At 41.1% G+C, this 288,358-nt stretch overlaps 1 long non-coding RNA gene across 6 annotated transcripts; it reads right to left on the bottom strand.

Moving 5' to 3' along the window:
• Nucleotides 1-47,807: 47,807 nt before the first annotated feature.
• LOC123364907 lies at nucleotides 47,808-181,564 on the bottom strand. 6 transcript variants are annotated; one of them, XR_006577342.1, is made up of 7 exons: nucleotides 181,483-181,564; nucleotides 180,887-181,024; nucleotides 179,018-179,052; nucleotides 71,305-71,429; nucleotides 66,655-66,742; nucleotides 51,655-51,781; nucleotides 47,808-48,334 (listed from the first exon to the last, which is right to left on the bottom strand). It is a non-coding gene; the product is annotated as an uncharacterized LOC123364907 (long non-coding RNA). The 6 variants fall into 6 exon arrangements; XR_006577347.1 differs by lacking the exon at nucleotides 51,655-51,781; XR_006577344.1 differs by lacking the exon at nucleotides 66,655-66,742.
• Between the last annotated feature and the right edge of the window lie 106,794 nt (nucleotides 181,565-288,358).

Raw genomic sequence — 288,358 nt, 5'->3', positions numbered from 1 at the left:
TTTGTTGAAGCTTATTGTAAATATTCAGGATTTGAAACATGAGCTGTGTGATCACTTCCCTAAATCAAATGGCTTCATATCACCCCTTTAGTGAATGAAACTCTTAGAATCAAGTTTCCTGCATGAATGGTTGCAAAAAATGAATGAAAAATTGTTTTCCTTGAATATTCTTCAATATTTGTATAAAATTAACTGCTATTATGGACATTCTTACCACATAACTAATAAGCAAACTCATTCAGTGGAATATTGATGAGAGGGAAACATAAAGGGGCTACAAACACAGCTGAAGAAAATTGTTAAAAAATTTGAACATACATTTTGTTTTGCTGTATCTGGAAGGCTAATTCTTACTTCTGTATGTTCCACTAGCCTACAATCTGATAGTAAACAAAAGGATAAAAGATGATGTGATGGGGTGGTCTAGGTCTGAAGGCCTCCTGTTGGAGGCTTTGCAGCCCTGCCTCACACCACCCCAGAAAAGAGCAGAGGAGAAGTCCTTCAGGTGGCCTAGAGTGGCTGCAGGGGAACCATCCAATCAGAGTGGCACCTAGATCAACCAATCAGGGGGTAGGAGGGCCATATAAAAAGAAGCAGCAGAGACAGAGCAGTTAGTGGCTGTCTGGAGCTGAAAGAGGGAAGATTGGGTTCCTGGCTGGTTGGAAGAGCAGCAGGATCATGGACAGCTCAGCATGGGCAAGACTGAATGTGGGGAGAGCTGCTGAAGACTGGGTGAGCTAAGAACAAGACTGAGCCTGGGGAGAGCTGCTGAAGACTCAGGGAGCTAAGAAGGAGCTCCTGCAGAGATTGAGCAAGGACTGAGCCCAGAACCTAGTCAGACCAAGTGAGGGTACTGTGTTGGGCCCTGCTGGTGGTTAAAGACTGAGCCCAAGGAGGGCTGCCAAAAAAGACACACCAACTGAGGGTGCCACAATGTTATAAAAGGCAGTGTCTCCAGGGAGGAAGGTTTGGTGGTATGGTCCCATATCACGGCCATGAGAAGGTAGAGACTGCATACCCTGGAAGGGTGTTTGTTTGTTTGTTCCACCTACAGACAGTGTGTGTGACTTGACCAGAGGGCTGAGTCCCTGAAGACCTGCTGAAGAAACAATCAGCCAGAGGGGGTGTATGTGAGAGGTGGGTGCCACTCCACTGCAAAATAAGAAACAGCAGGCTCACACCTGATCCAAAGGGATGCCCATGAGAGGTGGTTGCCACTCCATTCCAAACTGAGAGATTGCAGACATGGAATTGGCAAAAAGCGGGGTGCTTGTGAGCAGTGGGTGCTGACCCTGTTACAGATGAATAGCAGATGTTTATATTTATTATAAAGTAAAAAGATTTCCTTTATTAAGTATCAGTTCACATTTTCTCTCAAGCTCTGGAAAACAAACATCTGTAACCTATAACACTGCAGTAGGGAGATCAGAGCATTTGATGTGAACCAGACACCTTCACTGCTTAAACTGCAGTGATCTGAAAAGTAAAGTCCTGCTTTTCATGGCACAGGTCCTCATTTCTTAGTTGCTTTTAAGGTTTCTAGGGATTGCATATTTCTTCACAGTGCCATCTTTCTCTCAACTTCTTTCACATTCACCACTGTCTTCTACACCATTAGAAAATGCAGTCTGGGTTGGCTCCTAGATACTGGCCTGTGAAATGTGGCAGTCTGGAATCAGTTCTAGAGGACTCAGACATCACTGCAGCTCCAATGGCAAAGTCATTTCTGCAGGAATAGTGTTCTCATGCAATGTAATGAGCTTCAGCTCTAGTGCCAGGCCTAGAAGGGAATATGGCCAGCAGCAAAAATACTTGCTATGAAATATTGTATCTATTCACCCTTGAATGTTTACTCTGAAAGGGGCTTTCATGCTGTTGTTTTAGAGGAGATGCATGACACATCAATAAGTGGTGAGGAGACACAAAAATGCAGGAGGTTCTGCTATAACTATCTATAGAAGTAAAAAGAATTGGAAGGTTTTAAAAAGAAAACTGTCCTCGGGGTACTTTGCTTTTACTACATTTTTACTGTTCAGTGGATGATATCACCTCTGATAGTTCAGCAAACTGAAATTTCCAAATAAGCTTTCATCACTATGCTTTATAACTGGACTTACCTGGGCATCTGGCGGCTGTAAATAGAAACAGTTAACTTTCTACTGCCAGTATTTTTACTGCTATTGACAGAGACTGGTCTGCACAAATACCTGCAAGCTGAACAACTCTAGAGAAGGTCAGATTCAGATGCTCTCTCTCTCCTCAGTTCCTATGTGGGCCCCATTACCATGGGATCTGAGTGCGTCACAGTCTTTAATGCATTTACCCTTGCAACACTGAGATAGGGAAGTTCTGTTCTCTCCAGGTTCCTGGTGGGGGCTGGCAACAGAGAGGCTAAATTACTTGCCCAAGGCCAAAGGTGTGATTTCCCCCTCCTACTGAACAACCCCAAAATTCTGGGGTGTTAAGACTTGGAGCTTCAGGCGTGTAGTGGTTCCTGTTCCCGGCCCCTCCACAAACGCAGACGGAGACCAACTGAAGTGCAGCACCTGTGTCCTTTTATTGTTTGTGTCTGTTCCCTCCACCTATTATTTACAGAGACCAACACTCTGGGAGACTGCTAACTTCCCAGCCAGCAGGGCTCTAGAGCCTGCACTCCTCCCTTTCCTGTCTTAGCCAGCTTTATAGGGCAGGCTGGCTACCCAAGCCTGCAGGTGGATCCATTCTGGTAATTGGGGTGTGCCCCCTCAGCCAGCCTAACTAATAGCCCTGTTCCAGAGGAAGAAGGGTAACAGGGGCCTGGCTCATTTCTCCTAGCCAGCACCCTGTTACACCCCTCCCCGCTTAAGAGGCAGATGGTCCAGCTGCCCTTGGACCACCTCTGCCTTTCGGCCCTTCTGCTTTTTATTTTTACTTAGGATGGGGCTTTCCACAGCAAAGGTTTCCCCCAGAACCGGTTGAGCCCCAGCCCCCTCCACCAGCGTTCACTCATCTCCCCCTCTCCGCCCCCCCCGGAAGGTACACTGTGGAGGTAGTGGCGGTCCCCTTAATTTTGCCTCTGCCTGCAGATCATCACACCAATCACATGGCAGCAGGGGCCCCAACCCCTGCTCCTCCTGTACCTAAGGGATGGGGTCAAAAGTTATCCCTTCATCCAGCAGGGTCTTCCCTGCCTCAGTTTCCCCCACATCTTCATGTGAGTTTGGGACCTCATCCTCAGGTGCCGTTTCCTGGGGGCCCTCGGCAGGGCCCAGCCTTTCCCCTGAGGGACCTAAGCCCGTGAGTTTCCCCAGGCCAGCCTCCCATGGACCTGCCCGCTCTGGGCTCGGTTGTCTAGGAGTTTCATTTTCCTCAACAGATCTAGGTCTGTCCCCAATTCCAACAATCCCCTGGCTTGGGCAGCATGGCCCCCTCTTGGGGGTACCCCCTTTCTTCCTTCTTAGTAGTGAGCCCCAGTCCCTGCCCACTACCACTGGATACGGTAACCGCTCCAGGACCCTCACCCACTTCCACCTGAAGCGGCCCTTCACTTCCAGGGCTACCTGGGCCACCTGGCAAAACTTTTTGTCCCAATGTGTACACCCCAGGGCCATTCTTGCCCCCCAGACCAGCCGGTGTGGTTTTGTCAACACCTGCTGTACAAGCGTACAGCTGGATGCTGTGTCCAACATGCCAGCTTGGGGTTTTCTTCCCACTTTCACAGAGACAGTGGTCAGATTCCATCCCATCTGCCCCGCTATCTGCATCCACCCACAAAACTCGGCCCACCCGCACTCCATCTCCAGGCAGTCCCGTTTTGTGTGTCCCAGTTTGCTGCATTGCTAGCAGGTAAGCCTGGCCGGTCAGTCGGGTTTCCCTCGGGGCTTGCCCCTCTTTCCTGGGGTCGCCCTGGAGGACAGCTTGGCTCTCTATCCCTCTGGGCCGGTCCTCTCTCTGGGATCCCTCAGCCTCTATATACTCTTTGGTTAACCTGACCACGGCCTCTACCGTCTCCGGCTGGTGCTGCCTCACCCAGACCCTTATTGTTTCAGGGAGGCTTTGTAACAACTTTTCCATGACCACACAGTCCATAATCTCTGCCGTGGTCTGTATCTCAGGCCATAATCACGGGGTCACCAGTCTATTAACCTCTGGGTAAAGGCACGGAGCCGCACGGCCGCCATCCAGCGAGCAGCCCGCAGCTTCTGCCGATAGCGTTCAGCTGATAGGCCCACCCGGTCTAGAATAGCAGCCTGTACAGTCTCATAATCCCGGGCGTGTTCTTCGCTCAGAGCCATATAGGCCGCTTGAGCCTCTCTCATCAGGTACGGTGTGAGCCGAAGGGCCCAGGTTGTCCTTTTCCACCCAGCACCCATCACTATCTGCTCAAATGTCCCCAAGAATGCATCCGGGTCATCTGCCAGGCTCATCCTGCATAGTCCCCAGCCCAGGTGCACTCACTCGCCGCAGGATTCACCACCTGCTGTAGGAGCTGTGCTTGCGTGTTGGTCTGCTCCCTGATAAAGTCCTGCAGGCTCTGTTGTTGTTCCGCCTGCCAGGTCAGGAAGGCCTGCTTCTCGGTCTGCTGGAACAACTGGACATTGACCAGGGCCTGCTGCATCTCCTCCTGCTGCTTCACCAGCCATTTTAAGGTCTCTTCCATCTCCAGGGCCACCAACAACAGTCACTGGCATCAGGATCCCAGACAAGCCCCTACGTGTAGCGGTTCCTGCTCCCGGCCCCTCCACAAACACACTCAGAGACCAACTGAAGTGCAGCACCAGTGTCCTTTTATTGTTTGGTTGTCCATTCCCACCACCTATTATTTACAGAGACCAACACTCTGAGAGACTACTTCAGGCTACTACTACTACAGACCTGTTACAAGGTGATGTCTACATTATGAGCAAGGGTTGTGATTCTCCAACTCATGTACACATATCCGTGCTATGTCTCATTGAGCTAGCACAAATATAAATAGAAGTGTAGCTGGCATAGCACTGGTAGTGGCAGCGGAGGCATGGTTGAGCCATGCTGAGTATATACCCACCGGTTTTGGTAGGGGTGGTACTCTGCAAAGCTCAGCTGTGCCTCTGTTGCTGCTACCAGTGCTATTGAGGCTACACAGCTATTTATACTCATGCTAGATCAGTTTATTACATATAGCACACATAGCAATGCTTAGTTCAAGAAATCCTAGATATCACATGGATAATCGACAGTACTTGCTACAAATTAGTAGTCACCTTGTATTTTCTGTCCTCTGTATGTTTCTAGAGGAAACACAAAGGAGAGTAAACCACATGAAGGTGATTTTTTTTACCAAAGCCAAGGTTTTTTTGTTTTTTTTTTTTAAAGTAGGAGCCTAAAGATAGGCTCAGTACATATTCAGGCACCAAAATAAGTGACATTTGTATCAAGGCTGCTGAGCATCCACCCAGACCTCATGGATGATGATGGGACATGTTGGGTGTACATCAGTCTAGAAAATCACATATAAATATTGCTGGATCTGGCCCAGTATTGTTAATACGATCCTCTAATCTATACACAGCATGTATTGAATCTTTTATTTCCATCATGAAAATGGAAACTCTTATAGAGTTGGTGACACTTTTGTGGAGAATGGTAAATTTGCCAACAAATGCATTTTTCAGGGCACCAAAACTATTCATGAATTTGATTCGAGCTTGGCCAAGAATTTCAACTAGAATTTTTTTATATAGAAAAAGTCAAAATGGCTCATTTTGACCATTTCAGAACAAGTTCTGACTTTTTTCATTTGAAAATACTGTTTCATTTGGACAGTTAGTCAATTTTTTAAAAAGTGAAAAACATCCCAAACCAACCTGAAACAAAATGGAAAATAGGAAAAAAAAACCCCACCTCATTTTAGATTAAACATAATGTTTAGTTCAGCCTGAAAAGATTTTTTTTTTTCAATTTGACAAGAAAAAACAACAAAATTCAGTTTGTTTGAACTGAACCTTTTTTCAGTTCAGCCCCCAAACTGAAAAATGAATTATTCATTCAATTTTACTCTCTTACAGTCAGACACAGGATACGGCTAGATTGCAGATTTAAGCCACTACCCATGGAAGGGGACATTTAGCAGGGATGTCAGGAGGCAACATCTCCCTGAGGCAGCACAATGACTGGAATGCTGCTGGAGCACAGGGTGGTATCTGTTATACCCTTTAACCACTTGCGGCATGCATATCTTGCTGGTGCTGATGGCTCCACCTGTGACCCATGCCTATGGTTTCTAGCATTTCTAGAGTTCCACACCCCTTGTCTGGGAGTACGAAGATTGAGAATGGTCCAGGCCTGTGTACAGGAGCAGAAACAAGGGATGTCTTCTTGAACCTTCTCCTAATCCTAATGCACTCACACAGGGTTGTCCACAATCAAGCCCTTACTTGGTGGCTTGAGCTGAATAGAATTGAAATTTTAAAACACAGAATGTTATAGAATTACTTTTTTATGGCTCAAGTTATGTTGTTATGTTTTGGACAACTTGTTTAATATTGTTAGCATTTAAATGGACAGAACTAGGTTTTAAAGTTAACACCTTATTAAACTGAATGGTGGAAATTCACACCTCCCTTCGTGCAGTCTGTCTGGAGAGCAGTGCACTTATTTGTATGGTAGAAACAAGCTCTTCCCTGGGAATGGCTAAAAATACTTCTCTTGTTTTTCTCTAAAGAACTGGATTCTGGATAATCCAGCATCCTCTCTGAAAAGACTCTACATCAGGGGTCAGCAACCTCTGGCACGCGGCTCGCCAGGGTAAGCACCCTGGTAGGCTGGGCCAGTTTGTTTACCTGCCACGTCCGCAGGTTCGGCTGATTGCGGCTCCCACTGGCTCTGGTTCGCCGCTCCAGGCCAATGGGGGCTGCAGGAAGTGGCGCGGGCCAAGGGATGTGCTAGCCGCGGCTTCCTGCAGCCCCCATTGGCCTGGAGCAGCAAACCACAGCCAGTGAGAGCCGCGATTGGCCAAACCTGTGGACGCGGCAGGTAAACAAACAGGCCCGGCCCACCAGGGTGCTTACCCTGGTGAGCTGTGCGCCAGAGGTTGCTGACCCCTGCTCCACATCTAAGGCTATGTCTGCACTACAGCCTATGTCAGCAAAACTTATGTCACTCGGTGCTGTGAATATTCCACCCCCTGAGCAACAAAAGATACACCGACATAAGTGCTCATGCACTGCAGTGCTGTACGTATAGACATGGCCTAAGGCTTTTCCCTGTCTGTGAGTGTCTTTTGGTGCTAATTATCAGCATTTAACGCAACTGTGTAATTCCTTCAGAACTCTTTAAAAAACAAACAAACAAAAAAACTTTCTGGTCCTTTGATGACTGTTTATTGCCCAGTTAATTTCTAAAATTTGATATGAGGCTTTTTTGGGGGGGAGGGCGATTTAAGCACAGTAGGATCAAAGAACAGATAATATAACTGAACAAAACTATACTGAATTTGTATATTACAAGTGGGAATATATTGCACCTTGAACTAAAAAGTATAAAGACTGGTGAAATCCACCCCTGCACAGAGAGCCAGTATAAAGCTTATGCCCCCCTTTTAACCTGATATACTGATCCTGCAAAGACTTACATGCCTCCTTAAGTCTTAAATTGGGGTGTTCAACTTGAGATACCTTAAAGGAGTTTGGCTTTTTAAGCGTGGGTGCTTAGCACTTCTTAATGGGGCCCAAGGTTCAGGTGTTTCAGGCTAGGCACCCAAAATTCTCACCCACGTATGAAAGGTATGGGGTAGTCTTTGTGAATGAATTTCAAGGTTTTTTGCATCAAATGCAGGCACTGTCCTGGGACAGTCTGCATTAGGAGGGTGCATCAGAGACCCGGACACAAAATATTCACTTTGTGCGGTTAATTTTGTCCAAACTGGTTTTTTATTTTGGGTTAGGCTGGGGCAGGTGTGAGGATGGGGACTTTTTTCCTTAACAATAATATTCTACTTCCATAAAAGATATGAAGCAGAAGATTCAACAGAAAATCTAGCTATTTTATTGCCCCAGGGCATTATTCGTTTTCCTGACACATTATGTTTTTAATTAAAATTGCAACATGAGTTAATTAAAATGTTCATTCAGCCACCTTTTTTTTCCATGGGCGGCCTGTTACTCTCCTAGCATTTTGGTAAAACCGTTACATTTCAACAAACTGCTGGCTTTATCAGCTCAGACTTCAGCTGACACTGTCATGTTCTCTACACCTTTTTATCTCAGATGTTCTAATTTTTTTAAATACCTCCTTCTACTGAGGTTTTTTTCTTTTAATTCTTCTGCTACCAGCACCATCCACTGGTTATTCAAGTTAAGGTTTATTGAGGAGACATTGTCAGGAATGGGCAGGAAGATTTCATAAACGGGGTGCAGGAATACTATATTGCAATGATTCCATGAAGACTCGTTCTTACAAAAACTAGCCTCTTTTTTTGATCATATATACGAAATAACTTGGAAAGCAACACTGTAAAATCAAATAATTTAAGGAAAGTTAACATCAAAGTCCTGGAGATGGCAGCGGGTAGCATAGGCAGGGGATGGCTGTGCCTCCCTAAACAGCCAGGCGTAGCCCTGCCCAGGCTTCACCCCCCAGGCTCCTCCTGCCTGCTTCAGTTCTCTTCCCTCTGGCACTCTTCTGTGGCCGAGAGGGCAGGCAGGCTGGGGCTGGTGCACCCAAGGTCCAGGGCTGGGGGCACTGGGACTGAGACTGAGACCACGCTGCACTGCCCATCTGCCCAGTGCTGGGGGCACTGGGGCTGCGCCACTGGGGCTGGGGCACTCCAAGTCTGGGGTTGGGGGAGCTCCGGCTGTGCCACTGCCCAGCGCTCTGGGGCTGGGGGCATGCAAGGGGGCTGGCGGCCATGGGGGTGTGGTGTTCCGTGCTCCAGCAGGGAAGGAGGGATGGAGGGGTGGGGCCTCAGGCAGAGTGGGAGGGGATGGGGGCTAGCCTCCCCAACACTCCGTTCACCTGCCACCCATGATCTAAACTGAAATATGAGGATACCTTGGATGGCTATTTTCCCAATTATTATGTGTTCTACCATTGGCTTGGAAAAAAGAAACTCATGTAACATATTAATAGACTTCTATTCCTCTTGGGCAGTCTAAACTCAGATTATGTTCTCAGTTACCTCTGGGTAACTAAGGAATTAAGACAATACATGGGCTAGAATATAAATTAGTCCCAATGATCTATAAGTGCCTCATATGTTATAAAAATACATGACACATTTATGTTTATTAACTATGATGAAATGAAAGCTTTTCAAAACAGTCATTTCAATCTAAATAGAGGGCTTCCTTTAAGGTCTATGGAAATGTTGCCATTGACTTCACTGGAAGCAGGAGCAGGCTCATAATCGTGGAATGTAGTATGTCCTCAATAAATAAGGCATCTTTGGAAATTACTTATAAATAGCGCAAGGAAACAGTAAATGAGAATGGCTCAGAGTGAATCATCTACTACATAGCAGATGCATAATTAGCCAATAAACTACAACAGGACTGAAAGCTAGAAAACATGTGTCGCAGTTCAGGGCACCTGAGCCTGTATTTTCCCTCAGTGGTTCAGCAAGGGCATGCACTCTCCACACGCCTCTCTCCCTCCAGACCAGGGTATTCCCAGGCTTCACAATTCCCTGGCCTTCACTATGTCATTCACAGCACAGACAGGTTGCCCTAAGGCAGTTGCTTGCTTTCCCTTCAGTGATGGGTAACAAAGTAATTGCTGCAGATCTAAGGCCATGTCTACACTACCACTTACGTCTGCAAAAACACACCCCTGAGCGACATACGTTTTGCTGGCATAAGTGGTTGTATGCACAGCGTTATGTTGGCGGGACATAGAGCAGCTACACAAGAGATCTTACAGCGGTGCAGCTATATTGGTGCAGCTGTGCTGCGGCTGTAAGGTCTCTAGAGTAGACATAGCCTAAGTTACCACACAGCTATTTCCAAGGCCGGCTCCAGGTTTTTTGCCGCCCCAAGCAAAACAAAAAAAAAAAAAAAGGGAGGGGGGATGGAGTATGGAGGCGGCCCCTTGAAAAGTGCCACCCCAAGCACATGCTTGGGACGCAGGTGACTAGAGCCGGCCCTGGCTATTTCATAACCAGCCTACTGTATTCTTAAGGTGAGAGCATTACAGAGAAAACATATTAAAAACAATCAAAGAACCTACACACATGCTAATAAGCTCCCCAGCGTTGATGCAACTCACACATGGGCTTTGGCAAGTGCATTCTTTTAATACCCCCTTCTAAGGGCATCCTCATGATTGCAAGTTCATCTGAGCTTCAGCTCAGAACAAGCACACTCAGTTCCCTTTTACAATTCAGGGCTTTTATTTTGTGTGTGCATTCAGATGATTTGCTTGGGCAACAAGCTGACACACATTTTGTGGCCACAGCATAAAAGCCAGGTTTGAAAATCTGACCCCAAAACCACACGTTACAATGAGGTCATGACTCAAATCAGAAAAAAGCTAAGAAATTCAAAGTCCGAACTGAACTGGAACTCCATAATGTCATTTGCTTTTATCATACAGCGTGAATTAAGGACAGACTGTCAGCCAGAACTTCTAGTTTCCTGGCTTCTGTCGGTTCGTTGCACAACTTTCCTGTTATTTAAATGGAGCAATCTCCATTGTGTTCTCTAACTCCTTGTTGTATTTTAATAAGTCTGATGTGAATCTGAAAGAGGTGCTGAAAGATTTGAATGTGGTAACTAAACATTTACTAAAGCTTCTTAGCCTGAAATATGTAAATGTATTGCTGTCAGTGGTTCAGATAACAGAGCTGAATTTTGCAGAAAGTTTGTAAAGGTTTCCTTTTATTTTTATCCTGAATTTATGCTCACTAGGAAGCACTTCACTTCAGGAGTTGGAAAAAATTATTTATTTTTAAAACTATTTTAAAATGTTTGGATGTCCTGAAATGGGAGCGAGCGATAAGGAGCAGTATTTCACAATGTCATTATGTCGATAACACCATACATCCTTCTATTTTCCTGATGTTATTTGATAATAATACCACCCTTGGTACATTAATATTTCCATGTGATACTTTTATAGGCTTAAATCCTGATTACACTGAAGCCTATGTCAAAACCCCCGTTGATTTCAAAGGGACCAGGTGTTGGCGCTTATCGTTTAACACATGCCTGTTTCATTCATAATACAATTCAACTCAACATCTTCTTAAAAACCCAGCCCAATATTCTCATGCATTCCAACCCCTGAGTAGAAAAGAGAAAACATTTCTTGACCCTTTTTTTGTCGAAATTTCATTTCAATAGAAATTTTCCTGCAGAACTGTAGAAGGAAGAGCTACATATCACAGGCTCATATAGTATGCATGCATTTATAAAATGAGTGGCAGCTGATTTGCTATGATATCTAGCTCCATTCAAGATGGCAGTCAGGACAATTTAATCCCGGCCACCTACCTGGCTCAGGCTTCTGGCCTGCTGCCCCAGTCTTTGAGGTGTGGCTCATCTTCATTTTTAAATATATTTGAACTTTGAAATGTAACCCTTCTGCCAGGTGGAGCCAGCAGCAACCAGGGCCGGGTTCAATATCTAGGGGTTCCTGTCCATTGATATAACAGAACCAGCTCAAGCTCCCACCCACTAAGCTGGGAAATTTACACACCACCTCTGGGTGCCTCTGAGAGGCAATACTTCCCCACTTGCAAGCACAGAGTCTGAGTGCAGAAAAGAGACTTTTAATTAAAAGAGGGAAGTAATTTGGCATTAATTTGAGAAAACACCACAAGTAGGGTTCATAAACATAAACCATGAGTAAATGACCCACGTCGAAGTAGGTTGGGCAGTGTCCTCCCCACACACACCCAGGTTCTTAAGTCCAGCAACCCAAAAGTCCCTTTCACATGCCCGACCTTTCTCTGCACCCCACTCACAGTTGCTGTCCTTGGTCAGTGCAGACCCAGAGTTCAGAGGTGCATGTGCAGAGTTCCCTTCCCCTCCCACCAGTGGGGTAGAGAGGTAACTTACTTGCTCTGCTGCTCAGGCACTCGCTTGCTGCCCCTTTCTGCCGGCCACCCTGCTGGCTGCTCACCGGCTGCTCCTGCCAGCCGCCTGCTCACCACACCTCTCCACCAGCTGGCTGCTCATTGCACCTCTCCGCCGCTCCAGCCACTTGTTTACCAGCTGACTATCAGTCATCTTCTGCTGCAACCTCTGAACATCAGTTTCTTAGTAATTTTCAGCTCTTTACAAGCTGGGCAGAAACACAGTCCCCCCACAACTGATTTCAGCTCTCAGTAATTTTTAGCTCTTAGCAGGCAGGGCAGAAACACAATCCTATCACAACTGATTTCAGCTCTGATTTGGCATTTAACATAACAAAGAGGCTCCTAATGAACAGTGGGGAGGACTCTTGATGGTGTGTAGCCTCCCAGATGGGGACACCTGTTCCCACCCCTCTTTCACAGGGCTCTGACATTCGAGCCCCTGCTTAATGAGGTTCTTTCAACTGAGGGCGGCCCCCTTCATTTGAGACAGGTTAAGCACAGTCCTGCTTTATGGTATTCCTACAATAATTACAACATTGGTAACCATATTTCACTACCCCTGAATTCAGTACTAAGGTCACACCAGCCAAAGTTGATCTTTTGGGTAAGTCTACACTACCCGCTGATCCGGGTAGTGTAGACCCGGATTGCTGCAGATCTAAGGCCATGTCTACACTACCACTTATGTCTGCAAAACGTATGTCACTCAAGGGTGTGAAAAAACACCCCCCTGAGAGACGGGTAGTGATCGATCTATCAGGGATCAATGTATTGCGTCTAGATAAATCAATTGCAGAACACGCTCCCCGTCAACTCCGGAACTCCACCAGGACAGGAGTTGACAGGGGAGCGGCGGCCATCGATCCCACACTGTGAGGACGTGAAGTAAGTCAATCAAAGTCAATCTAAGATACGTCGACTTCAGGTACACTATTCTTGTAGCTGAGGTTGCGTATCTTAGATCAATCCCCGCCTCCCCCAGTGTAGACCAGGCCTTTGCCACAGCTGTATCTGATGAATATGTAAACAGAGCAGGAGCAAACTGTATTTACATAAACACACCCATAGTCTCTTCCTTTCCCAGCTAGCTGTCAGGGAAGCATTCATTCAGACCCTGCTTACATAAAGATGACCAACACTGGCTATGGAACTAAAACAAAAATGCTGGAGTCCTGACTCTAACAAAACAAACAGCAAAACTTCCACTGATTTCAGTGCAGCCAGGATTTTATCTGAAGTGAATAAATGAATATATTATATTGTGGAACACATACGGACAGGTGGCTTGTACAGAGTTTTCTAGGAGCCATTCCCCATCCTCCCCACTTTCGCTAAATCTTGGCTTTTCTTCCTCCAAAAGATCCTAGAGTATCCTGACTCTCTCCCCACTTCCTCTGTGATTTCTCTCCTTCTCCAACAGCACCTAATATCTTGCTCCCTTGTCTTTCCTTTGCTTCCCTCCCTTTCCTAATAGCTTTCCTCTAACTCCTTGTGAGTCCCCTCTCCTTTTGCCAGTGAGGTTCATTGACCACCTTCATGTTCTTCTGAGTATTACCCACTTTCTCAATAGATGCTCATCCTGCTCCTCCTTCCTTTGACTCTCCTTTGGCTTCCCTTCTTTTCCCGGCAGCTCCCCAAGCGATCCCAATGTCCCACTGTTCCCTGCTCACTTGCTGGCTTCCCTAACTTTCCCCAATGACTTCCTGACCTTCTTCCAATCTCTTTCAGTGGCTAATCTTTTATTGTACGTACCCTGGCTCCTCCTTCCTAAAGCTTTGTTCCCTTTCTCATCAGCTTCCCAACCAGCTCCAGTTCTCACCAGGTTCCTTTCCAAGATAACTTCCCTTCCCTGACAGTTGTCATCCTTGCTCCAACTAGTATCCCTGTAACCTTCCCTCCTTGCACTTCTCATGCAACATCACCCCTTCCCTCTTGCCCTTTTCACTTAAGAAAACTCAGTATTCTCCGTATAACAGTGAAATAAGTGAAATAAATATTTCTAAAATACCATTTAATTAGTTAGCAATTTGAAACACTGCAAATCATGTAGAGTAGAAATTAGCAACATATCCAATTTCATGATCTATATCACCTTCTTTCTCAAAGGTGTGAAATTATTTCCATAAAAGAAGTGCAAACAAACTAGATTTATCGACAATTTGGGGTTCTCAAGGAATGTTAAACATTTTACAGCTGAGTTTTATTATAAGCATTAGTTTTAACACTTTCTGAATATTCCTTTTTAAAAAGTAACAGTAAATTTATCAGCTCAGGAAAGAGAACCATCAATTCTATTCAGGTGTCATGTATTTTCAGTAGATATGCAGTAAAACTGTTAACCACAGTTGTGAACTCTGTTGAAGAAGCTGCTCAGAGCTAAACTGGCAAGCTATCTGACTGGTGACAGTTCAGTGGTCTATCTTTTTTCAGTCCCTCGAGAGGTCATCTAGTCCAGTCCCCTGCACTCTTGGCAGGACTAAGTATTATCTAGATTCTAGACCATCCCTGTCAGGTGTTTGTCTAACCTGCTCTTAAAAATCTCCAATAATGGAAATTCCACAACCTCTCTGGGCAATTTATTCCAGTGCTTAACCACTCTGACAGGAAGTTTTTCCTAATGTTCAACCTAAACCGCCCTTGCTGCCCATTTCTTCTTGTCCTATCCTCAGAGGTTAAGGAGAATAATTTTCTCCCTCCTTGTAACAACTTTTATGTACTGAAAACTGTTACCATGTCCCTGCTCAGTCTTCTCTTGTCCAGCCTAAACAAACTCAATTTTTTCAATCTTCCTCATAGGTCATGTTTTCTAGACCTTTCATAATTTTTTGCCCTATTGTTGGCAAAAAATTGAACTTCTCCAAGCATGACAACCAACAGAGCTACAGACTCACAAGGCGGGTGAGGTGATATCTTTTATTAGACCAACTTCTTGTTGGTGAGAAAGACAAGCTTTTGAGCCACAAAGAGCTCTTCTTCAGGTCTGGGATAGATATGCCCAGTATCACAGCAAAATACAAGGTGGAACGGATTGTTTAGCAAAAGTAGTTAGCACATATTGTAAGAGAGCATTCCAGATAAAGTGTCCCATTAACAATTCTGCAGTCATAGGACAAAAAGAATGGGGAAGGGGATTAGTGAGTTACAGATTGTGGTAATAAACCAGGGGTGGCCAACCTGTGGCTCCAGAGCCACATGCAGTTCTTCAGAGGTTAATATGCGGCTCCTTGCATAGGCGCTGACTCCAGGGCTGGAGCTACAGGCGCCAACTTTCCAATGTGCTGTAGGGGGCTCACTGCTCTGCCCCAGACCCTTCCCCCACTCAACCCCTTCCCCCAGAGCCCCTGCCCCTACCCGCAAGCCTGCCATGCCCTCGTCCCACCCCCTCCCCTACAGTGCCGCCTGCTCATACAAAACAGCTGGTTGCAGCAGGCGGGAGGCGTTGACTGGCAGGGCTGCCAGTGGGCAGGAGGTGCTGGGGGCTGGAGGGTGGGAGCTGATGAGGGGCTGCTGACATATTACTGTGGCTCTTTGGCAATGTACATTGGTAAATTCTGGCTCCTTCTCAGGCTCAGGTTGGCCACCTCTGTAATAAACCATACATCCATATATTAGTTCACCCAGCTTGTGTCTCTAGTATCCTGGAACCGACATGGCTACCACTGCAGAAACACAAGTTAACATTCTGAGCAATCAGCAGCTCTGACCACCTCTGCTTTGTTGGTCCCTTCCGACTCCAGAATTACCTTTATCTTATTCCTTTCTTCCTATTTCTACTTCCCAGTTTATTCGGTTAAACAGCTACCTTATTTTAGCTCATAAGAAATCCTTTGGTTTCTGTGCTGCTCAGCTGTCTGCCTCCTTTATTCCCTTTATATACTTTCTCCTATTTTATCCTGCTTTAAGAATTCTAGGGCTTCTCACAAGGTTTATTTCAAATAGCCACCCAATTTCCTGCCTGGTGCAATGCAAGACACCCCAAGACTGTCATCGTGTCGTATGACCACCCTAACAGCACTCATGTACTATGCGTGTCAGAGCCTTCTGCCCTTGAAGGCACAAAGATGAACCAAGATTAGGCTGATTTTCCTCCTCTCCAAAGTGAGACCAGATATATAGGCTAGGGCTGGCCAGAAAACACGAATTCTGTTTCACAAAAAAGGCTTGAGTTTCAAAAAAACATTTCGTGCTAATGTGGAACAAAAAACTATTCCTTTTGATTTTTAATTTTTTTTTTTTTGTGAAAAACCACAATCAAAGAACAAGAAAACCCTGCAGTGGCCACTGTCAGACAGGATACTGGGTTAGATGGACTACTGGTCTGACCCAGAGTGGCTGGTCTTATATTCTTAACCCCATCCCAGAATAGCAAGGAGCCCAATGGTCAGGGCACTCACTGGGGATGTGAAAAACACTGGTTTAAGCCCCTACACCATCTAGTTTGGAATAGGAACTTAAAGCAGTCTCTCAGCTGAGTGTCATAACAACCAGGCTATAGAGTCAGTTCTCTCTCAACCTAGCCCTTTGTATAAATAATTAAGTATTGATTTAGGCCAGCGTGACAGTTTCTCTCTTTCCTGGATCTGGAGGAAATTGTTTTTCATTAAAACTGATAACATACTGCAAAACATTTTGGTTTCGACAAAGTGGCATTTTTGAGGGGGAAAAGTTGAGCTGAACATTTTGTGACCAGCTCTAGTACAGGCTCCAGCTGATTTCTGGAAAGCAGAAAGCTTCTTCCTTCTCCAACTTAATGGGAACTGAAAGCCCAGAGAGGCTCACAGAGGAACTCTGTAAGAAGAGACAGGGGAGGGAGACACCCCAGAATGGATTTTTGCTGTTGGCCACCTAATTGTGTAAAACCATGTTTTTATTTTCCATGCCTTAACCCACTCACCCAACTCTAAATTCTTGAGGAGGAAGACTTGAGACTGAAATACTTTTTTCTGTGTCCGAACTAGCTGATCTATTGCACCAGTTTACAACCCTCTCCATGCGTCTGACGAAGTGGGTATTCACCCACAAAATCTTATGCTCCAATGCGACTGTTAGTCTATAAGGTGCCACAGGGCTCTTTGTCACTTTTTACAGATCCAGACTAACACAGCTACCCCTCTGATACTTAACCCTGTCCAGCCACCTGAAGAGACAAGAGGGCCAAAGGACTGCTATCATGCCTCAGAGTTAGGATATAGATATTCAGGACTGTCTGCAAAGGCCTATACTTTAAGAATTTAGGTGTATTCCTATCAGTAAACTAGTTATAGAGGTATAAAAGAAGGAATCAAAAATCACTCTCTGTCTGTGTAAGGGCCTTCTCTCACTGTGACAGCCTGAGGCCCTGTTCTTAGGCTAAGGCCTTTGGCTAAGCAGCAGAGGCCAGCCATAAACTGGGAAGCGTATGGTCACATCCTTACATTCCAAACTAGTCACACTGAAATAAGGTGCTATTGGGCTGTTAGGAATACAATCCTGTCCTGATATTCCTATCAGCTCCAGAGAAAGGGAAGAGCCTAGAAGATGTAAAAGGAAACTTAGTTTGAAAGCATCCTGTCTGGCAAGAACTCACTTATCAATAGCTTGGATGTGAAATCCTCATTTCTATCACTGTAGTCTCCACTTCCCTATTGTTTGTCTGTATAATCTCTGTCTGGTTCTGTGATTGTTTCTGTCTGCTATATAATTAATTTTGTTGGGTGTAAACCAATTAAGGTGGTGGGATATAATTGGTTAAATAATCACGTTACGATATGTTAGGATTGGTTAATTAAATCTCAGTAAAATGATTGGTTAAGGTATAGCTAAGCAGAACTCAAGTTTTACTATATAGTCTGCAGTCAATCAGGAAGTAACAGGGGGAATGGGAACAGGGAATGGGGGTGGGGGAATTGGAATCATGTTTTGCTAAGGGGGGAGAATGGGAACAGGGACACAGGCAAGGCTCTGTGGTGTCAGAGTTGGGAAGGGGGACACTGAGGAAGGAAACTGGAATCATGATTGCTGGAAGTTCACCCCAATAAACACTAAATTGTTTGCACCTTCAAACGTTGGGTATTGTTGCTCTCTGTTCATGCGAGAAGGACCAGGGAAGTGAGAGGGTGAAGGAATAAGCCCCCTAACAAGACTCAAACAAGGAATAAAATCTTTATCAAAGAATAGGCTTGTTTCTGATATCTGGACATCCCTTCAAGCTTTAAAGAAGCTAAGGTCAACCATGGAGAACGCTGGTCCTATTCGCCTTCCTTTTGCCAAGGACAGGAGTTAGCTTCAACTGCTCAGATCCATGCAAGTCAATCTGGATATAATAGCCCCATCTGCCCAGCCCACTAACCTTTTTCAATAACCTGTGGCACAATATCACCTCAGATAGGCAGATTGCCTGGGATCACCAAACAGAGAGCCAGGATAGTTGCAGGATACTTCACTGAATTATTTCATGGCACCTATATATAATGGCAATTAAAACCATCAACATGTCCTATTCCTTGCACATCCACCTCCTACCATCCCAGATCAACCACCCTAGGCTTGGAATAATCGAATATTTCAGTCATTATTAATTATTATTATTTGTTTTTATTTCTTTTAAATTCTCCAGTGACTTTATTAATGCTCAGAAAATGTAACTGATGGGGAAGGAGGGAGAGACTAGCCGGGAAACAGTTTTGCTGCTTTGGATTTACCCAGCTCCAGTTTTAAGAGACTTGCTGTATTTTATAGTCCCAGGCATTCTCTATGGTTCTCACAGCTAGGTATGGATTGCAGGTTTACATACTGACCTGCCAATTGTATCTCCATAACAGCTCGAAGTCAATGACATCATTTATTAGAGAGATAAATGAGAGCAATTAAGCATCATGGCCATAACTGGTGAAAGTTTGTGGAATGAAAGTGTTATTAAAATGACCGAGTGCTTAGCTGTGTCTAGCTAAACTGTTATTTAATCTCTCTGTTCTGGCTGGTGGAGTGACCTCTGGTGGCACACCTCAAACGTGCATTGTTTCTATAGGGCAATATATAACCTTTAGTGTAAAATGGCAGTGGGGGCTGATTGATGGCCATCTTATTTTTAAGAGCCACCCTTTGCTATATTATTTAGAGTTAAGCCGGACAGCTGATAAACATTACGCTTTAGTTCATGTTTGTTAATCTATTCACTTGAATAACCTGCTCAGATACTGATAAATGGCATATCCAAGAAGAATAGCAATAACCTTTTCCACATAATATACTGGTGTTTGGGGCTTTTTAAATTCTACCAAGTGTGGACCTTCACTTTGTCATTCAAAGCAGGACTGACAGTTTATTAACATTAGATTTCTTTTTTTAAGTCCTTTCTAACTCCCATTTCTCATTGCTTTTTAAAAGCTAGGCAGAAACTCGATGAGTGGGGGGGAGTAAACGGGGGACAGTGGAGAGAAAAGGATCCATTTTGCCTATATTTAAATCCAAGCAAAAATCATGGGTTTGAACATTCAATCCAGATGTTCTCAGGTTCCTGCTCACCTTAAGAAAGGAAGTGAAATAAAGGAGCAGAGAGAATGCAGAAAGGAAAAATCCCTGGGAAAAAACAGTCAGTGATGGAGATAGGAAGAAGATTGTAGGAGGAAAAGGGGGAATAAAGTTGTCTGGGAGAAGAGATTGTCATGGAGGGTAGAAAGGGACAGAAAGAGAAAGAGAGAAACACTCTAATCAAAGAATATAGATCTAGATCTAGATATATACAGGTTAACCAGCTCTGACAGCCCATCTTTTTAGAAGTGTTCATCTATACTCAATACATTGAACAGGCTTGAATCATGCTTATGGGGACAAGAGAGAAAAGAGAGGAGATCACGTCTCTCTGATCTTGGCACAGATCTCCCACTATTTTGTGCAGGAGGAGGATTTCACTGTTTGCATCACTATACCCTCCTTCCCCCAGCTCCTGTGGAGCACTCCCCAGTAGTCTAGGGACCAGACCAAGGGAGGGAATAGTGCTAGGGACTGGGGATGGCATGGATGGGAGGAAGGAGAATGTTCATTTTACACACACACACACACACACACACACATTTACAAGGAAAAAATAATCCAGCCTGAAGCACTATTATCTTTCCTCAAGACCTCTCTCCATGGGGCAGATCCCCATTTGAGGGGGTATCCCGAGGGTAGCTATGACCAGGGAGCAGGGACTGGCAGTGTGGTTCCAAGGGAACTACATTGCCAGGGTTGTGTGGGAAGGTGAAATAAGGCCAGAACTGCAGCCGAGGAATAAGGGATCTTTGGGGACCAGTCTCACAACCAAGCAAACCCTATTCCCCAAACGGAATGATGTGGGGGCATAGCTGGGAGGGAACATTTATGGAAAGTTTTCCCTCCGGAGGCCCCTCCCATTAATATTTTTGTCGGAGAGGCAATCCACTTTCTTGGGTTTAAATTACCAGAGAGGAATTATTGGCAAACTCAGGCTAATTTTGCAAATCCAATAAATAGTTTTGGAGAATTTGTAGATAAAACGAGCAGGATTTTGTGACAGTGCCTACATGGGGGGCAGAAAGAGAGAGGGGAATCAAACATTCTACCAAAGTTGAGAGCCTGTGGAATAGAGGGGATGGTTGTGTAATAGAGAAACAAACTGAGTTACAGTTTTGGATGAGAGCGGAGTTCAGCTTTTTAACATACTGAGCTTGGGTTAGTGGCTGGACACCCAGGTGGAGATTTAGGGAGGCACTCAGAGATTTGAGTGGGATACTTGGTGGGATAATACACATGATTGGAATGTTGGTATGGATGAGTACAGCTTTCTCAGGAAGGATAGACGGGGGAAAAGGGAGGAGGTGTTGCCTTATATATTAATAATTTACACACTTGGACTGAGGTGGAGATGGACATAGGAGACAGAAGTGTTGGGAGTCTCTGGGTTAGGCTAAAAGGGGTAAAAAACAAGGATGATGTCATGCTAGGAGTCATGGGAGACAGGAGAAATTCCAGAACACTGGAAAAAGGCAAAGATAGTGCCCATCTATAAAAAGGGAAATAAAAACAACCCAGGAAACTACAGACCAGTTAGTTTAACTTCTGTACCAGGGAAGATAATGGAGCAAGTAATTAAGGAAATCATCTGCAAACACTTGGAAGGTGGTAAGATGATAGGGAATCATGTCAAACCAATCGGAAAGCTTTCTTTGATAGGATAACGAGTCCTGTGGATAAGGGAGAAGCGGTGGATGTGGTATAGCGGTGGATGTGGTACTAGACTTTAGTAAGGCATTTGATACTGTCTTGCATGATATTCTTATCAATAAACTAGGCAAATACACCTTAGATGGAGCTACTATAAGGTGGGTGCATAACTGACTGGATAACCATATTCAGAAAGTTGTTATTAATGGTTCCCAATCCTGCTGGAAAGGTATAACAAGTGGGGTTCCTCAGGGGTCTGTTTTGGGATCGGCTTTGTTCAATATCTTCATCATTGACTTAGATATTGGCATAGAAAGTATATTTATTAAGTTTGCAGATGGTACCAAACTGGGAGGGATTGCAACTGCTTTGGAGGATAGTATCATAATTTAAAATGATCTGGACAAATTGGAAAAATGGTCTGAGGTAAACAAGATGAAGTTTAATAAAGACAAATGCAAAGTGCTCCACTTAGGAAGGAACAATCAATTTCACATATACAGAATGGGAAGAGACTGTCTAGGAAGGAGTATGGCAGAAAGAAATCTAGGGGTTATAGTGGACCACAAGCTAAATATGAGTCAACAGTGTGATGCTGTTGCAAAAAAACCAAACATGATTCTGGGATGCGTTAACAAGTGTGTTGTGAGCAAGACACGAGAAGTCATTCTTCCGCTCTACTCTGCGCTGGTTAGGCCTCAACTGGAATATTGTATCCAGTTCTGGGCACCGCATTTCAAGAAAGATGTGGAAAAATTGGAGAGGGTCCAGAGAAGAGCAACAAGAATGATTACAGGTCTAGAGAACATGACCTATGAAGGCTGAAAGAATTGGGTTTGTTTAGTTTGGAAAAGAGAATACTGAGAGGGGACATGATAGTAGTTTTCGGGTATCTAAAAGGGTGTCATAAGGAGGAGGGAGAAAACTTGTTCATCTTAGCCTTTAAGGATAGAACAAGAAGCAATGGGCTTAAACTGCAGCAAGGGAGGTTTAGGTTGGACATTAGGAAAAAGTTCCTAACTGTCAGGGTGGTTAAACACTGGATTAAACTGCCTAGAGAGGTTGCGGAATCTCCATCTCTGGAGATATTTAAAAGTAGGTAAGATAAATGTCTATCAGGGATGGTCTAGACAGTATTTGGTCCTGCCATGAGGACAGGGGACTGGACTCGATGACCTCTCGAGGTTCCTTCCAGCCCTACAATCTATGAACTTGTATGGAGAAGGAGAGGTGAAGGGTAAAGAAAGAAGTCTGAGAATCCCTGGGATAAATTAATTAATGTTTATGATTAAGATTTCCCAGGAACTGAGTGTAGGGAGAGAGAAAGAAATGGCTGAAGACAGGCCCATGAGGGACACCAAGAGAGAGCAGGATGGGGAACGCACCCAAAAAAAGACACTGAATTTAGAGAGGAAACAGGAAAGCATAGACTCTCTGAAGCCAAGGGAGGAGACAGTTTCCAGAAAGGAATATTCAGCTGTATCAAAGGGTAGGTCCATACTTACCTGCCGGGTCGACGCATAGCGTTCGACTTCTCGGAGTTTGAACTATCGCGTCTAATCTAGACGCGATAGTTCGAACTCCGAACGCGATCCCGTCGACTCCGGAACTCCACCACCGCGAACGGCGGTGGCGGAGTCGACGGGGGAGCCGCGGTCTTCGATCCCGCGGCGTCTGGACAGGTAAGAAGTTCGAACTAAGGTAGTTCGACTTCAGCTACGCTATTCGCGTAGCTGAAGTCGCGTACCTTAGTTCGACCCCCCCCACCCTAGTGTAGACCAGGCCAAAGGTGGCAGATTGACTGAGACTGGAGGAGACTTGATTTGGTTAAAAGAAGAGGTTGTTAGCACACTTGTTAATGTCTGTGTGTTGTGGAGCAGAGAAGTTACACACCAGACTCTAGGGGATCAAGAACAGAATCAGTGGAATGGTATTCCACACAGCAGGGGCAGACAGCACCTTCAAACTACCGGAGGTGAAGAAGAGTAGGATGGGATGGTATTTGCAGAAGTATGTGAAGTAAAGGGAGTATGTTTTGAGAAAGGAAAGTCAAGTCATTGACATGCTTAAATGCTAAAGAATGATGCAGAGATAATGGACAAAAAGGTAATCAGAAATCAGGAAGGATTTAAGAGTAGCTATCCCAGATCAGATCAACAATCTGTCTAATCTAGTGTCTGTTGCTTCAGAGGAAGGTTTCAAGAAACTGTATACAAAAGTTTCTTCCTACCCAGGATTACCAGTCAGTTAATGATTGGCTTATGCCTTGAAGCATGAGGTTGATATCCCTTACAAAATATTTTATCTAATATGGCCTGTACTCAATAGCCATGTAAATGTCTCATACTTCTTTGAATCCTATTGAGCTCTTGGTCTCAATAATATTGTATGCAATAAGTTACACAAGTTAATTATAAGCTCTGTAAAAAGGAATTTCCCTTTGCTCCATGTTCACTTTGTTACCATTCAATTTCATTTATGTCCCCACTTTATTGTTTTAGGGGGAAAAGGTAAACAAAAGCAAAATGTACAATTTTTTAAAAAATGCATCAAAAATATGTATACGGGGAAAAAACAGATCTCGTTATCTTATTATAACCCAAATCTTTTTTTTCACCCCTCATTTACCCACCATTTTTGTTTCTCTTCTACTTCTGTTTTTGTCTAACTAAGGGGTACTCCTTATAGGGTTTTTTGTTTGTTTGTTTTTTGTTTTTTTAAATTGACTTCAGTGAGAATAAGTAAGAGAAGGCACAAAATATAAAATCCCTTAAAGCAAGGAACTCATTATCATTATCATAATTTTATTATCTATTGATTTATTTTCAAAGTGCTATCCACATCTGCCATATAATACTATACAATTATGAATTAATAAAATTAAAATGGTTTATTCTTTACTACATTTAAGGTTTATTTAAAAAAAATCAAGACCCAAAATAATATCTTAAATCAATAAGATTCCTTCCTGTGTGCTCTTATACTGACCTATTCATCAAGGCCAACATTTTTAAAATTTCAGTTATCTTCAAAGTTAAAGTTGTGAGTGTTCAGAACCTCTGAAAATTATTTATGTGACTAACATAGGATTTAGGTGCTTAACTTTAGGCAACAATATTTGAAAAAACTGTTTTTTAAATGGTTGGTTTTTTTTAAATTGTTTTAAGTGAATGCTAGAGGAAACTGTTATGTTAAGTTTTATTATACTGAACGTAGTGAGAACTTTGGAATGAAAATACTGATATTATCCTAGCATCTATGTTGCCCACAGTATCAGCATTTTCTGAATGTCTCAGCCATGGGTGGGTGACCATGCAATCTGGATGTTGGTGTCACAGAAGGACATCTTATTCAGGAAAGGTCTGCCAGCTAAGGAATAATGGAAAATATGCTCATTATGATTGGGAAGCAAGCTCCTGCAAATAAACTCTCGCCTCCTGCACTTTCGTACTTCTTTTCCTTGGTTGGTCCATTTCTCCTCCTGCTCTGGCTGTATTGCAAATGAGTTACCAGCATCCTAAGCCTGGGTAATACTCTGCACAGCCCGATCCGATCAGAAGATGAGATGAGCATAAGGAAGAAATGGCAGAGATTAGATCAAAGCCTCCAATTTCAAGACTATGCCTACTGTCTGGTATTCAGGTTCACAACCTGGAGGTGGTGTTGGATCCCCAGCTGCTCAGGATGTGCTGATAAGCACTTGGCAAGAAGATTGTGGCCTATGCTTTCAGATACAGACCCCACTACAGTTATCCATGTCTTTGGAACCTCCTTACTAGATTATTGTATGACTCTCAATGTTAGTCAGACAGACATGGTCAAGAGAATTTACCCCACAAAAGCCAAGTAAGGCCTCATGTGGTACTTGAGCGAGTATCCCCTCATAATCATACAGCTTTTGTACCTGTAGAACCCTAGGAGTTTTCTAGAGCCAGGAGTTCTAGAGGTTTCTTGTTGTTTAGCTAGGGTCCTCAGCTGTAGTAGTGCAAATACTACTAGGAGAAAAAAATCTTTATATGATTTTTTCAGAAGCAGGTTATTAATGCTGGCCCAGGATAGCATGGGTTTCCCCCAGAGAAGCATATAGTAGGTGTTTGACTACATTCTTGAGTCAACTGATCAATAAGGAAACTGCGATATTATAATAGTAACCCGACGTTTCATGACATGCATACATCTCTCTATTGCTCTCCCATTATGCATTAATATATTGGGATTTATTTTTTCAGACATAATATTTTTTTCCAAAAATCATTGTTTATATTGAAATGATGAGGTGAGCATATAACATTTGGTATTTCACCTCCATGTCACCTTTGTGCATTTTGATGTAATGCAGCAGAATGACTGCTGCTATTTAATTAAACGGAAATCTGGATTAACTCCAGCTGCGGGCCATGTAATCAGTGCTTCTGTGTGTTCAAAAAGGGGTGTTTTCCCTAGTCCATATATCATTCCTGCATGGAAATCCGCTCTCATTCAAACCCATCCACATGCTGCAGTAAATGATTTTTCTCTCTTCTGAACCACACACATAAGTGCCCCCTCCCCTTCCTTCAGTGTCTATGAAAATAAACAAAAAATGCACAAATAGCTTGACTTGTCTATTTATGGTTAATACCCTTTAATGATGGGGGGGGCCCTGCTTTTTGATGTACAAATCTACCACTTAATCAAGTTTATACTGTAAGTACTGTAAAATCTATTATGCTGTTTAATGCTTTTTTTTTCTGTGTTGATCTCTCCAGATGGGCATAATTTGTTCCTCTGATGCACATTGCACAACAGAATTTTCAAAACAGTTTGGTGCTCAGGAAAGGTTGAATCTTTCTTCAGACAGGGTGCACCATGATCTTTAGTATTTCTTTGAACACTGGGGATTGCTTAGCTGTTATAATTAAATAATCAATACAAATATTGTTATTATTGTTAAAATATCAAGTTACTTACATTCTCCTTCTGTTTATCATATTAGAGTATATCTGATCTGTGATTCAGACCTTTCACCTTACAAATGAACACAGTTATAGACCAACATACATGCATTCCTTAGACAGACTCTTCCACTGATATTTCAAATTAGGTATTCAGGGATGGGTGTGTGTAAGTTCCTAAAGTGGAGCACATCTCTAAACTAGGGTTGGTGCATGTACAAAACCTTCTGCATGATCTTTTTGAGTATGCACTGTACCCCTAGATGTCACCATTGTTCCATGCTAGTCCTGCTGAATGTTTATCTCTCTGCCAGCAGAAAAGATGATCGCTCAAGAAGACATTTTGAATTTGTTCATTTCCAGAGGCTGGATATCTTTTCACAATAATTTGACATGGCACGTTTTCTCAAACTATTAGTACTTGCTGTTCAGACTTCACACAATTGTGCAAGCTAAATCATAATTCCTGCCATGCATGAAAGATTCTGCAGCTCTGAATTTCTGAAATTCCATATCCTGCCTGGAGGTTACAGATGGGTTAACTCAAAAAACATTTGGGTTTACCATGATTTCAGATTTGTCTTCCAAATCTCACCTGCCAAAACAAACTAGAAATAAAAAGCACTCTGTTTTCAGTGGGACATAGCCAGTTTCTCTCCCTTTCTGTTGCTGTTTCCACTTTCTTCTTTCCTATAGGCCTTCAGAGAGATGAAACTGTTGAAAGTATTATTTTGTGAAAAGATACCAAAAATACTTCGAGGGGTCCCCTCAGCTGCTTCCATGTTAAGGTAATTTCCATCAATTTCAGTTTAAATATAGCCTGTTCCCCCATGGATGCACAATGGAGTTCTACAGCCTTACATGATAGGACATTCATTTGTACCATCTTTTCCCATAATTTGTCCCTATGGGAAATGAAATTTTAGATGTAATTTTATTTTTGATCCCAGTTTAAAAAAATTAGTAACAAATCAAGGTCTTTTCTCTTTCTAACTTCTTAGATTCAAGAAGCTGATCCTGTTCACTGCCTGGCAGTGTGAGCTTGTTCTGTATAGCAATAACATCTACACAGATCACTTGGCCCACCTGGAACCGAACCTATCAAGGTGTTAATAAAGTACCTAGTCATTGTGATACTATATGAAGGGATTTCAAGAACATCTCCATAATGATTGTAATCAGGGAAATGGGGTTATTAAGAAGTCTTAAATTATCTAACCCTGAACCTGTTGCGATACAAGGCTAAATATATAAACAACCAAAACATCCCAGAAGTGTGAAGTTTAGACTTCAAGGAAACATGCAAGGAGGTTTTCTAATAACATACATTCTGAACACTCCAAGTGCACTTACAGGCTCTCCTATAAAGTGGTATATGTCCATGCTGTTCTACCAGGGATTTGAACAACCTTAGGTCTCAGTGATTTCATTAGGACCACTCCTAGTAATAAAGTTAAGTGCATGTGTACATGGTTACAGGATCAAGACCTTACTCTCATCCTTCAAGAGAGAGCGTGGGAATGGGCAGTTTAGTTAAAACATTACAATGATAAATATTCATAGTGCCCATTAGCTCTCTCCAGTTGTAACCCCTGTTGGATTCTGAATCCTTCAGTATAACTGCTAACTGCTCCAGTCTAGCCATAAATAGTCAGACATTTCTCTGAGTTCTACTGTAGAGTTACGAACACCAGAGTGGCAAACTGACCAGTCAACCACACACCGCATTTGGAACCGAAAATACACAATCAGGCAGCTGCAGAGACAAAAAAAAAAGCAAAGACATTACAGTACTGTGTTAAAAGTAAACCACTAAAAAATAAAGGCAAAGTTTAAAAAAGATTTGACAAGGTAAGAAAACGGTTTCTGCAGTTTTTTCGTTTAAATTAAGATGGTTAAAAGCAGGATTTTTTTCTGAATAGTAGTTTCAAAGCTGTAGTAAGTCAACGTTCAGTTGTAAACTTTTGAAAGAACAATCATATGAACATTTCAGAGTTACGAACAACCTCCATTCCCGAGATGTTCGTAATTCTGAGGTTCTACTGTATGACATCTGATCCTTTGAAATAAGCTCAATTTTATTGAGTAAGCTTCTGTCCAGTTTCTCTCTTTTCATGGAGATCTGTTTGTCTCAGGTTTTATACCATGCCCATCATACTGACATGAGTGGCTATACATTAATCAGAACTATGTGATTAGCTGCACAGTTACCACTCACTGGAAGTCGGGAAACTCAAAGTTTATTTGAGATGATCAGAAAAACTCATTTCAACTTACTCTCTTCCTTCCCAGTGAATGAACAATGAAACAACCTTCTGGCTGGCTGGTGCAGACTTAATTAGCTATCATTTTATCACTGATATGGCCATCTCACATAAATCATAGACTAGATATTTGTTTCTTCCTGAAATGACCATGTCTTTATTGCTAATACAGCTATGATTTTCAACTCAAAGACAACATAAAGTATCCAGACAACCTTCCCAAAAGTGATAAACTCCATTAAGGTCCATATAGTTGAGAACAATGAATAGTTTTCCATGTCTTCTGCCACCTTTTCTTTCTGACAAGTGTAAAAGTGACTTCAAAAACAAGGTGCTGTCATATTAGTAGGATTTGGACTGCGAAAGGATAAAGTGTCCTTGCACAGAAAGATTGCAGTTAAAATTGTATCAATATTCCTGTTATAAACTGATAAACACAGCGCTCAGTGAGGTCAAGTTGTACATGCTTGAGCTGACATGCCAATCTGCCAGCAGTCATATGGTTCTCATATGGCGACACTCCACAGATGCCAGGAAAATGTGAGAAGTTTCTGGCTCATTTCATTTCACTCTCCTGAATGCCATGTTTGCCTGTACAAGAACACACACATATCTATTTTAAATAGTGCAGTTATAGCCCATATACACCCATTTTCTTTCGGGGGTTGGTAATAACTCTCCCCATACAAATTGATTATTGATCAAGATTTCATATGCAAACCCTTGCATTGGAAATGAGAGAAGCTTTTTTCTTATAAGTTTTCAAAACACATCCATAGCCATTTTAAAATTGCATCAAGAATGACAAGGTGGGTAAGGTAATATCTTTGATTGGACCAACTGCTGGGGAAAGAGACAAGATTTTGAGCCCCACATAGCTCTTTTTCAGGTCTGGGAAACGTACTCTGAGCATCAGAGCTAAATGCAAGATGGAACAGATGTATCTCAGGTATATTTATTGGTTTCGTGGTTGCATTTGTCCTGCATATCAAGAAAGACAGGCACACAAGAGATACGAATAACCTATCAGAGGTGAATGCATTTTGGACTCCTATAATATACACTTAAGGGAAAGTGAAATTTAAAAGTTTCAGCTGATCCATAGTGAGCATTGTCAAAAACATCCAATAACATTAAAACAGTTGATTTACATTAGAAAACTGGCAAAATATTCCCACATGTGGTACCGTTTTTCATATTCATTTTTGTGTCAAGAATATAATGTCTCTGTCTCACAGACTGACATGATACAATGTTAAAAATTGTCTACATTCATATTTGCTAAATAGACCATAATCATTCATTGAGTTTATAATGCACAATTTACAAATTGTTGAAATATGTATTTCCACATTAGATCATCTTTGGAGCTATTTAAAGTCTTTTGTGTCAAGTCCAATCCTCTTCAAGAAGAATTGTTCTCTGTTTCTTTCTTTGTAAATGTTAGTAAGGGGAAAACTAAGACAAATACCACTACAAACATGCATTCCAGTAATTATAAAGATGTGACTTAATTCTACAAAGTAAACACAATAAACTTCAGCTTAACTTACCACATTGTGCCAAAGTTTGTACAACCTCAGCTGTATTTTCTTTTTAGATGGACTTAATTCAAACCATTAATACTAGTGCATACTTTTTTATGTTTAACATATATTTATAATTCCAGTACAAGGTGTGTGTGTCTGTGTGTACCCAGCCACACATATGTAAACCATATATGTGGTGGTGACATCCTATTACAGAGCCCTGTAATAAATTAATCAATGGATACAACACTGAAATGAATGTTTGAGTACTGTAGTTGTTTCTGACTGTTCTAATATAATCTCATTAGTATTTGGATTTACACAATTTATTATGACACCTTCCTTTATCTTAGCTTCACTTAACCTTGGAAATTTTCCACGGAGGTACTTGAAAGCTGCTTGTGTTTTGTCAATGGTCTTGACAAAGTTCTTCATCAGACCCAGCTTGATGTTTAAGGATGGTAACAAAATCTTCCTTGATTCAACAAGTGGTGGATGCTGAACACTTTTCCTCCCAGGTTCCAATGACTGTCAGACTGGCCAGTCTTTCTTGATGTAGTGGGAATCTCTTGCACGACTATCCCGTTCGCAGAGAAAACAGCAGTACTTTGTGTATCCAGTCTGCAGACCAAGCAAGAGAGCAACAACCTTCAAATCGCCACAAAGATGCCACTGATGTTGGTCATAGTTTATGCACCTCAAAAGTTGTTTCATGTTGTCATAGGTGTCCGAAACCGATTGCGGTTCAATAAGCTTTGTATTGGGAGAGAAAAAACCAGGCTGGACCAGAATAAGGTTTAAAGCCAAGTGGCTGCGTTTATTGGGGGGATAGTTACAACGTTGGCCGAGGAAGGGGGCAATTCTTAGCTGGGATGTTATTAAATAATACAAACACACCCAAAAATCATTAACAATACAAATCTGTACTGCTCACTGCTTCACACTGAGTAGGCAGACACACCAATTACACGAGATGGAAATCGGGTTCGTCAGAGCGGTGCCCGGTGCAACACAGAAAAGAGACCCACAGGCCACTGCCTCAACCGCCCTTGCTTTCACACTAAGGGTTTTACCCAGAGTGTGGTGCGGCTGCGATTGTGCAGATTCCACTCACACAGACCGTGGGGACAGAAACCCCTTGGTCAGCTAATCCTCAGGTGGAGACAGCACCTAGCACCAAGCACTCCAGACAAAGACAGAGCAGTAACTCACACAACTTAAAACAGTCTACAATTAACTATCTACTAAAACTCAGAACAACTATACAAACTAAACAACTGTGCAATTATGAGTTCAATAATTCAACTCTCATATACTGTATACACACTTGGTACCGAGTTGGGGGGGGGGGGAAAGGGGAAGCTAGGTAAGCAAACTGTCAGAAATTCGAATGCAAATACTGCACTCCAGGCGCAGCTGACCAGCAGAGCAGACACCAGAAGCATGACGAGCTGATAGAAATAGATCCAAAACGATAAATCCAAAGCGACAATGAATCCAAAACAACACGACACGAGCTAGCTATAACGGGAGGAGACCCTGGCTGAAAGGTTGATCAGGCCCTTCAGCTGACATGCGGATACTCCACAAAAGTTTTGGGGGGGAAACCTAGTTTTATTCGAAGGGTCTCACTCACTCGTGTCAGCATCTGATTGGTCCCTGGCTCCTACATCCTTCAGGCTCTGAACTGTTGCCCCCCACGCCAACAGGATCTGCACACGACACACTGGCATCTTTGCACAAGGCACTAGCCTGACCCCTAGATGAACAGGCCAAAAAGAGCGGGAAAATGCACACAGCACTATAATGTTGCACACCGCACCTCAGGGTTGCACACGACACCACGGTGTTGCTGGGCAGAATTAGGTCTCTGCCCTCTCCTGTGGAACAAGAACCTGGTCCAAGATGGAGGTTGCCTTGTCCTTTTAGCAGAACAAGATGGCTGTGGACCAACAATTGGCCATACAGAGCCATAACTATGTATAGGGTTGCGACAATAGGTTTCCTTCATATGGACTGCATGACCAACTGGAATTGATGGCAAAACATTGCCATTATGCAGTAAAACAGCTTTAAGTCTCGTCTTCGATGAATCAATGAACAGTCTCCACTCATCTGGATCGTGAACGATGTTGAGGGCTGCCATCACACCATCGATGTTGTTGCAGGCTACAAGATCACCTTCCATGAAGAAGAATGGGACAAGATCCTTTTGACAGTCACGGAACATGGAAACCCTAACATCACCTGCCAGGAGATTCCACTGCCGTAGTCTGGAGCCCAACAGCTGTGCCTTACTCTTGGGTAGTTCCAAATCCCTGACAAGGTCATTCAGTTCACCTTGTGTTATGAGGTGTGGTTCAGAGGAGGAGGATGGGAGAAAATGTGGGTCCTGTGACATTGATGGTTCAGGACCAGAAGTTTCATACTCTTCCTCTTCCTCATCTGACTCAAGTGAGAATGATTCTGGTGCATCAGGAACCAGCAGTCCTTCTCCGTGGGGTACTGGGCGTATAGCTGATGGAATGTTTGGATAATGCACAGTCCACTTTTTCTTCTTTGACACACCTTTCCCAACTGGAGGCACCATGCAGAAGTAACAATTGCTGGTATGATCTGTTGGCTCTCTCCAAATCATTGGCACTGCAAAAGGCATAGATTTCCTTTTCCTGTTCAACCACTGGTGAAGATTTGTTGCACAAGTGTTGCAGCATATGTGTGTGGCCCACCTCTTGTCCTGATCTCCAATTTTGCGGCCAAAATAAAGGTGTTAGGCTTTCTTAACCATAGTGGTTATACTGCACTTTTGTGATGCAAAAGTCACTTCACCACAAACATAGCAGAAGTTATCTGCACTGTTCCAGGGCCGCCCAGAGGGGGGGGCAAAGGGGGCAATTTGCCCCGGGCTCCGCAGGGGCCCCCAAGAGAACAGCGGAGGCTCCTGCCTCCGCCCCTCTCCTGGAGCCTCAGCGCATCAAGCGCCGTGTCTCCGGTGGGGCCCCTGAGCCCCGCCCCGCTTAGAGCCACGTGGGGAGGGGGCGGGGCTGAGAGCTCCGGGCTGAGCTCAGCTCCCTCCGCTCGGCGTGGAGCTCGCAGCCCCGCCCCCTCACCACGCGGCTCTGAGCGGGACGGAGCTCGGGCCCCACCGGAGGCACGCCGTAGCTGTTCCGGCGAGGTGCTGAGACTCCGGGTGAGGAGGGAGCCGGGGGTAAGAGGCTGGGGCTGGGGCGGGGGGGAAGCGGGACCCGCCGCCGCCGAAGCGCAGCCCGGTCTTCGGCGGCGGGGGGCCCTTCCGTTCCGGGACCCGCCGCCGAAGTGCCCCGAAGACCCGCGGCGGGGACCCTCCCCCGCCGCCGAATTACCGCCGAAGACTGGGCTGCACTTCGGCGGCGTGTCCCGCTTCGGCGGTAATTCGGCGGCGGGGGGCTCCCGCCGCGGGTCTTCGGGGCACTTCGGCGGCGGGTCCTGGAACGGAAGGGCCCCCCGCCGCCGAAGACCCCGGGCCCCCGGAATCCTCTGGGCGGCCCTGCACTGTTCACACAAATACGAGGCATCTCTGCTCACTTTGGTTAAACATAAATGTGTCCCTTTGCAAAATCAAACACTGACAAATAAGAGAGCACGACACTGTATGATTTCTAGAGCTGATATAGGGCAATTTGTTCAGCCGAGTGATGTAAGCTTCGTTATGATTGCATCATCCATGACTTCTAGGAATAACATGATGCAATTCATATCATGTATGACGCAATACCAGCTTCAGATTGCATCATTCATTGTTTTGCCTAAAAAGCAAGTACTGTCCAAACCCAGTCATAGATTTATTCATAGATCCAGTCAAAGATGTATTTTAGTCATTTCTGGTTTAAATTGAGATCTCTTCCCTTTATAACTCACTTATCCTCCGCTATTCCAAGTCAAGGGTCGTATATACTGACCCAATAGCATATCTTGAAAACTAGAGCCAATCAACAATTTTAAGCATCATTTTCGTTCTCAGTGACCCAGAATTAGTAAAGTTGGACTACATTTATTTCAGAAGCATTTTGCCTGTAGAGCAGTGTTATTGCATAGATTATACTAATTCTTCTGCCTAAATAATTTTTAAATGAATACCTCCTCCCAGTAAACAGAATCATCTCACTGCCCCCAAATAGATTACTCCATTAGATAGTGGATTTTATAAAAGTAAATCTTCCTTAATGCTCCAGTGTAGTTTCTTTCAGATCATTATTTTGAAAAAAATATTGTCAAGAACATAACTACTGCTTAAAACTTCTGACAAGGAACCTGACAATACATCAAATCAAATTCCATTTTACAAGCTTCTTATGTAACACAGGTACAAAAATGGACCACACACAATGGAAGGAGGCCCACAAACAAAAATGAACCCTAAGGTATTGCCACTTTTCTCAATTGATAAAACTTTTCTGCATTGATAAAACCCTTACTAAGCTAGAAATACTGAATATTATACTATCAAGTATTACTCCAGATGCATGCTAACACTGTACTGCTTTGGGGCTGTCAGTGAAGGTAATAGAATGAGTCATGTTCTTAAAGTTGGTCATGTGTTGAAGGACCTTACTGTATAGGGGCCTTTATCTTCAGTAGTCATTAGAGAGTAGGAATATACATACACAGCAAACTCCACATATGTAAACCATACTCGTGAATGGAAAGAATACAAATGGCACTCAAGGCTTCACATACCATAACCTGGGGCAGGAAAACTTTTTGGCCTGAGGGCTGCATCGGGTTTTGGAAATTGTATGGAGGGCTGGTTAGGGGAGGGGGGCATGGCCTGGCTCCCACCCCCATCCACCTCACCCCACCCCCCCGCTTCTGGCCCTCTGACCCCCTCCCTCCCCGGACTCCTGGCCCATCCAAACCCCGCTGTTCCCTGACTGACCCCTGTCCCATCCACCCTCCATGGTCCCTGTCCCCTGACTACCCCCAGAACCCCCACCCCTGACTGCTCCCCGCCACCCCATCCAACCCCCCCTTCCTGACTGCCCCCCAGACCCGTGCCCCCATCAACCCCCCGTTCCCCACCCTCTGACCGCCCCGACCCCTATCCACCCACCCCCTGACCACCACCCTGAACTCCCCTCCCCTCTATCCAACCCCCCCTACTACCCAGTCCCTGCCCCCTTACCACGCTACTTGGAGCACTGGTGGCTGGTGGCGCTACAGCCGTGCTGCCCATCTGGAGTCAGCCATGTGCTGCGCAGCACAGAGCACCAGGTCAGGCCAGGCTGTGCAGCTGCACTGTCCCAGGAGCTCATAGCCCCACCGCCCAGAGCATTGCAGCGGGGCGAGCTGAGACTGCGGGGGAAGGGGAATTGTGTGGAAGGGGCCGGGGCGAGCCTCCCGGGCCAGGAGTTCAGGGGCCAGGCAGGAGGGTCCCATGGGCCAGATGTGGCCCGCAGGCTGTAGTTTGCCCACCTCTGGCATAACCTATATATGGCCTCTGGTTATTTAAAACCTAGCAAAGATCACTGGAGAAAGGTAGAAAGTCACTATTTTTTATAGTCTGTCTATATAAGCATAAAAATTGTTATTTAACCTAAAAATTGCTTGTCAGCTAAGAGGAGAAACATGAATTTTTGTTGCCCTTTAGGATTTTCTTTGCCCATGGTTTGGAGTAACTTTGCAGGACCGTATGTTTAACACTGTGTTTAACAATGGATGCGAGAGATGTGTGGGGACTACAACAGTCTTGCAAAACTCTTCAATTTTTTTTTAAATGGCCAAGCAAACCAGCATTTTCTCCCTAACTGTTATCACCATCCTGGGAAAGATGGGAAAGCAGATTTTGTGCTTTAGCTGGAAATCTAGGATGACACATTTCATTGCATGGCTGGACTACCATAACGCAGCTCTTATTCTTGTCACTGTCTTTATTTTCCCTTCAAGGGATGCCTTGTGCTCATATCTCATCCCTTGACAAGTACAACTCAATGTATTAGATAATAATCCAGGTGAGCTTTAAACTATTCACAGGTGAAAAAATTAATTTAACAAATCTGGAGACAAGGTTGTTGATGAAGCCCTTTTTTTATATACACACAAGTGCACTTGCACACATGTGCACACACACAGCTACATAATTACTTAGCCATGATTCTTAGGACCTTGTCTAAATTCCCCCAGACCTTAGCACATATATGTGCGGGGAACAAACTTTGGCATGCAAGTGCCAAGCACAGTTGCCATCCCTGTACTCTGGGCATACAGGGAATGCTTCCTCCATGTACCCCAAAGATGGTAGGGGAGAAGTTGAGATGATGGGCCTACCTGCTTCTTCACCCTGGTCCATGGAGCAACTCTAACACACCTGGCAGAGCAGGCTGCACCATCCTCACTTCCCATCTCACTGGCACAATTGAATGCTCAAAGCAGCAATTTCCCTCCCTGAGGCACAAACCATTTATTTACTCAGTGCTTACTGGTAATTGTATCCCCTAATACAGAGAGAGCTAGGAGCTTTGGTTTGGTAAATATGGCTAAATTTTAATCTGAAACCTAACACTGAACATTGAAGCACAATGTAAAGTTATTACAACAAAAAATAAATAATATTGTCACTAAGGAGAATCTAAATCTAAAGCAACTCTTGTTTAATCTTCCAGTGCACAAACCACCCAGGAACTATTTAAAACAGTGGTCAAGATTTTCAAAAGTGACTAAAGATTTTGGGTGCCTGACAGAAGATACCTTCAAGGGTGTGATTTTCAGAAAACATAGAATAGAATATCAGGGTTAGAAGGGACCTCAGGAGGTCATCTAGTCCAACTCCCTGCTCAAAGCAGGACCCATCCCCAGACAGTTTTTTGCCCCAGATCCCTAAATGGCCCCCTCAAGAATTGAACTCACAACTCTGGGTTTAGCAGCCCAATGCTCAAACCACTGAGCTATCCTAGTACCCATTCTCTGAAAATAAGGTCCCTAAAAATGGCAACAAAAAATTGGGCACCCAAAATCACTAGTCACTGTTAAAAATCTTGGCCTACATCAATAAATTTAGGCTGGAAATTAGAAAAATGTTTCTAATCAGAGGACTGAGGTTCTGGAACAATCTTCCAACAGGAGTAGTGGGGGCTAACAATCAAACTAGTTTTCAGATGGAACTTGATAAATTTATTAGCAGGATTATTTGATGGGGTTGCCTGTGATATACTCATAGACTTTAAGACCAGGAAGGACCATCATGATCATTTAGTCTGACCTCCTGCACATCGCAGGCCACAGCACCTCACCTCACCCACCCACTCCTGTAATAGATCCATAACCTCTGGCTGAGCTACTGAAGTCCTCAAATCATGATTTAAAGCCTTCAAGTTACCAAAAATCCACCATTTACTATAGTTTAAATCAATAAATGAACTGTGCACTCTGCTGCAGAGGAAGGAGGAAAACCCATAAAGTCTCTGCCAATTTAACCTGGCGGGGAAATCCTTCGTGACTACAAATATGGCAGTTAGACCATAAGCATGTTGCAAGATACCTAGGAAAGAATTCACTGTAGCAACTCAGGGACCTCTCCACCTAGAGTCCCATTTCTGACCATTCGGAATGGTAGCCATGGTAGATGAGTCACATGCCATTAGAGGCAATTGCATCATACCATCCCCTCCATAAATTTATCAAGATCATCTTGAAACTTTTTAGGGTTTTTGCTTCCACTGCTCCCCTTGGAAGGCTGTTCCAAAACATAGCAGGTGACTGGACTTAATAACCCAGGAGGTGCCTTCCAGTCCTGTGACCTAGTAACTTTTTTCAGATAGTAAATGATAATGCAACACATATATATATATTCAGATAAAAAAAATCTGACTAGTCCTGAAGTTAGTTTAAAAAAAAAAAGGTTTCATGTAAATGCCACAGAATATCATTCAGAGACCACAGCATGTTGGGAGAATTCTTAGCTGTCTGCCAAGGCCTAAGACAACTGACAGCAGGATATCACATTAATTCAGACACAGGTCTTATCTTCACTGGGCGGGGGGAAAAGTGTGTTGCTAACTTGAGTTAATTAACCTGAGGTAAAATCCTAGAGAAGACAAGGCAGTTTGTAGTTTTCACACAAGTTAGCAGATCAAATTAAAGATTATGGGGGAGTTTAGGTTTTTACTTGATCCGCTAACTCATGCAAAAATTATGCACTGCCTTGTCTTCCCTCAGATTTTATCTTAACTTAGCTCACTTGAGCTAAGAAACCGCCCTTCCCTTTTATTGTATTTTTTATTTCTGTTGTGAAGATGTGGCTTTAGTAACTTCGGTTACTAAAATACGTTTGATTGAAATGAAAAAATAACTTTATAATATGAAAAAACTAGATGTTATTGAAAAATTCAACAGACTGAGTTAATGCTGTGGTTGTATTGGGAAAACTAAATACAGTACCATAAATATATACAGTCATAAATCAATATACATTGTATAAGATATACATTATGAAATGAAAATTGCCAAAGTGGCGGCAGGTAAGCCTTCTAAAGCAAAATAATCTTCAGCATTATATGTAGAGATGCATTTTAGCAAGTAAAGTGAATCAAGCTCAAATATAGTGACTTTTAATATAACATTTGGATAAATTTAAGCAAATGCATTTTGGTAATAGTTTTTTTCCAGAGGTGTTTCAAAGAATAAGTTCACAGATTTTTCAGGGATCACAATGTGTTGAAGTTATAGGGGCTGTTTGAATTTGATCTAGCGACCTTAAAGAATACAATTAAAGATTTAGTCAAAATTTTGTAGAGTGAATGACAGAGACATATAGCACTAAACTTAAAACAGTGAAAAAATAAAGAACTGATCAGATTGGACATAAATTGAGCAAAGGTGGTTTAGTTTCTGATCCATATAAAATAAAAGAAATAGTTGAAGACCATGTTGCACAGTCAAAAGCAGATCTCCAGGCCTATTCAGGATACTGCAGAGAATATAGGCTAGTCTGCTATTGGCAAAACAGATTCACATATGTTTGTGAGCATTTATAGACTGATCCCCAGTCTACCAATTTTAAAGTATGAAAATTTTACTGAGCTTGTTGTGAAGTTAGTACATCTGTCAAAAGATTAGGTGCATGACTTATGTAAAAAGAATGGCTGTTTGCATTTGTATTAAGCATTCTACACAGTGGCAGAGAGAAACTACTGAAGACTGAAATGGAAATGCTGGCAAGTGTTTGGTTGTCTTAAGTTCTTGTGTGTATGTATAATTTTATTTATGTGTGTATATATATATACATACACACACACACACACATACATATACATACATACATACATACACACACAGAGAGAGAGAGAGAGAGACAGAGAGAGAGAGATTTTTCTATCAAGCCATTTTAGCTTAGGTGCCTAAATATGAATTTAAGTGCCTCATTTTCAGCCTTCAGGTTTTGAAATTTTGGCCCATCAGACAGAGTGAGTAAGTGTATTCTACAGGTAGAAATTAATCATAAACTACTTGAAAGTTTGTTTTTAACTACCCTTTGTCTTAACCTGTGAACTGGTAATGAAATACCTGAAAAATACTATTCTTGCAATGTTTGCTTCTCAGTTTGAAACAGGAAGGATGTGATTTTTAGTCCAGTTTCACTGCATTAAGACGTTTGGCTAAGCCTCTGAAATGCTTAAGCGGCAGGGTGGCTTTACAGTTAAGGAATGAGTGGGACTCAGCAGATGCGAGTTCAATTCTCATCTGTGCCAGAGATTTCCTATGCAAACTTCAACTAGTCTCAGTCTCCCTGAGCTTCAGTTCCCCAGCTATAAAATAGGGATTATAATACTTTGCCTCTCATTCATTGTCTGTCCTGTCTATTTCAGCTGTGAACTCGTTGGGGGCAGAGTCTGTCTCTCACTAGGTGTTAGCAAAGCATCTAGCACAATGGGACCCCAGTCTCAGCTGAAGCCTCAAGGCACTACCATAATATAAATTATAATTAACCAATCAAAATCCACAAACTGTCTAAAAGTTGTCCATCACTACGCTTAATTCCACTGCAGTGGCAATCAGATGCAGGGAATCCTGACTACAACACGATAAATGAGAGAAGGTGGAAACCATACACAACCCCCACCTCTTCCTGCCCCTTTCCATCCCCCAACTCCCAACTGCATCCAGCCCTTGCTCTGCCCCTCTTCTCCCCCCTCCCCTCAGCGCCTCCTGCACACTGTGGAACAGCTGATCACAGTAGGTGGGAGGCACTGGGCAGGGAGGGGCAGGGCTGTGGGTGGGTGGCTGACTGCTGGTGGGTGCTCAGCACCCACCATTCTTTTCCCAAGGGTGCTCCAACTTTGGAGCATCTACAGAATTGGTGCCTATGCTTGGTATATCTCCCTACTTTACCCTGTGCATAATGGTGATTATCCACTAATAATTGATACTTTCCCAAATGTTCTTATTGTTAACTTCTTCACAACTTTTGGCAAAGTTGGTCCTTGTAAACGGATATACTGCAAGTTTGACTTTTCTAATATTTCTATTCAAATCAGGTGTGACACAGAGCAGTCTGTGAAATAGGATTGCTCAACAATTGTTATTGGGATAGAATCTAAATGGCCAAATAAAAAAAAAAAGAGGTAAAAAAGTGTTAGTCTTCATTTTGACCCCCACTGAAGTGATGCTGAATGCAGCAAGTAGTTTTATTAATTCAAAGTTTAGGGTAGGATTTTCAAACATAATCAGCACTGACCAGTCAATGGGAATGTAAGCCAGCATGGAATGCTTTTGAAAAAACCCACCTTTTGTGATTGCACAGGGTCCTTTTTCTATCTTCAACCTTTGTGCAAACCACTCTTGTCATAATTTGGAGAGACAATGTAGGTGGAGATTAGATTATGGCCCTAACTTTATAGGCCAAGATTAGCCACTGCACCATAATTATAAATGTAATAAGGCCCTTTCTACAGAATGAGTTTACCCCTAGGTTAGAACCTCTCTGTTCTTTTTTACTGGGGTCACACTTTAAAAGTCAACTTTTACTCAGTTAATACACTACAGTATCTCTGAACTTACAATAATTATCGGACTTGATATTGAGAATAGGCCTCCCATTTTGAGGCTAAAATTATTTTGCCTGCAATTATTGAGTGTCTTTGGATCAGTTCCTTAAGTTAATAGTCAGTATTAAAATCTAGTGACTACAGTCTCTAATACTGCCTGGATAAAGATGGCAAACTAATCAATTGCACCATGTCTAGAAGTTCAAACAGGTAATAAATATAAGTACACAGTAGGGCTGCACAAACCTTTCAAGGGATTGTTTCACTTTGTTCCAGCAACAGAACTTTTCGGGGTTCGGTCTGCAGAGATTTGAGACTGGATGATCTCATGCAAATTCACTTGAAAGTTTGGATTCATGCACAATTGGAACTTCTATGAACCCTCCTTTCTTCACTTCATTTGTTCCCCATCAAGCTGCATCCCTCCTCCCCAGCTTTATCCCCTCAAATTTACTTTAGCCATCATTAGATGTCTCGCACATGTTCCACTGCCACACTGTGTTGGGTAACTGCCTCACACCTCTCCTTGAACCATCAGAGTATTGCCACCTTGCTGCCCTCTCTCTCTGCAGTGGTTTGCCAAGCAATGCCACTGCCTCCCATAATGCACAGTAGAGTTTTCCATGAAGGAGGGGGCAACCTGGTCCCCTACAGAGCAGCTTCCACTGCTAGTAGATTTATTACTAACTAGGGACAGGCAGTACCCCAGTATTCTCTGTGTGACTTGCCAGTGTACCCCAATAACTGTACACTACACTCTTGGGGAGCCTCAGACAGCACATGGGTGTCTGTATAGCAAATGCAGCACTACCCTGACCTGTTCTCTTCAAACAGCCCCCATCCCATGATTCATCCCACTTGTTTTATTTAATCTCTCTTTGTTTTTTGTTTGTTTTGTTTTTGCTTTATCTGTTGCAGCCTCTTAGGCATTTAGCTAACTGCACCCTAAAGAGAGTGAGCCCAATATGCAATAAATCAGCCCACCCAGACTCAAAAAAAACTCTGCCCCAAATCCCTAAAGAAATGGATGATTATAATGAAATCACCCTAAAGAGTGTTGATTTCTAGTGTTATTTATGGGGGGAGGGTAAGGTTGCCGCTTTTCCCTTAATTCTGCCATATTGTCTGGTTCACAGCCGGAGACAAATTGAAATGGCCATCTGGTTGATGTGCATACAAAAGGAGTGGTTTGCCAGACAAAGAAGCTACCTTTATTATACAAAGCTATGCATCGCCTCTGCTCAGATTACCAATCTTTTGTTTCTGGTACTGATATAAATAGATAGATATGAGTACACACTCCCTACTATCCAGATAAATAAAATCCTGGCAGGGTAGGTATACAATTACCACATGGTTTGTGGTATCTAAACTGTTTGGCATATTCCTGATACCAAATATACTATAGTATTACTGAACAGTTTTAACTCACAACCTCTAATGTGGCTTGGACAATTCTGAATTCACTGATTTGCTCCTGCAAACAATAGCACACACAGAACTATATGCACAATTAGAAATTGGGTTGAGGCCCCAATGAAAATTGACCCTTCTAATTAGCAGTCTGGTTGCAGAGTAAATGGGGATCAAATGGTCAATGGCAGGCCCCTAATCTGTGCCCACAAAAAATGCATGTGTGCCTTCTGCAGCCACAAAGTTGTACCTACAGTCACAAATGGAGAATTGTACATATAATTTACCCATTCCGCACACGTTACATTTTGTAACTGCAGCCTATGCACTCACATGAGAAAACATAGCCCAAAATGGCCAATTCATAATAGTTTGTATTCTAGTATTTGTTGCTGACTAGAATTGATCCAAAAATGGTATGTTTCACATACACACACAAAATCACAATGCTTTAATCTTTTTCTCAAAAAGAAAAAACAAAAAAATTGTTTTAAAAAATTAAATTAAAATGTTCCCCCTTTTTTCCTACATTTTCTCCTTCCTCTTTTGTCTTCTTCTATTTTGCCACTGAAAAGCAGTGAAAAGAGGAGGAAAAACAAAAACTGAAAATCTGAAGAGCAAAAACTTTTGAAAAACCTAATTTTTTCTATAAAATATTCATTTTTGAAAAAGGCGGGTTTTTGAGTTAGAAAAAAAGTTTGAAATGAATAATTTCAACCATCTCTGATTTTTTGGCTTTTATACGGTCACTGTTTAAGATACCTTGTCCTGGAAGATAACTCAACACCTCACCATGTGATATTATGCAAAATGCATTTTGAAATTTAAAGTGAAAATACACTTTCCCAATAGGCAATCCCCTTTTCTGAGTATATCTGATCAGAATGAAATTGGAATTTCACACAAGTTCATACACCCAAGGCAGTTGGTCAGTCTGTGAATAATAGTTTCCCTTCTTTGAGATACTTACTGTAGGTAAAACATGCTATTTATGTGAGAGGTGTTATTATGATTGTTAATTAAGAATCTAGGTCTTAAAATTTTGCTGTGATCTTTTATCTTCCTTTATTCTCCAGACGGAGTCTCATCCCCATCATTTTGGGACCGACTGATCCTCTTTTATAGCTAATTAATTGCCTTCTCTCCCTCATGATAGCCATCCTTTAGCCAAAACAGCAGAAAATGCCATCTATTGATAATACCCTCTAGGGAACTGGAATGTACAGTAATGTGGCCAGACCCAGCACTCCTCTATCTCTGAAAGACAAGAGAGTCATTTCCTTAATGTGATGGTTCAGGTTAAGTGTTTTCCTTCATTTGATTTATTTTATTTTTAAATTATTTATACATTATATGTTACTGTATTAGTATTACTGTTGCACCAAGAGGCCTGAGATCAGTGCCCCATTGCAGTAGATACAGTACAAATGCATGGAAAGAAACAGCCCTTGCCCCAAAGAGCTTAACATTTAAACAGGCAAAGCAGACAAAGGCCAGGGAAGGAAACAGAGAACTAAAATTACTTGCTCCAGATTACAGGCCGAACTAGAACTAGAACGCAGGTCTCTAGTTCCAGTCCTGTGCCTTATCAACTGTACCATGCTACCTTTAGTGTATTGCTTTTTTACTCTTCATGAGCATATTTCAGTGTGAAAAGGCACCTTTGGAACATTTTGATCAGAGTGTCCATGTCTGTTTCACAAGTGTTGGATACATATGCACGCAGTTTCACAGAGAGAATGAATGAGAGGGCTACAAATGTTAACTGATGTATTTCTCATTCTTTCAATCTTATTCAGTTGCTAGCTGAGAGAGAAGAAAAGAAGGTGGGGGACGGGAAGAGAGGCAGCATCGAGTTTTTAACCATACCCTTAACTTCCCTGATAGACGTCAACCATGTTAATACTATAAACTGCTCCCCAAAGAAAAATCACTACCTATCGGATCCATGCAATGGCATTTGCACCAAATCTGATTATTTATCAGTCTCTTAATTTATAAAATGCATCCAGTTATGAAAATCTGTGAGTGCATGTCATCATGTAACACAACAAACCTAACTTAAAAAGTTAATTACAAACAAAACTATTCCTCCAGTGTGATCTCACATCCACCCAGCCCCATCATCCAGCAAGAAGAAATGGCACTTGGCCTGTGACCTAAAGGTCATTGGGAGATTTCCAAAGCTAAGGGCTCTCCACAGAGCAGCTGACCTCTGAGGTATTACCTCAAGTACCCAAGCTGATCTTAGCTTTCATTACCCAGGGAGAAAAGCAGCTTCCCATATAACTAGTATGGCTTTATAGACCAAAATTAGCACTGGGAAGCAAATAGAAAACCGATATGAACTCTGATGAACTAGTGTAGAAAAGGAAGGCCGTTCGGTAGTTACAGTGTTAACCTATGACTCGAGAAACCCAGGTTCAAGTCCATGCTCTATTGCAGACTTCCTGAGTGACCTTAGGCAAATCATTTACTTTCTCTGTGCCTCAGTTTTCCATCTGTAAAATGGGGATAACCACTCTACCTTACATCACAGCGGTGTTTGTGGGGAAAGATGTTGATTGTGACAATGGGTACTATGACAATGGGGTCACATAAGTATGTACGGTAGATAGTAGCATGCAATATATTACCCTAGCACCATCAGGGACACTGCCAGATGCAAATGGAAAAAGATACTTTTGGCCATGAAAATCACCTTAGATTCCAGAAGCAGTCAAGATTCCACAAGCACCCAACATTGCAAATTCAAGGGCCAAAGGTCCATAAATAGAGCAGAAATCACCAGCCTATATCTTTAAAATCCTTCTCTCATCCTGCTAGCATCATCTCCATGTTACCCAGAGTAACCTTTAGTTACCCAGATCCCACCGTCAAAAATATATTGGGAATGCAAAGACACTGCTCTGTTTGGGTCAGGAGAAAATGATGCACCAAACTGCGTGCCCTCTGCATGCGGGTAACACTCCTGCCCACAATGTCTTGCCATCTCTCACTGTGGCCTCACATACAAGTTGAGCAGAAGAGGCAATAAAGTCACACCTGAGTGCACTCTGTTCTATTGCACATGTAAGTTCCACATTTGAGTATATAAATCAGATAGATGAGCAGCCAATTGCTTCAATTTACAAATGCAAATGGTTTGTTGCAGGCATAAACACATGCCTGCATCCATTTTTGTGGGCACAATCAGTTGTATATACAATATTGGACACAAAACAGGAGGCTGGGGCTTAAAATGTGACTCCTCTCCCAAAATTATTAGCAGTTGAGGACTGTCTATTATACATGAATATATAAGATGTTAGAATTGCCAACAGTTTGATCCAGAGTACATTGAAGTCAACAGAAAAACTTCCACTGATGTGAAGGGGCTTTGGATCTGGCCCCAAATCTGCCTACATCCAAGGTTCTGCTAATAGGGATAGAATATAGGATTACCAGATAGCAACTGTGGAAAAACAGGATGAGGGTGGAGGGTAATAGGTGCCTATATAAGAAAAAGTCCCAATAAACAGGACTGTCCCTTTAAAAACCCTGGGGGTTCACCAAATGTTACAGGGGGTTCTTGGGAAAAAATTCCCTAATGACAGACAAAGCTCTCCATAGGGACCCCGGGCAGCACAGGGCCAGCAGCCCAGAGCCTTGGGGACTTCCAAGAGCTAAGCAGATCAAAGCAAGCAGATCTATCACACTGAGGAGATTTAAACTTCAAGACTCCTTCTAAGAAATGGAAAGGGAGGGGGATATTTTTTGCTGTTTTTAAAATTAAATAGGCTGCTAGTGTTGTTTTTAAATTATTATGAAGAACAAGTTTAAGCTTTGTTGTAATGTGCATTGTTGCTCAAGACCTGAATGCTTGTGTAGGAGGAACTCTTTGAGTGGGCTTCTTAAATACCTTCATGCTGTTTCACATCTGATACTTCTTGATGAAACATAGGAGTCAGAGGCACCAGTACGGGGGGGGGGGGGGAACGAGGGTCATATGCCGCCCCCGCACACCCCTCCGTGGGTCCTTCCCCTTGTTTTCCGTGGCCCCTGCAGGCCCCTCCACTTTTCTGGCGGTGCCCCCCCCCCAGGCCCTAGGGTGCACGGGGGCTTTGTCCCCGCACCTTTTTTTTTCTCCGATACAAGCCTTGTCTTATAACAGGCTTAATCAAAAGTGATATAAGCTACAAAAGTGAGATCTTGGAAGAGTTGCCATTTTCATAATGTAATAAAAATACTGTAATGATAACTAATAATTAATAACTAGTGTGTAATAAGCATGTCATAAAAACAAATTTTATATTTCCAGGATCACTGCTTTTATAATTTATGTTGAGGTAAGGGAGAAAAATCCCTGGAAATATTCATTTTTAGGATGGGGTTCATGAGACTTGACATTTTAGTGAAAGGGGTTCGCGGGTTGTTAAAGTTTGGGAACCTCTGCCCTAGATAGAAATTGGTAGCTTGGAGGGGTAAGGGAAGAAGGGACGTCTTAAGGTATGGTTTTAAAAATAACACAGGGAAAGAGAGTGACCGCCTGTAGCTGAGAAAGGGAAGAAAAAGTAGATGGAGTTTTTAATGCAGATAGGTCCAAACAGGGAGTGGATTCTGAAGACGGAAGGAAAAATAATCTTTTTCTAGACCTGTCAATTTCAAACGCGTTGCCCACTGCTTCATCCTGGCACTTGATCTTCAAGCCTCTCAAAGCAGCATGAAAGCACAAGTGGATGAATTTTAAAGCAGCAGCAAGTAGCTTTAATTAAGCTGTCCTTAAGAATACAAGCTGATCAAGTCTTTAAAGGCACCAATATAAAGGAAGCAACAGTGCACGATATCTTAACTGTTCATTCAGTTGCAGAGAACCAAAAAGGCTTGGTACATATCTTTCCTGCTGACTTAGGATATTAGATCCTGCTAAGTGCTGAGCACCATTTGCCCCCATTAACTTGAATGAGAGTGTAGGGTGTTCAGTCTCTTCTGGTGGTGATCAGTGCTTTGAAGGATTGGGCCCTTATGGCCTGATCCTCTGAGGTACTGAGCACCCTCAACCTCTACTGAAATCAATGACAGTTGAGAACACTCAGAACCTTGCAGAATTAGGTTGTCACTGATTAGACTTGATGGACCATGAAGGTAAATATGGTATACAAAGATACTCAACTAAAGGGGAAATAAAGATTACTCTAATTATCAATAGATATAGCATTTGTGGCATAAGGGGGGGGAAAATCCAGGACTGAATATATAACATGAGGTTCACTTTCAGTCATATAATCACTGTCAGCTAATGCCCATTAAACCCTGCATAAATTGGAATTTTATGATATACATTTTATAATATATCTATATTTAATCTGACAAAAGTAGGACAAACATGTCCTAAAGACCAGGGGTCCATTTTATGTGCTTGGGTGTCCAAACACCTGCCAGTGGTTTGTCCCTTGAATTGAGGACATCATGTTTTCAATTTCCTTCAATAAAGCTATGAATCTGGCAATTTGCTGGCCTGCTTCAGCTAAACAGAAAGGACAATTTGAGAAAGATCATAGTTCAGGCTCAGTCAGACGGAAACGATTGAAAACAGCGAGCTGGCCGCTATGTTTCCCCATTGCAGCTTGCTGTCGCAGTTTGACTGACAAACTGACTTTTTTGAGGTGCTCATGCCCATTTCAGTCAGAGTTTATTGAAGGTGATTTTGATCTTCTCCATGAGGCCACAGCAGTGGCCATGCCATCTGTCACCTTGATTGCATCGTGGATTCTCTGGAGAGAGTGCTATGGCTCCTGATCATTTACAGATTGTGCAGCTTTCGCCTCCATAAGGACCACATGCACAGAGCCAGATGGTGAACATACACGCTTATTATAAGTCTTTATCTCTGTGCAGGAAGGAGAGGCACCATTAGATCTCCCTCAGGAACTCCGCTCCTCTCTACCATCATGCTGCTCTTCAGCAAATACAGTCTTCTTCAGCTGTCATCAACCTACCTCTGAAAATTAAAAAAATAAACAATAATTCCATCAGCTGAAGCACGAAACATACAGACAGTATCACAAAGCAACTCCCCGCTGCCCTCCCTTGACTGTCAGCACTATGTAGAGACAAGTTTGTTTGCAAATTGATCGTTAATTTGAGATTAGGATGAGCTTCTTTTTTGAATATAAAGCAATGGTATCTTGACTGTTATTGGCACATTTTAATTCATTAAAGCATTTCTAAAAAATAAGGCTACTTCTTGCACGGCAGGTGTGTGTGTGCACGTGCCAAAGAGGGCTGTAATGCCAGTTGCCACGGGCTGCATTTGTGAAATGCAACTGTCACAAATTAGCGAAAAGTTGCTTGTACTTGTGGAGCTGACCGATGTCTTTTGGATTTCGGTGGTTGGGTTTTTTTTTTCTTTTTTGGGGGTGAGATGGTGGGGAGTGGTTAAAATGGGAAGTGTTAGAAATGGGTTTGTATAATCGAGCCTGTAAACACAAAGCACATCACAGGACCACTGTAAATAAGCTTGGTGCATCCTATCAGGACTGAGAGATACTGCCTGTATTAGGAGTTGAAAAGAGGGATAGAAAAGAAAATATTTTGCAGCTCATATTTAACATGTGCTCACGTATATGTACACACACACACACACAAACACACACACATACACACAGTACTTCATACACCACAGGACAAATCGACAGGCTATACAATTACAGTCCTTGTATTTTCTTTTAAACTCCAACTTCACTTTATAAAAGATCCAGATAATACTGGATGTATATTTAGTATTCATTTGCTTATAGGTTGTTTTAAGCAACTATGCTGCTTCTAACTTATATTTGCGGTTTTTAAAAAACTGTAGTAATCAAATCTTAAAAGAATGATCACTGTAGACACACATTTCAGTGTTTTGCCAAGCACAGGGCATTCTTCAGAGTGGAAATCTGGCATAGTTCCAATCAAAATGTCTTTTCTTAAGCACATGGATATTTCTTTCTTTTTTCTTACAAAACAGTGCATCTGTTTTGAAGGCTACATGTCAGGGAGCTTTGATTTAGACAGCATTCTACCCCTTCAGTAATGCTAAGAAAACATGTATATGTCATTGTCCCATAAATGGTATTTGAAAATAAAATTATAAGGTAAACCGGATGAAACAATAATTATTGGGTAGGGGAAAAGATGGCTTTTGGATTAAAATGAGCATCTTGAACATGTTTATTTTTCTTTGCTCTGATACCTTAAATCTTAAAGCAGGATTCATATTACGATAGTGTTAAATTTTTCTCTTTTTATTGTTATTTAGGAATGCAGTAATTTAAACAAGATCCAGTACAAAGATCCTGATCTCATCATACTGGGGGTTTGATACCAGCCCGACCTCTTACTTGAACAGTGCAAAAGAGATCATATTACAGTTTTCATATAAGAATGCTAGATTTCCCATAGATAAATACAGATTTAAATACTTGTTTTGGTGCCTCTAGGAGATCTTAGTTAATCCATTTTTCTACTACAATATAATTCACTATATCAAATATGATATGTTAATTTCCTCACAATACATTCTTATTAATTTTTCTATTACTTTCCCCCCAGCCCACATTTCAGACCCTGATTGCTGTGGCATAAACAAAAAAAGAGAGAGAGACAATAGAAATAATAAAAGAAAATAGACAGAAATAATTTAACACAAATAAAGATCCACAGACTAGGGAGAAGTTTTCAGATATGAAATTAAAGATCAGACAAATCAGAAAAAAACATACAAATGTGCCATTTGTATATCAACACAAAAAGCATAAAGCAGCACATAATATTAGTCTTTTTACACTCTTTGTTCAGACTATCGGACAATATTGGTGTTATAATTATTTTGTGAATTAGCATTCCCACTTAAAAAAATTCTTCAGGTTCTACTTACAAGTACAGTACTTGCAAAAATCCTTCTGGTACCTAGTTACATTTTCTGCCCTCTTTTGGATCAGTCTATCTGTCTGTACAGTACTACCCCTTTCCCAATTATGCTAGCATGTGGCTATCATGTATCCCCTCTTGTGGGTAGAATTATATATTGTGTTCAAAATCTCAGATTAATCTGATTAAGCTAGTGAGTGACTAATCCTTTAATCTCCTCAAGAGCACTGTTATGTCTGCTGAGTGTCAGATTCGTAGCTAGTAATCAGTTAAGTAAATGTTAAAAGTTAAGCAAAAAAACTATTTCATATCTATTCCAGATTCTGTCTGTGAGTGACCTTTACAGTTAATACTGGAATGAGAGCATTAGTAAAAATAATAAATTGTGTGTGGTGGTAATTCAGATGCTCAGGCATATTAGCCCCAAGGACCAATCTGCTGCTGGTTTCTTGTTTTTTTAAATGGTTTAATTATTAATTAATGGATAGCTTTCCAACTGCTTTCTTTGTTTTTTTCATTGTGGAAAGTAAATGCAAAATATGTGTGTTATATACTTTACATTTGGAAAGCAAAAGTCAAGCTGGCTTGTAATTGCCACATACCTGCCTTTGCCTTACATGTAAGCAGAATCCAAAACCACTGTATGCCATTTACCTGTGCAAACCTATGTGGATTTATAAAAGTGCACCATAGTATATTTCTTGCCTTAAAGTATAGCTAATATGAGGAAGGAGAGAAATGTGTAATATTTGCAAACAATGTATAAACTGATTGCTAGCAGATATAAAAGCCTCAAGTTAATAGGGTAACATAGATCGATATGCCATCAGGCATATGAATATGATAATACTGAATCCATTCCAACTAGCTACATGGAACAAAAATAAACAACAACAACAACCACACAAAGGAGTAAATCCTTAACCCAGTATCCAGTCCAAGTTGCTAGGCTACATGCTGTGTTCATGCTCAGAAAAGAAAGGGGAAGGCATCCCCATATGTGGTCTACCACAAAGAGAACCAAAGGTGGAGTCACACCTCCCCTGACCAATCACGACTCTCCCCTGCATGCCCTATACTAACAGCTGTGGATTCCATGGGACATTTCCAACCCAGAGTTCTGTGGAATCCATGCCTCCTCCCTTGTGCACACACCGGGGTCCTACCCAGCCATAGTGTTAAGGACTGGGTTTCACCATAGTGCTTTACATTTTCAAATTGTTGTGCATGCACTGTGTTTGATTCACTCCTGCACAAGTGAGGACAACTGCACTAAAGAGGACATTCACCCCTGGTGGAGCACATTGTGTTTCCAGCATAGATTCCCCTAGTGATTCAATTAGCGGATGGCAGTTTTAATTAGCAATTGAGGATTTGCATACAGGATGTGTGATCACAGATCAGTACCTTTGTGGGCACCATGGCCACACAACTCTCCCATTTAGGCCATGCCCACTTTCTGGGGCATATTGTCAGGTTCTGTCCCAGTTGCATCCCTGTGTAATCCCTCCTCATGCTGACTTGCCAGGGGAAGCTGGGGGAAAAGAAAGTCAATTAAATATCACCACACAGAAACTAACCAATGCAGTACAAGAGGCTTTTTCACGATAATTTTAATGAGATTTTTTAAATGTATGTTTTTACCTTTGCTAAAAAAATAGTGTACATCAAACAGCCAGTTTTAAAACAAATAAAAGGAAGTTCTTCTTCATGCAGCGCACAGTCAACTTGTGGAACTCCTTACCTGAGGAGGTTGTGAAGGCTAGGACTATAACAGCGTTTAAAAGAGAACTGGATAAATTCATGGTGGTGAAGTCCATAAATGGCTACTAGCCAGGATGGGTAAGGAATGGTGTCCCTAGCCTCTGTTTGTCAGAGGATGGAGATGGATGGCAGGAGAGAAATCATTGATCATTGCCTGTTAGGTTCACTCCCTCTGGGGCACCTGGCATTGGCCACTGTCGGTAGACAGATACTGGGCTAGATGGACCTTTGGTCTGACCCAGTACGGCCATTCTTATGTTATGTTCTAGGTGGCAAAGTATGTGAAGACATTAGTTATTAGGCCAAATTCCTCTTTGGATGGATATGCTTGTCTCCCACAGATTTCAATGACAGCCACATGGACAGCAAAGAGCGTTGTCAAGCATATTCATCCCAGGGCATAATTTGGCCCATAATTTATTAAGTTTTTCCAGATTATGAAAGCAACATACAGTTTATATAACCACTATCTCTGTACAGTTAATGGTGGGTTTAAAATCCTCATTGACATTTCCTATGCATCTAAAACATATTGGATTAAAATAGCAGGGCCTGCTTAAATCAATACCTGTTGAAAGTGCTGACTTGCTAAAGGAATTAAAATATGGTGCAACAAGGTTATCGATTTATCAGGTTTCTACTTGAATTATCAAACAATTCTCCTTTTAGAATATCTCCAAGCCATAGTACATCCAGTTCAGAAAGTCTGTTATTTTCAGCACTTCATTCTAATTCTAAATCTTGTCTTTGCAAATGTTTTCTATCCCTGCCTGATGTTTTTCAGCTTGCAGCTATTTCTTTTAATCCAAACAATGGTAATGGTTTATGTAATTATGACTTTGTACATGATCTGAACTCCCCATGGATATTTAGACTCATTATCTTTAACCTCCTCCACCTTTGTCAGTGAACTTTCACCTCAGAACCTCAGCTGGGGATCAGCTGCTGTCTGACTGTGAAGAGCAGGATGGTTACTCAGGCCTGGCAGTCAATGGGCAGTTCATTAAACCCTCTGGAGTAAGACTGTCTCAAAGAGGGAGAAACTATAAAGACACTTTCTTCTTTGGTTCTGCACAATTGACTGGAGTCACTAGAAACTGTCTGTGAATGGGTTCTTTCAACATGTGGCCCTAGAGGCCAAGCTCCCCATGCAGTTATCTCACTCTGCTTTGCTAAGAATTCTATCTATTACTGGGGGAAGAAGGAGAGTGAGGAGGAAATGTGCAGATTTTATGTAAATGGTTTAAAATATTATTTAAAATGTTAGGATCATTCAGAAGCTCCAGGCAGATTCCTTCCAAATCCTTGCTTTACCTACATACCCTAGCCTGGGATGTGTACAATACAAAGATCTTAGGAGCTATCTGGCTAGCCTGGATTCCACAGATTCTCCCAATATTCATTAAAGGTCCCCCTCAGAGATGACTGTGTAGATAGTGTCTGGCCCCTCCAACCTGTCATCCTCCTCTACGTGTCTCTACTTCTCTCTCTCATAACTCTGAAAGATGATATAATGGGAGACTCTCCAAAATCCTTGGATGGAGGCAGGTTCCTTCCTGCACCTTAGGAAACTGGATGGTCGAGCACAGATGGTTGAGAAAGCCCCCAACTAACAGCTAAGAAATGGAGCTGTCAGCCAGGAGAGAATGGAGCCATTGGGCTGAAGATCTCCCACTAAGCCAGCTGGATGGGAAGGGAGAGACTCCCAGAGACACTCCCATGCAGATAGAACTCAGACTTTGTTGTTACTGGAGGTGGCTGAAGTAGGCCACCCCTTATATTTGGAACCAGGGCTACTGAAAACCTAATATTTGTGTTTGACCCTCAAAGGGGTAGGATCTCTGCTCACTTTCTGTACAATAAAATCTCTCTCCCCCAGGAATGTGAACTCTATCCATGGGTGAGGCCCTTTGGTTGATTAATCTTGCTCAGACTGAATTAATGTCACCAGGAGGTGAAGGGCACAGACTCATCTTGAATGCTGTGCAGTTCTGGCAATCCCATTGCGAAAAGACTATACAAAAAGTCCAGAGAAAGGCAGTGAAAATTAGGGAGGGAAGTTTTCATATGAAGTGAAATTGAAAAGGCTAGGATTATTTACCTTGGAAGCTGGACAGTAAGAGGAGATATGATAGAGGTATGTAAAATAATACATTTTTAGTACTAATGTGGGAATCCTAATCTGATTTCATTTGTCTGGTTCAAACTCTGAGCTGAATGGGAAATTCTCTTTTGTGGGAATGTATGCAAAGTAGTAAAAATGGGAGTGTAGACTGTGGGAACCTGGGCCATTAAAAATGAATCTCTTTAATGAGACTGCTTCCTATCCCTCCTTAGTGCTTCTAATACTCCTTGGCCACAATTGGTTTGATGGTGGTTGTACCAGGACTTTCTGAAGCCTTTGCTCTTCAGCAGGGCCACCGAGAGCGGGTTTGGGCCCCAGTGAAAACATTTTTTTCAGGCTCCCCCGCAAGGGTGGACCGGCTAAACAGGGGAAGCCGGGCCCCCTTCCAGACTGCCAGGCCCCGGTAATTTGTACCGGCTTCCCCCCACCCCCATCGGCCCTGCTCTTCAGCTCTTTGCTCGTACCTCTGTTCCAACAAACTTCTTTCTTTTGGAACACTGCACACGTGGAACACTGCTTTCATCATACAACAATATTCATTACAACTTGCACAGGCTAGGAAGTCAAAGGGTGAAATCTGACCCTATCAAAGTTAATAACAAAACTCCCCATGACTTCAGTAGGGCCTGGATTTCACCAAAATATTTCCCTTTTAATATATTCCCAAAGATTCAAAGTTAATAGACAACTCGCTTATATTACATCTAGCGTTGCTGAGCCATGCATTTAATATAAGATATCAGAAAACGGTGCCAACCAAAGCTGTAAAAGTTGGTAGCTTTCAGCTTGGAAAAGAGGAGACTAAGGGGGGATATAATAGAGGTATATAAAATCATGAGTGATGTGGAGAAAGTGAATAAGGAAATGTTATTTACTTATTCCCATAATACAAGAACTAGGGGTCATCAAATGAAATTAATAGGCAGCAGGTTTAAAACAAATAAAAGGAAGTTCTTCACGCAGCATACAGTCAACTTGTGAAACTCCTTACCTGAGGAGATTGTGAAAGCTAGGACTATAACAGTGTTCAAAAGAGAACTGGATAAATTCATGGTGGTTAAGTCCATAAATGGCTATTAGCCAGGATGGGTAAGGAATGGTGTCCCTAGCCTCTGTTTGTCAGAGGATGGAGATGGATGGCAGGAGAGAGATCACTTGATCATTTCCTGTTAGGTTTACTCCCTCTGGGGCACCTGGCATTGGCCACTGTCGGTAGACAGATACTGGGCTAGATGGACCTTTGGTCTGACCCAGTACGGCCGTTCTTATGTTCTTATGTTAGCTACATACATATACAAAATGCTTCATACCTTTCATGCTATTAAACCATTAACTTCCCTGCATGAGAACTACAATCCGAAGAAATGTTAGGGATGGAGTGTAAGTTCTGTGAACACTTTGCTTATTTGTTCACAACCAAAACAATTTCTCCATAGCTGTAGCAAGAATAAAGCATGCAGAATGCCGTTCAGGCAGGAAAATTGACCCATTTGAGTAGCATATACCATATGATAGAGAGACTTCTAAAATAACCAAGGAGCACACTGCAATGCCGGCTACAACAAAACAAGAAGGCGGATTAAGTATTGACCCCTGTACTGGAATCTAGTTTTACTTACAATTGAAATGATTGTCCACTTGCATCCTTCCACCTGCTGTTATGAAATTCCAGCCCAATACACAGTACTGAATCACTATTATCCTGTCTAAGATACCATAATAAAAACTGGCTAGTAGTTTGAATGGGTCCTTAGAGATGGGCTGGCCAGCTGGTTAGGAAACATTGGATATAATTAATATAGAATGGTTCTTTTTTGCTTCCAGTGGAGTTAATGGGCATATCTTTATGCCTTCCATCCTCTTACAGAATAGAAGGCCCTGGAAAATAATATCAGCAACAGGTTGCTATCTGTTAGTTCTTACTCCACTACTATGCTGCAAAGCCTGTACATTTGGTGGCAAAGAACAGACATGAGCCTTTTATTTTCCTGTGTCAGAACTTGTGTTTTAATTGTCAATAAAGTACTTCAGGTGGAATTTTCAAAAGCAGCTAAGTCAATAGGACTTGTGCTTCTAACTCCATTTTCAGGCATTTCTGCAAATCCCACCCTTTGATGCCAGCTAGAAAATGTTGCTTTCCTTTTTGAAGTTAGCAACATGCTTCTCTTCATAACAGTAAACTTTATCCATTGGCACTCTAGTCTGGTACAGGAATGCTGTTCGAGAAAGAATGACTCCCGCAGCAAAGATGGATATGTGAAGAATACATGGACAGCTTAGCTTAGCATTAAGGTCTTTCTTCACTGAGTTTGATCTCAGTCCCACGAGTCAAACTCTAGCTGTCAGGGGACTTGTTGTAAGTAATGGTCATTTGTGTTTCATAATTATCTTGAATAAACGCAATTAGTTCCACATTCTGCTGTTTTCTTCCTAAGGCATTTGTAAACATCCTGCACTATTCTAGCAAATAGCTTTTGGCAATCATTAAAAAAAAACCCAAAGCAAAATGGTTCTCAGTGGACCCTTTTAATTTATTCTAAGGAGCATGCCCAGAGGAGTAATGAGACCTACCAGACAGTAATGACAATGGGATATTATCTTTCATTTAGATAACCATTGTAACCTAGTTTAAAGTATCTTTGCTCACAGTCCTAATGTGGTTAAACCAGGATATAGTTGGAAAGACGTAAAATGAAGAGTTTTCAATTTAGGATTTCATTGTATTCCCATGAGTCAAGCCAATGTATTTTATTTAGTACGGATGTAAACTGGGCATCATACTTGCAGTCTCATGCTTAAAAATTTTGTACAAAGCTGTTCAAAAGTATTCTAAGAGCAAAAGAAGAAGGAACAAGGTCTCAACATGATTAAACATGCAAAACATCTTAACACAAAAGTATCCTAGAAATGTATTGATATTGAATGTATAGACACGATGGTTGGGAGATTAGGGAACTGGAAGCTCAGACATCTGATCTATCATGATCACCTCTATGACATGGGGAAAGTCCCTTATTCTCTCTGTGCCTCATTTTCCCTATCTGTAACATAAGGATAATAATGTTTATTAACTTTTGTAAAACACTATATAATTCACAGTAATATTATTTCCTACATAATAGCTTGCAGCCTTTTAGTGGCACTGTATTACCCATATTATTTTTATATTGTTAAATACATAGAATAACATTCAACCAGGAAAATAGATGAACAGTAAAACCAGCCTAGAGCAACCACTCATGGGAGTTAGCAAAAGTGGTCACTTGTAAGAGGTGGTCTCTCTTCAAAGGTTTGCTGTCTTCAGAGCTGGGCAGCGGGAGAGCGGCAGCTGCTGGCCAGGCACCCAGTTCTGAAGGCAGTACCACCAGCAGCAGCAGTGCAGAAGTAAGGGTGGCAATCTCATATCGTGCCACTCTTACTTCTCCGCTCTCCGGCTGCCCAGCCCTGAAGGCAGTGCTGCCGCCAGTAGCAACGCAGAAGTAAGGAAGATCGGTTTCTCCTACAGGTTTATTTTCATGGATGGAAGTAAGAAAATGTGGTTGCTGGTCGCAGATGACAGGTGGTCATTCTTCACAGTTTCTTCACAGTTAAATTATAGGGGGAAAAACTTTTCATGGCTTTCTATAAGTAGTCGCTCATGACAGGTGGTCTCTCTTCAGAGGTGGTCGCTAAGTCAGGTTTTACTGTACATTGGGGAGCAGGTTTCACTACTCCCAGCCCATTAAATACAAAAAGGCTCTTCAAAGCTCTTCCTAGGGTACAGCAGCAGCAGCTTTGCAGACACTGCTAAAGTAAGTAGGCAGTTAAAACTGGGAAGAATATGTCAATTGGTAAAATTAGCTAAAAAGTTACTCGGAATTTTGCCCTACATTTGGACTATCACATCTGAGGCAAACTTTTCGAAGCAAACTGCTGAGGACTGCCAAGTTAACAAGCTGTTCTGTGCTGCCAGGGACATATTTATGGACATACTTTCAACAAGACGTACCTAGTGCTACCAAGCTGTGCTGTACTAAAGAGCAGTAAGTATCAGATAAATTGATTTTTAATAAAGGATTTCACACATGGAAATTATTAAATTCAGATCAAATATTCAGAAGTGCACAGACAAACCCAAAATAAACAGATTTACCATAACAATAAAGTTGCTACACAAACTAAGAAAAGCCACAAAATTCAAAGTTAAGAATGTAAAACTCTTTAAAAAATTCTTAATCCATGAAGTTTTGAAAAAGACACTTTAAAGTCTATTAAGAATGATGTGGGGTTTTTTTTCTTTTAAATGAGGGCTGGGTTGTGTCTCTCCAACTTTAATGCTACTTAAAAGCATTTGTTTTCATTCTGTCAATTCCCTTCTTTTTAAGATAAATTTTAAAAAAATATATTTTATGAGAGGGCAATCAAGGTGCAACATTTACTCAAGAACAGCACTGTGGGAAGGCATTCCAGCATCTGAGAGAAACATAACAGCAATACTACGGTAATGAGCATGATATAAATGCCAGACAAAGGGCCTGATTCTACGGTCCCTCCTCATAGGTCACACCTATTGATTTTAATGGCAATTCCTAGCTTAGAATCTTCAAGATCAGACCCTAATCAGCTAAATATGAAGGATCAAATAGTCCAGATATTAGCTTCTACCAGTGCAGACTCTGTTAAAAGGCTGCTGGTAAGGGAAAGTCTGCTAAGAAGAGTGTGGCCCAGAGACCATAACAGTTCTTAAGCAGAAGTTTGTGAAACATTTGACTTGACCATCATTTATACTGTGATTCAAATTTGACCTGGAGTTCTGAACCAGCAGTGATTCAAATGATTATTCAGCTCCATGAACTTTTGTCAAAGCTAGATAGTCACAATTGATTATAGCTGTGTATCCATGCACATGTTGAGATTACTGTTCTCTTGTATATTTCAAGTCAGAACCATGTTGCCTAGGAAAATTTATGTGGTTATGTGATGATATTTTTCAGTATTACCACTAGACCTGTCACCCCTCTGAGGACTCTGAACAAACCTATGCCAATGTGCATGAACTCACACTATTCCTAGACCTTCCCAATGAGATTCAAGTACTGGAAAGCAAAGCTCACTCTAAACTGAACCTTTATCAGATTCCTGTACCTGCAAACTGGTTTGAATTTTAAAAAATATTGTGAATCATCTCATTCTTTTACATAACACCTTGCACCAAGGATTCCAATTCTTACACATCATAAACATTGTTTCTGAGTTGTCATAGTCTCATGTGTCAATAGGTTAGAAGTGTTTGTAAAGAACATGTATGCCTACCTTCAGGAAATCTTTTCATTATATAAACATAGTAACTATTATTTTTAATGCTTTAAATAGTTACCCACAGATACTTATTAGCCTTACAAACTAGCACCGTGTAAAATTTCAGTTTATTAAAAAATCAAAGGGTCAGATTACTTCAGAAGTCAGTGGCAAAACTCCCAATGGTTTTAATGGGGGCAAAAACAGATTTTGAGTTACAAAAATGCAAACAATAAAAAGTTTAATCTAAATAAATATTTGGCACTTAACTCAAAAACAGAAAATGGCCAAATGTTTCTTCAGTTCATTCCTGGGCTCCCACCATGCACAAAAATTTATTTTATATTTCCATTTAAGAATGCCTAAAAATATGTATTTATACAAAGCATCTTAGCCTTGGCAGCTTGCAAGGTGCTATTAGAAGGTATTGTGATCTATCAGCATCAGACATAACAATATCTGTTACTCAAACATCTGATTGCTTACAAGCCAGACTTTATCCTGTTTAATAAAATCCTTACTGAAGTTTTTTTTTCCAGTTTTGGTAAGAGATATTTAAGCAGAAAGAGCAGCTTGTTTCCTTGACAGCAGAGTACCAACTGTTTTGGTTTTCTTTGTTCTCTGTCTGTTCAACATACTGTATCCATAGAAATAGCTGCTGTCCCAGAAGTACAAGTATTTTGTATTATATATACTCAAATACTAGGTTAATGCAACATTAGCTTTGCATAGTTCATGTCAGAAAAAAGTCACAAAATAAAAAGCAAAGGTTCCTAAAGAAAAACTGCACATCCTGTGTGCTTTCTGGTTTATATTTAACATCTTAAACATTATGTAACAGTATTAAACGGCTACATAGTAGGAAAAAAAGAATATTAAATGTTACATATGCACCATGTGTCTGAGTTAATGGAAACTGTATATGCTGCAGCTCCTGTCTTTTGTGAGCTCTCACATATTAATAAATGTTGCTTGTGCCTAACATGCACCTTTCAAACATTCTCAATTTGTACCCAAATGCCGCCACCTCCATTCTCAGTCCTGAAGACAGAAATAAAACAATGCAAAAAAAAAGCGTTCTAATGGAGTTACAGAGTGATAGCATTTCCCACCTCCAATCTGCAGGGCTAGCAGGGATGCAGGGCCTAAAAAGGCACTAGAAAACCAGAATCCATGAGCATCCAGGCACCCTAGCCAGGTGGAAGCTAGAAGCACCTGCTCACATCTCCCACCTCAACCTTGAAAGTATGGCAGAGCCTTAACTGTGCTACCATTGATCATCAGACCTTCAATGCACACTGATCCTGCAGGGAGAGTCCCAGAGTTTAGCTTTCCACTGACATTTCCTGTAAAACAGATTCAAGTTTTCGGGGTGCAGAGCATATCTCGTATTATAGAGCTCTTTCCCATAGTCAGACCCACTTTCTCATCTGTGATTGGGAAGATGGAGAGAGGCCTTGTGACTACTGAGGTGGTGGAGGGTATAACTTTTTCCACGGTCACTCTCCTCTAAAATGATATTTAGCAGATATGTTTCCCTACACACCCCGCAGCAGAAGGTGTATACAGGCCTTTTACCATTTCCAAAAAAGATTTTTCCAAGGAGTACATAAACAGTTTACCTCAGTAAGGACTATTTACCTGGCAAGTTTCACCTCTTTGTGAGTTCACTATGTGGTGACAAAAAGGCTCTGGCAATAATAGTTACAGTATGTGAAATGTACATTTTGTTCACCCCCCACTGGTGTTAAAAAAATTCCCAAATGGATTCTGTTCAAATTTTACAAAAAATATTTGCTTTGGTAGCTGCCAAAGCACAAACATTTTCAGTGTAAAAGGAGGATTTTCTAGAAAACTATGAGAAATGAGGAAGAAAAATTATGAGAAAGAACCCCTGTTTTCACATCCTAACTGAAATGGTTTTGTAAGCCTAACTATAGCATTTATTACCAACACTAATTTATAAACCACCAAATGCATGAATAGAAACTAGGAAATTGGATACACAATTAAAAGAAAACTATAAAATGTATGGAATACTCTGCTACCAGAGTCCAGAGTGCTTGGCAGAGCTGTGTTTACATTCAAAAGAAGGGGAGAAAGGAAGGAGGTTGCGGGGAAGAGTCTAGAATGCTGAACAGCAAAGCATAATTAAATCACAAATCATTTGATTTCAGGACAAGACCTAATTTGTAAATGACTTGGGACAGGTTTATCTTCACAGTTCTCATGAAAACAGGACTTCCCACAGTACTCAGCTATCTAGCGCAAAGTAGCATTCTTATGACCCTGGAATTTTTAACTAGTGAAGAAAATGAGCTGACTGTATTCTGGAGAATGTGAACCCCAGTGCACTCTTGGCATGCCTGTCCCATGGAATATTAATGAGCCATAAAAAAAGGCTAGGATTGTTCCTGAGATTTACTTTGCATATGGTCTGTCACTATGTAGAGAGAGAAACTATGCTGAAGTAGCAGCTTTTATGTTCAAACTACGTATTGTGCATGGGGGGGAGAAAACCTGTGTTGCCAAAGGAGGTTTTTTTTTAATTTGATTTGATTTTCAAATGGCAGCTCAGCAATTTTGCAAAACCAGATTTCAAATATGGCCTTTGTGCAATTGTTTTTACCACTTTCTCTCATTGTGCCCTTATATACAAGGGTAAAGACTATTCTTCTGCATCCAAGTACAGTGTGCTAAAGGGAGGATGAGCAGTGGGGAGCCCTGCCTGTGCCACTGTCCTTTGCCTGTTCCTGATTCCATGGCCCGAGGCAATGGTTTGCATTTTTAGGACAACAGCCGGCTATCTGCAAGCAGGAGACCACTCGTCAGGCTTCATTACTGCACACAAAATGACACAAGTGTGCCTGTGGTCACAACTGTGCTTATGGTGCGCTGAAAAGCCATTACATCTCATTGCAACAAAAAACTGCACTAACATACAGGCTGACCAGCTCCATAAATTGCCAAAAACCTGACAGGTCAGCTTATTTATGCAATGTAGTACCTGCAATGCAATTTCTGGAAAGAACCTATACTAAATAACTAGGGTCCAATGAATCTTTTATAGGAAGTTCTCTCTCTTCCTTTCTTTATTGGGTATACATAAAATAAACAATTTGTCTCTACTAGATTCCTATAGCAGCAGGCATTGTCAGCTGAAGTGTTTTACTCTTTTCAATATTAATAACCTTAAAACCATAGTTAAAAATCTAATGACCAATATCAGTCGATTCTCACGTTTGATAATGTCATTTTGCATTGTTTAAGTTTTTAATATTTTAAAGACCACATTGATGATTCCTATTTGACAATGTGTGAACAGGCTGAAATTGCTTTGCTTCAGTAATAATTATGAGTATCTATTTGTTTAAATAAATAAAATAAAAATAATAATTGGATATATACCCATCTCCTAGAACTGGAAGGGACCTTGAAAGGTCATTGAGTCCAGCCCCCTGCCTTCACTAGCAGGACCAAGTACTGATTTTGCCCCAGATTCCTAAGTGGCCCCCTCAAGAATTGAACTCACAACCCAATGCTCAAACCACTGAGCTATCCCTCCCCCCTCCAATTTAATTCACATAATGAGATTGGAGTTTGTACAATAAAGTTATACATAAAAGGTAAAACTATAGGATACACAGGAAATACAGACACTAGGAATATTCCATTCCAAAGTAAAATAGAGACAATGTATGTGACATTTATCATTTTTATGTTTAAGTAGCACTCCCCAGTAAGTACTGAAAACTAAAGAACTTGGGGCCAGATTCTGATCTTGCTTGCGTGCATGTAAATCTAGAGTAACGTCATGAAGTCAGGTGAATGACACCAGTGTATAAAAGTATGTGAGATCATAACCAAATCCTTTGTTTCTCAGAAAACCCTATAGGTATCAATGGAAAATTAATACAGGCTTGCATCTCTTCCTATGGCCGACCCACCCCTTTGCTCCCATTTATCCTTCTCTCACGGACATGCCTCTATCAGTAAACTGCTTTGATGAGAGGGAACCACCAGTGGTAGTGATAGTCCTCATACATATTCAAACATTTTCTTCTGAGAAGAGTGATTGACTACAGTTCTTGCATCAACTTAGTAATAACAATAGACCATATTTTCTACAGTAACATACCAGGCCTTTCGGCTTAGCTATTCATTTTCTTGAAATGTGAAGTGGAACAAAGCACTGGGCATGTCTCTATGTGGGGAGGGTAGTTTTCTGTAGAAAATACTTCAGGGGACTCAGCCATGTGGATTGAACTTTACCTGGAAGCTGCATTAAACTTTTCCAAGGCCTCTGGGGTTCAAAATATGTAGCATACTGTCACATTGATTAAATGTCTGGGTCTTGACAGAAGGTCCATCAGCTGCAGCTTTGAAGGCCACAGATATGATGGTGGAAGCATAAAAGCAGCCCATGGACCACTGATTGGCAATGCATTACTTTAAAAAAGATTGATATATTGTCACGGTAAAACCTGCTTGGTAACAGGAACTAATCAGCTGCAGGTTTGTCAGGATTCAATCATTAAGCTGCTTTCAGTGGTGACTCTAGACAGTGATGCTGAAATACGTGGATTTAGGTTTGCTGCAATACACTTCCTCCACTGTAATACAACAGTACATACAGTATATAACATAAAACTAATTGTTCATACCCAGGTCACCAGATTCTGATCTCAGTTACATTGGTGTATACGTGGAGTAAATCCATTAAAGTCTATTGAATTACTCTGCATTTACCCTAAAATAAGAATTTAGCCTGGTGTATTTTGGTGTTAAGGGAAGTTGTATCTTTAAAACAAACTCCACGGTCATACCTGCCTTTTGATTATATAACCATGGCCTTTTATGCCATGTTTACCATTCTATTATTTATACCAGGTCATCTACAAATAGCAATGGGAGGCAGTATAGTCTAATAGCTCTAGCAGTGGGCTGATAGTCAGAATGCCCTTGTTCAATTCTCAACATGGTCTCTGTCCCAGGGTGCAATCCCTTGGGCAAGTAGAATATTTTGAGTTCTCTCACATTTACAAAAAGCAGCTCAGGCTGAAGGTGACTTCACCCAAGAAAAATCACGCCCACACGGCATATTCAATAGGTTTCTAAAAGTATCATTACAGGATTTTCTGTTTAGTACAGTGCAGCTAGACTTTTATTTTTAAAGGAAGACCAGCCTTTACTCATGGTTTTTTAAAATAGCTTAATGACCTACATCTATACACATATGACAAAAAAAACCACACATGCATTGTATTTCAGTCTAAATATTAAAGTCAGCACCTGTGCAGTTCCTAATTCACATGTCTGGTAACATCACAGATAGCTGGGTAGGCAATAGAGTAACACCAATTAAAAGGAGTGGTTGTTATTAGTGGTTCTTTTGTTATCCCCCGAATGCAAGCATCCCCATAAATACAAAATGCTACAGATGAAATAAAATTTAAATTTAGTCATGGCAACAGCAATAAATACTTAGCATGTGTACAGCACAGTGTTTTATATCTTTAATGTGCTATAAATATCTTAAATGGTCAGTCTCCCATTTAAGCAGGTTGCTTTTGAGCCATATTTTGCAGGTGTGTGGGGGGGGCGGTAAGAGAGAGACAATAATGTGTAATTGTATGTAAGAAAAACACCACTTTTCCAGGGGTTATTGAAGTGCTTCCTGTAGTAGAGAGAGAGCCTGGAGCACTGGGCCTGGTGCAAAGTCAGGCCATGTATTAAAACAGATGCTTACAAGTTCTCTGTCCAGTACATGAATTTGGCAATGTTACTGCCAGCGTTGCTAAAACATAGGCACTCCTAAGAAGTACTAGACACTAGATATTCACATAAATACATTCCAGGAGGCTAGTACAGATACACTCCAACCTCCCACAAGATATGATGGTTTGACAGAATAATGGATAGGGATGTTTTGTCCAAGACATCAGGTGCAAGGTACAAGGGGAGGTAACAAACAGATGTAATGAAACCTGTAAGGTGGTATGTAAATGAGTTATCCCAGTTTGTCTCAGCCTATAAATGTTGGGGTACGTCGCCTTAGCCCTTTGTGTGGCTGAGAGGACAGCAGAGTTTCCTGCTGCTGACTGAGCTGCTCCTTACCAGGGAACACTCATGTGTTAATGTACTTGTGCAAGTTAGAACTGTTCCTAGAGGGCAATAAGCCTGGCTGCCCCATGCCTGTGGCCTGTTTTTATGACTGACATTGAGGTCTGCAGGAGCCCTGAAAGCAGCACAGGCTGAAACAAATGATGTGATTCACTTGCTACTCTAGCAACACACCTGACTACATATAATTCCACCCTTCTATACTTTCCAGAATCTCTCTGAGGTGCCCAACCAAGATAAGAACCTGCTTTCCCAAAGAACTAGCTAAACTGCCCATCTGCAGAGCTGCATCAGTGACTACACTCTGCATAGCCTTGCCTCTTTGGTGTGCCTCCACATCATCTGCTTTCTCTTCCTTGCTCGTCTTTTCTCTGCAGCATCCTAATCCACTTGTGTCTCATCATAACCCCCTTTTCTTCCTATTCTGGCATTCCACCTTTCTCACTGCCAATATCATATTCTCATACTTTCTCTTTCTATTCAGTTTATTCTGCTTCTCTTCAGATATATTCTATATGAGTCTGTTTCTTTCCCGACTCTTCACTTCTATTCTTTTATCTGGTCTGGTACATGTTTTTCACACTGACTCTAATTTCATATCTCATTGGTTTACCTCATTCCTTATTATACTATATTGTCAAAATTTGTTTCGCCATGTCCAGGCTGTTGTTTTTAACTGCATGTCTTTTGATCCTTGACCTACAGTTTGAAAAATCTTGAAAAATACAAGAACCATGGCTAAACTATGACTGCATATTCATATGACTATGTGACATCCTTTTTGTTTTAAAAAATTGTCAAAGAAACAGTTTTTATTATTATGTATTTGTATAACAGTAGTCCCTAGAGGCCCCATCCAAGATCAGAGGCCAACTGTACATACTGGGCACTGAGCAAGCACATACTAAGATATAGTCACTAACCCAAAGCTCTTAAAATCTAAAGAGACCTGGGATGGAAAGGAAACAGGTACAGAGAGGTGAAGTGACTGGCTCAAGGCCACACAGCAGGTCAGTGACAGAGCTGGGAATAGACTCCAGGTCTCCTGAGTTCCAATCCCCTGTAATATGCTGCCTGAGATTGGTCCATAATCCAATTAACCAAAACAACTACATTACCTTAGTGTGGGGCAACCAGAGAGTGCGGCTGATTCTACATGAAAGTGAAACTGACCAGTATCATTTAATTTTCCAAGTGAAGAGAAATCTGATAAGAGAACAAAGAGCATCAGTTGTGAAAAGTTAATAGGATTATTAATTTTTTCATCCTTAATATTGTCTGGATTTATCAGCAACATAAGGAAAGGAAAGGTGAGGTTTTTTAAATTGCTAAATCGCTTAGCCCAATGCACCAAACCTACAATATTCAAACTTTTTAATGTCTTCCATTTTTGTAACATTATCCTATTGCAAGAGCAACAACTGCGACAAATAACCTTTTTGATGTTGCTTGTGAATTCCTAGATGCCTAAAATGTCTTACTATCAGAAGTGTTCAGTTAGTTGGGATGTCTTTTTCTCCAAACCACATTCAATCTATTTAGTATCACCTCCTCCCACATGTTGGGCACAACCAGTCTGCATGTAACAATTTACTAGTAGACTCTCCTGGTGCCAAAAGTATCACTTCTTTGAATCTGGCTTTTCTCACTCATGCTAGCATTTGGTAAGTCCTAAAGAGATTTCTCTTTTGAATAAGTTTGAATTTCAGATCGTGCCTGATTTATTCATGTTTCAGCCTATCATCTTCCATCCTCTGTTCTCAATCTGGATTCCTACATTTCTGCTCGAAGCATTCCTCAGCTCCTCTGTTGAGCTTTTAGAGGATGTTAAAAAAAAAGTATTTACCGAGAATGTGTTGGCCACTGTTCTTAGCAAGAATATATACAAAGATCAGAGAGAGGAGGGTTTTTGTGAGAATGCTATACTTGAAATATATTAATTGATGCATCAGATATCTTAGCTGTAAACGCCACTAGTGTTTTGCTTTTACCAGATTTATGGACTAGCTGATCCATGAGAACTGCCACAGATTGCCTTCTTGAAATAGCAAGCCTGGTCAAGCAGTCAGACTATTTAAAACTATCTGGACTTGGTGATTTTAAAAATACTTCCCCTCAGAACACCACCCACATATTAGTCCCCTTTAAGGATTAACACATGACAGTTTCAAATTTAAAATAGGCAACCATGTTTAATTTATGGCTGGGGCAGGGGATAAAATATCATGTCTTTCTCTGAGTGTAGTTCATCCCTTTTTGCTTATTTCTTCTGGTGTCTCTATCACTCTGCAGTATCTGAATGCTCATAATTAATTAATGTTTGCAGTGTTGTTATCACCATATTGGTCTCAGGATATGAGAAAGACAAGGTGGGTGAGGTAATATCTTTTATTGGACTAACTTCTGTTTGTGAAAGAGACAAGCTTTTGAACTACACAGAGCTCATCTTCAGGTCTGGAAAAGATCATCAGAATGTCATAGCTAAATACAAGGTGTGATAGATTGTTTAGCATACCGGGTAAACATTCTTGCAAGAGACCATTTAAGATAAGTGGGCAATTAACATCTCTGCAGTTATAGCACAAAGGAGGGTTAATGGGTTATGGACAGTTTTGAATCCTATAAGCAGTATCTCTGTTAAATCTATGACTTTTAGAGTCAAGATGAGTTATGAATTTTTCTATATTGAAGGAGATTCTCAAAGAGTATTTGGGTGGCCCATTCTATGATGCAATCTACTTCTCAGGTGGAGTGAAGTGAAGGCGGTTTTGAGTGTGTTAAGGTGTATACCCCAGACCATAGGTGCCAACTTCCTGGGTGTTCCGGGGCTGAAGCACTCATGGGGAAAAATTAGTGGGTGTTCTGCACCCTCCGGCAGCCAAGCTCACTGCCCCACTCCACCTCACCTCCTCCTCCACCTCCTCCCCTGAGCGCACCACGTCCCTGCTCCTTCGCCTACCTCCCAGCTCTAGCCACTGCCAAACAGCTGTAGCAAGCTCTGGGAGGGAGAGGGGAGGTCCGGGAATGTGGCACGCTTAGGGGAGGTGGCAGAGTTGAGGCGGGGACTTTGGAGAAGGGGTTGGAATGGGGGCCGGAGGCAGAGGGGGAGTCGGGGTGGGGTCGGGAGCAGAGAGGGGTTGTGCACCCACCAGCGCCAATAGAAGTTGGCGCCTATGCCCCGGACTTTGGAGCATATTCTGTGGTGTCTGAGCACCTGGCTGTAGATAACAGATTTCTTGGTGTGTCTGGAGTGGTTACTGGTTCTGCGGAGGTAAGTGTGACAATATCAAACAAACAATTATAACTCATACATGATGGGACCACATCCTGAAAGAAATCTTTCCTGAACCCCCTCTTCTGACCTTCAACCTCCCCTCCCCAAGCTATCCAAATTCATCATCAGAAGCAAGCTCCCCACAGACCAGGACACACCAACTCAGAGAGGCACCAGACCCTGCCAGGAAAACAGAACAAAACCTGCCAATATATCTCCACTGCTACAGTGATCAATACCCCCACACGACAAACCTTTCAAGATCATTGGGGTCCTACACATGCCTATCACAACACGTGGTGTACCTCATTTAAGTGTATCAAATGCCCCAACAACAACTAGGTGGGTGAAACCGAAAATCACTATGCTCTCAAATGAACTCACACAGAAAAATGATAAAAGACAAAAACATCCTTTCACCTATGGGTGAGCACTTTTCACAGAATGATCACTATATCTGACCTCTCAGTCCTTATCCTCAAAGAAAATCTTCACAACATCTGCTAGACTCTAAAAATAATGGATTTAACAGAGATAGTGGTTTTATGACTCACTACAACAATCAGTAGACTACTAACCTTCCTTGTCCTCTGACTGCAGAAGTGTTAATTGCCCACCACATCTTAAATGCTTTTTTTGCAACATCTGTTTACTCCTTATGCTAAACAATCCGTCCCACCTTGTATGTAGCTGTGGCACTCTGAGTACCTTTTACAAATCTGAAGAAAAGCTCTGTGTAATTCAACAGCCTATCTCTTTCACCAACAGAAGTTGGTTCAATAAAAGATATTATCTCACCCACCTTCCCTCCGTCATTAATTAAGTTATCCCCATTTTACAGTTCATGGACTGAAGAACAAAGGATTAAATGACTCCAAAATGACTGGTGATTTTTGAGTGCTTCCGTTTGTGGGTGTCCAGCTTGACACACCTTAATGGGTCCTAATTTTTCAGAAGGAGGGTGCAAATGCACCTGTGCAGATAAACACTTTTCAAGGTATTTCAAATTGGGCATCCACAATCACTAGTCACTTTTGAAAATGAAGGCCAAAGAAGTTAAGTGGCTTGTTCCAGGTCACACAGGAAGTCAGTTGATGCATGGAGAATTAAAGCCAAAATTCCTGAGTCCTAAGTAAGTGCCTTAGTTATAAGACCATCCTACCTCCTGGAAGGAGCAGCCTATACCCTCTACTCATCCTGAACTGTTAGTTTTTGATATTTTCATATTTGACCCAGTTTACTGGGTGAGGTGATCTGTTTACACGAGTGTAATCTTTCATTCCTAAAACTGCTGCTAATAGTGGCACAAACAAGCACCCTAAAATTAGTCTACAGTGACACCCCTCAGCTGTCTGTGTGTTGACAGTAAAACATGAATGTCTCATAATTACATACAGCTCAATGCAGCAAAAATATACATACTTTTTAGTGAATCATAGAAATGTAGGGCTGGAAGGGACCTTGAGAAATTGTCTAGTCCATTTCCTTGCATTGAGGCAGGACCAAGTAAACCTAGACCATCCCTGGCCATCCTAGACCATCCCTGGTGTTTGTCTAAGCTGTTCTTAAAAACCTTCATTCATGGGGATTCCACACTGCCCTTGGTAACCTATTCCAGTACTTAACAGTTCTTATAGTTAGAAATATTTGCCTAATATCTAACCTAAATCTTCCGTGTTGCAGATTAAGCTGATTACTTCTTCTCCGACCTTCAGAGGATATGGCGAACAATTGATCACCATCCTCTTTACAACAACCCTTAACACCTTTGAAGACTGTTATTAGGTCCCCCCTCAGTCTTTTATTCTCACGACTAAACATGCCCAATTGCTTGTTTTCTAAACCTTTTCTCTGGATTCTCTCCAATTTGTCCACATCGCTCTTAAAGTGTGGCTCCCAAAACTGGACACAATACTCCAGCTGAGGCCTCACTGGTGCTGAGTAGAGCGAAACACCTGCCATGTGACACTCCTGTTAATACATCCCAGAATGGTATTAACCCTTTTCACAACTGTATCACATTTTGATGATCCTATGCATCACTTTATTCTCTCATCAGGTATGTCTTCACTACTGGCCGGATTGGCGGGCAGTGATCAATCCAGCGGGGATTGATTTATCGCGTCTAGTCTAGACACGATAAATCAATCCCTGAGCGCTCTCCAATCAACTTCTGTACTCCAGCTCAGCGAGAGGCACAGGCAGAGGCACGGTAAGTCAATCTAAGTATGTCGCCTTCAGCTACGTTATTCCAAGTTGCATAACTTAGATCAATCGCCCCCCAATGTAGACCAGGCCATCATGTCCACAGTACTACTCCACCTTTTCTTTTGTAAACCATCATTTGTTGCTGGAAGCTTGGATGTTCAGTTGTAGTCTAGTCTCCACTGTGAGTCTCATCCATGTGTTCAAAGCTTTTTACCATTTTAGTAATAAAAGAGATAGTTACATTACCTACAAAATATGAAGGCATTTTAAAGGAATATTCATTTACTTTTTGTGATGATGATGATGATGATGATGATGATGATTTAAATATTTGTCATTTAAGAATCAGATCTTGGTCACATCTTCTCTCTCAATATGCAGCTACTAGAGTGACTGGTATTGTACAAAAGCCTAAAATACACATTTTAAAAAATCATCCCACCTTGATTATCACAATACGTTATTTACTAGTATTCCTATATGTACACAACCGATAGCCTACATTTAAAGCTGTTCAGATAATAACCAATGGAAGACAGATTGAAAACATTACTTACTAGACCAACCATGAATAAGCTACATTAGTAAACTCTTAACAGTAGTTAAAGCCCATTTCTACCCTAAGATTTTCATTTTATTTCTAAGCCCTTACAAAATCTGGGGCCTAGCAATCATGATGATTTTTGATTCATTATAACCCTAGTTATCATCTGACATATACAGGATCCCTCATTTTGCGCAATACCCTGATATGTATTTTTTTTTTTTTGCGAACAGAGGCTGCTAACAGGGAGTTTCTCAAGGGAGTTCTCCAGGTGAACGAGGAGCAAATACAGCATCTGTGGGGTAAGTGACTGTCTGTTGTGTGTGTTTGTTTGTGTTTGGGGTTTACTTGCTGTGTGCTGAGCTTGTGTTTGTCAGTCTGTTTGTTTGGTTGTTTGTTTGAAGGACCGTGTGCTGTGGCTGGCAGTTGGAGGCTGTGAGCTTCAAAGGAAGGTTTGAAAGCTAGAAGCCTCTGGTAATTGGCTGAGCCTTAATCAGTGGGTGGGGCATTCACTCAGGCCAGGGCTTTATAAAGCCGCGCACAAGCGACCAGGGGCTGCTAACAGGGAGTTTCACAAGGAAGTTTAGAAGAGGAGTGGGAAGGGAGCGGGGGTCCCTTGTCAGTTCTATCTGTGCCCCTTTAGTCCCCTTAAAAGCTATAAACCAAACTACATTCAAAACCTCTTTCTTTAAACCACCTTTTCATTAAGTAGGCGACAATGCAGGCAGAAGCCCAGCAGCAGAGTGGGGGCTATCAAGTTTATTGCACTAAGTGTAGCATGTATGATTACCTACCCTGTGGGCGGGTGGCGTATGTGTGCAGTCGGTGCAAGGAGCTCCTGGCCCTCAGAGACCATGTACGGACTTTGGAGGCCAGGGTGGTGGAACTGGAGGAGAGGCAGAGAGGTATGTTGATGAGGCTTTCCGGGATACTGTAGAATTGTCCCACCTCTGCTCAGACAGCCCCTGTGCTGTTGAGGAGGAAGAAAGGCCCAGGGAAGCAGAGCAGTCAATGGGAGCAGAGGGAAACCTTCCCATAGTTGGGACCCTCCTTCCAGATGTTGCTGGGGTTGCCTCTCGCACTGAGGTTACCTCTCCGGGGGAGGGGACTCCAGTTTCTAGGAAAAGGCAGGTGTTAGTAAAGGGAGATTCGATCATTAGAAACGTAGATAGCTGGGTTTGTGATGACCGGGAGAACCGTATGGTGACTTGCCTGCCTGATGCGAAGGTTGCGGATCTCTTGAGGCATCTAGACAGACTTACGTGTAGTGCTGGGGAGGAGCTGGTGGTCATGGTACATGTAGGTACCAATGACATAGGGAAGGGTAGGAGAGATGTCCTGGAAGCCAAATTTAGGCTGCTAGGGAAGAGACTGAAATCCAGGACCTCTATGGTGGCATTCTCAGAAATGCTTCCAGTTCCACATGCAGGGCCAGGTAGGCAGGCAGAGCTTCAGAGTCTCAATGCATGGATGAGACGATGGTGTAGAGAGGAGGGATTTACGTTCATTAGGAACTGGGGAAACTTTTGGGATGGGGGGAGCCTATACAGGAGAGATGGGCTCCACCTAAACCAAAGTGGAACCAGACTGCTGGCACTAAACATTAAAAAGGTTGTGGAGCAGTTTTTAAACTAGGAGATGGGGGAAAGCCGACTGCTGCAGAGGAGCATGTGGATTGGACACAGACTTCTCTTAGGGGAGAGTCTGATGAAAGAGAATCTCCAGGTTATAGTCAGGAGCAGAGGACGGAAGAGGATAATGTAAGGGCCAGATCAGATGATAAACAGTCACACAAAAAATAATCTGGCACATCAGAAAAGGGCAGACAAATAAACAGGGACAAGTTTTTAAAGTGCTTGTACACAAATGGTAGAAGTCTAAATAATAAGATGGGTGAACTAGAGTGCCTTGTGATAAAGGAGGATATTGATATAATAGGTATCACAGAAACCTGGTGGACTGAGAGCAATCAATGGGACACAATCATTCCGGGGTACAAAATATATTGGAAGGACAGAACAGGTCGTGCAGGGGGAGGAGTGGCACTATATGTGAAAGAAAATGTAGATTCAAATGAAGTAAAAATCTTAAGCGAATCCACATATTCCATAGAATCTCTATGGATAGAAATGTCATGCTCTAATAAAAATATAACATTAGGGATCTATTATCGACCACCTGACCAGGACAGTAATCGTGATGATGAAATGCTAAGGGCAATTAGAGAGGCTATCAAAATTAAGAACCCAATAATAGTGGGGGATTTCAATTATCCCCATATTGACTGGGAACATTTCACTTCAGGACGAAATGCAGAGATAAAATTTCTCGATACTTTAAATGACTGCTTCATGGAGCAGCTGGTACGGGAACCCACAAGGGGAGAGGCAACTCTAGATTTAATCCTGAGTGGAGCGCAGGAGCTGGTCCAAGAGGTAACTATAGCAGGACCGCTCGGAAATAGTGACCATAATACAATAGCATTCAACATCCCTGTGGTGGGAAGAACATCTCAACAGCCCAACACTGTGGCATTTAATTTCAAAAGGCGGAACTATACAAAAATGAGGGGGTTAGTTAAACAAAAGTTAAAAGGTACAGTGACTAAAGTGAAATCCCTGCAAGCTGCATGGGCGCTTTTTAAAGACACCATAATAGAGGCCCAACTTCAATGTATACCCCAAATTAAGAAACACAGTAAAAGAACTAAAAAAGAGCCACCGTGGCTTAACAACCATGTAAAAGAAGCAGTAAGAGATAAAAAGACTTCCTTTAAAAAGTGGAAGTCAAATCCTAATGAGGCAAATAGAAAGGCGCATAAACACTGCCAAATTAAGTGCAAGAGTGTAATAAGAAAAGCCAAAGAGGAGTTTGAAGAACGGCTAGCCAAAAACTCCAAAGGTAATAACAAAATGTTTTTTAAGTACATCAGAAGCAGGAAGCCTGCTAAACAACCAGTGGGGCCCCTTGACAATTGAAATACAAAAGAAAAAAAAAAAAAAAAAAAAAAAAGGAGTGCTTAAAGACAATAAAGTAATTGCGGAGAAACTAAATGGATTCTTTGCTTCAGTCTTCACGGCTGAGGATGTTAGGGAGATTCCCAAACCTGAGCTGGCTTTTGTAGGTGACAAATCTGAGGAACTGTCACAGATTGAAGTGTCACTAGAGGAGGTTTTGGAATTAATTGATAAACTCAACATTAACAAGTCACCGGGACCCGATGGCATTCACCCAAGAGTTCTGAAAGAACTCAAATGTGAAGTTGCGGAACTATTAACTAAGGTTTGTAACCTGTCCTTTAAATCGGCTTCGGTACCCAATGACTGGAAGTTAGCTAATGTAATGCCAATATTTAAAAAGGGCTCTAGAGGTGATCCCGGCAATTGCAGACTGGTAAGTCTAACGTCAGTACCGGGCAAATTACTCGAAACAATAGTTAAGAATAAAATTGTCAGACACATAGAAAAACATAAACTGTTGAGAAATAGTCAACATGGTTTCTGTAAAGGGAAATCATGTCTTGCTAATCTATTAGAGTTCTTTGAAGGAGTCAACAAACATGTGGACAAGGAGGATCCAGCGGACATAGTATACTTAGATTTCCAGAAAGCCTTTGACAAGGTCCCTCACCAAAGGCTCTTACGTAAATTAAGCTGTCATGGGATAAAAGGGAAGGCCCTTTCTTGGATTGAGAACTGGTTAAAAAACAGGGAACAAAGGGTAGGAATTAATGGTAAATTCTCAGAATGGAGAGGGGTAACTAGTGGTGTTCCCCAAGGGTCAGTCCTAGGACCAATCCTATTCAATTTATTCATAAATGATCTGGAGAAAGGGGTAAACAGTGAGGTGGCAAAGTTTGCAGATGATACTAAACTACTCAAGATACTTAAGACCAAAGCAGATTGTGAAGAACTTTAAAAAGATCTCACAAAACTAAGTGATTGGGCAACAAAATAGCAAATGAAATTTGATGTGGATAAATGTAAAGTAATGCACATTGGAACAAATAACCCCATCTATACATACAATATGATGGGGGCTAATTTAGCTACAACCAGTCAGGAAAAAGATCTTGGAGTCATCGTGGACAGTTCTCTGAAGATGTCCACGCAGTATGCAGAGGCAGTCAAAAAAGCAAACAGGATGTTAGGAATCATTAAAAAGGGGATAGAGAATCAGACTGAGAATATATTATTGCCCTTATATAAATCCATGGTACGCCCACATCTCGAATACTGTGTACAGATGTGGTCTCCTCACCTCAAAAAAGATATACTGGCACTAGAAAAGGTTCAGAAAAGGGCAACCAAAATGATTAGGGGTTTGGAGAGGGTCCCATATGAGGAAAGATTAAAGAGGCTAGGACTCTTCAGCTTGGAAAAGAGGAGACTAAGGGGGGATATGATAGAGGTATATAAAATCATGAGTGATGTTGAGAAAGTGGATAAGGAAAAGTGATTTACTTATTCCCATAATACAAGAACTAGGGGTCATCAAATGAAATTAATAGGCAGCAGGTTTAAAACAAATAAAAGGACGTTCTTCTTCACGCAGCGCACAGTCAACTTGTGGAACTCCTTACCTGAGGAGGCTGTGAAGGCTAGGACTATAACAGTGTTTAAAAGAGAACTGGATAAATTCATGGTGGTGAAGTCCATAAATGGCTATTAGCCAGGATGGGTAAAGAATGGTGTCCCTAGCCTCTGTTCGTCAGAGGATGGAGATGGATGGCAGGAGAGAGATCACTTGATCATTGCCTGTTAGGTTCCCTCCATTTGGGGCACTTGGCATTGGCCACTGTCGGTAGACAGATACTGGGCTAGATGGACCTTTGGTCTGACCCGGTATGGCCGTTCTTATGTTCTTATGTCATCTTGGAAAGATTTAACGAAAAACACCCATTCCATACAATGTGAGGTCCAGGCATGTATTTTAATTAAAACCAATAATTTTTACCCTTTTTATGGTGCTCCTTGTCCAGTGACAATGGAGGGATGATCACTATCATTCTCATTAAGTCTAAGTTGAGTGTTTGATCCTCAGTCTCTTGCTCAGTTACATTGCTGTCACACTGGTGCAACTCCTGATTTACTCAGTTATTTCTGATTTACGGTGGTGTACCCAACATCGGAATAAGGCCCATTGTTTCTAGTTTTAAATATGTAGTTTTGTTTTCACTCCTCTTTCTCGTCAGACTCTGCTTTCAAGTTACACTGGTATAAATCTGGCATAACTTTACAGCACATTATTTTCAGACATGCTGTGTGCTGGCATAGCCTATTGACTTCAGTTGGAGATGTGGATGCTCAGTACTTCTGAGAACCAGACCCTATTGGTTTTAATGCAATTATTGCTGATTTTACATGGATGTAACAGAGCAGATTTTCAGCCCCTTTACTCTCACACCCTTTTTTTCTCACCTCTCAACCCCCTCCTGTGTTAGGATGCTTTAATGTGATAAGGCACTCTATATACTAAAACTGAGCTGCTGTTGTAGAATTGCTAGTGGGAGCTAGCTAACACATGTATGCTGTGTGTACATATTTTATTATTAGTTTTCTAGCACATCCAAGACTGTCAAAGGAAGCCATGGTTTTATTTTACAGTTTTCTGTTATAGTTAATGTTTTACACTTCAGAAATATTTTATAAGCAGGGCATAAGTTGCAGGAACACTAATGCAAATCAGATATACAGTATAACTCCAAGTCCCCTATTAACTTTTTCATCTCCCTGCAGAAGTTGTTTCTGTCCATATTTTTATTTCAGCTGGGCTGAGTGGGAGAAAGAACTCCAAAGGAGGTCTTAGCAGATGGTTGTCACAAACTGCATACGGCAATTGAGAATTAGTGTGCAAGCATATGCAACCTGGTACAGTATGAAACATTCCAGCATATGAACGCTGAAGTAAATCAAGCCTGGACAGGATTTTTTGTTATGAAAATTAAAGAATTTAGTTTTCCTTTTCTTTGTACATATGGATTTCAAGGCTTCGGAACATAGCCAGTACTAACCATAGCTCCGCTGAAATCCAGCCAGTTACACCAGGGATGAATGTGGTCCATGATTTTCATGTAAAAGTAAGACATATGCACACGCACACAGAGAGAGCACAGTATATATAAATTTATCTTCACCTTTTCCCTCCTCCTCCAGACATTTTCTAAATAATATCTGAAACAAAATTTCTAAGGAGAAATAAGAGAATACTAAGATGGATATGAAAATAATAGTGAAGGTATTCTAACAAAGTACATTTTACAACTTTTAAACATTATTTCCACCAACAAACGAATGGTTACCTTCCTTTTCTGGCAAAACTGGAAGAGGTAAAATGTACACAATTTGAGGGGAACAAACACTCAACCCACAGTTTTGTGAGTCATGATTTCACAAAGCAGAAGGAAGCTTTTGGATATCTTTGCCTTGGGATATGCCAGTATTGAAGCCGGTCTAGTCCTGCACAGGAGTTCAAGAGGCATCTGCTCCCTTGTGGCAGTAGTGCTTCCTTGGTTTCCATGTTACATATGTGAGACTGTTTTAGGCACAACAACCGAAGTTTTCCATTCTCCCCTCAGACCCCCAGCCTGTCCCTTTGGGGATTTAGAGAGACCAATTTTGTTATTAAGGAGGCTACTTGCAACTGAGCCTTGATGCCTTCTTAACCTTCCACTTGCCCTTCTCTCTAGGTCATGGCAGAAAACTAAGATTGAAAGGTGGGGGTAAAATGTAAATATTGACATAGAAGGAAATACTGAATTACATATTGGTCGACCAAAACACAAATCAACTCAAAACTACAGGAGTCCACCAACATGCACATAAATCATTTATAACGATAATCCAAGGCTAGGTCCAAATCTCATTAAACTATATGAATCCTTAATCTATTTTGGCAAAAAAGAGCCAATACACATTTTTTCTTTTTATCATAAATTACAGTTCTGTGGCACTGTGCAAATATTACCAAGCTGTAAGACAGCTGTGCTCCATTAAAATGTGTAATGGTCGCTGATTTCTTACAGCACATGGTCATCAGGCTGAATCTACAGCCAGTAATTAGGAAGATGAAATGTTTAATTGTGCCTTAATTTTGATAAAATTTATCTGTCACACATCCCGTAGCCAAGCATTATGCTCACAAATCAATGTCATCAGGCCCAAGCAGGAACTGAAGCACCACGCTCTGGCTCCTGACAGATCCTTTTCAATATCAAACTGCTCAGGGTGAGCCTCTAGACTAAAGAAACAAGTGAAAACTTTCCTGACGCGCACAGCTCCTGTGACATATGTCTCACCACCTATTTAAAAGATAGAGAGGGCAAAGCAAGAGGCTGCTAACACTTCTTCTCTCACCTCTCACACAGCGAGTTCTCTCGGAGCTGTAAGCATTTTTTTTTTTTTAATTCTCACTGCCTACTTCATCTAACCTCCAGGGTGGTGGTTGTTGTGAGTTCATTTTTTTCATCCCTCATATTTGTTCTCTTCCTGCAAAACCACCCAGGAGAAAACCAGGCCCCATTGTGTGCCACAAACAATCATTTACTTTCCTGCTGGCTTCACAGCAGTGTGTATTACAGTCACTCACATGCAAATTGTCACACATACAAATTGTTATTTTATTATTGATTTATTTTACATGGGGAGAGGGTCCATATGAAAATGGCAGAGGGCAGTTTGATGCACTTCTGCTACCATTTTAAAAATGCCTGGTTTGTTTTTGAATATATCTGAATATTGGTACTTTGCTTCTGCTCATCATACTGCCTGAAAGCATTATTTAAAATGAAAAGCATGCAATTCTCTAAGTAAAACACAGGAATACTCTATCAAGTGTCCAATCTATTATTTAGCTAGGCCTCCAACTTTCTTTGTCTTTGGATTCAGATACAGTTATATCAGGGTTTGTTTGTTTGTTTTCCCCCCAGCATCTAGCCTATTAAGAAGTTTTGACCAAACCAACGCAAAATGTGCTAAAAACACAATCAATTGATGCTGGGCTGGCTGAACAATAGTGCAGATTTTACAAATGTAACCCTTCTGCCAGGTAGAGTCGGCAGCAACTAGGGCGAGGTTCAATATCTAGGGGTTCCTCTTAACCATCCAAAATAGAACAGGCTCGAGACCCCATCAAGTAATCTGGGAAAATCAACCCTCACCCCAGGGTGCCTCTAAGAGGCAATACTTCCCCTCTTGCAAGCACTGAGTCTGTGTATAGCAGAGAAAACTTTTAATAAAAAGGAAAAAGAAACACAGCATTATTCTGAGAAAAAACCACACCCAAGATTTGAAAGGATATGACCATGAGCAAACACCCACCTCAGAGTATGTTGGGCAGTGTCCTTTGACTAAGTTTCTCATCTTGCGCTGTGAAAGTCCAACAAACAAATATTTCTTTAACACACCACTCCCCTCTCCCTCTACTGCACCACACTCACAGTTGCTGTCCTTGGTCAGTGAAGACCCAGAGTTCAGAGGTGAGTTCACTTCCCATCCTGGTATGGGGGGGGCGAGGAAGAAGCATCAAGCAATGCCTCAGCTGCTGCGTTGCCACTGCAAGTGGCTCACAGTTGCTGCTATTCACTCTGCTGCCATCTCTCGACTGTGAGGTCATGTTCTGAGGTTCCACCGTTTAACCCAGCTCTCAGTGATTTCAGAGGATAGTGGGGACCATCACTGCTAGTGCAGGCTGCACAGTCTCTCTCACTGCAACCTAATGACCACAGAACAAAACAAGGACTCTCTATAGAATCTAATCAGCTCTGTTTTTAAACAGTGGAGAGGGAAAGGTCAAATGGTGTCTAAGACCCATCAGACAGAATCCAAACTACCTGTCCCCACTCTTTTTCACTGGGATTTGGCATCCCTACCACCTACTTAACAAGTGTCATTCAGGTTAAGGTGACTCCCTCAATTCCGCGCATGCTAAGTACCATTCTGCTGCCCTTTACTCGTACAATAAGGATAACAATATTTTATTACCCCTGCATTCGAATACTAGAGTGATTTGTAACCCAAACCAGGCAAAACTGATAATTTTGGCAAAAAGAGCTCCATCATGCTGTGCACCTAGACAGAGTAGCCATGTCTATCCAAACATGGTCTGTTCCTGAAGTCTTTTCCCCCAGCTCATCACTAAATGTCAGAGGAGAGCTCATTCAGACCTGCTTACATAAAAATTGAGAAAGTTGAGTTTCTCCATTCTTCTCTGAGTCTACTTTAATGTCTCATCCCACTGTGACAGAGCCTTCTAAACAAACAGATTTGGGGTAGAAATCTGGATCTTCAATTTTAAGTACTAGAAGAAGAAAGAAGAAACTCGGGATTACATTCTATCTGACACATTTCAGCTTCTTCTTCCTCTTCTAGGATCTACCTGTGCTCTTTGCATTTGAGATTAGTCATGCTGGCTCAATAATGAAACGGTTCCATAGATTTTCAGAATTATTTTTCAATTTTGTTCTTCAATTCCAGTTCTTTCTTGTTTATACAGATACTGTGGCAGTATCATCAGTCTATAATCTATCAAATCCTCCAAAACCTGCTTCAGATGTTTGTTTTAGGGAAAGGGATTTTTTACTTTGGGAGGTTGTTTTTTTGTTAAGTGACTTTTTGTAGAGCTTCTTCTTGATGATCAGTACAAATTTCAAGATACTTAGGCCTGGTCTATACTAGAAAATTAGGTTGGCATAACTATGTCGCTCAAAGGTGTGAAAAATTCACACCCTTGAGCAGTGAGGTTAAGGTGACACAAGTTCCAGTGTAGACAGTGCTAGGTTAATGGAAGAGTTCTACCATCAGCCTAGTTACCGCCTCTCTGGGAGGTGGATTACATATGCCAACAGCAGAATCCTTCCCAGCAGCATAGTAGCATTTTAAGCAGCTATAGCATTTGAAGTGTAGACAAGTCCTTAGCATAGTTGGATACAAAGATAGAGAGTCTGGGATTTCCACTTAGTGTCATCTGGAAAGGGAATCCTCCCTTTTTCAGACAACCAACCATGAGAATCATGGTGGTTGGTGAAGCATGTGTAAACTCAGTGCACACTAAGACTGTGGTAGATTTTACTACTTTCTCCCCAAGATTTAAATAGCATGCTAAAGTGCTGTATAGGATGATAGAAATATAGGATGATTGGACTTGGGAAGTTTGCCTTTCATTTTATTTTTGTTGTTAGAGCAAATACCAAAGAACTCATTATTATTTATTTGTATCACAGTAGCTCCCAGTTTTTATACTGTGATATTACACTGTGTGCTAATTATCACCCAAGTAGGCTGACATCACAAGCTATGAAAGTGTGAGAGAAGATTACTGAAAAGCACGTGTGTGGAATTTGGGAGGGCCAGTATGGACTCATGCAAAGAAAGATCACAGCTGATGCCATAGTGCACTATGAATCCTCTTGAGAGAAATTCAGAGAAAAGAGACAGCAACTGGGCCTGGAGAAGGTGTACAAATGTGTACCAAGAGAATTAGTTTGGCAGTGTTTGTGATGGAGAGGTGTGCCAGAAGAATACGTTCATCTTATCCAGAATGTGTGTGATACAGTGACTATCAGAGTCAAAACTAAATGGGACTCCAGTAGAGAATTTTTAGTAAACAATGGCCTGCATCAGGGGTCAGCATAGAACTCCTTTTAGTTTGTGGTCTTTTGAGATCTAATAAGTGAGAATATACAAAGGGAGTGCCTTGGAACCTGCTATTCGTTTTGTGATATGTGCGGCAGATCGTAAGTACCTACAAGCCAACTTTGAACAGTGGCAATATAGGTTTGAGCAGGCTGGACTTAGAATGAATGTCGGTAAGACCGAGGCTATGATAACTGAGGGAGGAGGACTCACCATAAAGGATATCACAGGCAGAGAACTTAGAAGAGTAAAAGAATTTTAATACCTAGGATCAATGGTTCCTGACAATGGTGCCCTTCTCAGTGATGCCTGGCATCATACTTAAGCTGCATGGGTTCAAATGGTGGGAGCTGGCCCTAGTTCTTGGTGACAAAAAGATGCCAATAAAGTTAAAAGGTAGAATGTATACAACTGTAATTTGACCCATTCTAATGTATGGAACAGAGACTTGGCTAGCCATAAGAAAAGAAATCAGTATGCTCTCCACCACAGAAATGAAAATGTTGAAACGGCTGAATAGTTGGATACTCCAAGATAGAAAACAAAATGATGTTGTACAGAGCCTAATATGGATGAATCCAATTGCAGACAATTTGAGGGAGGCTAGGCTTCTTTGGTGTGGGCAGGGACGGCTTTAGGAACTGCAGGGCCCAATTCAAATGCCACCGAAGACCCGGAGTGAGTGAAGGACCCCCTGCCGCTGAAATGCCACAGAAGACCTGGACCGCTGCCGGGTATGTAAAAAAAAAATAAAAATCAGAAAGGTGCCTAAGGGGCCCGATTCCGGGGAATGGGGGGAATCAGCCTAAAACCGGCCCTGGGTGTGGGCATATCTAGCGTAGCTCTGAAAGCTACAACAGTAGGATGGGTCTTACAATAATCATGGATGGAATATGACCATGGGAGAGTCCTAAGACTCAGTACATGGACCGATACCAGTGGATTTCAGACAGACCAATCTGCATGATAGCCTGGCGTATGATCATGAGTTTTGGAAGAAAGCTGTAAAAGTTGCAGACCCCGAATAAGGTCAGTGGCAAGAAAGAAGAAAAAGTAGAAAACAGTAGTCCCTGGTCAAGGATAACCATTTTGCTATGTGCTGTACAAACAAGTAATGAGAAAACAGTCTCTGTCCCAGAAGCTCAGAGTCTGGATTTCTGACAGGACACAAACAGCTCTCTGAAACAGACAAAGAGGAATAGGTGAGGGTGGGCCAATGAGAAGATGAAATAAGCACATTTGCATTGTAGGCACTAGACTCTTTTCTCCACCTCCCTAGCCATTGGCAGCTGGTAGTGCTTTGTAGGCATCGTGACAGGACAAAATGTGGCTTTCTGGATTTTGACAGCAAGCATTCCCAAGCATAAAGGGTGACTAGGAAGAGAGGATGGAGGTGCTCCTCATCATACCTTCCTCTGCATCCTTGGAAGGTAGCAATTGGACCAAGTAGTCTGACTTTACTTCCAGCCACAGAAATGCAGACTGATTAATAGTACTGTAACCCTGCTGCCAATGGTGCTAGCAGCATAACAAGCTGGGACCCCATTTTTCTAAAACTTAAGTAACTGTGACTTGAGCCCCCCAACCCAGTAACCTTGTGTGTGTACAGACATTATATATACACACATACATCCCTCTGGGCACCCTTGATAGGCAATATATTCCCCACTCAAAAGCATAGTGACCACAGGATTTTAAACAAGAGAACTTTATTGACAAAAAGGAAAGGGAAATGACAGGGTAAACTTGAAACATCAGCCTTCATCAGGGTGACCACCGAATCCAGGCATTGTCTGAGCATTGCCCAGCTGGTTCCCAACAAGATAATTTCCAAAATATCAGCCCCAAGTATAGAATTTAGCCAAACTATATCACAATGTCCTCAAATTATCCACAGTTAATATGTAAATGAGGTATTGCCACATTCAGTCGACTCCCCTTGCTCTCCAGCAGATGGCAGCCAAAAACACAGTTGATATGTAAATGAGGTACTGCCTCACTCAGTCACCTTTCTCTTGTAGTCTTATGACAACAGGCCGTACTGCACTAAGTTGGCAAGCATTTTGCCCTGTACAGATGTTTTTTGTAGCCATTATTTTGGTCATTTTTATGTTTGATCAAAGTCAACGTTGAATCTTTTAACTATTCCTCTTCACTTGCAGCAGTTGCATCATGCATGAGCAAGTTTAAATCTGTGTAGAGTATAACCAAGGTGAAATGCTTCAAGCATATATTTAAAGGACTCATTTTGCATATGCTGGTTTAAGGCAATATGTGGCCCTAAGCCTTGCTTGTACATTCTACCGCTTCCCCCAACCCTTTGTCTGTGTCTTTTCTTTGTTCACTCCACCTCTGAAATTGACAGAGTGTGAGAGGACTGCTATGCCCATGTAGATCTCCACTGAAGCCAGTGTGGCTCCATATGGGTGCAGCAGTCTACCTGCTACACTGGCAGTTGTATGATCTGAGTCTGAGGCAATCAACTCATCAGGGCAGGATTTGTTTATTTCAGGGTTAGTAACAGGATCTAACCCTGACTGGGGTCCCCAAATGCTATCAGAATGCAAATAAATAATAATAATCATACCAATAAATAAATAATGAATACACACTTAACCCAAGGTTCATTTATCATTAATTAAATGAATGATAAGGGACCTAAATTCTAGCCATTAAAGCAGGTTGAAAAGAAAGCAAAATATGTCAGGGAAGGCATTTATAACAATCTGAGAAATTATAACCAGCTCTATTAATTGTGATGTTTGTTTCTTCAGACAAGCAAACTGCCTATTTTTAACACCAATTGAAGTAAGAAGCTGTGTCGACTGAGTCTTATGTATGTTGTAAATCCTGATGAATAGCCATTTTTGTTTTTTTCCAGTTGGTTTTCCATGTGATCCCATGGCAAATTTTCAGTATTTATTGGATCACTAAAATGACACTAGAAATACTCAGTGCTGGGTGCAGACTGAAAAAATGTAATGTCTAGCATTAATTTCAATAAAAAAACAAACATTCATTTCTACCATACTCACACATTCCCCATTGATAGTCATTTCCCATTAACATTTGTTTTAGTCACAAGAATGCTCATATTAAGTGAACATTAAGTGTGTATGCAGCCATCTTGGAATCTTTTTAATTACCCTTCTCTTGTTTATTGATATAGAGATTTAATGCATTTAGGGGAGCAATCGGATATCACAAATAGTGAAAAGTCATAACAAACACTGACCAAACAACCTTCAAATTATAATATTTATATATAATGTGTTCAAACAATTTCAAATACTGAACAAATCTAGAAACATCAAAGTCTGTTTGAGGATAATTCGCAGACAGAAAGAAGGATGAAATTTGTTGAATACATTTTCAGCATAAATAGTTCATCCAGCTTTATTTAGGATTTATTTCTTCCCACCCTGGCTTAGAAGGCTACATGCCAATACTTGGTTCCAGTCCAATAACATCTCACATCTCCTAGGGAGGGCAACTTTAAAATAAAATAACATATAAAATTTAAAACAATAGCAGCAGCAAAACCCCTAACAATTTCTTCCAAATAAACTTCCCTGCTTCTATGTGAGTTTTAGGATCCTGGGACAGAAATGATGGAGAAACACTATGTTTAAATCCTGTTTTTAAATTCAGGATTTTCTGGATTATCTGAGGTTGGCTCAAATTCAAATATTTGAAAGCCAAAACCTCAGCAAAATGAACTCAACAGATACAGGGATAGGGAACAAAGTCTCAGCTCAAACCCATAAAAGTCAGCATCCACCTGGATCATGGCCAATACAAGTGAAGAGGTGATGGGGGTGGGATGGAGAAATGGACCCAGCCCCCAGCTTTCTACACATGGGGGTAGATCCTCAGTTGAAGATCTACTCCATGGTATTTTGGGCCAGTAGATCTGTCTCGTATTCCAACCTCTCTGATCACTTACCAACACACCACACATTCCCATACAATCATTCCTTTAATGCTCCTCCACTATAGCGTCTTCGAGTGACTGTGCTTTGTAGTTTTACCTGGGCCAACAGGGCTGTGAGAAGAAGGGTTTGCCTCTAAGCAATTATAATACAAAATTTATAACATCAGACATGATGACTGAAGAATACAAGATACATTTAGACCTAGTATAAACAGTTCAGTGGTTTCAACAGAGTTGCATCCACTGACCTTAAATAAGGTTTAGTGTTTACCTTCTATAGCTGCTAAATGAACATAACATTTTATATCTAATAAAGCATTTGGTGTTAGTGCATATTTTATATTCTACTTGTGTTAGTAGCTTTAAGGAAAAAACAATATGTGGTTTGAAACATGTACTGTAACTGGCTTTGTTTTAGTTACTTGGACCCAAGAAAAAACTTCTCCTGCTCTGACTCTGGGTCCCAGCCACGCTGAAGCATGAAGGGTTGTTGGCCTGCAGTGCCAACATACTCCACCTTCACGGGGAGGCCATGCCCCTCATGCTCCAGCAATGCCAGACGGCACTCAAATGAGGCGGGCTGGCTCTGGCAGGTGGCAGCACAGGAGGCAGTAAGTGAAAGCAGCACAGCATAACTAGCTTGTGTGCAGCACTAGAATAATATCTTAGCATCTGCAAAACTGTAGGATTCCTTTTGACTTTCATTGTTTCCAATATCTAGAAAATATTAGATCATGACTTTTGGTATAAAAGGCAAACTACTAATGGCCATTGCAGAGGACAGGAAGAGGTGGCACTCAGGCCAGCCTCCAACAGTCAGGCCCCTGAACCCATAAAAATACAACGTTTTCTTCTTAATGCTCCCAGTATCACCCCATACCCATCTTATCAGCACCCAGATTCCTCAGCAGATCCCACACAAGGTTTCTTGCTGTGACATATTGCACGATCCTGTGTAACTGCAAACAACTGTGGGATATGCTGGGTTACAGGATTTTTTTTTATTATTATTTTTTACTAGCTTTCAGATTGCAGGGCAGCAAATGTTGAGAATCATCATTCTGCCAAAAGGTCTGGTGATGAGCACTCAACTGAGCAGTCTTTCATTGAGGGAATGATGCTAGAAAAGGCCCTTGATATGACAGCTAGCCATTCCCCCCAATGTTTAGATTTACAGTTCTACCATAGGACCACTTTAGGGGAATGGGGAGCCTATAAACAAGCACATTTAAAACTATAACATCTAACTATAAGACAAGGGACAATGGATGGATACAAACCAAGGGCCAGGGGTCCAAGGAAATAATGAGACAATATCAGCCAGCATGATAGACAGTGGTGTCAGTGCACCAGCAACCCAACCATTGTCAAGTTTTTTTATAGGCAACGTGTCAAAGGAGTGTTTTGAAGGTGGATAAAAAGGCTAGCGTGGTCTACTTCAAATTTGACACCACTAGGCAGGCTTCAGTCAGAGCAACTTTGAAAGAAAGTATTGGCAAAGGAGCCCACACTGCGGAAGATGCCCTCATTCCATACTGAGATACAGCAGCTATCTCACAGCTGCCCAGTTGGGCAGGCCAGAAGGCAAGATTAAGCCAATTGAGTCTGAACCTTAGTGAGACAGATTGCAACACTGGCTGCTTGCCTGGGTTGTTGTACCTACTTTGTACATACTTAGATTTTTTTAAATTAAAAAATATATGTGGCCATAGTATTTGCTTCAACTTGTATCTTTCTTGGTAGATTAATTGTAACTGGTAGTAATTTGAATTCAATGCAGTTACATGGAGAGAGCAGTCATGGACTGTTTCTGAGTCCTTTGGCCACACTAGGCACCTCTTGGTTAAGCAATGTGGCCAGCAGACATGTAAGTAACGCAGGGATTATTAGGCCATAGGCAATCCAGTCCAAAATGTTTGGGTAGCACTTACAGTAACACATCCCGTTTGCATCAGGAAAGAGCATCAGCAGATATGGAAATCTGGGCACTCTGTGTGTTCTGGCTGAAACAAAAGAGCATTCAACGGGCCTTTCACTCAATAATTTGGCTTCTACAGTAGAGAGACAAAACTATGTAGATTGAAAAAGCAGGTCCAGCTAATTATTGGGTTGCTTTCAGTGCAAAAGGCGTCTCCCAGCTCCACATTCTAGGCCAAACACAACAGCCACAAACGTGATAATGGATGACCCAGAATTTGCCAGCAAATCAGATATATAGGTCCAGATGAACTTGAGCCAAAAACATTTTCTTTTGCTTTAAAAAAACAAGGGCTGAAACAGGGCTGCCTAGTGATTTGACTGTAACACTATCATTGATTGGTTCTTTGCAGGTATATTTAATCTAGGACCTGCCATTGGTTGTGGCTTTGTTTGTCTTTAAGTTCTGGTTAGTAGCAGCATATCCTTCTGCTTCCAGAATTATTGCCTGAAATGTTCAATAAGCAGGGAACTTTGGGAGACTGTTTTCAGATACGGAACAGCGACGAGAACAGAGATGGGAACATTCAGTGAGAAATCAACAAGATCCAGCAATTCCTGGAAATGATCCAAGCAATCATTTGGAGGTTTCAGAAATTCTTGAATAGAACAGGAAAAAGCTTAAGGGCTGTACAAGATAAAGTGATATTTTGCAGCTCTGATCATGGATTGCAATTTTTCTTGTATTTTAGTCTTCTTTACACTTTTCAACCTTTCTGCATTTAACTTAGTCTCATTGTTATTGTCCCAAGTGTTACCATGGGGAAAACCGACACAGGGAATGAACTAATGCAAAAAGACAATGAGAGATCTTTAAGCAAGAAGGACACTGGACACATATCTTTGAAGCTACAGCTGAAGCACTCAGCAGAGGTCAATTTGTGGGGGATCTTGAGACACTTGGTCCTATCACATTTTTGAAGGTAATACTCTGACAGTGCCATGTTGCAATGATTTGCGGTATCTATATATTTCATTTAATTGTGAGTTTGGTTTAAAGTACAGTTCTGCTCTGGAAAGTGATTCTACAATGGTATCATGGCGTGCCATGTTTATTGTGCCTCAATGATTTCCAGTTCAAATTTGCTCAGTTTACAACTAAGAAGAACTTTTTTTTTCTAATTGATTCTTCAGGCCAAATTCTGTCCTCAGTTACATCTGTGCAAACCCACAAAACTCCATTGATAATCCAAACACAGGTGACGGAATATAATCCAGTTCACACTCTCACTTGTGTCAGATGTGCAGTGATAATTGGAGGGGGGGAAAGTGAAAAAGATATTTTCTTATTAAGTAGATATAAATAAATCTGAATCCAAAGTGCAAGGAGATCTGTTGAGCAAGATGGTTTCTTTCTTTGGCAGTCACCCTTTAGAACAGAATTGCACTTTAAAGTGAGGTGATGTTACTCATTCAGCAGTTTGTAGCTTTGTGTTCCATGGGAATCAAGCCTTCTCCTGTCAGCACATTTGCAGGTATTGGCAACTACTCGTATTTGCCACAAATTGTGCACCAATAGATTTTGCATTCTGTATAATACCTATTTTATTGTGCAATAAGGGCTGTGCATTTGACTAGAGCATTTTATAAAGGTTGTGCTTGATGAGTGTACATTGATTATCATGCTGCACACTGGAGCTGATAGGTCTGGTTTGGTATTCGCAGAAGCACTACATTCATCGGGCAATGAAGCCTTGCAATAAAGAGAAACTAATGGAAGCAATTAGGAAAGAACACCTGTCGGTGGAAGACTGCAACCTCTACATTGACCATAGCCAGAAATTGCTCTCAATTGTTATTCACAACAATGGAAGGCCTCTGGACTGTGAATGCAAGCGATGATGGCGTGCAATAAAATTTGCAAATGAGTTTTCACATTGTTCAATAAAATTCTATGACATTGTCAATCTGTGTTGACACAGACCAACACAGGCCTAAACAATAAAATGATGCAACTCAGGGTACATCTACACTGCAATAAAAGACCCGCAGCATGGCTGCAGTTGGCCCAGGTCAGCTGACTCAGGCTTGCGTGGCTAAAAATTGCAGTGTAGACATACAACCACGGGCTGAACCCTGGGTTCGGAGATTCTGTGACAAGGGAGAGTCTCAGAACCTGAGCTCCAGCCTGAGCCCAAATGTCTCCTCTGCTGTTTTTAGCCCCTCAGCTGAAGCCCAAGTCAGTTGACCTGAGCTCTGAGACTCAGTGCTGTAGGTTTTTCACTGAAGTGTAGATGTACCCTGAGGGGTTAATAGTCACAGTGGGATAAATACACTTGCCTTGCACTTCTAAAAACCTGGGTTCAGATCCTGCACTGGTCACAAACGAATATGAGGTCGTTGGCCTCATCCTAGATTCTAGTGGACATTTAATCCTATTGTGTAATTGAGCACAATCAATGTTCTGTACTCAAGACAGATCCAGGACCATAATAGCAAAGATGTTTATAGGTCAGCTACAGAGCTATATGCAGAAGAGAGCCAAATGCTTTCCTTCACTATACATTGCTTTAGCCAATAGATCATTTTCAGAACCACTACATTTATTAACAATTTATTTCAATTGTTATCACAGTTTCAGATGTAAACTACCCACAAAAGAGACCAAGCTCCGAAATACTGTCTGTGGTCATTATGGAAGTGAGGCTGTTATAAAGAGAGATACAAGTAAACACAGCTACTGCCACCAACAGTACAATCACTATTTGGCAAATATTTAATATACAGTTAGATATTTCAGCCTTTGCCAGGAAAGAGGGATACACAAAGAGGGAGAGGCAGCGGTGGGAGGTAGGAGAGATGGATAGAGGAGAAGGAGCAATGGGAAGGGGAGATCATTTAGGGTCTAGTTCAAGAGCTCAGATCATTGCATTATATAAACTATGAGATAAATTTTGAACTACTTCACTTTCATTCCATCAAATGGTTCTGGTGACTACAGATCTCATGTTGAAGGGAGTGGTAAAAGATCTTCAACAGATTAATCAAGATTTGCTTGCCACATTTATGTCACCAGAATCTCTCAAATGGAATTTTAGCCCATAATTTGCATTCACTGAATTTTTTTTATTGAAATGTGTATAACAAAAATCCTAGAGCGAGCAGGTAAAAAATAAACTTCATTGCAGTGCTATAATGTGTGCAATGAACTTCATCTCACCAGCACAAATGTAAAATATATCTCACAGAATTTTAATAAATAGGCTTAGGTCAATTCCATAAATGATGAGCAGGGTTATCTCAGGCCCAATTTTATGGACGCCCCCACTCCACAAATAATATATCCACAAAACATGTCTGTATGTACTTACACATGCATTTGTATATATCAATTGTAGTTAGGTACTCAACTAACCAAACAAAAACATAATGATAATAATGACAACACTTTTTACTTATATAGCACCTATCAGCCATAGACTCCAAGGAGCTTTATAAAAGATGGGTAATCATAATTATCCCTAATTATCCCAAAACTCCCTCTTCTCCCCTCTTGTCTCCATCCTCCATTCAGGAAACAGGTTCAGAAGGGTTGGGCCAGATTCTGACATCCTTACTTAAATTGAAAAGTACCTTATTCCACAAATATCAGAGGGGTAGCCATGTTAGTCTGGATCTGTAAAAGCAGCAAAGAATCCTGTGGCACCTTATAGACTAACAGACGTTTTGCAGCATGAGCTTTCGTGGGTGAATACCCACTTCTTCGGATGCAAGTGGTGGAAATTTCCAGGGGCAGGTTTATATATGCAAGCAAGAAGCAAGCTAGAGATAACGAGGTTAGTTCAATCAGGGAGGATGAGGCCCTGTTCTAGCAGTTGAGTGAAAACCAAGAGAGGAGAAACTGGTTCTGTAGTTGGCAAGCCATTCACAGTCTTTGTTTAATCCTGAGCTGATGGTGTCAAATTTGCAGATGAACTGGAGCTCAGCAGTTTCTCTTTGAAGTCTGGTCCTGAAGTTTTTTTGCTGCAGGATGGCCACCTTAAGATCTGCTATTGTGTGGCCAGGGAGGTTGAAGTGTTCTCCTACAGGTTTTTGTATATTGCCATTCCTAATATCTGATTTGTGTCCATTTATCCTTTTCCTTAGAGACTGTCCAGTTTGGCCGATGTACATAGCAGAGGGGCATTGCTGGCATATGATGGCATATATTACATTGGTGGACGTGCAGGTGAATGAACCGGTGATGGTGTGGCTGATCTGGTTAGGTCCTGTGATGGTGTCGCTGGTGTAGATATGTGGGCAGAGTTGGCATCGAGGTTTGTTGCATGGATTGGTTCCTGAGTTAGAGTTACTATGGTGCGGTGTGCAGTTACTGGTGAGAATATGCTTCAGGTTGGCAGGTTGTCTGTGGGCGAGGACTGGCCTGCCACCCAAGGCCTGTGAAAGTGTGGGATCATTCTCCAGGATGGGTTGTAGATCCCTGATGATGCGCTGGAGGGGTTTTAGCTGGGGACTGTATGTGATGGCCAGTGGAGTCCTGTTGGTTTCTTTCTTGGGTTTGTCTTGCAGTAGGAGACTTCTGGGTACACGTCTGGCTCTGTTGATCTGTCTCCTTATTTCCTCGTGCGGGTACTGTAGTTTTGAGAATGCTTGGTGGAGATTTTGTAGGTGTTGGTCTCTGTCTGTGGGGTTAGAGCAGATGCAGTTGTACCTCAGTGCTTGGCTGTAGACAATGGATCTTGTGGTGTGCCCGGGATGGAAGCTGGAGGCATGAAGGTAGGCATAGCGGTCGGTGGGTTTTCGGTATAGGGTGGTGTTAATGTGACCATCAATTATTTGCACCGTAGTGTCTAGGAAGTGGACCTTCCGTGTAGATTGGTCCAGGCTGAGGTTGATGGTGGGGTGGAAGCTGTTGAAATCGTGGTGGAATTTTTCCAGAGTCTCCTTCCCATGGGTCCAGATGATGAAGATGTCATCAATGTAGCGTAGGTAGAGAAGGGGCGTGAGTGGACGGGAGCTGAGGAAGCGTTGTTCCAGGTCAGCCATAAAAATATTGGCATATTGTGGGGCCATGCGGGTGCCCATAGCGGTGCCACTGATCTGGAGATATATATTGTCATCAAATTTGAAATAGTTGTGTCTGAGGATAAAGGCACAGAGCTCAGCAACCAGTTGTGCTGTGGCATCATCAGGGATACTGTTCCTGACAGCTTGTATTCCATCAGCGTGTGGGATGTTGGTGTAGAGAACCTGAAAGGCTGTCGGTGCCGGGGATGGCGCGATTGACAGCGATCTCTCCCAGGTGCGGGGCGATGGCCTTCACCAGGCGGTCCTGGACGGCGTTGTGGCGCAGCTGCCAGGCTCTGCTGTGGGGCCTGCAGCTGCACAGGACGTGGGGCAAGGTCTCCATGGCATACCCATACTTTCAGGACAACACTGAACAGCGCACTGATACACAGTTACCCTCCCACCAACAGCACAAGAAGAAGAACTCCACATGGACTCCTCCTGAGGGTCGAAATGACAGTCTGGACCTATACATTGAATGCTTCCGCCGACGTGCACAGGCAGAAATTGTGGAAAAACAACATCGCTTGCCTCACAACCTAAGTCGTGCAGAACGCAATGCCATCCACAGCCTCAGAAACCATCCTGACATTATAATCAAAGAGGCTGATAAAGGAGGTGCTGTTGTCATCATGAACAGGTCTGACTACCAAAAGGAGGCCGCCAGACAACTCTCCAACACCAAATTCTACAGGCCACTTCCCTCAGATCCCACTGAGGAATACACTAAGAAACTGAACCATCTACTCAGGACACTCCCTACACTAACACCGGAACAAATCAACATACCCTTAGAGCCCCGACCAGGGCTATTCTATCTACTGCCCAAAATCCACAAACCTGGAAATCCTGGATGCCCCATCATCTCGGGCATTGGAACTCTCACTGAAGGACTGTCTGGATATGTGGACTCTCTACTCAGACCCTATGCCACCAGCACTCCCAGCTATCTCCGTGACACCACTGATTTCCTGAGGAAACTACAATGCATTGGTGACCTTCCAGAAAACACCATCCTGGCCACCATGGATGTAGAGGCTCTCTACACCAACATCCCACACGCTGATGGAATACAAGCTGTCAGGAACAGTATCCCTGATGATGCCACAGCACAACTGGTTGCTGAGCTCTGTGCCTTTATCCTCAGACACAACTATTTCAAATTTGATGACAATATATATCTCCAGATCAGTGGCACCGCTATGGGCACCCGCATGGCCCCACAATATGCCAATATTTTTATGGCTGACCTGGAACAACGCTTCCTCAGCTCCCGTCCACTCACGCCCCTTCTCTACCTACGCTACATTGATGACATCTTCATCATCTGGACCCATGGGAAGGAGACTCTGGAAAAATTCCACCACGATTTCAATAGCTTCCACCCCACCATCAACCTCAGCCTGGACCAATCTACATGGGAGGTCCACTTCCTAGACACTACGGTGCAAATAATTGATGGTCACATTAACACCACCCTATACCGAAAACCCACCGACCGCTATGCCTACCTTCATGCCTCCAGCTTCCATCCCGGGCACACCACAAGATCCATTGTCTACAGCCAAGCACTGAGGTACAACCGCATCTGCTCTAACCCCACAGACAGAGACCAACACCTACAAAATCTCCACCAAGCATTCTCAAAACTACAGTACCCGCACGAGGAAATAAGGAGACAGATCAACAGAGCCAGACGTGTACCCAGAAGTCTCCTACTGCAAGACAAACCCAAGAAAGAAACCAACAGGACTCCACTGGCCATCACATACAGTCCCCAGCTGAAACCCCTCCAGCGCATCATCAGGGATCTACAACCCATCCTGGAGAATGATCCCACACTTTCACAGGCCTTGGGTGGCAGGCCAGTCCTCGCCCACAGACAACCTGCCAACCTGAAGCATATTCTCACCAGTAACTGCACACCGCACCATAGTAACTCTAACTCAGGAACCAATCCATGCAACAAACCTCGATGCCAACTCTGCCCACATATCTACACCAGCGACACCATCACAGGACCTAACCAGATCAGCCACACCATCACCGGTTCATTCACCTGCACGTCCACCAATGTAATATATGCCATCATATGCCAGCAATGCCCCTCTGCTATGTACATCGGCCAAACTGGACAGTCTCTAAGGAAAAGGATAAATGGACACAAATCAGATATTAGGAATGGCAATATACAAAAACCTGTAGGAGAACACTTCAACCTCCCTGGCCACACAATAGCAGATCTTAAGGTGGCCATCCTGCAGCAAAAAAACTTCAGGACCAGACTTCAAAGAGAAACTGCTGAGCTCCAGTTCATCTGCAAATTTGACACCATCAGCTCAGGATTAAACAAAGACTGTGAATGGCTTGCCAACTACAGAACCAGTTTCTCCTCTCTTGGTTTTCACTCAACTGCTAGAACAGGGCCTCATCCTCCCTGATTGAACTAACCTCGTTATCTCTAGCTTGCTTCTTGCTTGCATATATAAACCTGCCCCTGGAAATTTCCACCACTTGCATCCGAAGAAGTGGGTATTCACCCACGAAAGCTCATGCTGCAAAACGTCTGTTAGTCTATAAGGTGCCACAGGATTCTTTGCTGCTTATTCCACAAAGAGTCCCAATAAATTTAGTGGGGCCACATCTAAAGTAAGCTGCTACCCAGCATGTGTAAGGGTTTCAGAACCTGCCTCTAGGTGATTGTTCAAGGCCACACAGTGAGTTAGTGACAGAGCTAGAAACAGAATCCAGATCTGCTGACTCCCAGTCCCACCCACTTAAAGCTTCATGCACAAATGCTTGGGTTTTGTTTGCAAATCTGGGGCTTTGTGCACACAAATAAAGATGCTTCCATATATTACTGAGTCCAGCTGAAAATTAGGCCTAGATTAATCCCCACATGCCAAGAGGTGATAGAAAAAGTGTACCATCCTTTTGGCAGGGAATGTTTTCAACACCACACTGCTGATGTAGGAAGTTTAATGGAATCTTCTATGCCATAGATAGAGATATTTGTGACAGTCAACATGAATACATTGCTTGTTTAACAGGAAGGGAAATGGGGGGAAATATTTTTCTACATGTGGAAAATGGGTAATTTTTTTCTAGTTTTAACTTCAAAACCACCTCATGAAACTAGTTGATAAAGGAGAAATTTCTAGTCCACCCTAACACAGACAATCCATACCGTTGATCAGTAACATTATCGCTTTCTTGTGTTACAGTGGGAGGGATGAAAGGGGGGCTTATGATAGAACAATCTGGCTGAAACGTATGACCATTTCCACTTAATAAACACACATAAGTGGGCAGCCATAGCCCCAGTCTGTCACTGCTAATGACTGAAAATAATAAAGGGGTTAGAAAGAGATGAAAAAAGCAAAAAGGTAAGAAAAGCTGTTTCCTTTGGGGAAAGGATGAGAGAGAAGGAAATCCATCACATTTTGGAGGCATAAGCCCTACCCCTACTGTGAGACTCGGATATGAGAAAACATGCATCATGATGAACAGCTCTGGGATTCATTTTTTGACGGGAACAGTGCTTGATCACAGACAATGGCATTCATGTTTAATGATAATTTCACCAAATGGGCCATTTTCACTATTTTGTTCTTTTCTATTTCACTTCAGGGAAATCCTGTAGATAAGAAAACAAGAGTGCAAAATAGACGGATACAGGATTGCACTGATGCTATCTTTCTGCTTAGTGAATAAATGTTTAACAAACTGTAATATTCATTTAAAATATTAAACCAATTTGACTTTGCTGGGGGCTATTTTTTCTAAGTCTTATGTCTAAGTTTCCTTTGTCACTGTTTCTATTATAAGCTTTAATGTGAAATGTGCTTGCCATGTTTGGGGATTGGGTCATTTGTTTCAAAAATGGGCTGACTGCCACAACTAATATGGGCTGCTTTTTCTGAAGCTGTTAAATTCCCTGTTAGAATTCTCGTCTACTTTCTTTGGCCCATGTCCTCCTCAGCTTAATGGAAGTACTGGCTGAAAAAATTAACATTAATTCAGGGCCATATTCTGCCCCTTTTATTCACACTGAGTAGTGCCTTATTCCCTAATTAACCCCACTAAACGAATGCAGCTACTTGCAGTTTAAAGCCTTGATCCTGCAACTTGTTCTTCAGAGACATTCACCTGCGTAGAAAAAAATGGCAGTGTCTGGGTCTAAGATTCTGCCGCATCTGAGTTTAGTGTGGCAGACTCTAGCACTCCGGTAAGGAAATTCTTTACCTTGCTAAGTTTGACTCCACCAAGTTTTTGTTTTCTTGACCAACTCAACATTTATTCTGGGCACAAAATTTGTAAAATTCACTCATATAAACACTGCATTTTGACAAAATTCATTATGGCATAATAGTAAAATAAGACTGAATTGATAATAATGGAGCACAAACTAAAAAGGAGTCAGGAGATAATTGTTGCTAGTTGATGGTCACAGGTCTCCGGATAGACTGAGAACTGCTCATGTACTCCTTTTTACCAGTTCCATAATGGGAAAAAGCGGCACTCAATGAAATTGACAAGGCAATATATGTTTGCATAATAGTATTTCTTTACAAGCCATATCATCAATTGCAGTTCATTGCTGGAGAAAGTTCTTGAGGTAAATCATGAAGCAGGAACCTTAAGAGGCCTGAGCAATCTTGTGAACATTAACAGCTGCAGTTAGGCAAGCAAAAGCAGCAATACAAGTCAGGAATCAAACTCATGGTTCAATATTGAAGCTGATTATATGCAAGAGTGTGTATGCTATGATGGCCAAGAAGAAATGCTTTGTCTCTACAGCAGACAACAGTTAATAGGTGTATGTGACAATCAGGTTCCAGACACCCCAAGGGGAAAGCAGCAGGTTTAAAACCCCCAAATATAAGTAGTTAAATCAACTGATTGTATACAATGTTATTGTACTATAAAAATATATCAAGGAAGGCCTTTAATGAAAGCTTGTAATGTTCTGAACTTGATGGTTATTATGAGCTATGTTTATGTATACAGATCGTGGTGTATAGACAGAACTGGGCTCATAAACTTCAGCTCCTCCTCACAACAGGACAGTGACAGGGAGAGGCACTTCTCAAACCAGGTGTTTACACAGAAGCAGACTCAAATAACAATCCATTGTGCAATTCAGGAAAAGACAATGATGGGCCTGTAGTGGTAGTGGAAAGCCTCTTAGACAGCCCAGCTATCACAACAAGAGGACATTTTTCTCTTCTTTGAATAACCATGAGTCAGTATGCCAGGAGAGAAGGGAGGGGTGGTGAAAGGAAAAAGTCTTTTATAAAGGAGGCATTAAACTGGGTTTGGGGATACAGAAAGTGAGGGACAGTCTCTAGGCAGGAAGCTGTCTGTGAATGCTGAATGCCCCCTGTAGCTAAGGGAGATGCTGGGGAATTATTTAAATGCAATACATAGTTTGTATTGGAAAAGAGATTTTAATTAATATGGAACTGTAAAGTGTGATGCTGCATTTTTAGATTTATTTTCTGTATAACTTGTCTATGTTTGCTTTCCCGCACTATTTCATCTTTGAATCTGGAGGCTATTAAATAAATATTTTGTTTACTTTTACCCCAAGCAGGTCTCTGGTGTGCAAGCTGCATGGAGTGCATGTGCCAAAGTAAGATGGTATCTGGGGGGCTGGTTTCACACTTTTGGCAGTGATGAACCAGAGAGGAAGGGTCCGAGTGTCTGATATTTAAGAACTCGGGAAGGATAGATTTGGGAAGACTCAGGACTGGAAGGCTCTAACTGTTACCCTGCAAAGAGTAACTAGATTGCTGAGAGCCAGGGTGAGCCCTTATGCTTGTGAGCTGGCTGCTGGTGACAGTGATCTGAACCATAGCCACACGGGAACAAAGTTACAAGGCAGGCAGTCACAAAACCCCTTACTGATCTGGGTAGTCCTCAGAACATCACAGTGTATTAGGAGTAATTGAATAAATTTGAGGAAACATAACACTTCAAAAATTCCTATCAATAAAGTCCACGATTATTGAATAATCTCTCTAAAGGAAGCAAGTGTTGGATGCCTGTCATCTTTTCGGTCGCTTAAAACTGGGCAAAATATTTAAGAACATCTTGTAGGAAACCATTCCACTTTAGCAGAGAATGGACTAGATGACATGAAATGTCTTTTCCCATCTCTAACGTCTGATGCAGGCAGCTGAGGGGGAACTTCCTCTGAAATATCAACAGTGTTGCCAACCTCAAATGTTCAAAATTGTACATGACTTCCCCTAGTCCCCATCTCTACCCCCACATCAAGAGATTGGCTTTAAAAATATAAAATATTAAAACCAGTAAGTTTTGGATGCTTTTTATTTGCTTTCTGAGTGGTTTTGAGCCTTACAGGTTCATATTTTCAGGCTGGTTCCATGAGTCATCCTGGGTGGGGAATTCAGTGAAGAGTGAATCTAGATAAACTTACTCCCCAGCCTTAAATAAGATTTACATAAGGTGGGAATCTTTTGTTTCACAACCTTTATCTCCCCCTCCTTTCAGTGGAAAATTACTAGAAGTCCAAAATGGTGTTTAGTACCAGGTAATATGACCACATGACCTAGCAGTGTCACAGTAACGTCCCAGGATGCCTTTCGGGAAGGAGAGAAATGAGTATCTTCAAAGTCTTATTGTTTCTTCCTAATGTCCCATCAAGGCTGATGGCTTGTTGTCTGGGGGGTGTTTCCCAAGAACACACACAGTTGTAATTGTTATATAGTCAATATTCCTAACTTTAGATATAGAAATAATACATGCATACAAATTGGATCAGCAATCAGTAAATTATAACCTTCCCAATACTACCTTACAAGACCTATCTTGCATGAAATATATCTCAGTTATGCCATATCCATATCAGAAGCATATTTCCATAAAGAATATGGGGTGTAACATCACACAAATGTTTTAGGAATTGCAGTTTTTCTTGGTCTAGAAGTATATGCCCCATCTTTATAAAATTGTGCTGATCCAGTCATAGAAAGAAGCAATATCATCTAACTTAAGTGACCAATCACAAACAGGCAGGACTGATAGAGGAGTTTCATGGCATGTTTTTTTTCAAGCTTTGTTTCCTTTTCTTGGTCCGGCTTGGAAGGGCACAAACACTCTAGGACAGTGGTTCTCAAACTGAATCGCGTCCCCTTTCTTTGTGTCTGTAGTTGTTTATGCCCCTCCCCCACAAGTACATATACCGCCACCTATCTCTGAGGGCAGAGGGGAGAGCAGTGGCTGCTGGATGGGTGTCTCGCTCTGAAGGCAGCACCATGCCAGCAGCAGCACAGAAGTAAGGGTGGCAATGTGAAAAGTGATATTTGTCAATATCACTTTTCACAGCAGTCTTAGCGCCCCATTGCCACCCTCACTTCTGTGCTGCTGCCGTCACCCTGGGGCTGACAGCTGGAGTCCCGCTGCCTCTATATGGAGGATTGGGGTAGGGGAGAGCCCAAGCCTGGGCTGCCTTCTGGTGACGGATGGGCTGGGGGACAGAGCCCGAGCTGCAGGGCTCCATTTTCCCCTTTATCCTCACCTTCTGGGTGTGCATGGCCCTTTTGCACAAGCTCCAGCCACCCAGGGCTGGCAGCCAGAGCTCTTTAAAAAAAAAAGAACACAGCTCGCACTTCCCTTGACACATTCCCATGGCTCCTTTGGGAGGCCCGCCCCATAATTTGAGAACCACTGCTCTAGCAGGAGATGTGAACTTCCATTCCTTCAAGCAGTAACACTACCTGGGCCATGTCTGTCTTGTTTTGCATTAGTTGTTTTAGTCTCAAACAGAACTTCCTATTAATTTTTGTCATCTTGAAATTGGTACCAATCACAGAATGTTGGCTGAAGTGCCAGTACAGCTTATCAGTATCCTAGTATCCTGGACAATTAGAGGACCAAGAAGACCCTAGTTGTAGAATGCATCCCAATAGACATGTATCAAAAGCTATCAGAGAGGGTGGATAGAATCTCAGACATCAACATCTTTAAGGTCTCGAATTGCCTTTTCTAGCTTGATTTCATTTCCCTTACTGAGCCCTTGAGAACAAGCAACTGAATTTGTTATGAACATCATATGGACTGAGCAATTCCAGGGTGACATCCACATAAATGAATAAAAATGGCAAGATGGAGCTCATCAAACAACATGAAAGAATGGCTACAGCCTGGAGTTAAGGTTTTCAACACACTGTTTTCCATTATGTTCTGTGGTACAGCAGCTTTGTTTAAACTTCTTCAAGCATTCAGAATTGTCTTTATCAAAATGCTCTCTCTTCAATTTTTCCACCTGAGACCATGTAAAAGGGGTGGGTAGACTGCATAGCGGAACACGTGGTAGGAGGGAATACGCAACCACAGAAGACTGCAAAAAATAAATAAAAAATCCAACAAAGCCAGGCTGAGATTCCGGTACAAAACAGCCAAGAAATGCAAGGGGAGATCACTGGTAGGAATCAAATTTGAAACAAAGATTGTTTGAATGTTCAGTGTTTAATAAAGTAACATGATCAAGGTAAACAAAACTATGTTGCGTGCCAACTGTCATCGGAAGTCAAATATATAAATTTGTACATTAGAATACTTTTTCTTCCTTACTAAATGCCAGTAGTTCTTAAATTTGATTTCTGAATCTATCGCTATCTAACAGTGGTTCTCAACCTGGCAGTGTCTGGGTTCTGGGCTGCCAGGCGCAGTGGTGGGGTGGGGAATGGGCCACCTAGTGTGCCAGAGTCCAGGGCCCCGGATGCCCAGCCGCCTGGCTGCCCGTGGCTCCCTTCCTGGTCTCACTCTGTGGAGGGGGTCTCTGGGTGAGGGGTGCTGGGTATAGAGGTCTGTGGGAGACTTGGGGATGCACTGTAGTTCTCAACCTGCAGCCCAGGTAACACATTGTGGGCATATGTGGCCCACAATGATAAATAGGTTGAGAAACACTGCTATATAGGATACCAATAACTACCCAACAAGAGCTGGCAGGGATGATACAAGCTCCTCTTTCACGAATTCACCACCATATGTTCTCCTGAATTTCTAGTAGAGCTGCTTGGAAAATTTAAACAAAACAACATTTCAATGAAAAGCAAAAATAAAAATCCATGAACATTTTCGTTTTTGATTTTGTAAGACAAGGAATTATATGATGAATCTGAACAGTTCTGCCACCTAAAATAAGCACCTAGGTTTTCAAGAAAAAAGGGAACAGTGGGTGCTTACTTTTAAAAGTTCAGACGTGCCCTACGTTCACAATGTTATCCAAATGCATAAGTGACAGAATTTTGTTATTTAGTTAGAACACTCCAAAAAATTTGAGGGCATGTTTTTGGTAAAAGAATGTTTTTAAATATTACACTTTGCAAAACTTAGTAAATACTCTCCTTGAATAATTCTATACAAAATTCAATTGTCACCTGACCATTTAGTGTGCCACATTTGGAGACTAAATTCAATCATTAAAATGTGAAACATAATGATTTTAGTTCTGCTTTGGGAGGAAATCTCAGTGTATCCTAACTACAGAGTCACTACTAATACCTCTATTACACACATATTAAAACAAGGTAAAGTAAAATAAAAAACATAATACCTCAATATTCTGCAGTAACTGTATCCACAGCCTTGTATCATTCCTTCATGTCTTTAGTACAGGGAGCCAAAGAATTTACTGCCCCCTCCTATGTCCCCAACAGCCTTTCTGCCCTTCAGAATGTCAGGATTAAAATGCAAGTGATCATCATGTTCAAAATCTGTGGCCAGTGAATCTCTAGGAATTTTTGTAATAGGCCTGTGTGCTAATGACCCAAGCAGTGAGACTCCCAAGGTCATTTCCAGACTAAGGTCTCTTGTGCTGCAGTACAGAAGGCTACTGCCAAGGCATCAGGACAGAATAATGCTTTTTTCCCCTAGTAGCATGTAGAAAAAAGACAACATAGACATATGGGTAATTAAAATGTCGGATGTCCCAATAGTCCTGCCTAGCTCTTTTAGTAGCAAGAATTAGGGTGCTCATAAGTCAGGGATGGAGTCTGTGCATGTACAATACATGTGGCTTTCTGCATATGTCTGCACATCATTTCACAGGAAACTATTTCACACTACACCAGCTTGATGAGTCACTGTTGTTCACACCCTCAGAGAAATAAGTACATGTGAGAATAATACCTTTACAACTTTGAAATGTCCTTAGACAGACTTTTAATCTCCAGGCCATCAACCTGCTGTGAACTCTCCTCCTGACTTTTCACACTTACAAAGAATAGTATCAAGCAACACACCATAAAGCAATATGAAAGGACAGAAACATTCTGGGAAATGCAAAATTAGGTACAAATACAAATAAGTATGATTTTTAAAGCATACACGTAGTTAGTCATATACGTAAACACACACTGGTATAAATTAAACAGGCAAATTAGACCACACTGTTGAAAATGCAAGCTGATGTTAATGAATTCTAACAGTAGTTTTCAGCTCCAATTTCTTGGTGTCTATTCCATGGCTGGCACATAGAAACACCTGGTTTCTACTGAAGTAAAACTAGTCGAATGAAGGTTAATGTCTGAAGGCTATCTAATTGAATCTATTAATATTATTTATATAGTGCCATAGGTATGCATAATATTTTACATGTAAATATCAGAGCCCTGAGGAGCTTTCAGCTTAAGGCCTAGAAATGGCAAATAGATGTGGTAGTACAAACCTTTACACCATCATGGAATCAGATTCACATCAGTGAGACTCTGTCTGGGTGTAAGGATCCTCACTGGTACTGTGGTACACCTATCCCCAGCAGCAGGGTCTAAGTTAGATTGACAATGAAAAGGACAACAGGGCATGGCACTTAGAAGGAAATGGGACAAAAGAGGAAACAAAGAGAGGGCAAGTGTTGTTTCTAAGAGGAACTGATCACGCAAGTTATGTATTGCACGTCTTGATTGTTACATTTTGTTTGTCTCTGAGGGGTTGTGCTCACCACAACTGTATACAGCGGGTCCTTGTTCCTCTGGCCAGAAGGAAAAGGGTTCTTGCCCCTTCAAGAGGTCCCTGTGCAACTGGTAGCAGAGCGGGAGGAAGGGAAAATTTACCAGATAGAGCAGGGAAGAGTAGAAAGCAGCCGGAAGAGTTATGGGGGGCATGGCCCTGCCAGTTGAATAGAAGAGTGAGCTGCAGCTCTGAAGAAGCCCTCTCTGACCTAGATTGGGCTGGCAGCACCCACTCCCCCATCCAGGAAATCTGAGAGAGGAGCAGGTCCCTTCATAATCATCTGTGGGCTTTACGCTAATCACCCCTATTTCTTTGGTGACTGAGAAGGAATTTTTCCTTCACTGCCAGATTAGCCAAGGCAGGGCCTGTTTTTTCACCTTCCCCACAGCATGTGTGGGACCATGTGGGGTGGGGCAGAAGATTAGGTTATAATGTTGCAACTTAATATATAAAACTTGTGGCAGATGTCCAGTGAACGTATTTTGTGTGGAAGGGGTCTGGTTATCGGATAAAAGGATTGGCAGAGGATTTAAGAGAAAATATCCTTTAAGGGAGCTGCAGAATGGGGATTGGGGCTACATATGTTAAAGCAGGGAGCCAACCCCCTCCTTTTATAGCCCATTTAGCCCTCAGAAGTGGGGTTGGTAGTGGGGTCCCAGCAGCAGGATGGCTGGGACCTGGTCAGGGATTACTTGGAAATAATTAAGAAGAGGGTGGTGACCTGCACTGTACAATTTATTGCCAGGTGCTCACAGGTATTCTAAGTTAATAAAGTTGTGGTCTAATTAAACCACATCCATTGCCTGTTATATTTCTTCCAGCATGGCTAGACAACAGTTTAGAATACGTATTTCTTACTTTAGGAGAAGTTATCACTTGCATGTGTTCACAGAGGATGTGTTCTAAGGGTGAATTTGAATGACAAGAAGATGGCTGGCTGGCACCCAGGAAGCGGAAGGCTGCTCCAAGCATAAGGGTCAATTTAGGAGAAGGCACAAAGAGAAGAATGGGAGAAGATCACCAGTGGAGGACTTAAGTAACAGCAAGTGAGGAAAATTATGTTAGCAACCAGATTTTGGATGGACTCCAGGGAAGTGAGAAGAAGCAGCAAGGAAGGTAGAGAGGAGGACATTACAGAAATTAAATCAAAAAGACCCAGGCACAGACAGGAGTTTAGGAGTCATGATGAAAAGGAAGGACAGATATTGGAGGTGTTTTAATGGAAGAACAAATAGAGCAGGTTTGGCAACAGCTTTAATGTAGGAGGAAAAGAGAGAGGAGTTGAATATGATTCTCAGATTAGTTTAGGACCAAAATTTAGGTTTTGTAGAAACAGAGTTTTACAAAATCTAGGATCAACAAAAACATTGTGATTTTTTAAAATTTCAATTAAAAACAGTTTGTGTGGATTCAGTCCTAATGAGAAGCATCATAAAAATATATATAAATGCATCTAGAACAGTCCTCTGCAATGTTTGCAACATAAAAAATGCAACATTGCCCTAGTGCCAGCAAGTAAAATTTATTAGAAACTGATTATAAACAAAAGTGAAACTGGCTAATATGTTTTCATTGACCAAGTAGTGTGACGTGTACACACACACAAAATCAAGTATTCGATAGCCCAGCCAGTGCTAAAGAAACCATCACTCAGTGCAGGTGACCTTCCTTCCCCGAAGCAACTAAGCAAAATAAACTGACCAAAGGGGAAAAAAAGGGTCTCCAAACCATCTGAGTACAGGTTCAGGCTGGAACATGGTACTATGCCTGGGGAATTCTGCGCAAAAAAAAATTAAAAATTCTGCACACAACATTTTAAAATTCTACATATTTTATTTGTCAAAGTACCACAATATAATCATGCCAGTTTCAGTTATTTTTGGTAATTTATTTCAAAATACCATCAGCAAGTACGTCTGTAACAATACAGACAACAAAAAAGCTTCAGGAAATGTTTTTTTGACAAATAGATTTCTTACTAGGCATGTTAATATAGAACTTTGAATAATGATTCATTTAAACTACAATACAAAAACAAGTTTCCCGCATCCTTCAGAAGCAGTACGAAGGCTTAGGGCACTCAGAGGAAACGGAGCTGAGGGAGAGGGAAGTAATTGCTGGGAAGGAGCCTGGGAGTGAACCTGGTTGTTGGGTGTGGGTAGAAGTATGGAACAGGGGGTTTTTTTTTTGGGTGAGGGGGGAGCAGGGGAGATTGTTAGGGAGTTGGAGGGCCTCCCCCAAGCAGACCCTGATTGACCCCTAGCCTCTCCAATTCATACAGGAATAGCTGCCCTGTCCCCATGTGTCCTGCACCCCCACTCTCATTCAGTCCCGACTCACTGTCATCACCCCACTAACCCTCAGCAGCCCTGTATTCCATCTCTCCATATCTCGTGTCTCCTCACCTCACAGTGCAGGCAGAGTGCTGTAAGGAAGGGAGCCTCTGCCCCCTCCCTTTCCACAGCTGGATGTTCCAGCCTGTTAGTCAGCTGTCCTCTCTTCTGGCACCACATCAGCCCCTGGTGGCTGAAGGGTGTAATTGCAGCATGACCCCTCTGGTGGCTTTCCTTTGCCTCCCTGTCAGAATCAATTCTTCTTTTGGGGGGGGGAATCTGCATGGGACGTTAATTCTGCGCTTGTGCAGTGGCGCAGAACTCCCCCAGGAGTAAGGGTACAGAGACAGAACTTGTTGCTCTAGTGTATGACCTTGTCCTGTGCACAGAGTGGCACAATACATCTATATTCATTCTTTGACCTGTCTTTACTATTAGATAACCACAGTCAACACTTAGTTCTTCCTTCAAGAAACAGAGGTACATGGAAATATACTTAATGGCCCAATACATTTCTCTTAAAACCAACTCAGAGGGCGAGACTCAAATATGAGACTTTTTAACAAATTCACTGAGTTCAATGCATTTACACCAATAATTAATTTGGCCCATAGAGGAAAATTTCTTCTATTGGAATCAGTCATTTATTTCAGAAAAATATATTTTAACAGTAGAAAATTAACAATGATTCAGATCTGAGCTCCTTCTACAGACAAAACTATTGAAGTCAATGGGCATTTAGCCTGAAGAAGGACTGAGTAAAAACTGAAGGCCCAGGTTTTCCTAACACTTGGGAAAAATCCATGGTGGGGAGAGGACATTCTCTGAGTTTCAACTCATTAACTTTATCATTCTTCTGTTAGGGATGTTTTTTTAGTATTGAGCTGTCTGTAAAAAAACTCATGGATTCCCTAATAGCCTTGGGAATTCATACAAGGCAAGGGGCACTTCTGATTATTTTAAAAAGCCACTTCTAGTTATGCAACTGGATGTTTCATTTTAAAGTGAGTTTGTTTACATATTAATTTAATATTTCAGCAGAAAGTTGTAAATTTGATTGTTGGTGTAAGCCAGGTGGACACTACTACTTTTTTTCCCCATCTAGATGTAAAATCACCACAATCTGAGCAAGCTTCTCTCCCAAAATATGTTGGCTCTTTGGGCTTTTCCTTGAATGAACTGTCTACTTAGCATTTTGTCCAGAAGGACTATTCTTCCTTGTTAAGATCCTCATAAGCCCCTCCTAGTCTAGCTGACAGGGTGAGTGAGCAGAATAACTCTGCACAGGACACAGAATCCTAGAGTCTGGCTTCCTATCACACTTTGTTTATAAAAGGGAAATAGTATTTCAACTGGATTTTTCATTTTCGAGAAGGACACTGCTGGGTAATACGGTTTTGGTTGATTCTAAACCAATTTTTAAAACTTCAGTTCACAATTGCACACAACAAAATGTCACCTCCCTCTAACAACTGATTAAGACAGGCAACGCTGAACTTCACATACAGTCTGTCTGACAATCTTGCCCCATCAATACATGCTACAGAATCATCATCCAAACAACCAGACAAGCTGTCTCTATTAACATCTGCTCCTGCTTCAGTACATGAATTATCCTCTTGGGTTATCTCATCTTCAGCTGCTTCTGCACGATGGCATCTCATAATTTACCTACTCCAACATTTCATCTTTCTTTAACAACTGCTGTTTCTAGAAATAAGTTAATCAATAAAATAATATAAAAATAATAGCCAGAGCACCCTGAGTTGCTCTTTCCAGGAAGGACTGTGTGTAAAATGGGAGAACAGAGGGTTGTGGGTTGACAGGGAATTCCTAAATTGACAATTTCTCTAAAATATAATGCTTAAAGCATTCGGTACTATTTAACTGTGGACAGGTTACTTATTACTGTTACCCTAGCCTGTCCTCCCTCCCCTCATCCTTTGTATTGTTTCTCACTTGTTTCATCTTGACTTTAGTTAAATAGCAAGCTTTTGGGGGCAGAAACTATGTCTGTTCTGGGCAATCTGAATGACAATCTTTGGGTTCTACTGCAATATGGTTAATAATTACACCTCATCTACATCTGCTGCATTACCAGCACTGTAACTCTCTGTTGGGCCGTCTCCATTAACACCTGTCTCAAGGGTTCTTGAATGCCAAGATGTTTTGCTCCACATACGGGTACCACACTGCACGTTTGTTGTGCCTGACTCCATCAGCAGTGCTAGAGACACTACAGAAAACCACTATCTTCATCATGCTCATGATCAGTTGAATAGCTGGAAATTTCTTCTGTTGTGTCATGATTCATAGAAGCTGGGATATTAGTGGGGGAAAAAACCCTCAAAAACCCATATACTTTCAGATCACAATAAAACAGCATATGATGAACAAGAACACAGAGTTGGCAAAGAACTCCCTGATGGACACTAATGGAGCATCTGATATTTGCAGTCACTTTAGGCAAATCAATCATAATGTGATTGAGAGAAACAGAAAGATCCCATATAAAATACTGACAACTCTTGTACCTGGACATTGCAGACCAACATTTTGTGGAAGCTGGGATGACAGTCCAATCTTAGGGCAGGTCTACACTAAGGGCGGGGGTCGAACTAGGGTACGCAAGTTCAGCTACGTGAATAGCGTAGCTGAACTCGAAGTACCCTAGTTCGAACTACTTACCCGTCCAGACGCCGCAGGATCGAAGTCCGCGGCTCCAAGGTCGACTCTGCCACCGCCGTTTGCAGTGGTGGAGTACTGGAGTCAACAGGAGCGTGCGGGGAGTTCCAACTATCGCGTCTAGATTAGACGCGATAGTTCGAACTCCGAGAAGTCGAACTCACCGCGTCGACCCAGCAGGTAAGTGTAGACTAGCCCTTAGAGAATTGCTTTGCTCAGAATGATGGAATACTGCATAAGAGTATTCATGCATTTGTTGATGTTGATAAGAAGGGGTTGTAAAATCCCCTAAAATATGGTTCCAAAATGCACAAAATAAAAAAAACCTATTCAAAATCAGATGCAAGCGTTTGTCAAGAAATAACACACTTACTAAACTAATCATTTCAAAGTTTACAAGTGGATTGCAGACAAAACAACAAGCAGAGGGGATAAAGAAATAAATTACCCTTTGCTTAAGGCACTTGCACAATGCCAGAAAGAACTTATTTCAATCTATAAAGATATGTATTTTTGTAAGAGGCATAACAGAGAAGAGAGTAATTGATCTGCAAACTTTAGCAGTGGTTCTCAATGGACTGGTAAACTTAGGCTTTGTTGTCACTAGAGTTATTTTAATGGATGGATGCTTTTCTTGAGCTCAGGAACTCATTCACATGAGCACTCAGCTACTCTCAATGTCCATTGCATGAGAACGTCTAACCTTGGTGATCAACAAATCTAATGAGGTTCTCGCAATTTGTGATTATTGGAGGACAATTGCAAACACCGTCACTCAGCAATAACTCAGCAAAAAGAGTGAGCTAGCTGGAATGTCATGTCAGAATGCTTCTAATCATATAGCAAATAAATTTATCTTCACATTTACTGCCACTCAGTGGGTTGATTGATATGATGGTGTCATTTCCCCACATATTATAGATCAATAGAGTCTGGATACTCTGGAGGACATAAAAGGTTGGAATACATCTGGAGATGCAAATATTCACCTTCATGCTTTACAGGATACAGAGTTTGTCTTCTCACTCAGCATCCTTGAAGCAGCTTTGCAGGAGACAAAGAGTGTCAGAACCACAACTGGCTGCTTTGTAGCCAACCACCATTCAGAGGCTAAAATAGGGAAAGAACAAGTTAAAAATTACTTAGACAGGTTAAATGTCTTCAAGTCCCCAGGGCCTGATGAAATACATCTTAGAATACTCAAGAAGCTGACTGAGGAGATATCTGAAACATTAGCGATTATCTTTGAAAAGTCATGGAAGACAGGAGAGATTCCAGAGGACTGGAAGAGGGAAAATATAGTAACAATCTATAAAAGGGGAATAAGAACAACCCGGGGAATTACAGACCAGCCAGCTTAACTTCAATACCTGGAAAGATAATGGAGCAAATAATTAAGCAATCAATTTGCAAACACCTAGAAAATAATAAGATGATAAGTAACAGTCAGCATGGATTTGTCAAGAACAAATTGTGTCAAACCAACTTAATAACTTTCTTTGAAAGGGTAACGAGCCTTGTGAATGGGGTAGGGGGAAGCAGTAGACGTGGTATATCTTGACTTTAGTAAGGCTTTTGATACTATCTTGCAGACCTTCTTATAAACAAACTAGGGAAATATATGGAGCTACTATAAGGTGGGTGCATAACTGGTTGGAAAACCATTCCCAGAGAGTAGTTATCAGTGGTTCACAGTCAAGCTGGAACGGCATATCAAGTGGGGTCCCGCAGGGATCAGTATTGGGTCTGTTCAATATCTTCATCAATGATTTAGATAATGGCATAGAGAGCACACCAAGCTGGGGGGATTGCAAGTGCTTTGGAGGATAGGATTAAAATTCAAAATGATCTGAACAAACTGGAGAAATGGTCTGAAGTAAATAGGATGAAATTCAATGAGAACAAATGCAAAGTACTCCACTTAGGAAGGAACAATTAGTTGCACACATACAAAATGGGAAATGACTGCCTAGGAAGGAGAACTGCAGAAAGGGATCTGGGGGTCATAGAGGATCACAAGCTAAAGATGAGTCAACAGTGTAACACTGTTGCAAAAAAATGCAAACATCATTGTGGGATGTATTAGCAGGAGCATTGTAAGCAAGACATGAGAAGTAATTCTTCTGCTCTACTTCACGCTCATTAGGCCTCAACTGGGGTATTGTGTCAAGTTCTGGGTGCCACACTTCAGGAAAGGTGTGGACAAATTGGAGAAAGTTCAGAGAAGAGCAATAAAAATTATTCAACATCTAGAAAACATGACCTATAAGGTAAGACTGAAAAAAATGGGTTTGTTTAAAGACTGAGAGTGGACATGATAACAGTTTTCAAGTACATAAATGTTGTTACAGGGAGGGGTTAGAAAAATTGTTCTCCTTAACCTCTGAGGATAGGACAAGAAGCAATGGGCTTAAATTGCAGCAAGGGAGGTTTAGGTTGAACATTAAGAAAAACTTCTTACCTGTCAGGGAAGTTAAGCACTGGAATAAATTGCCTAGGGAGGTTGTGAAATCTCCATCATTAGAGATTTTTAAGAGCAGGTTAAACAATCACCTGTCAGGGATGGTCTAGATAATACTTAGTCCTACCATGACTGCAAGGGACTAGACTAGATGACCTCTCAAGGTCCCTTCCAGTCCTATGATTCTATTATTCTGAAATGGTGAAATGGAAATTCCAAGATCTCAGGATGAATTTAATAAACTGATTGCTAAAGCAAAAGGAATGGAGTGATGTTGGCTTAGAGTTTTCAGTGGTCAATATTGTCACATGACAGCAGCACCACTGACATCTATACAGCAACATTATAGACATTCACTATTTCTTTCCTTTGTGGATACTTTACTCATACAGCTAAATTACTGATTTGGAGCTTACAGTAAAGTTGCCTCCAATGTTATTGTTGTGCTGCCTGTGTATTCCAGCAAATATAACTACAACAAACTTGAACAATATGTTACACACATCAGGTCCCTACTGAGTACCAGTAATAGAGGAGATGCTGGCAAGTAAAGGAGACCATACCCAATATATAGTTACTGAAACTCTAGCTACATATTGCTAAGGAAACTCTTCCTCTGAGTACAGTTACTTATTCACTAAGAGTGGATACAAGACATGAACAAACCAACAGAAGATATAATTGACCTGCTTTACAAGGAGCTAGGATCACAAACACTATTGTTTGCACAGAGTACTATGTATAACAGTGTGAAATTGTCTGTCTTTCACAAAGATATGGTTAATCTGTATAATATTTATTTATTCACATGATGGCCCCACCCAATCACCACACCGTCCCATTACTAAATCCAAGATCTGCTACTGTTCAGAACTCAACCTCTTGCCACCCATAAGGGTTTAGCAAAATATGGAGAGTACAGCAGAGCAATACAATACTGTCTTTGGCAATTTGGGAAGTGAGTGAAGATTACTGTGAAGCCCAGCTGGCTCCCACACCCAGTAACCTTCCAGGTCCATGAATGAGACTATGGGTTTTGGTAGGAGGATGGAGATATCACATAGGACAACTCCTTGCAGTTTTCTCTCTGCACATGAAGTTGGAGGAGAGCACAGAGCCTCAAGTAAGGGCTTCAGGATTTGGCACTCAATTTTCAGAGTAAAAAGATGGAATAATCAGTTTTCTGAAATATTCCCATAGCATAGACTCTCAAGGAGACAAGAAATCAAATTAGTAGCAATGGGCCAAAGTCACAAAGTGGATCTGGACTAACCCCAAGTTCAGGGATGTTTGTTTTGTGGGTTTTGGTTTGAGCCCATTTGCACTATTACTTGTACTGCAGTAATACTTGCAGACCCCAATAAAGAACTGGCATTACTTTGACATGCACTGGACAAACAACATGATGACTGCAAAATTCTTAGCAGAACGGCCACTAATATGAATGCAGACATCTTCTTTGTCAAAGGAAAACAGAAGAAAGCTTTTTGAGGTGCAATCATACCCTTTCTCAGATGACAAAGAGATGATTTTGGTTTTTTTGGTATTATCTTTGATTACATTAAAATGTAACAGTTACAATGCAAAACATCATACTGAATTTCCTTCCAAATATGTTACTTAGGGATCATTTCTTCATATGGTACTTTGTGTTGTAGCTGATGGGATGGAGTCAACATTCTTGGGGCAAATCTCATAAAACAGAGTCACCAGCAATATGATATTATACAATATGCAAATTGTATTATTGTAAAAACATGACCATGTGCTTGTCCTTGGTAACTAGGATTTTTGGAAGCAAAGTACCATTTAAGTGTAACAAGGATCTTCCAAGCCCTTGGAAGCTGAGTGTCACAGTTCTGAACTTTTATTTGTTGATTGATTTATGCCTCAAACTGTTCAAGGGACGGCTAGGAACTCTGAAAATCTTTTACCTTGCCATCAATATTGAAATCGCCTCCAAAGCTTCAGTACAAATTAGGAATAAAAATACTCAAGAGAAAAACAGCAGCAAACATAAGGTGCTCCAAACTGTGAAATTCAAACACATTTGAATAGCCAATTTGTTCATTGTTTACTTCTTAAAATATGGGTAGCACAGCCAAGGGAAATAGAATTAAAAATGTTATTAAAGCTAATGTTAAAAAATATATATATAATACATAGGTTGAGAAAAGAGTGTCTGTACATCTGGGTATAGTGCTTAGATTAACCACAAATACAAAGTTTGCTTTTAAAGTCATAAGATACATATAGTGCATAATCAGCAATAACCCAAATTGAGGTGAATGAATTTAAGAATACAGTTTAGATATCTAGCTTCCATGCATTCAGGTACATTACTCATGAAAAAAGTTATACAGAGAGTTGGTTGTAGAAAGCAAAATATATCAATGAGTGAAGACTGTCCCTCAGTAATTGAGAATTAGGTTGGTTGTCCATTTAGAAAATACAATCCATAAGGAAAGTATTTGTTGTACTACAACAGGTTAAGGTAGAAAGCATGATAGGTTAAGCATCTTGGCCACATGAATAACTGAATTTCAGCACCATAATAAACATTTTTAATGAAACTCTCTCAGATACTCTGGTGGTGGGAGCAACCACGGAATCCTTAAGACAGATACTGTAGTAAAATCAGTCCAAGCAGAATTAAGTTAATGAGCCCTATCCCTCAGCAGATGTAAATCATCCCATTACAAGTGAAGTTAGTATAGCTGTACCAACTTACCCCAGGCTGTGGATATAAACCATACTGTTTACTTAAGTAAGCATTTTGCACTGGGTGTGCATGTGTAGGAAGGCACCCACCTTCTTTTCCACTTGTGCCAGGCCCTTCTGTGAGCCACACACACTTACAGGTCCTTTCATTCAGAGGAGCACAGAGACTTCTTCTCACACTACTCCCCAGGGCCCACTGTGCCCAGAAAGGGTAGATGCAGTGGGCAGATGCAGTAGCAGGGATGTGCACCCTGTGCAGTTTATATAATGCCTATAGTCTGAGCAATGTTAGTGAAAGGTAACGTTATCATTCCTAACAATCTGTCCGTCATTCATGCTGATTTCCACCTCATCTCCCGTATTAGAAAACTTGCTGCTATGGCATGGCGACATCAATTAATGGGATCAGCCCCACAATACTGTCACAAGCCCCAACAATAAAATGCTCCCTTTATTCCCCCGCTTCTTTACAGCACAGTTAATCAGCTGAGTATTCCCGACACACCTTTATTATTACTTTCCCCCTGCAAGAAAGTAATTTCATCCCACATCAAGCACCCCTTACAGTGTGGAATAAGAGCACACCCAGAGCTACACAGTGTTTAAGAATGACGGCGGAAGTATTGCAGTCAAGAGTTTGATTTCACCAACCTGAATTTTAGGGAAAAAAAGAGGTGGGCATTGTCCAGTTAGTATTTCACACTAGAGAGAGGCAGCTTTGTGAGGCTTACAGACAATGTTTAATTCCAGCCCTGGGCCAAACAACATCATGAGGGGCTGATTCTCCTCTCACTTCCTCAGGTGAAACTCAGGATTAACTCCAAAGGCATCAGTGGAATTATATTGGTACAGCTGGTGCAAATGAGATCAGAATCAAGCCCAAAAAATCTGTTTCCCATTAATATTTATTCTTTCACCTACTCAGATTTATATTAGAATCATTCCATTCAGGTGAATGGGTAGCTTGGATCTATAGGAAGGTTATTTTCCCCTTGTTGCATATGCATTACTATTCATAAGAATCATGTGCAGGGACTAAAGGGTGGGAGGAGTATAAACCCATAAAGGTACATGCAAACATTTTTTTTGTTGCTACTCATAAACCTTTAATTCGGTTTAGGCCATTACCTGAAATCCTGATTCACTTCACATTCACTCAGTATTAGGGAAAAGCTATACTGAAATCTATGAGATTTTTGCCCGAGTAAGGACTTCAAGATTTGGGCTGTTATGGGGTTTAAATGCTTCTCCTTTCACCGTACAGTTGTAAACACAGAAGTAGTGCACTGCGTATTAGAATGTTCTTCTTGTGACAGTCTTGCAATGTCTCTACAAGAAGCATCGTATATCTTTTTATTACACTGATGGAATCTAGATTCAGGCACATCTGCTCTAGGACTGGAGCCTGTTCCTGAGTTAAGTATCAGGGGGTAGCTGTGTTAGTCTGTATCCACAAAAACAACAAGGAGTCCAGTGGCACCTTAAAGACTAACAGATTTATTTGGGCATAAGCTTTCGTAAATAAAAAACCTCACTTCTTCAGATGCATAGAGTGAGTTAGTGAGCTGCATCTCAAGATGAGCAGGGTTTAACTACCTCTGAAGTGCTATGGATTAAGTACTCCACTCATATGCTTTGCTAATAGGGTTGTTTCTCGAATTTGTCTGGTAAAATGGGTTCTAGTTCAACCCTCTGTGACAATATCTCATGAAGATACATCTCATCCCACTGAAATTACACTCTTTCAACTGAAATAAAATACAAAAATGTTTAAGCATCATGAAACTTGTCATATTTTGTGACAATATTTAAACTGCAAGATCATTGTGGCAGGGTCATATCTTGTCTATCTAAGAGACTTATATCTCACCAAAAGCCAGGGAGCCCCCTGTCAACCATCAACAAATACAAAGATAGATACATAATATAGCTATTGAGTCAAAGTGGTTCTAAATATGATCTCACTCTTAGATTGCTTTTATATCAGTATAATGCCATTGTCTTTGCTAGAGTTATTCTTGATCTAACACTAGTGTAAATTAGAATTATGCTCATAACCTATATTGAATTTACAGTATATGGAAATCATGTATCTATTTTATTTCCACCTGTCATTTACTTTACAAACTATATTGCATGTGAATATAGGCTTGTCATTCCCCCTCCCCCAACTATTAATCTTTGTTTAGAAAACTTTCTACACAATATCTACATAAAATAGAAACATATGTATCTGGTTTTCAGTTTTTATTTTGTTTAAAATTTTCTGGGAATTTATCATGTTTATTACTAAAATTTAAAAAATGTGTGAAAATCAGTGCAAAAAATGAATTTCACATTTTTCTGGGCATATATCAGGGTTAATATTGGGAGACAGGAAGACAGAAAAAAGCAACAAATAGAAAAAGTGAGACTACTGAAAGTGCAAGCAGTTAATGTTGTGGTTTATTTGATGAACTGCAAATTAACAGTACATCCGCATGTGCTTATGTATGTACCTTCCACTACGTTGCCTTACATCAGCAGTCACACATTTACACTTAGACTCATTTATTACAAACATAACCATATCTACCTAATGTAATGTATTGGGTTTTCTTGACATAATCAGTATTTTCACGCACTTGAGTGGTCCAAAATTCAGATGAAAATAAGTAAAAATTTAAGTTTTTGTAAAACCCAGGAACTTTTCAGTAAAAAAAAAAAAAGAAAATCAGTAAAAACTGAAAATGAAGGGCTTTATATTAGGGGTGTCAAGCAATTTAAAAAAGTTAATCACAATTAATCACACAATTAAAAAAATGAATTGTACTGTTAAACAATAATAGAATACAATTTATTTAAATATTTTTGGATGTTTTCCACATTTTCAAATATATTGATTTCAGTTACAACACAGAATACAAAGTGTACAGTGCTCACTTTATATTTTGTATTACAAATATTTGCACTGTAAAAAACAAAATAAATTGTATTTTGTCAATTCACCTAATACAAATCCTGCAGTGCAATCTCTTTATCATGAAAGTTGAACTTACAAATGTAGAATTATGTACAAAAAAACCTGCATTCAATAAAACAATGTAAAACTTTAGAGCCTATAAGTCCAATTAGTCCTACTTCTTGTTCAGCCAATCACTCAGACAAACAAGTTTTTTTACATTTGCAGAAGATAATGCCGCCTGCTTTTTGTTTACAATGTCACCTGAAAGTGAGAACAGGTGTTTGCATGACACTGTTGTAGCCAGCATCACAAGATATTTACATGCTAAATGCGCTAAAGGCTGATTTTCTTTTTTGGTGATTTGGGTTCTGTAGTTTCTGCATCAGAGTGTTGCTCTTTTAAGACTTCAGAAAGCATGCTCCACACCTCATCCTCATGCTCATGCTCAACACCTCTCAGATTTTGGAAGGCATTTCAGATTCTTAAATCTCGGGTCGAGTGCTGTAGCTATCTTTAGAAATTTCACATTGGTATCTTCTTTGCATTTTGTCAAATCTGCAAATTTGACAAAATTGTTTTAAGAAAGTATTCTTAAAACGAACAATATGTGATGGGTCATCAGCCAAGAGTGCTATAACATGAAATATATGGCAGAATGCAGATAAAACAGAGCAGAACATATACAATTCTCCCCCAAGGAGTTCAGTCACAAATTTAATTAACGCATTATTTTTTTAATGAGTGTCTTCAGCATGGAATCTTGTCCTCTGGAACGATGTCCGAAGCATGTGAGGCATATGAATCTTTAGCTCATCTGGCACATAAATATCTTGTGACACCAGCTACCACAGTGCCATGTGAATGCCTGTTCTCACTTTCAGGTGACATTGTAATTAAGAAGTGGGCAGCATTATCTCCCATAAATGTAAACAAACGTGTGATTGGTTGAATGAGAAGTAGGACTGAGTGGAGTTGTAGGCTCTAAAGTTTTATATTGTTTTGTTTTTGAGTGCAGTTATGTACCAAAAAAACCTACATTTGTAAGTTGCACTTTCATGATAAAGAGATTGCACTACAGTACTTGTATGAGGTGAATTGAAAAATACTATTTCTTTTATAATTTTTATAGTGCAAATATTTGTAATGAAATAATATAAAGTGAGCACTACAACACAGAATACAAAGTGTACAATTGAAATAGATACATTTGAAAATGTAGAAAAACATCCAAAATATTTAATACATTTCAATTGGTATTCTATTAATTTTTTTAATCGTGATTAATTTTTTTAGTTAATCACGTGAGTTAACTGCGATTAATCAACAGCCCTACTTTATATATTCTGTATGTTGTTGATCTTAAATACTTTTTGATACATTTTGATAAGTTGATGTATTTATCAATTTCATTTTGATATTAATGAAGAGCATTATTTTTCCATTACTGATATGATCTTAGGAATATGTTATTATAATAGAAAAGGGGAAAAAATCTACAAAAGTTGTAATTTCTTAGACTAAAACTCTGCCTTTGGAAGGTTAATTATAATATTCTACTGTGTGTGACATGTAGTGGCATAATGAAAGTGCTTCAGTACTGGAGGATTACAGTACTGTACACAGTCCTAGCAAATAATGAATAATTGAAATCCAGTGTTTTTATGCCTCACTGGAAAAAAACAATATTTCATGGCACATAAAAATGTATTCAGCTTATTTGCATTAAGGTTGAATGATCAGCACTGACCAAAGCAAAAATAGTGATTGTACCTTGATTTAAGTGGTGAAGAACATTCATAAATATTCTTAGGAAGCAAGATGTACCTGCATTTAATCAGTACTTATTAAAATTTTATTCCCTATAGCTATTCAACAGGATCTGTGGTATAAAAACATAATTACAAAAATCAGATTTGAGCTCATTTGACAACAGAAGGGTTTTATGGTGACCTATCTCCAAATGTTCCTATTTGTAATTAAATGCAGCGATCAGCAGTAAGGATTTTGAAGCTGTTTTAGTAGTTCCGCTATTCTGCTTAACATGTGGCACCCGTAATAATTAAAATGATACTAACACATGCACAATTTTATGGCCCTTATGGTGCAACCCATTATGCCAAATAAGGGCCTCTGTTTTCACAGCATACTGCACATGGTCTCATTACACCCACTTTTCTTTTCCTGTCTTCACACTAACAACTGTTAAAGTGAATCAACACACGAAACGTACTATAACAGCTTAGTGTTTATGATATGTGTGCTGTTAGTCAGTGAACAGGAAAATCTAAACATTTACTGTTTATGTAAAGAATAGCGTTAGTGTTAGCGAATTGCTTGGGTCTGCTTGCTTTATTATCTAGATCACAACCGTAACGATAGGTTTCATGGCATCTCTGTTTTCCCTTTGTTTTGCTTTCCTATGCAGGTGTCTATAAAAGTCAGAGGAACTTTGCGTTTGCAGAACTTGGAACATTTCTTAGGAACCATTCCATTTTTCTTCATTAAAAAGAGTATGAAAAATATTTCTAGTATAACCTCCTTTAAAAAAAATTTTAAATAATTTTTGCTTCCTCCTCAATGTATTGTACTTGGACCAGTTTAGTTTATCCAAGGTATTAAAAAGTTCAACCATTTTTATGTGGTGCCTCAGTAAAATTTATAAGAAACAGAATTCTAGATTAGTGCTTTTTCATCATGAATAATTTTGTAATTACGCAGCCACTCAAAGACCTCCTACACTCATTTTACAGTCATCAGTTCCGAATGGCTTTCAGTCTCTTTGGTCTGGGATGCATTCCAAAGTAGGTCCCATAGGTGGAACACCAATGGATTGGACTAAATCTATCCTCTACATTTTATATTATAGCTTTGTGTGAACATTAGTTGAAAGTTCAGCTAAAGAGTAACAACCTGTCCTTTCATTTTCTCCCTTTTTCCCCCTGTGGACTGCCACTTAATCCTAACAGTTTCAGGATTTTGCTCTGTTATTAGTGGTAGGCACTGAATGAGAATGGCATAACAACTCAATTGATTTCAGAGACATAAAACCAAAATCATCACAAAATTACAGTGGTTGGGCTCCAGATATCATGAACATGTCAACCGGAAAAAAATAATGTGCATAATGCATAAGAGCCATGCACTCATTAAAACATGCTTTTAAAAAGAAAAAAAAGTGGAATTGTGAGATTTTGAACATACTAAAGGGGATATAACATGTGAAAAGGGTGTGATAGACAAGGAACATCCTAAAAAGTCAGAAGGTTTAAAGCAATCTGAACTACCTCATGACTGGAACATCAGACAGTGCTGTACTGTATTATTTCCATCATCACCCCTCACTCCAAAGTTTGGTGGCATGATATTGTCCAGGATACTTGAGATTTTGCTTATGGGGGGAAACTGAAAAGAAAGAGGAATGATTGTCTTTGCCCGTGTTTGGCCTAAAACCATCTTGGTAAAAAGAGATGAACAACAATTAAGGAGTAAGAAAAAGAGATAATTACTTCTGCCTGAACTTGAGAAAAGTTGAGTTCCATGAGCCCTTTTCTTTGATTAAAATGAACGTTTGTGATCAGCATTACTATTTACTACCCCATGATCAAAAACAAAATAACCCACTTTGTTTGTTTCTTACTGCAAATGAATTAAATTAGACACCATTAGGAGCACTAGCTGTTTATATCCTTGTTTCAGCAGTGGTAGTATTTGAAGTTTCCTGCGGTAAGTTCATTACTCGTATTTTGTCCAGAATTAGTGAAGCGTGCTGAAAATTGCTAATGACAGATGTTTCTCCACTCTGTCACACTTCTTGTATCATTTGATTTGGAAAGCAACATACGGTGTTCTGCTCTATCAGTATGTCACAGACTGTCTGTAAACAGCTGGTCATAACTCAGTTCAGTGAAAACCATTACTTTCCAATGAAGTGCTGGACACCCTCCAAATTGCATTTTGGCATGGCCTGGGCTGCATAATGCACAAAGTTCTTCTGTTCTGAGGTTACCTAAGGAAGGATTTTCCCCCTTCTACTTGTTTATTGTGTTTCAGGAAAACAAAGCACCTTTTAAAACAGTAGGCAGGAGCTCAACAGCATGAGGAATAAAAAAATCTTTTTCTTCTCTCAAGAGCCCATAGAAGCTGTGACTGGTGCTGTATTAAAAAAATAAAATAAAATAAAATAAAATAAATCTAATGCTACCTCACCATTTCTGTTTGTGTCTCAGGTTGAATGGGGTGTATTATCGGGGTCAGGGCACACAAGATGATGACAGATTGAAATGTCTCCTATCAAACAGTTGTGGCATTCTAACAGTGCTATGACTATGGGGCTATTCCAAGACTCCTAATCACAAGGAATCCTATTAAAACATCTCCTTGCAGTTTATACACTGGTCAGATCCATTTATGCATGTGAGAAGCACAAAACAATCAGACCTCAGCATTCATGTCAAACATATTGACACATAAGGTGTAAGATGTATTTTTGCAAGTTGTAGGTTATTTTAGTTTTTTGTTTTGTTTTGTTTTGTTTTTAACCACAGCTTGGATTATTTTAAGAGACCTTAATATTAGATTATTAATTTACAATTTAATTGAATAATCATCACATGGTCCATAAATACCAATACATTATTAGCTATCAATTTCTGTGGCATAACAAGTATGCAGTTATGATGAATTTATACAGCATGTCTTAATAATTCTATTTAATTTACAGTGATTACCAAATATTTTAAATTTAAATCAAATCTCTATTTCAGCTGCTCGGTTTAAAGCATGATGGTAGACATAGGCACCAGCGACACCTGCAGCCTCTGGAGACCTCCACAGTAACTGGAGACCACCAAGCCAAGGGAATCCTTCCAGCTACTACAAATAGACAGATTGTTTCCATGTAGAAAATTAAAGTGATAAAACGAACATTTGTATTCAAGAGCCTTGAAACACAAACAAAGATCCCACTGGAAAGGGAAGAACAGAGAAGAGACAAAACTCATGCTGAGGTTTCTGACTGTACCCACAACCCCAAACATCTAACACATGAAAAGGCTGAAATAGCCACAGATTAGAACAATCCAATGACAGCTGATAACGATGGATTCTCCAGTGTATGCCTAGATAAAGCCCTGATCTGTCACGGGATGCCGCCAAATGTGGATCTGAGAAACAAACACACAGAATACAAGAATTTATAGAATACTCCTAGAAAACAATAGGTCGATGTCTCAGATTAGTAAGAAAAAAAGCCACATTAAATCTCTTGTATTTCTTTGAAATGCATCAATATGAAGAAAGAGCTCTTTACATTTGGTATAGTACAAATTCCTTATTTTCTCATTGTCTTGTTCAGCACTGCTGAACAGATTAACTTCATTGAGAAATACCCTGGCAGAAGTACTCCCAGAGTTTGGTTGATGATATCACAATTTCTTTATTGGTGTGAGATTTTTTTTACTACCCTTGGAGAATACAACCAGTTGGGATTATCACATTTGAGAGGATTCAAGGGAATCAATGAGGAGAAAAAAAGTAAAATTACAAGAGAAGGATCTTAGCTCCATTTTTGTCATGGTACAATTAGATTATTATTTGTATAGCAGCAGGCAAAGCTCTCTACAGGCAGGCAGGAACACAAGGTCCCTGTCCCAAAAAGCTTACATCTAACTAAACAACGTACAAATACAGAAAAAGGAATGGGATACAACAAAAAGCAATGTGAATGAACAGTACAGTTTATCATTCACTCTGTCAGTTCAATCACTTTTTTTGGATTACTAAAATTCACTAATTTAAAAAAAATAGCCTCTCTTCATTTGATTCAACTAAATAGCAATAAATGTGATACTAAACTGCTCAAGATAGTTAAGACCAAAGCAGATTGTGAAGAACTTCCAAAAGATCTCACAAAACTAAGTGATTGGGCAACAAAATGGCAATAAATTAATGTGGATAAATGTAAAGTGATAAATGTAAAGTAATGCACATTGGAAAAAATAACCCCAACTATACATACAATATGATGGGGGCTAATTTAGCTACAACGAGTCAGGAAAAAGATCTTGGAGTCATCGTGGACAGTTCTCTGAAGATGTCCATGCAGTGTGCAGAGGCGGTCAAAAAAGCAAACAGGATGTTAGGAATCATTTAAAAGGGGATAGAGAATAAGACTGAGAATATCTTATTGCCCTTATATAAATCCATGGTACGCCCACATCTTGAATACTGTGTACAGATGTGGTCTCCTCACCTCAAAAAAGATATTCTAGCACTAGAAAAGGTTCAGAAAAGGGCAACTAAAATGATTAGGGGTTTGGAGAGGGTCCCATATGAGGAAAGATTAAAGAGGCTAGGACTCTTCAGCTTGGAAAAGAGGAGACTAAGGGGGGATATGATAGAGGTATATAAAATCATGAGTGATGTAGAGAAAGTGGATAAGGAAAAGTGATTTACTTATTCCCATAATACAAGAACTAGGGGTCACCAAATGAAATTAATGGGCAGCAGGTTTAAAACAAATAAAAGGAAGTTCTTCTTCACGCAGTACACAGTCAACTTGTGGAACTCCTTACCTGAGGAGGTTGTGAAGGCTAGGACTATAACAGCGTTTAAAAGAGAACTGGATAAATTCATGGTGGTTAGGTCCATAAATGGCTATTAGCCAGGATGGGTAAGGAATGGTGTCCCTGGCCTCTGTTTGTCAGAGGATGGAGATGGATGGCAGGAGAGAGATCACTTGATCATTGCCTGTTAGGTTCCCTCCATTTGGGGCACCTGGCATTGGCCACTGTCGGTAGACAGATACTGGGCTAGATGGACCTTTGGTCTGACCCGGTACAGCCGTTCTTATGTTCTTATGTTAAATAGCAAATATAAAGGAACATGTTTACATTAAAAATGCAAAAGGCTACCAGTGAGTATCCTGTTATTCGTAAGTATACATCATGCTTCCTTCAGATGGGGGAAGAGTAACATTATTCACTCCTTCAGTGAACCTCATTAGAAAAGTTTAGATGTCTTCTGCTTGGGCGGATATCCAAATCAAACACAAGTCAGAGATTTGCTGTCCTATATAAAAATTTTGTACAAATCAGGAACTCTGTAAAATCTTGCAGGAAAAAAACATTTTATGAAAACACCACTAATGAAGTCTCACAGGAGTTTGCCATCAATCAGGTGATGGTGCTTGGTCTACTTTCTGATAAGTAGCAGGAGAGGAGGGAAGAGAGATGGGCTTCAGTGACTTTCAACGGCAGCTCTGAAAAATATGGCTCACCTCAAATTATATCTGCTCAATAAAAAGGAAATGTAACTTCCTCCTCAGAGAAAGAGGTATTATTGGATAAAAAGAAAAAAGAAAATTAGATCAGACCAACTAACCTCTTTCAGAAGATACTAGAGAAAAAAAGAAACCACTGCTTGTACTACTTAATAGGGGTATAAACATGTGTGAAAGCCTTTTGTGGGTTATTTTAATGGACATTGTCATGTTAAAAATTCATATTAGAGTGTTTCTTATTTGGGTTACAAATACTGTAAACTTAAATTACAACAGTGAAAAAAAAACTAAAAGTCTAATTTATTCTTCCCTCTTTGTGCTGTTTATTTTTTGCATTTCTCTCAACTTGGACCCTGAAATTTAATTAGACATCCAATTTTTTACAGCTATTTTTCTTTCAGTTTCATACTATGCCCCTTCTGCCCTAGCACAATGCTACAGTGTTTGTAATCAAACAGTACAAGGGAATGTTTGTTGAAAAAAATCTATTTTTGTTTGATTTCTTTTTTGCTTGTTTGTTTGTTTTACAGAAACATTATTAGTCATTATGTTTTGTGAAGAATTATTCACAAAAGATAAACTATTGGCAAAATTTGACCTGAAAGTATTTCATTGAACTATGCTGGTTGGTCATGCTGGCCTGCTCTGTTATTAGTACCAATGGAATCCTAAAAAACCTACAAAATCCAACTGAAGATCTCTCATTGGCTTAACACACTTGCAATCAACTCAATCATTTAACTATATAATGCCTGGAGTCTTCCCACTCAGTTCTCTAGGGAGCTGTGGTGTTCTCATGAGGTTAGAAGAAGCAGAATTCAAGTGTAGTGAATCTAAAGGTAACAGATTATTTAGCTGGTAGACCATAGACTGAGATCTCAGTGGTTCACCTTAGCAATCTACCTCCTAGCCTGACTAAAACAGCTGCTCTAGCATTACTGAGCAAAGTCTCCATAAGTTCTGACCTAACTAGGTTGAATACTAGGTAGCCAGTATTGTACATTATTAGGTTGAGTTTTAGGTCCTATGTTCACCATATGGGCCCATAATTCAATTATACCAACTGAAACATGATACACCTAAATAAGGGAATGCAACGGGGAGAGAGAGGAAAGAGTCAATATGAACAGGAGGCTTGTTTTTGAAAACCAACTAACGCAGTTAGATTTTGTTATAGAGTTAATACATGTAGTGAGGTTAAAGCAGTAATACTCCAACCTGAATAGAATCATAGCCATTTTGCCACCAAACAGCTACAAAGCATGTGATCTGCATCCTGAGCAGTAATGACCACCTGTTGTATTAATTTAGATGGAATAAATGGGCCAAAGGTGTTAACATAAGCTAGTCACTGTCCAACTTTAAACAAGGTCCAGGGTTTGGTATACAGAGACCTCAGCCTGTTTAGTACCATGGCAAACACACCATTAAAAATGCCTTTAACCTTTCATTAAGGATACAGAAAAGACATTCCTTGTTCCCTTTCCCATAAGCTGGAGAGAGTTTTGGGAAAAAAACCACCTTGTTTGACGGCCTCTTATATGGCATCAAAGATGGTAATAATTGTCCTTTTGGGTAAAAGAGAAGTCAGTTGAGATGAGCAGGACCTGGTGTTGTAAAAGTCTGATCCCATTTCATCACGGGTGTTTTTGGGGATTCAGCTGGTACTAATAAAGGTAGTGATGTTATCTGGGTCCCCCTCTCAGGCCCAGTCTCATTAGGATCTCAGAATCAGGATGACAAAGACCCCGGGTCCCAGGAGATGGTGAAGCTTGCTTCAGTATCCTCCATCTACTCTTATTTCCCCCCAAAAAATGTCTCTTTCTTTAAAAAAGAGAGTGATGGGTGGAACAGTCCATCACCTTATTATTTGTCCCTCAATTAGGCCTAATATCTGACATACCCATTTTGGTTCATTAATTTCAGGTTCCGCATCTTCTGTTTTACCAAGCATGATTCTAGTGCAGTCCTCGAGTTATATCAGTAGGCCTTTCTAGACGAATTCAGTCTGTCTCCTTCTCACACCTTTTCCCATCAACATTTGTTAATACAGGTCATTGTGACACCTTATGAACTTTCACATACTGTTTACAGCTGAGCTCACAATTAGAATAAATTTGTAGGTCCAATTATTATAGCATGCCAGCAATCTGAATAAAGCCAGTATCTAGCAGGAAGAGGCTCCAGCTTTGGTATGATCTCCTAACACTGCAATATAGTGTGTCCGGGTATTCCATCAAGGATTGCTTTTATTCAGATTCTCACACTGTGAGTACACTGTTAGATAAATATTATTATATATTGATACAACTTCACCATGAAACCATCACTAAGAATTGTTGAGACATTGTGCCGTGATTACTTTGTAGCTCTTTGACTCAGTTTGTCACATTGACCTGATTTTTATGTCACCCTTATGCAATGACAGAGTAATTCCACTGAAGAAAATGGAGTTTAATGGTATACGTGAGATGACAATAAGGCCAAAGGCACATTTTCTCTATAAGAAACCACCTATAAGGTAAGGCCATTGACCATGATGTTACAGACCAGTGCAATTAACCTAAATAATGTGAATTTGAACATTTAACAGGTGGAGTGATTACAGACTGAATTATGTGTGGCATAAACCGACATCCTCAAGTTCATTTCTCATAATAACCTTGTTTTGACCTCGTTGTTGGGTTATACCACACATTATATACAGTTTATATTCACTGTTCTCACATACTCTAAGAACAGTGAATATTTATTGAACTAGTAAAAACTATGCTTCCAGAATGAAAGCATTATCAAGGCATGAAAGAAAAAGTACATCTACATATGAATGTATAGAGACAAAATGCCATAAAGGCCAGATTTGTTTGCAAAAAAATATGGAGGCAATCACAACGTGACACAAAAGGTGCTCAGTGCAAGGAGTGCTGTTTCATATATCTCATAAAATGTATCATTTTGCCAGAGTGTGTCAATGTCAGCACAAGTTGCAAAGAACTATAAAAAGGAAACATATTCATAATTGTACAGCTACAAGACAAAGCTCTGATGATGTTACCAAAACAGAGGTCATTTTGGGGTCTCGTGAATAAAGCAGGATTCGGCAACAGATTGGTGTGTGAAACTGGAAATAAACAGACAAAGTGAATTTCAAAATAAATACGGGAGCTAAATGAATTACAATCATACCAAGTACATACAAAATTATTAATATCAAATGCTACATTTGTTTCATATAGTATGAACAAAATGAGCTCAAGAGACAAAATCATATTGGCATGTCTGTGTAGACATATGCTAGTCAACAGTGTTTTAAAGAGTGCTTAGTTGAAAAAGAATCAAGTGCAGATTATCAAAAAGGTGAATAACTTTGTTCACAAACAGTATGCAAATGATATTCTTGAATAATTTCATGAGGTGTTTAGCAGACTGAGATGCTTTAAGAGTATAATGCATCACAGTCCCAGTATGCCACCAAAATACATGCACCATGTAAAGTCCTGTTAGCACTGACAGATGACGCTAGATGTTACTGAGCTAATTTAGACCCCAACTGGTTGGGTTAATAGTATTGTCACCATAAAAAAACCCAATTTGGTAAGTCTTTGTAGAGATCTAAAAGATTTGAATTAGGTTGTCAAATGTGACAACTACTCAATGATGAAAGCTGTTGAGGTCAAGTCTAGACCTCAACATTCAAAAGTATTTTCACTTTTGGATACAAACTGAGAGTTCTGGTTGGTCCAACTTCATAGGAAAAAAACATCAAATTCAGCACCTTCTATTGCCTATTTGGTAAGCGTGCATATAAAAGACTTTCTTTCAGGACTGGTTGAGCACCTGAAATTCCAAGATCTTTAAGAATCTAGATAGGGTGGAAGTAGTTTTTATTTATTATGGTTTATCATTTATATTTCAATAGCATGCAGAGGACATCAGTCAAGGCATCAGGACCCCAAACACTGTTCACACATATAGCAAAAAGGTGGTCTTTGCCTGGAAGAGTGTACAATTTAAGTGCTATTAACCCTACAATGACAGGCTGCATTTGGCTCTATACCATGCCAAAGAAAATAATTAACTTTGTCATTTCAATGGGAATTTTTGGTGAACAAGGCATACAGGAATAAGCTCCAAGATGTTACATATTTGTTCCAAGACTGATTCAACAGAACGTTTTGGACGCCAGACATTTGGAGGTAACTAATCACTGTAATCTGGATACCAAATTTGATAAACGTATTGAAGACGAGACTACTGCAAGAAAAAATAACTAATATGTATAGAGTTTATCTGATTCAAGTATGAAAGATGAAGAACATTTTGACCTAACAGGGACTACAACTACAAGAATAAACCACATGTGACAGATTCTAGTCATGTCATTTAATGCTGTAGGGAAGAATTCAGATACCATGGCATTGGGTGTAGTAAAATACCTGAATAGAACAAAATAAAACACTTTGTGAAATAATCATCTGCATGATTTCTAACATGGTACATGAAGAGAAGATTTTTGCATATTAGAGCTTTTTAAATATGCAGACTACAATAAGTAAACAATTCTGCCCATATAGGGAACAACATAATGACAGCAACTTTTAAAAAGTGACATCATTATACCTGACTCCTTCACTCCCCAAATCCACCCATAACAAGAGAATTTGGGTGATTCACTTTTAGAGGGATGTTTAATAAATAATTAATTAACAATTAACTATTTTTGCTTCCATCTATGTTATAGTAGGCTGTTTCAAGGGCAGTCACATTAGACTGCTTCCTTCTTTCTTTAATTACTGTTCTATATAGTTATAAATAGCAGACAGAAGGTGAGGGAAAGTAACAAAACAAGTTTATTCTTAAGTCTAACATAAAACACTACTGGCTAAATATGTACAAGAAATTATAGAAGCAAGTGTTGAACTATATACACATTATAACAGAAGGAAACACATCTTATATGTACACTCAGCAAAAAATTCAGAAATAACTTCTTAACCAAAAATGATAACTTGTCCTTATCTAATTACTTTATGAAGCATTATCAGTGTCCTCCTGCAGAGATTAATACCCTGAAGACATTCTCTTGGTATGTTTCCAGTCTCATCAGGGAACTTCCAACAATCTCCCCTTTTAATTTGTCAGGTCATCTCAAAGGAGGTTTTTAGTAGATCTCTGTCTCTGTTAGGCTATTTAGAAGATGGCAATTTCTCCCAATTCATTCCCACTCAATGAGTTAGAGCAACAAAACAACCTCTCAAGTCAAATTTCAGAGACAAACTAAATACTGCAGCACTTGGACTATCAAATACAATGAAGCATGGAAACTGCAATCATCAGTTGCCATAGGAATGCCATATGGACATCTCCTCAGGTTCTTCAGTACCCAGCTAGAACAACATTTACATCACAATATCTCAAAAGGACACTGCATTAAATCAATTCTTTGGCCACAGGTACAAAACAGAATTTGTACACTCATTTAATTCTTGCCTTGTTTTGTTTAGGAGTAGGAGAACTTCAAAGCGTTTTGACTGTGGCTCAAAACACTTTTCAAACATTTCTGACTACAATACCACCTACAGAACCATCCATTAGTATTCTTCTGTGCACCATTCCAAAACCGCAGCCATATCACCAATAGATTAGCTTTGATTAGTCTTGACACTGGCAAATGCCAACTCTAAACAATAAGATCACTAGAAATTATTAGAGAAACAGTTCACATAGAAATCAATGGATTTTAATGATATCCTAATCTTATGCTGCCCTTGCTTTTATATATCTCATTTGAGGGCAAGACAGAGCTAGGAACTGGAATCCTAGAGAATATGAGTCCCTTTTTCTATGCTATGTGACAGGAACAAAGGAATTGTTAAACTGGATCACATCATGGTCCACCCAACCCCTATCCTGCCTGAGACTGTCCTGGTACAGGTGCTTTAGAAGAAGGAGCACAAAATTCCATAGTGAACAATTTAGGAATAACTCTTGCCTTAGAGGAATTTTCTTCCTAACCTCCATCAATTGTTGCTAATCTCCTGAAGTATGAGAGTTTCTCTCTCTTATAAAAACATTTATCCTGTTTAATATAATTGTGGATACACTTATTGTACATAAATGTCTAATCTTTTCTTAAATCCTTCTACATTCTGGAAATTAGGAGCAAATATTTGGCTATCCCATTAGAAAGTGATGGAAACCTGGAAGTTACAAAAGAGTTGTTTATTTATCAAAAACATATAATTTTTAACTAGAATTAAGTTGGCTCCCTACAACATGGAAACTTCAATTCTCAACACTTCCTAATGGGAAAAGCAGGCTCTTTTAGCCCTAGTTTGCATCAGCAAACAATCAAAATGGCAGCTTCCTCTTTAACTGTTTTTTTATATTTAAGAGATTTCTTTTTCTTCTTAAGCTGTTTTCTTTGCACAGGAATTTTCTAGTAGATACTTTAATGATGCCTGGGCATACTACAAATGATTGCATACAAAGGAGTGACAGCACGCATCATATATTCTTCCACAATCTCTAATCCCACTCTGAGATTACCATAACGCAGTAGCCACAAGAAAATGATTTGTCTAAATCTAGGTCGTTTAATACAAGCCTTAATGAGTGAAATTATTGGGATGGGGGCTATTTCGCTGATTGGGTGGCCATCAAAATATGCCAACATTATACATTTATTATTTTTTAATATTTCAGTTACAAATGACTTTATTAATTCAATTCAGTGGTAGTGTTTTGATTACTATTAAAATTTAAAGTTTCTCTCACTAAGGGGACAATCTGATGCCTACTGAAGCCCATGGGCTTTGGATCAGGGCAAAGAGATGCACTTGGATGTATGTCAGTATTTACACAGAGGGGGACCATGATTCTTCCCAGGGTACCCAGAGTTATAAGGCACCTTGCTCTCACTTACTCGTAGCATGAGGAAGCCTTGTCTGTGCCTCCCTGTGAGTCAGCTCCTCAATTCCACCAGCCACAAGTAACACAAGCACTGCCCTCTAGGCCTTGCTGTTACTCTACAGGTTAATGATTGGCACCCTCCTGTGATGGGTTGGGTCACAGAGGCCTCCTGGGGACTGTCACGTGATATGCTGAAATTACTTCTGGGCCCATTTTTCCTGCCAGCCTGGGACTTCCAGAACCCTGTCTTATTGAGCCAGACACGCTAGCCTGCTGCAACACAAACCCAGGGTCTGGTCCATGCCCCCAAAGCTGCAGACTTAATTGAAAACAGCTCAGCAGGTTACCTGTCTCCAGCACCCAGATACCCAGTTCCCAATGGGATGCAAATCCCAACTAAATCCATTTTACTCTATATAAAGCTTATACAGGGTAAACTCATAAATTGTCCACCCTCTCTAACACTGATAGAGAGATATACACAGCTGTTTGCTCCCCCAGGTATCAATCACTTACTCTGGGTTTATTAATAAACAAAAGTGATTTTTATTAAGTATAAAAAGTAGGATTTAAGCAGTTTCAAGTAATAACAGACAGAACAAAGTAAGTCACAAAGCAAAATAAAACAAAACACGCAAGTCTAAGCCTAATACATTAAGAAACTGATTACAGGTAATATCTCACCCTTAAAGATGTTCCAATAAGCTTCTCTCACAGACTAGACTCCTTCCTAATCTGGGCCCAATCCTTTCCCCGGTACAGTCTTTGTTAGATCCAGCAGACATCTCAGATAGTAAGCAGGGATTTTCTCATGACTGACCTCCCCTTTTGTCCTTTTTATAGCTTTGGCAGAAGGTGGGAATCTTTTGTCTGTGCTTGTCCCCACCCGCACCTCATCAATGGATCAAGTACAAGGATTAGGATGGATTCCAGTATCATGTGAATGGTATCCAGTATCACTGTGAGACCTCTAGTCTCCATTCTTCCTGGGTTGGCCCACACGTACACAGGAAGGCATGCAGGTAAATAAACCATTTACAACCAATTGTCCTAGTCAATGGGAGCCATCAAGATCTTAAACCACCATCAATGGCCCACACTTTGCATAATTACAGTAGGACCTCAGAGTTATAGTTCATATTTGTAGCTTCAGATACAAGAATGATACACGCATACAAAAAGGAGGAATATATTCAGTAGATTATAACCTTTGTTACAATATGTTACAAGAGACCTTTTGCATAAAGCATATTCCAGTTACATCATATTCACACTCATAAGCATATTTCCATAAAACACATGGAGTGCAACAGCACACCTCCAACCCTCGAGTCCTCTGAATGTCCTCCTAAAGTGTCCAACAACTGACCTATTGAACATGAGCAATATTCACTGATTCACTGCTTACACCCCAGTTTACAAGTTCCACCCCAGACCACTGCTCAGCTTAACACTCAGAATTTTGCTAGGTTTGTAGTGAATTCAAGTATGAGTTTACTTAACTAAGCATAGAGATTCAAGTAGTAATAAGCAGAAGTATTGGAAACACATGGTTACATATAAACTAAAATCATAAAATGCATCCTAGAATCTTGATTTATGTAACAAGAGACTCTCCTGTCTTGTAGTAATGCTCACTCAAAATTCTTGCAGTGCTTTACAACTGTGACATGCTCCCCCGCTCCAACTAGGGCTGCCAACTTTCTATTTGCAGAAAATCAAACACCTTTGCCCTGTCCCCTGCCCCGCCCCACCCCTGCCCCAAGGCCCCACCCCCAACTCACTCCATCCCCCTTCCCTCCATCACTCGCTCTTCCCCACCCTCACTCATTCACTCACTCATTTTCACCGGTCTGGGGCAGGGGGTTGGGTGCAGACTCCATAATGGGGCCAGAAATCAGGGGTTCAGGTTATGGGAAGGGGCTCAGGGCTGAGGCTCAGGTTGGGGTTTGGGATGCGGTTCAGGATGCAGACACGGAGGATGTTTGGGTATGGGAGGGGGCTCAGGCTGGAGCAGGGGGTTGTAGTATGGGAGGGGTTGGCGTATTGGCAGAGGGGTGGCCAGGTGGTGTTGCACGCTGCCTCTGCCTGCAAGTGCTGTCCCCGCAGCTCCCATTGGTCACGGTTCCTGGCCAATGGAAGTCGCACAGCCAGTACTCAGTGCTCCCTGTGCCAAGGAGCCAGAGGAGGGATATGCCGGCTGCTTCCAGGAGCCACGTGGAGCCTGGCAGGCAGCCTGCCTGCCCCACTGCAGGCAGACAACCGGACTTTTAACGGCCCGGTTAGCAGTGCTGACTGGAGCCACCAGGGTCCCTTTCCAACTTGGTGTTCCGGTCAAAACCCAGATACCTGGCAAACCTATCCCCAACAGACAATCACGCTTTACATTTTGCCTTCTCTGTGAAGGACCCAATGTGTTTCTTTTACAGCAGAATATACCATAACAAACCTTCACAATCTCTTATTTTGCCTGTGGGTCAGTATGAAAATAGGTCTATATTGTGGAACATAAAATACACTATACACAAATAGCCAGTCAGGGAGATAGATGTCTGTTACCTCCTGCCTGAAAAGAACCTTTCTGAGATGTCACCTCCTGTTGACCTGTCTTAACTCCAAGACCTTAAGAATATAATTTTTAGTCTAGATTCATAGATAGGTACATACATAGATATTCCTTAAATATTATCCATACATACATTTTGCAATGATTATGGTGACCAGTGTGCTACTGGCTCTCAGTAGAGACCTCACATGCCACCCTTCAGTGAACTATTATGCATCTAGCTGACCCAGGGGATCACTGTACAACCTTATGCACCCCCAATGGTCAAGATGATGCTGGAACAGTGGAGAGTGCACAGGTAGCTAGACAGATCAATCCAGGTGTGAAGCAATGCAGTGTGGGATAGCAGTGGGAGAACTACATGAAGCAGAATAGTTCATTTGAAGTGAAGATGAACCTTATAGCAACATAAGGGATTCTGAAATAGTTATGTGACTTCCAAAGTGATAATTATGATATCAGGATAGGAGGTAAGAAAGTGAGATAACATCATTTGTGTGTGGATGCAAGACAGTTTATTGTGAAAAAGGAATACTGAAAAAAAAACTTTCCCATATCGACTGGGCCTAGCAGACTTTTTACCACCAGGCAGTCCTTTTAAATTAGGACTGTCTTTTGACAATTTAATCTTTATTTACTGATCACAGACAACTATATATGTAATCACGACTTCTGCAATATCTGATCAAAGTTTCACTTCATACTGTCGGAGTTAGCAGGAAACAGAACCTTAAAGAAAGCCAAATAAGTATCAGGGTTACTTAAGATAATAAATCCTTTAGGTTATAATAACTAAATCTGCTAATCTCTTCATCTTGGTCTATATTTTAAAGTTATATCAGCATATCATTTCCAGAGGGTACTTAGCTACATCAATCAGGGGTGTGGACCCACATAGCTATGCGGACAAAAACCCCAGTAGATGCAGCTATGTTGACAGAAGAGTGCAAAAGATTAGTAACTTGTCTAGAAAATATCTTTCCCTTTGAGACCAAAGAGAATTACTAGAAACCAAGTTCAGGCCTCTCCCCTTAACCAGCTATTTCACTGGCCTTAGAGAACTGAAAAAAATATTACTTGAGAAATAGCTATTAATAATGTCCCCACAACTAACTTTTAGCATCTTAGCCCAAATTAGATGGATCATATTCAGGGACAAATTATTAGCCAAGGACCCGGGTACAATGTGAACAGCTCAGTTAGAATGTCTATTCCATGTGCAGCTGCAAAAGCAAATATTAGGTCTCAAAAAGACTGGAAAAGAAAACTCTAAAAAAGTTACATATAAATCAATGGTCGACCCTCACCTGGAATAATGTGGTCAGTTCCAATCATACTATATCCAAAAAGATACAACAGCAGCAAAAGGGGTTCCGAGTGGGGCAACTACGATGATTAGAGGCATGAAGTGACTTCCATTGAGACCGAAAAGAATGGAGCTGCTTACTTTAGAAAGGAGATTAACAAGAGAATATGTGATAGAAATATGCAAAATAAGGGCTGAGGGACTTACTGGTCGCCGCTTCCAGCAGCTCCCATTGGCCCAGAGCAGTGATTCACAGCCAGTGGGAGCCACGATCGGCCGGACCTGCAGACAGGGCAGGTAAACACACCGGCCCGGCCCGCCAGAGGCTTTCCCTACACAAGCGGTGACCCCTGTTTGAGAAACCCTGTACTATGGCCAAAAGAGAGCTGTAAAATGAAGACAGGTGGATTTTGTTTAATATAATAATAATGGCAAGTTGCACTTGTATATTGCCTTTCTGTTCAAGGTTCTCAAAGCATTTTGTAGAGATATGTTTGTGGAAGATTATAATTTAGAGATGCTCCCTCAGAAGGTATAGTATTATGAATATAGGAATTTAGGGATGTGCCCCGGAAGCTGGGGTGGAGAACACAGTGTAGCAGTGTACAGCAGTTCACCACAGAAGCTCTTTGTTGGTTGTTTAATGAACCCCAAGATCATTACACACTTTACAATCATGACACAAGCCTCACAATATCTGTTTGAAATGAGAGTTTTAGACGCCAATGAAATGCAGCAGCTGCCTGGGGCAGTATAGAAAACACCACACAATAATTCAGGACAGGAAGGGAAGAACACTACATCCAAGTGAAACTGCATGGGGAATTTAGATAGACTGAATCAAATTATCTGAACTAGCATTTGGCCACTGCACTGAGGGTAACACCAGCTAACTCCTATGAAAATGCCATAGCATCTTTAATGATCATATGCAATCGGGACCTTGGTTTTCTATTTCTTCCGAAATATGGAACCTCTAGCAGAACAACACTCCTTAATAACATGCAGTAGCATTGATTCAGTGCCCAGAATCACAATAATCCAAGTGTTAGTGATTGCTCAGTCCAGATATTGTTTGCTGGAAAAAAGAGATAGGGCGAAGAGGCAAATCAGTACATTTGGTTTCATTACAGAGAAGGTCCTTAATTTTAGACAGAAATTTACCACTCCCCCAAATATATGACATGTTAAAATATCACTACTTTTTGTTGCAAATTATTTACCCAAACTACAATATTATTAATTCGAAGGACTAGGAAATGCTATTATTGTATCAGTGGTTCTCAGCCTTTTCTATTCTGTGACCCCATTTTCCTTACAGGATCCCTCTGTCTTCTAGCTGGGAGCTAGTGGAGACCCCCTTCCAATTGCGCTATATCAGAAGGGCTCGGTGCCCATGACTCTCTGACACCTGTTTGTGCCCCTCAGGTGCTTTTACTAATTGATCCTGTGCTAGCTGGTCAGGAAAAAGAAAACACATTAATCCCACCTGCAGAAACAAGACAAGAGTCTCTGTCACAGACTGGTGCAGTGACTAGAGCACAGGCCAGGGAGTCAGGAATTCAATACAGCTCCCATTTTTGCCACTGACTTTGTAACCTTGGCCAAGTCACTTAATTTCTCTGTACTATAGTTTCACTATCTATAAAACTAGGATTATAGCCACTTCACAAAGGTGCTGTGATGTGATGTGCAATGCTTGTGAAGTCCTTAGAGGCACTATAGACGTGCAAAATATTTGTAAGCAGAAGAGGAGCCTAAGAGTTAACTTTTAGTGCTCTGGGAAGCACCAGCATAAAACCCTCAGATCTTAGCTCATTTCTAGCTTCCTGTGGTTTTGTCTCTCATATTTCAGCACATGATCCAAGGGTGTGCTGAGCACCCACAACTCAGCGGACACTGTGGATGTTCAACTACACTTGGAATGTGGGCTGCTTTGGCCCATGTTTGGCCACTGGCAAGTTGAGAAGTGTGTTGTGAAAAGAAAATGACCCTAGAATAAAGAAGAAGGCAGTATTCCATGACCAGGTGATTGAGGGTAGTTCAGTCCAAAAAGGCCTTTCAATGTACTTGTTTTAATTACTCGGATGAGTATCTAGGTTGTTAAAATTTTAAAGGCCTCTATAACTAAAGAAGGGGATAGCTCAGTGGCTTAAGCATTGGCTTGCTAAACCCAGGGTTGTTAGGTCAATCCTTGAAGGGACCATTCAGGGAAGTGGGGTAAAAATCTATCTGGGGATTGATCCTATTTTGAGCAGCAGGTTGGACTAGATGACCTCCTGAGGTCCCTTCCAACCCTGATATTCTATTCCATGATTTCTCTGTATTTCCTGTATGCCACCTATCTTCTCACAGGACTTTTCCCCCATTCCCTATAAGGGCTAAATCCATTTAAAAATGTGCAGATGGACTGCACAAATTCTCTGCTATTTTATGTTCGTGGAGCCAGGGTAATACTGTAGATGGGGATACTATAGGTTACAGGTGAATGTAGGTTTATGTGGCAGTGAGGAGTACTTCTGTTTTTCCAGAGAAGCTCTCAAATAACAGGAATCAACACAGACCCTCATTCAATAAAATAGAAATTGTCACCATTTTGCTGCGCTTCCGCCAGAGCAACATATGGCGGCACAGCTGACAAATATAATCTTTTTCTTTTTTTTTTTTTTCATTTCACATGCACATTTCATTTTGTGGAAGACTAAGACTTTACATAAATTGTCTGTTAACCCCTTGGCATCATGGCATTCATTGCTTGGGATGCCTTGTGCTCTCAGATGCCTGAATCCTGGCACATGGGGGTTAACCCAGTTGAAGAGTAAATGAGTGGTCTGAGGCCTTCAGCACATGGCCAGCTGAATCTTTCAAGTTTCCATTAGGAAAAGGTTGTTTTCTCTCCTTCCCCCTCCACCTCCCCCCATCATTTTTAGGCAAAGCTGTCTTTATTCTAGCAAAATTAAAGCATATTGACACAAAACTGAACCATGTCAGTGTTCTGTCTGCAAGTGCCTTTCAGTTTCCCAAATAAGTCCTACGTGGCTAGCTTCTGGCCACCCACAAAACACATTTGCCTCCACCTTGCCAGCACAAAAGTAAAACCTGCTTCTCACAAACATGTAATTTGCTTTCTGACAGTTTGCAAACGTGGACTGCAGCAAACAGTTGCTTTTAAAAGCTGAGAACACCTGCACAAGCTGACAGGAAAAGGTTGGGTTTTAACTGCAAATTTCTGACACACTGCACTATATCACACCACAATTTTGAAGAAAAAAAATACTACACAGAATAAAGTCTGATCCCATTTAATAAAACAAAGCACATCAAAGAACTATAAGGGGAAAATCTGTATAGGCATATACCAAGTGTTCAATCCCACTTAAATTCTCTTTTTAAAACCTCTACCCTTGCCTTTGCTATTAAGGCAGATCTGTCACAATAATGAAGATACAATACTTTATGGCATCTAAAAACCTGAGAAGCAAATTCATTGTTCAAATAGTTTGCTCAAGGTAAATCATGTTGTTGGTTTTTCCAGTGCAAAACACATCCACACAAACTGTAGTCAGTGCCAAAATGTAAGATATTGGCTGAAGGGATCAATTTTCAGCAAAAAAAATTTCTTGCTTAAGCCCTTAATTCTCACTTGAGCCCATGATCTAGAATTTGACTTTTTGCTAGCTGACATATCCTGAACATTTCTTTTCTTTTTACGCTGTTCATTTCACAGACTGATACTTTCAGATTATATCTAAGCAAATTATCGGATCCATCTCCATGAGAAACTGTATCATATTTTATTACATACTGTAAACAAAACCTTTTGGGGAAAGAGGCACATTATGTCTTTTACAAATCACTGCATTTTTCCAGATGTATGGGATGTTAGAAAACTGACACAAAAGATGTGAATCGACTTAACGAGCCCGCCTGGATTTTAACCAAAATGTTCTGTTGATTCATTTGAATAAATTTGACCTTCCCTGTTTATTGCCTTCTTGCGGGGGGGGAAAAATCAGTCCATAGCCAATCATTGTGATGACCACAAGTCCACTCAAGCACCTTGACAGCTGAATCACCATTTCACATCAAGAGATTTAGCCTCAGGCATCCGGCTGAGCTGATACATATTAGTTGGTCCTTTTTACACATTAAATATCTTTACAGTTTTCATACTTTTGCTGTTTTTACACTCTTCTGCTCTGCTTTGTGTAGCACTTGCAGAACAGAAAGCTAAGATACATACAGCACAATACACACCATTAGCACTTCACAATTCTTTGCGGTCCATATGCCAAAGTGGCTCAGGGACTGGGGTTGGTTTTTAATGTTTTAAAAGAACCAAATTTAGTTAAAAATAGAAATAAACTTGTGACAAACTGACAAAAGCCTGGAAATTCAAAGTTCAGCTGGAACTCTGTCTTTCAATCATGTCCTCGTGAGGAGAAATGGAGTGAACTGGAGAAAAGCCAGGACAGCATGTTCCTCTTAACTTAAACTCCCTGGCTTTTCTTGCTTTGTGGATGGAGTTTGTACGTTGCACATTTTCAAGAAGATTAATACAGGGAAGGCTATAAAATTCATACTTGAGCATGATTCTGCAACACTTACTCACATGAGTAGTACTTACACATATAGTATTCCCAACTGATTTCAGTTGCAGTAATGATTTCACTGGTGGCCACTTCATTGGAGCTACTTGTTGAAGGAAATACTACTTCATCTGAGTAAGAATAGAATAGAACTGGAATCATTCTTTTGTTTGAAAGACCAGAATGACTCCTCCTGAGCCATTGCCACACATAAGACAAGACAGTGGGCACAACAAGGTAGGTAATGGTAGCGATACATTTATCAGCGTAAGGCTCAAGGAGGTTTTACATTTAACGAAGGATACCTTTAGCAGCCTCTTTTATTTTAATATCACAGCCAGCTAAAAAAATAAAATGAACTTCAGTAAGACTTTTTGAGAACTTTTATTTATTTAAAGTGGTTTTGAGTTGTTTAGGCACAAAACTGTATCTTAGATCTGTAAACTATTTTTCCTTACACTCCCCGAGCTTTAAAAGAGCAAGTCAAGGAGCAGCCTCACAACTCCACGGTTTGCGCATCACAAAGCCACCATGGTCAAACCAAGAAGGATTGAGGGGGAAAAAATTACAATGCCATTGTAAAATTCATCTACAATACCATGCACAGAACTGGTCACACCTTCTCAGAAAGAATATTGCAGAATTAGAGAGGTTTCAGAGAAAAGCAATGAGAATTATGTGGGACTGGAAAAATTCCCATATGAAGAGCGGTTTGAAAAGATTGAGATTGTTTACCTTAGAAAGGAAACTAGTGAGAGGGGACATGATAAAAGTATGCGTGGCCTAGAGAAGGTAGACTGGGAGCTTCTGTTTTATTTGTCTCATAATACAGCTGAAGGGGACATTCAATGAAATTTAAAAGGTAGCAAATTCAAAACCAATAAAAGTAAATACTTTTTTCACACAACACATACTTAAACTGTGGAACTCATTGCAACAGGATGTTCACTGAGTCCAAAAACTTAGCAAGATTCAAAACATAGATTGGACATGGATATGGATATCAAGAATATCTACAGTTATAATAGTTAATGATAATGTATTTTGGAAGAGATATAAAACCTCAAGCTTCAGGGTTTAAGTCTCTCTCTAACTACGAGGGATTAGGATGCATCTTGCACCTTCTCCTGAAGCATCTGGTGTTGGCCACTGTTATGGGCAGGGTTCTGGAGGTGGTGGACCATAGGTCTGATGTAATAGGGCAATTCCTATGTTGTAAGTTTGACTCATAGATCTGTGCCACAGTGACAGGAACCAAGGGAGGAGGGATAGCTCAGTGGTTTGAGCATTGGCCTGCTAAACCTAGAGTTATGAGCTCAATCCTTGAGGGGGCTCTTTAGGGATCTGGGACAAAAATCTATCTGGGGATTTGTCCTGCTTTGAGCAGAGGGTTGGACTAGATGACCTCCTGAGGTTCTTTCAAACCTGATCATGCTGTGATCAATACAATGTCAAAACTCTCTGCCCCAACAGGTGGGCAGTTAACAAGTCAGCCTCCAGCATCTTTCAACAGCTGGGGATAGAGCCAAAGTACACAAAGAAGGAAAATGTTAGCCCTCTTGGATAAAGGCTGGATTGCTGAGATTTGTGTATCAGGAGTAGGAAAGTATTAGCCAGAATAAAATGATGTATGAAAGCCCTATGACATCAATTTGGTCTGGCAAAACTCCCTGATCATTATCTTAAGGTTCTTCTGAAATTCAGTTTTGAATAAGTCCTTTACTGAAACTTGGCCAAAATTTGGATATTTGTATTCAGCCTGATATTTTTCCTATTCACATTTATATCTTTTGCAGAATGAGAGTCTGGGACTACCCATCCCAAAATGTATTGTATTTATGACTAATGGATTTTGGACAAATTAAAATTCTAAAATAAATAATAATATGAGGTTGGCCAAAATGTTTCAATTTTGACTTTATTTATTTTGAATATATTTTATAATACAAAATTTTCAAAATGATAAACCAAACAATTTTCAAAGTGAAAAATCAAATTGTTTAATTCAAACGTGTTGAAATGGGATATTTTGTCATTGTCCTGACTTTTTTCCCCAGTTTTTTTTTAAACAAAATTCCAGTGAAATTGACACTTTTTAATTTCTATAGAACCACATATTCCAATGGTGTATAGTTCTAACTTTCTTCAATAAGTTTTAGTTATTATCACCCAACTAGTGCAGGATGGAGTCTCCATTGGCCCCATCATTGCACATGCCACACTGCCTAGGCCTCAAAGAAACTAGATGTTTCTTAGCTCTTTCTGTTCCTTAATATTTTTAAGTATCACATTCAGGGCCGGCTCTACACTTTTCGCTGAAGCCACCCCAGACAGCTAAATATAGAAGCTGCCGCCGAATTGCCCTCACCGCGGAAACGCACCAGCCGCCCTAAGGGCACATGGACTGCCCCCCGCTCACGGTGGCAATTCAGCGCGCTGCTTGGGGGCAAAACAAGGGGGACTGCCGCCCCTTGCAGAATGCCGGCCCTGATCACATTTACAATGTGTTGCTTTGCCTCCTGCCTGAAGGATTCAGCGTATGTGGTTTCTCTGCTTGCTGGTACAGTTGTATCACAAATAAACTAGAGGAATTTGGGGTATGGAGTGTGATATGACTCACACTCAAGCTTCTGCAGGATAGAAGGGTAGTTAAAGTAGAAATATTTTAGACTCTTGTGATGTCATTAACTAGAAACTAACTTCAAAAGCCAATTCAGGAAGGAATTTGCTCCAGGGTGTACTGACAGACTGTGAGCTTTAGACTGGGGAAAAGGTTCATGCTTCTATGGAGTGCTGAGGAGGGGTTGTGAGTAGATCCTATAGAAGTTTTTTCAACAGCAAGAAGCAGGCACTGTTGAATCTTTGTGCTTTATATGTCTATGTTTCAATGTCCAGCTTCTTACGGGCCTGGAGAATGGAAGCCTAAGCTCTGTGCAATGTTGCAGCTTTCAAATTATTAACCATATGTTAAGTTTATAACATGTAAAGCTGCCAGCGTGGCATTATGAAATCTAATACAGAGCCACAATGTTATACATATATTCTCACTGAAAGCACATCTCCGAAATAGGTCAAAGCGATACTACCAATGCTGACAGATCCAAGATTTAACTCAACTTAAAAAAATAATGTTTTAGAATAAATGTTTTCTTAATCTTGAATAAAGTATCTCAGCCACCAAGAACAAAGGCTGTAACAGATAACATGTTATCACCTCAGCTTTGCTAGGTGACTGTCAGCAGCAAACCCAGGGTATCAGTTTTGTTCATGACTGATCACAAACTCATATAGTTAGACAAGGTGTTAAATTCACCCCTGTGCAGTAGGCCAGTTTAAACTGTACTAACTTATACAAAATAGGCATAAGTGGAATTTAAATTGTTCATAGGCCATGTGTTGACCATATGTTTCACTCAAGATGGAAAGGAGATTTATACATTGTACCATCCATTTACATTGGTGTTGGAGAGCAGTATTACAGACTTGGAAATGAAATGGAGGAGACAGGCAGAGTAAAGGTAGCATCAACTACATGGATGAATGTGTACACCAAAAAACAAAGTTGGGATGATTTAATCTTAATCAGAGACTATGTCCATTTAAAAATGGTTCATTATTTAAATTTGTGATGCAAAGGGCCAGTAAAACTACAAACTCTGGATGAAAATCTAAGCAAAATGTGTCAACATTCCTTGCTGATTCCCACTGGCCCTATAGGTGCGGAAAGTCAGGAACAAAAAAGATATGTAATATTTAGATGGAAGATCAATTACCATTGTGGAAGAGACTGCAGCTCTTCAGCCCTTGGTTGCCCTGGAGAAGCACAAAGAGCCTGGGTGAAGGCCATGCTGCCCACTAGTGCAGGACAAGGCACAATCTATCCCTCTGTGAGCCTGGCAACATGACTCTGGCTTGGTCCTGCCAAATTAGGATATTTTTAAAACCTGGCAAATATCCACACAATTTCCTGTAAAAGCAAACAACTTCCTGAGATTTTTCAGTGCAAGACCTACTAATGTTCATACTCTTATCATTGTGGCACACCAAACATTTCCTAACAGCCTCACTAATGTGGAACTCAAACAATACTCGGGCTTATTTTCAGAGTTTCCCCAGGCTCTACTCATCAGAAATTCTCTCTCTAAGTGGCCTTTCTAGAGGCTGCACAGACTTTTTTCTGTAAATTGTGAGTCTCCTGTAAATCTGAGTGTGTGGCGGCTTTAATTGCAATTCTGAGCAATCGTGATTCTGCAGAGTTGTGTTGGACCCACACAACTCAAATTATGGTTTATTGCGTCTCTCTCTCTATTAGCATCTGATGATCATTGTCAGTAAGTACATTAACGTCTACCTCCAACCAATACTACAAATCTTACAGATGAATGTTCATTAAAATAATAAGCTGAACAAATCTTAACAAGAGATGATCAAAATTTCCTGAATTTCAAGTTTTCAATGCATTCTTTCATTGAAATTTCCATTTTCAATGAAAAAAACTTGAAGAACCTGCTCAGATTGTATCTGTTCCCCCAGTTAAAGGACATATACTTCCTCTGCCAACATCTTGTCAAAAACAACATTAAATTTGGCCTGATAGTATGATCACAAAATTATATGAAAATTAAAACCAGCTCAGAGCAGGAAAAAAGCTTTCTTTTTTGTTGCAAATAACATTGATATATTGCTTTTCATACGAACTTGGGTAAAACTTAAAAAAGATCTAGTGTAAGATATGGTATCTGTACAGTATAAGAGAACTTTAAAAATCCTATTGCTCTTTAAAACTGCTTAAAGTGAGAAAGCCTGAATTATCTATAAAAACCTTCAATAAGAAAGTGCATAGGACTTCATCAACAGCTGTGCTATAGATGTTGTGACACCCATTTTAATTTTCACCTATTGCAATCAGTTCTTCCACCCCATCTATTGCAAAGGGGGGACAAAGTGAGTTAGCCTCCACAGGTGAAGGAAGCACCAGCAACTCAAGTCTTGTTTATATTCACAGACTGAGTGAAGCCTGAGCAATGGCAGTGAAAGTTTCCCCACACTGCCCTCCAGGGACCACCACCAAGAGTAATTTAATTTCCATGCCTATTCAATCCTCTGTCTGTCTGCTGGCATTGCCAATAAGGACACTGTACTTATTTATCTATCTTAGGCATTTGTAAAATACCCATCATTGCAGTATTAGGAGTTGGGACAGCAATTAATACAAGTTGGGAGCACAGTAGTTGGGATCGAGATGCTTGCTGATTAGCAGCTAGGCTGAGACCACCAACACATTTCAGATAAGTCTCTAAGCAGACATCAAATGGTTGATCTTTTGGCCACTACCAACCTCTGCCAGATTTGAACAAGAGGCTTAGATGTGGTGGACGCAGTGTGTCCTTATCAGTTCCCCTGAGCCACCCACTTACCTTATCCGTTTTTTTTTTAAATTACAAATCTGCCCAAGGATAGCCAAAAACTACAAAAGAGCAATGTAATCATTAGACTACAGCAGTTCGTGCTTTTTTCTGATGTTAAAGGTTATCTTAGCAAACACATATTGTAACTAACGGCTAAGAAAAAAATATTCATTGCATATGAAAAGAGGTGATACCCCCGCCCCATGCCTAAATATCCCTATTTTATTTTTATTTTTTGTAAAACAGTTGAGCTGTTAAGTTCTATGCTAAGGCACGTATGCACTTTGGAAAGGTAATTTGAAAGCGAGTTGAGCCATGACAAATAGGGACAGCTGGCCTAATTGAATCATTTGATCTAAGACAGCTCAACTTGGTTATCTTCACTGCAGCCCACATTGATATTAGTGAGTGAATCATTAGCCATGAAATCATGTCGACTTTCCCGACTGCAGCGTTCTTGACATGACAGGGAACGCAGCCTGCCTTTCATTACAGCACCAATGAGTTCTTTAGTCTGTTGTGAAAGAGGGAAAAAGGGGTGTCTTGGAAAACTTTCAGGCTCAACAACAGAAAGTAATTTGCTCCAGCATACATCTTATAACAGTTAAAAAAAGACAACCTCAGCCACAACAAAAGTATCTGTGAGGCACAGTAGACAGCATGATCACCTATGTTTGTTCTGGCTGTACATTCAGCCTTCTATTGAATACACAGTCTGCTGCTAGAATACAAGTATATAATTTAATAGGTCTTATTTTGTTTTGTTGCAAACTAGAGCCAGATGTTAGCCATACTAACAAACACTTGCATGCTTTATATATTGAACTATTTTGCAAGGGTTATTTATGTGAGAAATGTCTAATGTCATAACTAATTTTTATGTTAATTAATATAAAGCTAGAGTCATGGCTTTTGTATTTGGTCTGCTATTTTTGGTTTTTCAGAAACTAACAAGATTGCTCCTAATGTAATTCCTAGTTAACCTATTCTAGCACAAAAATAAGAATCCAAATAACTTTTTGCAAATATCTCAGAAGTATTTAGGAAGGTATCTCATATCTTAAAAACCTTCCTTCATTTGCATATCAATGGCCTGATTCTGCCGCCAGTTCAATTGAAATTTTGCTGTTGCTAAACAATGGAAACAGAGTCAGGCCCCATGTTCCCTTAACAAGCGTAGGTGGACAAAATCACCTCACGGTTTAAATCAGATCTTTGGCAAGAACTGGCAGACATAATTTGGGCAAATCTGTGAGCCTGATGAAATTGGGATTACATCCAATTAAGGAACAGTGACAGTGGCAGATTTTCACAAGTCAGAAAGAGTTATCAATTTTGGATGGGGACAAGCCTTAGACCTCAGAAAAGAGAGCTAATATTGTGACATTTCAATGAGGACACCCAGAACTGTGAGCCACTGTGTTACTGCTCTGCCTCAGCAAGGAGATTTGCCTCCTGTGTGTCAGTGGGTCAGTTCCCTGACACACCAGCTTGTCTCCCTTACCAGCAAACTCCCCAGGACTCTGCCAGTCCAAATCTTGCCTTGCAGGTGACAATCAGTGAACACCAATTCCCAGGTTCCCCAGAGATGTCTCCCTGCAATGTCCAGTCCCACTCACAGAAGTTAAGCTTGCGGCCTCCAAAGAGGCAGTGTAGAAACCAGCCTGTTAGGTTTACAGTACTGAAAACTCTCCCACCATTGTTAATACACTGCACTGAGATGGCTTTGTAAGAAAACAAGAATGAGTTATTAATAAAGAACAGAGATATGCATGATACTAAGCAAATATCAATGTGTTTTGTTACAAACAAAACAAATCAAAATGCTTTGTAGTGACTAAAATGATTTCAGCAAATTGCAATCTTTGTCTAAGCCTGTTTCTCACTTACATCATGTTTCCAGCAGCTCTTGCTTTTCAAGCCAAAAGGATCCAGATTTCATAGCCTTAAAGGGTGCTGTCCCTTGATGTCTCCTAAGAGATATAGAACTCAAATGTCTTTTTTGCTCCCCTTAAAATACTCAAAGTCCATTGTCTCTGCTTCAAGAGCCAGGAAGGTTTCCTGCAGTGCAGATTCTGTCCCCCAGCATGATCGTTGAAGGGTCTTCTTTCCTGTTCATTTAGCTTAAGGCTTTGTGTACCTGATATGTAAATGTACTTTCATTGTTCTCTGCCTATAACTAAGCTGGTCAGACAGGTGACTGCATTCCTTTGTCTAGGGTAGGCTGCGTTTATGCTCTGCCTCCCAAACACATTTTAAGAACATATTTCCAGCACACATCTATATACTCATTGTGCAAAACCCGTACATACATCACACAATGATTTTCAGGACTAGCGTGTCACCAGTTTACATATGATACCTTACAGGTTACCTTTGGTATACATATTATGAGAATAGTATGTTGGGACAATGAGTGTGTCAGGTCTGATTCAGTCAGACTATGTGGGGCCTTCTGCCTGTTGGCATTGAGGGACTCTCAGGGTCACAAACATACCTTACCTTAACAGTGGTCTAAAGAGTGAAAACCCAGTGACAGCAGCTAAAAGGAGAAGTAGGTGCAGGATGTGGAATGTTTGTAAATCAAAAAAAAGTATCTTAAAAAGGAGTTGAAAGTCTAATAATAGCCTCAAAAGGGCTATTTTCATCAGGTCTTGTTTTATAAATGCATCTGGATATAAAAGATGGGTAGAGATAACTCATTGCAAGAGCTTGTAATCATAGGGTATTTATCAATTTGGTAAGCAAAGAACTTACCACCCCAGATCTGGAGTAACATTCTATTCCATTAAGGTCTAAGGAGATAGTTATTTACCTGAAGAGGAGCACCTTGCCAGTTTTACTTTTCTAGAGATGAAAATATAACATCAGCAGCAAATAGACTGATGCTAATGAATACACAAATCAAGTGACCAGTTGGCTAAACTAACTTGTCAAGGTAGACATTATATTGGGTGATTGGCATTTGCCTGGGATGGCTGTATGTGTGCGGCATAAGCAAAAGTGCGGCATACATCATAACCCGCTATTCTGTCCATGCCACATGTGTTACAGAGGCTCTCGTTTATAAATGTTTTAGCAGTTCTAGAACATTTTACTAGCCTTTTTATACCACATAGCCTGTAAAGCCAGGTTCCCTTAGTTCTGTGAGTAAAACTCTTAAATTTCTGAAGGAAAGGAAAAGAGTAACTAATGTGTCTGATGAAGGGGGTATTCACCCACGAAAGCTTATGCTCCAATACTCTTTGTCACTTCAGACATTTTAGAAACTTCTGAAAATGGCCAAAAAGATCTTTTCTAAAAATAATAATGTCATGTGTGGCTTGATTTCTTGATATCTTTCAGAGTGACCTACCCAGCAGCCTTGTACTTTTGGAGAAAAGAATTCCTGACTTTCTAGTGATACAGAAAGCCCATTTCTACCCTTGTCTGGTCACATGATACTGGACTTTAAACCAGTCACTGGTCCATGACTGAATATTTTCCATTCTGAACCATGGGGAAGTGTAATTTGTGGGTAGACATTTCAAATTTGAGAGGAAACATTTCTCTGGCAGGATGTTGTAAATTGGCTGTTGAGAGGTTTGGAATGTTAGCAGTTGTCCCAGGAGAAATGAAGGAGTAGGCAGAGTGATACAGTCAAAAGCACATAAGTTGTATGTATCATGATTATCACCACTACATAAGGCTTGTCTGTATATTTGTGTGTGTGCGCATGTGTATGCACATGTGTGTACTATATATGTCATTATGGTCAACTCCAAGGATTCAAATATCATAAGTTAGGCCTCAAAAACGTTGAGATTGGCTTTAAAATAATACATGTTGCATTCTATAGGGTGCACTTGGGTCAGATTTTCTCTGTGACCATGAGATAAGAAACTTGCTTATCTCGTGTATTCACATGTTTCCAGCAGGAGCTTTAAGAAAAGCCTCAAATAATGCAAGACTTGCAATAAAGCCATGAGTTAGTTTACCTATCTATATGTAAACACAGCCATACCAGAATTCAGCATATTGTATGAATTTTATGCTTCTGGTGTACACTGGAAAGTATCCAGATAGTATTATTATTGATCATGTTTATTACAGTAGTACCTAGAGACCAACCAAGAATGGGGCTGCTTGTGGTAGGCACTGTACAAACAGAGTAATGGACAGTCACTTCCCTGAAGACCTTAACACCTACAATCTCACTGATGAGTAAGGAGAGCTGGGCAACATTTTTAAAAAAAAAAAAACCAAACTCTTTTTTTCTTTTGTTTCTTTTGTGAATAATGTAGATTTGGTGACACCAAAATGTTTTGCGAATTTGTGTCAGTGTCACTCAATTGTTTGGAGGGGGAGATTCCCCCAAATCAAAATGTTTTGTTCAGACATTTTCAAAATTTTAATTGTTTTTATTTAAACAGCTTTATTTTCAAAATTAAAGGAAATTTTATTTTTTTAAAAATCAAAAAAAAATTAAGAATGTCAAAAATGAAATGAAAGATTTCTACTTTGTCTAAACAAAATGCTTTTTTCTTTTTTAAACAAAGCAACTTTTTGGTTTTCATTTTTTGATTGGCCACAAAATTTGGAACATTTTGTTTTTGATATGCTCCGGAGTGATTTTCCCCCCAACATTTGTCTGAATTGTCAGTGAGCTGAAAAATCTGTTATTCACTAAGCTCTACTGGTAAGTCTTACCATTATTTGTTATTTGTCAAATGCTTTGCAATGCTATTTTCTGACTGAGGCAGCTATATTGGTGTATTTCACATGGTCCCATGTTCAACATCTATTACAACAGTGGTATAAGATCTATCCTTTTACAGTAATATTCTTTTCCCTATTATATTTAAGCAAAGAAAAAAACAGCCTGTACAATACAGCTCAGGGCAACAATGAGTACAATAAACCTGACTACTAGACAAGACTACATAAGAGAAAAGGGGGCCAAACCCTGAGTCGGTGTAAATTGGTGTAAACTCCATAGACTTCACTGAGGAGATGGTCTATGGTGGCTGTACCAAATAGTCCATTTCCACCAGCTACGACTCCTGTTTAATTATTGCTAGTACACAAATGAAAACATGCCACACTAGAGTAAAATACCAAGTGTATGTGTACTTAATACAATTTATCCAGCTCCATATTCTTTAATGCTTGATATGGTTTCAATTTTCTGCCCAAATTACTTTTAAAACAATGGATACTGGGGTTGTGTTTTTATTATAACTTTTAAAGTAAAAAGAATAGAGTCCAAACTGAAACAAAGTTTTCTGTAAAACATTCCCATTTTCATCAACATTCATAAAAGCTACTAGTTTAAAAGTAATGAGGAATTTCTATACATTAGTTATAGGTTTCTGGCTGTTTTACTGTCTTGCTCGATGTTTACAATAACTCATACAGCTAAACAAAAAATAGACAATACCTTCCATCTAACAGAAACAATTTGGTTTAAAACACAACTTGTGTTTCTCTTTGGTTGAACCTCTAGTTTCCCATACCTTTCCCTCCTGGTTTACCTATCAGTCTACTTTCTTTTCTTCAAAGTTGCTTAGAAGGTAGGTACAGAATCTCCAGCTCACGGGTCTCCTCAGATTCTCTCAGACAAAAATGTCTTCCCCATATGCACCACTTCTGCCCTTTGGTTTAAAAGATCACTTATAAATGATTATTAGTGATTTTAGGGATCTTATTCAACAAGTTAACATCTTGTAAAAATTACAGACACAACACAGTTCCAATTTCCTGAACCGTCCAATTTTTTCTACCTTAAAAGTAATCTGGATCACTGGAAAGCTGGGCGTATGAAAACAATATGCATTTTAATATTGCTAAATGTACACAACAAGGACCAAAGAATGTAAACCATACTTATACAATGGGAGACTCTGTCCTGGGAAGCAGTGACTCTGAAAAGATGTGGGGGCCTTGGTGGATAATCAGCTTCATGAGCGACACTGGGGCCAAAAGAGCTAATGCAATCCTTGGCTGCATAAACAGGGGAATCTCAAGTAGGAGTAGAGAGGATATTTTATCTCTGTATTTGATATTGGTGTCACTATTGTGTCTCGTTCTGATATCCACAATTCATGATGTTGATAAATTGGAGAAGAGCCATGAGAATGACTGAAGGATTAGGAAACATGCCTTATAGTAATAGACTCAAAGAGTCTATTTAGCTTAACAAAGAGAAGGTTAAGGGATGACTTGTCTCTAAGAATGTACATAGGAAACAAATATTTAATAATTAGCTCTTTAATCTCGAGAAGCTTTTTAAGCTCAAAAAATGTGCTGCTTGCCTAGAGCTACAATTCAGGATGTGACAGAGTGTCTGCCCAGACTGATCAAGCCCTCGGACCGCTACCCCTTCCTACTTCTCCATGTGGGCACCAGTGATACTGCCAAGAATGGCCTTGAGCAGGTCACTGCAGACTACATGGCTCTGAGAAGAAGAATAAAGAAGTTTGAGGCATAAATCGTGCTCTTGTCCATCCTCCCTGTTCAAGGAAAAGCCCCAGGGAGGGACCATCGAATTATGGAGGTAAATGCAGGCGGTGTCGGAGAGACCGCTTTAGATTCTCTGACCATGGGATGTTGTTCCAGGAAGAAGGATTGCTAGGAAGAGATGGACTCCACCTAACAAAGAGAGGGAAGAGCATCTTTGCAGGCAGGCTTGCTAACCTAGTGAGGAGGACTTTAAACTAGGTTCGCTGGGGGATGGGGACCTAAGCCCTGAGGTAAATGGGGAAGTGGGATACCGGGAGGAAACACAAGGAGGAGGGTGCAACAGGGGAAGCCTCCTGATTCATACTGAGAAAGTAGGGCAATCGTTATCTTAGGTGCCTGTACACAAATGCAAGAAGCCTGGGAAACAAACAGGAAGAATTGAAAGTCCTGGCACAGTCTAGGAACTATGATGTGATTGGAATAACAGAGACTTGCTGGGGTAACTGGAGCACGGTCATGGGTGGGTATAAACTGTTCAGGAAGGACAGATGGGGAAGAAAAGGTGGAAGAGTTGCACTGTATGTATGAGAGCAGTATGATTGCTCAGAGCTCCAGTATGAAACTGGAGAAAAGTCTGTTGAGAGTCTTTGGATTAAGTTTACGGGCAAGAGCAACAAGGGAGACGGTGTGGTGAACATCTGCTATAAACCACCAGACCACAAGGATGAGGTAGACAAGGCTTTCTTTGGACAACTAACAGAAGTTTCCAGATCACAAGCCCGGGTTCTCATGGGGCACTTCAATCACCCTGACAACTCCTGGGAGAGCAATACAGCGGTGCACAGACAATCCAGGACGTTTTTGGAGAGTGTTGGGGACAACGTCCTGGTGCAAGTACTGGAGGAAACAACTAGGAGTCGTGCTCCTCTTGACCTGCTGCTCACAAAAATTGGGAAAAATTGGTAGAGGAAGCAGAAGTGGGTGGCAACTTGGGCAGCAATAACCATGAGATGGTCAAGTTCAGGATCCTGACACAAGGAAGAAAGGAGAGCAGCAGAATATGGACCCTGGACTTCAGAAAAGCAAACTTTGACTCCCTCAGGGAACTGATGGGCAGGATCCCCTGGGACGGTATGTAGGGAGGTTCGGCCGGGGCTCATCCCCCTCCGGGGCGGCGGGGAGCCAGACTGCCTCGCTACTTGGGTCAGGTGTGTCGGGGAATTAGCTTGGCTGTGTGGCAAACAGTCAGTAGCTCAGGCCCTCAGGCAGGGGCTGAGCAAACAGGTTCAATAGCAAATCTGCAGGCTTCTGGCTCTGAGCAGCCGGGGAGAGGGGGAGATGGCCACCCACGGGGTGGGTGGCAGAGGGGATACAGGCCCACCCACTCCACTGCGTCCCAGCCCGGGGCCTGACCAGCGACAGATGGCCTGCTGCCGTGTCAGTGGGGATCCTGACTGCAACACACTGACATTGGCTCTGGCAGCTAGACTCGGGTCAGCTGCCCCCGGGCTACTTCCTACCTCCCCCTCTAGAGGTACCTGGGTCCGGACAGTGTCCTCCATGGGGTCACACACCATGGGCTCCTTGGGGTAGCTGGTGAGCGGTTTGTTTGGCAGCTCCTTGGGGTAACTGGCAAAGGGTAGGCCTGGCAGTTCCTCAGGGTAATGGGTGAGCGGTAGGCTTGGTAGCGTCTCTGGGCTCAGGCTAGCATCAGGCATTGGCTGGTCTGGCCAGTCCTCAGTTCAGCCGCCAATCGCTCTGGTCTCCTCACTGGGAGCTACAGCACAGGGGTCTGGTCTCTCTGGTGGCTGAGCTTCACATGAGCTCTGGGCTTTTATACTTCCTGTCCTGTGCCTTGACCTCTCAGGGGTGGGCACAGGGTTTGCTGGCTCCACCCACTTTGGTGTCCAGGGAGGCTTGTCCCCGTCCGGGGCAGCGGGGAGCCAGACCGCCTTGCTCCAGGCTAATATGAGGGGGAAAGGAGTCCAGGAATGCTGGCTGTATTTTAAAGAAGCCTTATTGAGGGCACAGGAACAAACCATCCCAATGTGCAGAAACAATAGCAAATATGGCAGGCGACCAGCTTGGCTTAACAGAGAATGCTTAAGTGAGCTTAAACAGAAAAAGGAAGCTTACAAGAAGTGGAAACTTGGACAGATGACTGGTGAGGAGTATAAAAATATTGCTTGAGCATGCAGGGATGTAATCAGGAAGGCAAAAGTACAATTGGAGTTGCTGCTAGCAAGGGATGTGAAGGGTAAGAAGAAGGGTTTCTACAGGTATGTTAGCAACAAGAAGATCAGGGAACGTGTGGGACCCTTACTGAATGGGAGAGGGAATCTAGTGACAGATGATGTGGCAAAAGCTGAAGTACTCAATGCCTTTTTTGCCTCTGTCTTCACAGACAAGGTCAGCTCCCAGAATGCTGCACAGACTGTTGATCAGCCCTCAGTGGTGAAAGAACAGGTTAAGGACTATTTAGAAAAGCTGGACATGCACAAGTCCATGGGGCTGGAGGTAATGCATCCAAGGCTGCTGAGCAGTGAGATGGCTGATGTGATTGCAAAGACACTGGCCATTATCTTTGAAACCTCATGGCGGTTGCAGGAGGTCCCAGACAATTGGAAAAAGGCAAATATAGTGCCCATCTTTTAAAAAGGGAAGAAGGAGAATCCGGGGAACTACAGACTGGTCAGCCTCACCTCAGTTCCTGGAAAAATCATGGAGCAGGTCCTCCAGGAATCCATTTTGAAGCACTTGAATGAGAGGAAGGTGATCAGAAAAAGTCAACATGGATTCACAAAGGGAAAGTCATGCCTAACCAACCTGATTGCCTTCTATGATGAGATAATTGACTCTATGGATATGATGAAAGCAGTGGACGTGCTATATCTTGACTTTAGCAAAGCTTTTGATACGGTCTCCCACAGTATTCTTGCCAGCAAGTTAAAAAAGTATGGATTGGTTGAGTGGACTATAAAGTGTATAGAAAGCTGACTAGATTGTCAGGCTCAACAGCTCGATGTCTAATTGGCAGCCAGTATCAAGCAGAGTGCCCCAGGGGCTGGTCCTGGGGCCAGTTCTGTTCAATATCTTCATTAATCATCTGGATGATGGAATGGATTGCATCGTCAGCAAGTTTGCAGATGACACTAAGCTGGTGGGAGAGGAAGGTATGGTGGAGGGTAAGGATAGGGTCCCAAGTGACCTAGACAAATTGGAGGATTGGGCCAAAATAAATCTGATGAGGTTCAAAAAGGACAAGTGCAGAGTCCTAGGATGGAAGAATCGCACACACTGCTACAGGCTGGGGACCAACTGCAAAAGCAGCAGTTTTGCAAAAAAAGGACCTGGGGATTACAGTGGACGAGAAGCTGGATATGAGTCAACAGTGTGCCCTTGTTGCCAAGAAGGCTAATGGCATATTGAGCTGCATTAGTAGGAGCATTGACAGCAGATCAAGGGAAGTAATTATTCCCCTCTTTTGGGCACTGGTGAGGCCACATCTGCAGTATCGTGTCCAGTTTTGGGCTCCCACTACAGAAGGGATGTGGACAAATTGGAGAGAATCCAGCAGAGGGCAATGAAAATTATTAGAAGGCTGGGGCACATGACTTATGAGGAGAGGCAGAAGGAACTGGGCTTATTTAGTCTGCAGAAGAGAACAGAGAGGGGGGATTTGATAGCAGCCTTCAACTACCTGAAGGGAGGTTCCAAAAAGGATGGAGCTAGGCTGTTCTCAGTGGTGGCAGATGACAGAACAAGGAGCAATGGTGTCAAGTTGCAGTAGGGGTGGTCTAGATTGGATATTAGGGAAATCTATTTCACTAGGAGGGTGGTGAAGCACTGGAATGGGCTACCTTAGGAGGTGGTGGAATATCCATCCTTAGAGGTTTTTAAGGCATGGTTTGACAAAGCCCTGGCTGGGATGATTTAGTTGGAGTTGGTCTTGCTTTGAGCAGGAGATTGAACTAGATGACTTCCTGAGTTCTCTTCCAAGCCTAATCTTCTATGATTCTTCTATGATTGTATGAATCTAGCAAAGAAAGGTGTAACATGATCCAATAGCTGGAAGTTGAAACTAGGCACATTCAGATTAGAAAAAAGGTGTACATTTTTAACAGTGGGAGTAATTAACCATTGGAACAACTTGCCAAAGATCATGGTAGACTCTCCCGCACTGACCATTTTAAAATCAAGATTGGATGCTTTTTTAATAGATCTGCTTTAAGAGTTATCTTGGGGAACTTCTATGCTCTGTATTATATAGGAGGTCAGACTGGATGATCACAGTGGTCCCTTCTAGCCTTGGAATCTATAAATCTATGGAAGGTGAAAGGCTTATTTAGGACTTAGCAGATGTGAATGCTAGCTGTCTGAGAGCAGCTTGATTCAACAGCTTGTTTCAGTCTGAAATATAGCAATGCTATGTTTTTATTCACTGATTAATTTGAACACCACAGTGTTAATCATTCTCAGTACTTTATGTCACCTGAATCATAATTATCATCCCCCAATGTACATGTTTCTAAATACTGCAGAGCACCATTTATCAATAAGGCAAACCCTGTGTATATTCAACATGTCTTAATTGCGCAGAATAAGCAGGGAATTACTGTGTAAATAATGCAGCATTGGTATGTCTTAAACCAGTCAGAACATAAAAACAGTCATAATGGGTGAGACCAATGGTCCCTCCAGCCCAGTATCCTGTCTTCCTACAGTGGCCAGTGCCAGATGCTTCAGAGGGAATGAACAGAACTGTGCAATTATCAAGTGATCCATCCCCTGTCATCCAGTCCTGGCACCTGGCAGTCAGAGGCTTAGGGACACCCAGAGCATGGGGCTGCATCCCTGACCATCTTGGCTAATAGCCATTGATGGACCTATCCTCCATCTAGTTCTCTTTTTAACCCCATTATAGTTTTGGTCTTCATGACAACCCCTGACAACTAGTTCCACAGGGTGACTGTGCTCCTTTTGTTTTAAACCTGCTGCCTATTAATTTCATTGAGCTACCCCTAGTTTCTGTGTTATGTGAAGGGGTAATAACACTTCCTTATTTACTTTTTCAATGCCTTGTATGATTTCATAGACTTCTATCATATCACCCCTCAATCATCTCTTTTCCAAGATGAACAGTCCCAGTCTTTTTAATCTCTCCTCATATGGTTCCTAACATTCTTAACATTTTTTGACTGCCGTGGCACATTGAGCAGATGTTCTCAGAGAACTATCCACAGTGACTCCAAGATCTTTCTCTTGGAATGGTAACAGTTAATTTAGACCCCATCATTTTGTATGTATAGTTGGGATTATGTTTTCCAATATTCATTACTTTGCATTTATCAGCACTGAATTTCATCTGCCGTTTTGTTTCTCAGTTACCCAGTTGTGAGATCCCTTTGTATCTCTTCACAGTCTGCCTTAGACTTAACTATCTTGAATAATTTTGTATTGTCTGCAAACTTTGCCCCCTCACTATTCACCTCTTTTTCCAGATCATTTATGAATATGTTGAACAGCACTGATCCCAGAACAGATCTTGGGAGACATTGCTATTTACCTGTTTTCATTCTGAAAACTGACCATTTATTTCTACCTTTTGTTTCCTGTCTTTTAACAAGTTGCTGACCCATGAGAGGACCTTCCCTCTTATCTGCTTACTTTGCTTAAGAGCTTTTGATGAGGGACCCTGTCAAAGGCTTTCTGAAAGTCCAAGTACACTATATCCATGAGATCACCCTTGTCCATGTTTGTTGACCCCTCAAAGAATTCTAATAGATTGGTGAGGCATGATTTCCATTTACAAAAGCAGTATTGACTCTTCCCCAACAAATCATGTTCATCTATGTATCTGATAATTCTGCTCTTTACTGTAGATTCAACTAATTTGCCTGGTACTGATGTTAGACTTATTGGCATGTAATTGCTAGGTTGGCCTCTGGAGCCTTTTTTAAAAATTGGTGTCACATTAGCTATCCTCCAGTCATCTGGTACAGAAGCTGATTTAAGTGATTGGTTACATACCACAGTTAGTAGTTCTGCAATTTCATATCTGAGTTCCATTAGAACTCTTGGATGAATACCATCTGGGCCTAGTGACTTATGATTTTTAATTTATCAATTTGCTCCAAAACCTCCCCAATCTGGGAAAGTTCCTCAGATCTGTTACCTAAAAATAATGGCTGAAGTGTGGGACTCTCCCTCACATCCTTTTCAGTGAAGACTGAGATAAAGAACTCATTTATCTTCTCTTGTCTCCTTTGAGTGCTCCTCTAGCAGCTCAATTGTCCAGTGGCCCCACTGGACTTGGCTGGCTTCCTGCTTCTGATGTACTTTAAAAAATTGCTATTCGTTTTTGTGTCTTTTGCTAGTTGCTCTTCAAATTCTTTTTTGGCCTGCCTAATTATACTTTCACACTTGACTTGCCAGATTTTATTCTCCTTTCTATTTTCCGCAGTCAGATTTGACTTCCAATTTTTAAAGGATGTGCAAGTGAATCTAGGGGAGGCCTGTATCTCTTCAGGGCTGCACGTGTCTAGAAGGGGCAGAAAAGATGGGAAAATGGAGCTTCTATGATGGTAATAAAAATGCATTTAATTAATTAACATGGCTCAACACTTATCTATCACATACCTGATGATGTCAACTTAAGCAGCATTACTGAGGAATGTTTTTTACAAGACTGGCCTCATCTTGCACATCTACTGTAATGCCATCTGTACAGTCCTAAATTCCCCGAGTATATAATCCAGTTTTATTCTTTGCCCATTCTTGTTTTACCTGACTTAAGTATTGGAGATAATTGTGATTTAATATGAAGAAAGTCATGGATCACTGAGAATGCAAGATCACATTCCACATGTACATCTTCTGTGGGATGCAGTTTAGGAATGAAGTTCCAATAATCTATTTTCACACTTCTCTCTCTCAAGGATTAAAGATTGCATTCCAAGAAGAAATGATCCAACGAATGGCTCTTGACCCATCTCCTAAAATGTTGTAGAAGTACCAATAGAAGATTATCAAATCTGGGCAAAGTATTTAATCAGTTTAAGGAGACCCAGCTGGAACAGATTTTGCTGGGGGGGGAGGGAGGCGCTGAAACCCAGAGCCAGCTCTAGTGTTTTTGCCATCCCAAGCGGCAAAAAAAAAAAGAAGCCGCATTCGCGATCGGCAGCAGCTCTACTGTTGCTTCTTCTACAGTAGCAATTCAGCGGCAGGTCCTTCGCTCCAAGAGGGAGTGACGGCTCTGCCGCCAAATTGCTGCCCAATGGCCGCACATGCCGCCCCTCTCTTCATTGGCCACCCCAAGCACCTGCTTGCTATGTTGGTGCCTGGAGCCAGCCCTGCTGAAACCAATTGTTCACCTGTAATGTCCAAAAAGAGGAGTATTTACATATTGATGAATAAAGACCAGCATGATGACATAAGGATTGAGATTGGTAGATGTGGAAACACCTGAACCTTCAAGACACTAACTTTAGTATCACCAAAATACCCACAAGCAATCCCACCCATGCACTGTAATCCAACAGGTGCGGGTTGGGTACTCGGTCATCCCTGGAGTTAATGGAGGACAGGACTTTACAGTACCTGTGACACCCCAAACATCAATGTTAGATTTTTATTTTATCTTATTATGGAATATATATTTTTAAAACCTCAGTGTTACTGTATCAGTAACATCCCTAAAACCTAATCTATTCACTGTGCCCTTGAAATAATGCCCCTACAAGCTTTAATCTGCAGCCCAGCCTGGAACAAACTAATTCACCCACCACAGATAAGCAAATTTGTTTAGAAATTTGAGGGCTATTAACCAAAGTGAATTTCCCCAGTGAATCAGCACAAATTTATTAATCCAGGTGTTGCTGTAATTGTGATTCATTGGGGAAATGTACACTGGTTCAGCAGCCATCAAACTCACATTTCCATCTAGAGATATGTGAACACACAGGACTGTAGGCTGCTGGCTGGCTTAAAACTCTGTATTTGCATTGTTGCGTGCCATCGTTTTTATTTATCTAGGTTTGTGGTTCTATTTTTATTTATTTTTCAAGGCATGAGAGATTTTACAAGGCTGGTTTTGCTCTTAGGAGCCTTCTAAGCCTCTTCTGGATATACCTACATTTATACACTAGTTCTGTTCCTTTATCTCTGCCATCTTAACACTAATGCTTAAATATGAATACACTTAAGTGATGATTATAAAAGAACAGCCTTCTGACCCCATTTCCCACTGCACCTTTGCTCATGCACTCTTAGCTCACTGTATTTGTTATCTCCTCCATCTTAACCCCACTGCCTTTTCTCAGGCTACCCAGTATGCCTCCCTGATCTGCTGTACCAAGCACCCACACTCTACTCTCATGTCCCCCCTAAAAGCTGACTTCTCACCTAGCCTTCGTTTCTAATTATCCTTTTCCACTCTGTTGCCTACAACATTATAAATAGAATCCCACATACAATATATACACACAAAGTTTTGAAATACCAGGACACAATAGGCCCAGTACATCTCAATAGCGCATGTTCACGTGACTGTAATACCAACTACCCCCGTCCATACGTTTTCTGACTTCAATTGTAAGCACGTGTAGGCAAATGCTCTATGTTGGAGATGCCTGTCAAATACCACACATACCTCAACCACTGTAAAAATGTTAAAAAATAATTATACGTCAAACAAGCACTTACCCCACAAGTCATAGGTGTCTACTAGAGACGTAGATGAAAATGGGATGGCAAACGTTTTATACTTACCATCTATTCATCCCCAAGACTCTGGTTTGTTACAGACTTAATCTTAGTTTTTGAGACATTGGACTAAAAAACATCTGCACCTAAGATGACCCAGATAAGAGTAGGGGAAAGCTACTGCTCACAAACAGGGAAGAATTGGTAGGGGAAGCAGAAGTGGGTGGCAACCTGGGCAGCAGTGACCATGAGATGGTCGAGTTCAGGATCCTGACAAAAGGAAGAAAGGAGAGCAGCAGAATACAGACCCTGGACTTTAGAAAAGCAGACTGACTCCCTCAGGGAACTGTGAGGCTAATATGAAGGGTAAAGGAGTCCAGGAGATCTGGCTGTATTTTAAAGAAGCCTTGTTGAGAGTGCAGGAACAAACCATTCCAGTGTGCAGAAACAATAGCAAATATGGCAGGCGACCAACTTGTCTTAACAGAGAATGCTTTGGTGAGCTTAAACTTAAAAAGGAAGCTTACAAGAAGTGGAAACTTGGACAGATGACTAGGGAGGAGTATAAAAATATTGCTTGAGCATGCAGGGGTGTAATCAGGAAAGCCAAAGCATAATTGGAGTTACAGCTAGCAAGGAATGTGAAGGGTAACAAGAAGGGTTTATACAGATATGTTAGCAACAAGAAGGTGGTCAGGGAAAGTGTGGGGCCCTTACTGAATGGGGGAGGCAACCTAATGATAGATGATGTGGCAAAAGCTGAAGTACTCAATGCCTTTTTTGCCTCTGTCTTCACAGACAAGATCAGCTCCCAGACTGCTGCACTGGGCAGCACAGTATGGGGAGGAAGTGAGCAGCCCTCAGTGGTGAAAGAACAGGTTACGGACTATTTAGAAAAGCTGGAATTGCACAAGTCCATGGGGCCAGATCTAATGCATCCGAGGGTGCTGAGCAGTGAGATGGCTGATATGATTGCAGAGCTATTGGGGGAGGTCCCAGACAATTGGAAAAAGGCAAAGATAGTGCTCATCTTTAAAAAAGGGAAGAAGGAGAATCCGGGGAACTACAGACCGGTCAGCCTCACCTCACTCCCTGGAAAAATCATGGAGCAGGTCCTCCAGGAATCCATTTTGAAGTACTTGGAGGAGAGGAAGGTGATCAGGAAAAGTCAACGTGGATTCACCAAGGGAAAGTCATGCCTGACCAACCTGATTGCTTTCTATGATGAGATAACTGGCTCTGTGGATATGAGGAAAGCAGTGGATGTGCTATATCTTGACTTTAGCAAAGCTTTTGATACAGTCTCCCACAGTATTCTTGCCAGCAAGTTAAAAAAATATGGATTGGATCAATGGACTATAAGGTGGATAGAAAGCTGACTAGACCGTTGGGCTCAACAGGTAGTGATCAACGGCTCGATGTCTAGTTGGTAGACAGTATCAAGCGGAGAGCCTCAGGGGTCTGTCCAGGGGCCGGTTTTGTTCAACGTCTTTATTAATGATCTGGATGATGGGGTGGATTGCACCCTCAGCAAGTTTGTGGATGACAGTAAGCTAGAGGGAGAGGTAAATATGTTGGAGGGTAGGGATAGGGTCCGGAGTGACCTAGACAAATTGGAGGATTGGGCCAAAATAAATCTGATGAGGTTCAAGAAGGACAAGTGCAGAGTCCTAGGATGGAAGAATCCCACACACTGTTGCAGGCTGGGGACCGACTGGCTAAGCGGCAGTTTTGCAGAAAAGGACCTGGGGATTACAGTGGATGAGAAGCTGGATATGAGTCAACAGTGTGCCCTTGTTGCCAAGAAGGCTAATGGCATATTGGGCTGCATTAGTAGGAGCATTGACAGCAGATCAAGGGAAGTAATTATTCCCCTCTATTGGGCACTGGTGAGGCCACATCTGCAGTATAGTGTCCAGTTTTGGGGCCCCCACTACAGAAGGGATGTGAACAAATTGGAGAGAGTCCATTGGAAGGCAACAAAAATTATTAGAAGGCTGGGGCACATGACTTATGAGGAGAGGCTGAGGGAACTGAGCTTATTTAGTCTGCAGAAGAGAAGAGTGAGGGGGGATTTGATAGCAGCCTTCAACTACCTGACGGGGGGTTCCAAAGAGGATGGAGCTCGGCTGTTCTCAGTGGTGGCAGATGACAGAGCAAGGAGCAACGGTCTCAAGTTGCAGTGGGGGCGGTCTAGGTTGGATATTAGGGAAATCTATTTCACTGGGAGGGTGGTGAAGCACTGGAATGGTTACCTAGGGACGTGGTGGAATTTTCATCCTTAGAGGTTTTTAAGGCCTGGCTTGACAAAGCCCTGGCTGGGATGTTTTAATTGGGATTGGTCTTGCTTTGAGCAGGGGGTTAAGCTAGATGACCTCCTGAAGTCTCTTCCAAGCCCAATCTTCTATGATTTTATGATAGAGGTGCTTTGGCAGGGTAATAAAGGTTGTAGAACATCTTATATATAAATGGACTCAGAACTTTTTAATGCAGTTTCTCTCTCCCCCATAAATGAATCTCTTCATCTCAATGGGATTTTATTTGCTATTACATATGTCAGGAACCATAGAGTAGTTTTCATGGGGTTTTCAGTTTTCCAAACCAATCCATCTATAACTCAGGATACAGTGGGGAGTGCTGGCTTATTACTGTCACTTTCAAATGATTAATCTATACTGTTCAAACCAACTGTGTAGGAAAACCCGTCAGAACAGAGATGAATCCACGAAGGTTAAATTCTGATGAATAGAACAAGAAGAGCTGGGGGTCTCTGTAATTGTGTGCATTAACTATATCATGCTGGAAGCAGGTAATTCCCAGGCTGATGATCTGAATTCAAAATGCAATTGTGCTAAAATGAGCTAGCGCCATATCTCCTATCTATGGTTTCAAGCAATCCATAATTTTCAGGTTTCTTTCTAGTGTGTGTGCGTGGGGGGGAGTGTATTTTAAACATGTTATCTCATGTCATGAGTTCAATATAAAATCTACTATAACTTTATTGGGGGCAGGGGGGAGACCTTCAATTTTCCCCCTTTAGTTTCCAGAGGGTTTATTTGGTGTAGAAGGCCAGATCAGTCTTTGAGATAGATTTTTAAACTTACTGGCTGTATCACGCAAATTGATGTTTTAGTACAAAAAAGTAACTACCATAGATTTTTACTATATTTCAGCAGCACCTGGTATCACATAAAAACAATGTATTAGAATTGTGTAGCACAGAATGCTCCTCTATTTTGTTTCAAAGAGCACAGACTAGTTCATTAAATCCTTCTTTGGCAGAAGTGGGCCAGGGTGACCAAAACATCAAGGCCTACCTTGTAAATCACCTGACATTTTTGCTTCACAGGATTAAGCATTTGCTATGGAGTAGAAGAAATGGTGTGGAAAACTATCCACAACTATGGGAGGATATTTATATATACCACAGAGTAACAGTTATGGAGAATTGCTTAATGGCATATAATGCAGAGTAAACAGGGACGAAAATAAGAACAGGAAAACAAGCTGAATGTCAGGAAAAGCTTGGACAGTGAGATCTGTCAACCTTTGGCATAGTCTCTCAAAGGAAGTGGTTGAAGTTCCATTATTTAAGACACTTAAAACTAGTTTGGACAAATGCTAATAAATATAATATAGGAAATACCCTTGCACTGGCAGGGAGATGGGCTAGATGAACCTATACTGCTTTTCTTTTCCATTTTGACTTCTATGATTCTGAGACTGGAGAGGATGGTTGTGGATGGAGGTGAGGCAAGAAGAAAAGACAACTCCTGTTAGTTTCTCTGGCTGGTAGTCAGATTGTCTTTTTTTTTGCCTGTCACTTTCAGTTGATGTGGAAAACATTGGGGTTGTCTGGCCCAGAAATAAGTAGGAAGTCTCATCCTATTTCTTGCCTGAAGATTTGAAGTGTTCATTTTTAGGAGTATTTAGCAATAAAATTCCAGCACTTGGGAACTAGAAATACTGTACAAAAGTCTAGCAAATTCTCTTAATCTCACTGACTCCTCAGACAGGTGCTAGAAGAAGAGATCATTCTGCAGAATAAAAAAATATGCAGTTCGTGGACCATGTTGAATTGAAACAGAAAATTCCCAAAACCCCGCACAAAGAGACAATTTTCAGAACCTCTTGCAATCTCAGATACAAAATTAGAAAGCCAAACAACCTTAATGTGAAAAAGAGAGTTAGAATCATAGAAATGTAAGGGGTGCAAGGGACACCGAGAGGTTATCAATTCCAGCCTTCTGCACTGAGATAGGAACAAGTAAACCTGTTCAGACAAATCTCCAACAATGGGGATTCCATAACCTTCCTTGGAAGCCTATTCCAGAGCTTAATTACCCTAATAGTTGGAAAGTTTTTCCTAACATCTAACATAAATCTCCATTGCTGCAAATTAAGCTCAGTACTTTTTGTCCTACCCACAGTAGACATGGAGAACAATTGATCCCAGTCCTTCCTATAATAGCCCTTAACATAGCTGAAGACTGTTATCAGATCTCCCCTCAGGCTTCTTTTCTCAAGACCAAACATGCCCAGGTTTTAACCTTTCCTCCTAGATCAGGATTTCTAAACCTATTATTATTTTTGTTGTTCCCCTCTGGACTCTTTCCAATTTATCCACATCTTTCTTAAAGTGTGGTGCCCAGAACTGGATGCAGTAATCCATCTGAGGCCTCACCAGTGCCAAGCAAGAGAATTATGTCCCGTGTCTTACATATGACATTCCTGTTAATACATCTGTCATGGGGCTGATACACCCATCACCCTTTGTGGGGTGTGGGTGGGGTGGGGGCGTTCCGTCCCTGCGGTTGTATCTGTAGGGCTGCCCCCGGTCTCAGGGCTGTGTGGACCTGTGACCTTAGACCAAAGATCCTTGTGATCAGGGCAGTACAGCCGGAGTCAATGATACAGGGCAGTCTGGCCTAGTGGCCAAAGTCAGTACTACAGCCCCTGCTGTCGGGGCAGTGCAGCCCAATGGCCAAAGTCAATGGTATGGCCCTCTCTCTCAGGGCAGTGCAACCTAGTGGCCAGAGTCCATAATACTGGTGAGTGAGGTCACCACCCTGATGTGGGTGGTGGCTGGGATAGGTGGACCTGGGCCCGCCTTCTCCACCAGGTCTCAATCCAGGGCCCTATCAGTGGCGGGGTTGCCTGCCACCAGCTCAGCAGGGCTCCAACCGAAACTTGCAGAGCCTTGCTCCAGTTCTGTGACTGTTTCCCCACAAAACCTCCCTGGGTTACTTCCTACCCGAATCTCTGGGATTGTCTGTCTCTGGGGTTCACCAGTTTCGCCACTGTCTGCACCATCCAAAGCCAGTGTGTCGGGGTCTGTCTTGGACTGGCTGACCTCCGCATCTTGGAATGCAGGTGGTCCTCCCTCAGGAGCTAGCAATTCACCTCCTTCCCTGCTGGCAGTCAGCCCAGACTGAGCTGCTCTGCTGGCTTTTGTACCCTGCTTCCAGCTGGAGCATGCCCAGCAGAGCCAGGGGTGTGTGGCTTCCTTGGCTAAAAGAGAAGGGTTAACACCCACTGTCCCGGTGGTGGCACTGATACACCCTGTCACAACGTGCCAGAATGAGATTAGCCTTTTTTGCAACTGCGCCACATTGTTGATTCCCATTCAATTTGTGATCCACTATAGCCCCCAGATCCTTTTCAGCAGTACTACTGCCTAGCCAGTTGTTCACGATTTCATAGTTGTATATATGATTTTTCCTTCCTAAGTGTAGTACTTTCCACTTGCCTTTATTGAAATTCATCTTGTTAAATTCAGACCAATTTTCCAATTTGTCAAGGTTATTTTGAATTCTAGTCCTGTCCTCCAAAATGTTTGCAACCACACCCAGCTGGTGTCATCTGCAAATTTTATAAGCATACTCTCTACTCCACCATCAATGTCACTAATGAAAATATTTTGTGGCACCAGACCCAGGATAGATCCATGCAGGACCCCACTGAATACACCCTAGTCTGACAGCAAATCATTGATAACTACTTTTTGAGTATGATCTTTCAACTAGTAATGCACCCACCTTATAGTAATTTCATCTAGGCCATTTTTCCCTAGTTTGCTTAGAAGAATGTCATGTGGGACAGTCAGAAGCCTTACTAAAAACCAAGATATATCATATTTACTGCTTCCCCTCTATCTACTATGCCCAAAATGCTGTCAAAGAAGGAAATTAGGTGGGTTTGGCATGATTTGTTCTTGACAAATCTATTCTATCTATTCTTATAACCCTATTATTCTCTACATGATTACAAACTGATTATATAATAATATTGTTCCAGCATCTTTCCAAGTATAGAAGTTGGCAGACTGGTCTAAAATTTCCTGGGTCCTCTTTGTTCCCTCTTTTAAAGATAGGTACTGTGTTTGACCTTCCCCAGTGCTCTGGGACCTCACCCATCATCCATGAGTTCTTGAAGATGATTGCTAAGGGTTCCTACATTACTTCAGCTACTTCCTTAAGTATCCTAGAATGAATTTCATCAGGCCCTGATGACTTGAATACATCTAACTTATTTACATATTCTTTTACCCTTTCTTTCCCTATTTTGACTTGTGTTCTTTCCCTGCAAGGGAATATTATTAATTCTGTTGACTATTGGGTCATTATTAGCCTTTTCAGTAAAGACTGAAGAAAACTAGGCATTAAACACCTCAGCCTTCTTGATGCAATCAGTTACAAGTTCTCTTTCCCTACTCAGTAGAACAGCTGCACTTCCCTTTGTCTTTCTCTTACTCCTAATGTACTTAAAGAACCTCCTCTTTTTGCCTATGTCCCTTGTTAAATGTAACTCCTCTTGTGCCTCAACCTTTCTGATTTTGTCCCTACATGCTTGTGCTCTTCTTTTGTAATTGTCCTTAACAATTTGTCCATGTTTCCATTTTTCTGCAGAATTCCTTTTTGATTTCCAGTTCATTAAAGAGCTCCCGATGGAGCCATATGGGCCTCTTATGATTTTTCCTATGTTTCCTTCACATCGGGATATTTTGCAGTTGTGCATTTAATATTGTCTCCTTGAGAAACTACTGCTCTCCAGAAATCCTTTTTCACTTCGATTTTCTTCCCATGGGACCTTACCTACCATATCTCCGAGGTTTCTTTGAGTTTGCTTTTTTGAAGTCCATTGTCCTTATTCTGCTGCTCTCATTCCTTCCTTTACTTAGAAACATATTTCATGAGCACTTTCACCCAACTGCCTCCCACTTTCAGATTCACAACCAATTCCTCCCTGACAGTCAGAATCACGTCTAAAATGGTTGTCAACCTCAACTTGTAACAGGTGAAGTTGGATAATTGTGGGGAGAGTTATCATCAGCTTTGGTGTTTTTTATGTATAGAAATTATTTTTGATTGATTTGGCTTTTGTGCTTGAAAATAGGAATGCAAGATCTTTGGGGGGGGCTGAATATTTGTCATTTTCTGTCATCCATTCATTTACTCAGTAAAATAAATGTATTGACCTTTTCTGAGATTTATTTTCTATTGGCTATTTCTCCTCTTGTTGAGGACAGGAGGAACTTCCTGAAAGCTGACCAGCTCACAAGTGAAGTAATTCATATGCACATAGCATACATCAAGTGACACTGGATGAGCTTCTAACATTTCTTCATCAATAAATTACTCAATTCAGTGCCTAAAAGCTAGTTTAGGACAGTAATGATAACATGCTAACCTAAGTCAATACTGCTAATCCTTTGTCAGACAAGCGACTAGTCACAAGTCTCTCATCCAACAGTTTCTAGTTTATATAACAAACTAAAACTATCAAGTGACAGTTAAAGATGCATTGGGAGTCATCTTGAAAGCAAGAAAATAGAAAGTTGAGAAAAAATCTCCAGCATTCCTTGCCACCATCACATCACCTACCATCCTCCTAATAAGACACTCCAGCATTCAATAAGGCATTCACTTCTGTCTGCAAGAGATAGTCAAAAGCAACTCTCATGTACAACCTGAAAGTGTGTATGACTATCGCACCATCCATTCATTTGGAAAGTTATTCTAACTTAACACCACTGTAGTCACTAATAAGGTTTTGTGGGTTGGGTGAAACAAACAGTATAGAAATTACAAAAACTATTTCAAATTGATCCTCTTACTCAAAGAAGTGTTCCTAGAAATTTTTTCACTCCAGCTAAAATGACAAATTTAACAACATTAATCACAGTGTTGCTAGAGAGCTACCCTAAGAAACACCTGTGTGTAAATAGTGGATTTTCTGTAACTTGAAGTCTTTAAATCAGGATCTGAGGACTTCACTAACTCAGCCACATTATGGGTCTATTACAGGAGTGGGGGAGTGAGGTTCTATGGCCAGCAATGTGCAGGAGGTCAGACTAGATGATCATGGTGGTCCATTCTGGTTTTAAAGTCTAAAGTCTTTGAGTCTTTATGTTAGATTGCCTTAACAGGTAGGAATTCTGACTCCCAAATCAAGGGTTGTATCACCACAGAGCATAAAGCACAACAACCTGTATTCATACTCTGTGCTAAGCTAAGCTTAACTTCCCAAAAGTTGAGAGTTTCATTAAATTTTAAATTAATGTAATGTTTTTCAGATTAATTTAAGATTAATTTGCATTCAGACATTTGTGCAGCTTTAGCAGTATCTTCTCTTTCTGTCATTTCCATCATCTTACAGACAGTGGAAACGTGAAAATGTATAGTTAAGATTTGCTGTGATAAAGTAAGTTGGGAAGATTTAATTACAGCAAGTCATTACATATCTTGCCCTTGCAAGCATGAAAAGAAGTAACATATATTTGTCAATGATTAGAGTTGTGAAATATTAGGAAATCCTAGATAAACGTCGTGTGTACTTTTGAGTGGCATAGCAAATCAGATTACTAGAATTAATGCCACAGCACTATCTGTGCTGATAAGTGGGAGACTTAGGGCACGTCTACACTGGCAAAGTTACCGCGTCTGCAGTTACAGCGCCACTGAGAGAGCACAGAAGGGAAACTGCTGTTTTGTGCTCACACTGACAGCTGCCTGCGCAATAGCGTGTTCACACTTGTAGCACTTGCAGCGGTATTCAGAGCGGTGCACTCTGGGCAGTTATCCCACAGAGCACCTCTTTCTCTTTTGCCGCTAAGACTTGTGGAAAGGTGGTGGGTGGGTCATGGGGCATCCTGGGTCATGTCTCAATGCCCCATGATGCATTGCTTTGCATCCCAGCAATCCCTGTGCTTCCATCTGCATTTGGCACTATCTTTCAACAGTTTGTGTACTGCACACACTGCCTCTTTCGGGCAGCAGGAATGGATCCCGAACTGCTGGCCAGTATGCTGCTTGCTCTGACCAACATGTCACAAGTGGCAGAGGAGTTATTCCCGAAACTACAAAGGCAAGAGGAGTGCAACATTGATCTCACCACGCGTAGTAGCTATGACACGAGAATGCTTGTGGCATTCACAAAGGTGCTGACCACAGTGGAATGCCACTTTTGGGCTTGGGAACAAGCACTGAGTGGTGGGATCACATCGTGATGCACGTCTGGAATGACGAGCAGTGGCTTCAGAACTTTTGCATGAGGAAAGCCACATTCATGGGACTGTGTGATGAGCTCACCCCAGCCCTGCAGTGCAAGGACACGAGAATGAGAGCTGCCCTGTTTCTGGAGAAGCACGTGGCGATTGCACTGTGGAAGCTGGCTACTCCAGACTGCTACCACTCGGTCACTAACCAGTTTGGAGTGGGAAAGTCGACCGTTGTAGTCGTGGAAATGTGCAGGGCCATTAATCGCATCCTGCTTCAAAAGACCATGACACTGGGCAACGTGTGTGACATTGTGGATGGCTTTGCACAAATGGGCTTCCCTAATTGCGGAGGGGCAATAGATGGCACGCACATTCCATTCTGGCACCAGACCACCTAGGCACCGAGTACATTAATCGCAAGGGGTATTTCTCAATGGTTCTCCGGGCATTTGTGGATCACCATGGGCATTTCACAGACATTAACACAGGCTTTTTTGGAAAGGTGCATCACTAACTGGATGACACACGCATCTTTCAGAACACTGGCCTGTTCAAGATGTTGCAAGCAGGGACTTTCTTCCTGGACCAGAAGATCACCGTAGGGGAACTCAAAATGCCCGTTGTGATCCTGGGAGACCCCGCCTACCCCTTAATGCCATGGCTTATGAAGCCATACACAGGGCAACTTGACAGCAGCAAGGAGCAGTTCAACAACAGGCTGAGCAAGTGCAGCATGACTGTTGAGTGTGCATTGGACCATTTAAAAGCCCGCTGGTGATGCCTGTATGGGAAGCTGGACTTTGCCAATGATAATATTCCTATGCTTATAGCCACGTGCTGTACTCTCCATAATATTTGTGAAGGGAAAGGTGAAAACTTCACTCAGGGCTAGACTGCAGAGGCTCAGCTCCTGAAGGCTGAGTTTGAATAGCCAGAGACCAGGGCTATTAGAGAGGCACACAGAGCCATAAGGATCAAAGATGCCTTGAGGCAGCAAGTTGAAGCTGAAAGCCACTAATATTTGTCGCTATGCTCGGGCTTGCAGAGTTTGTAATGCTAGGAGGTGATTGGTGCACATGATGCAAGAAGGGGGCTTAACATTATTGTATGTTGCTTTGCAGTGCTCTTTTTGCTTTCACTTATAGAATAAAGATTGCTTTGAAACCAACACAATTATTTTATTAAGACAGCAACCGGAGGAGAGAGTCAAATGAAAACATTCATCAGTAGGGAAGGGTGGGAAGGGAAGGTCTCAAGAGGAGAAGGGGTCCCAGGACAGCTACAGATTTGTGTATGTCAAGGGATCATACCCAACCTTCTCCTTTGGAGTACAATGCAGAGGGTGCTGTACTTCAGCAGGTGGGTATTGAGTGCAGTGGATAGTGGGAATCCACAGTGCTGGAGTGTGAGGAGGGAGGAGTGGAATGCTGCGGGTAGAAAGTGGAGCCAGGAGGTTGATAACAATGTGTTGGTGGTGTGTGGAGGGTTCATGGGAACGAGTTTTGCCACAGCGGCTGCAGGGGAGGGCAGGCACGGAGCTGCTCGGTTTGAAGAGCTAGTATCGCCTGGAGCGTATCCACTTGGCGCTCCATAACATTTAAGAACCGCTCCATGGCTTCTTTCTGGTGTGCCACATTCTCCTTTCAACCCCTCTTCTTGCTGTCCCACCACTCCTTCAATTCCTGTTTCTCAGCGGCGGAGTGCATCATAACCTCACGGAGAAAGTCCTCCTTAGTTCTTCCTGGCCGCTTTCTAAATTCTGTGCAGCCATCCCGCTGCCGATAACAAAGAGGGAGGGTGGGCTCCCAAGGTCATCTCTGTGATGTTTAAATGCAACATTTTACAGAAGCAGTATTGTTTGCAACACAGAGACCACTGATTCAGTGCTTTTAAACACAGCCAGTACTCACACACGTCACTAACTGGCTGACCCCAGAAAAGCACACATGAGCCACAAGACCCCCAAAATGGTGAGTAGCCGCAGGGGCAGGGTAAATCACTCTTCCCGGACCCTGCTGTATACTGGGCATGTGGCTTTTGGGGAGAGCCAGCACTGTAGGGGAGGCCTGATAAGCATTTCTGTCCACACACTTTCCACAGGATGTGATCATTATGGAAGATATCTCGCTGCCAAGGGTGAGCAAGGAATCAATGGAGGGTCTTTTCCAAGCCTGCAGCTTCCGCCCTGGACCCTATGTGGCAGTGTGCAGGAATGGTCCCACCCCCAGACCCCATGATGGCAAAGTGGCACAGGAAAGATGTGATTTGCCTCTTTAAGAATAGCACCCTTACTTAATAAGCCAACCAAGCTGTTCTGCTTGCGACTGATCTATGTCACTGACTATAGGAAAAAGATTTTCTTGACTGGGGATTAGGGGAAAAGAGAACAAGAAAAATACATATCTAGTGCCTGGAGTACTGCTGCACCTGCTACAAAGTAGTCTACTAAGAATGACAACTCATGCTAAATAATTTAGATCATCCTACCCAATGTGATCTCTCATAACTCTCAAAATAAAACACTGTCAATCTGAGTAATAGAAAAAGCAAATATGGAAATCATACCACAATATTTACAAATGTAAAACAATCAACAAACTATTAGAATGGGCCTGTTGACTTGAGCAAATGGAATGTAGTAGAACAGCTGTTCGCTTTATCCTATCCATAAAGAAAAACCTTTGTGAGTCACTTAGGGCTTTATGAATTATCGGCTTTTTCTCATCACTGGTACAAATAGAATTCCTCAATCCCGTCCATTCTTTAACATATATTTAAATGATACATGCATGTACTGGCAAGTCCTGTGGTATGCTGACTACCCTCTACAGAGAAATGAGGGGAAATTGACTAAACTATTTTCAAAATAGTTAATAGCCATTACGTGATTTAGTTTTCACCAATAGGCAGAATGAACGAGAGTTTTGGGAGCCTTTTCAGCTTCCATATAAAATGTAAAGAAGCCCAGTGGGAGCACAAATGAAGTCCCACTGACTGACACCAGGAAACATTCTTACTCAAGTTTTCTGAAACAAAGGTCTTGTGCTAGGTGAGGCTCTGTGGAATAGTTCAACTTTAGATCAGTGTGGTGACCTCCATGTAGTCACCACTGTAGCCAATGATTTTAGTTTGTTATCCATTTATTGTGTGATGCTATGATTAATCATGTTATATCATATATATTCATTGTATGTCAATTAGAGTTAATTTGTAGGATTATAAAACTATAAGATTAATCTGTATTTAGAGGAACCAAATATTAGACATGAAACAGACAAGCTGAAACGCAAGAACCTGTAGGCTGAGGCCTGCTAGATTTTAGCTTAGCTATTTTAGGCCTTGGAAATGAGAAATGATGACATAAATTAATGACCGAGAAATAACCTGAAAGATTATGGGAAAAGAGGTACCAATTGGTAATATTGCAAAAGTCTAGCTGGGAAATTAAATTTTAAATTATAAAATGCTGTAACGGCAAATAGTGTCTCCAACATGTGTCTTAACCAGACGATAAAGGTGGTACATCAATGTTAATGAGAACCTACACAGCCTATAGACTTCTAGATCCCTTGTGTTTCTATGGGACACAGACCAATAAGAAAGAGAGGGTTGACACTTTCATGTACATGTGCAGAATGTAGGTATAGACCAAATCACAGTATAAAAAAGGGTGCCCAGAGCAAGGAAATTGAGTTTCCTATGGGGAACTCCAGCAGAAACCACCCCCGTATTGATGATCAGTCCATGATCAACAGATCAACAGACTCTAACACCATCTAGGAGGATGTCAGTATATCTAGTTATAACTGATACACAGATATATTTAGTAATTGTATATGCTGTGGTATTTATAACTTTGTTGGTAACTTTAATAAAACTGCTAAAAGGTAGTGGACCTTGTTCTTGTGATTGTATGTGTTACTTGCCTATGGTTTCATGTGTTCCTATCAGCTTTAGAACCAGAACAAACAGATACAACTCTATTGAACTTGAGACTGTAGCTGCCAGAGCCTAACACCATGTAGTATATTAATATTTAATATTATATATTAACAATTAACATATTAAAATTAACTTTAAATAAAAGGCTACACCACTGGGCATATGTCTGCATACTATGAACAGTACTGTAGAAATGCATAACAAATATTGTTACAAAATCACCTCACAATTGGTCATAATTCTTTCTGCTCAGGATTGGCTCCTCTTGGAATAACAGAGAATTTCCTTATCAAGTCAGATGTTTGAGGAAGTTTACATAAGGCCTATATGGACAGTATGATTCATTAGTGTTCCATCACTGGGGCGGTATGTGAATTAGGGGAGAAAAGACTCTTCAAGTAACACCAATAAAACAAAGAGAGACACATTTTAGTTCCTCTATGGCTTCTACTTTTCTAGAAAAAAATAAGTTTGTTCTCAGGGCGAACCATTGGTTTCACTACTCAGACTGTGTTGAATATACTGTGTGCGTGAACAGTCGAATAATCCTGAGAGTGCTGTGTAGTAAAATAGAATATATTAAAATTGCTCCATAAATTCAATAATCACAGGCACTTAGGGCAACAATGTTAGACTGGGAAAATGCATTTAACAAAGCACTTCTGTATTCCAGTGGGTAAAAGGAAGCCAAGGCTTTTGCCAAAAAAGCTTTTGTTGCGTGACCTTCATTAGCACAATGAAGACCAACCATTGGCATATATGATGACCTGGCCCTACATTTTGAGCGTGCTGGGATCTGGCCCAGAAACTCTCAATGGGAGTTGTGTAGCTCAGTCACTGCACAGTGCTTTAAACTTTTAAGAAGAAGTTTTCCTGAGGCAGCTCAGGGAAACCAAATAGACTCACGAAGAAGCTCTTACAATGAGTATGGAAGACAAAAAACCTTGCAAGAAACTGCAGGGCAAAAAAGAACCCAATCTAAAAACAATATATACAATCTTCAACAAGTTAAAAAAAAGGGTGCCCAATTAACATGCTTTAGGCATAAAGTGAACTGCTGCAGGAATCAGGAGGGAACTTTTTCACCTTCCATAGATAGCCAGTTGAATTCTGAGAGGGAGTTCTTTCTTCTTCTGAGGCATAACTTGTTGGCCATTGCCAGAGGCTACATGTCACAATGGATAGATCAAATGGCCTTGTCTGATCAGGCACAATCTATTTTCTTATCCAACTGAGATAATTCCCAAGGCCCAATATCAACATATAGGATTGTTTTTATTTTGGAGCTGGAGCCATTTGTGGGAAACAGAACAAGCACTAATATAAATGTTATCCAAGAAGAAAATGGATGTAGGTAGCATCAATACACACATTACATAAAGGGTTAAATTTGAATAAGGTGCTGATACTACATTTTAAAAGCATACAGAGTGAGTAGTTGGTCAGTTAATAGCAGTGAGAACACAGATTTCTTCAAGCAGGGAAGACATGCTGTGCCTAATATTACTCATGCATTGTAATGATTCTGGGTGTCCTTATTCCTTTAGCTATCATGGCCTTAAACAGACCAACTCACTGCAGGTCTTTCTAGTTCCCTAGTCTTCGTTTTGCCTGGTATTAGGTAAAGAGAATGAGTGGGTCATCTCAGAGCATGGCGACAATCTCTTTCTGGAGACTGTTCAGCTAACAGAGGAACTGGGAAGGGCTCCTAAAAGATTCAATTTAATAGAGCCATATTGCTGAATGGCACGTTCCAGACAGACAGCATTTCCATGGGCTAGTACAAAAGTAGACTGCATGCTGTCACTAGGCAACAGCACATGCCAACTTAACTTGAATGAAATCCAATAGAATCAACAGAAACCAAAGGGCTGAAGAGCAGAAAGGCTCACACCCAGAATACCAACTTATGGCACCTTTCCTCCACTTTACGTTCATTTTTTAACATTGCAGGAGTTTGATTGGAATGGACTCTGCATAAGTAACAGCAATTTTGCCAATTCTCCTTAATTCCACTTCACTGCATTGATTGGTAATGGTAACATATTAATTATAGGATTTGTTCATGAATTGTGAATTCAGCAAGAAGGAACACATTGCTGTACAAAATGTTCCACTCACACCAACATGTACTCACCCACCTACTTTCTTCCCATTTGAATATTTTCCACGTGTCTCCCAGTATTGCCTCTTTTTAAATATATTTGCAGATCATTCCTGCTGAAGGTCTCATGATAATACCATGGTTTTAAATGGACACTGGTCAAATATTAAAACTGACTTTGAGAATAAAAGCACTGAGTTTATTTGTTTTTGTGAGGCTATGCTGTTCACAAGCATTCAAAATGATCAGGGAACTCTTGAGTTTCATGGGGATTCTCCCAAGTATGTGAATTTTAACATAAATTGTTTGTCCAAATATCCATTCACTATTAATCTGTTATTTTCTAGCTGTAATAGTCTTAGTCATCCTATCAGGGAGAAGAAACAAAACTATGTGACTTCAGTGATTGATCCCACATGAATGGCAAATAGTTTAAGTGAACAAGTTGGTCCGCTCTATTCATAGAATCATAGACGATTATGGTTAGAAGAGACCTCACGAGGTCATCTAGTCCAACCCCCAGCCAGGGCTTTGTCTAGCCTGACCTTAAAAACCTCTATGGATGGAGATTCCACCACCTTCCTAGGTAACCCATTCCAGTGCTTCACCACCCTCCTAGTGAAATAGATTTTCCTAATATCCAATCTAGACCTCCCGCACTGCACCTTGAGACCATTGCTCCTTGTTCTGTCATCTTCCACCACTGAGAACAGCCTAGATCCATCCTCTTTGGAACCCATGTGATGCTCCGTACCTCAGAGGAACACTCAGCACCCCCATGTTCGTCCTTGTAAAATTATTGTGTGGTATCCAATGCAAAGTTTGTCATGTCAGGTGTCTTCGGAAGGCTCATGATGCACTGATCATCATTGTTATAGTAATGTTATAGTAAGGTTATAGGTTATAATTTCATGTATGTAGTTATGAGGCTGAAAATGCATCCTCATGGCTTAAAATAAGCCCAGGCAAAAACTCTCCAAGAGCTGAGAGGGAGTTCACACGTCATCAGGGCATATATGGGATAAACCCAGCCCAGCCTCACAAGAACAAAGGATACTGGCCTAGGCAGCAACAAGAGACTCTGTTGGGCTCTCGAGGGAGTCAGTCCCCTTCCTTTGGTCAGTTTGGAACTGTGATGAGGTAATGCTCACCTGACTCTGAAGGGGGCTGGGGGACAAAGGCAAGAGGGAAGAAAGGACATGATAAAAGGGAGAGACATTTGCCATGCTCTCTCTCTCTTCCACCTACATCTACAGACACCACACCAAATGACTGAAGCACTGATCAAAGGGGAGAGCCTGGCTGAAGAGCAACCAGCCAGCCTGTGGTGAGAAGCATCTAAGTTTGTAAAGGCACTGAAAGTGTTAAGATCAGCTTAGAATGTGTTTTTCTTTTATTTCATTTGACCAAATCTGACTTGTTATGCTTTGACTTATAATCACTTAAAAATCTATCTTTGTAGTTAATAAATCTGTTTGTTAATTCTACCTGATGCAGTGCCTTTGGTTTGAAGTGTGTCAGAGACACCCCTTGGGATAACAAGCCTGGTACATATCAATTTCTTTGTTAAATTGACGAACTCATATAAGCTTGCAGCATCCAGCGGGCATAACTGGACACTGTAAGATGGAGGTTCCTAGGGTTGTGTCTGGGACCGGAGATATTGGCTAGTGTCATTCAGTTGCACAACCTAAGGAGCAGATTACATGCCAGAGGCTGTGCATGAACAGCCCAGGAGTGGATGTTCTCACAGCAGAGCAGGGTAAGGCTGGCTCCCAGAGTCAAGGATCAAGTGACCTAACAGATCACCGGTCCAGACAACACCAGAGGGGAACGTCACAACTCTCCTTCATGTAGTTGAAGGCTGCTATCAAATCCCACCTCACTTTTCTCTTCTGCAGACTAAATAAGCCCAGTTCCCAGTAAATACAGTCACAGAAATCAGAATTAGTCACAAACAGAAAAAAGGGGATAAGCAGACAATGACCATTATTCGCAATTACTAATTCAGCCAGCTCTAGTTGTAACCATTTCCCTTTGGTAAGGGCAATATTGAAAAGGTTTGATTAATATATTCCTCCTGGGATGGGCACATCACCCCACGAAGGCCACAACTTCGCAAGTGGTTGAGTGCCTTCAAGTGCTGTGGTAATTGTTGATGCTCAACCTCATCCAACAGGACCAGGCCCTTATAAAGCAGCACCATCAACGACAGTACATTCAAACTAGTACAGTTAAGGAATTCCACTAAAAACCTTGCATTTCAGAATTTTCAAACGGAGTGAAAAGTGTTTCCCTTGGACTGGATCACAAATTGCCAGGTCCTACAACATGGCACTAAACAGTTTTACTGTTTAAAAATCAAATCTGGGGTCATTGTACCCAAATCAGCTGTGACATTTGGGATTAGAGGCAGTGAGAGTCTGTTTGAGACTCATCAAAATGAGCGGGTTTACTCCAGAAAATGCACCCCAAGCATTGAACTGATTTTTATTAGGCAACTGATCTGCTTGCTGAGTGTACTGAGCAGAGATCACTGGCAATGCCTGGTCTTAGGCAGAGACATATTACCTTCCACTCGTTTGGGGAAGGGGTGCTCAGCAATATTCTAACAGCCAGAATAATTGGGAGGATAGAAGACCCTCCACTACTACATTGGACCGTACAAATGACAAGTAAAATTTAACTTCTTCTCAAGGACTGCATTGAGGGGGTGTTAGAGAACACCTACTTCTCCCCTCAATCATCGCAATCACTGTAAAAAGTAAGAGGAAAGGACTCAAAAGCGTAGAGTCAAATAGGGACTTGGCTCTGAATCCCAATCTGCCCAATGTGACAGGTAGTTCATTTGAGTTCTCAGGTTCCATTCCTGTGCATGTCCCTCATCCAAACAATATGACACTATCAAAGAATCAAGACGATGCAGTTAAACGTAGCCTTTGTGATCTATTGTTTCAACTTGTGTTTTGAAAAAATGCTTAAATTTGCAAATTTCTCACAAGGAACTTTCAAAATGAGTACAGCACTTACCCCACAATGCAAGATTTGAAGGACAGATGGTAACACTGGCAAAGATAAAATAAGGTAGAAGCATTAAAAAAATAGTACATGTAACAAAACACAGCTAACTATTGACTACAATAGCTGTTTTGGACCATCATACTATAATAATTTTATATATGCAACATTGTTATGGTTAGATGGCTCAATACGCTGTGTACAACTTAATGAAAATAGAATAAAAAGCCTAAGAAGACATATATTCCCATTTCAGTCTGTTATGAAAATAGAATACCACAATAAGGCTTTACACAAATCTAAATTCTTATTCACTTCACAACTCAGTTACCTTTTTAACAACATTTAAAAGGCAGTAGGAAATGTAAAGACAATATGACAGACGTAATTACAGTCTTATATAAAAGTTGAATGGGCACACCTGGAAGGCGTGTACAGCACCTTGAAGGAGAAACACAGCAATTTATAGAATCCCAGGCACTAAATCTAGTAAATTAAATGCCCAATCCTGAAATCCCTACTCACAGAAGTGGTCCCACTGAGATACATTTAAACAAATATAAATGACAAACTTACAGCTAGACATTCCATTAGCCATCTGGACTGGTCCTGTTAGTAAGGCTAGTTGCATGAGTAAGGGCTGAGGGACCAAGCCCTGAAAAATTATTACATTCAGATTTAATACTGACACAATTTCTTGTTTCACCCTGGGTTTGGCAACTTTCCCCAATGGGGAAAGTTACTGACAGAATGGCAGTGAGCTAAGGGCAGAGTGGCAGCCTTATTTCTGAATTCACTGGTTTTTGTCAGTTTTTGTTACAATATTAAGATTATTTAAATGTAGTGGGGTTTTGTCTGTGAAACAGACAGACCATTGACACTGTATGACATGGGTGACTGGGGGAGATTTTGCATGACAGAATAGATTTGCATCTTGACTATTCTACCTATGGATAGATCTGTTTTTAAAAGCTCTAGTTTAAGCCAGGTCCTGCAGGCCATTTCTTTGAGTCTGAAGAATGAGTTTTATAGTTTTTGTTTGTTTGTTTGTTTGTTTGTTTTTAAACGTAACTTTTACCACCAACTCACAAACATGAAGATGTTGTCAAAGATTGATTTATGGGTTTCCTTTTGAAGTTGTACAGAATTATCAGCTAATGAGTTGATTTCTTTGATGGTTCTTTTATAGATGGGAATCAACCACAAAGGGATCTTTATTTTGTTCATCATTAATTCTGACTTCAATAGATGAAGTCTGGCTACCATTGTCACCTTCACAGTTTGCCTTTGTGTTATATGAAGCTCATATTCTCAATTAACAGACTATTAGCAAGTTCTTTAATTCTTCAAGTAGCTTTTTCCATTATTGCCAATACATCAAATTCAACGAGCCGGACTATAAAGTATACTGGTTTTCTGCCTGCTATAACAAGATTGACAGTGCTAGTGTCAGTGAACACAACAGTGGACTTCTATGAACCTACAGATGCAATTAGCAAAGCATCTGAACCAGGAAGGCAAGAGTAGAAGGCTAAATCATATTTAAAAATAATTTCAGGGCACAGTTAATATTTAACATTGTTTGACCTAGCGTCAATTTTCTACATTCAAAAATTACTAAAAAAAGGTTTCTTTGGTTTTGCTTATTTTGTCCAAAATCTGAAGTTCTTACATAAATAGAGGGGAGAGAGTAATGTGACATTTCAGTAGAAATGTGTAGTTTAATAAGCTATGAACAAATATGTTCACAGCAGAGATGAGCTCAAATCAGAATACTAGATAGCCCAACATTCCTGAATTTGGGGAAAGTTTAGACCTGGCTCTGAGCTTGGCCACTCATACTAATCTCTATTTCACAATAAGTGTATGTCAGATCCTTACCCGTTTCTCTTCTGTATCAGAACAAGTGAAGGTCAGTTGGTGATGGGATCCTCACAAGGTTTGGAGGGCTGGTTCAGATAAGCTTGAGTTGTTATGATAAGAAGCTTGGATATTGAGTGGAATTCGTGTGATCTAGATCTGAAGATGAAAACTATACTTAAAATAGTCTCTTGTGGTTCTAACCAAACTGGAAATATGACTTGCATCTGAAGAAGTGGGTATTCACCCACGAAAGCTCATGCTGCAAAACGTCTGTTAGTCTATAAGGTGCCACAGGATTCTTTGTTGCTTTTGGAAATATAAAAATATCCTGTCTTGCATTCTATGGGTATGACTGCTTCTGATCTCAGACAAAACCAGGAAGCATGTGTATATGAAGATAACTTGGTAAAAAATCTGAACTATTTCAAACATTTAAATAAACCAAACCAGGGGTTACAGTCTGTTTAGTTTATTTAGTTTTGTTTTTTTCCCAAACAAAGATATGAAATGAACCATCCAGCATTGTTCGGATATGACAGAAAGGAGATTATATACCAGCTTCCACACTAATCACCCATAGGTAAAAATAAGACCTTCGTTTTTTATTAGATTACCTTTATAAAACAAAGTTTAAGAAGAGCTATGAATTTCTTCCCCATCTTCACCTTTCTGACAACTGTTTCCAGTTTGCCAGGCTGAAGACTCACTTTGTGACATCATGTCATATCTAGTTGCATTGTTAAGTCATGTTCCCATAACAGAATGTGAATGACCCCTGCTAGCTTAGTGTCTGAAAGTTCAAATGCACAAAACTTTATTTACAGTTCAGTTAAACTGATCCTTGCTTTCACACTGGTAGATGGAATAAGCCATGGAGGTATGTTTCTAGATTGAACCCTACATGCATCAAGCAGGGATCGGCAATTTTGGCATGTGGCTCGCTAGGGTAAGCACCCTGGCGGGCCAGGCCAGTTTGTTTACCTGCCGCGTCTGCAGGTTCGTCCGATCGCAGTTCCCACTGGCCGTGGTTTGCTGCTCCAGGCCAATGGGGGCTGCAGGAAGGGCGGCCAGAGGATACTGAATTCCTTGGAAAAACATGAAATGACAAGTATTTCTTTAAAAAGGTGGTGAAAAGCAATCATGGTTTTTCAGGAAAATGCTAACACTTATATTAGCGCTTCTAAAGGTGATATAATGCTTTGTACTTCTATAGCACTATCTACCCAGGGGGATCCCATAATACTTTACAGATATTTATGAATTTAGTTCTGACACACCCTCATGAAGCAGGTAAATATTACTATCCTTACTATAAAGATAAAGCAGTGAGCCACAGGCAGGTTAAGGGCTTAATCCAAAAGTCAATGGAAAGAAACAGAAACAGAATCCAAGTCTCCTGTGCTGTGCCTTACCCACAGGCCATCCATCTGCCTTATAACACAGTAAGCATTAAAAGAAAATGGGCCTCCTTGTCCATCACTCATCAAATCAATAAACAGATACCATGCAGATTCTAGAAATCGCAAGGCTTCTGTCATTGATTAGCTGCAAGGCCAGCTCCAGGTTTTTTGCCTCCCCCAAGCGAAAAAAAAAAAGCTGGAGTGCCGCCGCCGAAGCAAAAAAAAAAGCTGGAGTGCCACCCTTTGAAAAGTGCCACACCCAAAGGGCCGGAGTGTCGCTCCTTGAAAAGGGCCACCCCAAGCACATGCTTGAAACGCTGGTGCCTAGAGCCGGCCCTGATTCGCTGCATCACATACATTTCAGCACAGTAGGTCACAGATCTTCTCAACACATAGGTTTTGCAATGAACGATATCAGAAAACTGTCCTGCCAGTAAATTAGATCTATGTGGCCTTGGCACCAAATCCTCAACCCAGGATGCAGACTGAGTAGCCCAGCTGTGTGCTGCGTTTCTTTGTGAGTTCAGGAAGCCTTCCCCACCCAAGTTGTGGAGTAGCTGCTCCAAGGTTGCTATAGAGCAACTTCATCGGTATCCTCTCTCCCAATGCACACTGTGCTAGAGTGGCCAGTGGATCTGCACAGTTGGAGAGCCGACCCATCCTCACTTCTTCTCAGCCTGTCCCTTCTCACTCCCCAAAAAATACTTGCATGATGCAGTACAATGAACACTCCTAGAACAGGGCTGTATGATAGCAAAGGAGGATGCAGACTCCATATGGAAGGTCCCCAAACTTTGTCCTCTTTTCTACAGCAAAAGTTCATTACTTTCTCTGGTTCACAGCCCTCCATACAAACAGCTTAAGGAGTGGGATTTGGCTCTTGGACTTAAAGCTACACAAATAAATTTGAACCCGGGTATTTAGAACACTTTTTAACACTGGGTATTTAGAACGCAAAGTGTTCATTCATGAATCAAGTTTCTTTGTCCAATAGAAACAGATCATCTTCTTTCCTCCATTCTTCAATAGAAGTTTGCATTCACCAGCATATAAATTTACAAGAAGAGAGTCCATAACAGTGAACGATACCAGGTATATTACACCAAAACTGTATGACACATTTTGCACACAAAAGATAATTGCCTGCTTATGAGACATAAATCCCTCAGAATAAACCTCACTCCCCTACTGATGCATCTCTTCAACCTTTGGATAGAGGTATAAAGCTTATTTTATAAACATTTTAGTTAAAATAATAGTATATTAGTAACCTTTGTCTATTTAAAGCAAACTAAAAAAATTACTACAAAAGCCAGCTTCTTGGAAGTCATACACCAACTCTAGTGTGCATTTCATTCACCAAAATCCTGTACTGAGTCCAAAAGGTACAGTTAAAGCAACACATTTCCCTGAAATGGTAATGAAGTGCAGCCAAAATAGAGATAATTATTTTAATTAATGGTAATGATTTTAACGGTTGAACATTTTAACTAATTAATTATGATTGATTGCTTGTTACTAATCAAGGAATGTGATTCAAAGTTCTAATTGAAAAACTGAGCGCAATGGGTACTAAAGTGAGTATGATATACTTCTGCTGAGCGTAAAGGCATTTCCTTTTGCTATGAAACATTTGTAACTAAAATTATTTTGCAATGTTTGAGATAGCCACAAGTAATGTATGTTAGCTTTATTTGAATTTAGATTTTTTTTCAACCATAGAAATATGAATTTTAAAATAAATAGATGACCAACTCCCATGAAAACTGAAAATTATTTCTGGCCAGTTCTAAAATCTGCTTAACCCTTGAATGCTATGCTTACTGCTAAGATGGCATGGGTGATTCTTCTAATTATAAGCAATGGAGGAGCATGCTGTACAATAGCTTTTCCTTATATAAATCATTGAAGTTCCCCAAAATTAGGCTGTGCTAAAGATCCCAGTGATTCAATCAAAGAGTTAAAAAGGTCTTCTGATCCTTTTTTTAATATTCAATAAAGCGATTTGTCAACCACATACTGACTGTAACTAAGCTATTCATTTCTGAAAATCCGTCACCACTGCACTACTGCCATCATGGATGATTGCTAGCCTTTCTTCCACTGACTCATGAAACTTAGCTCAAAAATCCAACAATAGCACTTCCTGTGTTGCTAACAAAAGGGTACTGCAACAGTGACAGAATTCCCAGAGTACTCAATGTAGCAAATAGATACTTATCAGATCAGATCAGAAAATGATAACACGTGGTACCTATGTGGCACTTCTTGTAGAAGCATCTCAAAGAACTTCACAAATACTAATCATAGAATCATAGAATCTCAGGGTTGGAAGGGACCTCAGGAGGTCATCTAGTCCAACCCCCATCCTTATAACACTTCTGTGGGATAGCTCAGTATTGTCCGACAGATAGGGAAAGGGGGACACAGGTCAAATGATTTACCCAAGCTGCACAGATGGAAATAGAAACTCTCCGATCCCTGCTTTACACCCGTGGACCTTGTGCTCTCCCAGGTAAACTTTGGAGGTTTGATTTTAAAGAATCACCCAAAAGCTTGAATGCTTAAACTATCTGAAACTCTTGGTTCTGAAAAAACTGAGATAAAAAGCTCAGACTCTCTTGTGAGATATCCTGTACTCCTTGCTCCCAGCCAGAAGTACCATGGAAACAGCTTTTCTGACAGTGTTTTGGCACTTACACTTTCTGTCTTGGCTGAAAACAGAAGAGCATAGCCATGCAAAAGAGCTAAATAGTCAAATTAGGGGTCAGGCTGTCTTTTGGGTAAAGGAGCAGGGGTGGTAGGAAGAAAGGGATTTTACCTAAGTCAGTTCCCCTATACCAAATCCTAAACATTTCCTTTTACCTACTACAAACAAGCATCACAGGCTTAACAACACTTAATTTGTACCTACAACTTGTTGCCCTCTGTTTTGTGTTCCCTTGGTATTACTTCCCTAGTTAAAATAATGGTAAAAATTGTATATACCAAATGAAAAAACAAACATATGAGCTAGTTTTCTTATGAATACATCACACAAATTATAGTTTGGCAGAACTTGTTATGATTCTCCACTTCTGATCAAGAGAACCCAAGATAGGAATGTCAAGGGAGTTGCATGTAACAAGGGGTATATTGGTGGTACTCACACTTTAATATGTACATATATAGATACTTATATAAAAGTAACTAGTTCTAGGCAGATAGCTTTAAAATAGTAGCTAACTATAATTTCTATTTGCAATTATCCAACAGTAAGCTAAACTCTGCCCCTAGTTACAATGATACAATTCCCAATGGATTCTTGTGCAGTTTCACCGGTTTAAGAGAGCTGAATTTGGCCCAATATGTAGAAGGTAAAATGCACTGATATCTGCACATAATTTTATCTCAAAGGGAAACATGATGTCAGTTTCTACTCTATAAGGAAAAGGTGTCTGGACTCAATTTGGATTAAATATTACTGAAAAATAATGGCTAGTAAAATCAAATTTCTCTTGCTGCTTTGTATTGCTCTGCATGTGGGAATGCATGTGGAGAATGAGAAAGTTACCTGTAGTATCTTTTATAAATCTCATGCTGTATATGGAGAATGAGAGCATTACATGTAGTATTTTTTTTTTAAATCTCATATGCCCCTCGGGTTATCTGTTTCATACTAACCGTCCTGACTTCCAGAAGTAAAAGCAAAGGAGGCCATTAAGGGAGAAACCAACAGGAAATGAAACAATTGCAAGATAAGACACCTGGGATAAATGGCTTTAACAATGTCTGGGTCATTGATTGGGAAGTAGTTACCTATCTGGCTCCATCCAGGCTGGCATGGTTTATTCTTCCCAGACCAAAATCCAGAATCAAAGGGGATGCTAAATTTTCAAGATTATGATCTCAGGAAGGATGGGGGCTGAGTGAGTTGTCAGCAGACTAAAGCTGACACCCCATCTGACAGAGAGCCCCAGGGACTACAGCAAGCAGGCTGGCTGTCTCACCCCAGAGATGGGAATAAATTGGACCTACCTGAGCTATGGAGAGAGGGGGATTAAGTGTAGGTAAGGAGATATGCAGCGAGGGCTTTTGTTGTTTTTTACCCTTTGTTCTCCAAATGCTATGTAACTTTAGACGAATAAATAAAGGGTTCATTGTTTTGAAAAAGTTGGTTTTGAGTCACTTTAATCAGCTGATATCATGGGCTCCTGCACAAAAAGGAACCAAACAGAGCTGGGCCTGGGTGACTAACATGGTTGAGAAAGCTGGGGCTGGCACCCAGAGATGAAGTCCCAGAGTGGTTGGACTATGTGTTCCACCCAGAGAGGAGGAAGGTAGAGAAACCTGGCCCCAAAGAGGTTTAACTCGAGAGGGACTGAAAGGGGTCTAAAGCGTAGTTTGCACTGTAACATGACACTAACAGGCCCGGAGATTTCAAATGCCACCCATAGTTCACAGAAGAATTAAGAACTTCAAGAAGTTGTTTTTCAGGTTTGACAGTGGGTTTGGTCCCACCCTTCCTTACTCAACATGAAGAATCCCCAGAGCACCATTTGGCACTTATTTTAAATCAAAATTGGAGGGGTAATGCTGTATCTATAATCAAAGAATACACTAATCCTCACAATTAACCTTGAAGGGTAGATATATGTGGAGCAGAATGAAGACAATCTGGGATCCCAGACATACCCTTATAGCAGTATTAGTGGGACCTTCCAGGGCAACAACAGGGCACCACTGCTCTGATGGTGGTGTTGACGTCTAGTGGCTTCCTCCCTGAAAGCCTTCTGCACTTCCCTCTGCTGGAAGCTGTCTGCAGACTCAGAAAAATGCCACTGCATTGATCTACACCTGGTTCATGATTTCAATCTCTTCTTTGCAGCCATAAACTTCTCTGCAAAGCTGCAGCATTTCTAGAAGGATCAGGAAGATCTGTGGTAAGCCAATGCCCTCTCTTGCCCCATTAGTAGGTTGGCTCAGGGAGGGGGATTTCAACAGGTTTTCATATTGATTATTTTGTGTTTGAGTGAAGAGCAATTTCCTGACAGCTTTGATTCCAAATTTCAACATTATGTCACTTGCTAAAGTATCAGACACATCATTAACCAGCTCTAGCAGGTTTTGTTACATGATGAGTCAACATTGGCCTAGAGTATTTAACCCATTTGTTCCCCTTTGTACATTTTGAATGAGATCTGCCCTGAAAATTTCTGCCTTGTTTGTAAAGCAATTTATTTGAATTGCTAGAAACCCATTTCTATTAAACTCTGTGGATGTCTTAGTCCTTACTGAACACTTACTCTATTTAGTGCTTTACAATAGTCAAATTGCTTTGTACACCAACTTTAATCACAACACCCACTGAGGCAGCTAAATATTATTTTCCCTATTTTATTGATCGGGAAAGAGAAGCAGAGGGATTAAAAGCCTGAGCATCTAAAACACCCATTGACTTCAATTGGTGTTGCAAAGAGTCAGATCCTCTGAAAATCAGACTATCCAAGGACACGTTGCAATACAGTGGCAAAGCTGGGAGTGACTAGGACCTAGGTGTTCTTGACTGCTAATGCTATGTTCTTTCTTGTACTGCATACTTCCTCTTTCATGATGTACACTCTCTACATTAACCAGCTTTAAAAGGAAACCACAGTTGTTGTTTTTTAAAGAAAGATTTTTTTTAAAAAATCATATTCCACCAAGGACAGATTGGATGTTTTAGATACCAAAGGTTGACATGCATCCACACTTATAAAGGATTTACTAGATGTGCTGGACATTATAAAAAGCTAGGATCAAGCTGATTTTTTTTTAAACTGCATTTTTGACTTGTGAAAATAGCAGCTTTGCAGCCCAAGAACTGCTTAAACTAGAGATGGACTGTTGTCACATTTGGCTTTATCAAACTCACTGATTTTGGTTTAGGATGCACAGGTTATAGGAAACCTCATATTCCAAGTTTCTCCTGCTCATTTGTGGTATTATCAAGCTAAATAAAGCCCCATTCCCCTGTGATGTAACTTTTGCCCAGATTCTTGGACTGAGACCATTGAACCAACACACACCTGGTTCAGCATTACTAATCCACATAGCAACACACAGTTAGTTCCCAGGATTGCTAAAATGCAAGCAGGAAAATGTGTTTTTGGTGGAGGAGGAAAAGGCAGTGTATTGTATGCTCCATCGCTAACCACTTTGTTGGCACTTTGAGACATAGAAAAACTGTTTAACTGGGTCAACTAGCAGGGGACAGAAACAGTGCAGGGGCCTTTCTGTTAGAAATAGGCTGAGGCAGTATGCTGACTTGGATTTGAGTTAGGTTAGAGACTGAATTATGGCTAGGATTTCAAGGCCCTGATGCAAAAATCTCTTTAGCATCTTCAAGAGTTTGCAGAAATCTTGTGAGATTGGGCCTAGTCTTAAAATCTGATATTTTTGACTGCATCTGAACTGTGAGACTGTGCCATGTCCTGAGGAATGAGAAAAGGAAAATGTAACAAAACGTAAGAGTGCTTACCAACAAGAAAAGAGGGAGATGCAACAAGCAGCAGCCAGTTACAGAATGGCCACTTTAGGTATGTTTGCCAAATTTAAAGGGCTAGCCACAGAACGGCATGCTGGGAAAGTCCTGATAAAATGACAACTCTCCATTAAGGAGCATCACTAGGGACTAAGCAGTCATCAAGGGAGGTGCTTCTGTGTAAAGAATTGTTTCTGTATTGTGCATATTATGTAAACTGAAACTGGAAAATAGGCTCCTATCATATTTAAATCTGGCTTAGAATCAAAACTGAAAAACATGTTGTAAGCAGAGTCAGGATGAGCTCTACCCTGACATCTGATGGTAAATTGTGGGGAGTGTGGAAAGAATGTCAGTTATTTGCATTGGCACTCCCACCCCACTTAGCATAACACACAGCAGTCTGGGATGGTTATTTTCACAGCTGTGGGATCCCCAATTTCTTTGTTATTGGGGCAGGAGAAATAAAATGTTGTCACCCTGATTAAGTAAATGAAGAACTACAAAACTGTCTTATGATAAAGGGTTTCATTATCAACTAAATAGCACTTGCTAGACAAGGGACATGGGTTCCAAAACCCAGTGATTTGAGAGAGGCTGGGGACAGGTATCTGTACTTGGTGGTGTGGGTGTCTTGTGTGAGCCAGAAGCACCAGTTCCACCTATGCCTCTCTCCACTGTGGAATGTCAGAGTTAATTTTTGATTCCCTTAAGAATCTAGATACAGGTTACTGAGCTGAACTCACTTTGAACCAGTAGTGCACTGGCACTGGGCTCCCCTACTGTGAGTTGAAATCACTAAGAGCTGAATTCACTAAAAAGCTGGAATTGCTGAGCTGAGAGCACTGAGTACTTTGCTAACTAGTGGGGGAGCCTGAAGCTATACTGTGGAGCAGAGCAATTTCCGAGGACGGCTGGAGCGGATCACAGGACAGCTGGTGGACCAGAGCAGCTGGTAGAGCGGAGCAGCTGTGGGACGAGTGGAGCAGCCCACAGAGCAAGCGAAGCTGAGCAGTTTGCGGGGACCGCTGGTGGAAGCAGAGTCCCACAATCCAAAAGTCTCTGTCCCGGGTCAGTGAAGCCCCAGAGTTCGAGAGTCTCTCTGCAGCCTGGGTGTGTGTAAGATTTTCCCAGGTCACTGGGTGGGGGCTCGAGCTGGTTTTGCATTACATTGTAGGGAAGGGACCCCTATGTATTGAACCCGGCCCTTGCTGCTATTGTTTTGGCCTGGCAGAAGGGTTACAATGTTCTAACCTGAGGATATGAACCTTCCTCCATGACCCTCAAAATTCAAAGTGATCTAGTATCAGAGGGGTAGCCATGTTAGTCTGGATCTGTAAAAAGCAGGAAAGAGTCCTGTGGTACCTTATAGACTAATTGAAGTATTGGAGCATAAGCTTTCATGGGTGAATAGTCCCTTGGCCCGCGCCACTTCCAGCCGCTCCCATTGGCCTAGAGCAGTGAACCGCAGCCAGTGGGAACCACAATCAGCAGAATCTGCAGACGGGGCAGGTAAACAAACCGGCCCAGCCCGCCAGGGGCTTTCCCTACACAAGCGGCATCCCAAGTTTGGGACACACTGCCCTAGAGGTAAACCCTCCAATGGAAAAACTGAAGTACACATGTGGGACAGCATGGGAAGTTTTGGCTGTCACTGGCCATGCTGTACCTATCCAAGGGATAGAAGACCTTCCAATCTCTATAGTTGTCAGTCTGATTCCCTTCTCAAGTAGTTTTTTCCTCTGGAAAATAGTGGCACAACAGGACAGATATACTAGAATAGCATTCTAGTTGGTACACAGAGTGCTAGTTTTGGATCCCAAAGGCATAGTGGAAAGGTAATATCTGATGGAAATAAATCACCATGTTGTGAAACCTGAAGTGAAAATTCATGCAAACTGCATTGGTTTTTTGAATGATTTTGTTTTGTGGCAGATAGCAATTTTTGGAGTCTTCTTAGAGGTTAATTTCTCTCTCTTACTTTGGAAAAATAATTAATTTGGTCAATTAGGTGATACATATGGTATTAACCTTATGTTACGTATGTATATACCAGTTTAAGTAATCTCATTTAAAATATTCCAGTAAGAAAAGGGGGTTGTTTTTTTTCTAAGAAAAAAGCAAGGAAGGTGAACTGGAAGGAGAAAAACTTACTGTGAGGAATGTGTTAGTCTCTTTGACTGTTTAATAGATAAGAATGAATGTTGCTGTTTAACTAGATCCAGTCTCTGAAATATCTAATTAAAACTGATGTGCTTATTTAGTTTCCAATTCATCACAGGTGGGCCCACATTAATGTGAAAATGAAAGTAAATTACCAGCATTTGGCAATCTCACTGAATGTCATTCACATTATTAGCTGAAATCTCAAAATGCATTTTAAAATATGGTTCATAGGTAGAGCTGTGTCTCAAGTAAAAGAGCTTTGGTCTCCAGCTTTTAGTATTTTACCTTCCTTCATATATCAATCTCAACTTTACTGCAGGAGCTGCTAATTAATGTACATTACATGAACTGCAAAATCAAAAGTGCTTTTAGGTAGAACATTCTGGGGAAGTTTCACTCACTTTCCTATCACTAATGTCACCTAGGAATCGCTGTTTAGATTGGGCCAACTCTTGCTTACCCCTCCAACTAGACCCTCATCAAATTTTAAAAACATTTAATTGTAAACAGATTCCAAGATTACACATGAGAATGTTTCCCTCCCACCACTTTTCATTTTCCTTCAAACCTTTATGGAATTCATACAGATTTTCTTTATATCAAATAACTTTCAGGCTTTGATCAGAATGTGTTTTACTAACTTCATAACTGTATAGTAAAATGGGAGAAATAGAGAATTACCATTTTTAATCATTCCAAATATATTAGGATATTTTACTAATATCTTAGCTTGTCTTTGTCCCAATCAATGAAATCAAAATTTATTTTACTATGTTTGGTTGTAGAAAATTCACATGAATCTTCAGAAACCATGTTCAAATATTATTTGAACCACACGTTTTGTATACAGATTTGGATACTGAACATCCCAGGGTTCAGGAGTGATTGGATTTTACCATCAGGAATCATCTCTGAAAATTAGATGCAGGTCCAGAGCCAGTTTACAAAACTCATCCAAAGTGCAGCAATGGTCTGATCCAGTTTTTAGGTTGGTCATTTCTAATAAACACATACAAAACTATAGTAAATGGTAACACTGTCAAAAAATACAAATCACATTTTGCAAAAAAAATTGAAAAGTTCATAATTTCCCATTCTGTATGTTTCAGAAAGGCATGAATACTTTTGTTTTTCAAAAATGAAAACAAAATCTTATTCAAGTTAAAATTTTAAAACTTTTTAATTCCCTCCCTGCCATTTCCATTTTGCCATTGAAAAAAGGGAGAGCAAGAAGGTAAACAAAAACCAAATGAGAAAATGAAAAACAAAGTAAAAACTGAGAAGACTTTGTTTTGTTAAAAAAACCCATAACATTTAAGGAAAAATATTTTTGCTTGTCTATGAAAATTTTCATTTTTAAAAAAGGCCATTTTCATTAAAAATATTTTGGACAAAAAAAATTGACCAGTTCTAATAGTACATTAGCACAATGCATTGATTTAATTCCTAAGACTAAAATATACTGGGCTTGCCTCAGACACACCACAAGATGCTTAGGATTGAGAGCCCGAGCTCCAGCCTAAGTCACAATGTCAAAGTAATATCTACACAGCTATTTTTAGTGCACTAGCACAAGCCCACCAGCACAGATCTGTGGACCCAGGCTTGGAGTGTCACTCTCAGATGTAGAATAGACATACCCAAAGGAATGGAAGTAGCCCTTGACATCTCCACTGGATTATGCACAATACCTCAGCCTACAGTGGAGTTGGATAAACCACCTCTCTCCTCAGTGACTGATAGGTCAAGTGACTAGCTCAGGGATCTCAACTCACGTGCATTGACTGACACTTGTCAATTCAATCTTCCACTAGCTAACGATCTAGAACACCCACAACAGCTGAACAGGCCTTGTGCTCTAAATCACTCCCTAAAACAACTAAAGGAGAGAGGGAGGAGCAAATGAGAGTAAATGGAGGGGAGTGAGGAAATATACTGAAGCTAAACATACAGAGAAGAAGAAGTCAAATTAGAAAAGAAAAAAATACCTTGAAGACGTTTTAGATAAAAAATGAAAATATAGAGAAGGATGAGATGTTACAGACAAGGACAACAATGCATGAGGAGGAGAACAGGAAAGGGAATAAACCAGCAAAATGTGGGATTTTGTTTATTTGCTTGGGATATTTTGGATCACCCTCATTTTGTTTAGTCAGTTAAGTTACAGGCCACTGGCTGACTCTTTCACAAGAATGCAGCAAGAGCAGCCTGGCTAAAGGACAAGAAATGTTTGAATGACAACAATGCAATGAATTTCTAGGTCCCTGCATTGTATATAGGCTCCGGCAAGCAAAAGGAGGAAGAAAAATTCACACTACTACTAGCTCTGACAGAACACTGATTAGGGATTAAGTTTTCTTCAATACTGTCTCCACCCAACCACAGAGTGTCATTTTGAAGAATCATTTGCAGTAAATGAAGGGAGAGGAGGTACAAGGCCAAGAAATTGGTGGAAAATAATAAGAAAGAAGTGCAGTCGTTTGATGAGGGTAATAGCCTTTCCAACCAGTGTCCTACAGCATTAAGTTTTCCATGAAATTATTTAAAACATCAGGGAATCCAACATCTCCACATTATTAACCTCTAGCTTGTTGAAGAAAATCAGAAAGTTATTTATGGGTCCTGGGCAGCAGGTGAACTTGGTGTCCCAGACTATGTCAGAAGGAGCTATGGCACTTCAAGAATACTGCCTTGTGTTGATAAAGAACAGCACTCTAGTAAAGTCCCTGATTCAGTAGGACTGGAGGTGATCTTTCAGGTCAAAGCCAGGTCTCGGCCACCAGGCCTTCCTTTTTCCATTTTTTGTCCAGTTGTACAAGGAGCAGGAAATTCTGATTCATTCTGATAATGGAAATATGTAGAGCTGGTGATAAAACTCTAGCATTAGGACAGCTATTGCAGTATAGCGATACAGATGTGGATAAAGTATACAAGTAGAGTTTATTACGTGACTACTGCATTAGATTTGCCATATTCCTAGTACTTTTAAAGTCATAATGCAATCATTATTAGAGCTAGTGAAATATTTTCATCAACATTTTTTTTACCAAGTTAAAGAATATTTATGAAAACCCAGAAACCCCAAACGGAAATTTTTACAATAAAACTTTTCAGGTTTTGGTTTTCAAAACTGACATTTTTTTTAACCTACAATGGTTAGAATTCATATCATAAGTGACAATTCACAAACAAAATGAAATACAAAACAATATGAGTAACCGGGTCTAATCATATTTACTAAGTAAGCCATTGAAATTATATCATGATCAGGACCATCCATATTATCATTCAAATTATCCTTCCTTTTTGCTAGATTGCTTGGGAAGTAGTTTGACACCACTTTCCTAACATCTTAATTATCATTAAGAGTAGCATGCAGTTTAGCAGGGAAAAGCACTGATTTAGTAATATCTAACAAAAAGTGAATTCAGATTTCAATATCAAAAGTTTGCTGACATTCTTGGCTAGAAAAAAATGTGTTTTTCTTCATTATTAAAATACATCCTTTCTTCCTCCAGGAAAACTTGTATGACTTCTTTATTTTTCAAGTACTTACATTTAATAGGCTACAAAATATGGAGGATTTTTTTTAAAAATAGATGGAAGTCATTTAAATGTTAATTTTGAAATATTTTAACATTTGGAGGGCACGTTCAAATTTATTATGGTTTATTTTTGATGTTTGTATAGATCTACATACATCAATTAATGGTAGCTCTGAATTCCAAAGCTAGAAATACAGAAAAGGGCCTTAGTGGCATCATAATGAACAGCTGTTTGTGGAGACTATGCCTTCCTCAACACCCAAAGGAAGAGAGGGAACGCTGAAGTGTTGCCTGAATATTCAAAAATATTCCAAAGACTAAATCTCTCTGAAAACAAAATGTGAGTAGCACATTTTTGCTTCTAATTCTTTGTGGGTGAAACTGCAACCAGTACTTGATTGTGTATTTTATATTAATTATGTGCACACATACACATGCATTTTCAAGAGAGGGTTTTTTGTATGGCTGGTTTTGTTTTGTTTTATATATATAAAAAACGTATTACTATTTCAGTGTCCCTAAATGGCACTGGTGTCTCAGTGAGAACAGCATTGCACAATTGCTTAAGTGCATTGTAGAAGTTTTTGCCATCTTTTGAAGAATTACTTATTTGCCCTGGGGGGAAGGACACTGGACTTGACAAAATTATGAAATGACCTGGTATGATAAAGTCTGGTGGCTGACATTTTTAAAAGAGCACAGAGGATTTGCCCACACATCTTCCAGCAGAAATTGCAGTTCACCATTTGAATGAGAAAGGCAGGAGAATTTTAAATTGTTGTAACAATTTTTAAGAAATATATTACTGATTATTTACATTACATTAGTAAAGAGGCTCCAGTCAAAGAACAGGGCCCTGCTCATGCTAGGTGCTTTATAGATATCTAGTGAAAAGGACAGATCCGACCCCAGATAGCTTACAAGCCAGGTTTATGACAAGACAACAGATGGATTTAACAGATAAATATGTAGGAGGGGGACTAGAAGATAACAATAAAATGAGCATATTTTTGCATAATAAAAAGTAAATTCAAGACTTGATTTAACAAATGATTTAACCAAAGTACCTATGCAATAAATTATCTGACAACTTTGAAAGTACCTTGCCTTTCTCCTGTACTCATAAGTTTTAAGTCTCCATACAGTACACATTCTAGTCCAGTATTTTACAAGAACTAATTTATTTTTATGTAATGGTCACCATTAAAAAGTCAATACTTACCAATAGTCACTACCCAAGGGTACAGACACAGCAATTATTTACATTTCCTAGAACTAGAACTATAAATTACGGCACTATTTTATAGGTGTCCATTGTACTGTCCTACATCGGTTCTCTCTACCACTTCGTTATATTTGCACAGTGCTTTGGGGTCCATTGGTATGAAAAGTGCTAGGTACTGTAAGTAGAAATTATTATTATTCTAAGTTATTTCTGTGGAGGAATGGACAAAGCTAGCCCTGTCTTTGGCAACAACAACAAAAAAGGGTTAGTTCCAGAAGATATTGCATTTTCTGTGCATAAAGGTGTTTCAGAAACTTTATACATAAAGTCAAGCTCTATGCTGGTTCACTCATGATTCAAATGAGATACTGATGTGGATAAATGTACAAGCCTTTACCTGCTTCACTCAACTCCTGGTTTTACCCTCCACATAAAGATGTCCTTCCCTATAATTCAATTTCAGAAATATTCAGTCGTCCCTGGCCAAAAACCTGGGTATTAATGTATCACTAAGTACATTTAATTCCACCTCAGAAGGTGAAATTAAATAGGAGTCAGATTTTAGCTGCTGTCCCGTTAGGCCCCACAAGATACTTATTATTAGAGGAGGAGCAATCAGTATCCCATCCATACTGACACCAAGTTCACATTGAAATATATGCTGTAATTGGAAGTGCTGCCAGAAATGATTTGGGTAGAATTGAAATTAATCTTGCAGATCCAAGATTTAAAGATATTGAAGCAAATTAATGCCTGATGTAAGCTGAACAAAGTAGGTAGAGTTAAAACAGAAATGAATTTGGCCCATAATTATTTTTAAGTGAACGTAGTGTTCCTGAAAGGTCCTATATTATATTAAGTCCTTTATTTATCCAAGGGGTACAACATGAGCAGCAATGTTGCCTCTGGGGACCAGCTCAATTGAAATCTTTGAGTCTATCAGGCTAGGCCAGTAAGAGCGCCAGTTGGTGTCCTCTGTAATGGTGTTCTTTGTGATGTGGACATGGCCACAGGAATTTGTATGAGATCGATTGATTTCATACAGGCTGCTGAAATTGTAGTGGATGGTAACAACTTTCAGTCTTGATCAGTATGGTCCAGATTTGAACCAAGACCTAATGATCCTTAAACTAAATCAAGAGCAAATTTTAGGCTATTCTTCAGAAAGTCTTTGATCCCTCACTCTTTGTTTGCATCAAATTCAAGGCCCTACACAAACTCTGCCCCTCTCTACTCGTCCACTCTTGCCATTGATAACAACTACCATGTAATTACATGTTCCTGTAGATAACATGAACTTAAGAGAATGATAACCCTTTTAGAGAATTTTTAAGCCATCATTCTATAGGAGGTATATTATTCTCTATTACATTCCACAGGTTTTTTATGTAATTTCTATAGAAACCCTTTAGTCTCGTCCCTTTTAAGTTCTATATAATATTTCTCCAAGGGAAGATATAAAAGTAATGACTGTGTAACTGGTCATCAGCAAACTGGCCAAGTGTATACACATATACCTGACTTGTGAATGCATGCTTGATATTTATACCCATAAAATGTTGTGGTAAAAAAATATGCATATATCTGACTTTGAAGCTCTGGCGGACTAGTGAAAAGATGAACACAGGGCATACGGCAGTGGTTCTCAAACTGCAGCCTGCAGATCACTTTTGGCCCAATCAGCACAGAGCTGCAGCCCATGTGACATCCTTAGGGCCATACAGGTAGTATTAAATGTGGCCCACAACACACTGTGGTCCCACAATGATAAATAGGTTGAGAACCACTGGCATAAGGCATGCGTCTGTGCCACCTGAACTGTCGGTTGGAGAGGTTATTCTAGGCCTAATACATAGCACTGGTTTCCCTATAGTTGTGGAAAAATAACCAGGTATGTTTAATTGACACAGCCTTGGCTCTGGGGAGTGGAGAGCCCATCTATATATTTACAAACACTAACAATTAATTTGAGATGCTTGCACAGCCTCCAACTTCACATGATAATTTCTAGGAATGGACAATCCTTGGGGTTCGACCTGCAAGCTCTCCACACCCAAAATTCCAGCTGAAATCAGTGAAAGTTTTGAGATCACAGGGGTCGCAGGATTGGGTCCCTTGTGAATGATTAGCTACATGAGCTAAATTCGGACCTTGGATAGAAGCTTGCCTCTCCCTTTTGGATGAGTGTCTGAGCCTGGGTTTCAGGGTGGAATTCGGCTCTATTTTATTAATAAAGAGGAAGATGATTTACAAGATATTTTGCCCCATTACCCATATTGCTTGTGGTGCACTACATGACACCTTTGAAAATATTCCATATAGTTTGTCCATTATTTTTCCTGAATTCAATCTAATAGGCAAAACGTTTTGAACAGTGGTGGGTTATACTGCAGCAGAAGAAATACCTCCATTCTTTTGTCAGTAACTTCTGCCTTGAACCTCTTAAATTTTTTCATTTATTATAGTGATTTTTGCAAGCTTGAAAGAGCTAAAGGAGAATATCATTCAGATCATGCAAGGAAAGGACAAACTAAGCCAAATTCATCCTGGATATAACTTGAATGAAATCAGCTCAGTTGCATCAGGGATGAATTTGGTCCACTATCGAGAAATACAGAGTTGACAAAAAGTAGAAATAAAAATGTGCTGCTTATAAACTCTGGAAGGAGGCTGTGGGGCGGGGGGGAGGGCAGGAAGAAGGTTTCATAATTCAGAGAGTGGCATATGAAGCAGTGCTCAGAAAGCTGCCAGTGCACATTTGAGTTTCTTGCAGAAGCCATAAAATTCAAGCAGCTATTGAAAAAGCCAGGATAACAAAATGAGGGAAGAAATGCTGACCAACCACCTCAGGGAAAAAAGTAGAAAAGCAGGAAGTTGAAAAGAAAGTATAAGAGTTTAAGCAGCAAAGAGTCCTGTGGCACCTTATAGACTAACAGACGTATTGGAGCATGAGCTTTCGTGGGTGAATACCCACATGCATCTGACGAAGTGGGTATTCACCCATGAAAGCTCATGCTCCAATACGTCTGTTAGTCTATAAGGTGCCACAGGACTCTTTGCTGCTTTTACAGATCCACACTAACACGGCTACCCCTCTGATATAAGAGTTTAATAATTGGTTGAAAGAGGAAGTAGAGGACAATTAAAGCTGGGAAGGAAACGGTTTTCCCCCCTCTTGAATATTTTCAAGAGCTAAAAATTTTTCCCTGTCTCAAATCATAAACAAAAAGTCAAAATCTCAAATGTTCATAACCTGAAAAATCAGAAAAACTTTGGTTCAGGTCAATCAAAACATATTTTGATTTTTTACTTTTTAAAAAACCTTTTAAATCTAATTAGTATAAATTCTAAATGACTTTTCCTTGTGAATCAGAAAAGTGGAATTTGTTTCAATTTTGAAACTTATTTTCAACTTTGTTTCAAGTTGGGAGATTCACTCTGATTCGTAAACAGTTTTGGTTTAGACAAATCAGCTGTTTTCCATGAAAAAAACATATTGTCAAAAAATTCCCAATCAATTCTAATGAGAAAAACCCTCCACCCCCCAAAAAACATTTGTACCGTGCAATTATTTTTAATTAGGGTTTCCACACTTCTAGGAAGAGTAAGAAGTACTAAGGAGGACATTCTACAGGGAAATACAACTTAATATCTAGTGCTTCTCTCTGGAGATGAGTGAGTACATATTTAATAATCTATTTTAGTTGTGGTCAATGATAAGAAAGGCACAAACAACAAGCTTCCAAAGTCTGTTATGTATGTTGCAAATGCCATTAGAGATTTAGACTAGAAGAAAGACAATAATCTGTAATGATCACTGTGGAAAATAAAGTATCTAATATAAGATTATTGCAACTGTGATGGGGGAATGAGCCACTGATCATCCATGCTCCTTCCCAAGTCAGCCAGGACAGCTAAACCTAATGGTACCAGAGGTGAATCCTAGCTTTCCAACTCCTCACATGAGATACAAGACCTACCAAGGGCACTGTGCTCACCAGTCCCGGCATCCCACCACCATATCAGGATCTTCAACAGCAGTATTACTTTCACAGCCTCCTAACATCATGCTCCCTTTATATACAATTTTCTCTTATGTAAACAATTCTGCCTCTTCCAAGCTGTTTCTGTAATTCCCCCTTTAAAAAAAACTTTAAGGCTATGCCTTTGTACTGTAAATGAAAGCAAGGAATGAACAAGAGGTGTGTGCCAGCCATCACCCTGATCAGTGGGTTAGTTTGTTATATACATTCCCTCCTACAACTGGGCACGAACTTTTTAGAATACAAGCTCTTCAAGACAGAGGCTATCTTCCTATCTGTTTGTTTTGGGTGCCACCATAACATAAACACTTCTGTAGAAGGGTGCTGTACACTGGGAGAGTCCTTAGACCAACTTCTCCTCTCTCTCACACAAACACAGCTCCAGTGAATTCAACACATGTCCTCAGTATAACTTAAATGATACTTTAAGATACCTCTTTTGCTCAACTACTGTTTTCACTGATGAGTCCATACACAATTTTAATAATGATTATAGACCAAAACTTTTCAGGCTTAGACAGTTTATGGGGTCAAGTTGTTTAGATGAAGCATTTTAAACTCATTTTTAATCAGATGTTTGAGCTCTGTGCCTACATAAACCTCCTTTTTAAACAGAAGTGTGCTATGCATGTTACTTTCATATGCTGGTAAGGTGAAGGTATCAGAATGTATGTAACGTATGAAGTATTTATTCTTCCTACTTTAGTTTAGGCACATGCTTTGTCTTCCCTTGCGCATTAATCTTCCACCTTCTATAGAGATCACCCAGTATAATATCTTTTCAATTAACACAAACAAAAATGCATCATCAATGATATCATCATCAACAAATGGCAATTACAGCCTTGTTAAGCTACTTGTTCTGTCTTTTGGGTGGCATGCATACTCACGCTGATGATGATTATTACAACAGCAAAGGTCAGGCTTGTAGTCTCTCAGTATCCAGTCATCCAGGCTATTACCATAATTGACAGTTTTTGCCAGAAGCACATTTATTGAAAGCAATGTGAATGCCACAAGGACTGTGTATAAAAGTAGAGGAGATGTGTCTGCACTTTTCATCTCCCGATTGCCAATTGTAATTAGATCTTCAGGCTGCTTTGTAATCAGCTATCCATTTCAGAGTATAAAGACCTCTGCAACAGAATATGTGTTCTATGTCTTTATCAGCCTGCGTCCCAAAGCCTTGGGAAATTGCCCACAACATAAATTTCTGCTCAGTGTAACTTATGGTGTATGTGAAAAGGGAATTATCACTACATGCACCAGAGTTTCCTCTAGTAGCACTAGCAAGGAATTGTTTGATTGAATGCATAGTGTTATTGTTGTGTGGTGTTTGCCGTCAGAGATCTTTAAGGATAAGGATGGATTCTTAAAAACATGAATGCCATGTAAGCTTTTGTCTGGATGGCTTTGCTCCTCTTCGAAAAAAATCTATACATTTTGACCAGCAATCTATGAAACACAACCCTAAGTTAACGGAAGTGATAGAGGGATATAGAGTAAATCCTACATCATATGCCATAAAATCCCCACCTCTTTTTATATTATCAACAAATGTTGGGGCCTCCTTCAGAAAGTGTAATTACCATTTTGTATTAGTTCTGTTTATGTGCTAAATCCACGGGTAAAGAAAGTTTTGTGTTTTCTCATGGTCTTTGTGGCTCTCATGTCGTTTTTTCTATATAAGGGTCGAATGATGAGCATGAAGCTCCAGATCCAAATTTATTCCATTGTTCTAAGATGCAAGGTATAAACCAGATTTCAGACTGAGTTAAAAACAATTTGTGCATGAATGAAGAAGTGAGGCCGCTATAATTTCTTCTCTTAACTGATAAAGGTTCTCATAATCTAGCTATTTTATTGCTTGTTACTGAAAGAGCTGCATGTTCTGATTTGTACATACATATATTGAGTTGCTTCACAGCATATGGTTAGTTGTTTTGAGGGACATATACAAAAATGTTTTTATTGAATACAACAGAAAATCCAGCCTGCTTCCTGAGTAGATGGCTCTTGTGTGAGGGGTCCTACCACTACACCCTCGAACAGGAGTGGGCTCAGAAGAGACCATGTGACAGATTGCTTTGATCTGGCCCTGCTCCTCAGGTTTTATGGGCCTTCGCTGGTGATGTCATTTTGGCGGCAGTGGTTGAATCTCACCAGCAGCAGTAGTGAACAGTAAAGCATTTAAGTAGAATCTCATAAGACTCAAAAAATTTAATGGCCAGCTCTTCGAGCAGAAATGTTAGTTTCAGTACATTCTCCTCCTGTTTCACTGTGCCCATCTGACTGTCCAGATTCATTAACTGAGCAGCCACATTTTCTAACAAATTTCCTGCAGTGATTGAAGTTTGTAACACTTCTATTTCTGCATATAGCAATTCCAACACTTCTCAGAATGATCCCTCAAAACCCAGACTTGTGGCAGATTGTCTTTCCAGAGGGACAGCACAAGATGGGCTCTGATATGTGTCTTGATATAGTGGTAAAGTACATTAAAATAAATCAGCTACTTACATAGTGTCTTTCATCACAGCACCGTATGAGCTGTGCACTGTACAAACTATGCCTTACAATACCAGTCTCTGGGACAAGACTATGTAGGGTAACTCTGTGAAAATAACTGATTTCTCAGTTTTGTGGCAGCTCAAAATAATTGAAAAAAAATGTGTTTCATGTCAACCCAAAACTGAACTTTTTTGGAATTTTCAAAAAATAAAAAATGCAAAAAAATTGTTTCATTCAACCTGAAAAGCAGTTTCATTTCTGGGAATTTTTATGCTTTTCTTAATAAAAACAAAGGAAATTTTGAAACAGAAGGCTTAATGCACAAGGAGACGTAGCTGCCAGTCACAAAACAACATTGGTGTGATGCACCCATCCCCAATAGCCCAGTGAGTGGGGAACTGACGTGGGAGACCCAGACTCAAAACCCCACTCTAGAGCAGTGACTTGAACCCAATGTCCCTCTCCCACCTGCACCCTCCAGCTGAATACTCCAGTCACTGGCCTACAACCACAAGGCTATTCTGGGATATGTGTCTCTCTGCCTCTTCTCTTGAAACTGTTCCACTTTGTAGAAATAGTAAAATACTTCCTTGGTAGGCAGGACACCTAGCTTCCAGTCCCTGCTCCAATGAATATTTAATTAGCTAGACAAAGTGGAACAGCTTTTTTTTTTTAATTTGCCATTATTGACACAAATTAAGAAAAGATTTTGGTGAAAAAAGTTTTGAACAAAAATTTTTGCTCACCATTAATGTACCATGGTTTTGTTCAGGTTAGTATGTGGAGGGATCCTTTGTATTGGATTTACCGTCAACCATTTTATCACTGTCAAAAAAGCAGTTTCATCTCTTTTCCCCTTTCTAAGGTCCCATCCCAAACTCTTACACAGGTGTGAAGTTTTACTCACCCAAGAAGTCACACTGATGTCAGTGGTTCTCCTCAGGTGAAGAGAGTTGTGTACGTCTGTTTGCCAGATCAGGATTCAAACGTGTAGTTGGACAGTGATGTTGTATTAAAGACCTATGTGTAGTGTGGCAGTTAGGCAGATGAAGGGAATATCCTATTTTTATTTGTCAACTGAAAGTTTTGCACTTAGTGTATTTCATCAGCCATAGATTTAATACAACAAAAATCAATGTGCCCTACCTGAGCTGATCCGCAAGGCCCCTTCCCTATTCTTCAGACCCACTTCCTGCTGTAACTCGGACATGACATTAGGCAGCTAAGACATTCATTTAGTCACTAAAAACAAAAAGACACCCTTGTTACCACATGATGTCTACCACTAATGCTCCTTGATGAGTAAAAGATGTTACCCCCTACACACACGCACACACACAGACAACCTTCTTACTGCATAGCCCAAAATTGAGATCAAACTTGTGACCCAAACCAAATTTAAACCTAGAGGTCCTTGGACAGGTGAAAGTCTAGACCAGTAACACATTGTGTCACACAGTCTCTTCTAGTTCATTGTTTCATTTTAGATTCAAACTGATCAAATCAGGCTCTGCTACATATTTTTCATTTAACAGCATTTAATTTACAGTTAACAACAGGCTCCAATTCCTTCCTCTCTTTTCCAGCACTAGGGCTGCAAATTATGCCTACCATTGGCACCACAGTCCATGGGAGAACATAGTGCCAATTTTGCCAAGTTCCTTTAGGGAAAATGACATTACAGCAGCAGCTTCTAGCTCCACATATTGTACAGACAGCTCTGAAGTTGCCTTTGGATCTGTCAGGTGGCGCAAGCAGCTGGTGATGAGCCATATGAACTGTTTTGACCTCCTCAATGCCATTTTCCTTTGGCTTCCCTTTTCCTAGAACTAGGCCTCTGTTACGCAGCTCATGGGATCACTTCATCACTACACACAAGTCCTTTTCCAGTTTGAAGGGACTGATTTTTGTTCTTGGTGAATAGGAGAACAAATCAATAGTTTCTCTCCTTGACACATGGGAAATGTTTATTTTCAACGAGCTCCTTATTCAATCCTACGACCAACGCAGAGAGAACAGGATGGGTTTCATTAGTATTACATTGAGGATTTTCAGTCTCTGTTCCACTGTACTGTCCTTGTCCCATTTTCACATTGTCAAAACCCGGCAAAGACCTACAACAAATGGTTTTACTTTCATTTAGAGAAGCAATTTAAATAAATAAAACATTTGACTTCAGGAAAAGTTTAATTATATCCAGGATTCACAGGTAACAAGCCACTTGCCAACATTTTTACATGTACAAAAGTCTCAAACTCTACGATGCTGCAGAAGGTTTTTGGAGGACTTCTCCCTCAAACAAGAAACTGGGTCGTCATGGTCTCATGCTGTGTTATAGCATTTCTGAGGTTTTTAGTTAGAGTCTGTGCTCTCCTCAAATGTACAGTAGAGAGAGGTGCAAATAAACCAGAAAAAAAGCCGTAAGGGTCCTAGATCTACAGAACGGGGAGCAGAGTGAATACAGAATGCTTTCCCTGAGCCTGCATATTCCCCTTCAAGGACATGCAGTTGAGGTTTCATAGACGTGTGAGAGCTGGTGATTGGTGAAGCCAGGAGCTCTTTGAATACTGTCCCTCAAAACCAAGTGGATTTCCAAGTGGATATTTTCACAAGATGTGATGATGACCCTCTACAACCTATCCCACTAGAAAAGGAAGAAGTGTGTTGCACAGGGAAAAAAAGCATATAGAAGCATGGTTCTTGAGTGAGCCATGGCAAGAGGACACTGTTGAGCAGAGAAGAGCATCCACCCGTCCATATGGAAGGCCCAGAGATTTAGGAATGGAACTGAATTTCTATGTTAATATTCTACATCACTGAAGGATAAAGTCCACCTTCCCTGTCTCTTCCTATATGATTATAAAATCTTCCCCGCACAGGGAAAAATGCTTCTGAAACTCCTTAAATCTTAATTTGCAATGTTCAGATTACATATCCTATTCCACATTTTCTAGGCAAGGAAAAAAATACAGCTCTCATGGCCAAATTCTGCCCTGACTAAACAGCCTGTGCTGCCCACTGAAAACACTAAGGGTAACATTTGGTTCTTAGTCTTTAGGTTTAGAAACTTATGTTTTGTTTTTGATTTCTGACGTATGGAGTGATTGAGAGCTGATATTTAAAATCTTTTCCAAATATCTATTTTAAGGCATGGTACATTAATTCTGTATTGTTACATAAGGTTAGCAACATTTTTCAAGTTATCAATCAACTTGTTTAATCAAAGTTTGTAAAAGGTTTGTGCACCTTAGGAAGTGTCACACATGCTGAAGTACCTGCTGAATTGGGGCCTCTGCAAGCAACAAACATTTAAAATGAACAGGTGCCCAGTGACCTAGATGTATTCATTAGGACTGGCTGGAAATACAACAGTTCTGTTTGGGGAAAAAATTGGTTTTGACATTTGATTTTATTCTAATGCAACATGAAAGTGAGGCCATTTGAAACTTTTCACAAAAAAATGACAGCAGTAGCCTAGTGGTTAAGGCATTTGAGTGGGATGGGGATGGGGGAGACCCACATTCTAGTCCCTTTTCTGCCTGATTCAGAGTATGTATCTACAGAGATATGTGTATGAAGATGTAATTTATATGAGTAAACAGCTTTGAACTCATGTATGAAAAACACTATATACAGTAAGTGCAAAGTATTGTTTTGGTTATCCTAGATCCCAAGGTGATAGCCACCTTAGAAATACCTAGCTGCAAGGCTTATTGTTAATCCCTTAAGTGATAGCCACAAAGAATATATTTCTAGTGCACTCAATCACAAAATTAAGATTCTTCCATTAAACCGGTTAAAGGATAAATCCTCAGAACATCAAACTGTGACATCAATACAGATACGTTTTCTTAAACACTTATCTGACAAAGAACTAACCACTTGAGAGTATATTTACCACAGATGTAACTATTTAAAAGTTTTCCACTGTATGTAAAAAACAAAAAAAAACACTCTAATAAATATATCTGATAAATAATGATGATAGTCTCCATATTTCTTTGTTTAATTCTCAGTTTTCTTGCAAGACCTTCTTGAAGTTTGGTTGTAATGGATCATTACGTCCATAATGTGCTCAATGTTGGAGTGAATTTTGAACAGTTTTTAGGCTGCATACTGTTTTCTTCCAGATAATTTACTGGATTAAAATTAGCAGTGTGAAAAGCTGTAGAGAAATCTAAATGCCTGCCAAATCAAAGAAATAATCACATTTTTATGAATATTTAATATCATAGTCATGGCAAATAAGGCAAGTAATTAGTACTTACCATAAATTTGCAAAGTATTATTTTATGTAAATGTTACATTCTACTAGTTTGATATGAATTATTCATTGTATTGCCAGACACTGACACAAACCAGTAAACATTTAAATCTATGTGTTATTAGTTTACTTACCTTTAATGATATTGTGTAGAGTGCATTTTTTTCTGATATTGCTAAAAAAATTTCCAAAAGCGGATGGAAACAAGAAGAAAGTCAAAGTCATCTAGTATACAGTCGAACACAGGAGAAGCTTAAGATGCAAATGTATAAAATGCAAGTTCTTTCATGTGTACAGATGAAGAGCCTCTCAGCTATGCCTCCAAAGACCGCACAGGGTCACATATTAATGAGATAGGGTAAGAGATGTTTACAAAAATAATGGAGAAGAGGAACAATTTTTTTAAAAACCTTCCCATAACACCTCCCGAACACAGGTCAGACTCCTTAGGTCAGTGGCAAGGTTATTAAAAGGTGGTCTAGGTTCATCTTAACCAAGCAACAGCAAAGTATCGTTTTAGGAGGAGAGACCCATGCAGCCCATCTGTAGGTGGAACTACAGCGTTGGAGTGTTCACGCCCTCACCCTGAGGCCCAGTCCTGTGAGCTGTTGAGCATCCTTGAGTCTCATTGAAGTCCTTTAACTCTTCTGATCTGTGCCTTGCAACTAGTAACAAATGAAGGCATAATCTCTTTTGACATTTTCAGTCATATGCTCACTACTTAACTATATTAAACTGCATGAACCACTTTCAGCTCATGCCCCAGGTTAGATACAAGCACATTCTTTTTGGTATTAGCAATTCCTTCCACCTTTGTGTCATTGGCAATTTTTCACATTTCACCACTATTCCTTCTTCAAAGCAATTGGTCTACAGTGTGAGTATGATCCAACACAGATTGTTAAAACACTCAAGTTTTCACCTAGCTGATAGGTAAGTAAGTAGCTACCCCCTGCATATGCCCTCTATTTAGCAAGCCAGTCTTTATCTAATCTTTCATTAACAATACCATACTTTTTAGTCTTAGGCATTAGTCTTATGCAGTACAGTATGAAAGCCTTTTTTCAAAATCCAAGTAAACTAAATCTGCTACTTTGTGCCTGTCCACTGTCACTGTAAGCTCCACCAACAAAAATTAATTAATTTGATGATTATGTGTCCTTCCCATTTGTAAGTCCATGGTGAGTCTCCAACCAGTTCCATTCCTATAAAAAAAAGCCACCCTTTCCTAGAATAGGTCAATTGTATTGTTATTGTATCTTTTAGATAAACTGTATCTACTGGAGAGACAACCCCTTAGTTGCTACATTATAGATACTTAAGCCTTCCTATTGCATATGCAGACTGTGGGGTCTTGTATGATAATTCAATCTGCATCCACCCTTTCTAAGGGATATTGACTTTCAATGGGCGTTGTGCACCTGGCTGCTTTAGTCCCCTTTGAAAAATCCAGCCTACATGGGGATCTTTGGCTCATTTTGAAAGGATGTGTACAGCACTGGAGTCTGTAGCCTATCCGTTCAGGGTACATATGGAAAAAGTTACTCTCTGTCTTGTATGCAGATTGACCAGTTTGGGCGGGGTGATTTGGGCAGGATGAAGTTTTCAGAAGCTAATGGAATAGTGGAGAGGGTCTTTGTGGACCAGGGCCGCCCAGAGGGGGGGGGCAAAGGGGGCAATTTGCCCCGGGCCCCGGGCTCCAAAGGGGCCCCCAAGAGAACAGCGGAGGCTCCCGCCTCCGCCCCTCTCCTGGAGCCTGAGCGCATCAAGCGCCGAGTCTCCGCCGGGGCCCCCGAGCCCTGCCCCGCTCAGAGCCGCGTGGTGAGGGGGCGGGGCTGGGAGCTCCGGGCTGAGCTCAGCTGCCTCCGCTCGGCGTGGAGCTCCCAGCCCCGCCCCCTCCCCACGCGGCTCTGAGCGGGACGGAGCTCAGGCCCCGCCGGCCACACACTGCGGCTGTTCCGGTGAGGCGCTGAGACTCCGGGTGAGGAGGGAGCCGGGGGTAAGAGGCTGGGGCGGGGGGGAAGCGGGACCCGCCGCCGAAGCACAGCCCGGTCTTCGGCGGTGGGGGGCCCCCTTCCGTTCCGGGACCCGCCGCCGAAGTGCCCCAAAGACCCCCCCCGCCGAATTACCGCCAAAGACCGGGCTGCACTTCAGCGGCGGGTCCCGCTTCAGCGGTAATTCGGCGGCGGGGGGCTCCCGCCGCGGGTCTTCGGGGCACTTCGGCGGCGGGTCCCGGAACGGAAGGGCCCCCCGCCGCCGAAGACCCCGGGCCCCCGGAATCCTCTGGGCGGCCCTGTTGTGGACCACACATGGATGGCAATGTGAGACAGTCTCTGGCCAATGTTCTGGAGGAATGGGTCCCCATAGCATAGCTGGGAGGAGAAATTTAGATTACAGGCCAGTATGTACAGTTTTCTCTGGGCCAGTTGGTATCTGTCAATCAAACACAAAAGCTCTCTGGGGGATGATTGGTAGCATTAAAGGGGAACACCGTACATAAGAACACAAGAATGGCCATACTGGGTCAGTACTGGAAGATTAAAAGACAACTTTAACTGTGTCTCAAATATTTTTAATCTAAATACATATAAAATCTTTTCCATTTTGTAGCACTGGGAGTTTCGCTACAGTGAGGTAAATTCAACCCTGAGGTAACACCATTAAAATCAATTGCATTACAGCACGGAGGAATTTGGTCCAGTAAGATTACTGGCTTACATGACTGGCTGACAATGAGACTTTGTTTAAAAAAAAAAGTAAGAAAATCAGACTGAAGTATTATTATAGCCCATTTGTTTGAGATCGGTATAAGAAATGTGTTTCTTTTAAACTGACCATCTGCAGTAGTTTCATCATCTGGAAAAATTCTGCAGGAAGGGGTATGAACATGTCTGTAGGAAAACAGTTAGTAGAGTGGAGCCTCACCATAAGATTCTTCTTGATTTGAAGGATTTAGTCTGCTCTTGCAAAATGTATGCTGAAAATGGGGGCGCCCATCATGGTGTTGACTGCTAAGATACAAGGAACATCTATCAGAAAAAGTTTTACAAAACAGAGCCTTTGATGATCTTTATGCTCTTTTTAGAATAAAAGTTTGCCAGCTGGCTCAGCAGTGAGGGAAGTGGGAAGGAAGGATAGCTCTGAGCTGGTGGGTGGTTTAGAATGTTGACCAGAGAGGGGCCAATCTTTCAGTCCTTATCCAACACAATTTTAAAAAATCCCTCAAGGAGCTACATTGTTCTTCTTATTATTAATCATATTTATTATGGCAGCGCCTAAGGATCAACAAAAAAGGGAGCCCCATTGTGCCAGGCACTGTATAAACACAGAGTGGTAGATGGTCCCTGCCCCTAAAGAACATACATCTAAATAGACAAGACAGCCACACCGGGGGGGGAGGGACAGAAGGGCTACAACACATAAGCAGAGTGAACTATTTGATGGTAACAAACGTGTTAGTTTCACAATTTTTTTGATGGTATTATTTAAGAGGGGTGAAGCTAAATGGAAAGAGAAGGGAGGAGGGGTGAGGAGGAGAAGGCAAGAGAGAAGAGAGTAAAAGGGGCAGGCGTGGAGTGAAACTGAGGTGGAGAGACTATGACAGAAGGTGAGAGAGAGGGTTGGAGCAAACAGACAATCAGCACAGGGCAGAGAAAGGCCAGTCAAAGCTGTAGAAAGTTCTGTGAATACCCAGAGGTCCCTGCTTTCTGCTCCTACCAGCTGGAGTCTCTGGCTGGCTCCTCTGCAGTTTTACTTCAAGGTCACATGACAAGGAGAGGGGAGGCACAACCTGTGTGGCAGTGCCACCAGAATGGAGGGGGTCTCTCCCCTGCATGGTTCTGGGTCCAGAGGTCCTACTTGGGGGAGGCAGCAGCCCCAAATGGGAGCCCTAAGATGAATACAGGTGACTCCCATTGACCATAAAGGGAGTCCCAGGCATGCATGTAAGGGCTTAATATGGTTTCCTAGAAAAGCAGAAAGGAGATCATTGTAATGCTCAAAGGAATATGCTGAAGAAACCCTCTAACCCCTAATTCCTCCAACATTCCACACACAATCTCTTCGTTTTTCCCTTCTCCCCGGTTCCCCCTTGCTAATTCTGAATAACTCATGTAATGCAGCCAAGGAAGGAAAGCACATTCCTTGCACAACCAAAACGATGGGAGAGAAGACATAAGAAGTCACCACTGTGGACCATAAAAATGTGGTTCACATAAATGTTTGTTTTTGCTTTAATATTTTAAACAAAGATTTCCTTCCATTTGGACTCATCCTGATCTGCAATCTCCACCTGGTGATTTTCAAACCAGATGGAAATGTAAATTATTTAAAATCATGTACTTCCATTAGCAGTTGCGCTTAAAAAAAATTCCAGGATTCCAAAAAAAGCAATTGTGATACCCCTGGGAGGAAAGGAGGGATGCAGTGACCACAAAGGAGGATTTGTGAATCCTCTGCACACCAGACAGGGGTCTCCAAGCCCATGCTGATTAAGCTTTGAGCAGATCATAGAAGGACAGCTGTATCCATATTTATGTTGATCCAGTGGCTCAGGAAACCTGGTACTGGGGCAGTGGTCACAGTTCATTATTATAATGGAAGTTGCAGAGAGGTTGTGATCCACTCTGTGTTCTGCAAGTTGGAAGACAATTCGATCCTCACCCTCCAAGCTCCTACTTTGGTCCCTAAACAAAGCCTATTTACTTGGGTTCTGTGCAAGAACAGGGAGAGGATTTTGCCTGATGAAATATTCTCTCTCTCGCTCTCTCTCTCACTCACACACACACACATACACACACTAAAACAAAAAAAACTTCTGTTTTTTCTAAAACCAACTAAATGCCTGTAAGCCCAGCACTCAGCAGATCCAGCCTGCAATATAAAAGCCAGAAGTCAAATACCAGGGGGGAGGGAGGAACACTTACATAAGAAAATATGCTGAAAACTTGAAAGGAGCAAATAGAAATAAATGACAGTGAAGAACGTTATATTATTTCTTCCCATGGAAAAAAATACCTGAAATATAAAATACTTTGGTAATGTCATTTATTAATGTGATATTTGAACATTATGCTCACTTCCATCCCATTATTATCTGTTGAGCATTGTAAAATATATTCATAAGCAAGCAACATACCATAGGACAAATCATGTAATTATTCCAAGATATCCACAGGCTTCAGGTCTCCCACAAAGACAGAAGATTGAAAGCTACTTGCATTCAGTGTGCTGAGAACTGGCACATTCCTGATTGGATATGTCCTGTTAACTCAATCCATTCTTTGCTGTATTCTCTATCACTCTCATATTCTCACTCCTATCAATGAGAAGATTGCGTCTCTTCTTGCTGGAGATGCTACTCTGTTCTCTTTGTGGATCATAACATTATCTTCTTTGTAACTTTGAAACCTTCCGAATGGTGGTTGGTTGGTTGTACTAGTTGTCCACCCCACATCAAGACAATTAGAGTTCCCCATGTACATGGTGTCTTCTGATTAAAATTGCTCAAGAGTTGGTCTGAGTATTTTTCATTCTCACTCTCCTTCAGTAGCCATCTATACTGACGTTCCATTTATAAAAATCACCACACCAGATTTCAGTTGCACCCACCAACTCCTAACCTCCAATATACTGGTTTCCTTTAGGTGGCAAAATGATTTTGCCACCTAATCATGCCATTTATAATCATGATTTCACCTAGCAAAGTTGTGCCACCAATGTGGATATGACATAACTTTGCAAAAATAGTTTTAAACAGGATCATTAAATGCAGAGTGTAGCCTAGTCTCAAGAAAAAAAAATTAAAACTATTAACAAACAAGTGTCACACCTCTTTGGGGCATGGACTGAAACTGATTATATATTTGTACAGTGCCTAGCACAATGTGAGCCCACCCCGGTTTAACCCTCTAGGTGCTACTTCAACAAAGATGCTAACTAACAATAACCACATTAACAATGGAAATGGTTCATAAAAACATCTAAAATGAACATTTTGCACTCTAAATGAAGCCTATTAATGTCTCAGATCTTCTTGCTCAGATCCCATATTACTGCATTTGTGTAAGCACATTTAAGTATTTGACCTCTGAGCCAGTAAATTTGAACAGCATACATTTCCCTAGTGTGACTGAAGCTTACAAAACATAACCTCTGATTAGCTGACTGGAGACATAACATACCTTCCATTCATGCCTAAAACACTGGTTTGATGGCATGGGAGTTGTGCATGAAGATTAAAGCCATGCAATGCAAGCCATGGCATGTTTATCTAAAATTCTTGGTATTTCATGCGATAGCAAAGGCAACCTCTTTTTCTAGAGAAACTTTGTGCAATATTAACAAGAACTCCTTTAAAATACCAAGAAGTGGTGTACTACCAACAATAGGCAATGCCCCATATCTCAGCATTGCAAGCTAAATTCAGTTTTCATAGCAAATGTTTCATGGAGGAGAAAATCTGGTTGCTTCACACAGCTCTGCTTTTTCTTATTGCCTAATTGAAATGCAGGACATAGTCATCATGTCATGGTCTTTTGACTTTGTGATTCCAAAGAAAGAAACCAGTGCCTTTGCTTATGGGGAAAAAGCTGAGAGAAAGATCATCCTTATAGTCTATCTAATGGGAAAAATCACCTGGCCCTTTAAGGCTGAAGTTGAAGTCAGACAAATTCAGACAGAAAATAAAGCATAAATTTTTAACAACGAGGGTAATTAACCATTGGGACAATTTATCAAGGGTTCTGGTGGATTCTCCATCAGTGCAATTCTTAAATCAAGATTGAGGGTGTATTTTTTAAAGAGGTGCTCTAGTTGGAAAGGAATTACTTTGGGGAAGTTCTATAGCCTGTGTTTACAGGAGGTCAGACCAGATGATCGCCATGGTCCCTTTTGGCACTGGAAACTATGAACCTATGAAAAGAAACAGTGTTTTAGGTGCAAAGAAGAAGCGACTGGGTGGTAGTAATTTTTTAAGGTAACACACCACAGAAGTAATCTGAAATGAATCACAAATGGGAAAAATTTACCCCCACTGCAGTATAACAACCTCCTCTTCTTCCAAACGTAAGGCCTACATGCTTCCCTTGCACAGCAAGATCCAAGGAAGCAGGGGCATATAGTCTGAAATCTCCATGCTTTCAAGCAGAGCATTTAAGTTTTTCCTTGTGGGGGGAGTGGTTTGCAACAGTTTGGTGGGCAGGGGAAGCTCTAGGCATTTTGCCGCCCCAAGCACGGCAGGCAGGCTGCCTTCGGCGGCTTGCCTGAGGGAGGTCCCCGGTCCCGCAAATTCGGCGGCAGCCTGCGGGAGGTCCGCTGAAGCCGCGGGACCGGGGACCTCCCGCAGGCATGCCGCCGAAGGCAGCCTGCCTGCCGCCCTCGCGGCGACCGGCAGAGCACCCCCCGCGGCTTGGTGCCCCAGGCACGCACATGGCGTGCTGGTGCCTGGAGCTGCCCCTGTTGGTGGGGCTTCCCCATTAGCCCTTTGGAGCCCCTGAATGGACAGGCAATATTGGGCCCAACCCAATGATTCTGGGGTGTCCCTGAGGACAAGCTCTTTAATCCTCCCAGCCACTAGGCCTCACTCAGGAGAATTGCTTACATTAGCTCCCACAGCCAAGTCTGTGTATTTCCTTCTCTCCAGGAGGAAGTAGGGTTGCCAACCCTCCAGGATTGTCCTGGAGTCTCCAGGAATCAAAGATTAATCTTTAATAAAAGATAATGTCATGTGATGAAACCTCCAGGAATATATCCAACCAAAATTGGCAAAACTAAGAGGAAGATGAGGGAAGAAAGAAACTAAGGCCTGGTCTACACTAGGCGTTTAAACCGGTTTTAGGAGCGTAAAACCGATTTAACGCCACACCCGTCCACACTAGGAGGCACCTTATATCGATTTTAATGGCTCTTTAAATCGGTTTCTGTACTCCTCCCCGACGAGAGGAGAAGCGCTAATATCGGGATTAACGTATCGGAATAGGGTTAGTGTGGCCGCAAATCGACGATATTGGCCTCCGGGCGGTATCCCACAGTGCACCACTGACCTCTCTGGACACCATTCTGAACTCGGATGCACTGGCCAGGTAGACAGGAAAAGCCCCACGAACTTTTGAAATTCATTTCCTGCTTCCCCAGCGTGGAGAGCTCATCAGCACAGGTGACCACGCACAGCTCATCTGCACAGGTAACAATGCAGTCTCCTGAGAATCGAAAAAGAGCCCCAGCATGGACTGCACGGGAGGTACTGGATTTGATCGCTATATGGGGAGAGGATTCAGTGCTAACGGAACTGCGTTCCAAAAGACGAAATGAAAAAGTATTTGAAAGAATTTCTAAGGCTATGATGGATAAAGGCCACAGCAGGGACTCAGTGCAGTGCAGAGTGAAAGTTAAGAAGCTCAGGCAAGCCTACCAGAAAACCAAAGAAGCAAACGGAAGGTCCAGGGCAGGTCGAAAAACATGCCGCTTCTATGCTGAGCTGCATGCAATTTTAGGGGGCTGCGCCACAACTACCCCACCCCTGACCGTGGATTCCGAGGTGGGGGTTGTAATCTCTGCCATGTCTGAGGATTATCCAGACGGGGAAGATGAAGATGAAGAAGAGGAGGACGACCTAGCAGAGAGCACACAGCACTCTGTGAGCCCCAGCAGCCAGGAGCTTTTTCTCACCCTGACGGAATTACCCTCCTCCCAGCCCTTCCAAGCAACTATCCCAGACAATGACGCCATGGAAGGGACCTCTGGTGAGTGTACCTTTGCAAATAGCAAACATTGTTTTTTAAGCAAGCGTTTTTTAATGATTGATTTGCCCTGAGGACTTGGGATGCATTCGCAGACAGTATAGTTACTTAGAAAAGTTTGTTAACATATCCGGGGATTGAGAGGAAATCCTCCAGGGACATCTCGATGAAGCGCTCCTGTAGGTACTCCAGAAGCCTTTGCAGAAGGTTTCTGGGCAAGGCAGCCTTGTTCCGCCCACCATGGTAGGACACTTTACCACGCCATGCATGTAGCAAGTAATCAGGTATCATTGCATGGCAAAGCATAGCAGCGTATGGTCCCGGTGATTGCTGGCATTCAAGAAGCATCCGTTCTTTATCTCGCTGTGTGATCCTCAGCAAAGTGATATCGTTCAGGATAACCTGGTTAAAAATCAGGAATTTAAGTAAGGGGGATGGCCATTTTCCTACTGGGTTCGTGGACTGCAGCAGCTTAAAAAAAAACCTTTCCTGCACGTAGCCAAGCGGGGGGAGGGGAGGAGTGAAATGCCGATGATCTTTTTTGTGTTTGGTCACCGGCGATCTTCCCCAAGCTACCAGCCACGCAGTGGGTGGGGGGGTGGGAAGGGTGTTGATTAGCAGGGAGCTAGCGTGGTATTAGCCATGCATTGGGGGGAGGGGTAAATCACTGCAGAAGCCGAAAGACAGTGGCTTACCATGGCCGCATGCAAGCTGAATTCTGATGCCTGGACCTGTGTCTGTGAGATCTGTAACTCCAGAGCTGCAGGCACTCAGTATTAAGATGAAAAATGCGACCTTGTAGAGAAATCACATGTGCTATGTAAGGTGAATAGTGCTGTTCACTGTGAAAGAGTATAACCATTGTTCTGTAAAATGTATCTTTTAAAATATTTCTCTCCCTCATGCAGCTGCAAATTTTTCAAGCGTCCCTCCTCCATCCCAAAGGCTAGCACAGATAAGGCGGAGGAAAAAGAAGACGCGAGATGAAATGTTCTTGGATATTATGGAAGTTACACGCAATGAAAGAGCTCATCTGAATGAGTGGAAGGACGTGGTATCAAATTACAGGAAAGATGCCAGTGAACGTGAGGACAGGAGGGACACCCGAGATGAGTGGTGGCGGCAGGAAGATCAGCGGTGGCGGGATGCAACTCTGGGGCTGCTGCGTGATCAAACTGACATGCTCCGGCGTCTGGTGGAGCTTCAGGAACGGCAGCAGGATCACAGAGTGCCGCTGCAGCCCCTGTATAACCACCCTCAACCCTCACTATGTTCCACATCCTCCTCACCCAGACGTGTAAGAACGCGTGGGGGGAGGCTCCGTGCACCCGCGCACTCCACCCCCATGGACAGCCCAACCAGAAGGCTGTCATTACTGTGAAATTTTTTTAATGGCCTTCTCCATCCCTCCTATCCTCCTCCCAAACCACACCCTTACTTCTCTCCCTCTTTTTATAATGAATTAATAAAGAATTCATGATTTTTAAACGAGAGTGACTTTATTTGCATAAGTAAGCTGTACTCGAAGGGGGAGGGTGAGTTGCTAACAGGGAATGAGTCAATCAAGGGGGGGGGTGTTCATCAACAAACACATCAGTCACACTGTACCCTGGCCATTGATGAAGCTCGTTTTCAAAGCTTCTCTGATGCGCACCGCTTCCTGGTGTGCTCTTCTAATCTCCCTGGTGTCTGGCTGCGCGTAATCAGCGGCCAGGTGATTTGCCTCAGCCTCCCACCCCGCCATAAAGGTCTCCCCCTTACTCTCACAGAGATTGTGGAGAATACAGCAAGCAGCAATAACATAGGGGACATTGGTTTGGCTGAGGTCTGAGCGAGTCAGTAATGTGCACCAGCGCGCCTTTAAACGGCCAAATGCATATTCCACCACCATTCTGCACTTGCTCAGCCTGTAATTGAACAGATCCTGACCACTGTCCAGGCTGCCTGTGTATGGCTTCATGAGCCATGGCATCAAGGGGTAGGCTGGGTCCCCCAGGATAACGACAGGCATTTCAACATCCCCAACTGTTATTTTCTGGTCTGGGAAGTAATTCCCTTGCTGCAGCCGTTTAAACAGAGTAGTGCTTCTGAATACGCGAGCATCATGAACCCTCCCTGGCCATCCCACGTGGATGTTTGTGAAACGTCCCTTGTGATCCACCAGTGCTTGCAGCACCATTGAAAAGTACCCCTTCCGGTTTACGTACTGGGTGCCCTGGCGCTCCGGTGCCAAGATAGGGATATGGGTTCCATCTATCGCCCCCCCACAGTTAGGGAATCCCAGTGCAGCAAAGCCATCCACTATGGCCTGCACGTTTCCCAGAGTCACAACCTTTCGCAGCAGCAGCTTAGTGATTGCTTTGGCTACTTGCATCACAGCAGCCCCTACAGTAGATTTTCCAACTCCAAATTGATTCCCGACTGACCGGTAGCTGTCTGGCGTTGCAAGCTTCCACAGGGCTATCGCCACTCGCTTCTCTACTGTGAGGGCTGCTCTCATCTTGGTATTATGGCGTTTCAGGGCAGGGGCAAGCAAGTCACAAAGTTCCATGAAAGTGCCCTTACGCATGCGAAAGTTTCGCAGCCACTGGGAATTGTCCCACACCTGCAACACAATGCAGTCCCACCAGTCAGTGCTTGTTTCCCAGGCCCAAAATCGGCATTCAATGGATAGAATCTGCCCCATTACCATCAGGATCTCCAAAGCGCAGGGGCCCGCGGTTTGAGAGAATTCTGTGTCTATGTCCTCATCACTGTCATCGCCGCGCTGCCGTATCCGCCTCCTACTCGCCTTGGTTTGAAGGTCCTGGTTAAACATATACTGCACGAGAGTGCGCGAGGGGTTTAAAACATCCACGATTGCGGTATTGAGCTGAGCAGGGTCCATGCTTGCTGTGCTATAGCGTCTGCACAGTTCACCAAGCAAAAAAGGCGCGAAACGGTTGTCTGCTGCTTTCAGGGAGGGAGGGGTGAGGCTGTACCCAGAACCACCCACGACAATGATTTTTGCCCCATCAGGCACTGGGATCTCAACCCGGAAATTCCAAGGGGCAGGGGAGGCTGCGGGAACTATGGGATAGCTACGGGATAGCTACCCACAGTGCAACGCTCCAGAAATCGACGCTAGCCTCGGACCGTGGACGCACACCACCGATTTAATGTGTTTAGTGTGGCCGCGCGCAATCGATTTTATACAATCTGTTTTGCTAAACCGGTTTATGTAAATTCGGAATAATCCCGTAGTGTAGACGTACCCTAAGGTTTCTAAAAGCACTTTACAAAGGCAGGCAAACATTAGCCCCATTTACAGATGGAGATGTAAGCAAGGCCATATAGTGAGTCAGCACCAGAGCTGGGGGGGGGGAAATTGTAGTCCCAGTCAGCTGTTCTAAATATTGAACCATACTTCCTCCCATGCTGCCATATAATACATTATTTTATAATATTTTTCCTCAGTAGATCTCAAAGTTCTTGACTAAGGCTTTGTGTACTACCACAGTAAGTTGACTTAAGTTACACTACTTCAGTTATGTGAATAACATAAGTCAACATAGCTTGGGTCGACTTATCGCAGTGTCTACATTGCTCTGTGTGGACAGGAGACACTCTTCTGCTGACTTACTTCACTCTTCTTGGGGAGCTGGAGTACAAGAGTCGATGGGAGAGTCCTCTGCCATCGACTTAGAGGGTCTTCACCAGACCTGCTCAATTGACACTGCTGCATCAATCACAGCAATGCCAATATACCCATAAGTGTAGACATGCCCTAAGGAGATAAGCATCACTATCCCCATTCAACAAAATGGGGAAACTAAGGGATAGGGAGGTGCAAGTCACTTACACAAGATCACCCTGATGAGCTGGGACCAGAACCCAGGCCTCTGACATACTAGTCAAGGGCTTTAACCACTGGGTCACACTACCGCCATATAGAGAAATACTCCCCTTCTACAGCCCCTATGGGGAAGAAATTGGACACAAAATGAGGAAAGAAATGCCTCACAGTGAAGAACTATTGCTCATGCTCTTGGCTGGAACCCTTCTCCAAAAACAAAATGGATCCTCTCCAATGTTCAACACATCTAATTTTTTGGGACCAGGATAATTCAGGTCCAGATGAGACCCAGTTCAGGGCCAGTGGACTGCGGCAGTTTTCATTTATACAGAGATCATTCAGAGTTTATAAACAAGTCACTAACTGGGGAAGAGGGGAATCAATCATTGAAGCTGCAGTAATAACTGAACAAGAAAACAAACTAATAATTCTCTGTCTGCCACAAGCTTCACTTTAACTAACTAAGACCTATTTGTAAAGAAATGATGTGAACCCCCTTCCTCTCCCGCTTCCCACACTGGGGACCATGTGGAGAGAAGAAGAAATCACATTATTTCTATCATGATCCAGTAAGATATAAATACAATCAAAAGGGGTTAATCTAATCCTTTTGTGAAGCACTGAGTCAGAGAACAAGACAAAAACAAATCTGTGATCTGGAACTTCCTGAGCACCCACTCAGGGTGGATTAATGAGGAGTACACGGCTGTGAAATTACGTGCCCTCTGAGTCAGGAAAATGGTCCTAGTGGTGCATGACCTTGAAATGAGGGGAATCAAACTTCACCTGATCCACAATTATAAAGACCTAAAAGGAGGGGGAACAGGAGGAGGGAGAACACATTAAAAGCCTGGAAAATGTTCTGAATATGAAACCAACAAAATACTAAACAAATCCAAGACTTGAAATGTGAATTAAATGTAGCATTAAAAAAAATCAAGGGGCTTTACAAGGATAGTGGCATTTGTGCTTGAGCATTATGAGGAAAGCTTGTCTTCTTTATTTACATGAAGTAGATATTTTGTTGCTGTTGTGATGGACTTAGTGATGTTTGTCTCGGTTCAATTTTCTCTTTGCAATGAAAAATTGTTGCGAGATGATTTCTAGTCTTAGCAGCTTTACATGACAGTATTATCAAGGATTCATCAAGAGGCCATCTGTCGAATTTATGAAAAAAATGCAAAAAACAAAACAGATGAAAAGGAAAGAGCAAGACAGAGACTGGTCCAGGGGAAGATCGATGTGGCAGCATGTGCCTCAGTGTGAAAATTACAACATTTAAATACTGTGGAATAAATTACTCTGCCGAAAAATTAGTGAGCTCTCCCACTTTAGATTCTGCCCTTACCATAGAAACATAATGAAATATATCACATACCAAATCACCCTTTCCTGTGACTATTATTATATTCTAATGAAAAATTAAAATGGGGTAGAGACCTCAACCCATTAAGGAAAATCAAATAAGCTTATCTACTGAGTCAGTTGTTAGACAATCCCAAAATGTACATCTCATATGGAAACAATATATTCATCTATATTTATATATTCATGATCAATTAATTGAACTTAGCTATAGACAGACATATGTGATAACATAGTAAATATATTGGAAATACTAAGAATGGGCCCATCTCATTATATCATGATTGGACCGTATAACAAAGTATCATTTAAATATAAAAATATATTACCAAGCAATATGTTTTACAAAATGAAACTTGCCCAGTTTATGTATTTTCTGAATTGGCTAATAGATATTTTTACATATTGTATAGGTGAAATGAAGTTGAATCAAAATGTGCTAATTCATTGAAAATAAACAATTAGTTTCTCTTTGACCAGGATTCACTACTTACTGAGAAGGAGAAATGTAAGGGTTTATGTATTACCTTTCAAAAAGAATTCTAGTCTGAAATGCAGAAACAGAGGAGACATGACTTTGGTTTGTAAGGACAAAATCACTACAGTCACGTATATAAGTAAACATAAACAAGAGAACAAACCTGAGTTAGTTGGTTTTGGTTTGCACCAGAAAAAGGGGCGGGGAAGGAGATGGGGAAGAAGAAGCTTCATAATTTTTTTCCACCATAACCCTGAAGACATTTACAATAAGCAGTCCTACACATCTCTACCAAAAAAACAAAGCAAATAAAGCAAGAATCTAGCCCTATACCCAAGAAGGGAGATGAGCTGAAGGCCTGCAGAAGTTCATTATGGATCTTTCCCTGTGGGAGACAGTCAGGCACTATGGTAATAAGTGCCAGTACAAAATCCTACTCTGACTAGCTAGAAATACAATGTGGCTACACAACTACACAAACACATGTTCCTGCAGATTGCTTGGTGATTATACTCGGTACATACAGAAGAAAATATCTTGCAAGCTTCAATTTACTTCAAAAATCAAAATAACTATTTCTTTTGCTTGGGATTACAGTGCAACTACCAAAGAAATATTGATACATTTGTAGTTTAATGGTCAACAATCATCATGAAAACAAATTGTGCACATATTATGTTTGTACAATGTAAAAAGAAACTGCTTCCAATGCTTAAACTCTAATGGCCTCCCAATCCTGCAAAAGCTTTTATGCATATGGACCCTTACACAGTCCCACCAAAGTCCATGGGAGTCTGCATCAATTTCATAGGTCTTGCCTTTATATAGCTGAGGTGTTTGGGCCTGATCCTGCAAACAATTACTTATGTGCAGAATAAATGCACTGATTTCAGTGGTACTCTGAGTGTGAGGGTCAGCCTATGTGAATCTCTTTGCAGGATTGGAGCCATAAAATTTACACTCTGAAACAGTATAATTTTTACAATTATACAAATATATAAGCACACTGTACTTTCATGATCAACCCTTTAGTCACCTGATAGATATGATATAATTACATGCAGAGTGGGTAGTTATGATTTTTAAATGAAGTGAACCTTTTTTTTTTTGAATGTACCAAATGCAAAGGCAAAGCAGTCTGAACTCACTAATCACACATTTAAAGTGACGTGAATGTTTGCAGGATTGGGTTCTTCATTTTTAATGAATTATGAGTAAGTCAAGTCCTCCTTTATCTGAGCGGAGATGCCCAATAACAAAATCATAAGTACATCACTTGTCAGTGATCAGTATTCTTGCTTGTGAAAATAAATATTGTGTGAAACCTCAGCTATCAAATGCCTATAACGTGACAAAATATTCAGCACCAAATTGATACACTGTAACTGATGAGAAATAAAAGTACTAGTTGACACTGCAGCACTGTAGGCATTTTGGGGCTTCATTTCATTTCATCGCTAGGAACAGAAATAACAAATGGTGCATCTGAAATATAGCAGCAAGCAATAGGTCTGCTTCCCTTCATTGGAAGAGGAGAGGAATTGGGATGGCTTTGTAAATATTCAGCACTTACATGTCCAGCTGCTCTGTTGACACCATTACCCATTTCCTTTTCTGTACAGGTTGCTAAATGCTGCAAAAAACACACACAAAAAACTAACTGTGTTGGGGCAAAACTCCCATCAATTTCAGTGGATGCCCAATTGAGCCCTTATCCTTCACACACATGCAGAGCTTTGCAGCAGACAGATATATAGTATGTTTGCCTCTCTCAACACGTCATTTATGTGCTTTACCTGTGGTAAACTGTTAAAACTAAATTGTACAAAAAAACTAATGAGCTGTTTCAGGAACAATTGGCAAAGGAAGGTCTTATTGTTTATGTTCCTTATATATTTATGGTCAAGCTTTGGTCCCTTTGAAAGTAATGAATTGTTCTTAACCCTAATTAAACATATTCAAGTTAAAAGGCAGTTGTTTTGTTGGCAATGAGTTTCATTTGGGTGCTAGCTGTGTGAGCGCCTGTGCTCCAGAACAGTCTTGTCTTGGGAAATCATGAGCCCTTGTGACCCTCCTCACCTGTCCTGCATTTCTCTGTACCTGACAGGAGAATTATTCAGCAAGAGGCCTGAGCAGAAGAACATGAAAACACATCCCACTAAATTAGTTACTCAAGTGTATAACACTACCACACAATGGACTCAATTACCCTGAGAGTACAGCTCTGCCCCATGCCCCATAACCAGCTGACTTAAGATCCATTGTGTAGTAATAGCCTGCAATAAGGTGTCAAGGAAGGACAGTAGAGGTCCCTGAAACAATGAGCATTAACTGGGTACAATATTTTCCCTAGGCCCAGTTTACTGGAATAATCTTTGAACTATTCAGATACATGAACTCCCATATGAAACAAATATCCTTCCAGCTGCACAGATGTGGGTTCTGGAGAACAGACTAAGAATATATGAGAGGTAGAGAGCTATTTTAAATAGCTGTTCCACAAAATAAATATTAAGCACACAGCTCAGCATTTCAAAAACTGTAAAATAAATCATCATCAAAAAGCTTATTTTATGAACCCATAAATCTCCTGAAAATAAACGTTTTCTCCATCTTCCTGTGTTTTAATAAAGAATTCCCCTTTTTACTCACTCAATTACAATATCACTATCAGTTCAAATTACAGGTCAGAGATATGGAGCTTAATGTATGTACAGCCAGTTCTCTTCTCCTAATAACCTGTCATTCCCAGGATTTGAATGTCAGAATACAGCCTGCTGTGGTAATGCTATTCGGCAGCACTGTGATGAAAACTTTGGACAAATCATGAAGAACATTCCAGATCCAAATCATCAGAAGGTTACTGGGGAGAGCCTTTCATTCCGCTTTGACCCCTTGATCTGACAAGTGACACCTACAAAATGAACAGCTCTCCAACTTAAATTGTTTAACTGTAGCCTGATCAGTTTTATTATCTTGCTAATCCGGATATCAGCCGTTTCATCAGAATGGAAGATATGCATATCATGAATTATTTTGACACCAAGACCTTTTAATTTTTGCCAGCAATATTTCACCACACCAATCAGGGCCTGCAGTCAGTGATGCTGCTCGCCTCCTGGGATGTCAGAGGACAGTGCACTCCTGACAGCACCAAATCATCTGGGAGCTGTAACGAGCTATTGCTGCAATTATTATTATCTCCTATAGTCATGCATTTCATTACAGTGCAGGCAGACAGAGGTTTCAGTTTCAGGCCAGTCTTATTTAGGAATCTCTGCCATTTTATGGGCTGCAGGGCTCTGTAGGGTAATTTCTTTTCTCCTCAGTAGTCAAGGATAGGTGAATTTCTAATAAAAACAAAACACTAGCTAGTACTATAGAAAGAGTGAGCACAAGACAGTACATTAAGCAGTGGTGAAATAGTTTAAATGGCCCACTTGTAGTTTATGAAAGCAGTGGTTAATCTGCAATATGGTTTGCTACAGAGAGAAAGAACAGGTTTTTTTTTATTTTATATATATATACATACACACATACACACACACACACTAAATTACTGAGCACTAAACTTTTTTTCAGTGTTATCTTGAATATTGAAGAGACAGTGATGTGGCTATTGGGGGGTGGATTTTGTGCTTCTTTATAAATATGAACTGAAATACTCCATTCAAAAATAATAAGTAGCCTGCTTTTGTGTATCTAAACCACATGTGGGCATTATGACTGTGCTTACAATATGTGTGTATGTGTGTGCACACAACTGAAAGGGAGACAGTTTTCTTGTTTTTATCATTTAAGAGTGATAAATGTTCAGAGATGGAATTTGCTGTGGGCCCTTTCTCAGCAAAGTATAGCAATCATCATTTTACCTCACACCAAAATGGTGGCTCGCAAGAGAATGCCACAGCAGCCATGTGCTGAGTGTCTGTTGCAAAGTTTTGCCATTGACTTTCATGGACCTAATTTAAAAAGAATGTGTGGAGATATACCTATCTCAGAGAACTGGAAGGGACCCTGAAAGGTCATTGAGTCCAGACGCTGCCTTCACCAGCAGGACCAAGTACTGATTTTGCCCCAGATCCCTAAGTGGCCCCCTCAAGGATTAAACTCACAACCCTGGGTTTAGCAGGACAATGCTCAAACCACTGAGGTATCCTGCCCCCCTTAATGAAAAATGATCAACACATTCATGGTGAAACAGACACACATAAATGCAAGGCTGATATTTTCCTGGGCACCAAGCTCTCCTCAGTCATTTGATATCTACTATGGGCTATATCTCTGTGTTTGTTCCTATTTCTCCTACTCTCATCCTTCTTTGGCCTCATCCTCTCATTTTCAAGGCCCTCTCCCACCCTCCTTCAGGACCTCTCTTCATACAGGTATCTCTTTCTCATTCTTAAATCCACCTATCTTTGCTTGCAACTCCAGGGCTAAATTGGCTTCACCTGACAAGACAGTAGAAAGAAAAGAAGCACCAACAAGAAGGGGAGGAGAATAAGGCTGTATCCATTCTCCCACGCTTTCAGTGATACTACCTGCTACCTTGAATGAGAACTTTCCTTCCACAAGTGTGGCAGGTTCTATTGGCAAGAAAAACACCTTTCAAGCTATTTGCATCCAACAGAGCATAGATATCAACCAAGGGAAGCTGACTGAGCATCTTGGGAGTTTAAAATTAAAGCACTATTTACATAGCAACCAATTACTGCAGTAGGAAAAAAAGACATGCAAGGCGATTAATTTGAATGGGAGAAACAGAAGAAGCACAAATAAAAGAGAGGCTGAATTTAGCAGTATCCTATATGAAGTTTTCTCAGACCCCCTTTCGCTCCCCACCCCCACCCCTGAAAAAAACCCAAACACACACTCACAGAGATTGGACACGGAAACTTCATTAACTGAGGGTGTAGTAGACATCAACTACCAACAATCTGCACTCCCCTTTACATGTATATTATTCTGGTGACAAGAGTAACAGAGCTCTGAATATTAAATGGAAAGTAACATATTCTGCCACATCTTTTGTGTAAAGACAGATGATACTGTCAGAAAGTTTGGCACCAAAGGCCAAGTACCATATTTTCAACCGCCCCCACACAAAGCCTTTCAATAAGATCACTAGAGACCCGACTGTGAAATTTTCAGACATTCATGGCTAGCGAAGACTAATAGTAACGTTCCCTGTTGAGGCCAATTACTTCATTTTATCATTCATTTATTGTGTGATGTTATGATTAACTAACATGTCATATTACATACACATACATTCACAAGAACAACGTCTAATATCCTTTATCAATTTTATTAAAGTTACCAGCAAAGTTATGATTATCCCAAAATAAAAATTGTACACCATGAGGGACTCTTTTCATGAAAAAGCAATTCCTCAGCTTTTTTACCCCATCTATGTCACGAGACGAAAGCAGAAAGGCTTTGCATCATCAGAGATAGACTGTGATGTCCAAAGGCAGAAAACTGGGGTATGTAATGTTTTGTTTATTTAAGGTTGTGATATAAATTCCTTGCTAGCTGAGGGTTAATGACTGAAATTAGTGGCCCTGATGCTGCAGACCCTTAGTCAGGTGAATCGTTCCACTGAAGTCAGTAGGACTTGTCAGAATAAGGATTACTGACATAAATCTGTTGTAGCAGGATTCGGCCCAATCCTGAGAGGTGCTGAACACCAGTTGCCATTTACTTCTATGGGAAGTTAAAGCCACTCAAACTCCTTGCAGGATAGTGCAACAGAATATTGAGTAGTGATTATAATTCAGCTTTGTGAAAGTCATTTAACTGAGAGGTCTCTCAATGCTCTTTTAATCCCAATTCTACCCATGGATGTGTGCTTTTCAGTGGGAGCTCTCCACATGCATTAAAAGGCAGAACATGGACCTACATGCTCTGTTCAACTTACAGTTCTCTTAAAATTTCTCCTAAGATTAAATGTCTAGTCATTTATAAATCTACTATTAGTTCTTAGCACTTTTCCATTTCAAAACAAGCATGAATTAACCTTTGCAACACTTCTCTGAGGCAGATAAATATGTATTATCTTCATTTTCACAGACGGATAAAATAAGGCAGAAAGATTTGAGCCTTATTTTGAAAGGTGTCCCAAGAAGACCTTCAACCGGATAGCCACAGTCAGTTGCAGGTGCAATTTTGAAATCATAAAATTGGCACTTAGATGTCTAACTACCCAATTTGAGGTTGCAATCAGATGCCTGAGCATCATTCCTAGCGCCTACAAAACTGTGGGTGAAAAACTGGAAACATCTGTAAAAATCTGGCTTTAAATTTGCCTTAGGTCATAACTGTAGTCAGTATCAGAGGCAGGATTAGAGTTCAGTTCCTGCCTCCCAGACCTGTGCTTAAGCTATGCCTTCATTTTCCATGTAACTCATTCAAGATTTGCATACAAGAGCTCTCTTTCCCTTCCCCTAAATAAGGGTTTGTATCTATTCTTGCCAGGATACAAATCCAGGGATGTCCAGTGTATATCAACAGCAAGAATAATTTTCATTTTTGTACTAATAAAACTTTATGCCTATGTAGGGTATGCAGTATGCATGATCTTGCTTAAATTCCAAGTGCCCATACGTCTGGTGAATTTAACATGGAGACAATAAAATGTTTTGCAGTTTACACTGTATACAAAAACTAATTTAAAAATGTTTTTAAAAGGATTTTGCCGCTCATATCACATAGATGTGAGCAAACTCATTTTAAAGCAGAATCCAAAAATCTGTAATTCTAGAAGGGCCTGAAAAGGCCTAAGCCAAAATTTTCAAACTTGATGCCTAAAGTTAGGCTCTTAAACCCATATTTAGACACTTACATAAAATGGTCTGATTTCCAGAGATCTTGAGCACCTGCAATTCCCATTGATTTCAGTGGGTGCTAAAGTCACTTTTATAAAGGTGCCCAAATATGGATTTTAAAAGCCTAACATTAGGCAGAAGGTATAAACAGTTCAGCCTATAAACTTTGAGTGTATTGTTATGTTAAAGTGTTCCTACATCCATATTGTTTCTTTAAAACCTTGCTTTCTTTTTCTTTGAATATTTGAAGTGGTCCTCTGAATAGTGCTGAATTTCTCAAATAAAGATTAAGGTTGTGATGCTAAAACTATTTAAGTTCTTAACTTTACTCACATGAGTAGAGTGATCCCATTGACTTCATGAGATCAAACTATAGTAACTAGAATTATTTTAATTCATTGAGTAAAGGTTAACACATGAATACGTGTTTTCAGGCGTGGGGGTTAAGCTGGGAAGAGCTAACGTGACTTATTTTAACATTGCTGTCTGAAAGTAAAAAATCACTTATTAAACACTAGTAATAGTAGCCAACACTCCCTTTTATACTAAACCCTAAGGGGATTAGCATAATTATTATTAACACTTAAAATTTAATAATTGAACAATCATTGCACTTGTAAAGTTTTGCAATATTTCCTTGAAAGCTTGCTGGGATCCAAACCCAGTGGAGTATTTTCAATCACTCCTGCTTACATTTGAGGAAAAGGGCCCATCATGATTTAAATCGACTCTCCAGAGCTGTAAGATGCACCGAAGATTTGGAGCCCAAGTTCTACGGGACAGCTAAGAAGAGAACTCAGGCGTATCCAACTTGAGCCAACTATTTATGGAGCAGCTGTCATATTTACAGAACATTTGCTTTGTTCTGTATTTGCCAAAATTGCATTTTCCTGTTAAAACTAGAGTGTATAACATGCTTGTGAAACTGCTCAGGCACTGCATTGGACACAGAGGCTTATTGCCATAGTTCCTAAGAAGAGGGATCATTTGGCCCAGCTACTGTATATTCTAATGGAGACCTCTGAATGCAGAGACCTATTTTTCTTGCTTGTAGTAATTCACTCAAGATAGCTCTCTCTCTCTTTCCTGTCAGTCTGAATTAACTCATATACTACTGGGCAGACAAATTTGTAATTTTGTTTTACCCTGAACAATATGTTTCTCATTAATAATTAAAAACCCTCTGGGTTTTATGAACCTTGATTGGTATAAACAAGTCGGTCCGATTCACTGTCGTCAGTCTGTAGACAGTGTCGTCTTATCTAACCCCCTTAACTACTTTTTTTAAAAAAAAGTTACTCCTGATAGGGAAGGAGTCTGTGTAACTGTAGGAAGTTAATTTTATAATACACATTAGAATCCCAAGAGAGGACTGTTTGCCTTTTTTGTATTAGTTTGTATGTGGCAATCAATGTTTGTAACACCCATGCCGCAAGATCCAGTTTTTGCACAGAGAGGCCAATTCTCTACAGCCTTGCACCTTGTGTAGGGTTGCCAGGAGTCTAGTTTTCAACTGGAACACCCAGTCAAAAAAGGACCCTGGCAGCTCCGATCAGCACTGCTCCACAGCTCCCATTGGCCGGGACCGCAGCCAATGGGAGCTTCAGGGGCAGTGCCTGCGGGCAAGGGCAGCGTGCAGAGCTGAGCCACCTGGCCAACCTTGTGCCTAGGAGCCAGAGGACATGTTGCCACTTCTGGGAGCTGCCTGAAGTAAGTGCCACCCAGAGCCCGCACCACACCCAGAACCCCCTCCCGCAGCCCTGAGCTCCTTCCACAGCCCAACTGCCTCCCGGAGCCTGCACCCACTCCCGCACAACAACTGCCTGCCCCTGGCCTGAGTCCCCTCCCCTCCCACACCCAAACTCCCTCCCAGAGCCCAGTGAAAATGAGCGTGTGAGTGAGGGTGGGGGAGAGCAAGCGAGGGACAGAGTGAGTGGCGGAGGGGCCTTGGAGAAGGGGCGGGGCAGGAGGTGGGGCAAGGGTGTTTGGTTTTCTGCAGTCAGAAAGTTGGCAACCTTAACCTTGTGTAGTCATTACATCTGGGCCAAGTTAATGTATAACACCTCCAATCAAATCTGGCAGTGCTTTACATTCCTTTTTCACAGGTCAAAGGCCCTGATGCATGTATTCAACTCTATGAGTAGTAAAGTTGACTTTGATGAGACCACTCATGTTTAAAGTTAAGCACGGGCCTGTCTTTGTAAGAGCAGGATATAAATGACCACCTAAGGTGCCAGGCACTGGAGAATCAGCCCCTGTGCCTTTATTCTCTGTGTGAAGCTCCATGTGCTCCGCCGAAACTAGATAGAAATGTTAAATAACAAATGTAACAAAATAATTGTGTATTGCTTTTTTTTGTGATAATACTGCCATATCTGGTTCAGAGTTCTGTATTTTCATTAGCAAGCCCACAAATCACAAAGCTAAAACTACATCCTTTCAAGATTTGAACTCAGTACCTTTGACATACAGGCCAAGCACCTCATCCAACACAATCTTTGGTTAGCATCTGTGAAAAATTTTACTAGGCTAAACAGCATTTTATTATGAACCATGGGAATTGGTACGTTTTAACTTAGCTGCAGAAGGTCTTCCAGACCCTGAATGCAGAAACATATTGAGGATAGTAAGGAAAAAAATTATGAGGGACACAGAGTTCAAACAAAATTTGTTCTGTAGTTCATAGCAAGATTTATTTACATGCAAAAATATGCAAATCAGACAGAGTCTACTGTGGGCCTATTTCTGCAAGAGCTTAGCACACAGAACTCCCTTTGAGAATGAGAATTATGGGCCACAGAAGGCCACATCCTCCATGGAATAAGGCCGGTTTTCACCACCTGAGAATCTGGCCCAGACCGCATACTAGACTGGACCTGTTCTTCAGAAATTAAGTAAGAGAAAAAATAATTTCCTTTTAATTTTACTTCAGGGTTTCCCAATTAGTGAGGCACATACCAAAGTTACTGGTATGGTATGTTATGTCCCTTTGTGGGTAACAAAGGGATATAACAATCAGATCAAGACAAAGCAAAAATAATAAAGGGCCCAAATCTTTGAGGCAGGCTCTTCTACTCTTGGCACAGCCTGGGTTATGCATGTGTGTAGAGAAGGTTTTAAGCCTTGGGTTACGGAGCACTAGGCTGGTCCTAGAAGCAACTTACAGCAGCCTTCAGGCTGCTTTAAACTGCACCATCTAATAGCCCCAAAATGCCAATATGATGCCGACAGATGCCCGTATAGTAGAGGACCAGCACTCTGGCAGCCAAGGTACATAAAAGGGCAAGAGTGCTCTTGCTACTGTCCCTAAATGAGACATGGGAAGGATGGAGCTACTAAACTGACTTTGCACCACCCATAAATTGCCATAGACAGGGGAGAATCCCCGACTGGCTGGTTACTCCATTTTCAAGACTGCTTTATGCTGCTGAAACTGGGCAAAGCAGCCTTAACAAGGCCAAGAATCCAACCCATTGTAGTCCAGTTTGTTGTTACACAGAATGGGTGAGTCTACATATTGTGCATTGTATATGCTGTGTGATATCATTTTGCAAATGCTGTTCTGCTGCCTCGTACATGGGTATTGAACTGCAGTAACACTGTATGTTGTGTTCAGTGATGGGTGTTGGTACTGTATTACTGCAGTCTATGAATGAGAGGTATTTTTTGTTAAGTGCAGATTTCTCCCACATTCTGGCCTTTTCTGAACTACTCCACCCCTGTGAAGTTGGACTCCCATTATCATAATGATTCTAGGTGATGTACAAGCAGTTTGATGAAGCATGAGGAAAGCTAATTGACACGGAAAAGGAAAATACACAGTCTATGCTTTCTCCCATGGAAATTATGTAAAATTGTTGCTGCTGCCGTTGTTGTACAACAAGCCATTTTGATACATATACTTGTCTTTTCTTTGTGAGTATTTATTCAGACATCTTACTTGATTTTTTTTAAATGGACCTATTGTTTTTTGCTATACATTGACAATCATTGTAGTAAGTTGGAGGTGCACCACAGAGGAGAACGTTTTCCCCACACACGCATTGCTCCACAATCTAATATTACTGCATGTTCACTGTTGTATATGTTCAATGCCATAATTTTAAACAAAAAGTTTTCAAATTGATTTGAGATTGGATTTTATTTTACAGACTCCAAAGGTACATTTGACACATCTGCATCTATTAGAGACATATTAGCAGTGCTAAATAAGTGAAACTTGATAATCCAGACTATGTTCACATTTCTTCTTTTTTTCAGTACTTATTCTACAATGTACAGGAAGAGATTTCCATCAGTTAATGAGAGGCTAGATTATCCCTTCCCAAATCTCAGGTGTTCTCCTTTTTGGCCCAACTGTAGCCACTGGGCACTTCACTGCCATGACACTCACACACCAACCTTGCGGGAGTTTGTTAGATTTCCTTTTCTCAGCACATATCCTTAAATAGTTTACATACTAACTTAAATAGCAAAGCCCATTATACTTTTAGCACTGATCATATTAGTCATTTAGGACCAAATCTTGCAAGGTGCTGACCCCTCACTCCCCCACCAATTCCCATTGAATGCAGCTGAAGTTGGGGGCAGTTAACACCATGTAGGATTGAGTCTCAAACTTCTGCTAAGTGTTCCAACCTTTAAATTTATCCAGTTGTCATTTTAGCACATTAGTTTATTGTTAGAATTATTTCAACAGGTCATTTCCCCATTCACAACAAGTATATGAGGTATGCTGAAGTTTGCTCTGATTAAATCTAGAGTGCCTTTGATTCACCACTTCCTCAGAAATACCAAACATATTGAGCTATTTGCATCTTCATTTTAACCACTTTAAAATATTTAAGGGAAATGTCATGGGATATATAGGAAATGGAACACAGTAAGTGTCTTTTTGGTAGTTCAGTAAGATGTTGGAATCTGGTCTTCGCAAAAGAGGCACAGAATTAGAGATGGGCTTAAGCAAAGAGATAATCATGATACGGTAGATTCAGAAGAAGGAGTAAATTCTGCAGCTGTGCACACACATTCTGTATTCTTGGATATTTGTGACTTTGAAAGAGGCCCCAAAGCCATGATACACCTCACTTGAGTGGTTCCTCTCGGGAGAAGTCCCACTGAGATAAACAGTGACTAAAACTCAGTAAAGAGCCTGGACCAGGTTTCCGACTCCCATCTGGAAGCAAGTTCCTGAGCTGGGAATAAAGCCCACTGTACATTAAAACAGTTCGCACCAGTGTCACTATATCAACATAGCTTACATTAGTGTGATTTAGGCTGTGTCTACATTCTAGCTTATGTCAGCAGAATTTATGTCACTCCAGGGTGTGAATAAACCACCCCCCTGAGTGACATAAGTTACACCAACATAAGCACCAGTGTGTCCTTAGTCTAGTTAATTACTGGAGTATGCGACACTAGGGTCAGACCCATTTTCCATCTGTGCAGTACATTTATGTTAGGGGCCAGCACCGCCAACTTAGTGACACCAGTGCAAATTTCTCTAATGTAGACAACACCTAACATGCTGTAGCCTTAGACTTCTTGAATACATCTCAGGTAAACAGGTGGAGCTTAAAAGGATGCTGGGCTCACACAGGAATTTGCCAGGATTAAGCTGGATAAGGAGAATGTGGCTATAGACTGGTTTTTTGAAAAAGAATTTCCTTGAGGGGGAGGGGGGGAAAGGTAAATTAATTTGAGAACGGAGTGTTAAGAGCTGCTGTGAAAATCAGCCTGAGGAAGTCATTTGCAGTGCACACAATAAGCTTTATTGGGCCTACAAAAGCAAGGAGCTATGCTGCATATTCTTGAGTGCCATCTACTGGCACTTTAATCTATTACCTATTTAAGTATACACTGATCGAGTTCCTGTAATAGCCAGGAGAGGTTTATCCTGCCGTGCTTGGGAGTCCTGAGGAGTTTCTTTCCTGCTGCAAGAATCTTCACCCTGTCACACAGTGCCCAAGGAGTTTAAAAAGAAAAAATGGTGGGTGTTACAGAAATGAAGTAGGCACCACAAAAATATTAGGTGGAAAGGGCAACCAGGTGCTCTAGTCCTTAAGCCTGACATGTTCAAAAAATAAACATAACTTCAAGGAAAACCAAATAAGGATATTCAAAAATAATGGTAATACAAATATAGAAGCTTCCAAAAGGGGAGCACTGGCCAGGTCTGGCACAGATAGCTAACATGACAAACAAACCAAACCACTTGCTAAAATCATATCACGCCTTAAAATCTTATCTTGTTTGATATTCATATCAACTCTTAGTTTGTTTCTAGAAGCATAGAAAGCAAGAGCTCAAGTGGCCTTTCTGTTCCATTGTTATCGCAAAAGGGATAGGAGTGGCTTGATGCAACACATTGGATCAAGATGAGTGGTAGCACACTTACAACTTTATGATTATAAATATACAGTAACAACTAATCACAATGACTTCCTGGCCTCAGATGGTTTACATCCACCAAGTAGAGATGCCCTTTATATCCTATAACATTTGCCCTAAATATTGAACCTCTGTCTGCTCTCATACATCACTTTAATCATATCATGAGAATACAAACTTCTATTAAAATCAGATTATGTGCAGCAGTTGTTCTCTTTTTGTTTTTATCTACAAGATAAAGCCACATTCTGTGGTTTTTTAGCAAATCAGAGGAATAAACTGGGTTGGACTGTTATATTACAAAAATTAAGCAGCATACATCAGAAATAGTACCCTTTATGGGAAAGGTCTATAGAATTGAATAGAGAAGGATAGCATTGCTATGCAATTTTTAAACCAATTTACAGAGTTCTGCAGCAGGGATATCCTTCTCTATTAAATTCTTCATGTTTTAGATAGATTTCTAAATAATTCATTTGGTTATAACTCTATTAAATGTGATCTATTTTGTGAAGAACTGAGAGATAATAGAATAACATTTGCCTTTCACTTTTTAGTATATGGATAACTACTGTTTGTCTCTCACAATCTTTTTATGTTCTACCATCTGACCAAAGACACAGGGGTAAACTTCTACCTTAAGGCTACATCTACACTATGAGCTAGGGGTGTGATTCCCAGCTCACAGAGCTACTTGTGCTAGCTTTCAACTGAGTTAGCATGCTAACCCATCGTGTCATGGTATGTTTAAAGATCATGCAAGCACACAGGATCTCAGTTTTTAAGGTCTCATCTTTACTCTGAACTTAAGCACACAAGTTCTGATCCTTCTATAGACTCCATAAAGGTGAACATCTGTACCCAGGTTAAACCTCATTGACTTCAGTGTGGATTCTCACAAGCAAAGGAGTCCAGCTACACAGACTTACAGATTGGGGCCCTAAAGTCTCTCCTGTCCCAGCAGCTGTGACAGAACCCTGCACTTTTGCTTTCAAGTAAAATTGCTTTCTGAAATCATTTTTCTGACTGGCAAGTTGTGCATGAGTTGAGATGCAGAGGCGGACCACATAATGTGATCTGAAAAATATTTGCCTGAAAATAAAAATCTCACTGCATTAATCTCTCATCTGTAGCAGGGTTTGCTTTTAACAGCTGTCCAAGGATCCCAAAAGATCAAATAATCTTGTTCCATCTTCAAAACAAGCTGCTGCAATCAGAATGAATCCCCTGTTAAGATCCAGCTATTTATTTTCAGTGATTTCTATTTTTTTTCAGAGCACGAATAGTTTAATTCTGTCCACCAAGCAATTAATATGTTCTACTAAACAAATCAGAACTGGAGAACCAAATTAACACCCTTCAAGAGTGATATATCAGTGCCTGATTTCACAGAATGCTTTATGACCCTTCCACCTACTCTAATGGAAAGATTTTAAACATGAGAAAGCCCTATCATGGCTTGAATATGAACATTTAGACTCCCAGTAAGTATTTTGCACTGATTATATTGTATTTTTTATTAAACCAAGTACTAACCTCTGTTTCTCAAAACATTTTGTCTACTGCCTGAAAAACCTAGTGAAAGTTTTTTATTAAACAATCAATTAATTGATTATTATACAATGCATCTATGGATCTTTTTATTTAACCCAGTCCAGCAGGTGAATTTTTACTATATCAATATTGAGTACATATCAAATTTATTTATAATCCTAAAATAAACCAAATATTCAGCCTCTATTCAATATATAGCATTACCCAATCAAAATTGGACACGCCAATCACTATTTTTTCCACCAGCCTTTCCTCCAAATTTATTAGCAGTTTTAACAAAAGGGAACATAGAATCAAAATAAATTATTCATAGGTAGGTAGGTATGTTCATTTAAGCAATAAAACTGTTCCCATGTAGCATTTAACAAAATAAATGATTGATTAAACAATGAAACTCAAGATTTAATCAATAGCAAAAACTGGTTTCTTTTTAATATTTTTGAATGAATATAGTACAGTGTTGCCAACTCTCATAATTTTAGCACAAGTCTCATGATATTTGATGTTTTTGATTAGGCTCCACCTTCAACAGTTAAGTGATTATGAGAGATGGCTTTCATTTTTAGAAAATAGTTGGTTGCAAAGGGCAGCTTATAAACATGAGAAGAATAAGAACCTCAAATTATTTTTGTTTTAAATTTCATTATTTTAAACCAATCTCATCAGCTTTTTAGGCCTGGCTCATTATTTTTGACAATGCTGAAATTAACATATATCCAAAACATCATGCTAGTAGCTAGATGCATGGTGCCCAGGTACACAGTGCTCATGGCAGGTGCCAAATTGCATAGTAGACAAGTTTTCTATCAACACAAGATACAAAATGGGCCACAGCAGTACAAGCACCTTACAATTGGAAAGGTGTTGTCACTTTAACTATGCTTTCCTAGATAAATCAGCATCAGTTTCAAGTGTAGACCAGTCTCAAATAACTGTGTTTAGACAGATTTGAATCAATGACCTACAAAGTGGAAGGCTCTAAAATCTGTTACCAAGCCTCTGGGCCATTCAGTTCCTTGCAACAAAAAGTTTTACTAGATTTTAAGTGATCAGTAATAGGCAACAATCCATAATATCGAACTGAAAAAGCTGTTTCTCTCTTTAGAGCTAGTTTGAAAGTAGTCTGGTGCTAATAATGATCTACTTCTTGTACTAATTATGTATGCATTTGACATTCAGTTAAATTCATTTGAGAAGGAGCAGAGTTAAACAAACTGAGATTTTCAAAGCTGCCATGGGGATTTCACTACACATTTAATTTAAATAGGAGTTGTGTGGCTAAATATTTGAGTCAGCTTTGAAAATCTCAGTCACAATGATCAAGAGCAGAATTTTAAAGTGAATTCCCAGACAAAAATCTTCATTAAGCTAAAGAGAAGGTTTTATATACATATTGATAATGTAAGTGTTAAAATAACTTAAGCTGTACTTTTAAATAGTTAACATCTGAATGCCAAAAAAATCAAGGTTGAGGTTAAACTTTTAAAAATTCCCATGTTTGGAAGTATGGAGATGCAGAGTTAAGGCATCAACAACCTTCTCCATTTACATACAAAAACCAGGTATTCAGACAACCAAATACGGTATTTAAAAATATAAAAGGCTATTTGTACAAACTCTGAATATTCTATTTTGGAGGCAGGATTTGACAATTTGGGTCATAATTTAAATGGTATATCATGTCCTCCATTATAAGAAAGGAAAGAGGTTCTCCATCAGAGAGGTCATTTCTAGCTCATAATTGATAGAAAGACTCACAAAGCTAATGCTGACATCATTGCAATCTTTATCAGAATCTCACAACTGAGAAATAAACTTCACTGAATTCAGACCCCAATAGTTTGTCACTCATGTTAGTCCTGGAGATGGGAGATCATAATGTGATACAAATCTTTTAGAAGTCAAGATTTTACGCGTGGAAAAAACTTACTTTGTTAGACAGCTAGGGCTTGTTTTATTAGTATTGTTTAGTTCTCAGTAGAGTGAGAAATGAAAAAAGAATTGTTTTTCACTTTTAACATTTCCTTCTCCGGTTAATACCCATCGTCAATTGCTGGGATCAATAATATTTTGACACACCATTTTTAATCTCAGGAGGGGGTTGTTTTACTTTTTTCCATGTTACTTTCTAGTCCGATATCAGTTTTGACAACCACATGTCCAGCTTTTTAGCAAAAGTTATGACCTGACCATTCTAAGCATTGTTTACTTAATACAAAGTTGACATATGGCCGCTATTGTGCTTTTAATCGTGTAATTTTGTTTGCGCTGTGTTGTTGCTATCTCATCTCCTGAATTTTCTTCAGGCAATTACTGTCAAAGGCATTTAATTTCTTTTGTTATGTATTAGCTAGTTGCCAACATTCCCTTTCTTACAGTATATGGAGACTTTTTAATGAGGCTGGAGTAATATTATCACAACATGTTTTACATGTATGCAGCTATGTGCAAAGTTACCTAAAAATATTCTGGTCATTCACTAAAGAGAAGTAAAGAAGCTGTGGAGATAATAAAGCTGTTCTTCCTCCCACCCTAAGATGTCATGTAGCCATAGAAAACATGCTGGGTTGCTTTTCAGCTCTAATATGTTGAATATTTGCCTGTGGTTAATTACACTGCATCGTGCCACAATCAGACATAGGATTAAACCAGTTGAAAGTGATGTGAGGAAACAGGGGGAAATAACTCAGGTATTCACACAAAGCAAGTGCTAAGCCACTAACCAAATGTGGTGTAACATCACATAATTAACCACTTTGATGCTGTGCAGACAGAAAATATCCAGGCAACAGACAACCATATGAGCTAGTGAATAGACATTGTTCATTCTTCTATTTATTCACTCCAATGTAGTAAACAATAGACATGCCTTTAGCAAGCAAGACTGTAGAAGCTCAATAGCCATATTATAATATGTATTTCAGTCCATTGTAATTTAGTCCAGCTATGACAGAACTGCAAATATAGAAAGGTAATGTCACCATAACATCACTACGTTGTGCCTTCATTTCTATTGCACAGTAAATCTCTATTTTACAGTTTCTCCATTTATAAAATGGAAATATGCCTTCCTTACCTCACACTGCTGTGAGAGTTCAGGTAAATTTTCAGGTAGCTAGTCTGTCTTTTACAGGCATAATTTGTACCCACAAAATTTGCATCCGCAAAATGGATTGCAGACCCAAATCAGCTAGCTAGAAGTAAAAGTATCCACATTTGTTCCCACTGTTCATTTTACAAAGTCCACATTTTCAAATTCCACCCACCACAAACAGACAGGCAGGCCCCCAGCCCTACAGAAAATGTACCTTTTGATTTGTTAGGTTAGATATTTGAATAGAAAGCAAGAGAGAAATGTAATATATTGCTATATTTCAAAGCCTGCCAAGTTTTGCACTGAAATTTAGGAGGCCATTACTAAACCATAGCAGGACTCTGGATATTTACAGAAAATAAATGTTACTACTGATTTCTTTCAGAAATCCCACTATTTTTCTTCAAAAATAACCAAAGGAATATTAAAGTGTGAATATGGTGAGCATGGGTGGCAGTCAGATGGACACAACAGATATTGACAATATCATAAAAGCAGCAGTTATGTTTGAGCTGGGCAGTTATATGAAATGGTATCAATGTCAGCTAATCAGACAGCTGGGTACCAATTTATAAACCAGTTTATTCATAAAGCAAAATGTATCATTAAAAACAAGCAGCTGTATGACTAGGATGTGATTATATTGGCTGAAGCAAATCCTACAATAAACCTATTCTCAACGTGTATCAGAATTCAGCAATTCAATAATGGTTCAGTCAGCAACTGTCACTATTTTGCTCAGATATCGGTTGGACAAAATGACAGCCTGAACTAACTGGGACCTGTGAAAATTCACAGCTTGTTAGAATGGCGATTATAGAGCTAACTCCATTTCCTCCTTCCTCTCTGCCCTCCTTCCACTCCTCCTTTCCCTGTTCTGCTCTCTGATAACTTCTTTCTGCAGCGGTAGGATTGACTGAGGTAAACTGGTGAAAACAACACTCCAGGGTAGCACGTGCTATACAAGTTTTACTAGCACCTATTTGTGATGGTCTGCAGAACTACACCCGGTCAAACCTTGGGAAAGGTGCAGTTCTGTAGACCAGGAATTGTCATCCTTTTTCTCTCTGAACACCCCTCCTCCGCTCCCCAACATGCTATAAAAACTCCATGGCCCACCTGTGGCCATAATAACTGGTTTTCTGAATATAAAAGCCAGGGCCAGTGTTAGGGTCTAGCAATCAGGGCAATTGCAAGGAGCCCCTACGAAGCTACATTGCTCAGGCTTTGGCTTCAGCCCCGGGTGCCGGGGCTCAGGGCCCCAGGCTTCAACCCCATACCATGGGGCTTCAGCTTTCTGTCCTGGGCCCAGCAAGTCTAACGTTGGCCCTGCTTGGCTGACCCCTGAAACTGGTTGTGGCCCCCACAGTGGGCCCCAGACCCCTGGTTGAGAAACACTGTTGTAGACCATCACAAATGGGTTCCAACAAAAATTGTAAACCATGTGCTACATAGTTTTTATACATATATATATATATATATATATATAAATGAAAATCAGGTCCTGTTATTTTATTCCAAGAGAAAAAAGAGTTGTCGTAGGCCTGGTTTCTACATTTGGATTTCTCACTGGCTGGAATGTAAGGGCGTAACTGATTTAAACATTCTGTTTATACTTTGAAACCAAGTTTCAATGTAAATTAAAAACACAACATTTACCCTAAGCATTACTCTCTTCTACCACTGTCATATTCTTGTCTCCTAATTGAAATACTTGGTCTCATTTTTCTTGCCTCATTGAGCCATTTTAAGTGATACTTGATTATAAGGAAAGAGACCACAGATTTGCTGAAAAAATAGATTTTTTTCGTTGAGGCAAACATTCTAATTTTAAAAAGGGACTAGAACGATAATCACCTAACATCATCTGGTTAGTTTGAAAATTAATTTTTCCTCAACTTCCATATCCTAGGTCATAAATACTCTGTTGCAGATTTTCCACTAAAGTTCCAACAGTACTAGTCATAACACAGCTCCTACTAAAAACCAAGTCCCTACATTACTATTGTTTTAATATAACCTCAAGGGATAAATAAAAGTTATAGGGGAAAAAGTCCATTTTCATCTTTTGAACAGAATCAACCAGAAATTCACCCATGGCTCTATTTTGAGCCATTAAATACAACTATGCACATTACTATGGATCTGATCTGAAGCCCACTGAAGTCAATACGAGTCTCCAATAGGCTTTACAGCAAGTCTCATTATTCATAGGTTTCAGAGTAGTACAAACTCTGAAAGTAAACTGAAACTGTGGGCCAGACTGGTCAATTCAGTCCTCCCCACCCCAGCAAAAAAAGAAAACTTTAGAGATCCAAGTTGCAAAGCTGACTGTGGGGGAAAGGTAAGGAGAGTTCATGATAATAAACACCCAAAGTTACACACAGCATGGGGGTGCATTGGACTTAATTCTTATGCATGGCCCAGCGTAGAAGGGAGGATATTACCAGACTCTACGACACACTCCATACTTATATATGGGGCTCATATACCCCCATCATAAGTAGTGATTCAAAGAGGTCTACAGCTTCATTGCTGCTGTTCCCCAGCATGGGCTATTCTCTTTTTGGGGGGGTAAAGAAGAGGAGTTTTCAGACTGCAAAGCATCATTTTTAATCTCCCTGGATATTTTTTTTTTAAAGAAAAGAAAAAGGAACTTGGGTCAAAACCACTATCTCATGTTCAGGCAGTCAGAAAATTGCTAAGTGGATCCCTTAACACCATTCCAAAGAGCTAATTTATAGAAATCAGGCTGGTTGGCCCTGGAAATGGGGAGACTGCAGAATGTGTGATATGTTATTCTGGGCTATTTTGTTACCCTTCAGAACTTTTCAGCTGCAGAGTCCAAGAAGCACACAGATGAATTTTGGCTGGCACACTAAAGAGCTAGTCTACACTAGAAGGGCTATTGCGGTGCAACTGTGCCAATGTAGCACATCTGCTGAAGATGCTCTATGCCAACAGGAGAGAGCTCTTCCATCAGCATAATAAAACCACCTCCACAAGAGGTGGCAGCTATGTCAGCCGGAGAAGCTCTCCCACCAACATAGCACTGTCCACACTGGCGCTTAGGTTGGTGTAACTTACGTCACTCAGGGGGTGTAGTTTATTCACACCCTGGAGTGACATAAATTTTACCGACATAACCTGCAGTGTAAACAAGCCTGGATTACTGTCAGGAAGATTCCCTGACATGGTTGGAGTCATTCCTGAGCTGCTAGAGGAGATGGAAAGTGGGTCATGCCAATGGAAAGAACCATCACTGGGTTTAGCAGGAACAGCTCAGCCATCATGCTGAACAGTGGAAACAGTCAAATGGCTATTCTAGGGAAACTTAGCAAAAAGAAAGGTTAAAAAAAAGAAAGTGAGAAACTCCATTTATGGGTTTTCTATTTTTTCAGGACATCATAAATGTAAAGACTTAGTTATATCAATGAATTAGGACCTGGTTTCCATCAGCGTCTAGAATCCAATTTGAAATCATCATTCCATTTTCCAAGTAATAGATATAAAAGTTTACATAGGAGACAAAGCACCTGAACTTGAATCACATCATCAGTTTTGTGCTGATGAGACATTGGATGGATTTTCTATTACATATCTAAAGAGAGAACATCTGTCTTACCAGAGAGCTTATTCAACCTCAGCCAAAAGCCTTCATACTCAGGAATACATGTCATAATTCGAGACTACTGAACTGAAGATATTCCAGAGAGGAGACATGCCAGCAGGGTATATTTTAACACAGCTGAGATTAGTTTACATGAAAAGGATACTTGGAGTTTCATTTTTTTTTAAACTTAAATTTTTGCCCCGAGTTACTTCTGTCTCTTTCCATTTTTAGCAGGTACTTAGTGCCCATAATAGCACTAATAGTGGCAATACCATCCTGCAGTACAGATTTACAAAAAATTAAAAGATCCATAAATTGGCATGTTGCAATTTGGTGATTTGATGAGTAGCATCAGGAAGAAGATCATAAACCACCATAGAGTAGTCCTGCTAAAGCTAGAGCTACCTGCCAGTAGCAGCGAATGCTTGAAAAATGACTACCAATTTATGGTCTGTATTTATGTGGTATGGCTGAGATGCAACATGTACATAAGGCAGGGCCCTCACAGAATGACATTATATTATAAGCCAGCTAGCATTTCCAGCAGGGAAATTTCAAATGCAGAGATACATCTTCCAGGGCTAATATGTCCAGGAACAAAATAAACAAACGTGATGGCATCCAAAGTTTGAAGGTAGGGTAGAACATGAAACACTCAGCTACTCTCAGCACAGTGTTGGATTATCCCCTTCTCCTTGTGTTGCAAAGCCCAGTTCTCCAAAGCAATATGTCTCATTTCTGGCTATGGTATGGGCATGAAGTGGTAATGAATTTGGCTAGGCTTTTTAAAATTGTTTTCTAAACACAATGGTTTTTTTAAAAAAGCATTGTAACCAGCAAGTCAGTGGCACACCCACAAAATATTAAGTTCCAGGCCTGCAATCCCTTCCTCACGTGAGTGCTCTCATTGATTTTAATGAGGCTACTTGTATGAGTAAGCGTTTTCAGGCTGGTGTCTTTATTTCATACAGTGCCTTTCAAACAAATTGTACCCTAAAACATTTTATGGAATTAAATAACACAGAAAGTGGACAGTATATGACATTAATTACAGAAAGCAATGCCATAAAGACTGTGTGGTGAATAAACTAAGCCATTCAGTCATAAGGCCAACAACCAAGGGAGAGAGAAATTAAGAGACATAGGCAAGGGAGAAAAAGATATGTTTTAAGATGAGATTTGAAAAGAGAGAGTCAATGAGGCAGAGAGATACATTCCTGCAAGAAGATTGCATACCAAGAAAAAACTTTCAGATGGCCAGATAAACCAAGCATGGACAGGTTTGAGTAGATGCATGGTACATGGAGGTTATCCCTACACAAACAGCAATTCTCATGTCACAAACTAATCACAAGGAGAAGCCTACTGCTTGACTGGTCTACTACTTGTAGTGTATCTAGTTTTTCAGTTCACTGCTCTATAAAAGTCATTTATACTAGCCCCTAGCCAGGAGAAATCAGAGGAACATCCACAACTCATAAACCAGAGCTCATCCACATGTTTCTCCAGAGAAGGAACATTTGTGTTAGATTCACTACATCCCTATACAGATATTTACACAACTAGAAATCACTACACTTTAAAAACCTGAGTTAAACAGTACTATAAGCGCACACACACACACATACACCTCAAAGCACCGGGGTTCAATTCCCAGCTCTGCAGCAAACTTGGTATGTGATCTTGAGCAATTCACTAAATGTCTCTGTGCCTCAGCTACTCAGCTGTAAAATGGGGATTTTCGTACTTCTCTATCTTACAGGGTAATGTGACATGGAGAAATGCAGAATGATTGTGAGGCACTCAGAAACAACTGTGATGGGGGCTATATAAAAACCTGCACAGGAATATCTGTCATAACATGCACCTAATACATTCAAGATGGTAAAAAGTCAATGAAGAGACTAATAACCAAAATGGTACAATTTGAGAAAGTGCCAAGACTAGAGTCAGACAACTGCAATGATTATGAGCTGAATCATGCACTTTAAGGCTTGAGGAGACTGAAAATGTCTACTAGATTTAAAGGAATCAGCTCTACTACTATAAAGCACCTTTATGCTGGTATAATTGCATCCACACTAGAGGATCACATTGGTTTAATTATATCTGTTTCTAAACTTGAGAAAATAGAACTGGTACAAAACCTGTGTGCAGATAAGTCCTTAGAAGTGTACACATCTGATGCAGAACTACTTGGTCGACTCCTTTTTGCTGATGCCACAACCTTTTCAGACTGACTCATGTTCATATGATACTTAAGTGAAGACTCATCAGTCACATGAAGGAAAAAAAGTTTTGAGTCTTGGCACCACTTCACCCCTCCCTAAATATCTGCTCTCATTCTCACTGTCTACTTTCTTCCCAAGCCTCATGTTTTTTGTTCCCTTCTCCCACCTGTGCTTTCACATCTTTTTCCTTGCCACACCCTTTGACTTCAACTGGATGTGAGGGTGCTCAGATCATCTGAAAACCAGGCCCACGGTGTCTCAAGCTGATCACACAGAAATGGAGGCACACAAAATCAGTGACTAATTTTGAAGATTTGGACCTTAACCTCTTCATTACTTAGGCTATGTCTACACTAGCACTTTTGTCAGTCAAGGGTGTGAAAAAACCACACTCTTGACCGACATAAGTTTCACTGACAAAAGCACCAGTGTGGACAGCGCTATATTGGTGGGAGACACTCTCCCTCCAACATAGCTACCGCCGCTCGTTGGAGGGCGCTTTAATTATGCCGATGGGAGAGCTCTCTCCTGTCAGCATAGAGCAGCTACTGGGAGACTTTACAGCAGTACAGCTGTGCTACTGTAAGGTCTGTAGTGTAGATATAGCCTCAGTTTCCTCATCTTTAAAATTAAGGCAATTGCTGTCTAGACTCAGAGAGGTGTTATGAGGCTGAACTCATTAATGTTTGCAATTATGTTAAGATCCTCAGATGAAGCTGCTACAGAGGTATTCTCATATAACAAATTCTTCCTAGATGAAGAAACATAGGCAAGACACATGCTACTTCTTGTTGAGACTGACTATTGAAATGAAATCCTGAAGATTGCATGGCATATGGAAATATTATGCCTTTGCAAAACTGACACATTCTTAGAGTGTTCTTTAAATGGATGCTCACTGATTCTTCATTAGCCTGCTGCTTCCTATGCATTAAAGGATGAAAAGGGCTAAAGATTTTCCCAGGTAGCCTGGGAACCACGAGATCAGCCCTACTGAATGGAGTTATCGATAGAGTTCGAGTTCTAATTTATGTTGTGTTTTAACTAATAAGACTGCTCCTGCTTTAATTAGTGGTCTAGGATTAGGAGGTTATTCTTTTAAGTGAAGGAACTGAACTCACCTGCTGAGGGACAATCTAGAGCATTTCAATAAAACATTCATGGCTTCATGCCTCCTCTGTTGCACTTAAATCTATGTTAACTGTTTCCAAAAGCTAAGCAGCCAGGCCTATGCTTACAGTGATCAATACCCCCATGGTTAGATATTAGAGTATTGCGCTCAGTAGGATAAATGTTCAATCTTTGGTAGATTTAGTGGTGGGTGAAAATGACAGATGGAACATAAGTCTTTTGTTCAAAAGCTTTGTTCTCGAGACTCTTTGGTATAAAGAATTTCTCTGTGATAGTTCTCTCTCTTTTTAAGAAACAGGAAGCACCAAGCATTATTCTTTGTTCCCCTTAGGAAAGCCACTCTGATTTTCCCAGGATAATTTATTAACAAAGGGATTAGGTCAATTTAAAATAAAACAAGGCTCCACTCACTAACATTATTCTGAACCTTCAAAGTTGCCACTGTCTGAATAAAACAACTGAAATATGTGACAAATGACCAAAATATGGATGAGACCCACAGACCTCTTGATGCCAATAGCAGAGGGCACAGGGTTTTAGATCCTCTGGATTGGATATACACCTAATCGTTCACCAGAGGGTGGCATGTGAGGTCTCTACTGAGAACTAGGAGTCCACTAGTCATCAGAATCCTTGTGAAATGCATGTATGGATAATATTAAAGAAGTTAAGAATATATACTGAAAATTGCATTCTTAAAGTCTTGGAGTTAAAGCAGGTCACCAGGAGGTGACATGCCTCTGACAGGTTCCTTTCAGGCAGGAGTTAACAAACGCTTACCTCCCTGTCTGACTGTGTGTGTGTTGTCTGCCTCACAATGGAGGCCTCTTTGCTGGCTGAGCCAGGTACCAGTCAAAAGGTTGCAAAATCTACACAGGAGAAAATGTACACAAAGAAACAAAACAACGGGAGTACGTCCTTTTTATGAATGAAGACAAATGATGGGACTTGTATATCTTGGGAGGCAAAGGAACACACTGGATCCTTCCCCCAGGAGGCAAGCTAGCAGCATGTTTGTCTTAGCAAAGGAGGGTCACAGCCATCCTGGCTGTAAAATGCTGCAAGGATGAGCAATATTCTACAAGACCTGAGAGTATCTTGATTAATTCTGGGTTCTGGAAAGCATGTTATGATTTTGTTTTACATTTAAACTATTTGTTTCCAATGCTTCTACTTGCTATTACTCGAATCTCTATGTTTGTTAAATAAACATATACTGATTTCGCTCTAAATATATCTAAGTGTCGTGTGTTAAGCAAAGCAGAGGTGTACTGTTTCTTTTGGATGCAGCAAATCTGTGAATACTGGGAGTGTCCGGTGGACTGGGTTTGGACACTTCAGGGAGATGCTTGGAGGGCCCAGAGATTGGAGTCTGCCTATTGCTAATCTGTAGAAAAACAGCAGGGCTCCTGTAGGCCTAGAGGGCAGTGCTTGTGTTGCCCATGGCTGGCAGAGTTGGGGAGCTGACCCCCCGTCAGGCACAGATGGGGCTTCCTCATGCTAAGGGCAGGTGTCAGTGATGTGCCTCGTAACCCTGGGGACCCCTGGAAAGCCTCACAATGGAGCACCTGTGTTTTGTTGCACATTACACCATAACTTACATAATGGCTTTTAACTATTAAAACTATTAAAAACTGTTTTAAGGGATGTTTTCTCACTCTGTAGGTTAAATAAACCAGTTGTTTAAAAGGAAAACTGGAAAAAGCGAACATTCCATCATGTGCAGCCACCTGAAGCCATGGTCAATAGTAAGGGGTGTGAAACGCACAGACATTTGAAAAGCAGTCAATGTGGAAGAGGTGAGCTAGGGACCCAGGCCTACTGGTTCCCATTACACTGCACCTTCCCCTTTAGATTGCCTGGCCTAGCAGTATTGTGGAAAAGGAAGGCTAAACAACACAAAAGTTGCAACTTAAAGCAAAATCTGGAACACTCAGGAAGTATGCACACTAATCCAAGTTCTGGCCTTAACTATTCCTAACCTTATACCTATGCAATCCTCACCGAGGGTTTCATGGCTGTATCTCATGGTAGAAGTTTACCCCAAAGGCTTTGAAGAATATACAGAACTTCAGATTCACAGGAAGGGTTCCTACTTACTGCAATGGGTGTGACACTAGTTCTTGAATTAGGTAGGTGGACTATATAGATGGTTATGTAACTTCCATACTTATCACTGCTACCATTTGAACATTGGTGGGGAAATATTGGCACGTGATATTTTTTAGGAAGTGGCATATATTATCACTTACCTTTCGTTTTATTGGAACAATACATTTATGATGCATTTTCAGGCCAATCTCCAAATATTTTATTTTCAAAGACCACCATTTTTATAAGGTGAACTATATTATTTTTATTGGGAGGGAGTTTTTAATTTTGTTTTTATGAAACAGTATTAATACACATGGATGTGGAGAGAGGGAATTGAAATTTTATAGGTGAGCAGTTTTGCAAGTAGTTTGTATTTAGTAAGATACTCACAGAAGTGGTAGAATGACCCCATCGCAGCTGTCTACAGACCGTATAGGTGTCAAAGGCCTTTACAACATTAATAAATTAACCCTCCATCCTGCTGTGAGGTAGACACATGTTGTGATTCCCATTTTATTGATGAGGACTCTGAAGCACAGTGTGGTTAAGCAACTTGCAGGTGGTCACAAGGAAATTGCTAGCAAAGCTAGGTATAGGATCCACAACTCTTCATTTCCAGTCCTGTTCCACACATCCATCCATCCAACTGACCCTGCCTAGATTATAGTTGGCAATTGAAGGTTTTAAGAAACAGAAAATACAGATATAAATGCTGTTAAGCTTCATCCAGAGCTTTACAGGATGAAGCCATTATACAATGGAAGCTTGCATTGCTGTTGAGTAGCCCCTATTGTCCAGTTACACGATACTATTAAACTCCAGAGCATAACAAACCCTTTAACCCACTGTTGACATAGGTAAGGAAGGTTGGGGACCATAGCAGGCAAAACTGGTAACCTAGAGTGAATTATCCAGCAGACATCCTACCAACCTACAGAGTATGTGGCATAAGCTCTATAAATGCCACTTTGGAAATGTGAGAGCCTTCTACGCTGGATCAATGGACATGGGAGGTGGGGAGGCAGCACATGAAAACAATAAAAGAAGGGGCAATAGGTTCTTAATTCCACAAGCAAATGAGCAGTCTAGCCACAGCAGACGGTGAGTGTTTTCCCTCAGGAAAAGTGGAAGGCAGGCTGCATTCCGCAAATAAACATGTTATTAGTATAGATCTTGCACTTACTATGATTTATTGGTGTCCTGTTTGCCACATGCATATTGTTACACTTTTCAAATTACTTCTTGAAAAAAAAAGTGAGAAGAGTAGTTAACAGATTCTATATACATATCTCATGGATAGGTTTGTAAATTCTCAGTCCCATCAATACCTTTTACATGTGCAGATATAAATTCAGATCTCTCACATTTGAGGGAAAAGAAATACCAACTAACCGCCAGTAATCCAAAATTGACCTAATAGAATTTAGCAGTTTGCCTGTTGTCAAGAAATAAAAAATATAAATTATGTTTTTTGTAAGCAGGTCCTCAGAAAAGCCCATGGTGCCAGCAGTTTCCTATTCAAGATCTGACATATCTTATCACTAGCACCTTCACAGTGATTGAAATTAAAGAAATCTTTTATTAAGTCACTAAAGAGTATGTGGCTCTAGTTTCAGTATGTCTGTCTGAAATAATGCCAGTGTTGTATCTTGCCCATGTGAACTCCGCTTTATTACAGGGAGCAAAGTGTCCAATTCTCAAGTTCTGCGCTCTTAACAGTACCACAGGATTGTAACTCAGACCGTTTTTACACACTAGCCTCTCATGACAGAGTCTTAAAGAGAAAGGGATTGTGTTCCTGCCACCTCAGTTCTCTGGGTTGCATGCTCTAAAGTGAGCCATTAAATAGAACTTTGAATATTTATAGACATGTGGTATACAAGTCATCCATAGTGGGCTTTACTTTATTGGGCCATCCATTCACGCAGTGTTTTTAAAGCTTTTTCAGGTGATTCTAAGTTTGCCAATAGCAGAGTAGAAAAAATTACTAATACTGCACCAAGTTAAACATGAGGAATTGTGAAGACAATTTAATCAGAGAAGGGTAATGGTGTAAAATACAGTTTATGAGCTTTAATTTCAGTAAACACAAACCTGTGTCTATGGGAAAAAAAATCAATCAAGAGTCAGAATATGACTGAGTGGTAACTTATTAAAGGACATTCAGAAGGAAAAGATCCCAGAGGTAACAGAAAACAGGTGCCCAGTTTTCAATGGGAAGAGAAAAAAAAGAAGGCAAATATAGTCCCAAGAAATTACTTGAAAATCTAAGGAAATTACAATACGTCCCTTTGAGAAGGCCACTCGTGAAGTAATTTGTTCAGTGCACTGACCCTGAAGACAGACATTCAGGTTTAAAAGCAAGTATATCAAAGGGCAACGAGGCTCATTTAGAGAGCAAGGATTTCAGCCGTGGAATAGGTTTGGCTCTGAGATAAGGTATCTAAGTGTGTGCAGTGCATCATTATAGTATTTCCAAACCAAAAGGAGGCCAAACAAGCATCTAAGAGATGCCGCATTTGACTCATCAGGAAGAGGTTGTCACGAGCAACATTTTTAAAATTTTGGGTGCCTCATTGGGAAATGCGATCACTCAGCATCTTTGAAAATCATTCCCAAGCTGTCTAAAAAGGGGCAGCCGGAATTAGAAAGCACTTGAACATTTTGGCATACACGTGGCCATAATTGGAAATTGATGAGAGACAGGTTTAGGGTAAACATCAGGAGGGTTTTTTAGCTCAAGCTGACACAAAAACAATGTGCAATAAGTGAATGATAAAGACTCACTAATCACCCTATTATATAGAGCATATGGGCATATCTCCCGTAAGTCAAAAGTGAAAAGACACAAAGGGAGATGGCAAACCTAAGGAAGACAAATATTCTGCGAATGTATCTCTTTTACATGCAAGGCAAAGCGAAGAACAATATTGTTAAATATTTACTTATCACCCACTAGCTTATTAATCATTGTTGCATCAAATACAGCTGACAATACAGAGTGTGGGCAGGGATATTCTTTACCAGTAAAATGTCAGAAATGAGCCTCATAGGTGAAAAATGCTGTAAGAAAAAGTGACTCAGCTGTATTATAAGTAGTCAAATACCCAAACACGGGCTGGCATTCTAGAAAATACTTACATTCTCTTGCCTTTTTTGTTAATTTCCTTCACCCGATTCCCAATGTTGCCTTGTACTGAAACATCCCAGAATCTGCATTTATATAGCACCAACACTGTGCTAGCTCTTGCAATGCACTAATTCTTGCTCCAACAAGAACTTAGCCCTGGTCTACACTACGAGTTTAGGTCGAATTTAGCAGTCTTAGATCGATTTAACCCTGCACGTGTCCACATGACGAAGCCATTTTTGTTGACTTTAAGGGGTCTTAAAATCAATTTCTGTACTCCTCCCTGACAAGGGGATTAGCGCTGAAATCAACATCGCCGGGTCGAATTTGGAGGTAGTATGGACGCAATTCGACAGTATTGGCCTCTGGGAGCTATCCCAGAGTGCTCCATTGTGACCACTCTGGAAAACACTCTCAACTCAGATGCACTGGCCAGGTAGACAGGAAAAGCCCCGCAAACTTTTGAATTTCATTTCCTGTTTGGCCAGCGTGGCAAGCTAATCAGCACAGGTGACCATGCAGAGCTCATCAGCAGAGGTGACCATGGAGTCCCAGAATCTCAAAAGAGCTCCAGCATGGACCGAACGGGAGGTACTGGATCTGATCGCTGTAAGGGGAGATGAACCCATATATCAGAACTCTGTTCCAAAAGACGAAATGCCAAAATATTTGAAAAAATCTTCAAGGGCATGAACGACAGAGGCTATAACAGGGACCCGCAGCAGTGCCGTATGAAACTTAAGGAGCTCAGGCAAGCCTACCAAAAAACCAAAGAGGCAAACAGCCGCTCCAGGTCAGACCCCCAGACATGCCGCTTCTATCATGAACTGCATGCAATTCTAGGGTGTGCCCCTACAATTACCCCACCCCTGTACTTGGACTCCTGCAAGGGAGTCGCACACAGCAGGGATGAGGATTTTGGTAACAAGGAAGATGATAGGAAGGAGGAGGTTGAAGATAGTGCACAGCAGGCAAGCGGAGAAACCGTTCTCCCCGACAGCCAGGAACTGTTTATCACCCTGGAGACATTACCCTCCCAACCCTCGCTGCCGGACCATGAAGGTGGAGAAGGCACCTCTGGTGAGTGTACCTTTGTAAATATAATACATGGTTTAAAAGAAAGCATGTATAATGTTTAATTTGCCCTGAAGTCTTGGGATGTATTCATGGCCAGTAGAGCTACTGGAATGCAGTCAAGCAAATCCGTTCTTTATCTCTCTGTGTTATCCTCAGGAGAGTGATATCATTCATGGTCACCTGGTTGAAATAGGGGAATTTTATTAAGGGGACATTCAGAGGTGGCCATTCCTGCTGGGCTGTGTGCCTGTGGCTGAAAAGAAATCCTCCCAGCTGTTAGCCATGCGGTGCGGGGAGGGGTGAAGTGATCATTCCAAAGAATTGGGTGTGAGGCAGGAGTTAGTTGGGCTTGTGCTGCACATTAACCCGAAAACCACAGCCCCTCCTTTTAAATGGCCAATCCATTTTAAATGGTCAACCCAACTCTCCATTTTTTTCCTCCCACAGCTGCAAATGTTTCAACACTCCCCCTATCATCTCCGTCCCAGAGGCTAGCGCAGATAAGAAGTCGAAAAAATGTACTCGCGATGAAATATTCTCTGAGCTCATGCAGTCCTCCCACACCAAAAGAGTCCAGCAGAATGCGTGGAGGCAAAAATGTCAGAGTCCAGGAAAGCACAAAATGAACGCAAGGACAGGAGGGACGCGCGAGAGGATAGATGACTGGAGCAAGAGGAGAGGTGGTGGCAGCATGATGAGAGGAGGCAGGATGCAATGCTGAAACTACTGGAGGATCAAACTGATATGTTCCGGTGTATGGTTGAGGTGCAGGAAAGGCAGCAGGAGCACAGACCGCCGCTGCAGCCCCTGTGTAACCAACCGCCCTCCTCCCCAAGTTCCATAGCCTCCTCACCCAGATGCCCAAGAAAGTGGGGGGGTTCCAGGTACCCAACTACTTCACCCCAGAGGACTGCCCAAGCAACAGAAGGCTGGCATTCAATAAGTTCTGAAGTGTAGTGTGGCCTTGTCCTTCCCTCCTCCACCACCTGGCCCAGTGCTTCCTTTCTCCTCCACCCCTCCCGGGCTACCTTGGCAGTTATCCCCCTATTTGTGTGACAAATTAATAAAGAATGCATGAATTTGAAACAACAATGACTTTATTGCCTCTGCAAGCAGTGATCACGGGGGGAGGGAAGGGCGGTTGGCTTACAGGGAAGTAGAGTGAACCAAGGGGGCGGATTTTCTTCAAGAAGAAACAAACATAACTTTCACACCGTAGCCTGGCCAGTTATGAAACTGTTTTTCAAAGCTTCTCTGATGCGCAGCACGCCCTGCTGTGCTCTTCTAACCGCCCTGGTGTCTGGCTGCACGTAATCAGCAGCCAGGCTATTTGCCTTAACCTCCCACCCTGCCATAAACATCTCCCCCTTACTCTCACAGATATTGTGGCGCACACAGCAAGCAGTAATAACGATGGGAATATTGGTTTCGCTGAGGCCTAACCAAGTCAGTAAACTGCACCAGAGCGCTTTTAAACATCCAAATGCACATTCTACCACCATTCTGCACTTGCTCAGCCTACAGTTGAACAGCTCCTGACTACGGTCCAGGCTGCCTGTGTACGGCTTCATGAGCCATGGCATTAAGAGGTAGGCTGGGTCCCCAAGGATAACTATAGGCATTTGAACATCCCCAACGGTTATTTTCTGGTCTGGAAAGTAAGTCCCTTGCTGCAGTCGTTCACACAGACCAGAGTTCCTAAAGATGTGAGCATCATGTACCTTTCCTGGCCGTCTGACGTTGATGTTGGTGAAATGTCCCTTGTGATCCACCAGTGCTTGCAGCACCATTGAAAAGTACCCCTTGCGGTTTATGTACTGCCTGCCTTCGTGCTCTGGTCCCAAGACAGGGATATGGGTTCCGTCCATCGCCGCACCACAGTTAAGGAATCCCATTACAGCAAAGCCATCCACTATGACCTGCACATTTTCCAGAGTCACTACCTTTGATAGCAGCAATTCAGTGACTGTGTTGGCTCCTTGGATCAGAGCAGACCGCACAGTAGATTTGCCCACTCCAAATTGATTCCCGACTGACCAGTAGCTGTCTGGCGTTGCAAGCTTCCAGAGGGCTATCGCCACTCGCTTCTCAACTGTGAGGGCTGCTCTCATTTTGGTATTCTTGCACTTCAGGGCAGGGGACAGCAAGTCACAAAGTTCCATGAAAGTGCCCTTACGCATGCGAAAGTTTCGCAGCCACTGGGAATCATCCCAGACCTGCAACACTATGTGGTCCCACCAGTCTGTGCTTGTTTCCCAGTCCCAGAATCGGCGTTCTACAGCACGAACCTGCCCCATTACCACCATGATGTCCAAATTGCCAGGGCCCGTGCTTTGAGAGAAGTCTGTGTCCATGTCCTCATCACTCTCATCACCGCTCTGCTGTCACCTACTCGCCTGCCTTTGCAGGTTCTGGTGCTGCATATACTGCAGGATAATGCGCGAGGTGTTTACAGTGCTCATAACTGCCGCGGTGATCTGAGCAGGCTCCATGCTTACCGCGGTATGGCGTCTGCAGGAGAGCAGAGCGTCAGCAGAAGCGTGATGATGGTTTGCAGCCCTACTGCACCGTCTGCTGCCAGCAGCACCCAGGACACAACAGTGGCGGCTGAGCTGAGTGGGCTGCACGCTTGCCGTGGTGTGGCGTGAAACGATTGTTTGCCATTGCTGTCATGGAGGGAGGGGCGACTGATGACATGTACCCAAAACCACTCATGACAATGTTTTTTTCCCATCAGGCAGTGGGAGCTCAACCCAGAATTCCAATGGGTGGCAGAGACTGCGGGAACTGTGGGATAGCTACCCACAGTGCAACGCTCTGAAAGTCAATGCTAGCCTTGGTACTGTGGACACACTCCGCCGACTTAATGTGCTTAGCGGAGACACACACAATTGACTGTGTAAAATCGCTTCCTAAAAAATCGACTTCTATAAATTTGACCTAATTTCGTAGTGTAGACATACCCTAAGTGACAGCAGACCATCGGCTGATCAGAGCTCAAGCATGCACTTTCAAACTGATAATAGAAAAAAGTGCATTAACTATTAGTCAACACTGAGTGTGGATTTCTACAGACCACCTCAGAGGCAGTTCCACCATTGTAGCACTGATCAGCTGAGCAGTGCATTGCTGCACCCAGATCTTCCATTTTTGAAGGGCAAGTGCTTATGTCAAGTCCAGTGTGCACTGCTGCTGCTCACAGCCAGATCATCAAGCAGCATTAGGATAGATTCTGACCTCTGAAGTCACTGAGACAAGTTTGAATGTCAAAATTTAATTGAAAAAAATACAGAGTTCTGGATAATATATGGCAAAACAAATGATACGTATATAGGGAGGAAAACAAGTTTTGTATTTATAGCACAAGACCGCAAGTCAGAAGAACAGAATCTATTAATCACTGGCTGCAACACAACCTTCCTGCATGACTCTGGGAAAGTCACTTGGGTGGGAAAATTTAGACCCAATTTTGGGTGCCTCAGTTTTTGGATGCCCAAACTTGAGGCGTCTAGGGCATGTTTGTCAGAAGGGGTGAGTACTCGCCGCTCCCAGTGAGGTCAACTGGACTTGTAAAAAATGTTACTTCACATTTTCATAACACTTTTATATGTTCAAAGCACTGTTCAGATAATAACTAAGTGATGTTCACACAACTTTGTGAGAGGGGCTGGAAATATTTTTATTCCCAGTTTACAGAAGGGAAATGAGACAAAAGGTGAAGGGATGTGCTCAAGACCACAGAGTGAATCAGGAAAGAGCCAGGGTTAGAACCCAGGACCTCCTAGGAGTCTGGGTAACAAACAGGAGGAAAATTTAATCTAGTTGGTATTACTGAAACCAGTGGTTATACTGAAATCAATTATTATAATCTATTTAGGAAAAAAGTTGACAAAAGAGGAGGGGGAGTGACACTCAGGTAATGCCATTTTTGACATAACCTGTCTCCAAGTCACTGAAAAGCCAAAAAAGTGATCTTGAATCAATGTTTTAACAGATAAAGCACAAGATGGGGTATTAGTTGCTGGCTGCAACACACCGCCAAATCACACTGGGGAACAGAATGACGGGCTCCTTACACACCTATCTATAATGTGTAGGGAAAAAAAGCTCTATGATCATGGGGAACTTCAATATGAGTGGCATATGCTAGAGGTCTCATGCTGCCAGTACTGAAACATCTTGGAAATTCTAAATGTTATAGATGACAATTTCTTAACTCAAGAAGTGTTGCATCCCACATGGGAGAATTCTATTTTAGACCTTGTCTTGACAGATAAAGAGGAACTGTCTCTTCCTCTTTAAATTAATGGTAGCTTAGGTACAAGTGATCATGACTTGATCACACTTATAATGAGCAATCAGAAGGAAGTCCAGACCAGTAATATATCCACTTGGTGCTTTTAAAAGGCCAGTGTCACAAAGCTGAAAACAATTATAAGCCAAATCATTTAGGAAGAATTTAATCAGAAAAATGTGAATGATAATCAGGAATTGTTTAAGAACACTTCATTACAGACCATAATCCCACAATCAAGGAAGAAGGCTAAAAACACCTGACCTGGCTAGAGGAAAAGTGAAGGCATCTATAAAAATATTAACAAATGGAAGAAAGAGGTGGTGGATAGTAATGAATATAAATCAGAATCTAGGAATTGCAGAACACTAATAAGGGAAGCAAAGGGACACAAGGAGAAATCTATAGCCAGAAAAGTTAAGGACTATGAGGAGGGTTTTTTAAGTATATTAGGAACAAAAAGAATCCTAACAATGGTATTGGCCCATCACTACATAGATATCATAGAATTGTCAGTAATAATGCAGAAAAGGCAGAAGTGTTCAATAAATATTTCTGTTCAGTATTTGGGAAAAAAGATGATGTAGTCCTATCATATGATAACACTCTTCACATTTCATTAGTATATCAGGAGGATGTTAAACAGCAGTTACGAAAGTTAGGCATTTCTAAAATCAGTAGGTCTGGATAACTTACATCCAAGAGTTTTAAAAGAACTGGCTGAGGAACACGCTGGACTGGTAATGATGCTTTTTAATAAGTCTTGGTACACTGGGACATTCCAGAAGACTGCAAGAAAGCTAATGTTGTGTCAATATTTAAAAAGGGTAAATGGGATCACCTGAGTAATTATAGACTTATCAGTCTGTCTTTTATCCTGAGGCAAGTTGATGGAGTGGCTGATACAGGACTTGATTAATAGAGAATTAAAGAAGGATGATATAATTAATGCCAATCAACATGGGTTTATGCAAAATAGAGCCTGACAAACTAATTTGATATCTCATTTCTTAAATGAGATTAAAAATGTAGGTGATAAAAGGTAACTGATATGTCTCATAATTAGAAAGATAAGGCGGGTGAAGTAATATCTTTTGTTGGACCAACTTTTGTTGGTGAAAGAGACAAGCTCTTTTGTCGAAGCTTGTCTCTTTCACCAACAGAAGTTTATCCAACAAAAGATATTACCTCACTCACCTTGTCTCTCTAATATCCTGGGACCAACGTGGCTACAATTGCACTGCAAACAATGGAAGTTCTCAAAATGTAATTGTAAATGGGGACTCATCAAACGCATATGTTTCAAGTAGAGTCCCACAGGGAGCTGTTCTTGGTCCTGAGCTATTTAACATTTTTATCAATGACCTGGAAGAAAACATAAAATCATCAGTGATAAAGTTTTCAGAGGACACAAAAATCAGGGGAGTGGCAAATAATGAAGATGACAGGTCACTGACAGAGAGATCTGGATTGTTTGGTAAGCTGATTACAGGCAAATAATGCATTTTAATATGGCTAAATGTAAATGTGTATATCTAAGAACAGAGAATGTAGGCCATACTTACAGGATCGGGGACTCTATCCTGGGAAACAATGACTCTGAAAAAGATTTGGGAGTCGTGGTAGGTAATTAGTTGAACATGAACTCCCAGTGGGGCATGGTGGCCAAAAGGACTAATGCGATCCTTGGATGCATTAACAGGGGAATCACAATTAGGAGTAGAGAGATTATTTTACCTCTGTATCTGGCACTGGTGCAACAGCTGCTGGCATACTGCGTCCATTTCTGGTGCCCACAATTCAAGAAGGATATTGATTAATTGGAGAGGGCTCAGAGAAGAACTATGAAAATGATTAAAGGATTAGAAGACATCCCTTATAGACTCAAAGAATTCAATCTACTTAGTTTACAGAAAAGGTTACGGGGTGACTCAATTATAGTCTATAAGTATCTACGTGGGAAACAAATATTTGATAATTGGCCCTTCAATCTAGCAGAGAAAGGTATAAACAATCTAATCACTGGAAGTTGCTGCTAGACAAATTCAGATGGCAAATATAGCATACATTTTTTAACAGTGAGTGTAATTAACCATTGGAACAATTTACCAAAGGTCGTGATGGTCATCACTGAAAATGTTTAAATCAAGATTGGATATTTTTTCAAAAGACATGTTCTAGGAATTATTTTGGGGATGTTCTGTGGCTTGTGTTATACAGGGGAGTCAGACTAGATGTTCACAATGGTCCTCTCTGGCCTTGGAATCTATGAATGAATCTCCTGACTCCCTATACTATGCTCATTCCTCCAGTACGCTGCGAAACTGAAGTATGAGTCCACCCAATTTAGGCTTAATCAATTTTCAACTTTATTTATAAATGTTTAGACAGAATCGTTGTCACTCATAGTTTCTGATCATATACATATGACAGACAATAAGACAGATAAGATGGAACAAGTAGGGCCCAAGTCACCAAGTTCTGGGGTACCAGAAAGCACTCTCCTTCATGATGGTCATCTCAGTTTCTGGACCACTGTTCTCCAACTTTGGCCCTTGTTCACTTGGGTGGTTTTGGTACATTAATTTGTCCTGCTACACCATCTATCATTTCACAGACCCAGTTATACATTTACCCAAAGTGTCATAATTTTTCATTCTCCAGTCTATGTTGTTATAAATCAATCATCTATCCTTTTACCATTCAACATATATTGTCACAAAATATTAACATTAAACTAATATTTAGCCTCCATTTTTACCATTCAGCCATTTTTTAAATATTATAGTTCAGTACTTGTGTATCATCCTAAATTATTTAACATAACCTTTATTTTTCTTATTTGAATAAAAAGGTTATTAAAAACACCATTACCTAATGTCAACATATTCTTACCTTTTCCAGACATGGATTTTCAGGGAACTTTTTGCTCAACGCTTACCTATATTACTAAATCATTCTTCAGTTACCCCAAGAAAGCCTGGCTAGCAATTTTGCCTGCACTTCTAAAGGTACTTATTCAGTTACGAGTTATTCAGGGCCTAGCTATTTAATCATTCCCCAATGCTCCAAACCACACTGCCTTTCAAAATGAGTCCCTAGGTATCTACAATTGGGTGTTTAGGAACCTAGGCACCCTAAATGACTGGACACTTCTGAAAATGTGAATCTCCATTTGTGATTTCTCCTTATTATACTGGGATGTTGAAAGGAGAATATGAGAGAGAATGTCTGACTGTTGCCAGAGTAAAACCCTTTTTCACGTCAGGAATGGCTGTAACTCAGTATAGCAGAGGAAAGCAAAGCGACAAATGAGTTATGCATGGTCATCCCTATGGAATGAAAATAAGAAGTATATTACATTGCCTACCATTACATATTATATTTAATAATACCATGGCCAAGAGGGGATTTCTCTACAGCAAATGTAGATGTAAAGCTTTTACTAATATGGTTGTAGGGATATTATAATTTATTGCATTTTTCCCATTGGTTAGGTTTAAATATATGAGAGAGAAATTAATGTACATGTTTCTGAAGGAGACAGACCCCGAGAAAATGCTTAGAAAAAATCTGAAATGCGGCCACAGTATCTTTATTTTGTATCTAAGGCATCTTCCCAGTCAATGAACCTCTGTGAAAGATTAATGTAGTTTGAACTTTTATTGAGGAATATCATTCGTGTACTGTCACATTTAGCACAAATGGTGCTTCAGTCACAGTTCAGTAATATTCCAGCATATTATTTCCAAGGCATTTTAGAGAATTATTGAAGGGCACACTGTACTCATTTCGTACTAAGGCAGAGTGCAGTTGCAGTCTCCATATGATTTCAGCAAATGGAATCATTGTTAATTTCATTGTACATACAAAATAGTGGTGATAATAACCTAGGTGAAATATCCCACTGGAGAAAATAGATGGGATATATAGTACTCTATGAGATCTCCACTCAGAGTCTCAGGGGCAATGTGGGAATGAGAAGAATTAGACTTCATTCCTATGCGTTCTATGAAAAGCTAAACTATTTTGTTTTACAAACACATATGTCTCAGAATATCTTCATTTCCATTTTGTGAATGTGCTGCAGATGAAAAAATTCAAGTTCTACAAAAATCGCTTGTCAGAAGGTAAGTTCAGATATTTCAACTTGGAGATCATTATTTGTATTAAATACATCTCAGGCTGATCCTGAAAATAAAGACCAAAGCCAAGATTTGAAAGAGATGTCTTTACACCAGGAGTTGTGTGTTTACTCTGTCCTTATACATTGTAATAGAACTAGTCTAACTTTTCATTAAAATAAAACAAATGTAGTCCCTTTTCTAAATTGTTAAATCATTCACAAAATGAGTCTGATTTCTGTGAATGTGTTTGTTATTTCCAAGTATTCACTGCATAATTTAAGCAAACATATTTTAACCTATCAGTTGTTTCCACCAGCTATTTACTATCTGTGGTGTGTGACTGGTCATCTAAATCACATGGGATTGCTTCTGCTTTCTGATTGGATGACAATCCTTTTAAACAGGAGAATAATGACAAACAATGAGCAGTGACTAACAAATACTCTTATTTGTGCACAAATATCCATCTTGGTACTTGTATAGCGCTCATCACCATAGCATCTGAAAGCCTTTTTCACATGCGAATACAGGTATCCATATGACAACAATAGCCATTCCCCAAATTTTCATGCAAACTAAAGTGAGTTGATCTCAATTAACAGGCCACAAATACTGTTGAACCAAAAAGCCATTGAGAATTCAGATGAACCAAAAAGCCATTGACAATTTAGACTGTTTTCACCTACTGTTTTCGCAATTGTGGACCAGACATTATCTACATGAATCAACCCTGCTGATGTCACTGGTTATTAGGGTAACATTTGGGCATGGCAATTTTTACGAAAAGTCTCTGGAGGGCTATGGTAAGAGTCAAAACTACTAAAAACACACACACACACACACACTTTTAAAGAGTCAAAAGCTGCAGATATGGGTTTAAGATATAAGATACAACCGCATTTGCTCCAATCCCTCTGACAGAGACAAACACCTACAAGATCTCTATCATGCATTCTTAAAACTACAAAACCCACCTGGGGAAGTGAGGAAACAGATTGACAGAGTGAGACGGGTTCACCTACTACAGGACAGGCCCAACGAGGAAAATAACAGAACACCACTGGCCATCATGTACAGCCCCCAGCTAAAACCTCTCCAGCACATCATCAATGATCTACAACCTATCCTGGAAAATGATCCCTCACTCTCACAGACCTTGGGAGGCAGGCCAGTCCTTGCTTACAGACAGCCTGCCAACATGAAGCAAATGCTCACCAGCAACTACATACCACACCACAGAAACACTAACCGAGGAACCAGTCTCTGTAACAAACCCCATTGCCTTCTCTGTCCCCATATCTACTCTAGTGACACCATCATCGGACCCAAACACATTAGCCACACCATCAGATGCTCATTCACCTGCACATCTACTAATGTGATATATGCCATCATGTGCCAGCAATGCCCCTCTGCCATGTACATTGGCCAAACCAGACAGTCTCTACGTAAAAGGATAAATGGACACAAATCAGACGTCAGAAATGGTAACATACAAAAGTCAGTAGGAAAACACTTCCCTGGACACTCAATAACAGATTTAAAAGTAGCCATTCTTCAACAAAAACTTCAAAAACAGACTTCAAAGAGAAACTCTGAGCTACAATTCATTTGCAAACTTAACACCATCAATTTGGGCTTGAATAGGGACTGGGGATGGTTGGCTCACTACAAAAGCAATTTTCCCTCTCTTGGTATTGAAACTCCTCATCAGTTATTGGGAGTGGACCACATCTACCTTGACTAAATTGGACTTCAACATTGGTTCTCCACTTGTAAGGTAACTCCCTTCTCTTCATGTATCAATATATATTTATGCCTGTTTCTGTAATTTTCACTCCATGTATCTGAAGAAGTGGGTTTTTTACCCATGAAAGCTTATGCCCAAATAAATCTGTTAGTCTTTAAGGTGCCACCGGACTCCTCGTTGTTTTTGTGGATACAGACTAACACAGCTACCCCTCTGATATTAGATATGGGTTTGTACTCATTTGGGTTTATGCTCTTTGATTGTGTAATATTTAGAAGCTTGTGAAATATGCAGGTCTATTTGACCACCAAAGTTGGGGAAAAGCCTCGGACAGGGTCCAGCTACAGAGATGACATTGGCCACCCACAAAAGAATGGGGGAGATATGAAAGGTGCAGGATTGGCAGTTTTGGAGACTACAGCAGGGCCACCCCGGGGGGGGAGGAAGTGGGGCAATTTGTCCCAGGCCCCGGGCCGCGCAGGGGCCCCCACGAGAATATAGTATTCTATAGTATTGCAACTTTTTTTTATGGAAGGGGCCCCCGAAATTGCTTTGCCCCATGCCCCCTGAATCCTCTGGGTGGCCCTGGACTAGAGTCTTCTATGTATCCACAGAACAGAGAGCACTGCAGCCATGCAAGAACACCCAAATGTCAAGAATCACTGTGTTTGATTCAGCCCTGCTATAGCTTTTAGCAGCATATCCCACAGTTACAGGACTACATTTAAGGGCAGTTTTCTGGGAGGGATTGAAAGAGTCTGCAATGGAGCAAGATACCTCATCCCCCCCAATACTGGGATGAGTGTATCACAGGAATTTAGTTTTGAACATAAAAATCAGAATCTATGAATCTAATGGCCATTGTGGGGTGGTAATCAAATCCACTTACACAAACATGTAGTCCCATCCTGTGCCTGCATTACACCTAGGACTTTCTTGTGAGTCAAGTACAACGTTAAACAATAAAATAATTGCACATTGCTAGGAGATATACCAATCTCCTAGAACTGGAAGGGACCTTGAAAGGTCATCAAGTCCAGCCCCCTGCCTTCACTAGCAGGACCAATTTCTGCCCCAGATCTCCAAGTGGCCTCCTCAAGGATTGAACTCACAACCCTGGGTTTAGCAGGCCAATGTTCAAACCACTGAGCTATCCCTCCCACCTAGCACTCTTCCAGTCTCAGGTCTCTACTTTGCATAGCAGAAAGCAGGCTGCTCACCTATCTATGGGAATAGATGAGTGTTCTGGAGACAATGTATATATCATCCAAGCTTTGTAGGGCTAAATATGACAACAGGGCCATACTGGACAGAACTCAGTTCATTATTCCACAGACACTGAAAGAAAAATCTTCTTACTGAAGATTGCAAACTATAAAAATATGTGAACAGAAACTAAACACAGGGAAAAATCATCTTTTTTAAAAAAAGTATAAAACAAATGTTTCCATTTGCCAGACCAAGTTATTTTTGTTGTGATTTTATTTTTTGGAGGTCTTTCAACTTCATTCCCAAAGATGACCAGGAGAAAGTCAGTGACTAAAAGCTTCTATAAGGTCCAAAGCAGCTTGAATTAAATGTCTGACCAAGTATATTATCAAAAGGTCAAATCCTAAAGACCATAGTATTTAGTCAGACAACTGCCATTGAGATCAATGGGATTTTTGCCTGAATAAAAATTGAATAAAGACACCAGGATTTAGCCCTATGAATGGCCAGGAGACTAGTGTAATATTCCAGTCAAGAAGTGTAATACTAGACCTCTGAACTAAACAGTTTCCATAATAAGGATCCATTTTGTTATATGGATGTTCACAAAAAAAAATCCTCTCAGCTATAATTAGGGCTGATATGAAGGTTTAGTAGATATGTAGAAAACTTCCATTTTAGTCTTTAAATATGTAGTGTTGGCAACGGGAAACAGTTTTTGCCTTCATGCAGGTTTCAGATGGAAACTGTGAAAGTTTAATTTTGAGAATATTCATATTGCCGGCTCTCCAAGCAGCAGGCTGGATTCAAATCATGTGATAATGATGTGTATATGGGACCCTCCAACCAAGGAGCCCAAAGTGCTCCACAGACCACACCATATATATATAATCACTTTGAAGAACATGACAATTTAACAATACACAGTGATTCAGGGCAGGAGAGGAACACTACATTCATTTGAAACTACAGGTGAAGTTTTAAGATATACACACTGTAATTACACAAGCTGCATTGTCAACCAAGACATTAACTCCACTATTTCTGCTCTTGCAAAAGATACCATGGAAACTTCCATGGTTGCAAGTAGTCAGAACTTCAGTTTTATACCATACCTAGACATCTTCATCTATACTACACAGTACCCCATACCTAACTTCATGCTGGGGTATCACCTACTAAATGTCCCACACAGTTTCCTTCACCATCTCAGGTTTTCCTTGAAGTTTTCCCACCCAAATACTGTCCAAATCCAGCACTTTTTACTTCAGGAGACCTGAGGAGATTACATCCTCAGATACACCCAATGCGATCAGTAGCATTATTTGGACTCACAAAGGAGAAAGAACTGAAAGGAAGAGATTTCAAGCCCAATCTTGAAAGAGATACTTTGAGAAAGTGACATAAATTGGTAAGGGTCAAAGTGAGGCACATTTCTTTGGTTCTCAACTAGTTTCTAAAGGTTTTCTTTGTGTTTTGTTGGGTGAAAGCGGTGATAAGGTAATTGTGCATGGAGTGACCAGCACAGATTTTGTTTACATAGCCCTGTTGTATTACACGTCAAGTTTAAACTTCGTGTGCTTTGCTTTGGTAACATTTTGACACACTGTCAGATTGGTTTGCTTGAAGAATCTATAGGCAGTAGCTTTTTACATAAGAAGTCATCTCAGGCAGAGAGAGATTGAGGCAAAGAATCAGTGCTACTGGTGATATCAGCTTCTAAGTAGAACTGCATCAACAAAACAAATTTCTTGAAGATCTAAATGCCTCTTTATTGTTACCTTGTATCTGGGGGGAGGGGTGCCCCAAGCTAAATGCAACCATATTATGTGCTTCAGCCACCATGAATTAATAAAAATAGAATACCACATAGTATATGGGTAATTTCAAAGCAGGCTTTTCAAGGCTAGGTCAAAACTAGATGGGAATTTCTGCTAATGAGAATTGGAGGGGGTGGGGAGTGTTAGAAAAGTCAAAAATTGAGACTTCATCTACCAAGTTTTTCAAACCTTGGATTTAAGCACATATGATATAGAAGTTTATTATGATTAAGATTATTAGGAATGTTTGTTGATAAGTAGTTTATTGAACATTAGAAAAAGTGATGATTTAGTAGGGGGTCACTATGACCTATGTGTTTTGTAGAAGTTATAAAAGATTAGTTAATATAGTGTATTATGAAGCAGTCCTCTGAAGCCATCTTGAGAGATGTTTTTCCTGACATCTTTTCTCCCCGGTGGGTGAGCAACTGGTCCCTGCAAACCTGTTGTTAATTACTCAATATCATTCCAGATTTTAGGTAAATATTTGGGATGTTCTAAACCTATTGCTTATGTCGGTGTGTGCTTAAATCTCATAAATTTCAGTTTTAGATAAAGGACGCTTATTTGCATTAATCTTCTATCAGACAGAATTGCTGTGTTCCCATTGATTTATTCCTGACACTGCCTGGAGTGAAACAGGTAAGTTACCACTGCTGTGGGTTCTGAAAACCCTGGGTAACACATTCAAAAAAAAGTTTAAGCAAAAACTTGTTAGGACAATCTGACAAATCCCAATATTATAATATTCAAGGCCCTACATCACACAGCCCCTGTCAACATCTCTGATCTGGTCTTCTTTGGCATTCCCTGGCCTTTTCTGTTCCACTAATTATGTCAGTCTTAATACCCTATTTATGATCTGTCAGGCATCTCTATACCTTCTCCCAGGCTCCCCTTATATTTGGAACGCCCTCCCTCCCGTTCAACTGAACCACTTATCCTGAACTCATGAAAATCCCTCCTATAAACTCACTTCTGTCATTGCATCTTGAAGCACGGGGATGAAAAAACAAGAAACGCAGTGATGTGCACATGCCTCACTGAACTGAGTGATTATGTGATCTTACTGGTGTCATCCTGATCCCCCCTCTTTTTTGCCTGTTTATTACTCTCCTCTGCTGTGTCTTGTTAATTGAGTCTGCTGCAGGAATTGCATTTTTATTTGCTCTTCTGAGGTATTAAACATATTTTGGGTGCTCAAAAAAATAAATGAAATAGTGTCTGATATGGAGAGATCCTTGGATTTAAAAAAATGGAAAAGTAGATTACGCTTGGGGCTGGTCCAGTTATAAGGACTTTAGGAGAAAGGAAAGGCTACCTAACTCTAAACTAGCTAGCTAAGGTACTTATACGCCACTATTACTGTAGTATCTGAACTTCTTTAAATGTATTTACCCCTCCAACGCCCCTGCAACAGAGCAACGTACTGTTATCCCCCTTTTACGGATGTGCAACTGAGGCATAGAGAGACTTCAGCCCAGATCCTCAAACGTATTTAGGCACCTAACTCCCATTGACTTGCCTGAAGTCACACTGTATGAGCTGCTTCTATCATCTCTTCCTTTGCTTCTGGAGGTAGTGAATGCCTGTGTTTCTGGAGACACTTGTACTCCGTTCTCATTGCTTCTTCTTGATCTTGCTATATTAACACAGAAAGGGTATGTTTTACATAGACACCCAGGACTTGCCAACCTTATATATTGTGCTTTGATTGTTGTCTAGTGTTGGGAAAGGGACTGTTAAATGCCACTTCTTTCCCTCCAGTTCTGTATACGTGAAGTCATACACACACAATCTAGTGGAACATATCAGGGGAGATTTTCCAAGTCACACATGGCATTGACTTTCAGTAGGATTTAGTAGTCTAATTGCCTTGGAAAATCTCCAGTGGAGTGTATTTGACCCATATATATCTGAAAGGACTGTTGGGAACAAGGCAATAAGATTTTCACTTTACTAATATATTACTGTTCTAGTTAATTAAAGAAAACTAAACAAAAGCATAAACATCGGGCTGTATAACTTCACTTAAGTCTCTGGATCACAAACCTCTCAAACTTTTAGTAACCACTGCTATTTTTTATTTAATGGCACTTCTTGCCACGTGAGGCATTTTTTGAAGTTATGGTTTAATTCTCTTTTCACTCTGCCTCTTGGGAGAAGATGATGATCTCTTTTCTGTGATCCCTCAACCCAAAACATGAGACCTGAACTTCCAACATCTACATAATATATAATGCTGTGCCCAGACTTCCTGAATCATGCTCTGCTATACATGCTGCTTTTCTGTTCTACATCTGTTGTGGCACAAGCTCTTATCCTGACTTTCATTCTCTGACTCAGTATTTGTACTTCTGTCTCATATGGTGCTGAAAACATCTTTAGCTGCACTACACTGTAATTGGTATCAAAATATTTGGTAGCACAATCAATAACACCCACAACTTTCATTTATTGCTTCTGTCAGTATAGAATGATGGTGTCTTCATACACTTTTTTGTAGTTTTGGCTTATTTTCTTCTAGGAAACAGATACATCTTCCTCATTTTAATGGTGGAAATGCTATTTCTGAGTAAGGGAATCTTCTCTCTCTTAAAATTCTTTTCCAAAGAAGTGCTTTGGAGGACCAAGAAAAGCATTGGATCCCAGTGAAAGCCACAGCAGCAAGTGTACCCGCATGTTCATTTGTATCTCTAACAGAGTCAGTAGGTATGACATCAGTACAGAGTGGAAAAAGATAGATCATAACACAAAGACACTGTGGGTTCTAATATGGAATATTAAAGCCTTTGCAAGTGTGGCAATCTGACAACGTACAAGAACCCTAAAATATCACATAAGACTGGAGTAGAATGTTCGATTTAATATTTTGGAGACAAAACAGGTACACCGTACTTTACCAACCAGGGAAAGTTCAGATGACTTCATGAAGAGCTCTCTGAAATCTCTCTCACACATGTGTGCACGTGCATCCTGAGTGAAAGTTGCAGAACTGATCTCTCTGAAGCCCATTGTAAATGGGACCTTTACAAGCCCTAATAGGTAAATGCATATAAATAAGGTGGGCTAATTTTTCTGTGTTGGAGAATTCATTCTTTGGCATAGAATTTGTACATTATGTTTGTCACGCTGTGTGGAATGGCTCATGACTGAGTGCCTACCTCAGGGCAGACTGTCAAAAACAGGACAATTTGGTGGTGTATGTTCTACTATTAGATGTCACCAAACCAGTAACAAACATGAACTTCTGGATCACTATAATAGTCTTACCATTCCCAGACAGTCCCCTGAGACTCTCCAGTCTATCTTGCCACCCGGACAAACTGGACTTAGTGATAAATCGTCATTTACACCAAAAATCACCACATTCAGGTTGCTTCCAGTCCCAAGAGACTGGTCACTTACCCCAGCTCAATTGGTGCCCTAGATCTTACAACAGAGACAATGCCTGTAGCCAATCCTGTAATAAACTATCTAAAAGTTTATTAACTAGGAAAAGGGAATAAGAGTTATTTACAGGTTAAAGCAAACATATGCACACCAATGAGTTACCATCTACAAAGCTGTAGTGATCTGTACATTCAAATTGTCTTTCAGGGCAGACCCAGGAGGCAGTCCCTGGGGGTCTTTGGCTTCAGTTTAAAGTCTCTGGCCCTTCAGAGTTCAAACAGCCAAAAAGATGCAGTTTCTTCTTGTCAGGGATTTTTATTCCCTTCCCCCAGAATTCAAGATGATGAGACAAGTTCACATCTCCTCTTCACAAGTGGTGGGGAGCAATAAATGAAGTCTTTTGTCCTCTGATGTTCACAGTGGTATGTCTGGTGTCCATGGGCCTTCTTTTGTTGGGCAGGAGATTACACCTCTTGTGGCAAACTAGTGTTTCACACTTGGTGATGTTTCTTTCCTGACTGTGGGGTTTACAGTTTCAGAGCAAACACTTAAATATTAACTTATGACACAGAATATAGATATTACAAGTGAGATTAATACACACAGCAACACACAAACATTTCAAAGAGTCTAAACACTGAATATAATTCTTACAAGAATTATACCAATTTTGAGCAAAACTAACCCACAGGTGACCTGGTCTGGTCTCCAGCTATGAGGTTGTCAGTTCTTAGCTAATGCCTGCAGCCTTGGTAAGAGCTGGCATCTGGCCTGCCAGCGTCACAATATTGACAAGCAGAGATCAGCTCATCTACTCTGGGTCTAGCTGATAAACTGCCAACGCTAATTAAAATCCCTTACTGATTGCTGCAACATGCACTGCCAAAGAAAATGAAGAATTTGGTTTGCTCTGATTTCATAATTGAGGAATCCACTTTTCTTGAGTGCTGTCAGAGAGAAGTAATCTTTGAACACCACATACACAGCCGTGCAATTTCAATTTTAGGGCTTGTCTACACAAAAAAGTTGTATCACTTTAACTATACTGGTATAGCTAAAGCAGTAAGATTCTTCCTAGTGTGGATGCAGTTACACTGGTATAAAAGATGCTTGTATTGCTATGGTCGTCACCACATAGGGAAGGGGGTAAGGTATACCAGTAGAAGCACGATTATACTGGTATAACTGCATCCACAGTAGGATACTAATATGTAGCCAGGATACAAACCAGTATGTAGGCAAAACCTTGGTGAAATGATTTCATCTGCGAAATACTATAAGATGCTGTGTGTGAGAGCACACCCTCCTGCTCCCCTGGGTACCAAAGGCACAATCCCTCCTAGAGCTCTCCCCCTAGGGTGGAGCAGACCTACACTGCCCCCAATACATGCCAGTGACTTTATCAAAATAGGTACACACACAAAACCTGGACCTCAGTTGAGGTTTGGAAAAGTTTAATCCTCCATCCCATTGTTTTATTTTGTTTTGTTTTTTTACATGGCTTAATTTCCAGGTTCCCATCTGTACCACTCGAAGGGAGAGAAAGAGAGAGAGATTCTTCTCATGGTATAATGTTTCCAGTTCAACCAGAAGAAGGAAATTCCAGAAACAACATGAGAAGGGCTATCGCACTAGGCATACAGCTCAATTGTCCACACCCAAGAGATACGGATAAGACAGCCAGACTTGTGGGTAATTATTTATATGAATTGAAACACTGTTGTAATCTTACTGGCTTCACCAATCAAAGCTGTGATCTCAACACAAAGCATCAGTCTAGGGCTCAAAGGGTATGGTACCATTGTCTTCATAATATCAAGATAATCCAGAACTTCAGTGTTTATTTACAAAGAGCCTGGACTAAATTTTGCTCTCAGTTACATCTGTATGAATCCAGAGACACTCCTTAATATCAGCTGAGTTACTCTTCATTTAGATTGGTGTAAATAAGATCAGATCAGGCCTTCTGCCACTAAAAGTAGATGGAATTTACTGCATAAAAAAACCCCACACATACTCAAGCCTTTTACATTTACAAGATCATTCAAAACGTAGGTTAAAGAAAGTTAGTTTGCTTATAACTACAAATACTACCTCTGTAATGAAAAAGAGAAATTCAAATTAGATGAAGTTTGCCTCTGGCCCATGCAAGTTATCCATGTAAAAAGTAAAAAATAAGACTGAGATCTAACAGTGAAGAACAAAGGAACTGAATATTCAATCACAATTGCACCAAAATTTAATAGCTAAGCAAAGGCATCTATCAAAGGGAGTTAAAGATGGAAAGTAATCCACTACCTTATGTTAAAGATGAGAAAAATGGTCTAACAGTTCATAAAAACAACCCCTCTGCCACCCACACCCACTCTTTTTTGGCATAACAAAATGCAAGGGAAAATTATACCATTCTAGAGTCAAGTTCCATATCCTCTAGCATTGTGACAGGGCTTGCAATAATATTTCTATGCTGCCATCTAGTGCACCGCTCAAAGAATACAGGCTTGTTGTGTCAGTGGCTAAAACTAATAAGGAAAAAAGCTCTCTCTGCCCCCTTTTCCACATATAAATGACTGTATTTTCAGTGCCCACCAAACAACACAACTTTACAAGTTCCCTGCTATAGCAATTATTATGTATACATTTCATCTGGCCAATAGCTATACTGAAGCCCATATTTTGATTAGGATTTCTTCATGCCCAGTTTGCAAAACAATATTTTAAAAGATGCTGAAATTCTTTTCTGTAAGAGTGCATGATTATTAACTGATTATAGTCAGGTTCCTTGTATTAGGTAAAGATATTGTAAAGGTCCAGTCTGCAGCCACTACTGAGTTCAATAGAACTATGCAAACAAGGAACAGCTACAGGATTGAGCCATGTGTAGAGAAATACAAATGTGAAGAAGTGGAAAAACCTGAAACATGGTAGGCCCAAGCTGTTCTTTACAATTAGAGTGTGTTTATACCCCATAGGAGATCAGCATAATCAGTCAGTCAATAAAAAGAGGGCAAGAGGGAGGAGTACAAACAGCTAAAGAAAGAGTGTGCCTTGGAGGAAGCAAGTATTTACTTTACAGTAACTGATTTTTCTGAATGTTTTGTCTGTGTGGATCCCATTTGTGCAGTGTGTGCACCTCACAGAAGACTGGAATCTCTGACCAGCATAGCCTGTTGGGATTGCGCCTGCACTGCGTGTCTCGTCATGTCTCCCCACTCCAGAATACATAGGGCAGAATGGGCCTGATGGAGGCTCCTGATGGACTGTGAAGTAGCAGGAATGGTTGACTGGGCATAGGATCCACATAGGCTTAACATCTCAAAACACCACAGTTACCTCAAGGAAAGAAACTGTTCTCTTCCTCTTCAAGTCTTTGTAGATCCCACATGTGGTGGCTAGCTGTCAGTGCCCCTAGTAACAGAAGTGGAGGAGACCTCTCTGTAGCTAACTAAATAAGGATTGCAGAACTGCAATACTAAATTTGGCCAGATCCGGGATATAATGCTTTGAAAAGTATGAGCTGAACTCCGTGGAGCTGCTCTGAGAGAGCCAATAGGCAGTGCTTAATTTGTAATGAAAGAGGTGCTTGGGCTCAAGCAATTTTTTTACTTTCATAACTGACACGCCAAGCCCAGAGGTGCTGGAGCTATGAACTGCCAAGCCTTGAGGTCCCACAGCTCAGCCGTGGCAAGCCTTGGCACAAGAGAGCACTGGAGTTGCCTTGGCTTCAGTCAGTGCTGAAGGATGCAAAGGGCCTGGCTCACTAACCAACGTGGATTGATCAGGTTTTTGGGGCTGAGATTTAAAACAGTCAGAATATTCATGACTCTATTCCTCCTCTTTGGTTTCTCATTCTCTGGGAAAGAGGATCAATGCTGACAGTCACCCATGATACAACCTTCTGATCAGCTCAGTCTTAGGCCTTGTCTACACTACAAGACTATTTCGAATCTACTTAAGTCGAATTTGTGGATTCGACCTTATGAAGTTGAATTTGTGTATCCACAGTAAATACACTAATTCGAATTTCTGAGTCCACAGTAACGGGACTGGCGTCGACTTTGGAAGCGGTGCACTGTGGGAAGTTATCCCACAGTTCCCGCAGTCCCCGCTGCCCATTGGAATGCTGGGTAGAGCCCCCAATGCCTCCTGGGGGAAAAATGTGTTGAGGGTGCTTTTGGGTAACTGTTGTCATTGAACCGTCAATCATGCCCTCCCTCCCTGAAAGCTCCGGCGGGAAATCTGTTCGCGCCCTTCTCTTGTCAGTTACAGCGCATACGCCACAGCACTGCGAGCATGGAGCCCGCTGCGATCATCGCTGCACTTATGGCCGTTGTCAACTCCTCGCACCTTATCGTCCACCTCTTCCACAGTCAGCTGCTGAGAAATCGGGCGAGGAGGCTCCGGCAGCGCGGTGAGGAGAGTGGCGCAGACCTCTCACAAAGCAGGGTACGCCGCGCCGTGGAGATCATGGTGGCAATGGGTCAAGTTCATGGTGTGGAACGGCGATTCTGGGCCCGGGAAACAAGCACGGACTGGTGGGACCGCATAGTGCTGCAGGTCTGGGATGAATCACAGTGGCTGCGAAACTTCAGGATGCGTAAGGGCACTTTCCTTGAACTCTGTGACTTGCTGTCCCCTGCCCTGAAGCGCCAGGACACCCGGATGCGAGCAGCCCTGAGTGTGCAGAAGCGAGTGGCCATAGCCCTCTGGAAACTTGCAACGCCAGACAGCTACCGGTCAGTAGCGAACCACTTTGGCGTGGGCAAATCTACCGTGGGGGTTGCTGTGATTGAAGTAGCCCACGCAATCGTTGAGCAACTGCTCTCAAAGGTAGTGACTCTCGGAAACGTCCAGGACATCATAGATGGCTTTGCCGCGATGGGATTCCCAAACTGCGGTGGGGCTATAGATGGGACTCACATCCCTATCCTGGCACCAGCCCACCAGGCCAGCGAGTACATTAACCGAAAGGGCTACTTTTCAATGGTGCTGCAAGCACTGGTAGACCATAGGGGACGGTTTACCAACATCTTCGTTGGGTGGGCGGGCAAGGTTCATGACGCGCGTGTGTTCAGGAACTCTGGTCTGTTTAAACGCCTCCAGGCAGGTACTTTCTTCCCGGAACACAAACTAACGGTTGGGGATGTGCAGATGCCTACAGTGATCCTCGGGGACCCAGCCTACCCGCTAATGCCCTGGCTCACGAAGCCCTATACAGGCGCCTTGGACAGAGAGAAGGAACTCTTCAACTACCGGCTGAGCAAGTGCAGAATGGTGGTGGAGTGTGCTTTCGGACGTCTCAAGGGGAGATGGCGGAGCTTACTGACTCGCTCGGACATCAGCGAAAAGAATATCCCCGTAGTTATTGCTGCTTGCTGTGTGCTACACAATCTCTGTGAAAGCAAGGGCGAGACCTTTTTGTCCGGATGGGAGGTTGAGGCAAATCGCCTGGCTGCAGTTTACGCTCAGCCAGACACTCGTGCCGAGAGAATATCCCAGCGGGAAGTGCTGTGTATCCGGGAGGCTTTGACAGGGCCGCCCAGAGGGGGGGGGCAAAGGGGGCAATTTGCCCCGGGCTCCGCAGGGGCCCCCAAGAGAAGAGCGGAGGCTCCCGCCTCCGCCCCTCTCCTGGAGCCTCAGCGTCTCCGGCGGGGCCCCTGAGCCCCGCCCCGCTCAGAGACGGTCCCGCCCCGGCCCCGGCCCCAGCCCCAGCCTCTTACCGAGCACGTCTCTGGCGGGGCCTGAGCTCCGTCCCGCTCAGAGCCGCGTGGTGAGCGGGGCGGGGCTGGGAGCTCCAACGGGGCCTGAGCCCCGCCCCGCTCAGAGCGGCGTGGGGAGGGGGCGGGGCAGCTGCCTCCGCTCGGCGTGGAGCTCACAGCCCCGCCCCCTCACCACGCGGCTCTGAGCGGGACGGAGCTCAGGCCCCGCCGGAGACGTGTTTGGTAAGAGGCTGGGGCCGGGACCGGGGCGGGAGCGGGAGCGGGACCCGCCGCCGCCGCCGAAGCGCAGCCCGGTCTTCGGCGGCGGGGGGCCCCTTCTGTTCCGGGACCCGCCGCCTAAGTGCCCGGAAGGCCCGCGGCGGGGACCCCCGCCACCGAATTACCGCCGAAGACCGGGCTGCGCTTCGGCTTCGGGGCACTTTGGCGGCGGGTCCCGGAACGGAAGGGCCCCCCGCCGCCGAAGACCCCGGGCCCCCGGAATCCTCTGGGCGGCCCTGGGCTTTGAAAGCAAGTTTCCTCAGAGAGCAGGGTAACCTATGACTCTCCACTTGCTTTCAAGAGAAACTGACCCTGGGCCTGTGTCTCTATGTGTTGAGTGAGATCTGCGGTTACATACCCCGTTCTCCAAGTTTCCCCCACTTCCAAAGCACGTTTTAAAGCAAATTAATTGTTACACTCATTATTAATAAATGTTTGTTTTACTTTGCATTTCTGTTCAGGTGTTGAAACATGGACGCATACTGTGCTGGGCACGGTGTGCACTGATGTACAGACCGCTTGTTCCATAGAGGAATGACATCCTCCTGCTCCTACATAGGTCTCTGGGGTGGGGGACGGTTGCAAGTGGTTGTGCATGGAGGGGAGGGATTGCAGGAAGGGGTGGGTTTGCAGGAAGGGGCGAGTGGTGCCTTCTTTGGATAGGGGTTTGGATAACGGCAGTGGGCTGCGGGTTTGGGCGTAGGAAGGGGTGACGGGTGTGGGGGAAGGGTGAGTATCTGTCCGTGGATGAGGGCTCTTGTTGGGGCTCAGGGCAGCGGAGAGGCTCATTGCTACGGTGGAAGTGCATGGTAAGGGCAGCGTGCCTTAACATTAAGGGGGTGGCAGGCGCTAGGACCCTGGACAAGCATACACATCACAGAATGACCCGGGGCAGCATACACCACACAGAGTGACCCTGGTGCCTACTGACTGCAGTGTGTGTGTGCCCTGCAGTTGATCATGCCCCCAGGTCTGTACCCTGGTAATGTAGGCTATACCGTGCAATTATAAATCCCCTCCCCCCCCATACACAAAAAAATCCTCTGACACGAAAGACGTGACCGAAACAGTGAATAACAGCAAACAGCTTTTAATAATCTAATACACAGTGGGGGGATGAAACTTGGATTTGGGACTGGGTGAGCCTGTAAGGGAAGCACTTCTACAAATGTATAGCGTGAGAGGTGTGTGGTACATTAGCGCTATGCAGTGGTGCAGTGACAGTTCTCACGGCCCCTACCGCCCCTCTGTCTTGTACTTTTGGGTGAGGGGGGGGCAGGACTTCTTGGCGGGGGAGGGCGGTTGCAGATACACTGCAGGGGGGCTCTGTCCTCCTGCCTGCGGTCCTGCAGAACATCAACAAGGCGCCGGAGCGTGTCCGTTTGCTCCCTCATTAGCCCAAGCAGCATTTGAGTCGCCTGCTGGTCTTCCTGCCGCCACCTGTCCTCCCGTTCGCTGTGTGTGCGATGCTGTTGACATAGGGTCTCCCTCCACTGTCTCTGCTCTGCCGCCTCGGCTCTGGAGCAGGCCATCAGTTCCGCGAACATCTCGTCCCTAGTCTTTTTCTTTCGCCGCCTAATCTGCGCCAGCCTCTGCGAGGGGGATGCCGGGGCAGTCCGGGAAAGAGCCGAAGCTGTGTGATGGGAAAAGTAACTGATTTCCTTGAACAGATACATGTTTGCGAACAGTGAACACAGTCTAGTCAGTTTCTCTGAACAAGACCATACAGGGCAACAAGTCTCACGAGATCTCAGGCCAAGTTCGAGATTTTGGAATACGCTCTCATTGGCTGCGGCATTGCACAGGAGAGCGGACAAGTGGGGAGAGACAGCTGAATCCGTCTAGCAGACAGTCCTGGTAAGCCTTACAGTACATTCTGCTTATCAGTTAATGGATAGCTGTGCCCTCCCACTAAAGGCAATCTGGAAATCATATACTCTGACCCTTTTCCAGCCACTCCCGCCAGTGCACGGGAAAGATCAATGTATGCTTTTCCTATGTGGCCTACAACACGTGGCTGTTAAGCGAGGGTCATTGTTATGCAAAGTAAAAGTCAACCATTCACAACAGTAACAATACACTAATTGCCCTAATTAGATGCAGCATTTCATGAACGAGATCACCCTGATGCGGGTCCCTCGGAGTCACAAAGAGCAGATGCTAAGGGAAGCCCTGCAGAGACCAGGACCATATGCGGCCATGCTTGTCGAGGCGATGATTCCCATGTACATAAGGATGTCCTGGCGCGGAAGAGTGTGCTTCCACGGAGCACCCAACAAGGCACCTCTCCCCAGGAACCTCCTGCGGAGGCTTTTCGAGGACCTAAATGAGACCTTTCTTGAATTGTCCCTGGAGGATTATTGTTCAATCCCTATATGTGTGGACCTACTTTTCATATAGTTTTTCATTGAAAATTTCTATTTTTTATACCTGTTTTATAAAAAATAAATGTTTACATGTTTAGAGCACTTACCGCCTGATCCTTCCCCTGATTCAGAGTCCGGGTTAACGGCCGGGGAGGGTTGGTAGGGGATCTCTGTGAGGGTGATGAAGAGATCCTGGCTGTCAGGGAAAGCGGTTTTGTGTTCGCTGTCGCCTGCGCCGTCCTCCACAGACCCTTCCTTATCTTCCCCATCGGCGAACATCGAGGAGGAACTGTCCAGGTTCACTATGCCATCCACTGAGTCCACGGTCACTGGTGGAGCAGTGGTGGCAGACCCACCTAGAATGGCATGCAGTGCCTCGTAGAAGCGGCATGTCTGGGGCTGGGCTCCGGAGCGTCCGTTTGCCGCTCTGACTTTTTGGTAGCCTTGTCTCAGGTCCTTGATTTTCACGCGGCACTGCATTGCATCCCGGCTGTATCCTTTCTCTATCATTGCTTTGGAGACCTTCTCGAAGGTCTTTGCATTCCGCTTGCTGGAGCGCAGCTCCGACAGCACAGACTCCTCGCCCCACACACCGATCAGATCCAGGACTTTCCGGTCTGTCCATGCTGGGGACCTCTTTCTATTCTTGGATTGGCCGGACTCCTCTGCTGGAGAGCTCTGCATCGTTGCAGGTGCTGCGGAGCTCGCCCCGATGTCCAGCCAGGACGTCAGATTCAAAGTGCCCAGACAGGAAAATGAATTCAAATTTTCCCGGGTCATTTCCTGTGTGGCTGGTCAGAGAATCCAAGCTCGGACTGCTGTCCAGAGCGTCAACAGAGTGGTGCACTGTGGGATAGCTCCCGGAGCTACTAAGTTCGATTTGCATCCACACCTAGCCTAATTCGAGCTAGCCATGTCGAATTTAGCGTTACTCCACCTGTCGGGGTGGAGTACCAAATTCGAACTAAAGAGCCCTCTAGTTCAAATTAAATGGCTTCCTGGTGTGGACGGTTGAGCGGTTAGTTCGAATTAACGCTGCTAAATTCGAATTAAAGTCCTAGTGTAGACCAGGCCTTAGTGAAGTGGAGGTGATACCAAGCTTCAGAGCTGAGATCCCAATTAGCGTAGAGCTTGATTTGGGGAACCAAAGGCAGCTTGTTGAAGGGGTAGAGGGTGCCGTCTCAGCACTAACCAAAGGAGTCTTAGGGATAGAGTCCCTACTTACTGGGGTGCTGAAAGAATGGGATTTTTGAGAGGATAGTCCCTTTGGGGGAATCAGAGGGTCATCTTTCTAAATCTCCCATCATGTACTGCTCCAACAGAAAAACAGTTTAGCCAGGTATCTCTGGAGTGAGGGGTTCTGTTGGAGGAAGACTGGCACAGCAAACAATGGTCTGGAACATGTCCCTCACCCAAACACAAAAGGCAACAGTGATGACCGTCCAGTGAAGGAACAAGACCATTGCAGGGTGGGCAGGGCTTGATGCCCAAAGATTTGAGCTCAACCACTTGGTGGGAAGGCAGCTCAGTGCTAAAGTGAACCAGACTGTTTACATTTAAAATAAAACCAAATAACAAGCTGCTGAGAGGCAGGGGAAAAAATTATATCTAAAGCTACAAAAAGAAGTTGCTATGAGGTAGCTGTAGACACTGCTGAGTTCTCTCTCACTGCCATGGGGAGGAAGACAGCACTGAGCCAGGGCTTCTCTGTCCTAGATGTTCTCAGGTGGGGAGATGAAGGCATGAAAAGCATAGGTGCAGCCCTAGAAACACTGATGGTCAAGAGATTCTGATCTCACAAGCATACATACCACCAGCAGAATCCCCATGGAGAAAGATTCCAAGAACTTAGTGAAAGAAAGAGGCAAAATTAGAGGGGGCAGAAAGGAGGAGGAGGTGATAGCAGGAAAAACAGAGGGAGGGGGAGAAAAGTGGCAAAAAGGAGAGGACAGAGCAAGAGGGAAATGCAGGGGATGGGAACAAAGAGTAAACAGAAAGCAGGAGATGGAAATGGAATAAGAAAAGAGACCCTGAAGAATTCATTTTAACCCTACATTATATAATACTATAGTGATCCTGCAGTAGTTAGAATCTTTAATGTAGGATTCTGTAGTATTATTAGATAAGTGCAGCTAGGAGATAAGGGTAAAGACTTGAGGAAAGGAGAAAGAGAGGGAAGAGAGGTTAACCAGGAGAAAAACTTGTCTGTTAAACTAAAAGTACAGAGCTCAGTCTTCAGTAAGTTTGTAGCTACATATTTACATGGGGCTGAAAGCCAATGGCCGTTAAACCTGTTACTAAGGGGGTAACAGGACCCACCATGGTTATTTCAACACCAGTCATTCTGGTACACATATTCTCTATACTAGGCTTGGGGGGGATGTGCCATGATAAAAGAGAAAACTATAGAAAAACATAAGAGGAGTTAAAACTTACTGTCATGGAAGAATATGTTCTAGAAATTATATTGGGGAAATTCTATGGGTTGTATTATACAGGAGGTCAGAAAAGTCAATGCACCAAGCAGCCACTAATTACAAAATGGCTACTAAAGGGCTACAGCTGCTTTCCTCTGCAGGATTTAAAGGGCTAGTCCCAGAAAGGTATGCTGGGAAGTTCCTACCAAAGGGCACTTCTGTGCTAGGGAGTGTTGATTACAGAAGGAGTGGTTGCTTTTATATACTACTACAGCATTGCAAAGGGTTATTTTATTAACAAACAATATAAGAATGGATCATAGGAGTAGACTCTAAAAAGTGAAAAGGAACATTTTTCAAGATGATCACATTTATATTTCCTTATCTGTGTTACTGTTCAATTTTATATCATTAATATGAAAAGCATTTTTAAAACATAACTTGATATTCATCATTGTATTTGTTGCATATATTGCATTTAAGCATTTTACTCATATCAGATGGTGCAATTAGACCAGTCTGTTTTGCTTTCTGATTTTTATCAATTTGTAAGATATTGTTTCAGGTTTCCAGCACTGCAAGCTAATTTTGTCTGTTTTCCAATTACTGTTTTTATTTCTTTTATAAGTATTCGTATTATATCATATGCCTAGTTACAGTCCCATGTATTTAAATAGGAGTCACATTGGGCCCATTCTGAATAAAGCAATGGTCATTAAAAACAAATATGAAAAAATATAAAATTACTTAAATATCTCAGTTGAGACTTTGACACTTGAATATATGTATTCTACTGAAGGATCACAGCCACTAAGGTACTGTATTTGAAACCTGCTTCATAAATTAGTGTACAGGTCTAAATGCCACAACATAATTTGCATTATCTATTAACCAAATACATACATCATTTTTACTGGTGGAACATCATTTCTTTCTACAGCAGATAGTATTTCAATGGCAATGGTAATTTGTTTATATTACAGTGGAGGATATTGATAAATTAGCATACTTCTACTCCAACAGCTAAGGGACAACACTGCTATTGCAACAGCATTATATGTGGACATTTTCATCAGCACTGACAATTTTTACTCTGTGCAAATGTTAGTGTTTAATAGGCCATGCATTCTATACAGATGGAGGACTTATTTTGTATTAATGATGTAGGAAAATTGGACTGGGTCAGTAGTTGATATCCAAACTGATGCTAGCTACCACTTCTATCTAGAAGTAGGTAGGTACTAGAGATGGACTCAAGTCACAATGCCTGGATTCAGATACAAACTTAACAAAGTTCACTGATGTTTAAACCCAGGGTTTTAGTTTGACCCACCGTAGAAATGGGCTCAAACAATAAAGTTCAAAACCAGATCTTCATTTTCCCAAAGCTTTGGCTGTTCTTCTGTAGGATTTTGGCTGAGACACACCTCTCATACATTGCCTGGTAGCATATATATTTTTACATCAGCCATTGACAAGAGACTTTGGCTGAGCCTAACTGGCCATGGTATGAAATTGTTCTTTCACTAGAAATACAGTTATTAGTGCTTTGATATTGATTGCCTATATGGTGACTCATAAATGCTCATTTTCTGAACTATGGACTTTTAAGCTGCCATGTTGACAACTAGAATATTATTCCTAGTGGAAGTAATGTCTGCAGTGATCCATCTAGCTCCCACCAATGCATTCTGCTTCATTCAATGGGAGTTGCACATGAGTAAAGTCTACAGGATTAGGCCCATCCCCTCCTGTTTATGTTTCCTCCTCTCCAATCACCCTGTGACAATTCTCTATCCCTTTGTATATATGGCTCTGCCGCTTCTGGTAACACACCTGTATGGGCCAGGAAATTAGGAGTAGAGCTAAAGTACCGCTTTCCAAATAAGAAATGCAGTTAGAGCCTCATTCTATGCCATGCCCAACTGATATCAGGGTTAGATGGGATTCGGTCAGAGAATTGAGGCAGCCACTCGAGCTTGCTTCAGGAGGTTGTGTGTGAGAGATGGGGTCCCTAGAAGAGCAGGATCTGATGTAGTTATATCAGTCATACAAACTTAAGGCAGTTCCTGTTGAATTTTTCTCTTTGCTAATTTGATTTACTTAAATAATGCAGTTAACATTGCTTTGTACATAAGGTCTCTTTTCCTCTCCAATAATATTACCTAGTTCTTATGTAACACTTTTCATCAGTAAACCTCAAAGTGCTTCACAAAGGTCCCGATCATTAGAATGTATGATTTCCCCAGTGTAGGTTTGTCGAAATAGCTCAATAAAACATATTTATAGTCGCACTTACTATTTTAAAAAATCTTAAGACACTCAGTGTTCTCTCTGAGAACCACAGCTCACTTTTCATAGTTTACAAATGTCAAATTATATATATATGATAATGGATGTATGATTTTCATCATTCGATTACGCATAGGAACTGTTGCTCAATTCCTTATTGCCTGTGAAATTACAGTGCTGCAGCACTGATATCAGATTCAAAACTCATTTTACTCTATAGGCTGAAGGTGGCATCGTTAACTACTCATTTTATCAAGTGTATGTGTTGATGAAATGCAAAACTGCAATAAAAGAAGCACTCAGATCCCCATCCCATCCCTCCCCCTCACCACACACACACACACACACATTATAAGTTAAAAAAGATTAGAATAGCACAATATACTAGAACCTTGATTGACTGACATTGGACACACCAATCTAAGCCACAAACAAGCCACTAAGGTCAGTATGTTTCCAGGAATTCCAGATTGGTGAATAGCCCTTGCCAGGTTTAAGCTACAATGCATTCACACCAAAATGTACCATCCTGTATTTTGTAATAAATAATGCAAGGTCTCGTCTTAAGAAAGAAGTTATTTGAAAATAAATAACTTGTTATCTCACTGAAGGTTTCTATATACAAGCACCATTTAATCTATTCTGTTTTTTCTTAGAACAAAATTTTGCAGGACGGCATGAGCCTTCATTATTGAAATTGTTACTAATAAAAGCAGTTTCAAATATATAGTCTGTATTAACTTTATCTTTGTTTACTAAATTTAAAGGTTTGGATAAACCTTCATTTCAATCAGCCAAAATAGCCCTGCAGCTCATGTAATTTACTGTTACAAACAGCAATGCATATTATGTACCAATACATCTATTTATATGCAGAAACAAAACTGGTTACATTCACTTTAATAATGAGATTGCTCCTGTAGCATAAATGATAGTAAATGCTCATCTATGTTAAATGACTGCTATTTCCCCCTCTTATAGTCAGTGATATGTCTTCATTGTTTCAGTAATGTAGCCAACAATTGAGAGTTAAGTAGTAGCCACTATTCACTATCAGTAAGCTTTACAGGTACTTTATACATCAAGAAATAGCCTTTTTAAAATGTCATTTTACTATGTCTCACTGAATTACAGTATATAAACAATAATGGTTATTTGCTAAAACATAATAGCATATATTTATTGTAATAAAAGAACACCATGAAAATGTATAAATTCTTTATTTTATAAGCATGTAGAGAATTTGTAAGGGGATTACTATATCACTGTTAATCAAGGTATTTTTGCATTTGCCGTATAATTTTGTAATCACTATGGTTCATGTAGCCTTTTATAAGCCAGTGTTTTGAGGTAGTTCATGTTTTATTAGCAAAAGTAAATCTTGTAATAATACCAATGAAACATCATGTTTATATCATTCTTATGTAAGATTAAACTAACTTGGCTACTGTGGCACAAAGTCTGCTAAAAAGGTAAAGCTCACGTGTACAGGCAATGGAGCTTTCTCTTAAATGCTGGTCCAAGAGTATACAACTTGCTCCTGCAGAATCTAAGGACCACCACAAACCTTGGTGCTTTTCATTCCAAGACTTCAAGCTGACCTTAATAAATAAAAATCCACATACAATTTTCCCCCTAGGAAGAACGAAGAAAGAACCACATTACATATGCTAGTCACATTGCCTAATGTATCACTGGGAAGTGCTTAGATACCATGGTGATGGGCACCAGAATAAAAACCTTAAGAGATCAAAAGCCCTTTGAAATTTCTACCTACATTTACTGCTGGTAAGGTAAATGCTGGTGTCCAAAGTGTCTGAAATACCCTAATTAGACAATATGGAAAGGTATTGAGGGATCAGAACCACCATTTAGGGGAAATCATGGAGAGTGGAGTGGCTGTTGCCACAGATTCTTCCCTCCATAGAGCTTTAACAGCACAAGTGTCTGATTTGAGAAGAAAACTAGCTTTTGAGCAAATCTGTTTTGAAATGCCCCATACAATGATAATTCAGTTGGAAACAGTCAGGCATACCAGTAAATGAATTTTTTCACCCTTGGCTTGAGTCTTCTGGGAAAAGTGAAGAAACCTAGGCCCTTTACATGGGAGATTGTCCAGTCTAGTAATTAAAGCACAGAATTGGGAGTCAGAACTAGCTTAATCTTTGATAATCTTTAAGATTCCTGTGATCTTGGGTGAATTTCTTTAGGTACCTCAGTATCTCCATCAGTAAAATGAGGATAATACAAAAAGATGATGGTAAAGGACTTGGAGATCCTCAAATGGGAGGTGCTACATTAAAAAAAAAGTATTATTGCATACTGGACCACTTCCCTGTTCTGGGTATTTATGGTATGTTTATGACTATGCTATCTGAGCACCTGGTTACAAGATCAGTCAAGATGAAGGTGACAGCTGAAGAAGGCAGTGACCCCATAGAAGTATTATGGAAGGTTTTTGCGGTATTGACTTCTGCTTTGTTTCATGTCATGCATTTAAAAGAGCCTTTTGGGGAGCCTGTGCAAATTTTCACCATTTATTGCTCTTATTAAAAAATGCTTTCTATATATTAAAATTGGTGTTAGACCCATTTTCATTATCACTCCCTGGAAATCCATAAGTATTGTATGTCATACTAGCATAAGCACTGAGTATTGGCTAGAGCCATGTGTATTAGCCCAATATTAAAATTAGGATAATGTTGTAAATTATTTAGATGTGGAGACATTTATAACTCTCTAACAAATTGAAAATTCTTCTGGGCAGGGACCATGTCCCTCCTTCTGTTTGTATACTGCTCGCTCCAGATAGTAGCCTTTGGGAACTACCCCAATAAAACAACCTGTACCATTGCATTTACAAAAAGAAATGTGGTACAAGTTGGATATCCATTCACAGCTGTTTTCAAGGTATATCTTCAACCATCCCCACTGACTAATTCAGCTGATCTCAGATTTATTTGGTGGAGAGGCTCAACCTCACTTCTGCTCACTAAGCACTTGTCTACACACAGAGAATTGCACTGGTTAACTTAAATCTATTTAAAAATGGATTTCGTTTATGAAAAACAATCCCTTGTGTGGACACCTATATCAGTTTAAATGCGGCTTATATAACTTGCACCTTAAATGGATATAAGGCAGATATAAACTGATACAAATGTCAGCACACAAAGTTATACTGGTTTAAAATCATGCTTTTAATTAGATTGCTGCAAGTTTATGTGTAAATTAGACATAATATCAATGGTGTTTGCTCTATGTAAACTGTAAGAAATAAGGACAGATGTATTTCATTCTTGTTTTAACTTAATGGAAGGCTACTGCACTAAGTTTTAGAACAGAGATTTAAACAGCAAGTCTCACCCTCATCCTAGTCAGATGCTGAACCTCACCGAGGCAGTGACCTTCCAACTAAATAATGTGCACTTAACTATTCCTGGAGAGTCACAGCCATCATCTATGTGAAAGGGATTGGGTGTATTTTCTTCTCCCTCATTTGTTTTCAATGCTTAATTTTAATAAATTTTTGTTTGCATTTCTGGGCACTAAAAGGTAGCTAGAAATAGGAGAGGATGCATGATTCAGGCCTCCGCAAGGGGAATATAGCAAAGGCTGCTGCTGCAGCTGCTAATTTTTATTAGATGTATTTATAAACTCCACTAGTTGACAGCTGGAGAGTTGTTCAGGGGCAAAAAGGAGAACCCACATTTTATTTTTCTGTGTACACAGTTATAGGAATATTTCACACCTGCCAGTTTACATCTGCCCAGGTATTCAATATTCACTTTCGAATTAGCCCCACACACTCCTCTCCTCCTCAGCTTACATACCCTATGGCAAAAGTAAGCAACATCAGCTATTTTTGTATAAAACAAGCCATAGGTGTTTGGGGAGTGGGGAAGCAACAGCCTATATTGTACTTCATTGTGCTGTAAACATTCTACAGTATTTGACAGCTATCTACATGGAGGCACATTTATGGGTCTTGATTTTGCCTCTACCTACCCTATCAGCATTTATTCTCATTATGAAAGAATATGGTAGTGATTACTACACTATGCTCTACATAGGGCTACACCTTGAGACAACCCAGACTCTAACTAGTACAGAAGGTAGCAGCCTGCGTGGTAAGCAGTGCTTTCCCAGGAGAGTACATGACACCTATATTCCTCAATACTTCTTTCCCAAGCTGAATTCTTTTCCAAGGCCCCTGATTTTTCAAGCTCTTTATTTATATTTTAACTCCTTAACCCAGCTTTGAAGGACTTTCTTATCCCTGATTTAGGTCCCAGGCAGTACAGGCAGCAACTCATGACTTCTAAAGTTGGCAACCTTTACTCATTTCTTGCATTTTGCCAAAATTAGGGATTGGAAAGACTATCCAAACCTTTTATGAATTAAATGTGTTCTTTTCTGAATTCCTGTGTCTGCTCCTGAGCTTCTCCCCATTATCAAAATCCTGGTTTAAAACCAAAAATGAGTTCCTTGAGCCCATGTCCTTACACTAGCATGTGCCTGATTACTCTTTACAAAAATGAAGATTACTTACTTGTAACCGGAGTTCTTTGAGATGACTCTGCATATTCACACTTACACATTTTGCGCCACCTGGTGCAGCTCACAGGTTGAACCTACTTCTAGCAGTGCCCATTAGAGCACATGTGCACCCACTCCTGTCCCTGTCCCCTCACATCTCCAAATGTTCTGAGGCACGGCTATCTTATGGGCACTGCATACTCTACTACCTCAGCTCCTTCCACTGCCAACCCAGAAAAACCACAATAGGACTTTGAGAAAGAGGGGCATGTTGGTGGGAAGTGTGAATATGCAGTCATCTCAGAGAAGTCTTGGTACTAGTAATGTCATTTCTTCTTTGAGTGGCTCTGCATATTCACACCTATGGATAGTTTGGCAAGCATTGCTGAAAACTCAGGAGGAGGGAAAGAGTCCTAATTAAATGACTGAAGCCCCAGTTGACCAAATTTAGCAACTGCTCTTGAAGGTAAATCCAAAGCATAATGTTTAGTAAAGATATGTATTGACTTCCAAGTTAGCAGCCTTACAGAGTTCTCCAGTAGGAACATGCTGCTATTTGCCGAGACCTTTCAAGAGTAGGCACAGGGACAGCTACTAAGTTGTTATAGTCAATGACATTGTTTAACCAATCTGGAAATAATCTGACCAGATATAGTATAGAGACAAAGTGAGGGAGGCAGTATCTTTTATTGGACCAATTTCTAGTGGTGAAAGAGAAGCTTTCGAGCTCTCTTCTTCAGGTCAGGGAAAAGTACTCAGTGTCACAGCTAATACCAGGTGGAACAAATTGGTTAGCATAACTAGTTAATACATATTATAAGAGACCATTGAAAGTGAAGTAGCCCTCTGCAGTTAACTCCTCTCCAGTCACAGGACAAAAAAAGGAGGGCTAGTGGATTACAGATTGTTGTAATAAGCCATAAATCCAGTGTCTTTGTTAAGATCACAACGTTTAGTGTCTAGCAAAGTTATGAATTTAAGCTCCCAGGCTTGTCTTTTGACAGTGTTGTGCAGGTTTTCTTTGAGGAAGACAACTGAAAGGTTGGATATGGAGTGATCAATTTGTGAAAAGTGTTCACCCATGGGTAATAGGATCTTTTATCATTTTTCTGTGTGAGTTCATTCAAGAGCATAGTGATTGTCTAGTTTCATCCACATAATTGTTGCAGGGGCATTTAGTGCACTGGATGAGGTACATCACATGTTGTGACAGGCATGTGTAGGACCCTCTTCAAAAGACAAGCCTGGGAGTTTAAATTCATAACTTTGCTAGACATTAAAAATCATGGTCTTAATAAAGAGACTGGATTTATGGCTTATTATAACAATCTAACTCACTAACGCTCCAGAGGCGTTAACTGCAGAGGGCCACTTAACATATATTTTAAGAGATCATTCAAGGTGAACTACTTATGCTAAACAATCTGTTCTACCTTGTACTTGGCTGTGACAGTGAGTACCCTTCTCAGACCTGAAGAAGAGCTCTGTGTAGCTCAAAAGCATGTCTCTTTCACCAACTGAAGTTGGTCCCATAAAAGATATTACGTCACCCACTTTGTGTCTCTAATATCTTGGGACCAACACAGCTACACCACCACCGCAACCGGATATACTATGACACATATGATTCTTAGCATAAGAAACTTAGATGATTCCTTAGAATTCTAGTTCTATTTAGACAACATGCTAGAATCTTTCTAGCATCTAAAACAGCAAAGATTCCCATTTATTAGTATGCAGCTTTGGGAAAAATACCAGTAAATTAATAGTCTATTATGAAACTCACTGTTTTTGTGGTAAAAAACCTTGGATCAGGTCTAAGAACCCCCTTGTTTGTATTGAAAATAGTAAATGGCAGATTAACCATCAAATAATGCAATTTGCTCACCCTTCTGGCTGATGTTACAGCAATAATAAACACCGTTTTAATAGATAAGTATAATAAAGAACACTCTGCCTAGGGTTCAAAACATGGCTTCATAAGTATAGATAAAATCAAATTAAGGTTCCATTTGGAACCAGATCCCTCAAAGGGAGATACATGTTAGACAACCCCTTCATTAACCTTTGAACTATATCACATAAACAAAGA

Source organism: Mauremys mutica, chromosome 2 (genome assembly GCF_020497125.1).
Source record: "Mauremys mutica isolate MM-2020 ecotype Southern chromosome 2, ASM2049712v1, whole genome shotgun sequence".
NCBI classification, from domain to species: Eukaryota; Metazoa; Chordata; order Testudines; family Geoemydidae; genus Mauremys; species Mauremys mutica.
The sequence above is the reverse complement of the archived record's forward strand: the minus strand, read 5'-3'. Positions and strand labels throughout refer to the sequence as shown.